The 243,793-nt window shown below is 38.9% G+C and overlaps 4 protein-coding genes and 1 long non-coding RNA gene across 15 annotated transcripts; 2 read left to right on the top strand and 3 right to left on the bottom strand.

Annotated features, from left to right (window-relative positions):
* Window positions 1-6,982: 6,982 nt before the first annotated feature.
* NEK11 (NIMA related kinase 11) lies at window positions 6,983-101,693 on the bottom strand. 6 transcript variants are annotated; one of them, XM_032991277.2, is made up of 17 exons: window positions 101,606-101,685; window positions 99,898-100,033; window positions 97,905-98,160; window positions 80,598-80,763; window positions 74,210-74,328; window positions 68,506-68,570; window positions 67,878-68,004; window positions 60,540-60,689; window positions 60,379-60,457; window positions 59,776-59,861; window positions 55,761-55,880; window positions 53,375-53,468; window positions 52,371-52,506; window positions 36,362-36,486; window positions 30,688-30,748; window positions 24,454-24,550; window positions 6,983-8,011 (listed from the first exon to the last, which is right to left on the bottom strand). In XM_032991277.2, the coding sequence occupies exons 3-17, from the start codon at window positions 98,072-98,074 to the stop codon at window positions 7,807-7,809; spliced, it is 1,800 nt and encodes a 599-aa protein (XP_032847168.2). In that variant the 5' UTR covers window positions 98,075-98,160; window positions 99,898-100,033; window positions 101,606-101,685; the 3' UTR covers window positions 6,983-7,806. The 6 variants fall into 6 exon arrangements, with proteins under 6 accessions (XP_032847168.2, XP_032847169.2, XP_032847170.2 ...); XM_032991278.2 differs by having other exon boundaries at window positions 101,537-101,609; XM_032991279.2 differs by lacking the exon at window positions 99,898-100,033 and having other exon boundaries at window positions 101,606-101,693.
* Window positions 101,694-101,770: 77 nt separating this feature from the next.
* On the top strand, window positions 101,771-108,824 carry ASTE1 (asteroid homolog 1). Its single transcript, XM_042806285.1, has 4 exons — window positions 101,771-103,104; window positions 105,044-105,251; window positions 106,155-106,350; window positions 106,547-108,824. The coding sequence occupies exons 1-4, from the start codon at window positions 101,809-101,811 to the stop codon at window positions 106,839-106,841; spliced, it is 1,995 nt and encodes a 664-aa protein (XP_042662219.1). The 5' UTR covers window positions 101,771-101,808; the 3' UTR covers window positions 106,842-108,824.
* A 1,883-nt stretch (window positions 108,825-110,707) lies between these two features.
* Window positions 110,708-176,107, bottom strand: ATP2C1 (ATPase secretory pathway Ca2+ transporting 1). Of its 6 annotated transcripts, none has more exons than XM_042806283.1 (28): window positions 159,292-159,506; window positions 158,681-158,849; window positions 144,740-144,850; window positions 143,741-143,857; window positions 142,241-142,330; window positions 139,439-139,474; window positions 138,475-138,536; window positions 137,997-138,105; window positions 134,917-135,072; window positions 134,189-134,257; window positions 132,356-132,431; window positions 131,777-131,843; window positions 130,531-130,655; window positions 129,180-129,277; window positions 127,559-127,654; window positions 127,359-127,448; window positions 125,800-125,904; window positions 123,974-124,130; window positions 122,436-122,606; window positions 121,330-121,427; window positions 119,618-119,668; window positions 118,644-118,810; window positions 116,804-116,872; window positions 114,950-115,066; window positions 114,127-114,274; window positions 113,410-113,505; window positions 112,424-112,565; window positions 110,708-111,560 (listed from the first exon to the last, which is right to left on the bottom strand). In XM_042806283.1, exons 2-28 carry the CDS (start codon window positions 158,684-158,686, stop codon window positions 111,424-111,426), a joined length of 2,766 nt encoding a protein of 921 aa, XP_042662217.1. In that variant the 5' UTR covers window positions 158,687-158,849; window positions 159,292-159,506; the 3' UTR covers window positions 110,708-111,423. The 6 variants fall into 6 exon arrangements, with proteins under 6 accessions (XP_042662217.1, XP_042662218.1, XP_032847166.1 ...); XM_042806284.1 differs by having other exon boundaries at window positions 158,681-158,831; XM_032991275.2 differs by lacking the exon at window positions 159,292-159,506 and adding an exon at window positions 158,951-159,043.
* Window positions 176,108-181,408: 5,301 nt separating this feature from the next.
* Window positions 181,409-187,383, bottom strand: LOC116961170. Its single transcript, XR_004406860.2, has 4 exons — window positions 187,136-187,383; window positions 185,809-185,957; window positions 182,224-182,325; window positions 181,409-181,607 (listed from the first exon to the last, which is right to left on the bottom strand). It is a non-coding gene; the product is annotated as an uncharacterized LOC116961170 (long non-coding RNA).
* Window positions 187,384-208,537: 21,154 nt separating this feature from the next.
* PIK3R4 (phosphoinositide-3-kinase regulatory subunit 4) lies at window positions 208,538-235,204 on the top strand. The gene is made up of 20 exons (XM_042806457.1): window positions 208,538-208,664; window positions 208,880-209,665; window positions 211,015-211,148; window positions 211,318-211,900; window positions 214,159-214,293; window positions 216,180-216,401; window positions 218,841-219,014; window positions 220,187-220,332; window positions 221,589-221,792; window positions 222,717-222,918; window positions 224,491-224,690; window positions 225,603-225,813; window positions 227,724-227,889; window positions 228,586-228,750; window positions 229,910-230,121; window positions 230,397-230,528; window positions 231,877-231,977; window positions 233,032-233,120; window positions 233,551-233,659; window positions 234,577-235,204. The coding sequence occupies exons 2-20, from the start codon at window positions 208,936-208,938 to the stop codon at window positions 234,745-234,747; spliced, it is 4,086 nt and encodes a 1,361-aa protein (XP_042662391.1). The 5' UTR covers window positions 208,538-208,664; window positions 208,880-208,935; the 3' UTR covers window positions 234,748-235,204.
* Window positions 235,205-243,793: the final 8,589 nt, after the last annotated feature.

The following is a 243,793-nucleotide window of genomic DNA, read 5'->3' as shown; positions in this document are numbered from 1 at the left end:
GATACACAATAATCTGTTTTTTCTGCCACATCATCCTGAAAACAATTTCAATATTTAACAATTGTAAAAATATACCTTTATCCAAAGAGATGGCAGGCACACAGCAGTGTTGCTTTCTCTCATTACATTATTCTTGTGGTCTTTTCCACAAATGCCTGGGTGTCTCTTAGGTACTGCTTTTTAATCATCTACCCTCATTACATGTAGTGTTTGCTCCTTTTTCATTTTATAGCACAAAGCCAGAAAGAAGGCAATTAAAATTCAATAATGGTGCAGTGCTTAGACACTCATTAAGTAGTCATTAGGTAGTCTGGAGACTCATTGTCTTCATGAGGGTTCGTTTCCTCGCTCTCCGTGAATCTCCTCACCACTGTATCAGCTCGAAACAGCAAGCGTGAGGTGAATTTGAATCTGGAAGGGTTCATGAGCCCCCCCGGCCCAGGCACAAGTGCTCCATGGCCTCCTGGACCCCCCCTGCCTTGGATGCAGCAAACCCCTGGGGCTCCTCCAGCAGCACCGGGGAGATGCCCAGGCCTGGGCTGCCCTGCCCGGGTCCGATGCACCCTGGCAGAGATTCCTGTCCTCCTCAGGTGACATAAGGACCATTTCAACACCCTTGCTTAGCTGGCTTGAACAGCACCCCCTCCCAGAAACGCAGCCCCCAGTTGCTAAGACAGCTTGCAGAAGGACGTGCATGAGTAATTGGCGAAATCAGGCCTCTAGGGAGTCAGGAGTGCTTCTGCCAAAAGAGCGTTCAAAACAAGCGAGCTTCATCTTGAGTTGGGACAAAAACTCGCTGGCAGAGATAGGATGGTAAGATGTTTGCCACTGACTGTCAGATGCATAAAGGCATCAAGAAAACAATGCTCACACTCCAAAATTGTCTTCCAAAACAAGAGAAGCAGCCTCTATTGTAAGGGTTGCCTCTGGACAATGGATAACAGCACCTGTTCTCCCAACTCGGCATCTTGAGTTTGCTCTGCTTTCTGTCCTTGAGGAGGCGGGGAGGAGAGAGGACAAGACAACTGAGACAGTTCAAACTAGGAAGGCTCCACAGCAATTCTAAGGAGCATTTTACTGAAGCTCACTGAGAGCAGAGGGAGCAAATTCCAATGCATCATTTAAGACTACCCTCACACTTTTGACCCTTTACAGATACAGATCAATATAGTGGCCTCTGCCAGAAAAAGGAGGCTTCAATATGAACAAAACTAAAATAGAATTCATATTAGGGATGCTGAGGGGAAATAATACAGCCCAAGGGAACATCCGCATGCCATGGTACAGTAAGGCAGTCCCTGAGGGGTCACAGTAGGTAACAATGGAGGGAGCACAGCAATTCACAGATTCCCTACTTGTTCGTAGCACTCAAGTCACCTCTGGGGCATAAAGCTGGGGCACAGATTCACCTCACTGACAGCTCATCACCTGCACACTTGCCTGCACAGCCATAGACTCATATTTCATCAAATAATGGGTTTCTTTATTAAAACTCATTTCACCTCTCACTAAACATTGCACCGCTCCGCAGGCTGCCTGTTGCATTTTGCTACACATGCTCGGACTACATCTCTGAGCCGTCTTCCACTCGTGTTCCTGCTTGGTACTTCAGCTGGGAGGTCTCGGAGGTCAGGATTGCCTTGGGGCTGTTTTGTACAGCACCCAGTGTAGTAGCTGACCACGCTACTTGGGTTTTTTCCCTTCAAGGTGCATTCAGCTCTGCATTTACCTGCTTGTAAGAGTTCTTCTGAGCAGTTGGCAGACATTTTGTTTATCAAGAGAGAAAAAAGTATTCTTGAAGGTTTGGTGACGTGCTGTGCATAGGATATATACATATCTATATGTGTATATGTGTGTGTGACTGTGTAGATGTAGAGATAGCTAGACAGTCAATTCATGATAGATTCAAAACTAGTTTCTCTATATAGATACATATACAGAGGTATCACTCTCAGACTCCCTAAGACAGAACTCAGATTCTAAATATGAAAATATATTGACACACATGACAGTTAATTAGCAGAAAGGAGTAGCATTCTCCCCTTCCATTTGCCATTTGTCTTTGGAAGTATTATTTCTTCTTGTTTGCACACCACTGCCTTTGTACTTTGATAACAGGTATGTATTAATGAAGAGGACAACAAAACCGAGCCCATTTTATCTGTGGGATGGTAGTCACAGTGCATGCATTCCTGGCACGTTCCAAAACACTGGGAATCCCTGGCCAGGTGTCACCAAGTGGAATGGATAAATATTCACCCAAGAGGTGTATTTTTAAACCAGCTGTCTAAAGGTCTGTTTTCCTCAACTGATTTTTTCTGCTGGGAAGTTTATTCCCATGACCTGGTTTCTGCTTCCTGACCTGCTGGGTTAGTGACCAACTACACGGTGTGGGAATACAGAAAATCAGCTGGCTGTCGCTAGCTATTTGTGAACAACTCAAGACTGAAAACTGCAGAGCTAACATGGCAAATTATCTGTAAATGCTAATTATCTTTCTAGCCATGATGGACATATTATAATCCAGATAAAAGAAAACTGGACCCAGAGTTGTATGAAACCAGAAGCGTTTGCATGTCTTCTCTTGCTCTGACCACTGGACTTGAGGTCAAGGTTTCCTGCTAGGACTTCAATCCTAGTCTCATTCCAGAAATTTCAGTGACCTTCAGAAAACCATTCACTCTCCCTGCATTCCCCCAACCATAAAAAATGACAAAAATAATAGGACTGCATGCGGAAATTATGCATATGAGGAGAAGGTGTAAGAGGAAGGAACATACACTCCTTTTCTTCCTATTCCATTCCTTCCCCACCCCCGGTCCCTGACAAGTCTGTACATAAATGCATTTACCTTTGCTGTTCCCAGCTCTTCTTACGTACATATACCCAGCACATCTGGATAGAGTTATCATCAAGGCAGTCATATTCCTAAGCAGTAATGATCATCAGCCAAATCAGCACTTGGGGACTGTATTTTCATGAGACTTCCACTTGCTACCAATTATCATATGCAGAAAATTTTCTGCTGGACCTTTCTCTCCTGAAAAACAGTTTTCAGAGGAGACAGACGAAAGGGTTTTCAGGTTGTGATGCGTTGTAAACACATATTGCAAACAAAATCTGAAATCAAGCATGCCTAGATGCCTATAGTTCCAAACAAATCTCCCATTTGAGCCTTTTTTTCCCTTGCCCAGTAAATTCCTTCAGATAACACTGGTTGCACCTATTGTGCACCAAAAGGTCAGTCTTAGAGTTATCTGTAAACCTACTTTGCTGCCTCCTACCTTTTTTCCACCTGTGTATCTGCCCAATGCTCCATCACCCCAGCTACGTTGCACTTGGAGAGCCAGCAGTGGTTGGGGGTGAGGTCTGGCCGTGCCAGCTGCAGGTTTGTGGTTTGGCCCTGAGGACATCTCGGAGCTGATCGTCACAAGGCAGCACCCACAGAGCCAGGCCCTGTAGGATTCATGGTCCTTTCCTGCAGGCAGGATTTTCAGACATTGGAAACGTCTAATTCATTTTATAGCGAGGGGACTCTGATGCCTTCTAGGGATTATCTGGCAGGCCAATCACTTCTAAGAAAGGTGTTTGCTGTGACAAATATAATTGGTCTGCCTCCTAATCCAGCTGTGGACAAGATGTTGACAGTTCTTATCAAAAAACTCAATTATTCTTTTTCCCTTTATAGTTCAAGCACCTTTTTGCCAGGTTCAAGGTCCCAAAGCATTAAATAATTACTCACCTTTATTTGCGATATCTCTGCATCAAGTAATACAGCTTGTAGCATTTTTATGAGAGTCAGCAAAAAGCAGCAAGGTTGTCTGATGCTTGTGAAGCTTTTGGTAAAATATGTACATCAAATGGGACCCTTTATGAAACCCTTTCCACAGCAATCTAATGTCTTTACATTTATTTCCTCACATTTACTTCCAGCAGCTCTGTTGCTTTTTTATTACTGAAGATCCATGACACTTAACAATCCTCCTCCTTCCTTTTAGATTTCTAATAATGGCCACCACCAGTGGGATTTTGCTGGAAATTAACTTGATTGTATTTAATTTATGTTTTTTATAATACATATAATTTATATCTGAAATGCATTGCATATATAAATGACAGAGATTTAGTCTTATCTTCATCTTGAGCTCTTTTCCCCTTGCAAGCAGAATAAAACTGAAAACTTAAATGTATCTTATACAAGATCTGATCTTTTAAGAAGATTTTTTTTTCTTTTATGGCAAGTCATCGCATTTATCTAATAGATACTGTAATTAGCTTGACCTGTTTCTTTCTTTCTATCAAGGCTTTATTAGGTTACAAAAGAACTCTGCACTTCTCTCTTTGTAGATTGACCTGTTCATGGAAGAGTAAGGCCTGTTAAAAGCCTGGCTGCACTCAACCATTTCTTTACGATTAGGACCATTCCTTTCTTGAGACTTTTGCATTTCTAAGGACCTACTGATCTCTAAGGATTCAGTACCATACTTTTTTGTCAATTCAAAATTTACTGCTCTCTTTTTATACTAAACTTGATTACAGAAAAATAATTAATCTAATAATTATATATATAATATAATATATAGATATTATCAGTATGGCATCTCAATAAATGCTGTTACCTTTATTACTCATACCCCTGTACCAAATGAAGCTTCCCTAAGCTCAGCAGAGACAGTCTGTCCAGCACTAGGGCACCAGTCCCTCTAACCCAAGGTGTGCAAGCTGTTCTCTGTCACAATTTTTGATACATGTGTCTATATACATTTTTATAAAATCTTCATTGATTTATTTAGTCTGAAATATTCAGAATCAGTGGATTTTTTTTGCCAGTGGCAACCTCAAGAGAAAATTTGATGGGAGATGTGTATATCTGTGCACACATGTATAACGCAACAAATGTTTATGGTAACAGTATCACACAAAACAAGAACAGCGTATGATATACATTATCAAGATAATATTAACGTGATGAGTATATTTAGTTGTTATCTGTTGGAAAACAGAAAAATATGGCGATTGTCTAAAAAGAGACCTTGTAACTTTTTTCTGTCTACCCACATGCCCATCTCTGCAAGCTTGGTGATAGCACACAAAATCCCCACGGAAGGTTACTTACTGTGCAGCTGCATAAGTGCAGGAGAATACTCTGAGGCTTTTAAACACAAGTAAAACCAACCCAAAATCCAGCTATGGAACTCCTGATGCATATCCTCCCCCAGAGTATGGAAGGCTGAGTGACAGAAGACAAATTCATTGGGTTCTATCAAGTTCTGGTGGGGATAGACCTCATCGTCTCTCAAACAAAAGCCAGTCCTGGTCTGGATGATGCAATTTCAACCCCAACAATTTTCTGAGAATTTTATAAGGGATGACATCTGAAAAAGGTAGGGTGTTACTGGAAAATGAGAGTAGAGCCAAAAGCATATAATGCAACCTAACACCTTTCTGACATGACCCTCAAAAGAAACAGTGATGTAAGAATTTCTGACGAATCCATGGGATTTATCTCTGTGCTTTTACTACAGATCAAAGACAAAAAGTTTCATGCTGAGTTTAATATGCATACCACATTTTCTAATTGTAGTATGATTGATGGAAAAAGCAAAACCAAAGCGTAGTTTAAAGCATATAAGCAGTAAATCAGTAACCTCCAGATCCTCACATGACTTGAAGGTCTTATCCCGCAAAGAGAAGAAAGCAACTGGAGTAACTGTAAAGGGTGCTGTGATTTCCATTTGGTGTGCAACAAGCAAGAGTACTGCTCATCAGAGAGCAACCAGTTCCCTGGGGGTAATTTGCATGGCCAAACCATGTTTTCCAGGCTTTAAGGGTTGTCCTTTAGTGATTTCCTTCGTGCTTGACTGCCTTAGAGAGCCTGACCCATTCCTATGCAGCTCTTTTTTCTTGCATTCTGCATGAAAAAAGGTCTGATAGGTGTTCGGCATTAATAGAAATGAATTGACTGTCTACAGAGGCTGTTTTTGAAGTTTTTGTGATAAATCACTGAATCACAGCCAGAGGTAAGTGTAGTAGTCAACATTATCTCCCTCTGACATTATTCTCAGCATGTGTTATTTATTGCTTGCTTTGTGAACTTTCTAGTCCCTGCAGCATCCAAGCACACCTCCAATATCTTGGACTTTAGCATTTCTGTTTTAAAATGGTCTCAAATGACATCATCTGCAAAAAATATGGAAGCAGGTACACAGACACAACTTTGAGAAGGATGGGGAAGGTAAGCACGAGAAGAAATAACAGCAAAGAGGCTGAAATCTGACTGAGAATCTATGCTTCAAACTCTCTCTCCACCTATGGGATCTGAACCACGACACAGAAGGAAAAAAAAAATATGTTTCCTTACCTCATTAAACTTCACAGTGGATTTTAGTCTCTGGTTTGTAACATCATGTACTCCAAATAAAAGCTGAAATCAGACATGCTGGAATCTCCTATTACTTTGAGTCAGAAATATAATGCCACATCTTCTGCAGCTGGGCACGTCCTTTGCTTTCACAGTTTGTGTTGCTGCTGAGGTAGATTAAGATGACTCTACTTACCTTTCCCTTTGAGTGTTTTAAAGCATGTCACAAAGACGGAACAGTAGCACTGCTTAATTTACTATCAATACTGCTATCTCTAGATGTAAAAAAGTCATCTCTGGCAAAATAGGAATGTTTTTTGATTGTCATATTACAAACTTCTTTTCCTTTACTTAATTCAGTCCCCAAGTCCTTTAAGAGTTGTGGCACAAAAGCAGGAACACAATTCATTTGAGGTTCCTTTGTAGATTGTACCACTTTGTTATCCTTTAGTGTGTTACACAGATAGATAAAGGAGCTCAGAATTCAGAATAAAGAAGGAAGACATAGGAGGGAAACATCAGATATATAATCAGAGCATGATAATACAGTTGAAATCAGAAGTGTGATGCATATGAAGAAGGGAGCATAAACAGTAAGAAAAAACGTTAATGGTAACCATGTGCAAGCCAAGAAAAAAATTAGTTTATTGTTCCAACTGCGTACAATTCATTTTATCCAAAACTCTCAGAAGTCACAGTAAGGATTACTATCTAACATAGTCAGCTATAGCTCAGGCCTCATGGCTCTGGCTCTGTACATGCGCACACGTATGGTGTATGGCCAGACATATTTTTGCCTCTATGGATATATTTATGGATATACATACCTATCTCTGTGTATGGGAACATGCATGTGTGTATATAAATATACACATATGCATGTATTTTCACAGTTCCTTTGAAATTCACACAGATTAAATGCAGTCCTTTTGAACAATGAATAAGACAATTAGTGGCTGAGTAGCCATAATTCATACATACCTGATTCATACATGTTCAAGGGTAAATCTGCTGAAGCACAAAAAATATGGACTTAAATATCACGAGGACCAGTTAGCGCAGGAATCAACAGCAGCTGGAGTCTAATCCTGCACCGTTTCCATCAGAGGCAGCTTTGCCAGTGATGCTCTGAGTGCAGGACTGACACCTGGCCAAGGCCCGGGAGGACACCTTTCTTTATGCCTTGAGTGGTGAAAAAAGGGGACTCTGGTAACTATGAATCCTCCCCTCCGCTTTCACAAACATTTGCTCTTCTTTCTGCCCCTGTAATCTGTGCCATATGTACCCACTCTCACCTCAGTCTGGATTCTGAAATGGATTTTACCCACACGTTTATGTACTACATTTCCTCCAAATGCCTCCCGTACTTGCGTGCTGGCCTGAAGAAGGCAGCTCAGCACCTTCACCCCTCCATGCCGTTCCCATCGCTGTTACTGACACACACTTCACAGCTGAAGATGTGATTCTGAAGCCTGTAGCTGCTCCTCAAAGTAGAGAAGCTGATCCACTTCAAAGCAATCACTTGCTCTAGAAACCAGTTTCTCCAGACGTTTCCTGATCTCCTCTTCACTGGCATTCTGCCGTCTCGCTTGCTTGAGATAGCTGTAGACAGCCTCAAATACCTCCGCTCCCAGCTTCCCAATGGCAGACCTGGGCATAAATAATACATGAAGGTCAACTAAAAGAGTTAACTCACATTATATATGAACACAAGCAATAACTAGTACTGTTTTTTATAAATGTTGTAGCTACCTTTGATTAAAATGATGTAACAATGCACCTTATTTGTCTGACAGTACAAGGAACTAAAATTTCCTGGGGAATTTCTCTATACAAAGATCCCAGGAGTAAAAACCGGGCCATAATAAAGTCATGGGAAGCATGGGCGTTGTCGTTGTTACAAACCAAGATTCCTTTTCATGCTGAATCTGACATACCATTTTATCTACAGCAAGCCCTATATACACACATGTTTTATTGCCTCTGTATTTCATCAAAACCAGAACGAGCAACCCCAGCCAGCCGTACACCAGTGGCATTTTATGTGAACAAACACATTTCAGGATTCATTGCTTTATTTCAGTTTCTATCAAATAACAAGGAAACCATTGTACAAGTTCAGCAGGAGCTGACACTTTTTTATTTTCTTGCAGTATTCTTATCAGAAGACAGATCTGTAATTCAGTGACAAAGAATACACTCACAAGGTCTTAATGTTGATTTATAAAGATCCATTTGCAAACTGCAAGACAATGAACAGCACTTCTTTTTCTAAAGGCAAACATCTTTAAATTCATGTATCACAAGCCACAGGTAACATTTTTTTCCACTCGGTGATGGCACCATAATATTTTGATGAAAACATTGGAGTAATTTTTCTTCAGCATATCAGAAACTACCTGCCCACACTGCACACATCTGCCACAGGATTTGTGTTGTTTTCTTTCACTAAACTTCTATATGTTAAAGCAGTTGAGATTCAATTATCATTTGGTGTCAGACTTGCACATTTTAGGGGTGATGATGCCCTTCACATAGAAAGTGAGATGGTCTAACTGGGATCACCTTGCTGGAACATCTCCAATTTGCATTTAAAAATGTCTTATTTTGCTCAGGTAAATTTGTGGTAAGCAGCCTTCCCTCACACTAGCATTTTGCTAGGATTTCAAGAGTATTTAGGTGGGACAATCATTCCTTTTTCGGGAAATCCATCACGGCATGAAGACCTATTCAGTAAAGCTTCTCAGCATATCTGAACAAGGTTTCTCTGATAAATATTTCTTCCATACCAAAATAAGCTAATGGTATCTGTGATTCTAATGCTCTCACCTATTTCTCAAGCACTGTGTGTATTGTGTCTCTATCACGTTAAAACTTCTGATGCCTTAACACTTTGGTAATTCTTTCAGACAAAAATGAGGTGCCAGCAAGTGAACTGTAAACAATTCCAAAATTTCAGCCTGAATATCTGTGCTCATGTTTCCTTTCCACTGAGTCTCTGCCACATACTGATTTTTACAAATTTAGACTATGGAAAACTGAGAGGATGGCCCCCGGCATTGTCCCACAATGGGAACTGCCTCATTTATCATCCTAGCAGTGATGATTTATGAAGGACTAGCACACCTTTCCAGTATTTACGCTCTACTGTCTGTGATGGGGGCTTTGAGCTGCTCCCCACTTCTGCACACAGCTACGTGTCTAACAGCAGGTCAAGGCCAGCTGTTCTAACCCAGTACCATAAGTCACCTAAAGGGGTAGCTGCTTTTCATCTGTGGTCATCCTGTTATTGCTGAGGAGTAACATCGTTAGAGTGAGATTGCATCCAATAAGATTGCCACACTATGCAAATTTCTCCATTCTTAGAAAACCGTTGTGAGGAATTTTACTTTATTGTTTCTCAGACTTCATTTGACATGAAAGCATACAGCTTCCTCAGTAACACAGAACCACTTTATTAGCACATAAGAGACTTCTAAAAATCCTGTTGTTATATAGTACGACCTACTGCTGGTAAAAATGGACAATAGATCTAATACGGTATTTTTGCCTGAAGGATATCCTAGATGACTGCTCTGATCTCACCAGGAGGAAACACTCCTCCTCACATCCCGCCTGCTCTCGGCTTTTCTGCAGCTCAGTTGTGCCCAGCTGTGATCCCCCCTTGGGCTACACATCACCCCTCCTGCTGGCTCCCACACAGAGGCGGATTGGGAATTTGGGGCAGAGACAGCCAAGACCCAGGATGAGAAGCCACAGGCCCAAGCTGGAATCTCTGAAGGTCCAGACCTGACTCAGTCCTGCTTCCTGTAACTAGAAACTGACTTTTTTTTTTACCAACAGTGTTGTTTAGGGGAAAACTGAAACTGTTGGAAGTGATTAATTCTCAGACACTGGAAACCTAGGGATTAGATTACCACAGGAAGCTAAGTAGGGATTTGTTTGGCAAATAATGTACATTTCTTCACAAAACTTAACCAGAAATATCACAGTATTTCTCTCAAACGGTTAAAAATCAATAAATGAGAAGCTATTTTGAAATCACTGCCAATTCATCAATGCCTTTACTGATTCCTCTCTTCCTCTTAGACAAGTGTGTTTAATTTTTTGGCAGTCCTGTCTATTTAAAGATGAAAAATTAAGCAAACACATACCTCAGGAGTATTGCTTCTGCTAATAAATGTGACCTGCAAACTTGAATCTTTTCGGTTAAGCTTGGCAGAGCATGCAAATCAGCTAATCTGTATAATAGCTGATACAATAGAATTAGAAGAAAAATGTTCATAGGTTGAAAATTAAGGGGTAAGTAACAAAAATTATAACCTGCTTTTACAAAAGAAGACATCAGGCTCTGTTTGGACTTGAGAGCTGCAGTAATGTGAGTCTGCTAACATACCATGTATTTTCTGTCACAGAGGCAGGAGTGTGGGATCTAAGACAGTAAACCTCAAAAAGACGTTAGTGAGTGAATCTATCATCCTGATGGAGGGAGCAGGGAAGTGGCTTCCTGGAAAGCAAGTTTTGCACATTATAGACTTGATCCTGTGCTAGGGGATATTTTTCCATCCCTGTGAAGACCTACAAAGGTACAATTATGGACTTTGCACTGCCCTTATATTCATAGTTATTTCACATGAAATATGGGACAACTGCATTAACACTTTGAAATGGTTAAATGTCTTACCACCAAATGTGGTGTGAGAACAAGTACTGAGCTCCCATTTACACTCCCATTTGGCTATGCTTTCTGATTTACTGGCATTTACATTCTTTGTGCGATCTTATAGCTCATTCACCTACAAACTTCCACCAGAAGTGAGCCATCATCTCTTTCTCAGCTAAGACTACACAAGCAAAGGGGGATACCTCACATCTGGGATTTTATTGGAGTGACAAACTTCATGGGCCAGAACCCCATCCCAAACTGCCTTAAATTGTTTTTCACTATGCTGAAATCAAAGGATTTACATCAGGCTCTACCAACCAAGGGTCTGACCCAGGATGATATACACTAATGTGCTTAAATGTCATCTCTCAGATTGTTCTTTCTCTTGTTTCACTGTGTTACAGAGGTTTAGATATAAGGAGGGATTCATTGCTGGCATTTGAGCACTGTGTCTCCTAACTTTTCAGCATCTTGTTCATGCAATGAAACTCACAGCTCTGTAGTTGAACCCTATGCTCCCTGCACAACGCAGGCACCCCGGAAAGTCATTGACCCAAAACAACTGTCCACCACAACTGAAGAAAGGAATATCCTAAAATCTGATACCTGTCTGGCTTTAGTAAAGTTGGGAATCACCTCTCCGCACCCAGAACTCGCTGCAATTCAACCTGAACACATAGGTACCCAGTTGTCCCCATTTATCCCAGGGCCTGTGGTTAGAGCATTCACCCAGAGAGCTGGAAACCTGGATGAAGAACAAGATTCAAACCCACACCTCCCAGCACAGTATCATAAGCACCAGTCAGACTGGGGGACAAAGGATTCTCCTTCACCTTCATTCTGATTTGTATGAAAGCAGATGTATTGGGACAGAAGGGAATGAGCAACGATGGAGGATAACTCTGGGTTGATTGAGGACTAAGGACAACACTGGAGGTATGTGCAAACATTATTTGCATTAAACAGTCCCTGGATCAAATAGTATAAGCAGTCCTTGGAGTCCTTCAGACCTTGGGACTGAAATCCTGGTTACCACGTGTGAGTGAGTGCTTTCTCACTGTGCACTGCAAGAGATTCAACAGTGAGCCCAACTTCCCTCCCCCCTGGCTGCAGAGAGCGGCCCCAGTGCCCCAGGCAGAGGTGGCACAGGGCTGGGGACTGCACCAGGCTGTGACCACCAACCTACTGGCTGGACATCAGCTATTGCCACTGCCCACGCTGTCATCCATGGAAGCTGTGGTCTGAAATAAAATGACTCCTGCTGCCAGCTTTTGTGCAGCACACAATCCCCGCCTGGAGAAAATCAACTGGAAGAAGCCCCAGAGGCCATAGAGGCAGATGGATATCCGATTTATGGATAACGATGGGGTTTGGGGGTGAGACAGGGGCTTGGTTCTATCAAGGGTAAGGCGCTTCTGAGCACGTGAGAAGCAGTGTGCACATCAGCAAAACCACAGGCAATTACCAACTTGACTCAATGCCAGCGTTAGAGGGGAGCTAAATAGTAGCCTTGAGAACTGCAATTTTATACTCAGGGTGTTTAAAAATGTTCCAAGTAATTTAGTGGATCCGGGCCCAAATGAATTTATCAGGCTATCTGGTTATTTGCAGTTGATTTCCTATGCATCAGTGAAATATTACTAAAATTTGACAATATAATCATATTGTGTTCTCAACCGGCTGAGGAAGTTGTAAATCTTTCCCTGGGTGAACAAAGAATTTTATATTATCCCACGGGTCTTTATTTTGACTATTCTGCTACTAACTAGGCATTAACATTTCCTTTCTGGTCTGGAGATCAATTACAATACACCTACCTTTATGCAACACTGACAAAAGCCACAAAACAAGATTAATGCTTAAGTTTGCGCTCCTCCGTGGGCGTTAGCAGCTAGGTTAATATCTCTCAACAGCTTGTCATTGCCTGCCTTGAAGGATAACTATGACACAAATCAGCAGCTAAGGGGGTTTTCAGCTTCTCACTTTCAAATGTCATTCAGCATGATAGAGACTCATTTAAAACCGTTCTGCTCTCCCTCATCCACCCCCGAAGGGAAGCAGCACTTTTGGCTCGCCAGCACTGTGTTGTCGCTCGTGGCTTCGGGGGGCTGCGGCGGGTGGTCCGTGGCCCGTGCGCAGGAGCAGGGAGAGGCTCCGCAGCTGCCGAGTCACCTCGCTCTGCGCAAGTCGCTACTGAGCACACCAGAACTACATCAGGAAAGACCCTCTAGATCAGGCACCAGCAATAACATCTTACCTCTGCCACAGCAGGCAACACACACACAGCTCCGAAGCCAACCACAGAAAATTCAGTTATTTCAGACTGCTAATGTTACTCACGGCTACCTCAATGTAAACCTTAAAAAAAGAATCTTTCTGGACATGGGATATCCATTCCAGTGGATATTTATTTATCCTTTCGGATGCAGTTAGGCCACCTGCACCCTACACCAGCAAGCATATTGTAAAGTAAGAGGCAAACCTGTTGTGATTCGGGCTCATGGGGCATAAAAGCAAGTGCAGTTATCTTTGAAAGAAAAATTTCAGCCGATGTCACTAAATTCTGTTCTCTCTAACTCAAGGGTATCCCCATGGAGTCCAGCAGTATTACTTAGGATCCCTATCAGTACATCCAACTCTGAACATGCTATTTCTAAGCATTAATTTATTAACCTCGTATTTCTCTTTAAAACAGAGTACAGTTGTGCCACTTTGCAGCTAACCAGCAGTAACATGAATCTTGCTGAAAAAGACTGTTACATGTATCTCTTTAAATGACTCTGTAAAAGAATCAGGAAATTCTATATCTTTAATCTCATACAAAATAATATTTTCTAACTGCACCAGAAAATCTTAGGATATCTGCTACAGCATCTCATGGTTCAGTAAACAAACAAGTTTATCTCCGTTACAACACAAAAGGTCCCTTTCCTCTCAAGTTATCTTCCTGTCATTCAGTGTGCTGGCATTACGGACTATGAATGATTAAAAGTTCTGTGAAACCTGAAAGAAACTGCTCTGGGTTCAAAACTGCATGTGCAGCAAAGCCTGTCTGTTGCTCTATAAAAACCCTTTGAGATCTAGGAGAAGTGCATTATAAGTTCCATGATTTATTTTTTAGGAACTTATTTCTAAAGGTAGGGCAATATCTTTCTGATTCTGACAGCTGTTCAATCTTGGGAATGTGAAAAATATGGCAAAGTCTAAGAAAAGATCTTACTTAAAAAAAAAAAAAAAAAAAAAGAATTATTAAATAAAATCTAGTAAAAAAAAACCTGAGAAAAGCTGAATTCCTAGTATCAGCCCCTACCTTCACCTTCAAGCTTCAATGGACTTTGACTTTCATCATATTACTGCTGAATGAAAATTTTTTCATTTGAAGACACAATGATAGTTTTCATAATTCATCCTTAATTACTTCATAATTCCTGAATTAAAGCACCTTAATTTAATTGCAAACAAAACTCTCTGATGTGCTACTTCAAAGCCCTGTAAAATCTAAAGCATATTTAGGACATGTTTTCCCATGAGCTAAGAAGGATCTTATTAAGAGCTGTAGACACACAGCTGAAAAAATAGCAACAATAATATTCTCCATGTATCATATTTTCTGAGATAAACGAATTTGCAAAATAGGAATTGAAGCTGACATCTGCTCTTGGAAGAAGCATTAATGAGAATTTAGAGCTGCTAGTTAAATTCTAGTTACTACTCATTTAGAATATAGTTTGTCATAAGAGGAAATGTTCTTTTATTTTTTTCCCACAGAAAAATATCCCAAATCACAATAAAACATGGTTATTTAAATAAAACAAATATTGCAATTTTAAAGTCTTCCTATATTAACAAATTTACTGCAAATCTGCTTATATAGAGCCATTCTTCAGTTGGTAAGACAGGTGAAAATGATACAATTTAGTGCCCATGAAGAGTTACCTGAAATACATTTCCCCGGGCCGCAGTCTCTTTATATACATTCTGAAATTTCCTAGACTTGCTAAAATTATTTTAAACAACATAGTGGTTTTTAACAGTGTCATGGCATACAAACAATCTTTGAAAAGTCATCATTTAACTCATTCAGCATCACTGATCAAGATCAAGCAAAAATTCAAGGCACATTTAACACGTAACTGATGCCACTTGCTTTGTTTATCAACGCATTGGTTTTAGACAGACGTGTCTGAAGTCCAGCACAATATACAGCTGCTTCTTGGTTGTGGGCATGCAAGGACACCGTAGTTATCTCTGAGAAGTCAGTAATTATATACAGTTCTCACAGGAGTTTTAAGAATATAACTGCAATCTCTTTTATTCAGCTGTGTGCTAATTCAGATGTGATGTCGATTTCCTTTGATATGGCTTGAATTCTGAGAGGGGCTCTCTCCCACTTTAGGGTCTCATACCAAAATGACAGCTATAAAACTAACAATTTGCCTATCAGAGAAAGGAAAACAGACATGCATTTCAATGAAACAATCCTAATACTAAATATTACTACATGTATTTTCACTCAATCCAAGCACTGTCTTTAGCCATATTATTTTAAATGTTACTACTGGATGTAAAACAATGCATTTCTGAGTTACCAGTAAGCCAGTCACATTAAAAGGCTGTCAACATGTGAAGTGCATTAATGGAGAGATTAATGTAATCAGACGGTATGGAGCTGGACAATTCTTGATAGCAACATCACAAGCCCCACAGTAATTTACTAACAAAACCTTCAGCTGGGCTGAAGGCTACTGTACAGCAACAGAGGGAGATGAAACAGCACTCAGGTGCTAAACTATGCTAAACAACCATGCAAGGCTATCATAAAAGTAATAGAACTTGTAGGTAATCCAGTCAAAAAGACATTTTAAAAGTTAAAAATCCCCCAACTGCTGTGGATCCTGAGATGCCCAGTTATGACAAGCATATATGCACATATATATGTACACAGAAAAATAGATACTAGCATATACACACAAATAACTGTTTGTGTAAAGTTTTTGTATATCAACCATTTGGGCTTAGTTCATATCTATGTCCACTCGAAGGGGCCTGAAGGTAGCTGGATTAAGCCCAAGACTTCTTTCAGGTCCCTTTCCACATCTGTAGCCCTGGAAAAAGTTCACAGTACAAAACAGGACTAAGGCCAATTCACATTTTGGCAGAGGATTACAATTCCATGACTGCACCATATTACAGAGAAAGAAAGAAAAGCAATTACCAACTATGAACGTTAGATCTATGATTTTCAGAAAGGTCTAGAAAGGTTTATGCATTCAGTTTCTTCTGGTTCTTTGTCAAACAAGACAAGCTTCACAGAGCTATTTAGGTATTTAGAGGCAGGTAGAGGTCTAGTCCTTTTATTTTTTTTTCCCCAAAAAGTAAACATCTAATACCTGAGCACTTCAGAATAGGATCCTGATAATTCCTCTGTCTCAAATCTCTTGGAAAATCAAATAACCATACATCTAGATGCCTGAAAATATGGCATATAAAAAAATAATGAACATTTCTATTAACATTTACAGAAACATAACAATCATAATGTACTAAATAATGTGTTTCAGCTAGTAGACTCACAAAGATAAAACTCAAGCTCACTCTGAAATATGATTGAAGCAGAAAAATTGCCTTTAAGCTAAAGTGTATTTTTCCAGTAGCCAGCTCCTTTTATTTTCCTTCAGAAAAATGTTAATGAAGACACATGTCTAATGTGTTACCTTATAACTAAGAGCAAGGTTAGGCCTTACAAGTACTAGTATCCTCTGGTTCTGCCACAATCTTTGGCCATGTCTGGCTAACGTAAACATAATACATGTACTACTGTAAAGGTAGTACAGTTGGTTTGGTATCTCCAAACTCCGAAGACCAACATCTCATGAAAACAAGGTGCTCAGCAAGGAGGTCCATTGCAGAAGGAGACAGACCTGGGACACAGCCACCCCCAATGCTGTTGAACCCTCAGAAGTGGCGGCTGCTCCCTTTGGAGCGGTGGCAAATGACATGTTTTGGGTCTGCTAATCTCTTTTTTGCACAAGATAATTTGCATGTTGCCCAGGCTCTGGTGTTTCATCCCACAAGCTATGTTTTATGATACTAACTCTGCATTGCTCACCTCCTTCCACATGGGGAATATAAGATATATATCTTAATGAGTTACATATACAAAAGAAAGAAACCACCGTGTGATGACTGAGAAAAAAAATATGGTGAAGGAAAGAAGGGAAAGGACAGATTTTTATTAGAGACAAGTACATTAGAGTAGCAAGCAGATGAAGGCAGAAGCAATACAGGAAACAGTAAACATCAGTAGTCCTGGCAAGGGTTTGGTGAATACCCTTTGTGTATTTCCTACCTATATTTCTCCCAAGTTCCTCTGTAAATCTCCCAAGGTCACAATGCTGCATCTAGTAAACACTGTCAAGATTCTTCAAGTGGTTCTGTATTGAAAACAGACTATATAATTAATGCCGTGTGAAAGCATTCTCACATTTGCAAACTATTGACAAAATCAAGGCACTAGAAAACTGAACAGCTCAATCTATGCATTATGTATGCACAGCATGAGAAACTAGGGAAATCATGCTTCCTGTGCAAAAAAAAAAAGAGATCTAATTCTCCTAACGTTTTGATTGTTTGTGGCTACTTGACATTTTAAAATGAGTCTATACTTATAATATTGTGTTTTGCTACTGGAATGCATTTTTCAAACTGGATAAATAATCTCCGTAGTGCTAAAGCAATTATGACATTGCTGTCCACTTTAAAAAGAAAAATCCTTAAAAATTCAGTGTAACAGAATGGCTCATGGATCTATGATATGCAGCTCAGTAGAGAAGCTGAAAAAGTCTGAGTTTTGTTTATAAGTAAATCCACAAAGTCGTACACTCGATTTTAAGGCTTGGACCTGAGGTTCAAGTAATGTGCAAAATGAGCACCAAGATGAGCAGCCCAAAAAACTACATCAAAATCTAGTTGTGCCTTAATAGACTCACTCACTCTAGCTACTGAGTTCACTCTATTTATTTCAAAGTGCAGCACAACAAATCTAAAGCTGCTAAGAACTGCTGAAATTATGACGTTGGCAGGTGACGTGCTCTTCTCATCCCCAGATGCAGCATGGAGAGAAGTAAGAGGCAGAGGGCCAAGACAACAAGAGATGCAGCCCATTTTTGCTGTGGAAAGGAGAACAGCATGGACAATGGGAAGAAGTTGAATGAAGACCCATGGAAAATGCCTGGGGAATTAGAACCCCAGCTCCAGCTTCAACCTTGAGGGAGGACTTCTGCTTCTACTGTAGAGGACTCCTGCACTTCTGGGTGGTAGCCACTGCCTCACTCACCTTCATTTCCCCTTAGGCAGGAAGAGCCCAGGATTCACCTGTTCCCACTTTCTCTCCGAGTTGTTGCTTCAGGACAGCAAAAATTCACAAGCCAGGAGCATTCACTTGCTTCTCTCTGACACGAGCCAAGAACCCAGTCCCCAGCTTGGTCACGTAAAGGAGGGTTCAACTCTCCTAGCATTCCCAGTTAGTTGTATTGTATTCTCATTTCACTTGCTTGTAAAGCAAACAGCAAAACCAAAATACTTCAGACCTTCAAATCTGGGCCTGGAAGATAACTGTGCAACTATCTTGAAATAAAATAAAGATAAACTCATGGGCTAAGATGTTTAATGTGTTTCCATAGTGAGCTCATTTGGTTCTAAACAATTAAGAGATGGAGAGTGGCCTTTAGAAATGAGGTGTGAGAAAGACTGTGACAAGAATGGTGGAAATGTAAGCAATATTTTGGCTTAGCCCATCAGAAGCAAAAAGCTACAGTTATGCTGTAAGATGTCTTGGGATCGCCAGACAGAGATTATTACCAGAAAATGGAGTGTTGAACAGAACAACTGTGTCATGCGTAAGAGGAAATTTCACACTTAAAAACATTTCAGGATCAATACCTTTAAGAATACCGTCCTCTACTTGTCTGCAAAAAAACAGATATAGCTCAGACAGTAATAATAAACTTCCTTACCAAATATGTGTTTTGTCTTTGAGAAGACATCTTATTCCTCATGCACGTTTACATCATGACACCTTCAGCATGACAGCCAACGGCAACTAAAAAGTCACTGAGAATATGGAAGTCTAAAAACCCAGTTAGCTTTTCTACAGTTGTTGGTTTTGCCTTCACCTAAAGCTGCCCTCGATGTCAATAACAAAACCAGCTTTAGTAGACTCAGAACTGGCCTTTAGAAGGTCCACCCAACGTCTAATGAAACACTAAAGCAAATAATCAGTTCAATACTGATATGTACTGCAATAGTTTGAAAATGTGCAGAAATAAATGTACAAAAAGTCTTCTATACTTTAGGCATTTTTAGGACTACTTATCTTAAAGAATATCCAGTGCCTATTCAATGACTTCAGTATGACCTTTCTTTCTGAATTTTTAAGATAAACGATACATTTTAAGATAAACGATACATTTGATGCCGACGTCACAAGCACAAGAAGCATATATGCATACTCCTCATGAGTCTAAACCAATAGTGCTATGAGCATTCACAGGAACAGAATAAAAATATCACCAAATGCCTTTTCTCCATGACTTCTGAAAGATGGCTTTACTTACACTCAGCAGGGGATGATGAAGTCTTTTGCCTGATCATGGTATGCTGCTGTGTGTAAGACTTCAGGGACTGAATAAGAGGTGCTTACTGCTGTGCTAAAGGATTTTAATTTACTTAAAATTTGGGGCATAAAAGCCTCTTCCTTTTACTGACATACATTTTATTGAATTCTAAACTGCATATTAAAGTTCACAGCTACTAAAATGACTCATCGTATATATTCATGGATACCTCCACAAAGGAGCACAAAACTCTCTGTACTGTTTTGCTTAATTTCCTACCTTTTTATTTCTCTATATATTTTCAGAAAAGCGAGAACAAGATATACACTCTATTCCATAGCTATTCCATTACTCAAAAATTAGCTTTATTCTGTAAAACACAAATCCTGATTTTACAAAGCCCAATAAATTAATTTTGACTTACAGTGCTGAAGAAGACTCAAGGGAAAAGCCTTCACTCACTGGACACCTGGGACATGAATACTACATAATACATGGAGGTGCAACTGTCAATACAGCCAACTGCACCAAAACCCCTAACAAAGCTTGTTCTTGTCCACAGATTTCTGCACACACTTGTCTGATTTTTCACCTTTGCTTTTACATTTTAGATCATGAAACCCTGGATAGGCTTGAGAAGTCAAGCATGCATCATAAGACTTTTCATGGGCTTCTGCACTTCTGTCAGGCCCTTCACTGTGGTCAAATTCTAGCTGAGGTGGTCAAAAATTTGGAAAGAAGGGCCTCATAAATAAGACACAGTAAGTTGAAAAGAAGCAGAAAAACATTTTCAGCTAGAGATCTAAACAAGTTGGGTCTGTCTCTTGTAATGCAGATTTTGACCTCTTTAGCCTTCCAAAATCACCAGTGCCTTTAGTCCAAACTTGAAGAAAGCTTTGAGTTTGTCTACCAATTTTTGCAGACATTGGCAGAAAAGAGCTAGTATTTGCTACAATGACTCTTCTAAAGGTTTTCCTTAGGGACAAAGCCAATCTTTCAGGCAAGGAGTACTGCCAAAGCTTCTGACATCTTGCAAAGAAGACTTTGACAAGCTGTATGGGCCTCGGGGGGGGGAAAAAGGTGGTAGGTGTATAACAATTTGATCTGATAGGGAAAAAATGCTTTGGTTTGAGGAGTTTTCTCTGAAGAACAGTATGGTTCTCTTTTGAGACGCAGAGTTGGAAAGTCTCCATGGAGGAGCAATGGTGGAACTGTCATCAGTTTTTCTTCACGGATCTCTCTGGTGAAGATAATTTGGTTCTGGATAACATGTGAAAGTAGAGCTTCTCAGACCGAGGCATGAACCAAGTTACCCAATACCATCAAGGATGGGAACCACCATGAGAATGTGATGGTAGGCAGGACAGAAAACAAGAAGAAAGGGCTCCTCCTATTTCCTACATCTAACACGATTCCTCAGCCTAAAAGCCCAATGTGAGGAATATGAGTCACACAACTATGATTTATATATTTTCTTGACTTTTCACCGTTAACATGCAAAGCTAGGAAGGAGCATAATGAGAAAAAGCTCAAGATAACCTTTGTGGGAGCTAGTTCAAGAAATGGAGATTTCTTATCAACACTGCAGAAGATCCCAATATCAAAATGCTTAGCACTGAAGTAGAAAATTTTGCAGAGAAAATGAACTCCACTTGAAAGTTAAAGTTAATTCTCTGCTGCTATAAACTTTATAAAGAATACTGATACCAAGTATAAGAAATCAGAAATTGTTGTCACTGGGGTAGGTGATTTTATCATGACTTTTACTCAAAGTGCTGGAACAGAGTGCAATGGGAATTGGAAAGAAGATGTCAGGGAAAATATTCAGGGATTGTAGAGAAGAAAGCTGGTAACTGAATCATAAACACTATCAGGCTGTCTATAGGTTAACCTGAGCCATTTTTTTAACTTAAAATAGGAAGCGACCAAGGACTCCTACCTACCATTATTCAAGAATATCAGTGTCTTCTACATTCTTATAAAGAAAGACTCTTCACACAGCTTCCCTCTCATATGAATACTGGCATAAAGTCCTGCACAAAAATACAGTAGAAGCTACCTAAATTGGCACTTTGATAAACAGCAAGTCTCCTGTCAAATAACGCATTCAGTGAAGCACACTGCAATAACTCAAGCAATAAGCACATCGCATCTTGTCAAGTGACTGTCCTGCTGCAGTTGTTTGCAAGCCCACATCATTCTCATGTCATTTAGAAAAGGCTAAAGGGCCCTTTTGCTGTCCGTCCTTGTGTTATTTTACATAAATCTACCATATTATCAGAGCTAATAAGTTCCTTTCATTAATGTTACTTGTAATGTGTAGGCACAATGCTTACTTTCTGAGCAATTCATGACATAAAAGTCTCCCTCATTAGAATCTACTGCTGTTATTATCTGAAAATGGTGCAAATTCCAAACTTTCATACCTCTCTTTCTACAGTGATTTGCCACCTAAACAGATTTCACTGCACTTCCACATTGTCTCCCCTGCTTTTCTTTCTGCTTTCTCATAAAAACTCCAGCTCAGTTTCTGTAAGACAAAAGCCCCACATTCTCTCTTTCATTAGAAGCTGTCATCTGGAATACCCCAGCAAAAGTCTGTGGCTTCCTGAGTAAAACTTGAATAACATAAGTCTAAAGTGGCACTGCTGCATGGATGACGTCCAACACGTCATGTGAAATTTGCTGAAGGATAAGCAGAGCAGCTGAGGCTTCATGCATCATCCTGCAGCCAGATGTATTTCCTTCTTGCCACTGAAAACTCCCCCACCACGCCCTGTGTGCAGATTGGCCATGTGTAAGTTTGGTGGGATCTCCTTGTTCACGTGTACACTGAGTGCTGTGCTCACTCGTTTCTTCACAACCTAACTTCCAAGCAATTAACACACTCACTCACCTTTACATATTCAGAAAATGACAAGGTCATAGTATGTTTAGGAGAAATGGCAATAACACAAGTAGATCTTTTTATAGACTTCTTTAAACTAGCCGTTATGGTGCACAAGAGATCTGTACCTTTATTTACAAAAAAAAAAAAAAAAAACAAACCAACCAACCAACCAAACAAACAAACAAAACAAAACCCAAAACATACCCCCACCTTAATTTTTTCTCTTAATGAATGTAACTTGAAAATTGTTCAGGGGTACGGTCTGCTGGAAGTTCTCAAAATGCCAGCTGGGTGGGTCTTTTGACCTACAGCCCCAGCCAATTGTCCTCATTCAGGAATGAAATTACTAGGAAAGTGTTCCAAACCCAGGAAGTCTAATGCATTACATGTGAATTACTGCAGTTAATTAGGTTTTTCATTAGCATATGCCTGTTTTATAAACTATTCTGAAATGTGACATTTTCAAAGGGTCATATAACAGCACTTCCAAAGTTTTCACCATTTCACCACCACTACGTGCTTATCCTACGAGAACCAACAAACTGCAAACCATGAAACAGCACTGGAAAAACAGAATTTCAAGGAAGGAAGTGATTTAATTGTAACTCAGCCCTAAAGGCAATGACTGTGAAGTTCAAATAATTGAGATTTATCCTGTAACCGTGAGAAGGCAAGGTGAAGACTGTAAGATTAGTGGGCATTTTGACTAAACAACCTCACCTTGCAACTAGTTGGCACACCATGATACATTTTCTTATCTTTATAAGTACTTTCAATGAAAAGGGAATGGAAAGCAAGCAGAGTGGCAGTCTGTGAGACCTGCTGACTGGCTGCACAATAAATTCTAGACAATGAAGTGAAACTGTAGGAGCTGCTGCAACTTAAAATATAATAAAACTGAACAACTTCTATCTGGAGGAGATCTAATTGGTATTTCCCTTGAATACTCATGCATTTCTCACCGTAGTTTGTTTTAAACAGTGATTGGCATCAATACTGTGGTTGCATTCATTTTCTTTAGAAGGATCACTTAAATAACTACTAGCATTAACTGTCTGAACTTATTTGTATTCTGATAACATCCACCATATTGTTGACACTGTCCACTCACACAAGAGAAAACTGCACTTTTGAAAAGAGTTTACAGTCTGAGATTAGTTGAATGCTGCAACACTGCAGAGAAAATTTGAGTTCAGAAATAATACATACCATCATGATTATCATATCATTACCTAAATTAGGGTGTAATAAGTCTTGGAAGGCCAGAAATTACTGAATCAAGATAAAACCTCAAGATATGTTAACCAGTACATTCTAGAAAGGAAGCATAGGTCTTTGTTTTATTAAGACACTGAAATCTTTATTAATCAAGTTGAGGTTTCAATGATGCTGAAAGCAATTAGACAGCGAGCTTCAAAGGGAGCTGCACATGTAAACTCCTCTATCTCATTTGAAAATCCCAGCCAACAGCAGCAATCATGTTTGTTTTAAATCATCATATCATCATGGGAAAGAAATCCATTAGTCTTTCATTCCAGGCAAGAATGAAGTGTGGGCAAGGAAGCAAACATGATGAGAACATGGATATTTATGGGCATGTGATCTATGGGCATTTGCTGAGCTAATAAAGAAAGTGAAGTTCAGCACAACACTGACAGCAGCGAGGGCACACTACATCGTAGAAGGATGACAGTGATTTTACAGATTCTGAGAAAAAAATCAGAAATTGCAATCAACCTTCATCCTCTGTGGAAGTAAGTAGGCATCCAGTCTGTAAGGAATACCTTACCATCCACTTGTTTTTGTCAAAGGGATTTTTTGGGGTGGGAAAACAACACCTGGTTTTCTTTGCTGTGTTCTACAGTTTTTCAAATCCATCCTCTTTGTTTGAATATGGGTAACACATAAATATGCTACTTACTCCCTCATGCGTTTCAGTTTGGTCTCAGCCATAGTACTGTTGAGAGCTCTGAATCTCTGGGCCATCCCTGGAGACACTCCGGTGACAGTCCCCGAGCCTACAAATCAATGCACAGACACATAACCTTATTCACCTTCATCCCCTGAGCACTATTGCAGAGTCAAGGGCAGTCAGAAGGAGGAAGACTCCTCCTGTTTCTCATAAGGCAGTGTCACATTAATTAAAGATGAATCAGATTATTAAATGCACATTAAGGGCAACTCCCTTCTGAGGGACAAGTAGATTCATAGTTTAAAGGCACCAGAATTGTAACAACAATTTTCCTTCTGTGTAGTGTACAGGGAATTACATAATGTGTTCGGTTGTGGAAGTGCGGGGACAGATAAATATTCAACAAAATGAAATTTGTTTAGACAATATGTATTTTCCTCCATTGTTCTTGCATTTATTTATAAGAGCAAGAACCTTCTTCCTAACAGGCAAGTCTCTCCTTTAGCTAGATCATTACTTTAAATAGAAAGTATTTAACTTGTGACATCACTTTCCCCTTCAGACAAAGGTACTCTTTTTATGTATGCATATATTATTATATATATATAAAGCATACCTGTATGTGTAAATAGGTATATATATATGTGTGTGTGTGTGTGAGAAATATATATATGCATATACACACATTCACACTCTTTCTGTTTACAGGCCTTGTGGGCTGTTGCAATATTTAAGGACCTAGTGCTCACAAATCAGCATGGTACTTATCCACAGGAACACAGATGTCCTGAATCACAGAGGACTGTCAGGGTTGTCAGCTCAAATATCCTGCAATTTCATGTTGTCATTCCATCACACAAGTCCCTGCTTAACCTAAGGAATTTATTTATTACCCCAACTGCTCCCATTGGAAGACAATTCCAGAGCCTCACTGTGATCTGGTAGTTGAAATCTCTCCTCTAATTTCCTGACAAAACTTCTTCATTGGCCAGTCCATGCTCATTTATCTCCTGTGCCAGAGAAGAGACCACAGAAGAAATGGATTCCTGACTCTGTTATCTAGCTATGGACAAACAATTTGACTTTTTTAAAACATTTTATTAACTTCTCTTTACACTTAATGTCTAACAGTTGTCTGGTGCCTAAGTATTACAACTGAGGTATCATTAACGTACTTTAAAAGATGAAAAATTACAAGCTCAGTTCTTAGTAGCAACCAGCAACTTCACCCACTGATGCAAAAAGCGTTACCCAATTATTTACTGTAGCACTACGCATGCATATACATACATTTTTACACAGGGTCTGTAAGCATTCAATTACTCTAACAGCATTGGAAAATTCAGCTATCCTCAGGGTGGCCCTGAGGAAACCCCAAGCGCTGTGCAAAGCAATGCTCATGACTGACTGAGTGGCATGCTCCTCTTTAAGTTGGCATAGAATTAAGATCCAGCTGTGGGGCTTTGAGACTTTGAAAGTGATAAAAAATTGATGCCCTGATGTCGTGGTTTGAGCCTGATTGGCAGCCAACCACAACGCAGCCGCTCTCTCTCCCTTCCCCTCCGGCAATGAGAAGGGACAGAGAGCCAGGCTTGGGGTTCAAGATAGGACTGGGATGGGGAAAAATTCCCCTTTATGGTCACGAGCAAAAGGCAGACTTGTTAGGGGAAGAAAAAAAGAACATACATTTATTACAGACACTAACAACACATAACAGAGTAGGACAGTGAGAAGCATTGCCACACCTTGAGAACACCTTCCCCCCACCCCTCCCTTCTTCCCGGGCTCAGCTCTGCTCCCGTTATCTCTACCTCCTCCCCTCACCAGCACAGGGGCAGGGAATGGGGGGTGCAGTCAGCGCTGCCACTTCTCCATCTTTGGTGGGGGGAGCTTCTGGAACTTGTTCCTCCTGCTCCATCGTGGTCCCCCTCTCACAGGAGACAGTCCTCCACAAACTTTCTCCAACATAAGTTCCTCCCATGGGCCACAGCGTTCCCCACACTGCTCTGTCATGGGTCACCAACTTTCTGCGACTGGATTCCCTCCCACGGCTGCAGCCCTTCCCGAGCTGCTCTGGCGTGGGACTCCCCTGCATGCTGCAATCCTCCCAGCACTGAATTACAGCAGCGGGGATGCCTTTTCCCACAAGATCCAGGCCTTCTTGGGGCACAGCACCTTGATCACCCATGTGGAAGCCACAGGCCATAAATCACTGTCTGCTCCACCGTAGATCTTCATGGGTGGCGGGGGGGGGGGGCCTCCCTGCCGTCTCCCCCACAGGATACAGGGGGGTCTCTGCTCCAGCACACCTCCCCCCTCCTTTCTTCCTCCGTTCCTCCACTGACCTTGGTGTTCATGCAGCTGCCCCAACTCCTCCTCACAAGTCCCCCTGCACGTCACCACGTCCCTTCTTAAATATGTTATCGCAGAGGCGCAGCCGATTGGCTCAGTTTTGGTGCAGAGGTGGAGCTGACTTGGAGCTGGGGGAGCTTCGAGAAGCTTCTCAAAGGGGATCACCCCGATAGCCCCCTCCCCTGCCACCAAAAAAACCCACCACTCGCTCAACCCAGGACACCTGAGCACCAGTGGTCTAAGGAAAATATAATCTTGGCATTTTCTTAAGAAAGAGTACATTTAACTGCAGGCGCAGCTAAATTCTGCTATTACTCTTATTGCAGGATATATCACTATAGTAAGAGCTCAGCATACTCTTTCTGCTTAGTGGATTCAATCTATTTATTGCTACAATATCTCCTTCTCCTCCAACATTTCATTATTAAAGACATCCTTTTTGCTTTTTTTTTTTTTTTTTTTTTTTCTGGGATTCCAGGTTAAATCATTTATACTTTGTATATTCTCCACATTGGCAGTTGGCCAAGCAAAACTTATTCTCTACACGTAAACTAATGTCGATCTTCCTCTCCATTTAGTATGATTTTCTGGGTACTATGAGGCAGCTGCAAAGACTACACATTGTAGGATGCTGCAAAGGTGTGATTACTCATAAAAAAATGAGTTCTCAGTGAAAACTGCTGAGAGTTTTACATGTTGTTACAAGAAGCCTCAAAAACTTTTCCTGGGGTGATTCATAACCCACACCAGCTTCTATATCAGACGTATTTTCTTAGAAGCAGTTACTTGATTAATACTATATTTCACACGCAGCTTTGAGCAGTTTGCCAACCCACACATCAACACAGAACAAGGAATTATGCTTCTTCAAAAACTGGCCAGATAACTATTTGCATTTTTTATGCAATATATCATTCTTGATTCATTAAGCAAAATCAAATGAAACAAGACCACTGACTTTTCAAAACCAGGTATTGTGGCTTTCTATATATATTTCAAAGATGAATACTCTTCCAGTGCCCAGCCCAGTACTGCAGAGAACAAACTAGGGCAAAAGGACAGTCTTTGTCCTCTCAGGTTATGGAGCACCAGTCTGAGGCTCTCACTGCATCCTGCCTACGCCGTGGAAGGGAAGATGGAAGGATCTGTAGGGAAACAAATCCTCTGGCTGACATTTATTCACAGGTACTTACAGTTCAAATGGGTGGTTATGATTATCTGGTGAGACTTTTCGTACCTTATGGACTAAGGCATTCCTACCAGCATTTCTGCTAACAACCAAATAATTGGTGATAGACATCTACTGCATCTCTTACTAAGTCATTATGAGTTGTAAAGCTATTATCTCCACTGAATCATGTATTTCTGTTTGGATTGCATACTTCTTTCTTCACTGCTACATATGAGATCCTACAATGCTTTTTTCTACAAGATTAAAAAGCTCCTTGGAAACAGATGTATTTTCCTGAGTTTATAAACAATACAAAGTGACCCAGCTGCCTCTAACCTTCTCTTCCTTTAAGCTAAGATAATTTAGTAAATTTTAAAGCCGTTTTTTCAAACTTCCTTTCATTTTGCTGTGCTTTTCCAGGATCTTCCCAATTTTTCAAACTTTATCACATGGACTATCTTATTTCAAATCTACTTCACACGGAACTGTATAGCCAATCCAAGATGAACCTCATACCACACCAAAGCACTGGATTTCACAGTGACTCAGTGGGAACTCTTGAGGAGAAAACTCAGTTACTTCAAAAGTCCTTTTACCCTTCAACACTGAGGTTTATACTAATGATCCCCCATCTGTGGAAAAACAATGCATATTTATTACATCCTCTTTATCACAGCCCTCGCTGACATAAAAAAAGTTCTAGTTTCATTCTACTCAGATGTTCTCTAATATCTGCTGGAAATGGCACATAATTTTTTCACCATTCCTTTAACAGTGAAAGACACTACAAGAAATCCTGTCCAGGCCAGATTTCTGCATCTGCCCTATTATTGTCATGAAATCCATACTGTTTTCAGGAGTAGCCATTATAATGATGTTGTAGCTCTGTAGTCCAGTAATATAGTATTGTCACTGCTAGTACCAGGTCGCATGCTTGGACCCGAGTTTGCAAGGCTTTGTCTGAATTTGTCTTGACCTGTCAGAACTTTGATTTAATTGCTTAAGCTATAACAGCAGTTCTTCTAATGACCAGGTAGTTACGACTATTTTGCTTTGTTTCCACTTATTTTTGTATTGTACAATCCATATTTTTAGATGGATAGTAGCATTATGTGTAGAATGACATATTTATAATCAACTTAGTTCAATTCATGTAGAGAAAAACAGGCCTGGTACAACAGCAGATGCCTTGAAAAGTAGGGTTAAAGGATGAGGTGTAAAGGACTACAAACGTGGGATGACGAGAGGTGGAACACAGGCTGGTACTGGCAATCCCATGGTTATAACCAACGTGCTAGTGATCAGTTAGAGAAATGCAGACCTGGAGGTGGCCATAACCAGCTTTAGGAGGAACGAGGAGAACAAGTATCTAACCCATGTAAAATACAACCTCTACAGAAAATTTTGATGTAACATGACTTTGCAGCCCAGTGAAGAAAAAGCAAGGTATAAATGAATGTTAACAAACACATATAAATGACCCCAACTGTGCCTTTGTAGCTTGACATTGGAAGAACTTAGTAAATGTTTAAACTTCCTCAATGACACTGAGCATACAAAGATAAAAGGGAGCCTAACAGATTTCTCTCTTATTATCATCATGTATATTTGTTTGGAACAGATCATACAAACCTCATTAATAACTCAGCTAGAAAAAGGCTTTAAGTTTCAGCACAGATTGGTCAGAGATTTTTTAATGATTAATGCACAATTTAATTCTTTTATATTATCATCTCTAAAGGCATCTTCTTGTTCTTAATACTGAAAGAAAAAGATGAAGACAAGAGTCTCTTTAATACTAAGATTTTTTTAAAACACCACTGTTTGTCTTTGGCTAATACTCTGGGTTATTCCCAGAAGCCCTCAAGGCAATTCCTCTCTTTCATTAAAATAACAAAGTATCGAAGCATAGAGCTAAATTTTGTCCCTATTTCCACTTCTGCAAACTGCAGACAATGATGCTGCAAATGCATAAGTGATTGCAGAATTTGAGGACCACTGGATCTCCGATATTGTGAAAACAACCTGGACGTGACTGTTCCTTCCTTCAGCCCTATGGACCTCCCTGATGTGGGACCCAGAAGTTGACCAGACCTGATTCAGTGGCTACAAGACTACGATGGCCACAGCTTTGATAACTCCCTTTCATCCTTTTTCTTCTTTGGTTTTATCTTCCCATCAGTCCATGCTCATGAGCAGGGGTGAAACAGAGCCTGGCACTGGAGGAACCTCTACAAAGCGGGTTTCCCAGGCTTCCCCTGTATTCTAGTTTCAGAGCCACAAGATAACACCGAGTCAGGTTTATCCTGACTGAATGCGTGTAAATGAGGCAGCTAAACAAGCCTTTTAATTAATATTCTTTTACTGTAACCAGTACTAGAAACTATGAATCAATCTACATATCCTTAAATATCTTCCTCTGAAGAAAAGGTGGAAGACCAAGTTTTAAAAAGCTTTTTTTATACCATTCCATACTTCTGACCATCAAGTTTTATGGCTCTATTGTTTTAAGAAAGGCACTTAACTGTGTATGCCTTTTCTTTTAGCATATTTGAACTTCTCTGCAGCAGATTAAGGAAGCAATTTTCAAGATCATATCATTTTTTGAGTTATTTTGTTGTAAAATGGAATATGGTTAATTTTGTTGCAAAATGGAATGTGGTGAATACAGACTGCTAATATCAGATGTTATTACACTTAAAGAAAAGATATCATCTTACCCAATGAGCTACTATTCAGGACACTCTCCAAATACTTGACCATTGCCTCGATATCACTGTCCTGTAGATAAATTAAATAAGGAATAACATCAGTGGGATCAGAAACTTAAGTATAAACACCATGTACCAGAGATATGATCCCACAAGCGCAAAGGACATCATTTACACCAACGAGTGTGAACACTAGACTACAAAGAGACTACATTGCTCAGGATTTTTTCTGTTTTCTTCTTCTAGAACACCAGGCTTGGGAATGATGTTATATACAAACAATCATTTATATCATATTCCTTGCAGAACACAACCGTATAGAACAACTGTGCATGGAGTTTAAAGAAGATATGTTTACTGTGGAGGGTGGTGTGTGATCCCTGAAAATACACCAGCATTTTATCATCAGTTAGTCCTGGAATATCTAAAACAACACTACACTGAGAAAGGCAAATATGTATTTCTTAACTATGCCAAAATTTCTTATGCTTATGATGGCTGCCCACTGCAAATTAATACTTATGTTTCATGTAATTGCATCTACTTAAAATACCTAGTAGCAACAACTAATTGAAAACAATTTTAATTAAGAAGAAATTTTAGCACTTTTCTATTTCAAGTATTCTGTTACCAGAGAGATGATTAACAGTTTTGACATGACATCTTTCATATGAAATGCTCTTTGTGTACACAGATGAAATTTAAAGATCTGGCATTAAGCAATGATCACAGTCCAGGAAATAAATAACAATTTTATTAATGTCCAAGAGAAACTTGGACTCTGGGTTTCTAAAAGCTGCTGCCATATCACATTTGACAGCATGGCATTTCCTGACTGTTTAAAACTGAAAGTCAAAATCTTGACCCTTGCTGAAAAATCTGTCAAAAATCTGTATTTTAAAAAATACTGTGCAACCTATGGTTTTAGAATTTATAACAGAGGAATAAAAAGAAACAATATTGACCTCAGCTTCTACAATGGACAATCTGCTTTATATTTCTATGTGATCTTACTCAAAATGCTCACTCTAAATTTCTCAAACTGAGGAACTGCCAGTGTACCTTAACAGGATAACAATAATAGTTTGCAACAACTGCTAGCTGGTTAGTGACCTTTCAGTGTGAGACTGATCTGCTACAGATGAGCATGATCTAACTTATCACTCTAAAGTGTTTCATAGGCTTATATTTGAAACAGGCTCTGCTATTGTAGCTGAGGTTTGCAAGATGGAAATCAGCTTCTTGCATAACATTTATATATACTATATATATTGAATATTGAATTAAGACAGACTTAATATTACAATTTCTCTCTATCTGTAAAACAAAAAAACAAAAAACCAAAAAAAATAGATTAAGTGAACATTTAGGACTTCATTAAAAAATGATAAATATTTTTCATTCAAAACTAAAATTTTATGTTAATTTTCTGCTAATATAAATTTTTAATTATTTTTATTTTCATTATCACTAACAGCTAACCGCAAATCTATAGACAGACAAAAACATGATAAATGGTCACATACAATATTAATACAATTATTTTAATGAAACCTATTTTCTTTTTTAAACACTGTAATTTCCAAACCTTTGACATCTCACAACAGGACATCTTATTTACTCCAAATATCATAACAGAGCTGATTTTTTATCATTATCCTGTAAGGCAAAAGATACACTTTCACCACTTTCATTACCATCAGTTTTCAAGGAAACTACCTGGCTTAACTTAGTTATCTTGAAATAAAAGTTCAATGAGGAAGAGAATGTGGTTTTCACACAGTGGTAAATAGTTGAATAAATGGTTAATCAGCTTACACTGAAGTAGAAACTACCTATGCCATTTCTCCACCTGGGTTTAGCAAACCAAGAGGATTTTAGCTGTTTCATTTAATATGTTTATCTATTGAATATACTTCTTTAATGTTTCTCTTTTTTGCAGAGAAAGCAAAGCCCTACAGAGCAGGCAAGGCACTCAGAGATGCGCAGAAGAGAGGCACTCTTATACACAAGAGCCAGCACAGATGAGTGCTTGCACCTTTCAAATTTGGAAGGAACAAACCCTTTCTAACAGCAACAGGCCATGCCAAGGCGCGTTAGGAATCCAGTGGAGCATTTCTTGGGTGACAGCACACAGACCACCCACAGCCACTGGAGCTATGGTAATTTATGCCAGCTGACTATCTGGTTTGACAATCTCAGAAGCAACCTGGAAAATGAAAATAGGAAGCTAATGTACCATATTAGTAGACTTTGTTACAGTGAAGAGGGTGAATTTGCTATTATTGTCACTAAAAGAAAACACAAAGAACAAGGTGATAAACTGCAGTGAAAAGCACTCATTAGCATCTCAGCTAAACCAATGAGAGCTTCACAGTGCACTAATTTACCTCTCCTAAACTTCATATTTCTTAATTTTTTTAAAAACAGTTTCTCATTCTCTTCCATGTTTTGCCCCTAATTAGAAACAAGTGTTCCTAGGGGAAAAAAAAAAAAAATGTGGAAAAGAGCCATTGGCTTGAAGAGGTAGAGGTCTGGAAAAGTAACTGGCAAATTGCTTCTCGAAATCTGGCAATCTGCATTTCTGCTGCAAAAGAGAGGGACAAAGGACACTAAACTCCAGTGCTACAACCAGGATGAGAGGCCCAGATGTACTTAGGGTCTGAAATTGGTGGTAATTCCACATCTGCAACTGGACAGTGTAGCTGAAAACACACAAACTGTATTGAAAGATATCAACATGGGAAAAATAGGTGCTTCAGCTCCCATCCTAAGCCTTTAAAATTACACCGTTCCAGTTCCTAACTCTACCTTCTTAACTGAAGAGGTGTTCCATCCCACATAAAGCCACTGCTTCTGTCTGTCTTGACATCTGAGGGAGCCTAGTACAGCTTGAATAAATAGCACCGATCACTTTCTACATCTTGCACCCCAACGTGGTGCTCAATTAGATGACTTTTCTGACCGCATGCTACTGCGTAAACATCAGAAATTTTTATAATCATTATTTGAAGTAATGGGATCACCAGAGAGCACCACCAAATACAGCATTTCTGCACTCACTGCACAGAAGTAACTAGTAAAGCAATCTTGGCATTGGAACATTGAGAGATTTGCACAGATTAAGAAGGTAAATATCTCACAAGTCCTTACCCTGTGTTGCAGTGGAATGACTTCTTTATTAGCACACACCTCCAAAAGATTAATTGATGAAGGTATTTTTGAAGAAAGGGTTTAAGAGTATAAATCCCATCATAGAAATAGGAGTAGGAGCTTTGGTATTAAGTATATGACTGCAGAAGCAAACCCCTGCTATATATTAGCAAGATCAAATCTATTCTGGGAGGATTTGAAGCTTATTATTAATACTGAGCATGATCCCACCTACCTTTGAGTGGGATTCATCTCGCATAACTGTTGACACCCAGAATGAAGATGTCCCATACATGCTAATAACTGTAGATCCCTTTATAATCACCAGAAGGAGAGACCTCTCAGCATCCTCCATCTAACCTATATTATATGTTGACACCAAGATAATATTATTTGCTAGAAAAGCTTGCTTACTTCCCCTTACTGCACAGACTTTCCATTCAGATAGTTCAGACATAGGTGTCCAGATATACACAGCTAAATTCAGTCTGCTTTGACCTCAAACTTACAGCAGAATTTTTCACTTGAGAAAGGGAAAATCAGAAGTTATCCTCACTTCCCAAGAAAAAGAAAATGTGATTGTGTCAACACCCAGAAACACACTTCCACTTCATCTAAGGTGCTGGGGTCAACATGAGAAAAAACAAAGACAGACAATTAGTTTCTTTGATAGAAGAAGTTCTAAAAGGCAAATGGTCACAGGGGTGCTCCCCGGTCAGTCTGTGCATCAGAGGGTTAATGCTCTGTGCGCACACAGGCTGCTGGTAAAGCAAAGCCTCAGGGCCATCAGGGCTCCATACAGACAAGAAGGTGCCCGTGGGACCCTCTTCCAGCCCATATTGCTGGTTCTTGTCATTGCCAGATCCTGAGTCACTGCAAAATGAGGGAATGTCACTGCTCAGATCTGACTGCCAACACCTAATTTATTCTGCATTATTGAGAAATCTATTTTTATCTTATGCCCTTCGTTAATTCTAAGCAGCAGTCTGGCTTTTCAAAAACACTATTGATTGATACTTAACGATACCATCAATTGAATAATTTAAAAAGATGTGCTAACATTGAACAATTTTAAATTTTGAATAATTTTAAAAGATGTTCTAAAAAGAAAACAAAAAATTATCTCAGAATCTTATGAAAGTGAGCAATAATTTATTTTCAATACTATCTTGTGGTAGATCTTCTGGGCAAACACTTCTGAGTGTTTGCATGTATTGCGGGTAAGCACAGTTCCAGCAAACTGAAAAAAAAAAAAAAAAAAAAGCATTGCCTTAGATATTTACTGATTTACAATTGACAAAAAATTTCTTTCGACCACTACTGTATAAACCAATCCTGAATTTTAAAGCATCCTGTGTGTTTAGCTTGAAACCTAGGAGGACATTTTCTACACTGAATGAAGCTGTTTCTGAGTAAACTTCAAGCTTAACTGGTGAGACTATTTCAGGACTCCCTGCTACTGTAGTAGAAGTAGAGTTCTGATTTCTCACACCAACATTTTATTTTTGCCTTAAAAACTACATCTTAAGGAAGATATTAGTCCAAAATTTTCAAAAATCGAGACAAGTTATTTATAATTTAGTGAAGAGTATTACTATACTTGGTTGGTTCTCTGAAATGCAGGAGACATCACACTCTGTTCTGCAGAATTTGCACATGAACATGGAAAAATATACCTAACACTCTGCAGAACCAGACAGTACCGTTCAGAGGCACTGCACGCAGTGCTTTAAGCTGGTGGCTCAGGGGAAAAATGAATTGCTCCTGAATGCCTTCGGAAGATCCATTTTCAGAACTGACTTGGGCATTTAAGTTCATTGATTTCACTGAGACTTGATCACTGGAGACAAGATTCATTTCAGTTCATACTGATCAGATCTAAATTAGGTGCCTTTTCCAATAATCTTCAACCTTCTTCACACTGCAATCCCTAAGAATTTCTTGTGGCAGCCTCTCCTGATAAAGCTACTTTAAGCCTTTCAGTAATAAGTTTTCTCTTTACTGACACTTTCTGAGATTCTTGGGAAAGTCTACAGATTTTCTGGTGAAGTCTTGCAGTTATTTAGGCTCATAGTTCATCACACTGTCCTAGAAAATATGTCTAATTTAGGCAGGAAGAAGTGGCAACTAGAGATGCCTATCTTTGCCCAGGAATTAGAGCTGGAACTTAGATCTTATGCTTGAAGTATACTTTCAGCTTTAACTTAATATACCCATAGCTAACACATTAGAGGACCCCACTCTGAGTGTTTTACAGTCACAAGGAAGTTTACTGACAATAATCCACCTTAAGGCATTCATGGGAGTGTTATGCTTAATCTTAAAGGAATGCAAGAATCTTTCTCATCAGTGTCTCAGAAGAATTACGTATGCATATACATATATTTAATTCATGGTATTGATATACACACACATTCCTAAAAGAAACCAAGTTTCAGTAATGTCAGTAGGACAAAATCTTGGAAGAAGCTTGACTTTCCCAGGAAAATGAGCATCAAGTGTATCCTGTTTTCTCAAAGGTCACATATACCTGGTGATTTGTCTTAGAGACAGTCTGTGACGCTTCTGCATCTTCCTCCTCTTCACTGTCTTCTGAACAGGATTCAAACTCATCGTTATAATATTCTTCTGCAATTTCTGGGTCTTCAGGGATCTCTAAAGGCAATTATGAGTTTATAGCATATAGACAGAGAAATGTATGATCTTAAAAGGATAAAATGGATTTTATAGCACTCATGTCACAAGCAACACATTCTGTAATTGAAATCAAGGGATAGGTTCTCAGATTAAAATGTTCATCTTTGATGACATGAAGAGCAGTGCTAAAGTGGTCTCTGGCAAAAGGTCAGATCCTCATCATATGTAAATTAAGAGCCTTAAGGGATCTATATTGATTTCAGTCTGAAATCACTGATCCATAGTATAATTCAGGCTGGAAGGGATCTCATGGGAACATCTAGTCAAAGCAGGGTCAGCACTGAATTGAATCCAGCTTTTTTGAGCTGAAATTATGCCCCAGTTTGTCTTTCTCTCACACACATAACCTGTGGTGAATATAACTGCTAAGCTAAAATGGAAAATAATATATACCAGGCACATGCTTAAAAGATATAAAAAATTAAATCTATATATTTTTCCAAACTTTCCTGAAGTAAAAGCATAACAAAATAAGGGAAACTGGTGTAAAATCAAACTATGCATACCTGGGTGTCATGCTCTCTTAATTTATTACTATCACAAGCTTTAGTAATAGCAGTGAGTGCAGTATCAATACAGCCAATGAGCCTATGAAGTACAAGAATTGTTATTAAAACTCAACAGATTCACCACCGTATGAAAGATACCCCAGTGACTCTGCTCGGGGTGAAATCCTTTAGCACCCCCATCTCCCTAAGTAAGGAATTAGTGAAATGGCTTGAAATGTGAAGGAATTAGTGAGGGTAATTGTGAAAGTAAGGAATTAGTGAAATGGCTGATTGCATCTGCTTCAGGGAGCTGGCCTTTCTCAGCAGAAGCGCTTAAGCACATGCTCAATTTTAAGTAGAGGATAGACTGTGGTGACTATTTGAATGAAGAGCAGAATTCCCACTTTTCTAGACAGAAAGCTGCAAGGCAAAGGGGCCCAGGGGAGACACCGCTCAGAGGCAAGAGACAAGATCAGAAGATGAGGGAACCTGGCTCGCCAGCTGTCCCATCGGTAGCCCTAAGCATTCACGGAGAGATACTCCAGGCGTGCTAACTCCCATGTTCTGATTTTAGGCAGTCCCTTACTGACTTATCAAGATAAATTACATCGAAGCCCAGGAAACATGTCTTTATGCTAACAGTTTTCATAAAGAAAATGTTTAATATCTGTATTTGCCTGTTATTATGACAAGAAACATTAGTTGAAGATAAAAAATACTTAATATTCAGCTGTCATAAATCACAACAGTCCTAACTTAGCTAATGCTGATTTCTGCCATTCTCCCCAAGTAAATCTACCAATTTAAAGAAATATAAACCAACTTATCTTAAGTATTACTGCATTACAAGAAATTAAATTCAAACAATATGACATAAAACATGCTTAATAGATTATTTTTTTTACTTTTTTCACATGGATAAAAAAACCCAAACGGATTTAAATGGAAGAATACAATTAAAATCCATTAAAAGACATTGGAGTCTAGGCAGGAGGAATAATTCTAATTTCTAAAGCATAAGAAAGAGAGGAAAGAAGTGAAAATGTATTTATCTGCAGCACTAGGTGGTTGGGCTCTCTTGTTGAGATATGATCTCCACTATCTACTGTCTCCAAAGTATTTTAAAAAACACACCCTTTTTTATAAACTTGATTTACCTCCAAAATGCTAGCACACATTTCTCTGTTTTAAGATATTTATGGAAGCTGCATAGCAGTACCATGTTCCATTGCCATGCTGGCCCAGTAAAGTCTAAGTGCAGAGTTGGTATTTTCAGCTCAGGGCAGGCACTGCCAGGGGAGGTTAGGCCCCATATGCCTCCATTTCCATATCTTCAGTCCATCCTAGAGAATATTTGCTACCCGAGTTTTCCCATGATCCTGGATGTTTCACACACACCTCGTTTCCATTAACCAGGTAGCAAAGGCCACTTACTGCCACGGTCCTTGAACATCATTGGTGCAGCTGCGCACCTTAGCAACATAGCACAGAAGAAAACTCCTTGGTTTGTGCTTTCAGAGGAGTAGTTTTAATAAAAATGTTGCTCTTTAGGCTAGGTCTGTTTGACTCTTTTTGCACACCTATGCAAAGCCTAGCATAGACTTCAAGGCCAGGACCTTGACCCTGTCCTTTGTTCTGACACAAAACAGAAATTAAGCTTATTTGTGCCTGGAAGCTACTTGGGTAAAAAAAAAAAAAAGCGGTGCTGGTGATGTGAACATCAAGTCTATCATATCAAAAGAGGAAATGAAACAGCTGCTGCAGAACCCAGGGCACCCTGCCTCTTTCCTTCAACAGCTGGACTGGGAGAAGAACAGCACCACACTTAAGAAGGTCCTGACACCGCCTGTAGCCCACTGGCCCCCCTTGCTGACACAGCACTCCCGACCTGCTGAGCACAGCGAGTGCAAACCACCCAGCGCCCCGCCTGCGGCAGAGTCACCCTGTGCGGCACGCACGTGGCGGGCAGGGACTCTGCTTCCCCCGCAGGCCCTTGCCAAAGAAAGGTGATGGTAACATCTGATATAAAGTTTTCTAATACCGTGCCAGCTGCTAGAACGCACAGCCTGATGGCCACAACACTCCTGCAATACCCTTGTCCCGCAGGTGCTTGCTCTCCCTCTGATACAGCATACTTACATGCCCCACGTGAAGCGCAAATGAAGGTCTCCACAGCTACTTCTGCCCCCTCACGTCCCCTGAGCCGTCAGCTGATCTCTGAAAATACACTGTTCTATCCAGCTGTGCGTATTACACCAAGGCCAGTCACGGTGCCTTTTATTTGCTTACAAAGCTCTTCATTCAGAACAAACACAGCTATTGCTTACTTATTGCTAGGTGGCTTAGGTATAGCATTGAGACACTTGATATTTACTATTAGATATTCAAAAGAAAACAAGCTCTGAATAACATTCCTCTTTAGATTTCTTTCTATATAGAAACTTGACGGTAATAGTGGAAGGAAGGGTAAAAACCCATCATCTAAAAAAATCACAAAAGTGCAGTTATGTCCCAAAAAAATAAGTTACGCAGAAAACAAAGGAATGAAATACTTGTAATATTTTGCTTAAATCCACCAAGAGCTTGTTTCAGGTAACATGGTCACTTGGCAACAACAGTAGCTTTCTCCAAAGAGATGAAAATACTTTGATATATATCTTTAATTTTTTCTTGCCTTGAAGTCATAATTGGTTCACTAATGCAGCATTCTCACATTCCAGTGCAGAAGACTAAGTTAGGCCCCTTTTATTTAAAGAAATGAGAAGAAACAGTATAACATACGTTCATTTTCACCACTTGTATTCACAGTAACAAAGTCACACTTGACTCTTAAGGACTATCATACTTTTTTAATCCCAAGGCTTCACTGCATCTGTGGAAAAAGGCAGATTTTCTCAGCTATCACTTTCCCATCTTATGGAAAAAAAATGCTACGGTTCCATGCAGCTACAGTCCTCGACCTGCGCAGTACTACAGACAGCAAAGCGAGGAGAAAATCATTCAACTGCTCTGACAAAAGTATACTGTCAAGAGATACAGTATGTTCTTAATGTTATGGTGACACGAACCAAGACACTCAAAAGCGGCGCTACCACATCTCTGCTACGACACACTGCCACAAAGAGCTCAAAAGATTAAGAGGATGGGCCAGGACACAGACACTTGCTCCCCCAGCAAGGCTCTGTACATGAGCCATGCTGGGGACTGAGGCAAGAGCAGACAAAAACATTCCTCTGCCTTCTGCTTCTGCATTGTGCTGGGCTGCAAGATAGCCCACCAGCAGGACCTCATCAGTAACACAAAGGTGCCCCTGCTCCTTTCCCTTTTGTGGAAACTCATCAGCAAATTCCAGTTTGATCCTATCTGAGCAGGCATCATGTACTGGGAGCAAACCCCCAAGCTGGGCAGGGGGCTGCAGAACCTGGGTGCAAGCAGGGGCTGGGAGGGTGGGGTCCGTTCAGCCCTAAGAAGGGAAGGGAGAGGGGAAACCTTATTGCTGTCTATAACTACCTGATCAGAGGATCAAAGAAAGCAGGAGCCAGACTCTTCTCAGAGGTGCAAGAGACAACAAACATCAGCTGGAACATCATACATTCCAATTTGACATTAGGAGAAAAAAAAAAAAATACAGTGAGAGTGATCACATACTGCTACAGGGCTTAAAGAATCTATGGGAGCTCAGTCCTTGGAGGTGTTCAAGACTTGACCAGATACTTCCCTGAGCGACCTGACCTGATCAGACCTGCTTTGAGCAGGGGGTTGGACTAGACTGCCAGAGGTCCCTTCCAACCTGCATTATTTTAGGATTCTGTGGTTACATGATGCTCCACAAACAAACTGTTTATAATTACCCCAGATCTATCTGTATGTGTGCAAATATTTAGCATACACACTTACAAGCTTAGCAGAAACTTGTCTGTTTCTATGTGCCCCTGCAATGTGTACACGTTCTCACAAATCACCAGCAAAAGGAGATGGTGAGTAGGGCTGGCCAGCACTCTTCAAAACAGTGCATATGTTACCACGGAGGGAGAAAAGAAGAAGGGATTTCTCCCTTCAAGGGAGAGAACAGAAAAAGCTGAAGCACTTCACTAGGAGAGAGGTTTGAAACAGAGAGGTGTTCCCCTGAGTGACATACTAGTGAATGAGAAATTCCACTGCACAGCAGAGCAAGGGTTCTGCATCCCTCTTCAATTCAGGTCGATACTCATACAATTAGGAAAAATAAGACAACACTATTATTATAATTTAAGTTCATTCAGATTGGTTAGCATTTTTTTTTTCCAGTGCAAGACAAAAAAACCTTCAAAGTTTTCTTCAAAGAGAATTGCCATCCTTTGGTCAACTATAGACGAGATATGCATTATTAAGCTCTGAAGCTTCATTGTTCAGAAAGTCAGTGGAGGCTTTTGTCCAGCTCTTCTAAACTAGGCTGAAAAAGATTCTCAGAAAAATGTGCTTAAGAAATTAACTAAGGGATGTAACAGGACTTTTGTCCCCATGAAAGTCTTGTACCATCCTTTTGGCAAAGTACAAAAGGACTATGAAGTCATTAAAAGAATTACTCTCTGACATGACCACGTAGAGCATAGACATAAAGTAAAATGGGCTGTTCTACATGAGAGCTAGAAATATAACCAAAGTTAAACATGAACACTTTATAATTCTTCTATTAGGATTTTAAAGAGGAAAAAAGCTTCAATTCACTTGTGGGCTTCACTGAGTGATGATTTACCTGTTGTGACATGTCTAGGAAAAATAAAGAGGATGTAAATCAGAGTAACATTATGAGGATCTTCTACTACTTGATGTTAGAAAGGAAGCACCTAGTTTCAAAATGTTTTTTCCAAGGACAGATTTTTTTTTAACCAAAATGAAATTTCCAAGAAAAATGTTTTATTTGAAGGACACAGTTCTTTTCCCCAAACTTTCTACCTCCTGGTATTTTATAAGTATGTACAGAGACGAAGCATGAAAGGAAGAAAGAAGTTGCTAAAAGAAGTTGTTAACAAAAATGAACAGCAAGAAAGAACGCTTCCATCACATTTTTTCCCTAATTTTCTGAGTGTTTTGTTTATTTCTTTTCTTCTGATTTTCTAATTGTCATGTATACAGAAACTGGAGCTCTGGTAGGCAGTGACAATGAAGATGAAGCCATGCTGCCTTTCAAGCACAGTTTAAAGTTCATCACATCTAAAACTTTTCCAAATATTCAGAATTCCTTTTAATATCGATGGGTGAATGAAAAGAAAGAATAACATAGTGGTGTAGTCAATAAGTGGGAGCACTTAGTGAGTCTTGGAAGCCATTTCCTTTATGCACAAAGAGGCCCTATTACTGTAAAGGTTGCCCTATTATTTGCACAGTTTCCAGCAGGAACAGAGCAAGATCTGTAAATTAAAGGGAAAATGACCACGAAGCTACCTTATGACATCAATTTAAAACTACTTTAGCCCTTGAGTTATTTTAAACTTTTTTGGTCAGTCAAAGCATACTGTCAAATAAAAACTCAGTTTTCCTAGTGAACCTGGCAGGGACTGCCTGCTACTTTCCCCTTCAGCCTGATGACAGCCTGGGAAGTGAAGAGTCCACATGTTAATACACAAGCTGCCCTTTTAGACAGTCACTTCCTTCTTCCCAAGATTCAGTTCAAGAATGACATTTTAAAGACATAAATTTGGGATATTTTCACAATCCTAAGTTACTGAAAGAGTAGAAAATAAATGGGAATGGCTCAGAACCAAACTTGGTGTAAGCAGTTGCGTGCATGAGAGTCTGGATGTAGCAAAGATGTGACATACATTTAATTTGGACATAAGCAGTAATATAAGTTATATGCTGAACAAGTACAAAACCAAGTAATTTATTCCAACCAAGCAAGTCTAAGAAAACAGTATTGAAATCTTAAACACCTGGGTGAAACTAGCTGGTGAAAGTAAACCTATGTACTAGATTGCAGTGACATACTTTGTTCTGTGGATCAGGTAAAATAGCAGGAGAACATAAACCAAGATCTTCACTACTGTCACCTTCTCATTTCCTCCAGCTAGTTGTCTGACAGTCACATGCACTGAAAGCTGAACTGGTAGAAACAGCAAACTAATCCAGTATTTACAGCTCCTTTCTGAGCAAATTCTCCCTCCCTTGGAATTGGCTTCAGCTTCTTATGTCACCATATACTTTGGCCCAGTTCTCCAGAAATGCTGTTTACTTTGATAAGTGAGCCAGAAAACTGCGTCTGGAGGGTGAACTGGGAGTTATTATTGAATGATTTTCAACACCACCCTGTTCACAGATGCTTTGTTTCCAAGTAAGTGCCTGGTGCATATTTATTTAAATCAGCTTAACTTTGAGTCTAAAGTACAGTACAGTGTAAAGTTATATTGACCTGTAATTAGGACAACTTTGAATAAAAACTACTATCTTTCTAAGGAAGATTTAAAACACTGAAATTATCTGAAAGTATCTGCTATAGACTATAGTAATTTTTGCACATATACAATCTTGGTGCATTTGCTTCTAATTGCTTCCTAAATTCACACAGTGTTTTGTCAATATTTTTAAACATAATGCTTTGGAAGGAGTGAAGGGACTTCCCGTGTAAATTTTAAAAAGACTTGGCCAGAATCATTTTAACTGTTGTCATTGTCCAAGGTGAATTTTGACGTAGGCTCTATTTATCAATGCCAACCTAAATCAGTATGAAAAATAGATCAGAAAAAAAAGTAGGAGCTATAAAGCAACATAATTTGCTTTCTCCACGCTTTCAAAGTGTTTGGGTTTTTTACATAACTCCTGTCTAAAGACTTCATTCGGCAAGCTTCCCTTTGTGAAGCTGTAAGAGCAAGACTTCTTGTAAGAAGTAAGCTGTGAATCTTTGTGAAGCTATGAAAAGATTTAAGTAGCTAGGCATACCAAACAGCACATAGCTTTGGAAAAGGTTTCCTAAGGAGGTTATGAGTAGAGTTCAATTCCTGATGGCCCTCAAATAAGCTAAAGCATTTGAGTAAAACCTTGAAGATAATGGACAATGCATAGGAACCTCTACACAGAGGTTCCTAAATTACTGTAAACACTAGACCCTGAAATGTCATAAAATTCCAAAGAATGTCTCCCTAATCCTGTAGCTGCCCTCATGGAAGAAGGGTTTAGATGGGGCTATAGCCAAAGCAAGAAATCAGCTCTCCAAAGGCAATACTTCTAGGGATGAACTCCTTAAGCAAGAATAACAACACTTCAGTCAAAAAAAAAAAAAAAAAAAAAAGGATTGATTAATTTGATTAATTTTCCTTTTTGTGGCTAAAACTTACAAACTTTGTTAAACCTTGCTTTTGCTAGAATAAATCAGACTTACTAGGTGGGCTCTCAGTGTGAAACCCAGCAATGAAAACACGAGACAGATGAGCAGGTCAGAGGGGCACGTGCCCAGCATGCCCACACCCTCAGACCCTGTGAGTGTCTCAGGAGTTTTGTCACCCCGTGGGCCAAAGACAGGTGAAGGACAGGTTACTGCAAATGCCAGAACTGAACGGGCACGCTTCTCTCCGCAAGCATCCCAGGGTATCATTTCAGCAAGTAGCAAGTCAGGGAATATGCCTTATGATCCTGGAAGCAGGGTAACCACATGAAAAAGGAGATCAGTTGGTAACTCACAGTAGAAGTGGTCACTGCAACACTATCTTCTTAATTGAGACGAGTCTTTCTGGTTATACAAAGGATACTATAACAAGAATAAGGCAGAAAGGTACTTAATGCCACTTATTATAAGTATTATTCTGCTATATTTTGACTTGCCAGAATGAAAAACAAAACAATACATGATTTTTCTAAAAGCCTTTGAGTGGTGTGATTGCTTGTATGATCATATTTTGAGTGTTACTTAGCTACCCAATCAGTATGCGTAAGTATCGTTTTATAGACACTAAACAAAATATGCATGTGTAGAGATGCTTAAAGATGTGCTCAGAAATATTACAGGCTTTTAACTTTCCAAGACTTAAAAAATATAAATAAATAAATAAATAAATAAAAAAAAAAAAAAAAACCAAAAACCAACCAAACAAACAAAAAAACCAAAACCAAACCTTGAAAATCCTCAACAAAGCTTGTAAAACTAAGAGTAGCAAACCCCCCCCAATATTTTATAATGAGTCAATATTTCCTATTTGAGAGTCAACTGAACTTTGCTCACTTGAAATTCAAAGCAATATACCCATAACTTACAATTAGCAATGGAAATATAATGTATGTAATTACTATAATATACTTAGCTATTTTGGAATTGTAATGAAATCGAGGGTTTGCCAGGTGTAATGTATTGCAACATATTAAGCTAGGGAATTTAACATGTTATAATCTTTGCAGTATACAGAAATAAAAAGGAATATGACACAGATCATAGAGATCATATATGTCCCTTTAATTTTTTACATTCTTTTTCTGTAAAAAGAATTTAAATACCACAACTAGTTAGCTTAAGATATTTTGCTTCTTTGACTTGACACCTTCCCACACACAGACATGTCTATTAAAGGCAGAGCAGTAGTTCACGCAGACCTGGGGCTCTTACAGAAATTAATGTGAATGCAGGTGAAGTCCCAACTAGTAATGTACTGGCAATCCAAAAATGCAAGATACAATATTTTACTGGTGGCCCTTATATCCAGTGTTGTTTTGCCGCATTGTCATTTTCATTCCAGGCACTTAACTGCTGCAATGAGGACAAACCCTTAAGAAATATGGATACATTTGCATACATAATTCCTTGAATATTTAAGATAATAATAAATCTTCCCCACTCTTGTTTACCATGTCTCATCAGCTCTCATCATGAAATTTATATAACTATAAAGTGGCACTTTTAGCCACAAATGCCAGTGTGTGGCTTTAAGTTTTCATGCCTGTTAGACTGTAGCTTGAATTTAACACTCCTTATGGCTTCTTTAAAAGTATGGGGTTTTGCTAATGGAGATAGCTTTCAACCCAATATCTTTCCACAGTAAAAACCGATCCAAATCAGAAGGATCAAATATGATGGTAAGGAAATGTTAGTTTTTGTTGCATCTGTAATTGCACTGAGCTATCTGGAAGCACTTTTAGATACAGTTTATGATTTTTTATCCAATTTCAAGGCAAGTTCTACTGTAGAAATTGAATCAGAAACCTTGAACATTTAGCTATTGCTGTTGTATAACGGGATTACGCCTTGATCTTCATGCTTTTTTCAGCTGCAAAGACCGAGCTTCTCTACCTAGAGAATTATCTATATAGTAAACTAAGAAACTTCAGATATTCCACACTAATTTCCCACATGGGTAGGTACAATACATGCTCTGATAAAGATTTCTCTGGATTCTTAACAAGGAAGTCCCCATAACAGGTGCCTTCTATTTATTAAATACCTCTGCAAACTTAGAGCCAGTCAGTAGGAAACAAGTTGTATGCAGAGCTGAGAGGAACTATGCTGTAAAATCTGGCTTCATTAGAAGACACAGTAACCAAACAAAAGGACCTGCACTCAAATAATTAATGTGATGTAGTGCCAGAGCTGCAATTTTCCATCCTACCTAGTCCAGTGTGTGGTAGCCCACACAGAAAAGCCACAGTGGTCTACCAATACTACAAAATCCATGGAAAAGATGACCCTCAGCATCCTAAATTCTCAATATCCAGTTCTCTGAAAAAAACGGCACCTGGTTTTCTGGTTACTTTTTTTTCTATAATCAGCAAAGTAAAATACAAGCTCAATAAGGTTAATTAGTAGATGATGATGAACTATATTGCTATATTAGAAAATAATGCATTACTTATATGATGGTTGCAGTAGCTCTTTAGAAGGCAGCCACATCATTGAACACCTAATGAACCTGCCTAGCTGGAACAGCCTCACTCTGGCTGGCATGGGAAGGCATTGACCATATCCATCCATAACATCAAGGCTGGGTGTAGCTCATGGATACTTTTATTATTTGGTTGATTATTTTTGCTCATATTTTAGAAAGTAAATAATTTTATTCCAGCTGCACTCATTACCATGCATGGAAATGAGCAGTTAAATACAGTTCTTTTTTACAGCATTTTTTTTTTCTTACAGATACACTGAAGTCTAATTGCCAGCACTACAGTGTAATTTCTCTCACCATTATTTTCACAAAACCACTATTGAAAGCTAAGTACCTGCACTGAACATACAGTGATTGCCAGAAAAGTGTACATTGGTATATCTATCCTAGTCCAAATTGAGATAATTTCTGTAAAGAAATGTGTCAAAGGACAGAGTGGGATGGGGGGGAAGTGATGTTAAGGAATGAATTGCAAGATGGCTTTTCTTTTCGATGATAACCAGAGAGGATGAATGACTTATTTCCCAGGTGGATATCAGCAAGAAGAGGAAACACAGATACAGGTTTATCCTGACGTGTTTTTCATTGCCCATTCCTGCTTCATTGCCAGGATTTCCAAAATATGTTTTTTAATGTTCAGAAATAATTAATCAATAAAATGAGATGGAAAAATGTGGCAGAAAAGAAAAAAATTCAAAACAAAATACAAAAGGAATTTAGCTATTAACCATTAGCAATTTTACACTATTCCTCGAAAATAAATGAAGTATACAGATACACATATATATATATTCAACACACAAATATCTGTATTTAACCCTGACAGTGGCTCAGTGTCTCTGAATAAAATCTCAATATGAAATTTATTTCAGTTCTTTTGTCTCTTGCTTGTTCTTGGAGAAACTGGAGATGGAAAAGACATGAAGATATCTATAGTAAAGCAAAACTGTTTCCAGTAGTACAATATATTCTTAACTGCTCTGTCCACCCTAGTTTTAAATTATTTGTATGATGACAATTCCATAAATTCCTGGACACATATGATGGAGACATCAACATTTTTCAATTAATATTAAACTCAACTATAAAATATCTTTCCATAAATATCTCATTATCAAAATATAAGTTTTGTTTCTAATTAAAAAATCTAAAAAATTTAATGCAAATTAAAACCATTACTTAAAATAGTTTCAAATGAGTAAAGCCATTTTTCATTGGTTTATATTTACAAAGGTTTCCATTTCCAAGGAACAGTAGTGGTCTAATTAGCCAAAACAGTACAGTAAGAGCATATACTGCTCTACTGATACTCTCAACATACTTCAGCCATTTACTTAATATGGTTAATAATAATTATAATAGCAATTTTTTTCTAGTTGACTCTTTCTTAGCAACTCTGTTGCCTGCCTTTTTACATATAAAGGGAACATTTTTTACTCTAGAATGTATGAGTAAAGATGCAAAACTGTTAAGAAACTTATTACAGTAACTTAAGAGAAATAGAAATTTAAAGCACATTTTTAAACCTTCACTATTGCAAGGAATGTTACACCTGCCCTTCTGCCGTGACTCGCTGAAGATCTGCAGTGTGGAGAAAAGGAATAGCCAAACCAAAAGAATCCTTTGCTCTAGTGTGCATGCAAAATGCAGCTAAATCAATGAATTGGAGAGACTAAGTCCCAGAACGTGAAGATTTACAGAGATATTCCTTAACAACCCAGCGTGTCTGCCTACTTATCCTGCTGCCACTGCTTGCCAGGAGGATGCCCCATGCTTGCGTGGTTATGAGTTCTCCTAACCATATAGGCTGCTGGTTTAGGAAAGGACACCTGATTTCCCTGGAAGCTCAGCCAGCACTGCAGAGCAGCTCTTCGAACGCCTCCCTCCCATCACTGCCAGGGTGCTTGCTGCCCATGGGGAGGGTGGGCAGGGGGAGGGCTGCTCCACCCGAGTTCGCAGGCACGGCACTGCTTTCCAGAACCTGAGCTGTAGTGCACCACCAACACAAAGCAGGACCAGGATAGCCTAACAACAAATACTGGAGGACCCTCAGAACTGGGATAATGGAAAAGGAAAAAATTCAGTCATGAGTTTAAGCATTAAACCCAGAATAATCTATCATAAATTGGAAGATAACGTCTTGGGAGCATCTTAAGGAAGGAAGTCTCAGGTATGCTAAAAGTGACCAGTGTTTATGCATCTGAATAATACAGAAGAATTACACAGAGGTTTAACACAGAAGGATATCGCTGCTGCTCATAAAAACATGAGGAGAATAAGAAAAGGAAGAGAACTACTTAAGTGGTAAGGCAGTAAGGCAATGCATCTTAAAAATGTTGGCATGAAACAGTCAGAAGTAAATCTAAGACAGAAATAAGAAGGCTCACAAGCACTCCAGTATTTTGGCTCGGGAACATATTTCCACACAGAGAAGCAGGGGGAACCTGCCAGAGTGTATAAAACAGGTCAAATTCTTTAGGAAAGGGACAGAATGAGTAGATGTCTATGGTAGACACAGTCTGGACTTGGCGGTCAAACTGAAGCTTGTACTCTTTCCATGGAACAGAAGCAAATGGTGGATCCCTTTCTTCCTGAGCTTAAGTAACACAAGCACAGAACTCCAAAGTTATTTCTGTCTGCAAAAGATCATTACGAAAAAAAGCCACTGCAAGCTGGTCTGACTTAGCAAGTGCCACCTGAACAGTCATATTCAAAAGCGACGCTCTCAATCAGTCCCACAGGACTCAACAGCATTCCCAGTCTCTTTGAGAGAAGAATAAATCTGCACAGTATTTCTGGATGGCATAGTAAGGAACATGATGTTGAAAAACTAACTTCATTTTGTTGTTAAAAAATAGTATTTACATTGCCTGCAGCATCTTTCTGTAAGAATAAGAATCAGATTCTTTCTTTCAGTTTCTGAAGAATTTGTTGTACCAACTGTGAGCAATTTGGATGAACCCTTTCTGTAATAGACTGAGTTCATCTCAATACCAAATGCATAAGGTCCACTCAGACCTTTTTCATATTCCAAAAATTAAAACCTGCTTGAGGACTAACATATTGGTCAGCTATTTGTGATTTCAGAGAAGTCTTTTAAATGTCACTCAAGTGCACAGGGCTGCCAATTAGAATTTTAAAATTCAGAAGATCATTGTTGACTAAATAAAACAAACATGGAGAGTAGCTTAAACTTCCCAGTGAATTCTACAGCAGTTAACTGGTTTTGACACTGCTGAAACTCGTCCACTGCAAAGTCCAAAACCCCAAATTGTCATAATAATTTTCATTTATCTAACTAGACTGCCTTGTTTTTCCCAACTTTCAGTAAGTGTATCTACCACTGCTAAAATTGAATCAAGATGCCACGGTCTTCAAATCTACTTACTAAAGCTAAACCTTGAGCTTTGTATTTGACATCTTCCCCAATGCCATACAAATGTGTTTCATAATGCCTTAGATAATTTTCAGTGAAAGCCGAGTATAATGTCTTTTATTTTCTGTGCCTCTCCCTAACCCTTTAAGAGCCTGGTCCTTCAATCCTCCAAGCCCTGCTCTTCTCTTCTGTTCATGTTGTAAATATTTTTAAGGACTGCAGGATATGAGTCAAAGATAGTCTGAACTTTCCTCCCTACCTGTTGGGATTGGGGTCCCACCAGCTTTTCCCATTCCTGAGAGGATTTTCAGGACTGTGCTGAAGTAATTTGAAGGCTGCTGCTGAGCCTCCTCCATTCATGAACACTTTCCTGCCTTTTCTCCCTTTCCTCAACAGTTTTATTTATTAGTTATAACTAGGGAGCTTGTTAGTCTGTTTTTTGTCGTCTAACTTCTTCTGCTAACCTAGTATGGGTTAGCGAGATTTATTAACATGTAAGACAACTTTATAAAACCATTTTATAGCCTTGCCTGTGGTTTTCTTGTTTTTCTATTGCATAGCACATGGATCAAGAACCAAATTCTATTGAAAAAATCAATAGCTGGAACTGTCTCTACATTTTCAAATACAAACGTGTCATTAATAATTTGATAATTAGACATGTAGGACATGCATGGTTGCACTGAAATGTCTAAAGAGTCTGAATATTGAATAGAGTAAGGAACAGCTTTGACATCAGCTTCAGGAATAACAAGGTATTCACAAAGCAAAGAAGAGAAACCATGTAATTTCTCTTGTCTATCCATAAATTCTCTTTCTTGTGAACCCACCACTTCAATGTCAGAGACTCTGGCAAAAGCAATTAAACATGCACTCAGTTTTGTACAATGGATTGACCCAACTTTTGCATCACACACACAAATGCATCTAATTTCTGTCATTGTAGTTTAAGAGCTCAATGACCTCTAAAGGCAGGAACATCAGTTTCCTTCCTTTCATGCATGTTGTTCTGTTTCTATTTAGGTATCTTTGTATGCTTCCCCTGGTACATCTCCCACCCACATTTACCGCTTTCTCCCGGTGCTCTATTTGCAAGCTTCCTCCCTCTCCCCCCAGGATATATTTCTAGCAGCTGGGTTCTCTCCTACACAGGTCATCCCTCCTTATACTATGAAATAGCAAGCCAGCCACGTAGACGTAAATGAGGCTACATTGAAAGAAAAAGTCATTTGCTATTAAAAGCAAAACAAAACAAACAAAAAAACCCAACACCTCTATCACAAACAAACCAATTTTTATGCTTTTAATGTAATGATCTATACCTTCACAGATGTACATAAACCAACACTAAAAAGCAGAGAAAACTACTATTAGAGAAAAGTAGTTTTCATACCTAAAAGTATATTAATGCATACTTGCAAGATTCTAATCTGATTAAAAATCACCATAATAGTGTTTACACAATGATTCTTAAATATTTAAAAATATTACACTGTTCCAGAACATTGTAGAAACAAAATATATAAATGTGATCTTAAAAATATTTTCCTCATTAATCACATTTCCACAATCTGACCCTTTTTGAAAAGCTGGACTATTTGTTCATCTGTCAACAGAAAGAGACATGTGATATAGTACTTCATATTCTTTAGACAGTAGCTAAGTGTTCGAGGACAGTATAGATAAGCACACTTTTAAAAGTTTCCATCTGCTTCTCTCATTGTTGTAGATAAAGAAAATGGCATCAAAGGGTAGCAGAGGTGCAAGCGCTCTGAATTCCTGTAATCATTTTTGCACTGGAGAGATAAATTAGGAAATGCTTTTCTAACACCAGTCATTTTATATGTGCAAAGATGTGCTTCTAACTCAGCATCTCATTTGGAGAAAGTGCACTCACCTCCATCGCTGCTCACAGGTCACTCAAACTTTGGGAACACAGACCTCCTGCCATGTAACCCTGCTGTACATGCATCCATCCAGATTATTTTCCTTCTCCCTTTGTAATTTTTTTGACAACGTTACAAATCTGACCACTCTTTATACTGCAGTTTCCCCACCACAAAATAACTTCAAGGGACAAAATCAAACTTTGCTTTCTTGATAGTTTAATTTCAACATCAACTTTTGAATTCTTACCATGGTCTGTAAGTTCAGACACGCAGAGTTGACTTGGCTCATTTCCACTTGGCTCATCATGTCCTATGGACACATAGCTGCATGTAATGACTGGCTGAGAATGAATTAGGGGTTTTGAAGTCTGCTCATCAGATTCCTTAGTCGAATAAAGCACCATGGAGAAATAAGTACAGTTAGAGTTTTCAGCAGGATCACAATACAATGGTTGCCCTGATCTACACAACTGCTGGGACTTCTTTTAGGCAAATACTGAAGAAAAAAAACAAACCTGAGCTTTTTTGTAAATGATCAGTGGTGACAGCCACTCAGCCATAAGCAGAGACAGATTTAACATATTTTTTTCCCCAAACACAATGGGAAATAGAAATTAGACTGCATGCGAAAGAAAAGGTAGAAGACAAAACACATAACAAAAGTTCATTATTTCTGTGATGGTTTCATTGACTATTTCCAAACCGACACTGTTCTCTCTACGATAAGATGTAGTGCTAAAATTGAACAGGCCTATCTTCTGTTGCAGATAGCTTAAAAGCAAAGGACAGCTTACACTGGGAATCATTCCAGGACTTAATTCTTACTAAAAAGCCAGTTGAAATGTTAATATTCTTAACTAATCAAATGAAAAGAACCCACAGCCATGCCAAATTAGAGTGTTTAAAGGATTACAATTCTCAATTTACCTTAAAAATGAATGTATTTTGAACTCTGATGTCACACAGACTGTCAGTAAGTGTATTTCAGAAAGCAGATTTAGATTTAAGGATTACTTAACAAAAGAAAATCGTGCAATGAATAGAGAGTTTGTCAAACGATAACTGAATGTACTTTCCCGCATCACAGATCCACAGGTTCAGCTAAGCAGTCCAAACTTCAATGCACTTCCAAATTATTAGTCTCAGAACAGGACTGTGTCTCTAATGCTAAAGAAAGCATGTTGGAAACAGAAAAGTGTTGTACACTTAATATGCATAAATAAGGCCTCCAAAACAACGGCACATACTTACATGTAGGACATCGACATTCAGCTGCTGAAAATTACGAGACCTGAATTCTTGCATTCTTCTGATATTTTCTTGATATTTTTCTTCTGCCAGTTGTCTGTAAATACAGAATACTTGTGTTTAGGATGTGTTATTAGGGAGTGCACAAAGGGACCTTCTAAAAGTAGATGTGGAAAACCAAATTCCATAATTAGACTTCCACAGTGCCAAACATTCATGGCATCTGCTTAAGGTGACGTTAGTTTTAGTGAACTCACAAAGATATTTCAGGCCTTATTTCCAAACACTATTATATTTTTCTTTCACAACTAGCATAATATAATTGAGAAATAGTAAATTGTTAGTCACAGTCTTTTGTGTTTCTTCCAAAGATCTTAAATACTTTGGACTCTATTCCACCATGTGGTGGCAGGTACATTTCAGCTGAAGACAGGCATGCAACACTTGTGTGCTATGAACACCCAGGGAAGAGATGCTAACTGTGTTTTTCTGTACAGAACTACTCCAGCCAGGTGCTTCATTACGCAGCTCTTCCAGTTTCCATTACAATATTCCTTTCCCATCCCTCTCTAGATTTGCACTGCTGAAAGCAGATCTCTAATCATAGAAGGTACCATTTTCACACTGTTTCAAATACTTTCAGCCAGTGTCAGCTGACAATAATCCTGAACTGAATATAGACCCATTTTAAAGATTCATGACTGAGAACAAGGTTTGAAAAATAATATGCTGCCTTTATATTACAAAAGAAACGTATTTAATTTTTTGCTGGGGAAAAAACCCATGAAAATCTAAACACTAAAATGCAATAAAGCGAAGAACATCTGCTGGGCAAAATCCTTTGTGCTGCCACTACTATGCCACACTTCCAAGCTGTGGAAACAACCACTTCAGAAGTGCTAGAGCCTGTAGTAGCTTACTTAATTAAAAGGCTTCCTAAGAGTTCAGTAGCATCCAAGTCTTAACAGAACAGGAGTTAGAAGACCCATGAGATAAGAGTCATGAAGAAGTTCATATTGGGCAGCAGGGACACAAGAGGCACATTAGTTTATTTACACCAGCAGTAATAGTTACCTTATGATAGAAAAGGTCCTCAGCATTTGCTCTCTGGCTTACAGGCAGAGTTTCGTTAGCAAAAAAGCAAACTAGAACTAACCTGCAATTAGTATTATTTCCTAATATTCATCCATTTTTAAAAAGTGAGACAGATTTCCCATTTATAAATTTACATACCATATCCAGTATCAAATGCAATGGTGTCAGATAGACATAAATGCTCATCATTTTCCAAAAGGAAATGAAGGCTTTTAGTTTTTTTGTTTGTAGCTTTTGGGTATGGGTGTCACAAGTTGGCACAAGTAATGCTAAGATGTGATTTGACAGAGCATTTTCACTCAACTGCAATTACTATTGATTTGGAGGTATATGTAGCTGCAGAGTTTCTGGGGCCAGAAATTCAGACTTCATGCCACCTCACAATATTTTTATGTACTAGGACATCATTGACCTCACAGTATTTTTATGTACTAGGACATCATTGCCTTACTGAATTGCTAACTTGCTTTGGCACAACAGAGTTAAGACGCCAATTGTCATGATCAAAAATAATTATTCCCTCTATTATCATCTTTAAATAACTGAGTAAACATCTGTTAACTGACATTGCACTTTGCAAATTGTTTTTGAAGAAAACATTAAAAACTAATTACAAATGAATGTGGTGCTTTTCTGATTTTCACTCAAACTATAAAAAACGTAGAATATTTTTAATTGGGAAAAACCCAAGTGTGTCATCAAAACAGTATATTCTTCATTTTATTTAAAAAAGAAATCCATGCATATATACATAGACTTCCAGCTGTTTTTCATATTTCACTCAGAAATGGTACTTATTCTCCTTCAAATCCCTGCTTTTATTATGTCTCAAAAAAAAAAAAAAAAAAGGCAAAAATCATAAAGCCTTTATAACATGTACATTACCCCTGTTTGATCATTGGATAGGACTATCCTCTGAGCTATTAACTTCTATTGGCAAATCTCTTAGGTCAAAACAATTGACAAAAGCTGGATTGTAACTAAATGCAATCCTTAAAATGACAAGTCATTAAAAAAAAAAGTGTCCTATTGTAACACACCTGAAAATCTCTCATATACTTATTTAACCAGAAATACAGTGCTCAAAGTACCAGTTTTGGGCTAATGTTCCAACTTTTTTTTTTCTACATAAATACTTACTGTGATTTAACTCATCCAAAATCCCCGTTCATTTCCAGTAGCTGAAGACTTTCTATCTTTATTTTTACCTTGACAGTTCTAACCCTCTCTTTAGATTGTTGGATGTGGAAAACTACATGGTTAGGGCACAATGCAAATGTTATGCTCAACTTACTTCAACTTCTTTGCTTTTTCATCTGCAGCATTTAGCTTCCTCAGCCTCATTCGTTCCCGTGGTGTCATTTTCTGTACTTCAGACAGCTCCTGCAGAGTTTGCAAATGAACTCTTCTCTGCCTGAAATAGAATGCATGCAAACCCACCTTCATATAAAAATGTAAATAACATTATTTTGATTTGATATTGAAACATAGTGACATTTCAAATGGAATAATTAGAAAGTCACAGGTACTATAACAGACTAAATAGACTAGTTTGGAAAGCAAATGCCTCTTTTAAATTGAAATATTTAAGCTTAGATTCATGAAGAAAGTGAATCATTTCAGGCATTTCAGGTGAGAATGGAAAAAGGTAAACTCAGATCCTTAAAAGAATAAATGTTGAAGCACAGTGAAATATTTACCCTGTCAGGCTTCATTATGGAGCATATTCCAAGTACAAAGGCAGTCTTTAAATGAGAACAACAGAAAAAAGCAATATCACCCATTCATTTTACATTGATTGTTACAAGCTGTCTAGAACAAAAGAAGATATTAATGTGTCTTTAATGCCACATATAATTATCATGTTGTCTTCTTGAATTTCTGGTCCTAATCTATAATAACAATTCACTGGTAAAATGACATCAATAGACCATCTCTGAAAGCTGAGCATGAATTATTGACATATGTATCTCAGCTGTATTTATTAACACAGAAGAGCAATATTATTCCTGTATCAGAAAAGGGATAATAATCTCAGATTTTTATCTCACATCCTACAGTAATTACAAAAAATAAACCATAGTGTGAAATGCCTTGGCAGTCATGTTTCACATCAATATATATTTATTATACCATATATTTATGATGCCTATTAATTTCAAATCACTATTTTTGCTCTTATGAGATAAATTCACTTCTGATCATCTAAGAGCCCAGTTTTGTAACCATACAAATTGTAACACTCTTTCTGGGCTATCATTTTTAAATCAGGATTTTAATAAATGAGAAGTTTTCATTATGCTTTGCAAATGTTGACTAGAGAGGGAAATAGTGTAAAGATATGAATATTTGTGTGAAATATGAAAGACTAAAGACAAAGGCAAGAAGAGTTCAATTATTCATAAGAATGGAACTAACTCTTCAAGTATGAATAATGTAGACATATTTCTTCTCCCCCGCAAAAAAATAATTTAAATTATAAGAATCTCTTGGAAAAAAAAAGCCATTTTTCATCCAAGTCAAAACTGAACTTGTACAGTTTTATACGTACTTAAATATTTAAAATTTATTACTTGCATTGGATTGGAATAAAGTAAGCCATTAGAGGCCTTTACTAAAAGGAATCAGACTCACCTATACATGACAAAAATAATTCCTAGCGAGAAAAAAAAATCATAAAGTAGTAACGATTGAGAAGGACACCGTAACAAGCAGCTCCTTGTATACTCACTCAGACTAGAGTATTGTTTCATTATAGCAGATGTGGGAAATTCACTATGTTTAAATTATTTCTCCTCCACTTTTCTGCTCTTTACCATTTTTCAGGTAATTTTATTTCATTTTACCTAGCTCTTTAGATCTTAGATTGCAGAAATTACTTGCCATTTTGCTTACTCGTAGCAATACAGACAGCTGACATTCTCATAAATAGAATAAAATTCTTAATAAGATTATGGCTTCATGCACAGTACAAACATCTAGCAAAAAATAATGGGACTGCAGCATATTTGAAGATATTTATAGCAAAGCTTCCCCTAGGATTTTTTTCTCTAGTTGATGCCCTGAATTTGAAAACTTCAGGGTAAATTTCCATGCTCAAACAAAACCAGTTGCCATCCATTGTTCCACAATTCTTAGGAACTCTGGACCTCTGCACAGAAGCAGCTGACATTCTGTTTCCTTTTAACAAAAGTATAAGAACATGTTTGTAGTTAGAAATTGCTCTTCATCTTAGAGTGTACAACCTTTTGAACAAGAATCGTTACAGATTCTGGGATATACATGAACTTCCTCCCCATACGCTAGCTCTGTCAAGATATGATATCCATTTGGAAGGTGATGAGACTCAATACATTCAAACTAATGACAAAGGATCAGGTATGGAACACAGCATATGTTACAAATAATAGAAAGTGGTTCTATCAGTCTGTCTTCAACATGGGGATATTTGAAATCTGGGTATATAATTTTCAGGTAAAAATACTGTTTCCTCAAAGTATCTACAATATTTTGGATGCATATAGATGATTTTAAATCTTGCACCCACAAAATAAAGGCATGGATTAGAAGTTTCCTTAAGATACTCATACTTTATGTTTCCATAAGCATTAGATATTCAATATAATTCAGATATAGTTGGCATAACATTTAGGCAAGATTTCAGTGCCCAAAAACTATTTAAGGTGTATCCCTCAGGAACATCTCTGCAGTTAATTACAATTCATTTGAAGAAGCAGGAATCCACACAAAGTTAATTGAATCAACTTGAATACAGCAGCCATAGACAAAAGATAAGTCTAGTATTTACCAGCTATTTCATATCTACCTGTCTGACTCTTGTATTTCCAGTATACTAGCAAAGGGTTATTTCTAGCAGAAGCAGCAGTCTCAGCAAGCTCCATTTGCTGTTATTTATTAGACAGTTGTTACCAGCCAATACAGGTATCATTTATTGTTGCATTTTACATCTATGCTTGTGAAGTTCAACCACCTATTTTTGGTAAATGTACCTATTTATACCAAAACAGACAATGTTGGTCTCATAAAAAGACAGACGCTCATCTGTCAACAAGATGGAGCAAGAACAGAAGTGACAGGGTAGAAATCCAAACCACAATTTCTAGAGAGGAGAGCTTTACAGATACACTCCCAGTAGTTAAACTGAGTAAAAAGGATGTACAGGAGATTTTGCTGTGTTGAATTCCACTTGTCTTTGCTCCGCTTTCTTCCCACCGCTGATACGAAATAATACTTTATCTGGGAAAGCTGAAGCTGGTCACCTCTCCCCAAGTGAGGCTGCATCTGCAGAGTGAGCACAGCTGCAAAACTGCTGGTCCTCTCTGAGAGCAGAGGTCACAAAAAATGAAGGGGAAAGGCCTATTGCCTCAAAGGCACTGCTCATTCTGGTTCGGAGCACGGGCTTCTTTACTGCTGTTACCTAATAATTCAAAATAAAGTTCAGATAGCTGTTCAAGTCTTCACAGTTATTTAGAGGAAACAAGAAACAGGGATGTCTATTGTGTCTGCACAGGATCACAGACTCCTGAGATTTTGAGCATGCTAGCTCCTAACAGAGCAAAACCATGTACAGAAAACTCAGGGTCGGGAAGCGAAGGGGAGGGCCAGCTGCCATCGAAACTGCAGAGCTAATTTACAAAGGCAAAATGAAATTGCTCATGCTGACATTTGCTTTAATGATTGCAGCATTGTAATTTAATGCAATTAATTAAATATATATATTCGGTGCCTAAGAGAGAGATCATATGCAAAGGCACTACTGATGTAAGAGCCAAGAAACATTGCTAGCATTAAATTCTCACTATATTTACAAGACAAATATAATAGTATCCTATGGATGTATTAGCTGAATATTAGTTTAAGTGTATACACTTTTAGTTTGGTGTCATTTAGGAAACAGCTTTCACATTCAATAATTAGTAGGTACACAAACAGCAGCACTGTAAATGATTGTGATATAACCAAGACTACGATCGAAACCTTCAAAATGTCAAGACAAAGGTAGTAAATTACACACCAAGTGGTATTAAATTAACATATGCATATACTACACATGCATGCACAATTGACACAGTTTTATAATAAAAATATTTGATCTGAAAATCCTTTTTTTTCCCTCTAAATCTTAATTATGTATTTCACTAACATGACTGTTCTTTTGTATTTCTGGGGAATGGGTCCCTCTGATTATAAAGCACTGTGAGATTAACACCAGTACTTACAACATGATATTATTTGGCAACACCGTAATTTCATATACTGCTGCCCATAAAACACTTTAAAATACTTACACAGCATCAAAAATGGGAGCAGCTTCTTTCTGCCAGTTAAGTGCCTTGTCTTTCACAGCCGTGTTTGTGAACTTGTATTGCATATTCTGCAAGGAAATAAAACAGAAGTGATAGCAACTTTTGAGGTTAAAGTGATCCAGACTCTTCACCCAAGATCCACTACAGGCCTAATGTAAAAACTGACTGAGCAATTTCCTTCCTCATCTTCTTAGAAAGCCAAATAATATATACACTGAAGCAGGGACCAAAAGATCAAGATTTATAATTTTTCATTAAAACTACAACAAACCAGAACAGTATAGAGATTATATGTACCCAGATCTGAATGATGTGCACTTGTTACACATAAGTGCCTGTTCTCCTTACTGCTGATAACATTTAAAAGGGGATACATTCAGTGTGTAAAGCGACAAGGGCTTCATTTCTCACTGCCTCCCTACCTCAGTCATATTTGCAATTTAGCTCTGAAAGTCCCCTGGATTAATGCTTCCATGAACTGCTATCCAATTATTTTTTCTCAACACATTTTCTGTGCCTGCATTTTCCTGTTGCAAAACACATACTCAAACAGTAAATATACAGCTATCACTTTTTCTTATATACCTTTAGTTGTTCATCAATATAGGGGATTTTTAGGATCTCTGATGCTGCTGGTCGTAATGAAGGATTCTTATTTAACATGCTGAAACATTAAAAAACAAAATTCATAAGTAAGCAATTCCCCAAATTAACTTAAAATCCTGCTAAACAAGAAGATAACATACCTGCACAGCACAGCATTCAGTTTGCTTGGATATCGATCAGGAAGAGAAGGTGTATCACCTTCTACAATTTTTAACACAACAGACAAAAAATTGTGTCCCATAAATGCATGGTTCATACAGCACATCTCATATAAAATGCATCCCAGAGACCTTAAAGAATAAAATAGATTATGAAATCAGTTTGTACTCAAAGAAATATCAAATCTTACACGAGAGCATCATATTGAAACACCTAAAACTAAATTGCCTTGACATTTTATTTGGAGAAGAAGAAATCTGAACACATAGGTCTGGAGACCTAGCTAAGAACCAGTGTCAGTTTTAAAGCATTAGAAACCAGAAGGAATGATTACAAACTATTTTAAATGGGTCTCAGGTTTATCATCACCTTATTTACCAGGCTCTTATTCACCAGTCTTAACGGAGATCATAAAAGATCACCAAGTTGAATATTTTAACATAAATGCTCTCATAATTATTTATACAATGGATATTCATAGCAGTTTGCACTTCAACTGGGTTCTGTCTGACAAATGTTTTTTAAAAAAACAGGGGAATTGAGCTTTCCAGGCTTTAAAGGATGCTCAGTGTTACCTCCAGTGTGCAGTCAGAACTGAGGCTCCGGTGAGTGACTTGATTAAGGTCACAGAAAATGCTGGTGAGAGCCAGCTCCAGGATCAGATTCATCTAAGTAACCAAATTAAATATCAGAGCAACTTTACTTTTAATGTAGTATTTGATTGTGGTATTTAGAATTTACATAAGCAGTATGAAAACAAAGCATAGTGATAACAAGCAGAAGCACGTATACGTGAACGACTTTGATGAAAAGGATATAAATGTTATCTTTGAAAGCAAATAATGAATAAAGTTTCAATTATTCATTTCAGTTAACGAGGAGGAATTGATTCCATCTGTGTGGCAATAAAAGAACATGAGCAAATAATTTTAAAGCTGAAACCCAGGCTCTAAATACAATGCAAGTAAGGAAGAGGAGAGAGAATACAGGGGCTCGCTCACTGGTACATTTCAGGCAGTATGTGAAAACAATTAGCAGAACATTTTTGCTAACAACTGCATAAAGATCAACTACTGAGGTGCATGATTGCCTCGTTTTTTAAAGATTTAACTGTAAACCAGTTTTCAAACTTCCAAAATCAGTGAACAGTAACAGAGATGATGATCTATATTTACAAAGTATGTTGAAACCCTAAAACAAGACAATTACTACATGAGAAAAATACTTTAAATCAAAAAGAACAACAAAAACCCCCTGTACATGTGGCATCTGAAAGCATCAAACAAAAATAGAAACCAGCCAGAGGGAAGAAAAAAGGAAGGAAACTCCCAACCTGACAGACTGTACTATAACTGCTTTTTGCAGAATCAATCTGTTTTGGAGGCTGCTTGATTCTGGCAGCTAGAAATTGCTTAATGAGCCATCAGGAGCACAGGATTTGCCACATCAGGGAAGCCCATTTATTCATCTAGTTCAGTACTCTGACTACACCTGAGGCTTTGGAGAAAGATGAAAAGAACACCCAGGGCATTCTGCTGCAGCCAGGGCCATGAACAGGCTATCCAGGGAAAACCCCATCTGTCCCATGAAAGAAAAGTAAAGGGGAAAAAATGAAAGAAAAATGAGAGAAAAAGAATAAAGTTTTTACTGCAGGATACAATTCACTGAAATGAAATAAATACCTCCCTAAGCTGAGAACTGCTGCCCTGGGTCCCAGAGCAAGGCTATTTCTTCCTAGGACAGCTGCTGAGCTGCGATTGCCCGAGGGAGGTACTGCCAAGCTTTTGCCTCGAGACTGCTTTTTTCAGTTGTGTTTCTACAGTTCTGGTCTAAGCATTTTGTAAGGAACATATTCAGCAAGAGAAATTTGCTCCTTCATTCCCATAAGCAATCTGCACATGACCCAAACATATAATTTAATTACTTTTATAATCTTAGCTTGTAAAACTGCCAGTGTTATAGAATTCTAAAATGGTCATTAAACTTTCCAGCCAGCACACTTGGTTTGACGTCTCCCTATATTTGTAAATAGGTTTGACAAAGGTCCTAAACAGCACTTAATTTCAGCAAACTTGGCGTGCGACCATGTCATGCTGAAGCTACTTATACTCAGTTATATCATAAAATGGAGGATCTGGACAGGATTCAATGTATTCTCTACAATATCACCTGACGGACCTCTAATTTCTGCTCAGGAGAAACCACCTTGATGTTTTTGGTGCTAATTGTTTACATAAGCATTGCTGTCCTTTTAACATCTTCTGATCCTTTGTAGATCTTTCCAAACTATGTTATAGTTATTCAAAGGCTGTAAGATCCAAGTTAGCTTCTAAACGCCAAAAGCCAGATAGTGTAAATGCGTATGACTTTGTGGCTTATAGCTCTCAGTCTGATCATACCAGAAAGTCTTAAGACTCCAGAGTCTATGAGCACAATCAAGCAAGCACAATTAAAATTAAAGTCCATAGATCTGTGGTGTAGGGAGCCCAACCCCATGGACAAACCAATCTGACAGTATTTGATGGAAGATATAGAGTACAATGGATTTACATGTGGTTGTGACATTGCTTTTTCTCTGGAAGATGAACAAGAAGTTATTTATACCTCTCTTATAAAGAATTTGCTAAGTCTCTAAGTGAAAAAAAAGCATTTCTTTTTAAAACTAAATTATTTATGTTATCATTTCTGCCTCTAAGATAATTTATAACATATACTATGCACAAATCCTTTGAAAAGTTCCTGGATGAAGTTTAACTTATATGCACATAGATTTGAAAAGAAAGAGAAATGTTTTTGCTGATAACTGTTTGCACACACTTTATCTCATGCACTCAGAAACAAAATACTTAGAATAGCCACTGCACAGACAGACACTCGATATTTGCACTCCAGGACCTATACTGATCCTTGGCAGACTCCCAGCCAGCACAGATTTCAGTCTCATCTGAGCAATCCTCTACTCTCACGGTTAGAAAACGTGCAAAAAACTGTGGGTACAATACAGGCAAACTAGTAGTGTCAGGCAAATTGTGGTAACAGTTATTCAGGAGCTGAACAGGGAGCTTGTTTCCACTGAGATGGGCAAGAGCAATGCTCAGCTCTCCAGTGTGAAAAAAGGAGGACCTAAACTGGTTAGGAACCCTTGTGCCAAGGTAATCTCCTTTTTCAGGAACAAAAGAGATGTATGGGGAAGATATAACAGCACCCTTTAGCTTTAGAACCATTTGCAGGAGCTATCATTGACCTATTTGGTAAGTTTGGGCCTTCTAGGTTGCATGGAGATAATAGAGGGTACAGAGGTGTCCCTGTTGTTCAGAAAACCTCAGATAAAAAGTTAGCACTCACATAATGCATTAGTGAGTAGTCACAACTGCCCTGAATGCACCAAGTACCTGCTTTTAGTTTACTCTTCACTGAAAATAAAAGTTTTCATTTTGTTTTAATAGTTCTGGCAGTTAGAAGATGCCAATTCTTCTCATCCTAATGTCATAAAGCCCAAGTATGTTTGGGCTGGAGTGATGATTTTTAGTCACTGCATGGGCTGAAATGAAAGCTGATTAAAATTGTTACTTTGTTGGTAGACTTCCCTGTAATCTCCTTGGATTTCTGATTGTTTTCTTAATGCAATGGGTCTCCATCTGCATTTGTTGGTGCTGGGAGACCTGTTCTACCATGATTCTTCAACAATCTTAGTTGGATGACATTGATGTAATCTAGGTAGACTCTGACCCACTATTTACTACCAATGATATTTAAGAAAAAAAAAACCTCCCAAAAAACAAATTAAAAACCACACGTGTCTTGTAAAACAAAAGAACTAATAAGCAAAATCAGTCTAAGGCCAAATGATCTAATATATACACCAAGCACATGTGGTTCTGTCACAGGGGATGAGTCCTACCTGGTGTGTCCCTGTAAGTGCAGAGATGGTCAGGCGTGTGTCACTGGAATGTGAACTTAGGTTAAACAAGAAGTCTGGTGGCTTTGTTAGCCACAGAGGCTTGATGAAACTTGTGCCTGGAAGGGTTTGAAAATAACCCAGCTGCTCCTCCTGGACATCAGCGGTTCCAACCACAGTCTCTGCTCTGTCTGATTCAGACCAGAAACACTAACTTTGGTCCCTCACACCGCCGGGACCATCTTAGCCATGAGGCTACCGGCTATTTCACACGGCTCCTTCTGCGCTCTGCTCTCTATCCATTAGAAGAGACTCACTGTCCCAGAGAAGCAGACTGCAACCATGTCCCACCACACGACCTCACCTTTCTGACCCTAAGAAATGCCTTAAAATGACACAGACGGTCTTCAGTTTGCTTGACACATGAACGCAAGTGCCCCAACACCGGTGGTGGGGGGGGACACCGGTCCCACCACGCGGTGCGTAGGGCCGGGAAGGGTCACCAGGACCCCGGCGCAGCGGCGCCTCTGGGTCACGCTGAGCTCGTGTGGAAGTGAGCCCCAACTGCCAGGTGCACGCACACACGTCACCGGCGAATCCCCCACCCGTCCTGGCCCCTCGGACCAGTCACTGCCCCAGCCCGGCTGCCGGCGCTGCGCGGGCTCTTCTCCGGCTGCCGGCTCGTCCAGGGGAAGCACCGGCCGGCAGCGGGGTTGGGGAACTGCTGCACCCAGACCAGCTCCCCGAGGAAGCTCCTCGCCTGGAAGGAGGAAACCCCAGACCGTGTCACCTGCAAAGGCTTTCACTCACTGCCTGGCCAGGCCAGGCTCAGGGACGGTAAGGAAAACGCGTGCTGATTTTAACTTGCCTCCTCCGAATTCAGATTTGGCATAAAGCATGGAATAGCAAAGAACTCCAGACCTGAAATTTTAACTGAGGACAGACATAAATGCTGCAGCTTCTCTAGCCTGACTGAAAAACTTCTGGATATAAAAAACGCCATACGTGAAACTCTTTACATCTCTTGACCTTGGGTTATAAAGGATAATACTTCTTGCACTGGCCACTGTTCTGTGAATATTCAAGCCAGTTTTGCAGAGCCAGTTGCAGAGCATTTCAGCGAACCTGAAAAGCACAATGTCTCTTTAGAGCACATCATTAACGCAGCATAAATTAAGGTCTTTCCAATGAACAATGATTAACTGGACTGAATAGCAAGAGGACAATGATAATGTAGTGAGATAGCAATAACTGCCTTTTGTAGAAAATATTTTACATTTTATTACATTTAACATGGCAACACTTGTAATTCTGAATTTTTGCATGCACTATTTTGAGTTCTGCTAGAGGATCAGAAGGACAAGTCTGAAGAGAGAACATCATTTCAGCTACTCATAAAAGACGGGAAACTTCTTGATGAGCAACTGAACTTTCTGCAAAGTGGCACAAGGATTTCCCCTCAGCTGGAGCCTCCAGGGTGGGTTTCCCTGGGTGCTCAGGCACCTCTCATCTTTTGGCCCCTGTTAAATCGGACCAACACAAAAAACTCAAACAGAATCATTATTAAAAGATTAAATTAAAAGATTAAATGATTAAAATATCAGTCAAACATATGAGTCACAGTAGTTGACAAATCCTGATCAGAAGAGAGTTTCTTGGCACAGAAAGAGAAGGGAGGTGTGGGTTGGGGGTCTAGTGAGCAGGGCACATCTCCTCCTTAGTGCCCCTACAGTGAGGGCCAAAAAGCTCCTCCTGAAGGCAGTTCCACCCTCATCCAAGTGCTCTTGGTACTGCTTTGGAAAGATTACAAAATGCGTAAAATAGAGCAGAAAGCTAATAGCCAGGGGAGTGGTGGAAGGTGTGGGAGGGGTAAGGGGGGGTGTAGTGTGCTTTTTTCTGCTATTTTGTACATTTTAAAAGGGTGACCAACACATCACCTATAAAAATATTGGACCAAACTCTGGTTTCAGTTACTCTGTACAACCTCAATGAGTTACATGGATCGACACTTGTAACCACAACTAGAATTTAAATATGTATTTTACATTCCATTTCAACTGCAATTAAAGAAATTATTCTTCACAGTAAACAGCATGAGGCAGGTTTCCCTGTCTATTCACTTGTTTTAACATATTCTGAAAGCTTCTCTCAATATATTTCTATTGACTACATGTAGTCACTGATATTTGTTTTGATACAGATGAATGAGACAGAATCTGACATCAAATCCATGTCAGTTCAGCTACACAGACCAAGATGTGATTCGTGACACATCGCTGACTAGAATGAACATGTTAATTTTGAGAAATAGTTGCTACCAGTTGAGAGTACGGATGACTGTTCTCAACTTTCAGAGTTATACCTTGAACTCACAAATATATTTTGAAAAGGCAGAACTGAGCAGAAACTAGAGTAAATTTTCAAGTAAACAACTGCATTCCAGTGGCCAAATGTTTTACAAAGGAAATTTCCTAATTTGAAATGTTCATGAAAAAAAGGAACCTTCAGATATGCATACCTACAGAAAAAAACAAAACAAAACAAAACAAAAACAAACAAAAAAAAACTAAAGAAAAAAAAAACATTTTATATAATAAATACTACGACAAAATTTAAAAACACAAGTTTTAACTATCATCTTAAAACACAAGATGTTTTAGGACACATATAAACAAGCCAGATATTTTGCCCATTCCAAAAATTAATTCTTCATTTTAGCTTGCAAGAATACCTGTACACCTAAAGGTTTCCTAAAGTCTTTCAACAGATCTCAGCTTCTCAACTTGACTCTCTAATCATAATCCCAGAAGTCCTGATCTCAAGAATTTGTGCCATCTAAGTGCAGAACTGACACTTTTCTTTCTACCTTTGAGCCTTTTCTAAAGCAGAATGCCTTTTTGCTTATGTCCTAACGCTCCAGCTACTCTCATTTTCAGCTCCCCTTCTAAGTACGTTCTTCCTTTTTGCATTTACCAAGGTTTTGCAACAGAGTTCCTAAAAAGGTCATTCTGCTTCCCTCTCAGCCATGAATCAGTCTTTACTTGCCCACTTGGAAGTTTCACATAAACTATTTAATCTATTTCAATATGAGAAAGAAAAAGATTTCCCAGTTCCTAGAAAGACCTGAACTTGGTCTACCATCATCCTTGTCATGGCAGAGACTGGATCTAAATCCTACTCTCCTTTAAATCCCATGTAATCCAGAATAGCAGCAAACGACATGCTTCTTAACACAAAGAGCAAACCTGAAAATTGCAATGTATGATACAAATGTCATGGAATTATTTTAGTGGAGTAGTGAGAGCACCCCACTGAGAGAGTCATTTAAAAAAAAAAAAAAAAAGTAGTTCCTAAATAATGTCAAATGCTGACCTAGAAAATAAATGCTTAATCTAACTGAAACTGTATTCTGACTACTCACCAAATGTCAGATTTTGTGTTATAACCCTGGTGCTTCAGTGCTTCTGGACTCATGTAATATGGTGTCCCAGTAAATGTAGTTGCCAGATCACATGAACCCATCAAAAGACAAGAAACTCCAAAGTCCCCTAAAAGTAACAACAGTAAAAATAATCCATTCATATAAATCTACATTTGTTCATATAAACTCTTTGTGTTTATTGTTAGACATGATACAATAATTGCATGTCCAAAAGAAATGCCAGTATTTTAAAATATCGAAAAAAACAAATTTCTGTAATTCTTCAGAAGAAAACCACCACAAAATCACAGAACTACAGAATGATGTAGGTTTGAGGAGGCCTCAAGAGGTCATCTCATTCAAACCCCTGGCTCAAAGCAAGGCCACCTTTAAAGTTACATGAGGCTCCTCAGGTCCAGGTCCAGCCAAGCTTGGAGCACCCTCAAGGCTGGACATTTCACTGACTCTCTGGGCCCCTGTTCCTGTGTCTGACTGCCAAGTAAATGTTTGACCACAAATCAAAATGCTGTAACAGACACAAATTTATTTGAATTTTCTTACTGACAAAATGTCTGTTGCCCTGTTCTGTCATACTAAAATATATCTTCAAAAAGTATGGAAATCTCACCAATTTTAAGAAGATTATTTTTCAAAAATATATTCTTGGCTTTCAAATCTCTGTGAAGTATCCGCCTGAAATACAAAAGGAAATTCAACCTCATCCAACTTGAAGAATTCACAGTCATGTATCAAGTATCTCAAGTATTTAAATTAATTCCTTATTAAGAAGGCCAGCCCACCACTGATTCAGTCTAACCCTGACAATGCACACACAAAGGCATTAAGGAACTTCATATAAACACAGAGATACATTCACAGACACCCACATGCAGGATGAGAGCCTAAGCCAGGATAATAGACATGTACCCCGGGATCCCAGCTTGAGAATACAGATACAGGCTTAACATGAGCTGCAGGGGAAGGGAGAAAGGCAAGTCTTCCTATCTGACTCTTCTTAAAAGCATTACATCTTATTTTCTGCCAGGAGAATGAGATGTGTCACAATAGACTAAAGGATGAGAAAAACAGCAATAAGAGATTCTCAAAGCTCAGGGAACTCTCCTTCAGAGAAAATGTATTGCTTCAAAGGCAAATATGTATATAGACTAGGCTAGTAGTTCAAAATTTTACAGTAATGATGTGGAAGATAAAAGTATTTTACGGAGACAGAGATCAAAAGGAAAAGAACAACAACCAGATTTTCCAGACTTATTTTTCCATCAAAGACTGAAACAACATCGTAAGATATAAACCACGTGGGGACAAACAGCATCTTCTCAATTTCTTGAAATCTTAATGTGTGACAGTAATTCTCCAGCCCCTTAGGAAAATAAAATATATCTACAGTATAAAAAATATGTTCTCAATTAATTTATGTTAATAACGCTTCCAAAAGGGTTCTCTACAACCTCAGCTAAACTAGAACTCATCCACTTTTAAAGAGCTTGATAATACACAGTATTAGTTATCAGCTCTGCTCAGGAGGAGGTTAGAGTAGCATTTGGCGCATACTGGCTACATAAACTATATTTGTTAATACAAATACAGTAGTTATTCAGCCATTTAGAACAGGTAAAGAAAGCAACAGATGCTCTAAGATTCTTGAGATGTAGGCAGGAAAAACAAATATAGTAATAGATTTCAACTGTTCTTGAGCAATCCTCAAGTATTAACTCAAACTTCATTGAATTATTAAAGTCATATGCATTAAGATACTGAAATGATTTCCAAAATAGCCTCCATATTAAGACTAGAAAATATGTATTCTACAGCACAATTTAAATAAGCAATTTAGTCCACAACTCATTTGAAACTAATTTGTGCAAGAAGAAAAAAAAAAATTTAAATTTAATATAGTCAGTTCACAAATGGGGAAAAAAATGTGAAAAATAACTACTAGAAGACATTGTAATATGCACACAGACTAAGCATAAAAAGGAAACATTTCTATTTTTATGGGACATAAAGAAAAGAGTTCTTTATATTTCTTATGGCCATTTTTCCAGTTTTTGTCCTGAAAGTAGAGAAAGGTTTGCACATTGGGAAAAAATAAAGTTTTATTCAGCTTGTCTCCACTGATGTTTATAAATAATTTGTTCTCTATTTGACAGCTTTCTTGAGCAACACATGTACACTCATCATACATCACATCAGTAAGGAAATTAAGCTGATATTCATTATTATTTCATAAGCCTATATATACATGCATTTTTATATAAATCTTACTCTGTTAATTTAGATTCATAAAGCCTTTACTTAGCATTCATCGCACAGAGCCTTTGAAAGAACTTGACTTCACTGAGAGTCTTCTTGCATACTGTTGAGCTTTGGTGTGTTTAAAACATTTTTATCATTAATTTGTAGAAATATAACCATGGATTCTTTGAACCTAAAAGTTTTCTGGATATCTGTGATTTGAACAACAGGTATCTCAAAGTATAGAAACTATCCAGAAAGCTTTCAGTGGCATATTATTTGAAAAGAAAATGAAGAGAAGATGTTTGGGTCAGTTAGTTCAAATAAGAATGTAATGCTAATACAAGCTTGCAACATATTGATGAAAATGTTGTGCACATTAATTACATTACCAACAATTCTAAGATGCTTTTATATATTAATGTAACTAAGAAATACTTGGAGTGATTCTTTGGAACTTCCCATGACGATGTCTCTTGATGCAATCCACTTTATTCTACCAGGATATGTCAGATAATCAAGTTACAAGCTGAAAACTTAAATAAAACAACCACTTTCATTCTAGTAAGAAAAAAATATTGAGCATGCACTGTAAATCCAGTTTAAGAAAGAGTATGACTTTTTGTTGTAGCAAGAGACAGACCTATAAAGGTAACATGAATCAACTGGGCTCCAGCAAAACTTAATCTAACTCGACAGTCAGTGAAGTGGTTATTGATATTTTGGGTAGAAATTAACGCTTAAGGATAGTTTCAGATTTGGGCTATAAATATACCCACACCTATGTTCTATAGAGTACCTGCTTGCTGTCTCACAGTCATAAAAAAGCAGCACTAAGCAGTGGGCAGCCTCCTTGAATAAAGCCACCTCTGCAACATACCAGCAAGTGAATGTGACTGAAGCTGAAGTAGTTTACTGCTGTGAAATATTCAGCAATTAATTTCTCCTTCCTCTATCTGAAGAACTATTTAGAGAAGTAAGAGATTCTGGGTAAGTCTGAATCCTGTAGTAGGGAAGATAATGTGAAATTCAGGTAAAGTACTTGGGCAAAGCTCATTATCCAGTAGATTGAAAGCAACATATTTGTTTGTGTAAACGGTAACCATATAAAAATCTCTGTGCTGGTACATTGTTCATAAAGATTAGCAGAATGATGGATAATGTAATGGTCAGCCTTATACAAATTGAGGTTAAATGAATCAGTGGCCTCCCAGCCTGATTGCTGTGGGATTAATTTTGTGTACTGATGTGCAATGGGCTGTGAGTATGCCAGAGATACTAGATGATGATTTTAAGCTAACTGTCTCTATCTGCATAAAACCACTGAACTATGTTGCCTCTCCTCTACTTCTCTCTCTGGTTATATCAATGACAGATGAGGACTGAATCTATTTAATTCTAAATAATTTAGCTTTCAAGTTTAAAATTAAAAAATCCTTCCAATTATGTAAAATAGTCAGTAGATAACATAATGACCACAAGATATTCATGCCTCCTTTGGGACTTATGAAGCATAAGTAAAAGACAGGAATGTCTAATCTGTATAACCTTTATTATCACAGGAAAAGAAAAACAATCTAAAGCAGTGAAAAACTCCTGTTTTAAAATAAGTTTCCAGCATAAGAATTTTAAAAAAATGCAGAATTTCAAATAACAGTGTGCAAGAAGGAAAACCAAGTAAATAGTCTATGTCTAAAATCAGAAATAGTAATTTTTGCTGCTCTGGAATAAAACCTCCCATCCACAGCAGCTGGAATTTCTAAGGATGGCATGAGGAAGTCCAACCCACAGGTAATGAACACTTCAAGCTTCTAATTATAGGGAAAAGTTTTCTTTTCATTAGAACACATTTCAAATATGTATTACAGCTTTTTCCATATCAGTAGAAAAGAAATCGTGTATGACTCCTCTACACATAAACAGAGTGCTGTTATTATGTTTCAGTAATTCAAATTAATTTCTGTAAATAGTTTTAAATTCTTTTAAGCTTACCCTTTTCCATTTAAGCTATTGTTTGTCTCTAAACTAATAAGAAAAAGATTAAATTTTCTAATGTGCATACAGTCAAATAACACATAATACAATACAGGAAATGCAAATAAAAATAAAATTGTCAAGTCATTTGTATGTGTCTGGAGAGGTGCTATTAAATAGCTATGATTCAAAGAGAGAGAATAAAATGCTGTTTCGAAAATCAAATTGCTGTTTTCACTGGGGAATTAAACAACTTTTCAGGAAACCCAGTGATTTAATATACATATTTACCAAAGAAAGTATATATTTTTTTTTTTAAGGAATTATTTGAGAACAAGGAGAAGATAATAAAAATAGAGATAAGAGTAGACAAAATGAACGTATGGGAAAACAAGAGGTAAAAGAGGCATGAGGAAATACAGAAAATGAAAGACAAAAAGAATAACTTATGATCATCTAATCCAAATGCAATATTATTATTATTCTGCATTACTCTGCACAATGCATCCTCTAAACACATACATTAAAGAAAGAATTTCACCAGAAGTGGACTTTCCAGGTTACCAGAACTTTTAATGATAAATTGTTAAATTGGAGTTTGAGAAGGGGAAAAAAAAACCCAACACACTGCTGGTTTAGTTAAACGGTCAGGATCTTAATTTCCATTTCTTTCCGTCCTTTCAGCCTGAGGTGGATGCTGAAGAGCACAGCATCCCAAGAGAGCTCTCTCTGCTCTGCTCCTATCACAGCAGTCTGGGGGGGCAGCACTTCATGTTCAAGTCCCAGATAAACTGGCATTTAGGAACCAAAATGCTCTTCCATCCTGAACAGCAATTCACTCTCCCCTTTTCCCTCTACAGTCTGACACTGTAGGTGCAAAAACTCATTAGACATTTATCAGTTTGGGTCAAATGTATCCCACATACTTTACTTCAGCTCAACTCAGAAATGGTTGTTCTTGGTGACAGGTGACTTATCTCTACCTACTGCTCTGTTGCAACTCAGGTTCTGGCAACCAAATTTGGCCCAAGACCTGCTGTGAAAGGTATTTGAAACAGCTACATCAATTTGGTGTTTTCACCAGAATCTTGTTTTCTAAGTACTCACACAGGATAGAAAACTATAGATTCTAGTTCACATTCAACTTGAAAAAAAACTGAATTCTCATTTCCAGATTCTGGCTGTAACCTACTCTTCAAACATAAACATCTTCTCCCCCGGATGTGTTAATAATTTAGGCCATTATTTTAGGCAGTTAGCTCATCTTTCCAAAACATGCAGGTGATTACAGAAAAACATCCTTAGCCTTTGTTAAAATAGTCCTTACAGCAATGACATTCTTATTTCTAAAAGTTCAGCAGGAATAATAGTCCAAACAGTTCAGCTTGGCAGGATGAAAAATCTTGGACTTTTGGGTTACATTGCTCTTTTGAAAGAATTCTCTGTCTTGTTCATTAATGTGACATTTCAGAGCTGCCAACAGGCATAAGCAACAAGGAGGAGACAGAGGAAAGGAGATGGTGCAAGCCAGGTTAACTTCGACTAGCTCACTGTTTCTGAAAAGCTGCTAGAAAAGGTGCCTGGTATTCCCATTTTTGCTCAGCCATTCCTCCAGCTCTCCATGCGGGTGGCAGTGTGCTGGGCCTTCTGCTCCTGGCTCAGCACAGCACTCTGTCTCCCTCATGCCACGCTAAATAGTCCCACCTACCTTAAAGGTGACACTAAATATCTGCAAGAGACCCTTGCTGACTCCCCTCGAAAAAACGGAATTTCTTTTAACCTTTTAATCCATTTTTTTCTAACAATATTGAATTGTTTCTGTTGTGTTAAATTTTTCACTTGACTCTTTTTCTAAGTATGTCTATTGCTGAAAGACATCTATTACTGCCCTGCCAAAAGATGTAATACACAATATTCTTGCAGGATAGGTAATTAATTACATTTTAGGTATAAGACATATACTGCAGCAGTTTGGTGAACAAGACTTTATAGCAATACAAGACAATCCATACGGTTTTGTTTCTGTTTGAATATCTGCAGCTACTCAGTGGCTCTAGTCACTCTCCTCCCAAGCGAAATGCTCTCATGTTAAATGACTGTACCTTTCATGCATATAGTTGACTCCGAGTAACAACTGTATAAACCAGTCTATTATTTGTCTTTGAGTGAATATCTTCCCAGATTCTTTGTACTCGTGAATTTTAAGGTCTAGATCTCCACCCTGAAAAATATCACAACATATTTGTACATTTAAAGCAAGTTTTTAAAGTGTCTTCTCTTTCATCAAAGTACAGGACTCCACTTTCTTAGACCTTCAGGCTCCCTACTGCGTAGTCTGTAAAATTAATGTTTGCACATGAATTCTGAACTCTCCCAGCACCAAAAGCATACGCAACTGAACATCAAAATGAGATCGAGCAGTCTGGCTGCATAGGCAAAGTAGGTCAGTTTTCTCTTAGTGTTACACAATACCATCAAAGTTTTCAAATGTTCTCACTTCACGTCACCCAACTTTAGACATGTGTGTCTGAGCTGGTCACCTCAAACTCCCTTTGTAGTTAACACAAAGGAACAGGCACCTGCATAGCACAGCTATCTCTGCATCTAGCTGTCTACCTTAGGAAGGGATGGATCATGAAGAAATGCAGTTTCTCTGCAAAAGCTTATGATGAGGGCCTATGTTGACTGGCTAATATGTAGACACCTAAATCAAATAAAATTAAATTTCCCCAATTGATCTAAATATGTTTATAAATGTGGGAAAGCATTTCTATTGGTCTAAATAAGTTTATAAATTTGGGAAAAGCATTTCCACTTAAGTCAGACATGGCACAGCCAAGAGACAACTCTCATTTACTGTGCTGAAATAACCACGTCAGCATCAAAGAAACCATGCTGTTCTCTTAAGAATTAGAATAGCCTCTTTAATTATGATACTTGTCCCTCTTCCAAACTCACTTTTGCCAGAAACAAAGGAGAATTAAAGCTTCAAGAATCTGTAATGTGTTATTGTAAATACTTCATTAAAACGACAACTGATCTTGAGTATCACTACAAATGGAGCAACATGACACACAGTAGACAGTGAAAACAAACCAGAAAATATATGCAGAAGAAGATTACTTGAAAACTAAGTTAGACATTTGGAAAAATCTGTTGAACAGCAGCACGATGAAAAAGTTTTTTGAGGAGGCTTATATGGAAACTGTTCATTTTGCTAAAAAATAGACAGATGGTTGTCGGCTGGTTGTTTATCTTGTTTATAAAATAAAATGGATTTTGTCTACAAGAATGCACATCAGTGGCAAGCACTATGCTGAGGTAACTAACCCCAGAGCAAAGGGACTGTCTCATTGTACTCCATGGACTAATTTCCTTACATCACGACAGCTTATTCTCCATAAATCACTACCTTTACATTATACATTCTGCATAAAATCAGAAGTTCTTTGTGCCATGGTTTAACTTGTACAATGGTACCCGTACCACCATTTCCCATCATCAACCCTTCCCTCCTCTGCACTGTTGACTCTCAACATTTTATAATCTCTTCAACATTTCTTGTTTTTCTGCTCCTAACACCACAGCGCTTCATACTGCTGCTATGAAATAAACAGGCTCTGTCCTTGCAGATCCATACATTTCAATCCTGTACTTTGACATGAATTTACAGTAATTTCTGTTGTCCCTGATGTTCTAAGTTACAACATTCAAGTGTGTTATAAAAAAAAAAAAAAAATATGTTTTGTCAAATATAAAAAATGTGTTCCTTGACTATGTCCTGCAATTTTTTAATTGAAATGTCTGAATCATCTCATTCACTCGGGACAGGAATATGACTTCAGCTCTCCATCTGCCTCCCTGCTGCAGCCCAGAGAGAACCTCTTCTGGGAACTGGAGCGCTCAGCAGCTGCCTCCCCTTGGCAACTCCAAATGTTCAACAGCTTCCCCCTGGTCACTTGCAGCAGAGAAGAGGAAGGAAAGAAAAAGTGTTGCAGGGTGCTCTGCTGCACGGAAACCAGATGGGCTGAGTCTGAGACTACTCACACACCCTGAAAATAATGACTCACCTATTCCAGACGGCTGCCCCAGACCATCCAGAGCCAACTGTAGCAACAGCCCAAGAGTCAGGGGCTGCTCAAACATGTGTCAGCTGGCTACTGGCCGTAAGGGACTATGTACTTCCCAGGTGAGGATAGATGAAGTGCAGCAGGCTCCAGTCACTGTTTCTCCCTGTCCCAATGAGTCCCCTCTCACAATCACACATTGCCATGAAAAAATACAAAGAAAAGAAGTGTAGAACCTCCAGAGTTAGGCTAGTGTCCTGGGTTTGAGTGAGTGGTGGGGTTTTTGGTAGCAGGGGAGGGGGCTACAGCAGTGGCCCCTGTGAGAAGCATCTTAAAGCTCCCCCAGCTCCAAGTTAGACCCATCTCTGTAACAAGGCTGAGACAATCAAATATGTTATCGCAGAGACACTGTTAAGAGGGAACCTGAGAGGAGGAGTTGGACTTGTGAGGAGTTGCAACATCCACGTGAACGCCGAGGCCAGTGGAAGAACAGAGGAGGAAAGGGTGGGGAGATGCACCAGAGCAGAGCCTCCACCCTGTATCCTGCGGTGAGATGGCAGGGCCACCCCCCTGCCACCCATGGAGGTCTACAGTGGAGCAGATGACAAGATACAGTCATGATAGGGCACATCAACTCAGGTGATTGTGTCCGAAGGAGGCCAGGGTCTTGTGGGAAAAAGCAGCCCCCGCTGCTGTAGTTCAGCGCTGGGAGGATTGCAGCACACGGGGGTGTCCGACGCCGGAGCAGCTCAGGGAGAGCTGCATCCTGTGAAAGGGACTCCAGCTGGAGAAAGCTGGTGTCCCACGCTGGAGCAGCTCAGGAAATGCTGCAGCCCATGGGAGGGACTCAAGTTGGAGAAAGTTTGTGGAAGACTGTCTGCTGTGAGAGGGGGACCACGCTGAAACAGGGGGAAGAAGTTCCAGAAGCTCCCCCCACCGAAGATGGAAGAAGCAGCAGCACTGACTGCACCCCCCCATTCCCTGCCCCTGTGCTGGTGAGGGGAGGAGGTAGAGATATTGGGAGAAGTCCTGAGCCTGGGAAGAAGGCGGAGTGGGGGAAGATGTTTTCAAGATGTGGGAATGCTTCTCACTGTTCTATTCTGTCTGTTAAGTGGTGGTGTTGCTAGTGTCTGTATTAAATTTATGTTCTTTTTTTCTTCCCCTAACAAGTCTGCCTTTTGCCCATAACCATAATGGGTGATTCTTTCATCTCTGTCCTTATCTCTAATCCCGAGACTTTTGTTTTATTTTCTCCTTCTCAGACCTGGGGAGAAAGGGGGGAGTGAGTAGCTGTGTGATTGTCCTGGGTTGAGCTCAAACCATGACAGCTAGTGAGTACTTTCTTAAGTGGGGGACATTTCTTTCCAAAGGTCTAAAGAGAACAAAAGCAGTTGAATAAAGTACTACATGTGCTCTCAAGTAACTGTATGGCTTTTCACCTTCAAGCAAAGAAGATTGGTCTCAATGTCCTACAATTAATTTAACCTTGATTTTGTGTCTAAAAAAGGAAAACAAAAACATATCACAGAAGATTTGCTGAAATTCTGCCATGAAACTCTGAAGAAGTTTGTTAACCCAATTTTGCATTTTGGAAGGTCAGTATAATGAAGTTCATAAGGAATTTAACAAATTAAGTACATAGGGAGTTTCCAAACTGCAGTTTCTCTTTAAATATCAGGAGTATCAAACACACAAGTAACTTATTTTAAACAGCTTAGCATCTAGAACTGATAATGTGAACAGGCACTGATTGCTTTAGTTAATCCTTTTGCTCAGATTTCCTTATTCTATGTCTCACATCACAGCTGAGACCACAGTGAAGAGACAGAAATAATTGTTTGGGGGAAAGTACAACTACTTCTGGTTTATGATGTATTAAAACGACGCAACTTTTAAAGTAGCTACTTTGCAAAACCTGCATTTTATTGAAGCCCAATTTATATTGCAAAACAAAATTCAAGGTTCATGAAGGCATTTTTGTTGAAAATCTGACTTATCTGACAATGTTTATATTGCCTGTAAGATTTTGATTTGGGAAAACTGCCAAAGAAGCTCAACAAGAAGATCAAAACAGAACATATATGCTTACTTTCTACAATTTCAAGTGAATTCGGTTATAATAAAAGACATTCAGCTGCCCAATGGAGACCAATGTTCTTTTTTGTTCATAGGACAGGTATAGCACAGGGCAGCTGCACTGGAGACTCACTATGCTACTCATGCAAGAATGAGCAAAGTACTGTGGCTAACGAATAAGTCACAGTACTTTGGAGAAAACAGAATAAGGCTCAGAGGGTAGTTCTGTTTCCATGCCAAATTAATGTGCATTCTTTGTTTTGAGTCTGCTCAAGAGTACCAATTACTGCCAATCTGTTAATTATTCTATGCATGATAAACTGAATGTAACATTCCTTTCCAAACAAGGATCAGGTAGCAGTACATTTTTCTAATTCTCAATTTATGTGCGATTTAAACAGACATCTTTTAGGTCAAGAGATCCAAAGGCAGGTTATAGATAAGTAAATACGAAAGTATACCTTATTGAAATACTCCTACTAAAACAGAAAAGAAGCTTTGCAGAACTATGTGAAACTTTGCTTTGTAGTTTCCTTGTCTGAACATTTGATTAAATACATCATACTTGCTTAAATGCAGCAATACTACACAGTGTGTCCTTTTGGAAAAAGTCAGAAGCATATCCTAGTGGACCAACTGTCATTCTGGCCTGACCTAGCAGACTCAAAACCGAAAAGATTCAGCTGCATAGTCAACACATGCATTTCCTCCTCCTTATTTGCCTTGCGCTCTAAAGCATCCTCATGTGTTTGAATATTTGACTCCTAGATCCTGGGGTAACTCCACACCGAAACATTTCATGCAGGATAGTTTACATTGCCTGAATAAAAAAATTTCCAAGGAGTGCTGCAGCAGAAAAAAAATTCCAAGGAGTGCTGCAGCAGCTTGTAATTACTCTGGTGATCGCTATCATGTTCTCTTTCTATTCACCAATAACTTAACACCAGATTAAAAAAAATAAAAAAAAAAAAAAAAAAAAAGAGGAAAAAAGCAGTGGACCAAAGCTACTAGTACAGCTCTATAATGCTGCTGAAAGAGGCTCCTTTATTGCTATAGGTTTAGCTGATCTGGTGTTAGGCCACTTTCTAGTTCTAGTAGAGAGAAAATGAATCTTAGTGTACAGGAATATCTGGGCAGTTAGAATAATCCTTCAATTCTGAGCTCCGGATTTCCATAGAGACTTGGCAATACCTAATTTCCATCAAGCCCCAGCTGTCAGACATTCAGGGAATGACACAAAGAGCTTCTGCATGGGTGTTAAAACAATATGTGAACAATTATTCAGATTGCATAACAGAATTGAACATTTCAGATTTAATTTTTTTAAATCCCAGTGATAAATAGGCATTTAAACTGTCATCAAAGAAAGCTTCTAAGGAAGCAATGACTGGCAGATATAATATCTTCTTTAATTATTTACACCAAAGCCAAATGCTTGAAGAAAAGTGATTAGTTAACACAAGTCTGATTTGTGGACAGGTAGCCCAGCAGTCCCAGGTGATTAGCTTCCAAAGCATTTCAAATATCTAGCAGAGCACAACTAAAGAGTCTACTTCACAGCTTCACAAAAAGATTGCTGTATGTGTGACAGATTATTTTTTTAAAAGATCACATCTATATTTAATACAAAATAGGCATTTGTTTCACATAAACTCCTAAAAAGCTGGCTTAAATGTGTTTAAATTCTTATTTTAACGCCTTAAGACAGATTTCAGCAATATGCTTTTAAACCAAATGCTGTAGTCAAAAAACCTGTTAACTATACTGTGGTATATCCTGCTTTAATATCTGTTGTATCCTCTACACTCTGGTCTTTGCTTCACGCTATTCTTTACTTCATAAAGCCAATGCTGCTGCCAAACGGATCACCCATATGATCAGGTTTACACTTCTTGTAATCACCTCCAAATCACAAGTGAGTTTTCCCTTCTCATTTAGATCAGAATTCATACCATGCCCCTGTACTCCCAATCTCATCCTCTCTCACCCATCAGTAGTACGTATGTGGTACAAACTTTCTGAGTTCACCCACAGATGTGGTAATGTGTCTTGAAGTCTGTGCATTTAAGTCTTCCATGTAATACTGATTTATAGTGAATGAAATTAACTTGTATTTAAAATTACCTATGTCCTCTTCTCTGGTTTGTTTATGAGCTATGAGTCTCACATGAGCAGGTAACATTGATTATTTAAATATGCATAAAAAGTAGCAGGTGATACCACAAGTAATAAATAAGGAATAAAATTCAAACTAAAACATTAAAAAAACTTGGCCAGGCTTCTTTTAAGACCCTAATTTAAAGCACACATTCTGTCAATTTTCTTCAAAGTAATCTGCAAGTCTCACCTCACAATATTCAGTGATAATACAGAAACTATCTCGCTCCACAAAGCTTGCATAAAATTTGACAATGGCTGGATGGTCTAATTTGGAGAGTAGTTGTGCTTCCAGATTTGCTTCAACTGTTTCATTAGGCTTCAGGTCTCCAACAGATATTTCCTTTAGAACCTTTCTAGAGGAAAAAAAAACGAAACTTTCTGTTAATAAAAACAGAAAAATAGATAATACAAAATCATGTAATGCTCAAAACCACATTATAATTTCTTAAAATGCAAAATAATATCATTAACCAAGTATTTGGCAACATGAAACGATGAGAGAAATATGGGTAAACAAAGAAAATGCATTAAAATGCAAATAAATATGCTAGTCAACATAGTGATTAAGCAACATTTTAAAAATACTATTTTGAAGTACTTTTCCCACTAATTCCCTACTGCACTGTTTTCTTTATGACATGTGCTATAGATTAGTGCATATTAATAAACATAAATAAAAAATCAAATCTAAGATATATCAAACCCACTCAGAGCATATGCTCATACGTGAAATAAGGAGTAGCAAGAAATTGTCTGGTTTTGCCGCTTCTGCCAAAGTCTCTCCATAGAGGCATAAGAAAAATCACAGAGAGTAGTATTTCTGGGACTGTTTTCTGGTGATAAACTCAGGGTGATGACCTTTTTTCTAAAGATCAGCCTACCCTTCACCTGAACACCCAAGTAAACAGTGCAAATCTGGATTTGTGGCTGAAACCTAATTCTACTGTTTCAATAAACTCTACATTTTCAGTGTTGAACATTTGTTTTGTGAAGCTCTGAATCACCTGAAAAGGGCTGAAAAAATACCAGGATTTTTCATATTCTTCAACTTTAACATGTGACACAGGAGAATTTGTAGTTCAGACTTAGCTCTATACAGAACCTGGAGTTTGGGAGCTTCCTGTCAACTTGTCCTGGAAAAAAACCCCTTAGTGCAGGCCATGAGGAAGCATATTTTGCTGAGATCTTCATGATGACATGTTTAAAAAGGGCATACATCACACAAAGGCATGCCATTTCCATCGACTTTACCAACCACTGAAGAATGCATCGTTGGTCTATGTCTGAAGGAGCCTTTTGAGACTATCAGAGAATATAATGGCATTTTACTGAAACAAAGTCATGAATTTCCAATAACTTTTAAATACATGGAAGATAAGTTCCACACTGAAGGGATGACCACAGTGCTTTTAGCAATTTCCTCATTCAATACTGCATGGTTTTACAGTCACAGTAGTTAAACATGACAGTGATAAAACTAGAGTAATTCACTAGATTTAAGGAAAAAAAGCTGTATTTCTTTATAAGAAATTTTCTTCTTATATCTCAGACATCAGTTTCTGACTAAAAATGCATGAATTTTTACATAAACTTGTCTAATCCCCATCTGGCAGTGTGATGAAAAAACATGCCATTTGATTTGTCTGCATCTCTACAGACAAGGTTCATACTACAGACAGGTAATAGCCCTACTGCAATCTTCTCAGCTTCAGTTGACATGGGGACATTACTCCTTCCTTCATATAGATCATGTCACAGAACTGACAAACAGAATGAGTCCTTGTTCAGCACCACTTAATACAAGTTTCTTGCGTACCCAAGACAGCAATAAAAGCCTGATGTGTTGATGTGTAGGAATAGCTTGTCATCTTAGTCACTCAGTGACTTTGATGCTGTCATCAGCTGTCAGACAACAAGACGGGTGTTTTTCTTATTTAAATTAATTCCCAGAAGAAGAAATTAGGAAAATTTACTTTTTGTAAATAAGCTATTGGTTTTCTGCTACACAGTGCTAACTCATATCCAGAGTTGGAAGCCATTTGCATCTAGAAAGAAAACTTTTGTCATGCAATCAAGATGAAGCATATCTGCATGCCACTGGTATGTGTATAATGTTTCTGTATGTAAATAAGGTTTGATTTTACTGTATTTAGTATAAAGAATATAACTAGTCTTCATACTTTCTGCAAAGCTTTTGATACCCACTTTAGTAAATACACTTAAAAATTTAAAATGCATACTTAAACTCCATGTTGATTAAGTATTGACAAAAAAGTTATGTCACAGTCTCAGAGGTCTCAGAGAAAATGTACAAGTCTCCAGATCTAATGTGTCTCTCTTCTGATAACTTTAGAATAAAAACATTGAAGCTAAAAGTCTTCAGTCAGAAATTCCTTTACATAAACTAACTATACTTTGCAATACATAAAACACTTACAGGGCTTAAATTCACTCTACCCCATTTCAGTACTTACTCAAGCAACTTCTACCCAAACAGGCAGCTAAAATGGGCACTTTCTGTGATTTACAGGACTCCTAAGATAACTTAAATCTGGCATTCCTAGTGATGTCAAATAGGCCGATACATAAGCTGATAGTCCTTCTGACTATCAAAAAAAAAAAAAAAAGGTTAATAACCATAAGAAAACAACAAACTTTTCTTAGCTAAACAATCCTGACTGCACTTCCTCTCTACCAAAAGAATCCACCTCTACACTTCAAAGGAGACAAAGTGTTTCTGTTTATATGATCCATATGGCTTATAATAAAGAGTAAGTTATCACTGTTCATAATTCAGCCATAGTACTTGTGTATCACCTGCTGAAAATCTGCATGCGTTGAACAGATTAGAAACATAGTTAGGTAACACAAAGTATTTCAAACAAACCTTTTGAAGCATGTGACATGAATGTTTATTATGGATAGTAGGAATAATAAAAAAAATCTTAACAGGAGAGTCTAAGACTTCATCTGGAGTATACAGGTCCATCTGAAAGTCAAATTTTTTCATAAAACCTGCCCCTATATTTTCTGCCACTTTGGCTCAAGTATTAAGCAGAATTTAAAAGGTCCAAAACTATCTGCATGAACTAAGAAACCATACATACAGAAAAACAGGTAAAACCACTGAAATGTGGATGCCCTCCAAATACAATCCTTAGAACTACCCCTTCTGATATAATGCTAAAAGAGATGTACTAATTTAAACTTATTTATTATGATAAATTCCACTTAATTTAGAACACAAACACATAAGCAGATAATAGAATCATTTAGGTCGGAAAAGACCTTTAAGATCATCAAGTCCAACTGCAAACCTAACGCTGCCAAGTCTACCACTAAACCATGTCCCTAAAGATAAAATAAAATGTCAGTGAACACACAACTAGAAAACTTTGTTATAGAAGTGCTAGCAGATATCTTAAATACAGAACAATAGCCTCCGGATTTTAACTGTGTGCGAAAAAAAAATAATATAATCTTGCAATTTAATAGTGCAAAGACACTTTGAGCTTGATCTTGAACTGACCACAACTGAGTCTTGTGAAACACATTTATATCTTAACAGTAAAAAGCCCTGGCTGTCACTATTTTCATCCACCCTGGAGTAAGCTGTGTCTGGTACAGGTAACAGCATCCATCTCCTCAAAGTGGGAAAATAACATGAAGGTTAAGCCCCCTCCCCACAATACAGAAAGCACCTGCCCTGCCTCTGCAGTATCTGCTCCTCGGCAGTCTCACAGACCTTTCCTGAGAACACCTTCTGGCTTTCATCAGCAAAACCTTGCCGGCTTGCATTGTCACGCTTTGAAACCCAGCCAGGCCAGCATACTGTGCCTGAAAGCACAATAACGTAGAACAAATGGGGATAAATAGAGCAAGGCTTAAAACAAGAGAAAAACAAGCACGGAGGTGGAATCCCTCCAGGATATGGACACGCAGTGGGAATCCCTTTTCGAGCTTTACTAGCGACTGACAACATGCCACAGCAGTGTTCATCTCAGTCTATTTGCACTGATCTAAAATTAAATGTTTTACAACCCATCTGGTATTTGTTTACATTGATGACATACTTTATTATTATATAATTTGGTTTCCTGGATCTGAGGTAATTCTTAAAAGAAGACAGCCTTTCTCAAAATGTACTCCGTTTACTGAGTAAACTGCGACATGAATTATTGACTAGGTAAATTTGCTTGCTGATAATGAAGTAAAAGAAATAGAACTCTCTTAATGTCAAGAATAAACAGGTCTAATAAAATACCACAAATAAGGTGTGCTCTAGGAATATATCATCAAAATGTGAAGTTTTTAATTAAACAGAAACTTCACTTTACGCAGGCATTGTTCACTTCATTGCAGCCTGAGATTAGCAAGACCTGCTATCAGGTAACCAGTGTGCAAAGGTGGGAACTTATCATTCTAGTTAGTTTCTATTTCCAAGTCATCAATATAGAGAGTTGTGGCATAACCCACACCTGCACATCATATTTCTATCCACTCTGACCTTTGTAGGACTACCTCTTCACCCTGGTAACTTCCCAGTACCAAGGATCAGGTGCAATTCTGTAAAAATTTATCACCTCATACTGGCTCTGTAACTGGATCTGAAACTGGGCATAAACAATAAAATTAAAGGAGTGTCTGCTAATTAACGATGTCTTAAATTCTATTTATCAAAAGGCAAACAGAGAATGTATAGTACTACAAACAGGGACCAAAAGGAAGAAAAGGTGACAACCCTCATGTACAAGTCCTGCCTGCACAACAGCTTCCACAGCATTAAAACTGTTTGGGAAATTCAGTAACAAGAACACCATGTGCATACAGACAAGATGAAGTCACCCACCATTACTGCTTCTCACTGTCAGTTGCTTTCTAAAGAGTATCACACAGTTGATGAGATTTGCATGTTACAGCCAGAAGGGTAGTTCTAAAATAATAATTGTAGATTTCTGTTGATAACTGTCATGTCGAAAATATTATACTACTGCAATCTAATTTTTGATACAGTCCTGTCTATCCCCATTTTAAACTATCCTTTCTGTACAGTTTCCGTCTGGATATTACAAGATCTCTTTGATTTGACATTCCACTGTGCACATGAGGTACTGCTCAGGTAAAGTAACTTGCCCACTGTCAGGCGTTACTGTTTCCTCACATTCCCTTTCAGACTTCTCACCCTTGCACTTTTGCACATCCAGCTTTTATTTGCAATTCAGATACTTTACTGATTTTATACGGCACCCTATTGCCTGGAATCTACTTCCCTCACTTAGGTCAATCTTCTAGTTCTTTGTAATTTTCATCTAATCCTTAGCCATCACACAGAGAGCTATCCTGTTGTTAATAATATTACCAGATTTCTCTGCCCGGTGTCAGTGACTGGCTTTCCTGCAGTTTACAGCTTAGTAACAAAAATTCAAATAATCATTCTTTACATTTTATCCACTATATTTGGAGCACCGATATCTGCATACTCAGACAATTTAAAGACATTCATCTATCTGTTAGGGAAAGAAGGAGCTAGTGAAACCACAAAATGCAAAAAGTCAGCATACACAAATCAGTCCTACCTAGAATTACTGCTTGGTTTTAGTTAAGAAACACTCACAGTAAATTAAGAGCACTGAATTTCTGTGGGAAAATCAAGACTATCACACTTCCAGTGAAAAACAATGAGTGCTCTTTGCTGTTCCTACTTACATACATATGTTTTCTCATTAACCGAAGCATTCTAAACCAAAGTATCACTACACAACTTCTTAAATCAAATCTTGGGTTCCTTTTATCATTCACATGGTCATTATTGATTTATTAGTCAAGCCATAAACCCATTTCCATCCTTAGTATTGCTGCACAACTCCTTAAATCAAATGCTCGGCTTCTTTTGTTGTCCCCATGAACACTATTGATTAGCAAAGCCATAACAGCCATCAATGATTGGTTTTTCCTATCCTCCAAAACATCCTATTCATGCTATTCACAAACATTCACAAACACTGAGAACTAATCACCGAGTTAGCCACTAAGAATTCAATTGCTGTATGAGCACTGTAATATCTGCAGACGGATTAAATATAATTTAATTTTCTGAATAAGCAGTTTAAAGAATTTAGCCATGCTTAAATATCTTTGAATGGTGGTGAGATTTCATAAATTTACAGGTGAAATGGATGATTCACTTTTCATTTCCATCAGCAAGTCACAATTTAGCACCTACAAACATTCTGAGATACTTAATTTTCAAATGTTCTAACATATGCACTAACACTGAACAGTTCAGCTCACGATGCACAGTTTATGCTTATTTGAAAATTAACAGTTCCTAATTGGTATCCCAAAGAAATGTAGAATATATTTTCTGTAACATGAAGGAAAACACTGTTGAAATAAGTTAGCTTCAAGAAATACAGCTTATAACATTTTCTTCTGCACTGAGCAAAATCTCATATATACAAAGGGGCATACTTCAAATTATTTTTGGTCAACCATATGTGCCAATGTTGGAAAAAAATCAATAAATATAAAGCAAAGCAGAGTACTTGTGTTACCCTCCACAGAACTGAACAAGCCATATTACTACTGCACAAAAGCATCCATCAACTTTATTTATTGAGATATTAAAATGTATTTATTTTTAATATTTCTTTGGGACATTTTGGATTGTCATCTACACTGATTAAAAATTATAAAATAAAAGTGGGCATTGATTACTAAAGGAATAATTTTCCTCTAAAGCCACATTTTTTAGATCTATAATTTTTTTCCTAGCCAGAAGTGGAAAAATAAAATGTAATTACATTTATAGTTTATTCATATGTTTCAGCTCTAAATCAAATACTAATAGACTGTGATTGAACTGAAGAAATGTGTGTCTACTCAGGAAAATGATTTTAAATTATTATGGCGTACAGACTAAATACCTGGGAATGTACCTTTTTTTAGCAATACTTTATCTCTGCATGTTGCATTATCACCACCTACTGTTCATTCATCCTTTTTTCTACAACCTAGTCTTGGTTAAGAATGTAACTAAATACCATGCTGCCATTAAACTAAATGGAATTTTAGAGAGAAATGTGACAAGAACTAAATAATTTATTTATTCTCTGTATCTTTGAAGACTACATTCCATCAAACATAAAATCATCTAAACCAGTCATTTCTCCATTGCCATTTCATTACACATACTCAATACATTTCACTATTTCATGTAAATACTGTTAGAGAACTGAAGCTTGGATGCAGCAGCATTTTGTTTTCAAGCATTATAATATGATTAAACATCTCACAATCGCCATGTTACATTTCTTTGATTTGTAGCCTTGGGCTACAGCATCCGCCAAAAAAGAATTTTCCTTGTGTAGGAATTAATCTGAATTTTGAAATCAGTTTCAATTTGAAATTTTGAAGATCCTCACATCACCTGATCTATATACATCAGTTTACAGAAAACAGACAATTTTGAAGGAGTTGAGAAGGGAAACCAGACACACAATCGCTATAAACATGCATTCCGTACAAATTCAACAAACAAATTTCCTAGTGTAAAATTTAATCAGTTCTTTTCTGAATGTAAATATATTTGTAAGCAGAATTATATTCCTTTCAATGTTGCAAGGATATTTATGTTAACAGTATTGCCCCTTCAGTGGAACTAATTCCCATAAGTAATTTAAAAACTAATTGCTGCAACTTTAATAAGAAAATTCACTCTTTCTCCATGTTTCTTTCCAGCAGGCATCTCCTTTAGTGTTTGTTTCTGATATGCACTGAATTATCTATGGTACAAAAAAAAAAAAAAAAATGGGGGAGAGGAGAAAGAGATAAAAGGAGAGTTTATAGCTTTACAAAAGTATATTACTAAGTAGTCTACAATCAAAGGCAAAGGGAGTCAAACAATGCTGACGAAATTGTGTTATATATCTCTTGTTAGATAAAAATCTTATAATTTCAGCCTTCCTGGTCTTAAAAATCAGTGAAACACGTGCAATTCAAAAATGAAGCAAGTACCCAACAATATTGAAAAGTAATTTTAAAGCACATGAAGGGCACTCCATGCATGTACGGGAAACAGTGAACTAGGAATTACATTTACTAATGTGTCACATAAGCACAACCAAAAAACAAAAAACAAACAAACAAACAAAAAACAACAAAAAAGGAAAAATAAATACACTGACTGTCTAGTAACTCCAGAATTTATTCCACTCACTGCAGCAGTTTTCTCATTACAATGTACTGAATGCAACAAATGCTTGTTCTGCATGAAAGAAATCATAACATCCTTAATGCAGACTTAAGAGAAAGCACCTTGCCAACAAGGGTAAAGTGCAACAAGATGCAGTAGACGGGCATATTCAAATTTTGCAAAAGCATACTGTATCCCTGAGGCAGGTAGTCACGGTTTAACCTAAAGTAATAATATTTTACTTCTCAATTTTCTTACTAAAGCAAGCTTACAAATGCAAAAAACCTAAACATCAGTTTCAACACAATGAACGAGACAGAAGTGATCTCAAGGCATTTGTTTAATTACAAAATCATTAAATTCTGTCTCTGCCTCAGAGAACCAGTAATTCACCAACGCCTTAAGCACAATTCTCTGCTCAGTGTTGAAAATACTGCTTGTAAACAATTTGAAAAACAACAAAGTCAACCATCAGCACACTCACTGCCTGCACACAAGATCAGAACGTGGCAGGTGCTGCAGCACTGAGCTCCCGGGAGCTCAGCTCACTGGGGGATGAGATTTAGAGTAAACCCAACTACTATTTGCTTTAAGGAACTCTGCCTCCCACTCACACAAATGAAAGACCTAGTTAGAATGCACCCCATTCAAATGGACAAATCCCACCGAAAATTTAAAAGTAGGCTACTTATTCAAAGAGAGTTATACTAAAAGGAGAGTGGTAAAGGAAAAAAAAAAAAAAAAAAAAGAAGAAAAAAAAAAAGAAAAACCAAACCAATACCACCAAAGCTCATGATGACTGAGCAGATGTAAAACTTGTATCAGGCACAGCTGCAGAGGATTTTCACAGGCACCCGTGTTACACAAGCTGAATGAAGGGTCCAGACCTGTTCTGAGTACTCACTTTCTGATTTCAAAGAAGCCACAGAATATCAGGTTTTATGCTTTTTGAAAATGAAGGAACTAGAAATTTTAACAGAGAAATTGCTTGTGCAAAGGCCTGCAGCATGGCTGTACCTTCAAATTGCCAAGTCTGTCACCAGCACCGGCATCATAAAAGCTCACGTGTGTGCTCCGATGCCAAGCTATCCTGCAGCCCCCGCTAGAGGCTTACCCAGCACAGGGACTTTCCAAACTTCCCTACACTGAGCTCTAAATAAATGGTTCCAGGGAGAGATGGTCCATTTCTTGGATTCCCGTGCGTCGTAACAATCAATTCTGTTGTTCTACCGATTTTAGCAGAGCATCCCTCCGCAAAGACGCGTGTGTGTGTGTGTGTTTCCATAGCTATGTGGTGCAGCTGTGTAAAAGCATAACTTTACAGGAGAGGGGAACGCAGAGCTGGAGGGGGCTCTGACAGTAGCTCCTGCCTTCCGTACCCGTGCCGGACCTCAGCACGGTCACAGTCCCACGGCAGGGGAGGCCCCGCAGTCCTTAACTCCATGGGCCGAAAGGCAGGAGCCCTGCAGTGCCATGCCGGGCTGCAGGAAAAGCTGGACACTGACAGGTAGGCAGGAGGGAAGGACTAAAGCACCTTCCCACGTAGTCTTCAGTGAGAACTGCTTTGAATGAGTCAGGGGGGTATCAAATGGGTCTCTGACTAGAAATGATCTGAATAAATTGTGGCCATTGGTGCAACTGCCTACCAAAATCGAAAGAAAACACTCATGGTTTCACTCTCTGGCAACTTCCATTTGCGGGTGTGCTCTTAAACTAAGGCACAAGAGCGTCAGCCACTGTTACATAGGCTTTGGCAAGGACTTTGAGACACAGCTAGGTCTTGACTCCTGTAGCATTGGTCACAGAATACTTACGTCATGATCAGCCACTCAAGTGGAAAGCTCATGAAGGCTAACCTCTCAAACTGCTCTGCTAAATCAGCAAGAGCTGTCAATGTTCTTATTATCTCTTATTTGGGGCCAAGAATGACTGTACACCTTAGTAGCAATGGCAGTTCAGCTGATACACAGTAGCCTGAGCCTTACATGAAGAAGCAAGGGCACCCTCGATTGAACCAAGCAAAAGACGGTTCACTAGGGAAAGCTTATTTTAAAACAAGCAGCAATCGGGAGGGTCCTACAGCAAATCCACCTTTGTTCAGTTGCCAAGGAGATCATGAATATCTGTTCACAAATCTAAAATGACCTGTTGGATTCTAGTTTTATTTTCTAGGCTTTATTATTAAATGAGGGAGAAAAAGAAAAAAAAAAAAAAAAAAAAGGAAAGCAGCACAATTAGATGAACATCCATATGACAACTGGCAGGGAGTAATTTGTTACAGTTTTAATCAATTCAGTATCAAATGACCATTCCGTTGGAATACCTTCAGAGAAGCAAGCAGGCAGCAAACACAGGGATTTGACGACACAGCAATCTGCCGATTGTCACTTGGATATTCCTAAAGTACAAAACTCTTCCACCTTTAGATTTCATTTCATTTGTTATAAGAAGTCATCAATAATTGAAAGTCACATGATAAATTATTCAGCTAAGTGCACTGTTTCCAAGGAATCATAGCATGAGTCTGGATTAATGGTATAATGCAAGTCAGACGCAGAAGTTGAGCTGACACCCCACAATTACCACACACAGGAGCAAGTCCAGGGAGTTTGGCGCTTCTCAGCATGTGCTTTCCACCACGAGGACATATAAGAACCTTGTGAATATTTATGAACGAGAAGTCCCAGTTGCCTACTGTGTACTTCAGCTGCTTGCCCATGCATGGTTATGAATTAGTGAAACTTAATCCAGAGCTTCACTTGGCACGATTGATTAGGACATTTATTATCTGTAAGTGATAGCACTGTCCTTCAAGACTACTCCTGCACGTAAATCTCTGCTATAAAAGACTGTCTTTAACCATAATTACCTTTTATAATAACCTACTCAGAGGGACTGGGATAGAAGTGACTGCAGGGATATTACTGTTTGCTGTAAAAAGGCTGGTACAATCCTGCTACTTTATACAAAGTTATCTAATTATCTTGGGTAGGTCTAGGTCCACAATGTCCAGAAACAAAAGTAAACTTCTCAAAAACTGAGATAGATTTCTGCAAAATCATATGCAACTCAAGAAGCTGGGGGAACAAACAAACAAACAAAACAAAAACCAAAAACAAACCCCCACACACGCACAGACATCCTGCATTTTGAAGGTGATTTCTAAATTTAAGTAACTTTTCTCTGAATTTACAAATAATTAAAAGTTATACAACACTTTGTTTAAAAAAAAATTTATAAACTGTTTCGTAGACACAATATTGAAACACCTTTCTTCTCTTTGTCATCAGAGACTGCATTTGAGCAGATCACTGAGATGTTACCGTTTTATAAGACAGTTCTGGCTTGAGAACTACTGAGCTGCTAATACTTGGCCAACAAAATTGGCATTGTATTCACACACAGGTGGGACTTGAATTCCCTATCAAATAAGATCTAATGAGCTTCAAAGCATTTACCTATCATACGTTAGCAAAGAACTGAAGGTAGATATTAGATACCAAATACACTTGAAAGTTGCAGAAGAATTCATAGTCTAATTGTCCCACCAGCATTTCCAAATTTTTCCAACTGTCCTAAGTTTAGCAGCCTTACATATGAAGGAAAAAAATATCTGTCTAGCAATCACTACTCAACTTAGGAAGTTACCATCCAGTTTCAACCAAATCCATCAGAAGGGTGGCAATTTCACAGATCTCAAGATGACCTTATTTAGTGATCTAATTAGGAAGTGCAAGAGCCTTAGTGACCCCTGAATCTCAAAGTTACATATTTTTTGAGCTGCCAAATGGCCAGTGTTTGTGTACCAATCATCTCACCTGTGCATGTGCTCAGGGACCACCATGGCTTGACCTGGCTCTACTGCAACCACCAATTAGGGAATACAGAAGGGAAATACAAATACTGGAGGAATACAAGAAGGAAGGGAAAAGCTGGAGCTACAATTAGTGGAAGTAAAAGAAAATAGGGGATATTCCAGAAAAAAAGGAATGTGACCTTAGCAAGTGTGGTGAAAAATAGGGCTTTTTGTGGTAGGTTAAGACAGCAGAAGATGCAAGTCTACAGGAAACTAGGCTTCCTTCCTGCCATGCACAGGACAGCTTGCTTCCAAACTGTAGAACTGATCCCCATGATATTAGGCTCTAGCTGAGGATCAAGCATCTACAGTGTAACTAAAGGTTCTGCTACTAATTAGCAAGATTGAGAAATCATTCCTTGATATCTTAAGTAGCAGCCCAGTTATTTTCCAGTCTTGCTACATGAACACAAGCAAGCTGTTTAACCTCCCTGTTTAGCATCCATTTGCAAACTGGACAAATTACTCCACAGCTCTGAAAAGTGCTTTCAGGTCCCAGAATGAAAAAGGTGCTAAATGCATGCAGAGAGTCATTTTTAATAGACTGCATTCCATAGTGGGCATACATGGGTCTAGAAAAGTGACTGAGTAGAACTGTTTATCCTTTGCTAGCAACATTGGATTATACAAATGTAAAGAAAAAAAAAATTACACTTAGGTCCAACTTCATTACTGGTGCAACTTTACAAAAGAAAAAGAAGAAAATGAACAAAAGCACAAATTAAGTAGTTTTAACCCAAACTAAAGCTACCACTTTTTCTTATAAAAGTCAAAGCCAGAGTCTCTACAAATTCATGGAACTCCACTTATAGGCAACTAGTGATGTGCATCCCTGTCTATCATGCCTAAATTCTGGAAAATATTAAAAAACACAGCAAATATTTGCAGGAGCATCCAAATTTTATTTGGGCTCCAGTTACATATTCACTAAATCAGTTTGCAATTTGAAATAAAGATTTGTCAGAGCTCATTTTAGAGTCCACCAGAACAGAAAGACAGTGTCAACATTCATCAGTTCAACCTCAGTTTTAGTGAATGTACAGTACCTGGCTCAAAACAAGATTTGCAAATATCTACTAGGGAAAATTTCAAATAACACACAAACCAAGCCATCCTGTGTGAACTAGAACTGAGAAGCTTGTTTTTGTGCAAATATGTCTCTTATGTTTAACTGATGTTAGGGTATAAGATGATACAAATTCTGACCATAGTTTCTTCCAAAACTGGGGAAATTGATGATCTCTCTCCTGTGTGGATTGTCTAGTACATGAGAAATGTCTTTCGTAGTGAAAAGTCTCCCAGGTTCTGGCCTTTCTCTTTATGAAGGCATGCATTTTGTTCTCTACTTTGCTGTCTGTTTCCACATAAGTTTCAGGAACTTCTATCTTTGAGATGCTTAACCCCGTCATACTCTGTGAGAATCATCCAACAGGATCAAAAGCTCTTGTAGAAGACGTGCAGCGAATGGCATAACTTTCTACACAATCATAGATGACAAAAGTCACCTTCCCTAGCCACAAATCTAAAATCAAGAACTTGCACTTTTCTTTTTAGGAAGTTACTATGAAACTCAGAGAAGTTATTCATCATACGTCTGCACAAAACAAATATATCTCAGAATGACATGTGATTCTTAAGTCTAACAACCAGCCTGAAATAACCCCATGGTGGCACCATCTCACTCCAGACTACTACATCACTGGTTTGGTTTTCTCCCTCTCCACTGTGGATAACATACCTTGAAAAAAATATAAAGCACAAGCAATACAAGATGGAATGCAAAATTAAAATTATTTTCAGAGTCATCTAATAAAAAAGAAGGCAAAATTACAGAAATCACAGGACCGTGAATATAATTAATTACCAGAAAGTACAATTTTCAAAAAATACAAATTGGGAAGTTAAAACAACAGGCAAGGAATTTGTTGTACAATGCAACACTTAAGAGGGACATATAATAAGAGACTTACATATGCTACTACACTCATAGTACTTCATAAGCTTATTAGAGTATGCAACTCAACCATATCACACTGGATGTCTCTGAACTTGCACGACCTCAGAAAGTCAGTAATCCTGATCCCACCCATATGCAGAACTGGAGATCAGCATGAAGCTGGCATGTACGTCTAAGAGAGGCAGGCATTGCTGGCCTGAGCAGCAATATTTGGAGAGCCTTATGTGAAATATGGCTGTTAACTTGAGGCATGCTCCAAATTATCAACTCACCCTCCCGCCCAGCTGAAGCAACTCTGTGCATAAAGCTTCACTCACCACAGCTAAGATCCTTGAGTAGTAATAAAGTACAAGGCACGCCTCAAAACTATTTCTAAAATCATATAAAATCTTTGCTTGGCATACATGAAATTACATGATAACCACTGTTAGTCTATGCATTAGTCTGTCTCATTCTGTAGACATTGCACTAATGGAAAATTGAAAAAGATATCCCCAAACAGCTCTGTAGCAGTATCTGAGATGTCACTCTTCTTAGGAACTTGTATTCTTATGATTTATTCCTACCCAATTTTACAGTGCTTTTGACTATAGCAATTTTCAAGAAACTATACGGGGATGAGTCAATGCTGTATAAAACATTTGTCTCAGCATGTTCTAGATCATCTCTGAAACAATAAAAATAGACTTCTAATTCTGCTGAGGATCATTTGGGACTTAAATATCTTCATTTATTTTTTCCTGCCAAAGTGCTTTCAGAGATGTATTAAGATTATTCTTTTTAAAGGGTAAGAAGCATAACACCTGATTTTTCACTCACAAGTATAAATAAACTTCCCAATGGGAAATGTATAACAGAAGCAGTAATCAGTGCAGTTCTGTAAGAGATTGTTTTCTGATTTGAAAGTAGTGTTGAGAATGTGACTTCTAGTATATTTTACCACCTTAAGAAACCAGTATTTTTAAATAGAAGAAGGTGTCTACACTCTATCTCATTATGCTACTTGAGCTTTCATGTTCACCTGGGCCAGGATTTTTGTCATCTATTAGCATGTAAGGGAGAGAAATTGGGGGAATCTGCTCTCCATCCTACATTCGAGGCACAGAAGGAATGAATAACTGTGATACACAAGTACCCCCTAGTGATGAAAGGATGAACTACACTATTGCACTTTGGTTTGTTAAGTATTGTTGCAGTCACAAAAAGAGACTGATAAAACAAAAAAAGAATACGCCATTTGATATTCAGCCTCTGCCGTGATGATGGCAAAGGACACGCTCAGCCTCATCCCTAACAAAACACAGGCATGAAATGCGACAGGCAGTGCGTATTTCTTCAAAACACAGTCACTCAGAATTAAAGTTCTCAAAGGAAAATTCTTAAGGAAACAATAGAGATAATAAATTACTTAAATGCAGAGCACACATTCCTTGGTTTTGAGGTTTGGCAGCTTGTGCTATAGCAGCAAATGTTTGAAGACACACATTACACTGCACTGTTGATATTCTAAGAATGAGTTCAGTAATAACCGAATTCAGAAGGGTCTTAGAAGCCCAGGTAATTCCTGTCACCCTTTTTACAAGACAAATTGCTTTAATAGAAAAAATAAAAATATCTTCTATTGTTTTTAATTAAAGTTTTCATTAAATAACATTTTTGTAGAAAACCATAGCTAAGGCTGAGATCCAAAAGTCTTAAAAGCCTGCTGCAAAAAGCTAAGAGCTTAGTAGCATCTAACTTTGATGCAAGGAGCTGAGAAGCTGTAAACTGACGTAGAAGGAAAACAAGTGAAAGAATTATGTCTTGGTTGCACATTTATTAAGGCAGTATTGCCAAGAATGCATTGTCATAAATAGCAAAAGCAAGGCACAAATAAATCAGAAAAAGCTCTTTTATCATGTAATTGCTCATTAATGTACCCATCAGTAAGGACTAATAGACTACCACATTTAAAGAAAGAATGTATTTCTGGCTGAAAGGTACACTGATTAGATGCTTCAGACTTTACACAAAAAGCCTCACAAATTTTACTGGATAATATCAAAAATATCCACACTTAAATTCCACTTGGTGTAAGTATCAAACCGACAGACACAGCTCTCCACAACAGAAGGTCCATCCAGTAATGCATTACCTGGGCACCCAACTTCAAACTCACATACAGAAATGTCAACACTCTGAAAATGTTATTTTGTATTTGTAGCTTCAGAATCCTAAAGAGTTTATTAACCAAACTGATGAGACCTATGCAAATTCATGCAAGTTAAAAAAAAAAAAAAAAAAAAAAAAAAGAAAATCAAGACTTGTCAATTTTTTTAAAAAGTGCTATCAGCAAATGGAAAGGTGTTTACTGGAATTTCTGTAACTATTTCTTCTCAGGTTTCATTTAGACAACTCAATTATAAAAAAAAGGACAATTACAACACTACAGTACACTTTCTTTTGAGACTCCTCCAACAATCTGAGTCCTTACAATGACACAGAAGTGATTTCTAACAGCATCCGATTAAGTGTTATCGAAGACTTACCTACAGGAAATAAGAAATCATCAGAAATTAAGAGAGAAGTCCATTAAAATACATTCAGGAATCCTGACATTTTCATGCTCTCTTTCAATGTTCCATGCTTTAATGGGCACGTGTAACTGAATGAAGCATTACAGAGCTAGTTAATGCAGTAACTGGATCTGATTAGACTAAGGATCCTCTTTTCCCATATTTTTTGAAACAAAAACATCACGTTCATGAAGATGGATAAGCACAAGATAGAAGGCAAATGCCCAGCACTTTAGTAAGTGTTCTGAAGAAAGAACTTCAAGGACTGAGTTTATTTATAAAATACAATACCTCAAAAATAAACTATAAAATTATATTATATACGTATATATGTTGACATAATTATGAAATGACAGCCTATAAATTAGAAAGCTTTAAGCCTTCAACAATTTTCTTACAAAGAAGAAGAGCAGATTTGTGAAACCTGGAATATTCCTTTGCCCCGCTTCTTGTCAGGACAACGATAAAATTTACTCGGTTCTGAGTAAATAAAAAGGTAATTTCCATAGTTTATATCTTACACTAGCAACTTGTCCAAGCTATGACACCAGGGAATAGGTAAGTTACATATATTTTTACTGGTTTTATTATTTGTTACAAAACTTCAGAGGTGTACATCTCTATGCAGGCAAGGGTCTGAGATTTTCTACCTACCTCCACTCTGTCCTGCTCAAGTAAATTGAAAAGGATTTAGATAAAAGCACAAGTAGACAGACATACCGGATAAACTATTTTAAACAGAAGCAGATTCAGTTGGAATGCTGAGTCAGCATAAGGTCTGCTCCTGTCTTATATCCTCACTAAAGTTAAGCAGTTAATCCTGCAACGTAAGATCAAACTGAGACATGAGACACAAATATAAAGAAAATATCTACAATGCAAGAAATATGTTCCAAACATTTTTATTTAAAGTATGTGAAGGGTTTACTTACAATTCTTCTCCTTGTTTCGCTTTTCTGTCAGAAACTAGAAACACATTTCCAAAGCTTCCATTGCCAAGTTTCTTCTGAATACTGTATCTTCTTGCAATCATTGCATCTGAGCAAGCAGAATTAAATCTGGCAACAGTGACAGGCTTAGCAGTTTCTTGAAATTTCAGCATTTCTCTGCGTAACAGAAACTACACAAATTTCCCTAGAATGCAGCTTTCAAATCCTTTTACTCTTCCATGAACATTCACGGGAAATGCTTGAAACAGAAAAAAAAAAAAATGTCAATGTATTATTCTTATTAAAATCTTCATTTAATTTTACAGCAGTACTGAGTTTGCAGCAAAGCACAAAATATATGGAACTAGTCGCTAGGCTGTGGGCAGCAGACTTTATAAAGAAATTCCAGATAATGTAGTTGTGACATAGTCAGCTTTCCTCTAAATGAACCTTAAATGAATTCTCTGAACTGATAACACAGGGGAAATGAAATACAGGTGCTTTAATTTATTTCAAGGTTCAAGAGCTTTTTGCAAGAACTACACCAGTATTTTGCCTGACCCTTCCCCTTGATATGACACTCTTCTCCTCACCACCTGTCTTTATATCACCATGGTACCTGATTTTTGTATATACTGAAGCATAATCTCCACCCATAATTTGAGTTCATGCTCATAAATAACCACCAAACTGTTTTATCTGCTCTTTCATTTGCCCTTCAGATTTCACCATCTGTTTTCAGTGCTCACCTCACAAGCTTCTGTCTGATTCACTACTATCTTCTGCAAATTAGAGCTTCATAGCTATCCACGTCTACAAGACTTTCAATAAGACTCAACTCTTCCAAAAGCTCTTAATTTCTCCTCCACTGTAATAATTCTTTCTTGACCCACCTGTCTATCAATTTAGCTGTGATTCAGAATTCTTGTTTAATTGAGGTCCTAATTCTGCAAACACGGGGACTGCAAAGGCAAACCTCTAGTGTTTCTGTGGTTTTCAAGAACTGAACATGAGTTTAGAATAACAGTGTTCCTCATTCCAAATGATAAAGGGTAGGTGTTTCACTGCACATAATAAAACAACATTGCTTTGATTACCTTGCTTTATATAATGCTACCTGCATCATTTGTGTTTGAGAATCCTTTAGAACAAATAAAGATGTTGCAAGATCCTACCATCAGTGCAACTAATACTATTCTCTATCAGCACTGCCCGCTGCAGCGTGGCATGCCCACACTGGTGTTTGTTCACCATACCATTTTAATGTCAATGCGAAAACATCAAAACCCCTTCTTCTTGTTGCTGCTTCGGAAGAGACAAATTGCTTAATTTTAAAAGCTGTATAACTGTTGGTTCCAAGTCAGTGTCTTCCCTTTCTAACAAATGCAGAGCCTACATGAAGACTACAAATTTGTATCTCCCAACAACAGTTTGCGTGTGTGCATGTGCAAGAACTTACTTTAATACCCACCTATGGAGCTGCTGTCACACTGTACCAAAGAGCCTGACATTGCAGTGTCACTATATTATGAAATACAGCCAAATTTTAATTACTACAAGCCATCATAACAATGATACAAATCCTGTGTGTTTTTTAAACAAAAGCACTCCTGAGATTCTGTTTCTGTATTCTCTTTCAGATAGCAAGTGACAAAAAATTTTGAAATGCAAACGCTAAGCAAAGAGTGTCAGCTAGAAAATTACTTCTGTAACACCAAATCTGTCTGAAGAAGCACAAGTGGATCGTGTTGAGGTGTAGGGGAGGGGAGGGCAGGAAGATGAACTCCGTAAAATATCACATTGCCAGTTCTGGAAAGCTTACATATTTTTCATTTACTATTCTATTCTCCTACTAAGTTGCTGTTTTATGGATGCCCTCATAAATTCCAAATAGAAAAGCTCTGAAATACATAACCTTTAGAAATAACTAAACTTACAAAAACTGCTGAACTATCTATTCCTTTTTTCTGGAGAAGAGTCACTTAACATCGCTCACCTTCAAATTCTCCTATCATATAACTTTGTCAAATGCTTTGGTGTTTATTGCTGAAGTGGTACAAGGCTGGGGCCAGTGACTGCCGTTGTGGTGTCACAGAAGAGATGGATTGCTGAGCCGCTGCATTTAAAATACCCTGTAAAGAATCATTAGACTTTTAGAGCCTTACTCAACCATGAGACTGACTGATTCTTTGAGAAGTACATGAACAGGCAGCCCCTCCTACCTCACTCAAACTTTTAGCCCAACCTTCCTTGTATTTTTTTACCAGTGTCCATCTTCTCCCACTGAACAGGTATTTCCCAAGCAGCAGCACATCAATTGCTTCATTAAAGTTCAGAACAACTAGAGATAACTCAAAGAAAACAACTCTCCAACCGCTTATCAGAAATCACAGTTTACTTTAACCAGTAACACTCTGGTAGAGTTTATGTTCTTAACTTTCTTCACCACCACCACCCCCCAAGCCCCATTCCAGAGCCTGGCAGACTGCTGATGACAAACTAATGCAATTATATTGTCTGGATGACTATTTTAACTTTTTCCTTCTTCCTTGGCTAGTGTTAAATCTCCTTCCTCTTTTTTATTGTAAGCTAATGCAAACTTTTCTTTAGGGTTTCATAGTTCCACCCACACACGCTAAGCACACAGCACCTCCACTTCTACCCCTGATCTTCCTTTGCTTACAAAAGTAAGATATTGTTTCTAATTTCATTTACGCAACCTTCAGGTTTCTTTAGCAACGGCTAACATACTCTGACACTTTCAGCCTCCAAGATAAACCCTTCTTTACCAATCAAGGCCATTTTCCAATTCTATCAGGTTTTCTTTTTGTATCTGAAGAAGTCCTGTGTTACATCAACATTTGCCACCCCCACCCCACCCCTTACAGTACAAATTCGAGTTTTTGTATTTAAACTCCAAATATCCTCAGTATTTACTACCTTGAATTTTTTACTTCTAATGACTTCACTGACCTGCTCCTTTATGCCTTCTGAAAATTAAAAAAATGAGATAGTTTTTTTCCTTAATTTAAAAAGGAATTAACTCCTAAACGCTGGCTCCATTGTTATTTTCTGCAACATTTTTATAAACCTAGCCAAGTCTAAAGTAACATCCTCTCAGTTGGCTCTGTTTATCAGTGCTCCCAGAGAAAGGATAACTAAGAAAGATTTTATAAGTAGCGTCGGTAGCAAAGGAGCTTACGAGTGATGGTAAAACCAGGTCAAATGTACTTGACTATCAAAAAAGCTAATATCTTCCCGACACACATTCAAGAAGCCAGGATCCCCCAGGACAACCTCAGAGCTGTTATTACCTTATTAAGAGACCCCGTAAGGCTCAAAATTTACGCTCCAGAGGCCTGGGGGCACACACACACACACACACAGGTACGAAGTGAGCCGGCTTCCCCGCCCAGCTACCCTCGCGCAGAGGGCCGAGGGCAGCACGCCGCCGCTCGGGCCCCTTCCCCACCTCCCCGGAGAAGGCGGTGCTCCCGGGGAACCCCCCTCGGCAGCGGCACAGCGATCCCCCCACAGCCTTCTCCCCCTCCAGCGCCCGGCCCCAAAGGGCCGTCGGGGCGAGAGGGCCGCCTTGACGGCGGGGACGAATGTACCCCCAAGGGTCCTCCGGCTACCCCTTGGGACGGCTTGAGGCAGGGCGCTGCCAGCCCGGGGCGAAGGAGGAAGCGGCCCCGGGCTCCTACCTCGGCCCGGCCGGGGGAACCGGAGCGGGGTGCGAGGGGAACGCCCAGGCCCGGCCGCCCCGTCGCTAGGCGACACCGAGAGCCCGCGGGCGGGAAGAGCGAAGGGGAAGCCTGATTGGAGGAGCTCGGCTGTCACTCTAGCGCGACGTCGGGCGGCGTGGCTCCGCCCCCGGAGGAGAAAGGGGAAGGGGAAGGCGGCCGCCATGGGCGTCCAGGGTCTGACGGGCTTCGTGGAGGAGCGCGGGGCGTTCTTCACCGAGCTGCGGGTGAGGGACACCAAGCTGGTGATCGACGGGAGCAGCCTCTACCACCGGCTGTGCTTCGCCTCCGCCGGCGACTTCCGCCGCGGCGGCGACTACGGCCCCTTCGCGGCGGCCGTGCGCGACTTCTTCGGCAGCCTGCGGGCCTGCCGCGTCGCCCCCTTCGTGGTGCTGGACGGCGGGCGCGGCGCCGGCGACAGGAAGCTGGCCACGCTGCGGAGCCGGGCGGCCGAGCGGCTGCGGGCGGCCCAGGGCCTCGGCCGCGGCGAGGGCGGCTGCCTGGTGCCGCTGCTGACCCGCGAAGCCTTCGTGCAGGCGCTGGCTCGGCTCGGCGTGCCCTTCGTGCAGTGCTTCGCCGAGGCCGACCGGGAGATCGCCGGCTTGGCCAACCGCTGGGGCTGCCCCGTCCTTTCCCTCGACAGCGACTTCTGCGTCTTCGACCTGGCGGGCGGGTACTGCCCGCTCACCCACTTCCAGTGGCGGAGCGTCTGCGCGGGAGAGGGGCCGCAGGACTGCTACGTCCCCGCCCGCTGCTTCTCCGCCGAGAAGTTCTGCAGGCACTTCCGCCACCCCAACAGGAGCCTGCTGCCCCTCTTCGCCGTCATGAACGGGAACGACTACCTGGAGCTGGCGGCGCTGGAGGTGTTCTTCAGCAAGGCGCGGCTGGGCCGGGGCGGGAAGCACGGCCGGCTGCAGGGGCTGCTGAACTGGCTGGCGCAGTTCGCGCAGCCCGGCGAGGCTGTGGACGGCGTGCTGGCCTACCTGAAGAAGCACCAGAGAGAAGAAATAAGGGAGCTCCTGTGCGCCTCGATGGAGGATTACACGCCGTCCGACGTGAAGCTGGAGGACTTTTTTCGGGAGGGGAGGTACGAATGCCAGGCCGCCAGGGAGGCGGACTTGCCGCAGTGGGTACTGGATGCTTTGGCGAAAGGTCGGCTGGCCCCGTTCATCAGCGACGCCCTCCTTCTGAGAAGCACCTTCCTCCACGTTCAGGTGGAGAACACGCAGAGACCTAGCGCCCACAGCGCAGCTTTGCCCATCCGACAGGTTATCTACGGACTGCTGCTGACAGTGCCTCCGCGTACCGAAGGTGCTCCTCTGAGTGAGCAAGCTGGCGAGCTGCCAGTTGTGCGTGAGTTTGACAGACTCCAAAAGACACTTAAAAAAACGTCTGTTCAAGCAGCAAGCCTCCCCGCGGGGTTTTGTGATGATCGTTTTTCTTTGGGCAAGTTAATGGAGGTAAATGGTTGTCACAACAGATCGCAGTTAACGCTGTTTCATGAGTGACGAAATCTAGTTGGGAGTCGTGTTTGCCAACTGCTCGCTAAAGGTGATGCCTCAGTAAGTAACTACGTAACAAAGAGGTACCTGCAGGGCTCCGAGCTTGGCCTGCAAGAGTTGAGAAGCTACAGAGATTGTCTTGGTCTTCTACCTTTTCTGCCCTCCCCCCCACCCAGGGGTATCAAGACAAATTAGATGAAAAGCTGGTTGTGTGTCTATGCAGCATTGCCTCAATTTTCCATTCTAAGCCCTTCTTTCATCCTGTGTATTCTCTTACACTAAGACTTGATTTTATAGTTACAGGAAGGAACTCATGACATTTAGAAAAGGGCAATTTAACACTACAAAATTTATATTTGACCAAGCTATGGATGTTCCGGAGCAATGTTCTGGAACAAAATCTGACCCATGCATTTTTACTAAAAGTCACCATTATTTCATGTATGAATCTTGCAGCTGCCCATCAATTTTACCTGCCACAAGTATGCATCCTGCTAACTTGGACACCTGCTGCTTACCAGACAACAGCACCTGAAAACTACCTTGTAATCAAAGGAAAGTTGTACTAGGTTAGTTCAGTCACCAATAGCTATTCTGTATATTTGAATTCTAATGATTGAGATTAACTCATGCTGTGAATGGAAAATAATCTCCCATTCCCAAAGTTGCATAACTGAGGTTTTGTATGCAGTCATTTCAAAGCATCTGGAAATGCAATCTGTGTCTCTTAATACTGCATATTTAAGCCACATGCTCTATCCATCCTGGCACTCAGATCAACTGTTAACACATCTCTGAGTGTGGGCTGTGCTGTATGTTTTTATCACTTGCTGGTGGCTATTTCATATAAGAACTGAGTCTATCCCTACTGCAATCATTAAATGCTACAGATAGGCATGAATCCCAAAACCTACATACAGGTTATTTTACACAGGATATTGTTACAGGCCTTTTAAATGAGCAAAGACTTCTGTTTGAAAAAAAAATGTTTGGGGATTTTTAAGAAACGTTAATGACACCTTACTTTGGTCTTGGTATGTATGCTGTTTAATTAATTTGAGCTTCTGCTATTATAACTCTCCTTACTAAATGCATGGAAGTTACCTGCTCAGCAGAAGGTTAGAAGAAGAAGAAAGGTTATTTTGTATTTAAACTGCTCTAGGCAAAACTGATTTCAGTTTGTGTTCTATGGGGCAGTCTGCCTAAGAACACACCATCACCCTAATCAAGGTTCACAAAGCACTCCCAATCGCAACTGAATGACCTGCTGCGATTTTGCTACATGTATGAAGTTATGACAAAGTTTGTAACATCACTTTTTAGAAGTAAAGTAGCACAACAAAGAAGGAAACATGGTAGGAATTAAGACATTGCAGGTGAGAAATACAAACTTCACACTTAAGATTTCATTGTGATCACAGGTAAGTGTGTGTGTGTTCAGCGTACCAAGAACAGACATCACCATTACATCTCAAGGGTAACTTCTGAGAGGCACAAAAAGAAAGTTTTTATGTAAATATATATATTGATGTAGATTTGCCATATGAAAGTAATTTTAATGCATTATGGGTACAAGACTTTCCAAGCAAGTCACTTTTATATAGGAGTTTAAGTCACCTAATTTGAAGAAGACTGAAAGCTATTAAAACCTAACCTCAAGCAAATGTAAAAAATTACTTACTCTTCTAACTAACATTTAACTATGTAGTTTTTAAAGTTTAAGTAGTATTTAAAAAATACTTCCTGTTCAGAATATCTATAAAACTTAAATAACTTTATTGAAAATATGAAGTACTAGCTAATTTAAACACAATTTATTTGCCTTTTAGAAATTGCTCACAGCAAATAAAGTTTCTTACCTTTATTTTTTCTCTCCCATTTTTAAATCTATTTTCAGATGCCCATGTCATGCCGTCAGATGCTTTTGCTTGAGACTCTAGGAGTGAAAATGAATTTTCTAGAATCTATTCCCAGTCACTTACAACTCGCTATTGCTGTAACATGTTACTGGATATGTTGTTCAGAACCAAAAGTTACATTGCATCTATTAAAGGCTTTACTTCTAATGATAGTATCTGGAGAACTGCACAGGATAAACGATCCAGGTATGTCTCCAAATAATGCAATTTTAGGTGTTCAGCTACGATGAAGTATCTATACCATAATTAATTTTGTCATTTATGATGAGTTGTCCAAATTCAGATGAATTGGCATTGATTTACACTATATCCCAAGGTATCACATTCCTTGCATTGATATAGAGCAGAGAAACAGTGCTAGCCATTAATTTAACATACAGTTAAAATAGTACTTTGCCATCTTGTAAAACATTAATTTGCATTTATAAATGCTTTGTTTAGGACTAAAATACTTAGATAGAAAAGTTATAAAAAATAAGCTTAACACACTCATGCATCAAACGAGAATAACAACTGATGCCTTGACAGATTGTTACTTCTTGTGAGTTTTTTCTAAAATTATCTGTACTTAAAAATGCTGAGTTGCACGTGTACCCTTTATCTGCCTGTGTTTTGCAAGATTCTGAAAGTACTAAATTATCACATAAATTGTTTCACTAATATTTGTACCTACTAGAGTTATGGCAGCATTTCCTCTAGACCACCTTCATTTGATGGCAGTGATGACACATCCCAGGGTTACAGTTTCTTCAGGTTCTCGTTTGTAGAAACTGGACTGACATGGTTACCACACGCTTCCCAAGTGGGAGTAAGATGGAAATCTTGTTTGGAATTGATTCACTCAGAACAGCAAGGCAAATTACCTAACAAATTAAGTTCCTGATTTCACAATTTCAGATTCTCATGGATATTCATACTTGAATTTTTACTCAATTTTATGTCTTTAAGTTCAATTTGAGTCATCTGAAAACCCTACTAATGCTTCCTGAAATAGAACTGGAGGTTTGAAGACCCTATACCTTGCAGATACCTTTTGTACTGTTCACAGCAGAACTTTTATTTGCACGTGATTTTTTATTTCTAACCTAGATACCACAGTTTTATGCACTGAAGATGAGAGTGTTGCATATAACGAATTTCTAAAATGGAAGGAAAAGAAATTCAAAAATAAATACTTCGATTTAGATGCTGCACACAGTTTTTGCCAGTGGCAGTGCTGTCTTCAGATGGGATTGTATCTCAACCAGCTACTTGGCACTCCTCTCTCTGAGCCAGACCTGAGTAGGTAAGGATGTTTCAGAGACGTGCTTTCCAAACAAGCCCCTGATGGAATGTGTTCACATTTTATTTTGTGTGTCAAACTCCTTTGGCCCATTCTACTGCATTTGAACTCCCTTCTTTTTTTTGCTAAACAGCATGTTTCTGTACCTGTCCTGATGAGGTCTAATTCTAAATGAGGATTCTCTCCTTCCTTTGAGCAGGCTTTACAGTGGGACGCTTGTGCACAGATTGTATCAAGAGCTTAAATCAACACCTTCAGTGGAAAATCTGTTTAGTTTATCTCCAAAAACTACACAGCTTTATCAGGTATTGTTAAGTACAGTAGAGTCAATTGTACCTCCAGACTTCTTTCAGAAGCCGACCGAGACCAAATCTGAGTCCTGCAAAAAGAAGAAAGCATCTAATAAGAAAAAAAAAGCCACCACATGTGCTGTACCGGCAGCTCGGCATTTATGCCAGGTCAATAGGTTTGCATCACTTGCAGTGGATGAGTGAAAGGATTATTCCTGGAATAATTTTTAATGCTGTGCAGATGGAAGAAATTATATTAAAATATGGGACTGTATTCAGATTTGCACAGCAGTTTTCACACAAGTTCCCAATTCAATCTTTACCTACAATTTGTGCTTTGTGGAATTTTTTAAATTGACTTTTATACAGTGCCTCTTTTATAAAAGTGTTAGTTATAAAAAAAAAGTTGTAGTGTTTTGCTTGGTTTTTAAAGGTATTGGTCTAATTGAAAATGAGAGCAAAGCTGTTCAGCATTTCAGAGCTGGGCTAGTGTAGAGGATTTGTTTTCCTAAACATTTATAGTTGGCTATCCCTCCATCTCCCTGAACACTTCTAATTTTCAAAAAAATCCTATTTTTAAATGTGAGAAACACAGTGATTACAGTCTTACAGATCAGATTAAAATGGAAAGTGAAAAGTTTTAAAATACTGTAGAATCAGTCTTTACAGGTAGAGCACTGGTATGTTCAGGAAGAGCTAGCTTTACTCAGTGACAACCGAGTTGTGCTTGCTGCATCACAGGTACTGAACTATACTGGGGGAGAAACTTCAGCTTTTATCCCCTCCCCTGCCCCCCTTTTGGTATGTTTAAGGAAAGAGAGTTAGATGCCTCTAGGCACACACAAAGCTATCACACGATAGCAAGTTTTTGAACGTGGTTTTCTCATAAAATTATTGCTTTTCCAGGGTCTTTTCCCTATACAATCTAATTACTATATTTGTGCTTTTTCTCCTCAAAAATTCATATTTTTTTACATTCAGGAAAATCATGGTTTCCACCTTTAATCATTAAGGTTTTGCCCATCACTTTCCAGAATTCAAGCCTCATTGGGTGTTTGGTTTTCAGTCCTGGTTACGCCAGCTACCTGACAACTATCCACAGGGAAGGAACCCGCTAGATCTCGTGGCTTACAGGAACCATCTCTGGTATCATACCGCTGAGGCTTGACCCTGCCATAATATATTCAGTGAGAATAGATTTATAACATCTATTCCATTAATGAAAAAATTATTTTTGAGATACAGTCTGATAGTATTTAATATTTCTTCCAGCATGAAAGCTGCTACTTACTAAACTACCAGCAGATGGCACCTAGGCTCAACCATGCAGTCAGTTACTACAACTTTACAACCCATTTCTAAGTAGACTTCTATTTGCAGCAATCTACACAGTCTCACTTCCATCAGATGACTTTAAATAAAGTTGAAAAGGCTTAAAGTTCTTGATTTTAGTAACTAAAACTTAAATCCTTAATTATCCAAATCTGTTATGATCCCACGTGTTTCATTTTACCAAGCTTGTAGTTCCTTTCAGTTTTTAATCACTGGAAAGAGTCACATTTAAAATAAGTCTTACATATGAAAATACTGGCATCTTTGGTGCCACTTTGTTCGTGCTGTGAGAAGAAAGATCTTAATTTACTGTGAATCCCATACTGGAAAAGTACTAGAGAACATAAATTCTTGAGACTTGCTGAGGAGTACCTTCAATTAGATAGTTCAGAAGATGGGGATAAACTCAAGTGTTCCACTTTCGGATAAAAAGGCTGCTGTGATCACATGGCATTTTGAGAATACCTTTGGGAGTGCTGACTCGATGATGAAGAATTACTCTATTGGAAATGTGTTCTCAATGAAGAACTCCAGCTGATCTTTTTTGCTAATAAAAAGAAATACACAGCATTGTAAATACCAATCCTGTATGTGGAAGAAAATAATTACTGACTCTTGGGTTACTATTCAGAATTTAAATCAAATGTTCTGATTTTCCTTTTTGAGGTATCATAGGCTTCCAGTCATCTTTGGGGGAAAAATTAAAAAAAAAACAAAAAAAAAACAACAAAACAAAAGTGCTCCTATTAAAACTGAAAAGTTCTGTTTTCCATGCTTTAGTAAGAACAACTAAATTCTTCGGTTGCTGTCTATTTTCATCCCACATTAAATGCCTCCTTTTTTGTGGAAAAATCACACTATTGATTCAATTGTTCTGGAAAAAAAATCAAACTTGCTGTTAGGTGGTAAAGATCAAGACTGGAGCCAAAAAATGGCAATGGAATTCAGCCCACATGTTTTTCATAAATAATCAGATTTAGCTACATGAATTACTTATTTCATCTTCCATTAGAAAACACACCAAAACTTAGTTTGGCATATTTAAAGTGAATTGCATTCAATTAAGTTCACCTTGCAAGAAGGCAGAATTGTTTGTAAGAGACTGAAATTATGTCTTGTCTAGACTGACATACCTTTTTCAGAAAGTGAGACTTGGGCTGGGAAAGGGATACTTCCTAAAATTTATTTTAAAGACTAGGCATTAACACTTTCAAGCTAAGATGACAAATTGGCTTTTATCGGCACTGCTGTACTTACCTGGATTTCTGGGACTCTGAGTGCAGAGCACAAAGCAGTCAAATCCCATGGAGAATATCAACAAGTTAAGACTTACTATGTGAAAAGTAGAGTTGCTGTACTTTTTCAAAACCCAAGTTTGTTCAAGAGATTCTTCCATCAGCATGCACTGTCAGTTTTTACTACCTGTCTTTACTGAAGAATACTAAGTATTTTATTAGTAAGTGTTCTGAAAATGTATGGAAATTCTGAACAACCACAGCACCACTTGCCAAAGACAGTAATAGTTCAACAGGAGGAACACTGACAAATCTGTTCCAACTTCCAAAAGGCAGAACTGCTGGAAATAAACTTTTGCTTGAAGACGTGAGAGCACTGCTGTAAGAAGGCACCTTGTTCAGGCTCTACCAGCTCAGTGGTTCACATAACATCGTGCAAGAAGAGATGAGGGCCATATGCTGCAGTCTTTCCCTTTGCACAACTTGATCTCCAGCACAGTGGTAGTCCAGGTAACACGTGCATGTGGAGCAGGCCCAGGGTCAGCCAGGGCAACGGGTGAATTGCGTGTGCAAAGCAGACTCAGCGGTGCACTCATGTCCTGTCTGCAACCCCACTTCCTGACCAAGTCTGCCAATCTCCAGAGGAAAAAGAAGAGAACAATTCAAGTAACCTCTTAGCAGAGAAATTCCTACAGCACTTTCTGAACTGCCTCGTTTTCCATGAACTCCTCAGATTGAGCATGACACGTGGGGCCACAACGGTGAGAAATATCCCAGTGCCTATTTACAATTCCTCATTAACCGACAGCATGACCATGATGACAGCATGGCCCAGAGCCAATACCAGTGCTACCTTTCAGGCTACACTGTGAAAATATGTGTATGCACATGCTTTGGAGCAAAAGAGGTACCATTACATCGCCAACTTCCCCTAGAGACCTTAGACATCCTCTTTTCAATATTCCCTAGGTGATAGTTCCTTGCATTTCCTCAAAGGATGACGAGTCCTACTCTGTTGAGAAGACACTGATGACAACAGCTGCAAGTCTATTTTGAGGAAGAACACTATTTCCACTTAGTGAATATTAGAATATTTAAACATTATCATATATTTAAAATAATTTTAACATATATATATTAATCTATTATAATGCTTTTCTAGTCATAGAAAGTCATTCTGTAGGGTAAAATTTTAAGTTACATCACCAGTAAAAACTTTATGATCAGGCTGGAAGAAGGAAGAGGAAGGAAAACCAAGCTTCTTTGAAAGAGGGGTGGGGTTTTTTGCTACCAGAGTGAGGATTAGTGCATTCATTTTCTAATTCAATGCACTACAAATCATTTCAATAACAGTACTGTCTTATAATCACTCAAGTGATCTAACAGTCATAAGCTAAAGTAAATATGGAACTAGACATGAAACAAAGCTGGTATCTAACATTATACCAAAACAAGCATGCTAATCTAAGTACCAGTTTCTTTTAAAACAAAGAGACAACACACTTTTAAGAAAAGCAAACATTTACTTCAAATTGCAGTATAGGCTTTTCAATCACAGAAAAAGAAAAGGAAAAACAGTGATCTGACAGCGGTCACATCCTGTGCAAAAAAAAAAAAAAAAAAACAAAACCAAAAAAACCTCGGGATACAAAATAAAAACCTGTAGCACAAGGTACTTGAGCCGCTTACACATTGCAGGATAAAGTAAATAAATACAGTAGCTAGAATATGGCACTCTTGTGACAGACTCTAAACCCAGTGGAATGCCTCTGAAATATTTTTTTATCCTTGTATTAGTAGCAAAGTCCCACCACCATAGAAGTAAAATAGTACAATGTTTTAAATAAAAACAAACTAAAATATTTATATCTAAGAGAAGGATTTTACACAGTTATATCTTTTAAGTGCAGAAAATGGGACTTGGGCTTAGATCTTTCTTTAAATTAACCCCCCCACACACACAAAATCCCATTCAATCTCAAAAGTAAATTTATGTTTGAGGAAAAATGTTACCAAAGTTGCATAATTTCATTTGTTACTCCCACAGCTGGAAGTTAAATTCTAAACAGTCTTGAAACATGAACGTTCATCATTAGCCAGTGAAACAATGGACTTGTCAAAAGCCCGCAGGATTTCTCTATCCTTCAAATATTGTTTTCTTTCTCCTAAATCTTTAGACAGCAATCCCTAAGTTTGCAAACAAATGAATGCAATATGCATCATACATCAAGAAAAGACGAAGTTGACGAAGAAGAACTTCCACGTTTCTGGATCTTTTCCTTGCTTCTTTCAAACTTCTTTATGATCTCAGTCACTATGCACACAGAGGAAGTGAGTCCCAGAAGGAACAGTAAATCTGGAAAGAGATAATTAGCCTTTTTTAAATTTTCTATTTAAGACTGAGGGCAGACTTACAAAAGAACAAGACTTAGAAGACATTCAAATTGTCTCCCAATCATTGGGTAAGTTGAGGAGAAATGAAGCAAGAATTAATTTTTGCAGAACTAGAAGATTAACATGCATACTTTATACACAGATTGTAAGTACAGGCATGATATTTCAAACTTCTAAAGTATTTCATAATCCCATTTTTATTAACACCTACGGAAACAGAGAACGCTAAGCAACATAATTAACTTCATATTGAAAAAATATTAATATAATCAGAAATGATACTGGAGTTAAAAGAATTGTGTAAAAAATATGTATTTCACGACAATCATTTATCTTTAACTCCAGAAAACTGCAGAAGTAATAAATGGAAGTCTTAATGAGGTCAACAGCTTTATGTATCTATAAGTTCTTAAAACCCTCATGTCTTTTTACCCTACGATAATGCAGCTAGTTAAGTATAAACACCGTATTTAGAAATCTTGGTCCTTTATTAAATAGAGAAAAAACGTGCGAAATAGCATGATTAATAGTGCTTAAAAAATTTCAATAGACTCTATGCTTCATTTTTGCCTGCATCAAAATTACATTCAAGAAACCTAATATATATAAGCACCTAAGAAATTTAAGAACACACTGAGTAGTTGGGTACCAGATGCCTTTAAATCATGGTTCCCAAAGAAAACATCTCAAAGGATTTTATTTTTTTCTTCCAAAAAAAGTCAGTAGGCTTTGCATTCCCATTGTATGCAAACAGTCAGGAAGTGCTCTTATAGAACCATCTGCTAATGCATTTACAGACAGTTTTGAAAAGGAAACTGTTCTTACCCAAGACACTCAGGCTCTCTGTCTGGAAAACCTTCTGAAGTGGAGGAAAGTAAATGACCAATAACTGCCCCATTATAGACCCAAGGACGGCATAGCAGAACATTTTGTTACTGCAAAGTCCAATCTCAAACACAGATTTTGCCTGTAAAATAAACAGCACCTTACACTGTACATGTAATCTTAATTATCTAGACAGTATTTGTAACTACATCTTCTTTTCATCCAGACTTTTATAAAAATATAAAAAAAATCATTGTTGACCTTTTAGATAATCCAGAACAAGTTCTTGAACAGGCTAATTGCATTTTCTCTATAGTAAACAGAGAACAAATCTTGTCTCCATAGTCAACAACTTGTATATTGAGCTCATTTTTCTGCAAGTATACAGTGCATTAGAAAGTGTCCTCTATACTAGAAGGAAGTGTTTTCATTAACCGTAACAATTCACATTAGAAAACAGACTTCAAACTAGAGTAAATGTAGTAATGTATACTAGCAATGTACTTTTCTCCAACAGCACAGATTTTCAGACTGGTTTCCTTAAAACAAAATACAGACAGGAAAAACAGTTTAAGAAATTTTCCTCTGATTATGGGTTTAAGGTTACAAAATAAAAAAGTTAAGGCCTTCAAAAAGTTTCAGGTTCTGGCAAAGATGCTGAAGTGACAGAATTTTCAGGACAAAAAAAGTAACAACCAGTATACACAGCAATACAAAGGACCATCACACTTCAGCTTTTAATAAAAATTTCCTTGCTTCTGTCAGGACAGGAGCACTACGACCAGCTCTGAACAAATTAAGGAAACCAATACTTATCTGTAATTAAAGAAATCTTACCAGTAAACATGTGAAACTCTGAAGTTTAATAGAAGATGTGAAGTAAATTTGCATGAAAACATTTGAAACAAACATAGCAAAATCCTCCCTCAAAGTAAATTCTGCTTATTGTGCAAGTATTGTGTAAGTGGATAGTATGATTCACTTACCTGAGATCTAGAACTCAAAGCATTGAACATATCAAAAAATACGAAACAGGTGAAAGTCATGGTTGTATCACGAGGTGTTATTACATTGTCTCTTAACTGCCAACAAAAGAAAATGAAATGGCTTTAGCATGCTTTAAATACTCCACAACTAAACAAAGTTATTACAATAATTCAAGTTCTGCTAGCTTGTAAATGAAAGTAAAGCAACTTGTTTGGCCCAAGCTGATTTAATAAATCATACAGCAAAAATTATGCACCCATAACTTATAACAATTTGTAATTCCAAGCTATAATTAAATGAAGCCTCCTGACAAACATTTATGCAAGCACATGGAATACCAAGAATTCTATGATGCACTACCAAAAGTTAGAACAACATTTTTCTCTACTGGGAAAAGAAAGTCAAATGGCTGTTTCATAGTAGTCTGGCTAGAAGATTTGTACAATTACCTTCTATGAGCCAAGGTTTCACAAGTAGATTTGGGACCTGGAAAGGTCTGTGTTAAAACAGAGATTGAGGAATAAAACTGCATTCCTCATTTCAACAACTACTTCAAAAATCTTCCTCTCTAATCTGCTAGCTGAATAGATTATTAAATAAGCATGGATAAAACTTGCAGCCAAGTTCATACAAATTCTGAATTCTATCTGCTGGTATGAAAAGGACTCATTTTAAATTAGTTTGTTACTACTTTAAGTTTTGTACTTTTGTCATACCTCTCTCCAGAAGACGAACAGTGTTCCACACACGATAATTACTGATGAAACCAGTATTTTAACAATCAGGTTTTTGGTCAGAATGCTGTCCTTCAAATTTCTTGGAGGCTTCTGAATAACATCTTTATCCACAGGCTCCACCCCAAGACTTAGAATTAAAAGAACACCTTAGATTTTTATTACCGTAAAAATAATTCACCGTGTCTATCTTATAAACTAGATTCTCTGAGCTGAAAGAAAGATTTTAATCTCCCCTTTACAGTCTAAGCATCATCTCAAATAAGCACATGATATTTTCACTTTCAGAAAACAGAGTTGTATGTATTAGTAACAGGCAATATTCTAACACTGGCAGTTTGAGAGTCCATAAATACATAACATCAGACAGTATTAAAATTTCCAGATGTCAGTTTGAAAGGAAGCTGCAGTATTAGTTATGTTCCCCGTTTCTGCTACTGTGGTCAACCTAGCTAAGGAATTTACTGCCAATTCCTTTCCACCTCTCCCTCCACCATCTATCTGCAGTGAAGAGAATCAAAGAAGAACCCAGAGGCAAGTCAGAATCCCACATGCAAGTCTCATGGGCATATCTGTGGATCGTACGGTATCCATGCTGTCCCCATAATTATTGTTAGATACTAAAGCAAACCCAAAGGAATGAACATAGAACTACACTGCAAAAATTGTAATTCAAAGAAAAAGTTTGCTGCTTCATAAACATTTCACTGAAGTTTAACACTTCATAGTTTCCTTTATGAGCAACCATTTTTGTTGCTGAAATAAAGACTACAGACCTCTAATGGAATTTAAAGTCATTACTTACCTTTGAGCTGGAGGTCCATCCATAATAATATTGATCCATAAGATCTGCATGGCATTGAGAGGATTAGGAAAGTTCATTAATGTAGCCAGTGAGATTAAAGTCAGTGCTGCTATACTCCTGTTGAAAGAATTCATTTTTATAACTGTCAGCATGAAACATTTCTGAAGATCCACTGATAACTGCTTTCTAATCAACACTTCAACTGTTGAAGAGTAGATACAGATTTTGACAGTGTGAATAGCGACTGATGTAACCCTAACTTTAAAGGTAGAGCATGAATTCATTTAGAATACTCATCTTGACACAGTCCATATTTAAACCAGCCTTGTTTTGGCAATAAAAAGACCGCAAATTCACATCTCAAACTTTAAGATAACATTTCAGTTATCACTCACCTTCACCTAATTGTTTGTTTTTTTTTTTTTTTTGTTTTGTTTTGTTTTTTTTTTTTTTTCTGGGAAACCAGGTCCTATACTTTCTTTGTGCCAGAAGCAGAACTTCTAAGCATGGTTTTGAAAAACAAACTGCTTTTACACTTTTGACGTAAGCACCACCACTCTGTGCACCTGTCACTAGTTTGACTTACCAGTTAAATTAAGGTACTAGCCAAGCTCCCTAAAAATACCTTCACCACCCCTCGTTATTAGGAAGGTGAGAAGGCTAGGCAAAACACTGAAGACAGATGAGCTGGTTGCACACTTAGCATTAGTAACCTTTCTAAACAAGTGTACACTAATTGCTTCCAGTGGAAGATAAAGTGGTTTCATAACCAACAAGAAGAGACCAGGGCTTATAGTAACTCCACATTTAGCACTCTACTGAACACTGTTATGCTCTCCATGCAAAGAGGGACAGGAAAAAAAAAAAAAAAAAAAAAGGTAACTCATTCATCAGAAACCTGAGGCTACCACTCCCAAGGCCAACAGGCAAGAACACTTTCCTAGACTATCTATGCTTCATTATCTTTCAGAAGCAGATTTCTAGTCTTCTACCAATGCATGACACTAGTCAATGTTGAAGTATATGACACTTACAATTTTTATGCAAGTTTTAAGAGGTTGGTGTTTTCTAGGTTTTGTTGTGCTGGGGGTTTTTGGTGGGGATTTTTTTTTTTTTTTTTGGCTTTTGGGGAGGTGTTTTTCTGTGGGTTGCTTTTTTTTTTTTATTTGTATGTTTGGTTTTGTTTTGTTTTTTTTTTTTTACTTTCTGCAACTTTATTCAACCACTCTGAAATGCCATGAAGGCTTCAAAAGAGTACATCAACAACATGGTGAAGAGGAAAACCATGTTCCTGCATCCACAGTCAGTAAGATAGTTTAAAAGATTTTGTGAGATTAAGGCTTAATGAACTCTTGTTTTCTTGTGCATTGTACACACGATAGAGTTAGCATAGGGATCCTTATATGCAAGAAAAGGAAGTCAGCTTCACAGAGCTTATTCCACAAACCAGTATGTGGATTACAGAGAAACTAACCTCCTGTTTCCCTGCTTTCCTCCATTTGAGATACATGTTCTGGTTAAGGAGGGAATGACTTCTAACTTCTCCTTTAAGCAAGGACCCAAAAGGTAGCTATGCTGTTTCTCTCTACCCTCTCAGTTACTGACTTTTCATGTCTTAACAGGACGAACTGTGACAAAGTTAAATGTCCATTCATTGCACTATTTTCTGGTTCTTTAAAAATGAAACAAGCCACCAAATACAAACCACTGAAAATTCAAAAGCGTAGCATATCAGCATCTCCTACACAAAGTTTAAAATATTCACATGAATTAATGAATCATCTGCTTCATGATGCTTTGATTCATTCACAATGTAGTTAGAACCTTCTGATACTGTCCACTTTTCAAACTTACGTGCTCAGTTGAAATCTAACAAAATTTTTAATGTTATTATAAATTCCTTTACCCTCTTCAATTGCAGACCTGCAATTAAAAATAAAGATTGCATCACTAGACAAATGAGACTACTGCCAAAAAAGCTGAAAACAAACCAAAAAAGCTATTATTTTATGCAACAATACAAATGTCAAGAAACAAATGGAGTTGAAGGTCTTGTAACTTTGGCAGTCATTTGTTTTTCAACTTGACTATGAGATTAATCACAGTAGTTATTTTTCTAGCTGCTTAACTTTCAAAATTAAATGTCAGCAGTAAAATCTCCTCCTTGTTCAAGATTCACCATCATCCTTAATGAGACCTTCCGAGTCAAGTTAGATAAATAAATAAAAAAAAAAAAAAAACACATATGCTTTTACAAAACCATAGATATATAACATGACTTTAAAAGACCATTTATTCTTACTGCACCAGAATGAAATGTGTATAGTCCATCTTCTCAACATCTAGCATGTGTTGCAACTTGCCTATCATATTACGGCAATTATAGCACTGAGAAAGTGTTTTCTAATTCCTAAATCAGGTCTACTCTGCTGCAAATAAAGCTGATTTCTTTCTTCCATTCCCCCAATAGCCAAGAACAATTGATCATCGTTCCTTCTGTAACTTTTAAGACAAAAAGATTAAAGGGGTTGGGGGGAAGATTTAAGACTACAGAAGCTCATACTTTTTTTTTCTCCCCTTAGTGTTCACCACTTTTCACTTTCTTTTTGAGAAATTTCCTGATGAGGTGAGCAAAACTGGATAAAGCATTCCAGCAAAAGTCTCATCAAGCCCCAGTAAAGTACTTACCACAGAAGCCCTTCCTACATACTCTTCTGAATATCTTAGAATGATTCCCTTCTCTCTTTCGTTTTTGCACAACAGCACATTGCTGTTGGCTGAATTAGTATAGAAACCTTTTAACTCTCAAATCATCCTCTGACGTACTGCTACCTAGATAGATTTTCTTATATTGTACTTCTAGATTTCACTTCTTTCCAAGGGTTAAGCATCATACTTTCAGACAAACTGAAGTGTTCTGAGATTGATGCATCATTTCAAAATGAAGGCTCTCTTGCTAGACAGCAGTCCAGCTCTGCCAACAACCACTATGTGCAAAAGTCAGATGGATTGAATTCAAAGTAAGTTTAGCTATGCTCTCTTTGAAGTACAAAGAAAAAAATGAACAAGTAACGAATAGCTGGTTACCAGAAGTTGGTAACTTATCTTCACCTGTAATATTTAAACAGCTTATATTCCATTCCTTTTCTGAAACACCACCACATTTAAAGAGTTGAAAACACAGCACTGTGTAAAATCTTGAGAAGAAGGCTCTCTCTCATTTTTACATCAGATTTATGCTTCAGAAGTAAGAAATTAAATGAAGATGAATCCTACTGACAGTTAACAGACTCACAATTTCACCTCAGTTATACTTCCAAATATACCACTACCGTAATTCTACTTGGAGAAGCAGAAATACAGGTTAGTTTTTATAGCACATACATGCACAACCTTCTTTTGCTACTTTGGTCTTGTCCATTGATCAGATGTAAGTAACAAAGGTCTAAATATGTAAATACATTCTTACATTATTATTAACGTACATAAAAAGACAGAAATGCTTAGTTCCTCCTTGTTCCCAGCTCTTTTTTAAGAGGATAATACAGGTAATCACCATAAAGATAATTCTCCTGACTTAGCAGAGAACTCAGTAACAGCCACTCCACTTATACGTTCAGGGAATTTCTTTTGTTTTTAACCCAGGCAACATTTACTTTACATAGCACAAGGTGTGTACATAAATGCCACTTACATTATTGTCTGAAAATCATCATCCACGAGGATCATATCTGCTGCCTCTTTACAAACATCTGTTCCCGTTTGTCCCATTGCTACACCAATGTCTGCAGCCTTCAGAGCAACAGCATCATTTACTCCATCTCCTGTCATAGCTACTACTGCACCATTATTTTGCAGGGACTAAAGAAAGGGAAAAGAGTTTAAATCAGGGATTGAAATAACCCAGCCTATGAACTTATCCTAGATATAAAGTTGGTGTCATTGCCCCAGCTCCGCCCGCCAGATCTCTTATTATTCCACTGTAAAATTTTATTTAAAAAAAAAAAAAGCAGCTGTTTGCATTCTAATGAATTTTTTATACAAGATTTTACATTAAACTTCAGTTCCTATTTTCAGACAGCCTACATTTTAAAGCTACGTTGTATAAAATCTGCTTTTAAGAGAAAGTAAAAAACTCTAGAGAAAGAAACAAAATACTGTATTTACATTGTAATATTATCACCCTCTTATAATGCTCCATATATTCCAACTGTCTCAATGTTTGACTTCTTTCTCCTCATTGTTGCTTTTCTGATTGTTCTAATTGTTACACCGAGTATGTCCCTCTCTGCTACTTTTTTTGTTGACTTCTGAATGCGAGCATTACCTCAGACATGGCTTGAAATTCATCCCCTTTTATCTTGTTCTGAGAAGTATCAGAAATATAGTTCTTTCAAGCTCCTAGTCAATTCAACTGTAATGTGACAATCTCAATCAACCCCCAGCTCCCTACACAGAAGAAAGCATAACGTTACCCACCAGCAGCTGCCTATCCCTTGGGGGCGCTACGCATTTTTCTAGGTACTATTTTCAAATACACTTCACTTTCAAACCAAATGCATTTCCGATTTCATCTTGAGGGACTGTAGCATGTTTCAATTTAAGTAAAGGCACCACAAACAGTACCGATAGCACCGGTCCAGCACCTGAGCCTCTAGTACGACGTACCTTTATAATCTTCAATTTATGTCGGGGACTGGCTCTGTAAAATACTGCAACCTGTTAAAAGCACAATGTAGTAGTAGTGAAAATCTGAGAAATATAAAGAATTGCACTAGATTCTATAAAGCTAGAGAATAAAAAAAATACTATCACAAGCCAACTGTACTCATTAGCGCTGAAGTTGAAGCACCAGTGAGCAGTGTTCTTAATAAAGTGAAATCATTAATTCCAGAGAACATTTGAAGCATGTGCTGGTAAACACAATTGGTGCTACTTATTTAAAGATATAATATATTTTAAATTTAAAAACATTCTGAAATCATAAAGCAACTGACTTACAATGGCTTGCTGCTGGCCTTCCAGACTAAATTCATGCAGGTGATTGCCATGCTGACTCAACTGGTGTCCTTTCGCCTTGTCAGCACTAGTAGCAAGCTACTCAGGACATTCCAATTTTACTAGTTTATGTAGCATATTATTAATAGATTGAAGTCTTAAAGCTAATTAATAGTGATTCTAACTTAAAAGGAATTATTAATTTTCAGAATTTTTTTGTCTCTGGTCTTCTCTGTCGGTTGAAATTTGAGCACATGGAATTTAGTCTTCCACAAACTCCATACTGTTAGCATTCACATCTATTTTTTCCTTTTTAAAAATCTGGATAAGAAGTTAGACTTCTCAACAGCCTCTTTAGACTGTACACAGATATCAATCTTATTGGGTGATTTTAATTAATTCCTAATAGGATTTTAAATAAATGCCTAGAAAACAAATTGGGTCTCAGGTCAAACATACACAAAGTAAATCTGTAGCTATTTCAGTTATTAAAGGTGGACAGCCCTTAAGAACAAATATTACCAAATAAACCAAAAATTACTATTTGCCACACAATTATTTTTTAAGTTTGTCTTTGTGAGTCACCAAGGAAAGACACGAAGCCAACATGCACATTTCTTGATTGTAAACATTGGCTTTTGGTTTGCTTACATCAGACTCAAGCATGCTTCAGTCTAATTTTGCAGTCTGTAGCAAACAGAGCAGTGTTTTGACGCACAATTTTGCAACACTGCCAAGCCTGAACCTCAATTTGATTATACCTTCACATTTATAACTTTGACATTGGTTAATACATTTAGTTATTTAATAACGAAAAAGTATTAAGCAGTAACTTAATAAATAGACTCATTCAAAATTCTAAACCAGTGACCTCAGATCGATTAAAAAAAAAAGTCATTAAAGATACAGACAGCTCCTCTTACAAATTACAAAAGCATGGACAGTCTGAACATGCAAACTGTAAGGTTATATATATGAGCTGAGCTACTCAAAGAAATAAAACGGTCTAACAATACAAAAAGGAGATGACACTCACTGAAAGTGAGAGGTGGCAAAATCAAAGTTCCAATGCAGGAACTTTTTTAAAGTTCCAATGAATCGTTAAGAGACAAAGGTAATAAACTCACTAAAATGATAACCATTAGAGTTGAAAGAAATAAATTTTCTTATGGTCATATGTCAAACCAAAAGATACTTGTTTGATCTGGGACAGTTTCCTTGCTTCTGTACTAAAAGCCTCTAGTAATTAACTGTATCACTTCTATAGAACCATGTTGTTTGTATCTCAAAAGTTACGTACTAGCTTTCCACAGGAAAAAAGCATTTGTCAATATAAAATATATTCTTTACTGAATTTCAGTAAGTAGTATATCAAAACAAACCTTTGGTGTTATTTGAGAAAGCTGCTGAATATCCAAATCATCTATTTCTTCTCCAGAGATTGCCTGTGAATTTTTGGAATACAATCCTAGTCGACTAGCTGGAAATAAACAATAAAAAGGTATTATAATAGTTTACCCTTTTAAAACATTAAGTACCCAAATTTATTTTTTTTAAACCTACTATTTTCTGCAGCATTTCAGATCTGAAATGCTTAGAGCAGAACATCTTAAGACCTAAGTGATTCAGTATACTGGAGTAAATTATCTGAATTCTTGAGTAACAAACACATGCTACAAAGTCTGTTCTGATCAGATATTTATTTCCTTAGACTTTTTAGGTCTAAAGGTCTGTAGTTCATTGTATCAAGTGCCATATAAACACAAGACCTCAGTCTTCTCTAAAAAAGTCACACTTCAAAAATAACATGATAGAAAATGAAAAATTACATGGGGGAGAAATAAAAAAGACCCTCTGAGAAAGTACTGCTAGTTTGGGGATGTACATTATAAGCACACATTCAACTTTTTGTTCGTCATCCTGTACGTAAAGAATTCATACGCTGGCTAGAGTACTTGTACTTTAATGCATTATACTGTAAAAATAAGTAATTAGTTCAAACATTCATTAACAGTACTGAAAGAAAGAAGTACTTCAACAAAACTGTACTGGATGGTACTGAAGTGCCATATCCATCCTAAATAGTCATTGTCACTGGCTATTTTAGTTTCTCCCTGTTGCTGTAAGACACGCACCAGAAGCTGATGGTAAGGAGGGTGGCAGTGGGTGTGTAAGAATAAGAATCAGAAATCAAGCATATGTTATAAAAAAAATTCATTAAGAAAATATAGTCACAAACAACAAACATCAAACATTAACCAAATTAGAAAAAGCTACAGTTTAATCTGAAACCGAAGTATCACTTCAGGCCAAGGAGTTGGTTTTTAGTTTTGGGGTTTTTTCCTCCTAATTCTACTGTGTCGTATGTTAAACCAATATACAGAACTGTCAAATGTTAAAGACTTAATACCCACGCTTCACAACAATTAGCTAGGCACTGCCAAAACAGAAAACAAGTGCAAACCAAAAGAAAATGGACTGTTCATACCAATGGCAACTGCAGTCTCCTGTGAATCTCCAGTAATCATTTTTATTGCAACTCCTGATGTGATAAGTGTAGTAACAGCTTCTTTTACACCAGTCCGTGGAGGATCAATTATTCCCACAAGCCCCAAAAAAGTCAGCTGCCCTAACTCAGGCCCAGAAGCTAAGGCCAGAACTTTAAGGAGACAAAGAAAAAAAAAAAAGTTAGGATTTGAAATTAACATTTACATCAGCATTTAAAACAACTGTTTTAAACTAGGAGGCCAGCATAAATCAAAAGGCGGAAATTGCAATTATTTTTTTTTAAACCTTGGTAGCAATGTGTTATCCTGAGTATACAGAATAGCTTACTTATGTATATTCCTTTCTTCTAAAGGGTAGTCATTTTACCAAACATACGTATTCCAGGTTTTAAAGATAACTTTCCTATTTGTTCTCAGATGAAAGTGTTTATACTTTCACTGTGTATGAAGAGAATGGCATATAGCTTTGTGGTTTCTCTGTACATGCATGGTCTTTTATGCAAGAGGATAAAAGGGACAATCGGTTAACATATTTTTATTTTCTGCTCAGTTTTTTGCCTTTTAGAGAAGCAGATTTCATTGAGTATATGCTGAACATTTTCTGGAATATCTTTTACAGTAGGAATATTAACTCAAAAATATTTAAATTACCTTAGAGTTGTAAGGGAAAAACAAAATCACTTTTTTCAAAGCATTACCCTATATTTTTTTGTTTGACTGGTCTGAAGCAGAAACAAAAAATGACTGTCTGAACAAAACAGGACAGAGATACCACTCCTAGCATATCCTCTCAGTTTCTAATAAATTGCATCCTAAGAATTTTCTGAGCCACACAGTACCCACAGTACTCTTACCTAATTTTTTTTTTTTTTTAATAAATAAATAAATTAAGAAGCTGTGGATGAACTTAACAGCCTAGAGGTCTCTTTACAGAGGCCAAAGAAATCCAGCCATGTACAATGCTTGCCCAGAATCACCTCCTATCAATCATCTTGTGAAAAATATTTTCAGTTATTTTTTAACATCTACACAGCTTGTTAACATAAAACGTAATTCTACTGACATCTTCTGGCCTGCAATCAGTTATGTTAGCTTACCTCACAAAGGAACCAGGAGCCAAAATAATAGAAAAATAAACACATTCACATTTTAAAAAAATCCACAGACAGCTATAATGAGATATAGAAGCTATCAGGTAGCAATGTACCATTCAGTTATGGTCACATGCAAGAGATGACTGGAACCAGCACCCTTTGCAATTTAATCATGTTACTACACAGGCCTTAGGCAACAGCACCTGTTGTTCCACTCCCCCATTTTAAAGAAAAACTGAACAACCCAGTGGCACTTACTGAACAAAAAAAAAATTCCAATTGTTTCTGGTTGTTCCTGGTTTTGGTGTTTTTTTTGTTTTGTTTTGTTTTGTTTTTTAAAGAACAATAAGCAATGCCATTAAAAATAATAAAAAAAAAAAATAAAAAAAAAAAAAGGTTATTTTGAGGCACTGAAACAGCCTTACCCCTAAGTCCTGCAGAGCCCATAGATGTCTTCTCTTGCTGGTATTCCTCTCTCTGTTGCTGAACAAGAGGTAGGGTCTGCCCCTTACAGTTGTATGATGTACAGTATCTAATGACTTGTTCATAAGCACCTTTCATAAAGCAAACTTCAGGTTTGTCCTAAAAAAAAAAATTATTGTGCGCACATGTGTATATGTACATACAAATATACACACACAAGCACATACACACCTAAGAATGGCATATCTGTACTTTTCTTAAGAGTCTTCAGAATATAACACAAATCAAAGTTTCACTTCTAAACCTAAAAATTTGCTGAATGTGCTCTGTATAGAGATACTCAAGAGTGGCAATTTCCAGAGCACCAAGCCAATAATCAATATCTCATTTCAGTAGACGTCATACACATTAGACACTGTGGGTCACAGTTTGTAGACTAAAGAGGCCATGCAAAGGACAGAAATTAAACCTACACAGAACATTAGACCTGAAAGGTCTTTAGCTCATCATCTGACCAACTGCACAGGTCATTAAACATCACCTGCATCCCTGTACCATGTCTAACAACTCTAATATTTTCCAGATAATCACCTAGGCTTGATGGTATCAAGGGACTGAAAATTTACCACCCACCTTGAACATTTAACTCCAATGCTAAATCAACTCATCCCTTCCCCGTCTTTTCCATTAAGAATTGCTCCCTCAGCTCAATTTCCAATCACTGATTCTCATCCTCTCTCCTGCTGAACTAAAAAGCTCTTTTTTAATATACCTATTTTCTCTCTATGAAAGTATTTATGCACAGTAGTGAAGTTACCTCAATCTTTCCGATGGCTTTAACTGATAGAGCTCTAAGTTTCTAAACCCACAGCATTTTTCTAGCCTTCAAATAATTTATGCTCGCTTTAAAACTGTTATCAATTTTTCAACAATTTTTTGAAAATGCTGATACCAAAACACAGACACAGTAAATCCTTACATGGATGAAAATCAAATAGCAGTTTAGGCTCACCACTCTTTGTACAGACAATAATACAACCATATTATCCATATAGATAAAAAGGAGTCAAATGCTCCGTTTCCGAAGCAAAGATTTTACTCTGATACTTGAACACTGTCAGAAAGCCTTTTTTTGGTCAGAAAACTAGGAAATTGTCCATAAATCTAAGATAAGGTCTGCTGCTGTACATACTATCTAGAAGGCTTCAGTTATCAGATTGGCAGTGTCAGCCTTTGTAACAAAAACATTTAGATTGGTCTAAATGAAATATGAATGTAAATATGTATGTGGAAAGCACTAGAAGATAGAAAAAGAGGTGAAAGAATGGTTTGTATTGATAATCCAAGGGCACTGTTGATATCAGTAAAATCTCTCAACACTGGGGAACTTGCTGTCTGCATCAAAACCAGAAAACCTGTGTTTTCATACAAAAGAAATTTTGCTATTTAACATCAATGCAACTTCTTGCTCTTAATTCATTTGTAACTATGTAGCACTGAAACAGCAGAAGATTGGCAGAACTGCTTTAGATGTTTGAGGAGGGAGGAGAAGGAAGAAATAACAGCCTGGTATACATTCAAAATCTCAGATATCAAAATACTTTAAGTAATTTCTCAGTATGCCTTTTATGGCAAGAATCTCTTGTGATTCTTAATATCCACTTCAGAGCTTGAAACTAAAACTGTGTCTATTACCAAACCATATTCCCAGGACTGTGCACTACTACCAGCCTGCTGTAACTTCTGAAGTGAAAAATGAGGATATTAAGCAAGGTAGATAACCAGCTCAACAGAGCCAGCGCACGAGGAAACAGTGACTGAAGTTTACCTGCTGTGTTCTGTGAACACATTTAACAGCCATCCATTTTTGTTCTGAGCTGAAGGGATATTCAGCCTTCCTTATGTAGTCTTCCTGGAGTCCATCTAAACCCATCTGTATAAAACAGAAGTACCACCACAATGTCAGGACCTTTTCTTTTCAAACAGCTATGCAATCTGTTGAGATGTTGAGACATCTTAGTTAACAATCATTACTTAGTTAAAAACCAGTTTAATCTCCAAAGTTGCTTTTGAGCACACTCTTCCAGTTTAGACAAACTAGCACTGAAAGAACCCAGAAGCTTCTTTCAGTCTTCAGCATTAAGTCACACCATTTAACACTATATGCTATCTTTGACTCAAGGATCTTCAAATACTTTGTAGATTATGACCATCCACAAGCACAAGTCTTGCAATGGCTGGCAATGTAGCTCTGGGTTTGACAAGACACGTCTATTGCCCCCATGCCTTTTTTATTTTTTTTAATATCTTCTATGTACCTTCTCTGCTTGGAGGGCCTACAAAATTGTAACCCAAGACTGTGGCAAAGCCTGGAGAAGGCAAGGCACTGGTTTTAAGTTTGAATGATCCAATCTGAAATTACTTTTTTTTTTTTTAAGTGGTCAGATTTACCCAAGCACTTAATCTGAAACCAACCATGAAGACTCCAGACAAAATGCATTTAATTTCAAATGCTGTTCTCCCTCCAGCCCTGATGCAACTCACCGCATTCCATGCTCTACCTTTTACCGATACCAAACGAAAGTGCCAATTAAAGATGATGCAGAAGCAGCAGCCTGCCATAAGTCATTCTTATTACTTAGAGAGCTTCACAACTCCTTCATTATCTGCCCTTTCAGCAACTGATGTGAAAGACTCCCGTTCTTCTCAGTTTCTGTGGGCTCTTGCCAAAATAACATCACTCTGTTCCCTTCCAGTCAAAGACTGGGGACTTGGAATGAGTCTCAGCAAGAAGACATATCTATCTCAGGCCTCAGTTACATCGGGAGAGAAAGACTATAATGCATTCATCTTTCAGTATTTTTGAGTTTATCCACCATCACAGAAAAAACGAAAGTCAAGCACTAAAATGCCTTGCCACATTTCTCAGTAATGGGTGTGTCAAAGCATTATAACAAACCCACCAAAACATTTAATCACAGTGTCCACAATTCAAACTACCTGTGCCCTGCACCTGAAGGGCACTATGAATGCTACAGTGACCAATAGATCAGTTATCAACTTCTTACTGCTTCTGATGAGAACTGGGGAAGAAACTGTATAACCAATGTTCAACAGGTAAATTAGCTTGTGGCAGGTAAAAAGAGTACTAAGTGCAAAACGAGGAAAATAAAGATTTTACTTCAGTTTGAAATAATTTTCTCCCATCTTTCAGTGCCCAAAGATTTTCAACAGGAAGAACACAGGAGACTAGCAGTTGCAAGACAAGTCAGAGACCCAATGAAGAAACAAAAGAGAAAAACAAACAAACAAAACACCAAACAAAACCACAACTTATTTCTACACACTTCCCACCTGCCATGAATCCAAAAAGCACCAAATACGCACCTTCATAGCAAGTGCAATTAAAGCCCCTTCTGTAGGCTTCCCCATTAACGTGTTGTTTCTAATCAAAGCATCATTGCACACACAACCGGCCTAGATGTTGAGGAAGGAAAGGGGAGAAAACAGAACACAAAGTAAATGCTGTACAAAGCTCTTGTGCTACGTCATCAATTAAAACTCATCTCTCTGTGCCAAGATCTTACCTCAACAATTTTGCTAATGGATGGGTTGTTATAACCATGAATAACTTCACCATCAACCATCACTTCTCCAAACCTGTTATAGCCTACTCCAGTAACCTGCAAGACAAACAGCCAAAGGCAGTATGCAATGTAATGTTCACCAGGTTCATAAACTGTTTTAATCTCAGCTTTTCACTATAAACTGCAGGAAATTTTAAGAAGGCCATTCATAATGACTGATTTTACTCAGTGTGAATGGATTCTCCTACTCAGCTGCTAATGTAGCAGGTACTAGATTAAGGAATAAAAACTCTGAGGGCATGTGAGTTCAATTAAATATATCAGACACTAGTTTTTTAAAAAAAGTAGCAACTTTATTCCTTAGCATAAATAAATTACAGCATTAGGCATGTTTTCTTTTTCTAATTCTTTCTTTTACTTTCTAATTTTTTCATCCTATTCATCTTTATCCTGGTTAATAATGCATACTCTCTGCAGGGAAGGGAAGTACAAAGTGGAGTCCTACTTCCATCCAGTAAGAAGAAAAAAAAAAAATTACGGAAGTCGTAGTTGAACAGCCTCTTATCTGAGACCTCAGAGAGTTGTTAAAAAGAGCAAAATGGTATTTTTAGTGCATAAAACCAGGCATCCCACTACGATCCTAAAAAAGTTTCCATGTCTACAGTATTAACAGCTAATATATTTTACAGCCATTTCAAGTTCTCTTTCAATCAGGAGAAAGAAGCTGACTTGACCCAGATGTAAACAAATTGCGCTTGTAATAAAGAAAAAGCAATTACATATTCCTATAGAATTCTAAGAATAGAAAAATAATTACCAGGATATACAAGCAAACATAGGTAAATAACAGGAAAGATAAGAAGAAATGCCAGTATTTATGCTTATAAAAGTCGATGACAAGACATTCTGTTAGCTGTAAAGTGGAAAAAACCCTTATTAAGACGAGTTTGAGAATTTAACAACTTATTTAAAACACTCCATGAAACCACAAGCTCCACACCTTGCTGCTTTTCCACTCCTGCTGCTTTTGCTTCTCTTTTGTGCATTTACTTGTCTTTGCAGCAACTCCCCAACCTCAACCACCACTGTTTCACGTCCTGCTCCTACTTCCAACTCCATCCATTACGAAAAAGCAAGAATGACAGTACATACTCAGTATGAAGGGTTCACATAATAAACTGGCTTTTAGTCCAAAGTTGGATATCCCTATTTTAAATGTTTGTAACACACAAATTTTATTTTTGTGCACCTGCAACAGCAAAATAGCCTCAACTTTTTGTACCAAAGAAAAACACAATCTCTCAACCTGTTTTTGTTCTGTATCTCAGCATCTGTCTTTTATTGTGACCTACAGGCATCGAGAGACTTATGAACTTAACATTTTATATAAAAAGTTTTCCTGTAACCAGAGAAGTCCTGGACAACACAGCTCAAAGGCTGCAATACTAAATGAAATGAAGAATGATTCCATTAGCTGGAAATTGAGGAACAGGAGTTTGGTGCAGCAAATTTACACTTTCTTAACTGATACTTTACCTGCAGTATACTCAAGCATGTTTCAGCTGATCCACACAACAAAGTAAAAAGGAAAAGTGAAGTCTACCAGGGTCTTACAACGTACCTCAGCATGCTGTCCATCGGAAGTAAAAATATGAGTAACAGTCATTTCATTCTTTGTCAGAGTTCCAGTTTTATCTGAACAAATTACGTTGCAACAACCTGAAATAACCAATTAATATTTGTAAGACAATGCTTCCATCATAATAATGTACGTAATAAGAACAAAAGTACTCAAGACAAGCAAATTTCTAGAAATACTGCAGCTGTCTGTGAAAAAACAAAATGAGATTTAACAAAGCCAATTTTCCACTATTAATGAATAGCTGTACAACCTTTTTGCAAGTTTGTCCAATAAATCAAAAAAGCTAATTAAAATCCCAAATTCACAACTTGCCTGAAATGCTTCCATTCCCTATCTCTCCATTTTATTCTGCTGTATCTCAAACTACATTACCGAAATCTCAATTGCAACTCCTGGTGATGAGGAAAGTTAAGAGCCTGCTTTACAGCAGTCATTCTTCTTTACCAAGAAGTGCAACATCTATCTAACACTAACCACAACACTTTTGTCACACAAGTGTGACTTACTTCTCAACCTACAGATTTTAGTAAGATTAAAAAATTGCAGACATGAAATTTTTATGTGCCTTTTTAACTCAGAAAAAAGAGTATTTTGAAAGAGTATTGCATTATCTTGACATTTTTGGACAAATAGCGAGAACTGCAAAAGCAACACCAATTGCCTTGCAACACTAATGAAACTCTGCTAGAAGCATTAGAAAAAATATTTCTACCCTTCAAATACAAAAAGAAATTCAAATGCAGCAGAATTATGTAACTTAGCATTTCTATTTCCTTTCCATGTCCTGTGCTTTAGATGTTTCACAACTGAAACTGTGTACTTAATGTTTTTAAACTTTAATATTTTGAAATTATTTTAGGTTTTAATATGAGCAGCATAACATCCTGGAGGTGCATTATGATTACAAAGCATTTCCTAATATTAAAATCTGGATTCGTTTCCAATTGTCAATATCATTCTTAAATTTACACGAAAATTTAGTTTAAAAAACATTTTATAAGTCTTATTTACCAAGAACATCTTACAGCAAACAAGTATAAAGACTACTCCACACATCCAATCACTCACACAGTTTAGAGTATTGCTAGTGTCATGCTATTAACTGACAGACTGTTTGCTTCAGATAAATTTTAAAAAAGGTAGTTAGAAGGCCCACAAACACATATACCCGAATTCTAACTGTGTAAAATGCATTTGATTTAGAAATGCTTTAAAGATACCACCACACTGCTAGCAAACCTGCTATATTTTAACCATTAGTCATCAATAGTTGTGTTCAATTCCTAACATTTGTATCAAAATACTATCTCTAAGTTAGGTCTAGTCATACCTAAAGTTTCAACGATTGGCAGTTTTTTTACAATAGCCCGTTTCTTCACCATTCTCATCACACCAAGGGCCAGTGTCACCGTTACCACAATTGGGAGTCCTTCAGGGATTGCAGCTACAGCCAAACTGTAATGAAAGTAAATATGCAAACCTTGTCTTAGAACATCATCCATGAATACACAGTAATGATGCATTTACACTTCACACTGTTTCCGTAGCTGTCTGTTCACTGAGGTTAAAAGTGAAAGGAAGCAGCTACCATGTGATTCTAGCTGTACACCATTCATTGTAAGGTACTGCAGACAGTAACAAAATGCAGTAATTTAGACATTTTATTCCTTACTTATGCAAAAGTATGAAGAAAAGTTGGGGGGAGGGAGAAATCAATTGTACATCTGCTTTGCCCCCACAAAACACTAATTAGGACTGTGCGAAGCAGCCCAGATTGTGAAGAATAAATGTAGTCAGCACTAAACAGAACTGGAAAATGCCACCGCTTCAAGTGACCACTGATCCACGGCTGTTACTTGCAGATCATGATGTGGCGGCAAGCTGAAGGTGGGAATGGCATAGAAGGTCATTTAAAAAACAAACAAATAAAAAACCTGCTGACAGTGTAAACAAGATCACAATAGCTCATTACACAATGCTCAAAGATGCAGTTCCTGGTGTTTTTTTTTTTTGGAACCCGACCCAAAAGGGTAAACCTCCAGAGTCTGATATCCTGTCACTTAAAGAAACACTTCTGCCTTAGGCACTGTTCACGTAATCAGCAACTCAGCAACTCTTCTAAAAGTACAGAGTTAGATCATCTAAATTCAGTGTTATTCTCAGCAGACAACATCCTGGGATGAAGTTTCCATAATATGCTAGAAAACAAACTGATGAACTAGATGACTCAAGGCTTGTAGTAACTTAGTTTTGTCTGATGCCACTTATAAAATTACTTATTTACTCAGCAATGGAAATTCAATCTGTACAACTCTGTTGTCTGTTTGCAGATGTTACTCAAGACACTCGGAAATTACCACACAAATGCACAGTTTAAAAGAGACTGACAAGAACATACTGTGTCATTAGAAGTGAGTATGAATTTGCTTTTTTACAGCACAGTCTGTCTTTACTTTTACTTACTTATATGAACTTAAAAGCAGAGTCTGCGTGCAAGCATATCATACTATACATCACTAGCTTTCAAATGCTTGCTGTAATGCACGATCTACACTACTTAAACCCCAAAATCTTACCTCACACCAATTGTGAACATATCAAGGATATGCTTTCCTTGCAACCAGCCAACCAGCATAATAACACCTGTAAAGAAAATAGTTGTCACGATAAATACAAACCCAACATGTACTGCAGCCTCATGGAAACAAGAACTCAAATAGCCAAAACCACATTTAGCATTGTGATAACTATAAAAATCTACTGTTTTTTTTCACTGTCAAAGCATGATTCCATTAGTATGGAAAAGGTGAAGAACGTTTCTGCCAGTCAAGTTGCCCAATCATACTAACAGTGAGGTATTCACTTATACACAGCTTAAATCAGAATACAAGACACATTGCCATTTAAAAGGAAGCATATAGATGACAAAAAGTAAGTCAGAAGAGTGTGTTTGCAGGAAGAAGCAAGTAAACACCCCTATGATGCAAGTTATGTCGCGTTGGTAACCTTCAAATGATTAGTGGCATGAATTCAAAGTGAACAATAAAACAAGGAGCCAAAATATTTTAAAAAAGAAATCAAGCCTTCCTTTTCCCAAGCCTACAACAGTTTCAGTTACATAATAATTGGTAATTCTTTTACAGAAATTCTCTTACCTATTATACCAAAGGAATACAAGGAAAGCTGCTTTCCCAAGAGATCCATGCTCTTCTGCAGAGGTGTCTTTGGAGCCTTGATGAATGGAAATATGCAGCAGTTAACAAGCACAGGTTAAAAAGCATGAATTGTATCACATATCACTTCAGATGTACAAATTTCAAGACACTGTCAGTGAATAAGATGCGGTTATGCCCTATGTTCCCATATGTTTACTTTGTGAAAACAGACTACTCTTTCATTCTTGTGCAGTATCCAGGAAGATTCAAGAACACTTAAATGAAATAAAAAATTTACTAGAAATATTCTTTGGGAGCTTTGTGATGTCTACAGCAAATCTAGTACAAAAGGCCAGATAAAAGATTTTAATAAAAAGACCCCAACATGTTGACTAAAAGACACTGCACTTCCAAGACCAAAAAGTTCTTGATAGCAAGAATAAAACTGACTTTTCAAGACAGAAGCATTAGAGCCCTGGAAATTCAATTCTATCTCAAAAAGAATTTGTTAATCACCTGCAGAAAAATGCAGTTTAGCCAAATAGAAAACTACAGAAATATTTAGACAACCTAGTGCCAAAAAATTTTAATGAAGAAACAAAAACTCAACAACAGGAAAGTGGATTTTTACACTGGATGCCAGTAAGTTTAGGGTTTTTAACAGTAGATTATGGTGGACTACAGTATAGAAAGCATGGCAAAAAAACAAAGACAGAGTCATTGTAAAATCTTTGTTCAACTCGTCACAAAAAAAGCACATACATTCTACATGAGAAAGTCTCATTAAGATGATTAAGTCTCTCGTACCTTCAAACTTTACTTTTAACATTAGTTTACTGTAATATAAACATCAAAAATAACCCCACAATACTGTATTTCAGAATGTTGTTGGTGCAGAATGCTGACATAGGGCTTTCTTGGTTTTATTTTGTTTTTTCTTTTTTTCTCTATTAATAATTACACTTGTTACAATACAAACTAAACACTATTTATCAGACGATCATATTTTCCTCACATGTGTATTAAAGTGGATTCCACTTTGGTGACTGGACAGCAGTATTCCCTTGAAAGGTGTAGTAAGGCACTGAAGCTAGCATGAGGTCAGCGATGCACTCCTGGCTGACACGTTTAATGCCCTTAACTTGCTCTGTTTTGGCAGATTTCAGAAATGTAAATATCTGGAAAAAAACAGTGCTGCCTATACTATGCCCGATCATGTTCTGACAGCTGGAGACAGACTGTATCCTTAAGATCCTACACTGGTCAGGCAGCCAGCGAAGAAGCTAGAAAGCCCTAGATACACAAAGCTCTCCAGAGTCTGAATTCCCATGTGGATCAGTGTACTGCAGTAAAGAAGTATCGCTGTGGGAGTCTGATATACAGGAGTCAAAGGCAGCTTATAAAAGGATAAGGTGGAGATCATGACGCAGCAGGAGACACAGGCATAACCCCCAAATACACAAGGGAAAACACAATCCTGTCATACAAATCTGTCATACCAATCCCTTTTGCACAAATGTACTTCCACTTGAAAAAGAATACACTTCCACGTATTCCACTGAGGTTTGTTCCACTGAATGGGTTCAGGATATTATTTTCACAGTTAATACTTTTAGGTCAGCTATGGATATTCTGTTGCACTGCATTCAGTTACTACTTTTATGTTCAAGAGCTAAGATTTGTTTCACTAGAGGAAATAAAAATATTAAAAGCAATGTAAAAAACATTAAAAGCATAGTTTAACTAAGTTCAAACAGAATAAATTAAAATTTTTCATGAGTGAAATATACACTTACATAATATATGTTTTGCCTTCTAAATATTCACTCTTACCTCTTCTGCTTGCATCATTTTGAAAACCTCCCCAAATTCAGAGTTTTCTCCCGTTCCAATAACAATCCCCTAAGAAAAATTTAAAAATAAAATAAAAAAATAATAAAGCCAAATCAAATCTGAAGTTTAATGTTAGAGGTTGCTCTTGATAGCTTTGACTCAAATAGTGGGCAAATGCCATTTAGCCTGCCACAATTTTGTTAGTTTTGTTATAAAATTAATTCTTGGCACAAGTAGGGAATATTTTTACTAAAAACCATTTTGCGTCTGTGAAACAAATTGCTATTCTGAGCACTGCTATAGTATGTCGTAACTACCAGTAATAAAACTCAAATAGGGTAACATCTATCTAACGCTAGACAGAGCTTTATTTTCAGTTACAGATTTTCAAACATATGCATGTAGTTCTAGAAGCAAAATACCACATCCTAGACAAAAGACTTTCACATCATCTGCTCCTTATAAACTTGAGCTCTCCTGGCCCTAGATTAGTTTTCTTGTTAAGCTGGTATCTGGAAAAGTAGCAATGAGAAAAAGATCTGCAGTGTATCACAGCAAAGTCTTCTGTGTTTCCAATAAAAAAATCCATTTCTATTGTTTCAGAAAGTTCAAAATATATAGAGTCATTAAAGTATATTTCTCAATTGGTAGGTGAACTTTAAAAATAAGAACTGCCTTCAAATAATTGAAACATGGAAAATATTCTTCCCTATCCATAATGACTTTACCTTTGCTTTTCCACACCTGACCAATGTTCCCATGAAAGCAATATTGCTTCTAGAAGTAAGGTCTCCATTGGTTGCTGCTGGCTGAGGAGCTGTAGATTTAGAGCAAGGAGCCGTCTCACCCGTGAGACTAGATTCATCAACAGAAAGGTCCACAGCCTTTGAAAACAAAATAGGTAAAAATCAATCTTTTGTAAATAGATGGAAGCGCTAACAGAAGTTTCCCAATTTTGACCATTAAAAATATATCCAATTTATTCATATGGTAAGAGGCCATGTCAGTACCGACCATATTTTAGGGATCAACAAAGCAACAAGCACTCCTACAGAATATTGCAGCAATGTAACAAGCTCTCTCTTTGAAGTGTTGAAGTTTACTCATAATTTTATGTTCACAATTGTTTTTCTATAAAACATTCAAGAGGTTGCAAATGTGATGCATTGTCACCAAACAAAATAATTAACTGGGAATGCAGATGCACATACATATTATTCTCTCAACTCTTCTGTCCGCTTCCTCCTAACAAGGTCCATTAAGAACTCTCTAACTAGAACGATATTTCATAGAGTGGGTTTTGTTCACAAATTCTCTACAGGAAAAATTCTATTCAGGTAACAGTCACATAGACTAGAGGAACAGAAACTGCCTTTTTTGTATTTTGTTGGTAGCATGTGGGGGCACTTGGAGAAGTTAAAAATGAATTGTTCTGTACTAATCAGCTGACAGATGAAGAAAATAAAATGTGTTCTATAAATATAATCCAAAACAAAAAATAACTTATATAAAATGGAGAGAAATGTCTTTTCCCAGCTGACATCAATTATTAATCAATATTAACATATTGACTTGAATGGGTCTTGAACAGAGACAAAGCCTGAATCATAAAATTCTGCTCACTAAATTTAAGTAAAATTATTTTGCATTATTAAAAAGTATAAAGCTGCTATTGGTGACCACATCACTAAATTTCAAGATAGCCTTCTCAAGAGAAACAGCATTAAAGGATGCATAACAAAACTCAATTGCCAAAACTCTTTGAAAGGGCATCACTCACAAGGACTAAACAAGAACCAGTTAGATTACACTGCACCACCACCCTACAGCAGATCACTCCAAGGTTCCAATTAAGCAGTTTTTGGTGTTTTGTAGGGGCTTTGTTTTTCAGTGGCACGGTAACTCTGATGCACTGCAGTTCTAGCTGAACAACAAAATGAACACAGGCTGCTAGGTGAAAAATAATTTAGTCAATGTTAAAAGATGATAGTGCCTTTACTAAAGTGCTTTCTGATCAACCAAATCCCTCTTTACTCCTGCTAGTCTCTCAAATAGTTACCAGTGCAGTACCCACTTTTAAAAGATGGATGCTGTATCAATAAAGGAAAAGGGACACTTGTCAAAAACTGCAATGAATCTTCCAATCAACGCCATAAAGAATGATTAGCTCCAGAAAGTTCTATAGTAATTCTGTATTTGTGATGTATTCCTCAAACTCCAAGCTGAAACAGGATACAGATGCCACTTTGCTACTGTTCAGATTTAGTCATAGGCTCTGAAACACTTATCTTCACTACCAAAAGGAATTGTGTTTAAAGTCTATGCTGTTATAGGTATATTACCCCTTGATGTAATATTCTGGCTTTAGAGAATATTCCCATAAATCTTGATGGGCCACTTGTTACCATACAGAAAATTTAGTCCAGAAAAAGTCTTCAAATATATTTTGGAAAACAAGATTAGACCAGTGAACAATTTTTTCACATATATGAAAGGCTTCAGAAAGTAATCAGTGCCTAATTACCATTTCTACAGTTTTCCAGGACAGCGATCAAACAGAATACACAGAAGAGATGTAGTTCTTTCTCTGAAAAGATGATCTCCTTATAATTTTTTTTCAAAACCCACTACCCTGTAACAATGCCCAGTAGAGACAAGATGAAAATACAATGACATGCTCTTATTCTCATATGATCTGCAAGAGTAATTGAGATAAGGATGGCACAAGTTTTCATCTGCTGTGGCGCTACAGACAGCTGAGAAACTTCTAATTCTGTTTCTGTTTTCCTTTGTAAGGTGTCCATGCATGCTGCTATCATAGCGTGCTATAAGCTTATCAGCAAGAAAGTAAATGCTGCTACAACAGCAGTTTCCTACCAGTGCAGAGACTATACAAATGCCGAGGGAAGGAGAAAGTGTCTGCAGTCACAAAACTCAAGTTTTCACACTAGAGGAGCTAACAACAGATGATCCAGACAAATTTCTCAAAAGCATCACAAATTTGCCTTAGAAATTAGCTTGTTTAGGCTTTGTCTATAAAATGAACACTGATTAATCCAGTATCAACCGTGGATATACAGATTATGGCATCCAAAAATTACTTTAATGTGATAGATAGCCCAGATATTGGGCAACCTGAGGATGCCAAATCTGACAGAAAAGTAACATGACGTTATTCAAGCAAAACCAACAAATAAGCAAGATGAATATATATACATTCCACTTAATTTTTAGAGAATCTGCAATAAGGCAACATTAACATTATAGCGTTATTACTTCAACTCAAGCACTCCCAGCAGTGCTAATATTAAAAATTAAGTATTTAGTAAACTAGATGGTATAACAACAGTGATGAAAAATTGTCAGAGAGAAAAGATTATACTGGCACAATTTCACTTTTTCTTTTTTTTTTTTTTTTTTTTAACATTCCATATCAGAGAACATTGAAACTATATCCTAAAAATGAATACAAATAAAGACTCAAAGACACCTGCAATCAGCTGCCTAAATATCTTATTAATCAGACTGAAAGCAATCATTTTACAACAGGTTTAACATTGAGGAAAAAGTACTCAACTAAAATTTTCAAGAATGCATTACTACATAGAATTGGAAAAGTTCTTCTTTTCATGTCCTATAATAAAAAACTACATATATTGTTAGGAATGCACAATTACATTTGGAAAGTAATTATTTCAAAAAGTCTATCAAAATAGTTGTGAATTCCAAACAACAACACTTATTGTATTTCCCCTCTGTCCCATGAAAAGAAAAATTATTAAATATTAAAGACATATTAGGTATATACCTCAAATAATCGTAGATCAGCTGGGACTCTGTCACCAACTGACAGGCAGACTGTATCACCTGGGACTAAATCTCTTGCAAGGGTATGTTCCACCCTACCTTCTCGTACACTGTAGGCAAAAATATGAAGAGCAATTAGAATGTTTTCTCTGGCATTTTCTCCAAAAAAAGCATTCACAGTGTTGACTATGCATTGCAATGTTACTGGTTTCGGCAATTTTTTTTTTAATTTGCTGCTTGTTTCTTAGAAGCTACACATCAGTAACATCATTTGAAGGGTTCAGAAAGGCAATAACGTGGAATAATTTTTTAAGCTCATAAAATAACCTAAGAAATAAGCAAAAGCAAAAGCATGTTCTGTGTCAGCATAAGACCCTTATACAACGGCGGTAAATTCAGTAAAATCTTTTTCATTTACTTATTTCAGATTAAACTTACTATGACTTAATTTAGGACTGAAAGGACAGGCAATTACATACCAATGGCATTCTGGAGGCACAAGTTTACTAAGCTCTTCAAGAGATTTTTCTGATCTGTACTCCTGCAGAGACATTTAAAAAAATAAAGCAGATAATCTTTTCAAAACAGACAAAAGTTAAACAACAAGATACATCCACATCTACTGAAATTTATCTTATTAGTAAAGTCACATTGAAGTAATATTCCAAACAATCAGATAAGAAATGCCCTTCAACAGTGCTGTATTAGATACTTTTAAAAGCAAATATGTTCCAAACTGAAAAATGTACAGATTTGCCTACATGCATGTCTTTTGAAGGAACAGCAGAGACCTTTTGCATTTTCCTACTATATCTTCAGATCTTTGCAATGCTTGCAGTAATGCTTCTAAACTCAAGGATCAGACACAAGATTAAGTTCTACAGTTTAATAAGGTAGTGCCAAAAATACTGTGATCATGCTCTTAGTCCCTGGAGAACTAAGGTAACACAACTCATCTCTAACTCAATAAACAGATTACAGAATTAAGGTAAACAAAGATATAAAGCACAAACACAAAGCAATTTTGGATTAGGCACACACTGCGTAAAGCTGTGTATTTACAGAATGAGAACAACTTTATGACTTAGAAAATCACTTAAAGACAATTTTTTTTTTTTAATTTCTGTACAGAATTGAAGTCAGAGCTACATTTTTTTTTTTAAATCTATTTTATATGAAGTTAAACACTGCTTATTCTGAGTGCTACTTTACAAGTACTCTTTTATGGCTCAGTATAACACTGATATGGACACATAAATGTCAGGGTAGTTAAAAGCAGGACAAATCATGCACTTTAGAAAAGGCAAAAGACTTGGATGAAAGCACAGAGCTCTTTACTCAACCATTCACAGCACAATGCATCAAAGACAACTACTTCAGTCTTATATAAATAGAAGAGTTTACATAAAAGCAATAATCGTATTTGGACAACAGCTGTCTTACCTGAACGAAGGCAACTGTAACAACAATAAGTATTGCCTGCAAGAAAACGAAAGTGGGTGAGACATCAGAATTCCAAATGGCCATGAAAGTGATTGTATTTGGTTTTGCTCAGCCATAGCTGTTACCACATATTAGCAATACAATTTGGAAACAAACTTTCTCATGCTCAAAATCACTCTGTATCCCTTGACTCTGTGCCATAATCTATTTACCTCTCTTCTAGTGATGTCCAAGAACTCAGTAATCTGATTTTACCAAGAATAAGATTAATAACTAGTGAGCGATTTTGAAGAAAAAATTCCTCTGCTTCGTCTTTCTAAACAGCAAGCAAGAGACAAGAGTGGAGAGAGGTCCACAGTGCAAACAGAAAAACTGGTCTGAATGGAGTATGAATGGTGTTCTCAGTGAGCAGAACAAAGGTTAGGGATTCACTGTTTGTTAACTGCTTGTTGAGAGCATCACAGATGTAGTTTAATTCAAATAACCACATAACAGAAAGACCAAGAATATACTACAGACTAGAGTTAAGGTAGCAAGCTGAAGAACAGGTCTGGAGCCATAAAATACCCCAGCAAAAAGGAGGAAAGATACTCAGGAATTCTGCTCGAGACTCTATGGAGTAAGACACTGAGTACACCCCAGTCAAGACGCCAGAGATCTCAAACAAAAAAGCTAAAAAAAAATTGCTCATAAGTCATAATTCAAGGTAAGTACTAAGGCCTCAATAGCAAGCTTTCATAGTCCCCCGTATCACATACAATTCTTGTCACAACACTTCAGCATAAACATCATGAGGCTTGTCAGCATGTGATGTGAAAGTGAGTGAATATTACATGAATAACAAAGATCAATGCTGTGTAACGCAAGTACCATCTTCCCCTTCAATACACTCTCAAATTGAGTTTTGTTGCATTAAATGAATTTGTTACTCAAATTGAGTTGTCACACTGATTTCTTACAGAACCACAACACAACATCCATTAAATAGCCTTTAAAGTACATACAGCAACTGCTAAAAAATAACCACAGTATTACCATTTTGCAAAAGAAAAAACTTATATAAGAACTCTTAACTATATCAAGAACAAATCCAGTAAGTCTGCCTTATCTGGGATACTACTGTTAGCCTCACCAACCGAATATTAGGAAATAACTATATATATATTCCATCTTCCCATGGAGTATTTCTACCACAGCTACATGTGTTTCTTTTGGAAGCAGTATTATCTTCTACAGTTCATGCTACTTGACACAGCTTTGCCTTCCTAGACTCACACCAGTCTCTCAGCTTGTGTCTACATGCAATGGCTTCCATCAAGAAGCAAACATCCTCCAAATGAAAAAAGGCATGTAATTTTTTTTTAAAATCTTCATCAGTTCCCAGTCCACATCAAAAAGTTTTACAATACATTTGTATCTGCAGATACAAAAGACAGCAAAAGCTGCTCAAGCCAGCACTGCCACCAAACGAAATATAAGCCATTGATCTTTAGCAGCAGATTAGTTTTGTCGCTAAGGCTCTGAGCACAAATACACAGTCACAGCAAAATTGCACTATCATCTGAAAATGAAGTAAAACATTCACTGTGTGATAAAGTGGGCACTAATGACAACAAGGCTAAATGGTAGGTTAGTCAGAAGTAGGACAAAAACACACAGAAGTAGGACAAAAGCCACAAACTTCAATTCTACCACACTTTTTCTCCATGCTTTAAGACACCTCTCCCAATGTTCACGAGGCTGTTAAAAGATTCCTTCTCAGGTTGTAACACAGAATGCAGAAATTACTACTCCCTTACACTAATTGTCCTATTCTTTTCTCACTGCCTTGCTCAACAGAGTTATTAAATGGATTACAGGGCACTAACCAAGGAAAAATACCAAGAAATAATTCAACTTTCAGCCACAATAATTAAATACCTTTCCTATTACAATAATCTACCTAAATCCAATTTAGGAACACAACAGACCATTTCAAACTAACACTATACTCAAATTCAAAATTGCATGGTTTTTCCTAATGAAGCCACATAATTTATCTTCCAAAGAAAGCTACTCTGTCTAAAGAACTATAGGGGTTAGAAACAAACCTCCAGTTACCTTGAGTTAACTACAAAAGTAAAACTCAACACAGAGTGCAGGTCAGCCAAGACAAAAAACAGGTAGAACTTGCCTCTGATCATACGGAAATCCTGATTTTTCAGTTATTGCCTATCACCCCACAAAGGTCAAAGGGATTAGAATTTTCTTGTGTCATTTGCAATAACAGATGTTTAGCACTACCATATTTGGCTCACTAGTTTATCACCCTGTTTATCTGCAAACTTAGACAAAAAAATAATTATTTCAGCTTCTATCTTCTGCTATTTCTGGAGAGCTTAAGTTACATTTCTTTTTCATGTTTTAAAAGATTACATCTCTGAAGTAAATTCACAGAAGGCTTATGTTGGTTTCAATTTGAAATTAAAGCATAATTTAAAATAAAAATTACACAGAAGACACCAAAATTTGCTCCTCTGAACAAATGCCTATAGACAGGCATTTCAACCAATGAAAGAGTAAGGATGCAAGATAAATCCAGATAATTATTCGCTGATGTATTTTGATATGTATAACTATCAGTCAATGAGGAAAAAAAAAATCCAGTCACAAACTAAGCAGATTTAATGACAGCATACAAATCAAAGTCATTAATTAGAATCAGGTGATCCCATCCCACATTGGCATTACTGTGATGTTGAAAGTACACATGGTCACTCACTCTGAAGTACTCCCAATGAAGATAAAATTTTAATTCCTTACCACAGTGATACTGACAGCATCATCAAACTGATGCATTAAAACACTGATGACTGCAGATGCCAGGAGAAGCATAATAAGGGGATTTTTAAACTGAAACGAAACAGAACAATAATTCAGCAATACCCCTGACAGAAAGACCAGACCTCAGATAGACTGCAATCAATACATAACAGGAAAAGAAAAAAACAAACCCAAACATTTCTTACATTTCTTGAGACACATTTTTAAGAGAAAAAGAATAATCTCCTGTATCTGTTTATACTATAATTAAATATACAAAAAAAAGCCTGAAATATATTAAAAATGTCTTTGAAGTAACAGGCTGATCCTGTTCCCAACAACTGACCGCGATCATTGCAGGAATATATTTCATAACTTTGAATTCATGGTTTCTTGTTTTATAAGATACAAGTTCTCCTTTTAGACCATATGCTTTCTTCAGATTTCTAAGGCTAAAATAATAAAGGATCTTGCTTTTACATGACAGCTGGTTGCTAACATGGTAATTTTTGTAAGAAGTGTTACAAAAAAGAACATTCCTACAATTAAAGTGAAGAACATTCTAAAGGCACAGATGATAAGCACATTCAAAGCAAATATGTATCTTAACAAATCCTACCTAAAATAGGTTTGGATAATATGCTTTAGAAGTGTTCTGATGCATCTGACTAATTTGACACTACACATGAAAAAAATAAAGCATTAATGCCAGAGGACAGGTAGTATGTGATGTTCCCACTGCTATAATCTGCAGGGTGCTAAATCTCTTTTTAGTGACTCCCAAGTAAAACAGTTTCTCTAGTCTAACTATCTGTTATGTAAGAATGTACTCTAGAACCTAACTGCACTGCTGCTCAGACAAGGTGCAAGAAATATCGCCCTAAATGTTTAACATTACAAATTCATTACAAAAATCTTCTGTGTCAAAATTTGTTACACATATCTTGTGTAGCTGCATGCATATATATATATGATAAATCACACTGATTAAAAAAAAAAAAAAAAAATCACACTTGACTTTTGCCAGTTCTGCTTAACAACAGACTCAAGATTGGCCCCACTTCCACTCTCATTGCAAAGGCAACAGTTTTGCTTTTTAAAATTTCCTTTGTCTATCAAGTTATTCATACTTTATGCTCCATTTAAATATTTACCAACAGTTATATGCGTTTGTGTCTGACCTCAGTGCCATCCATGCTCAAGTCGTTGACTACAACCAACTTTATTCTGCTTCTCCAGCCCTCAGGCTAGTTATGAATGGTATTGTTTGGCTCGTTATGAACATACATTCAAGAACAAGTCATGTAATCAAAACACTGAGATGCACAATAAAAGCTTTTTCAATAGGTAAATTAGGTATAAATTATAGAAGTTGCAATTTCCTACTCAAGTTTCCCCACTTTTATCAGAGTATGTTCATGCATATGAAAGCTAAGTAATAAAAAGCAGAACTATTGACAAGTATCAAAACCAGAAAGCAGAAATGACAAATATATTAACCTGGGAAATATATTTTTTCCACAGTGGTTCATCTTCACTAATATCAAATTCATTCCATCCATGGAATGCCCGTCTATGACAAACTTCACAGTTTTTTAAGCCATTCTGAAGATTAGCCTATTAAAATATGCAAAGAATAACACAGTCAGCAATTACACTGATAAGCTAGACTTCAAAATAAATTCCAACACCAAAACATACAGCCTTAGATTATACAAATTTAACCAACATCAGAAGGACAAGCTTGGTGCTGATGTTTGTATGACAATAAAAGCTAACTATTTTAAATCTCAATTTGGCAGAGACTCTTAAGAGATTCAACAAAAAATTCACAGAACTACAGAAGCAGATGCTGTTTCACAACTCTAACTTATTGCTGATTTTCCCTGCAGAAAACTCTTGAACAAGCCAAACCGTGGGCATAGTTCAGGCCCTTGAGGATTATGTCAAGAGTTCAGTTACTCAGTCAAATGACAGCAATAGCTTCAAAGTCTTGAGCTGTCAGTGACCAACATTTATCATGGTGTGCTTCTCAAGCAGTCAAGCATAGAGAAAATGAAAAAAGACCATCTATCATGAAAATTAACCCAGATTCAATGGTTCATAAATCTGTCAATGGGAAGCTTTCTCAATCCTGTCCCTCTGCTTAAAACAGAGGCTACCAAAATACATTAAGGACATTAAGAAATGGAAGCAATAGCTATGAAAAATAGGACAGAATTTTTAGGAAGATTGACTCTAGGATTTTTATTAACAAAAAGCAATCTTCAAAGCATACAGAAATCCAAACATTTTCAAGTTGAATCTACCTGATTTTTTTGAAAATGTTACAGCATTTCCAGTAACAACTCAAAAATCAACATGCTTTTAGAAGCAGACAATAGCTAATATCAAACTGCATGATGCATGGACTTTCAGTGACAAGATCTGTCCTTAAGAAATACCAAACTTACTGTTTGGTAACATCAGCGCATTTTTAAGAGATGCAAAATCACTTACTTGCAAAATGCTTGCTACTTCATCAACTGGCAATTCACTTGCTTTTTTTGAAGACAGTACAGGAATCATTGTCTCATTGTCACCATCAGGGATTTTTTGAAGACGTGCAACCTAAGAAACAAAACCAAAGTCTGAAGGGAAGGAGAACACTAACATTTCATTTCAAACAGCATATACCAGAGCAATGTAATATTAATGCCATTAAAAGGTAGTTTTCGATAACCTGTCCTGCACTTAAAAAAAAAAAAAAAAATAGATCTACAATTCAGCTTATTTTCATGCAGTACCACAAGCAATAATACAAGAAAATAACAGACATACAACTGAGAAGACTAATTTCCGTGACGACGTGTTCAGTGATGACAAAGATTCTAAAAGTTAAATATATTCATAATCCTTTAGCTCATTATCATCAATACTGGTCAGAAGGTAATTACTCCAGATAAATTTCACTCCCTGACCCTACTTTCTACTCATTAATGAAGCTGGTCTAAGCAGGCCTATTTACATTTTCTTGTACACAAAGAAAGGAGAAACAACATCAAGAAAACCTCAAACTAGCACAGATGCAAGTGAAGTTGTAAGACCTGACTACGGTACAAAAGCTTCAAGTCAATGCTATAAAAAGTAGTGTTTTCCTGTAATTTTAGGAAGTTGAAACTTTGTGAACCGCAGAGAAGCGCAACAGCAACACTGATCACACAGCTCGGCACTGCTTTGATATTTAATATGAGACTTCCAAGTTTCTTAATTCTTGCTTATTAAATGAGAATCTTGAGTGATACTCTTTCTTCCCCTTCAACCTCTTACTGCACCCACAATTAATATCTCGTCCACCATGCCACATACAAATCCCCCCTCCATTAACTGGAAGACACCTAACCTGGAAACATGCACACCACAGAAATGGTTTTCCCATTATACTTGCACAGAATTTGAATAGGTGGTTTTATGCTTTAAGAAATAACTATTGTCTTGTATGAATCTCCTCTAGGAATGCTGCAACTTAAAATATAAGATAGAGTACTTCAAGATGACAATACATTAGAAGATTCCAGCATTTTTATGCCCTAAAAAAAGGTATGACAATCTTCATCTTCTATACCGCACTGTTTGCCGTGTATTCAAATATGATAGCTGAGATTAATTCAACTCAATATTTGTTCTTCTAGCTGCTTACCTAAATAGAACCCACAAAGACTTCATTCCAGGCGTCCAAGGGAACAATGAACAAAGGTGAAAGTGCTACAGTTGGAACTCACATGCTTTTGTTTTCAAGAGAACCCGGAGAAACTCTCTACATTTGCCATGTAGTTGCTAGTGAAACAATAAACCAACCAGACTTGCTCCTTCACTGTAGTTCTAAAAGCAGAGACTTTAGGATGAGAGGCTGGGCAATATGGGGTGTGGGTTTGAGCTCTTGGGCAAGGGGGATGGGAGACAAAAGAGCTGCACCTTAGCAATGTGTTTCCTGGTCTCCAAAGAGGGGGAGCCCCTCGCGCCCCACTCAGCTTTCTGCAGCCTGAAGCCAGCGGGACTGAGCAGCCGGGCTCCGGGAGTGCAGCTCAGCAAGGGCCAAGAATGGAAGCTCAGCTCTGCTCTGCCACACCACCACTCCAGTTCCCATATTTCATTCTGCTGAAAGAGCTTTGGAAAGCTCTCACTATCCTTTTAATGATGCATTTATGCAAAGACCAGAATCGGAAAGTCTACAGCCAAATTTTTAGAGTATTACAAAATATGTGACTTAAATACGCTTTAACATTGGCTAGGTACTTACTGAAACCTGAAGTCTATACACTGATCTAAGTCTTCTTTAAAAATGATGGTGAACATACATTAATATACACTATAAATAATTACACTTACAAAAATTATCTAGCAAGTTATCATTTCCAAATACCTTTACATGTTTCAAATTAGACAAGAAATTGAGTCAAAAATATTTCAGAAGAAAAACAAAATAATGAGTATAATTCTGCTCATGATAAGTTTACAAAATCCAATGGTAACAAGCCCTTACACCAACAAGGTTACACTGTTCTGGACCAGAGACGCAAACAGTTGCTCCACAGTTTAAGGCTACTCACAGAACACAGCATAAGTCTCCCTCTACAAAACAGAACTATTATTAAAGCAGCTTAAACTGACCACAAGAGCAGCAGAATAGCGGGTATTTCAGTTAGGAAGAATACAGACGTTGTGACTCTAAGCCTTACAAAATACTCTCAGGTATATACAAGTTTATTTCCCTAAAACTCCATAATGGGAAGTGATGCATCGTCATGACCACTCAGTCTTCCATGCAGCCAGCCAGCCTTTGGTCAAGGGTACCACCACTCTTACCAGCATCCTTGAAGCACTTGATGCTCACAAGATTCAGTCCCTAAAAAAAAACAGTTTCCTTCAAATTCACCTATTTTGCAAATAACAACACACCCAGACACAGCTGCTGTTAAGCCTACACATACCAACCAATATTAAGCTAAATCATTTCAATTCTCAGGAAGCTGCCACTGGGGATGATGACTTTTCATACTTCAAGTGGTTATACTTCATTTTCTTTGGATCTTAATCTTACTTCTGTTTCAGTTTTCTTGGACCATACTTTTCTAAAGCAAACATTCACCCAGAATTTTGCCACAATGTCCCCTCTGATAAAACATCCTATGAAATTACTAGCTCATGTTCTTTTCTTTAAGGTTTCCCATATTAAGTACTAGTTTTTGATTATTTTTTTTTTTAAATAGATACCACATTCATGGTATTAGTTACCAAACACCGGTTTAGAGCTGTAAACCATTAAGCCTAAGTGCTGCTTCAAAACAAACCCACAAATATATAACTTCGACCAAGAGGACTACACATTCTCAACAAAAATGCTAGGCAACCAAGCTTTCACATCAAGAGTAGGCAGAAATGAACTGACAGCCATTACAAATTTTAGTGCTGAGAAAAATCTTTTTCCCTATGACAACTAACATGGGTGCTAAACACAAATAACAATTCCAAAAAAGGATACATAACTGATTATTTCCCCAATATGATCAATTAGGACTTCAGAAAGTCTAATAACAAGCTTTTTAAGGTTATTTTAAGAAGTTAGATATCCTTAAATAGAAATATTAAAGTACTCTCAGAGATCAGGCTCTTCCAAATAAATCTTCGTTACTGCAGGAAAACTGTGCTACAAAGCCTGTTTTGACAACCTTCTTGTGACAGACTCAAAAAGCCACTGATTTTCAATGTGTTTCATTCATATTATCTCCCATTTTTACAAAGAAGATTGTACTGTACACAGTGAAAAAAAATCTAGATAAAATCTGGTACAGGATTAGAAAAATAAAGACTTGAAAGGTCTTTTTATAGCCAGCTCATTTCTCTAGAGCAAAATTACATATTGTAAGACAAGTCCGGATGGTTCCTCATCTAATTTCTCAAAAACCTCTACAATTTATGTAGATTAGACCATACTTGTAGTTCAGGAAAGAAGTTTCAAATATCTAACATTCTGCCACCAATCCAATTCAACAGCCAATGAGAAACTGAGCACTGGTCCCTTCATCACTACCTTACAAAACATAAAGTGGCTTACACCAAGAGATTTAAGTCCAAAGAAAATTGTTGGAAAAAGTACTTGCTATCTGCTGGAACACAATAAATATATTCAAGCAAATAATTCTGCCTTTACTTCCACAAAGTAAGAGAAAGATTACTTATTCAATATTGTCAACAAGTGCTCTATAGTCCTTTTCACTACTGCCCAGATCTGCACACTGGAGATCTGGACTTCTGTAACACCTTCTAGCGTATTCAACAGAAGCTATTCCCAAAACCACGGTGTCCTATAGAAAAAGAGTCAACCCACATACAATAGGATGTCTTCCCATCCTATGTTGCAATTAATTTTCGAGCATCTATCAGCTGATACCATAAAATACTTCAGTACTTCGTTGCAGGCCAAGTTTTTATATGGATAATTGGGCTAAGGAATTCTACTGGCCTATGCTGCTATATCAGATAGCCAGTGACCACTGAAGCTTCTGGAGCTACAACTACAGCTTCCCATTCCCCACACCCAGCTGACTCTGCCACGGAACAAAGAAGCAGGATGCTAACTAACGAAAGCAAATAGCTGCCTCAGGAAAGACTTTTCTTGGACTGTTTCCAACGTACACACCACCATTTCTAGGCCAATAAATATGCATCAATCATATGACCACAGAACTGTGACCAAAGTATGTTTATCAAAATTAATAAAAATTTGTCTGGAAGGCTTACACTACCAGAAGTTCAGAGTTCCCTTCTGTTTTTTCTAGCGAAGAAATCTAGTTAACAGCAACGTGTTACTGTTTCTTCTTCCTCATACCCTACAAGAGTCTGACTATCCTCTCTCTACCGCGACTAATACCAAGTACCAACAATTTACCTCTACCATTCTGTTTCTCAGCTTAGCAGGAAGAGTCCATTATCAATCAGCAGGGCTCACTGACATTAAGATACTCTTACAATTACTTTTAAGGGGAAATTTTAGCTCTACTTGCTCAGAGAATGCAAATGGCAGGACCTACGTTCACTGAGAGCAGTCTAAAAATTTAAGAACACTCTCATACCAAAATCTGGTTTTAGACAAATTTGTGACCAAACCACTTTGGTTAATTAGCTAATACAAAGTCCTGCAAATATTACATGCAGTTACTCAACTGACCTACAAGTGCAAAATACAAAGGTGGTGTAGAAAAAAAAATACAGAGAACAATAAAAGTGAAGGAAAAAAAAAAAAAGATGTTTACAAAACAATTACATTAAACAATTACATTTAAGTTGAGGTACTTAAAAATAAATCCTGATTCTTTCTTTGAGAAGTTCCTTCAGCAACTTGAGGGAGAGGAATGCATCTGGGTGTAAACAGTCTACTCTGGAAGAATTGTTTACCCTACCACACAAGAAGTCTCATTGGCAAACTGCAAGTTAGTAGAGGCAGTTCTCAGGAAATACTGCGGCCCAACCGGAGATGGAAAAAGATGACTGGAAGCATTGACTCGGCATCCTTTCCAATATTTACCTCTTAATCATATCACTTCCTTCTCAGTCTTCCCATCCATCTTAACAGCTGTTAAGTCAGCCTGAATCTACCCCATCACTCCCTGTAAAACAACCCCTTTCAAGTCAAGTACTACAAAGACCTTTCAACTTGTTTGTGGTGATCAACCTGCAAGACTATTACTGTATGAGCAGTTAGTGACCTCCCACATCCCAGGTACATGCCTTTGTACTGTAGATACCATGCAATCACTACTGAATCATGTTGTGTCTAATCAATAGTAAAATTTATGAACGTACAGATAATCAATGTGTAATTAATCAATGTGCATTTAATCTTAAGTATATGTACAGTATGTTGTCTTTTCCACTTGAAATATTACACACACCTGCACAGGAACTGCAGCTTTATTAATGAGAGAGGTATATTAGAGCATGTTGTCCAGCATAACTGTGGTGAATACAGATTTAATAAAATAAATAAAAAACAAGTTCACAAACTATAAATGCAAGCTACAAACTTACCTTAAGTAAATCCCATTTTTTAATGTCTTATTCTTGTATTTTGAATTAATTTATCTATATTTTAATGATGTGCATAAAATTGGAAGTTAAAATTCAGGAAGGCTTCATCTATACACACCGTACTGATACGGCTGTGTGTACCTCACAGGTGATTAAATCACCAAGACCAACTACTTGCGGTATTCTCAACTAGCAATTTCTAGAATGAGCCTCGAAACTGTGTAAATTTAGCTATGCAAAATACTCAAATACTGTAACTGGCCAATAGACCCCTGTAACAGAAGGCTCAGAGATGTGATGTGCCCATGAAGCTCAGGAAATAATGTAGGGTGTGACTAACCACAGCTGTTGCAAAAACTGCTAACTTTACCTCAACACAATGGGGACTGGAGGGTGGCCTTTCCTTTGGATAAACAATTGTCGGTTGAGTGGATCAACTGCTGGTGTAAATGCTTTCCCCAGATTTCATCAAAAGAACATGAATGTTCGAGTTAGCCAGACTAGCATGGGGGATGCATATGTGGCTCAGCCCAACATATGCACCGAACAACCGACAAAATTTTCAAAGAGATCAACAGGCTTGAGCTGGTTTCAACCCACATGTTCCTTTCTGGCAGCTGGGGATGCCCAGCATCATGACAGTGAGCATATTATAGAGGCTGGTAATGGGAATCACATTGGTATTGCAATTGAACTGTTATTGTAATTTCTATATTTTGCTACGTGCAACTTACAAAATATACTGAAAACATAGTACAAATGTGTCATTCTGCTAAATCAGAAATCCCACATAACATCAAATATCTTCAAATACACACATTTGATATTAAACATTACACTCTCCATATGTGGATTATCTAAACGAACCTGGTCGGAGAGTATTATACTCTGACAAATACCTTTACATATATATGTATAATGTTGCCTCCTTAGAACAAGTGCCAACACTCATTCAACACAAACATCTACAACCAATTTGCAAAATGAGTATTTTACTTGCCACCTCAATGAGCTGTCCCTTCCCACCCCCAAGAGGCTGAAGTCTGCAGACTAATGAGCTGCTTGTTTTTTACCAGGCACTGTTTGCTCAGGGTAAGAATAACCTCAAAGCCTTCAAAAAGTATCTGTCTACTGTCTTCATTTGAATGGACTCCTTTGGAAAAGTGAGATGATTTTTCACTGCTGGGGAAACAGCTGCAGCATCCCTGTATTCTAATATTCAAAGAAATTTGTTCCTACTCAACAGTATTTTAGTTTAAACATTTTACCAGGGGTTCCCACATCAAAGGAAGTGCATAAAGAAAAGGTCTGTCTCTGAAAAAGCCAGAAGGAAAGAGAAACACTAATTTGCATTAATGCGTTTTCCTTTCAAAGCAATTTCTGTCCTGGGAGGTCACATTGTTTCAGTCCCTTGCTATTGTGTGCTACTTCATATGACTTTACAGAAAAAGGGTGATATTCAACCTGGCACAGACACCACTTATTAACCAAAGAAATATAAATACCCAAATTATGAGCGCAACCTGCTAAGCTGCCCCATAAGCCTGAAAAAACCTGCCTTGTATTGGAGTACCATTTTGGCAGTGCTTCTGACTTCCACTATGCCCAACAACCAGCCCTAACGCAGAACTGTGCTCCTTGGTACACAACCCTTCTGCATTTCTGACCAACTGAAAAAACAGAAATCCGAATACTGGCACTGACCATCTTAAATCTCAAGGTATGCCGAATCTTAAAAGAGGTAAAATGTTTAAGAGACCTACCCCCAATCCTGTCTACTTCAGGCAGTGTAATAAAGACTAAGATGCTCCATTTAACATCCAAATTATTAACTCTACAGCAGTCTATAAAGCACCAGAACTATTTTCAAGTACTAAAAATACTTAAGTACCAAAAATACCTTCTAAAAGAACACTTCTGAGAAGCACATCTCCACAACCTGAAATACATCTTACTCTTTCAGGATGTTTCACCATGTCTTCTTTAATTTAAAAAATAGAAAGGAAAGTAGGACATCTAGTTCAACTGAGGTAACCAGCTCAACAGTAAAGCTGGGCAATTTTCTGTAATCGTAGTACTTTCCATGTGGTTATCTTGCAAGCCTTGTGAATGACAACTGCCCGCTCTCTAGCTAGAGAAAATATTTCACAAAAAACAATGATACCTTAACATAACTGCAGTGCTGTAGATTGTCAGAGTAATGGCAACAAAGAAATCAGACTAAACCCCCAACACCACCTCATCTTCCTTTAGCTCATTTATGTAGCATACAGTTGAAACTTCAAGAATGCCAAACATTCAAAATTTGTCTTCAATCGCTACAAAAGATTTACCATTTAGAGCATTTCTGTATTCTCTGGAGGATGTACTATGATGAATTTACAGCCTCCTTGCTGAAAGCCTTGAGGTGGCATCAGTCACCAAAAATGCACTAACACATCAGACCAATCTGTATTTGCCTGGCCAAAATATTCAGCTTCGATTCTTCCTGTTCAAAAAAACTCCTCAAACACTGGAAAAGTCCGCTTGAACATTTCATACATTTGTAATTACTTCTCAATCAGAGGAACAAAAATATACAGAAGTCTAAGCACACAATAAAATTGATCAAATCAATGCTAGTGTGTTGATGAAAGCAAAGTTTACGCCTCATACCACTGGGTCAGTTCAGAAACTCACCCTCCAAGGAAGAGAGCACAAATGGCCATATCTTACTTGACTCCAAATAGCATACATGTCTGCTTAAATCCCAACTCACATGAAGTGTTTGGGTCTAAATATCACTCATTTGTCTTGGCAGAGAGTTGCTAAGTTTCTAGAAGAGAACATTTAAGCTTAGAAAAAAGATCATATGGCTCCTCTCCAATAGTCTGCTTCTATCTCATAACACTTTGAAGTGCTGAGCTTCTCAAAATGAAGGACAGCACTTCAACAGCAAGCACAAAAAGAATTTCAGCACTCTGACATACTACTAATGTATCCATGGCATGTACAGAATTTAGTTGCCTTATAATCATATTAAGCGATAACACCAATAGAAATATTTGCTCGGTATTTATTTGTTTAAAATAATGAATGAACCTTCAAGACTCTTGACAGCTATGCAGTTATTTCATAACGTGACAAAATAAAATTCTAATGAAAAAAATCCTGAACTTAGTATTTACAACAGTTCTCAGGACCAAGCTAGTGTCAGTGCCAATTTAAATGCCAACATAACTCACTGCATAATTACTCTACTTATGGTAATAAGCTTTCTTATAATTAGTATCAAGAAAGCAGCAACATTGTATTCATGAAGCTTTTTTTTTTTGTGAATTGCATATGCAGAAAAAAGTGCTGCAGAAAATTTATTACTTGAAAGTGTTTTAAAAGCCTTTGTAAAAGATTCTGTAGGCTGCCTCTGCTACCCATTATCCATTTTATCCCTTGTAATTGTTTAGAGTAGGATGTTTACAAAACAAATAACTAGAAACAGATGCTTGTCCCAAATGTATACCTTGATTATTGTATTTTATTTTCCCTCTCTTCTCTGCATTGTAACTTTATCATTCCTTCTAGCTTCTACAAACCACACTGCAAATGCCGATTTTATCACCCAGTGTCCATTAGCTATCACCTGAACTCTTTCACCAACTCAAAAGCAGGTCTCAACTAAAATCTACTTACTAACTTACTCCACTCTTGCAAAATTTCACTGTGGTCTATGGGGGAACGTACATGGAACTGAAGCAACAATTACATAAAGAAGTGAGTCAAACTAATGGTCTGCTTATGCTAAAAGGAGGTCTCACTCCTTTCTCCCTCACTGTTTCCAACATTAACTGAACACTTCATGAGTCTATTCAACTTAGTAACTCATCAGAAAGCTGCCCAACAGGGGGAAAGGGGAGAGAAGGGCTGGACTAACCTTCTGCCAAGCTAGCAAGTCAAACAAACTCAACAACCGTGACAGTCAACACAACACATATAGCAGGAACACAGCTGAGGGTAGGATCTTCTTTCAGCAGTAATGAGACCATTTCAGTCAGTCCTATACAAGAGCACCCCATGATCACCACATACTTGTCACTCTTCACCAAAGCAAGCAAAAAATATTTGTTTCTCTTCTGTTAAATTAGCTACCCTGAGAATTGTCTGCATTTTCCTAACACCGCTCTTTTTCCTGACTCACTAAAACGAGTTTATGTCATCGACTCTCCACTTAAGGAAGTTACCAAACTAGCAAAGTAACTAAATGTACGTTTTGCAATGTCTGAACTCAAACTCCAAATTAAACCACTTCTAGATTATTATAGATTAACATTCCTGATTTATCTGCATGGGGAAAAAAAAAAAAGAAGGAAGGGAAAGACTACAACGATCTAATGCTCCATCAACCAGTCAAGCAACAGACTAAAAGATGACACTGACCAATTAAAAAGGAAATCTATTCTTCTAAAGCAAGACAAGTGCTACATTAATTTAGCAGTTGTTTATCAAAGCACTGTTAAATGATAGGAAGGTATCTACTAGAACTGGTCTTTGGTGAAGACTCTCCACTTCTTAAAAAAAAAGTCTCTTCCCTCACATAATCCTCCATTTTAAACAAAAGAGGTGCAACTTGTTTATCGACGTAAGTGCAAAGTATTGGGTTCTGATTTTCTGATTACTGTTTCTTACCATCTACAGCTTGCAATGAACATCGAAATTCTTGTTTCACCTCTTTATTACAAAATCATCTACGTGTCAAAAAGAACATCAACTGCTGTGATAACACCGAGTCCATTTCAGAATTTCTAACACTTTCCATCATAAATTTCATTCTGATTATTTTGGATATTATTTTCATGAACAACTGATGATGCCACTCTGGAAAAATTTCAGTTGTTTTCAAGTCACTGCTGCCGCAGGCAAGCATCCCTTCCCCCACTGTGTCGGTTGCCTGCACACGCTCCACCCCTTCGTCAGTACTTAGAGCTGCCTAATCCATGATGTGCTAGTCCACAGTGCTAACTCACTACCCCCAAAATTCAAAATCTATTCACTGATCTTCAATCTGTTAGTTTAGCAACTAAAACCATTTTCACCATTTAAAAAAAGCACTCATGAAACTCATTAAGAAATTCAACTGCACGTCAAGCACACGACAAACAAAAATGATTCATTTGTCATTTTGGGATTATGTAAAGAATTAAAGCATCTTTTTCAAAGAAAAAAAAATTCTTGACTTCTATGTCACTGTTCATCCAATTACCAAAATGATCCTGAAATTACTACTGATAGATTACAGGCTGAAGTTAACAGTCGTCTTTGAAGATTGGCAGAAATTAACTTGGACTCAAAACAATGACAATTAAGGAGGATTTCAGAATCACCACATGATGCTTTTATTACTTAACAGTCGTTTTTATTACTTAACAGTCAGTCTGCTCTGAGGTTTTGTATCAACCTTCTACATGATTTTAGGAAAAGATTTTTAGTTTACAGGTGGGAAAACGTTACTCTGCCCTCTTCTGTTAGGCACTTAATGACCTGAAAGCAAATGCTACAGAAGGCCTCGGTAACAAAAGAGTACTCCTGTTTAACAACTTGTATCTGCAATCATAGTCTGACCTCAGAGCAGAGAAGCTCCACGTTGATGTAACCTAAACTGTATTCTTTGTTTTTCTACTGTAAGGCAGTCTTCTACAGGACAATCCTTAGTCGAACAAAGGACCTGTCACAATCTAAAAGATGGTGATAAAAGAAAGAAGAAAAAAAAAAAAATCAGACAACAATTATAGAAAATTACTTAAACCAGCCCAAAGGCATCAATGGAAAGATTCAAAAATTACAAAGCCTAGCTTGTACCCAGAGTTATGTTTTGTCTATGGAAGTTCTCTTGACTGCCTTAAGAAAAAGCTCCCTTTATGGAAAGAAGTCACAAAACTATCTTTCCAAACAGAAATACAAATACAATTCCTGTAAACCATAGTTATATTGAGCTAAGTAGAAGTCTTCCTATGATGGGAAATTCTCTCTTCCCATTACTGTGAGACACATGAATTTTTGCACAAGTTTAATCATCCCAACACAACAAACAGGAACCACAAAGTCCTGGGACAAAACATTAACTAGCTTAGAGTAAACACACAATACTGTTTATGAAAACTGAATTTACACAGGAAAACATGAGTTTTACAAACCATCTTATCAATTCCCAGTTTTGAATATTCATCCAAACACAGGGGAAAAACACACTGCCATCTCTTGATCTATATCCAAACTAAAGAGGAGACCTTTCAAACACAAACTGGCAAAACAACAACAACAAAGTTTAAAGATATTCTAACTGCAATCTTTGTTCTACGAGATTACAAGGATTCTTCAGCTGTCTCCTGATGAAAATACATTCAGGATCCTCTCAAGAGTGCTGAAAAGTTCCAATATGAAAGCTGCTAGTATCTAGCTGTCTCAAAATGTCAAATGGATAGAAAAAGAAGAGCTCAGAAATACCAAGAACACCAAAACAGACAGTAGATGGATGTAAATACATGTGCTTGTCTAGAGACTCAGTTATGAGATGGGGGGGGTGGGCAAGTGGAAAGAGTGGTGAGGAAGTAACTCAAATGTTACGAGAACCAATTCATCTTTTTGTTCATACTGAAGTTTAGCTTTCCTCCTACCCCCAGAAGCCTACTCCATTTTGAAAGCCCTCAATAAACCTTAGCATCTTGATATAAGTAACATACTTCATACTATCATACAAATATTACTAATTTTTAAACATAATTTATTTATTCCATAAGAAACTTAAGAAATACCATCTTTGTACTACCAGCATTCAGAATGGGCCACCCTATCATATGCAACTCTGCCATAAACTGTATCTCTGATATACTTTTCATTTGGTAATAGAACTAAAAGGCATTAAAAGTCTCCCCGCCATTTTGGTTTTGGCACACAAATGTCAGACAGATACCTTTTTTTTTAACCCTAAGTGTATTTCTATTCAGTGGCAACATACCCACTTTGCTTCCCCTACCTCCAGTGCTGCCCATTCAAAACTGTTTCACTTGCAACACAGTGACAGAAATGCAAAGGCACCGACACTACTTCTATGTACTATCTAGCCTCTCAAAACAAAGATCAATCTTCTAGATGCCTCCTGCACTCCAAAACTCCTTCTACCTAACTCTAATGCTCTTTATTACAAATATTCAGTCGGAAAACATGATCAATAGAATTAAGAAAATTCTAACATTATTTTAAAGTTAGAAAAGAGTTCTGAAATGTCAGATTATAATAGCCTACACCGTTTCCAACATAGGTTGGACTTTGCAATTACTACAACATTCCAATCACGGAAGACAACCATATTTCAAAACTAAACACTATCCAACTACCGAAAATAATTTAGCCTGCCTCATGAACTCAATCCGGTTCTTTATTTAAGTCAAACTATTAAAAAAGCACCTCTCTCTTCAGAATGGCATGGGAGGAAAAGAAGCTATGTCACACGTAAAAACCTATAGCAAAGGAAATCCAGTAGCCACCTAAAAAAAAAAAAATTCCATCCAATATCTTCAAAGAATACTAATGACATAAGGGGTATGGGGGAAATCAACAGTTCTTTTCTTACATACACAGTAATAAAAATAATATGTCACAGATTTTCAACACCCACACTCAAATAGAAAGGGGGGTGGGGGGAAAGGGAAATCAATGAAGCTCAGAGTCACTGTCACCAATGCAAAGGGGCTTTCAATGTTCCCCAAGCATAAACTTAAGACCAAGATTGAAGAACTGAAATAATTCCCTACGTTAAGTAATTCCCAAACTAGACAAGAAGAAGAAAGCATAAGAGAACAACTTCTTTCAGCACAGAGTTTATGACTGCATACCATCTCTTTCTGGCTCAAAACTTCAGCACTAGGAGACAAAGCTAGGTCATTTTTAAGAACACAAAATACGCACAAAAATATTTCAACAAAAATGCAACTAATGCTTCTCAATTTCACCCTGAAAGATAAAATTAACAAAATCATATGATCTAAGCAAATATCAAGCAACTAGCACTCAGAAGCCCCTGTCTAAATGAGATTTCTACTCTAAACACATAAAGCACTAAAACATGCAATAGATGTTTTGAATATCTATCAAGAGAGAATAAAGCCTGTCTGATAAGTAGTTCAACAAGCAGCAGTACAAATAAAGAAAAACGATGGTTCTACAATTCTTAAAGTACAAAATGCGGATCAAAATTCCTACCACGAGATTAACAGACAACAGCAACCCTGCAAACCCCTGGAATGGTAAAACACACACACGCACCAGTAGGAGTTGTCACCAAATTGCATGCAAAAATCCTCTTAGCTCCAATGAAGTCAGTGACTCTGATGAGACCTTTACCTTCATTTTCCATCGAAATTGTACTTGAGTCGATAGTTACAAAAGTCTTTAGCAACAGCAGCACTGGAGCGGGAGCTGAAAGGTGAAGAGAGAGATGCCCCAAGATCCCAGGCAATCACACTGCTCCCTTTGCCCCCACCTGCAGCAACATCTGCAAGAGAAACCAGCGCTAGAAGAGGAAAAAAAAAAATAGTAATAATTACAAAAAAAATAATAAAAAAAAAAAAAACCCAGCCGGACCCTATAGGTCTCCACCGCCTTTCCACTCACGCCAGCGCGGAGCGGGCACAGGCAGAGGCACAGCGGGAGCCCGCGGAGCTGTCAGAGGCCACCAAGGATCGGGAGTTGCCCGGCAGCTCCGGCAGCGCCGCCGCTCCCCGCTCGCCACGGGCGCCTCCAGCAGCCTCGTCCCGCCCGGGGAGGGGCTCCGCACCTAAAAATAAACCCTCACCCCACGTAACCCCCACACACACCACCACCAACCACACACACACACACCCCCCCCCCCCCCGTCTCCTCAGCGCCAGGCGGAAGGGGAGCGGCGAGGCGAGCGGCGGCCCCCAGCGACCCCCGCCCCGGCCCCCTCAGCCGCCCCGGCCCCGCCCGCTCACCCTGTGGCGCAGGCCGCCGCGGGATGCGGGGCGGGCGGGCGGCGTGACCGGGAAGGAGGGGAAAAAGAGAAGCGCAAGCGGCAGCTCCCTCGCCGCCGCCGCCGCCGCCTCGTCGTCCCGGCCGCAGCTCTCACCCCCGTGGCTCGGGGCGGCGGCAGCGCGGCCGCAGCCCCGCTCCGCTCACTTCCGCGGGTGGCGGGGGAGGGGAGAAGCAGCGGACGAGGCGGGGCGCGACAACGGAAGGGCGGGCGGATCCCCCCCCCCCCCCCCCCCCCCCTTCTGCCACCTCCTCCTCCTCCTCCGCGGCCGGGCGCCTGCGCCTCAGGAGGGTGGCGCCCGCTCCCCCCTGGCAGCGGGCGGCAGCCCCTCTGCCCCCACCGCCCTCGGAGCGGGCGTTAGCCAGCCACAGACACGAACGCGCAGCTGGGAAGCTCTGGGTGGAGGCGGTCCCGGTGCCCAGCTCCCGGCCCGGGCAGAGAAAACGCGTTACCGGGAGGAAGGTGGAGCCGTGGGCGGCGTTGAGCGGCGGGGCGCGGGGCGGCCGGAGAGCGAGGAACGGCCGCCGCCTCAGGGGCCGCCGCCGAGCGCGGGAGCCCGGCCCCTGGGCCAGGCCTGGGAGCCAAACCCGGCCCTCAGCGCCCGGGCCCGGGGCGGGTCGTGGGGAAACGATCCCCCAGCGCCCACCCGCCTCGGGGGTCGGCTCTGCTTGTGTGAAGGTGAGCGTCCCTCGCGTGGAGCCGCCGCTGCTTCCACGGTTGCGCTACGCCCAGGCTACATCTGTAGTCCGGTTAGCTTTGAATCACCAGACAAATTACCCCGTTCTCTCAAGTGTTAGAGAAAAAAAAAAGACTCAATACAAAGTCTTCAACGCCTAAGGTGACTACTTCTAAAACCTGATTTTAGCTACCAATCATGTAGCCACCAACCCCTCATCAGCAGTTACATCCAGTGGAAAAAAAAAAAAATGCTTTGCCAACTCAATTACATTTACCTAGAGACCAAACGAATATTATTTGAAACTACAGTTCTACGGCTGAGCAAGTTTTTAAATAAAAGTAATTTCCAGTGAGATAATAAATTTTACATTTAAGGTATGGTGCACAGCACTAGTAAGAACAAAATGCCTTTTGACTTTCAAGGTCGAAAATCTAAGGGAGACATGCTAATTGTAGGCTTTATTCCCCATTTCTAAAGGAGCATGACGGCTTGGTCCCAGAAACACAATTGCATTGACATCTGATGATTAACAACCTGTCACCTTGGCTTTGTTTTTCCTAAGCAGCAGAAGAAACCAAAATCAGTCTTTGTCAGTTCATATGCAGCATTTAAAGGAACTAAATTTTAAACAGTTAAATCTCTCAGCCCATAATAGCATGCCTCTTGTATCCCTCAGCTGAACAAGGTAAAGTTAAAGAGCATACTTGCTTCTTTCGAAGCTCTTGAAGATAAATTTGACTGCTAAAATAATCTAAATTTGTCAATATATTTTGAGAGGTAAAGAAGACTTACAGGTGTTGATGTAAAGTAGGTGCCCTAGGCATGTGCTTTCAGGAAAATAAGATGTTAACAAGCAAGCAAATTATTTGAGAACACCTAATACATAATTTCTGACCTGTCCCATATAGTTGCCATGTTACTTGAATATCTCCATGGTTACTTCACAAAATACCCCCCACTACAAGTAGGTAGCACTGTCATTGTAGCAACAACTTTTTTCCAAGCTATGGCTTCTGTTAACTTGTTTGTAACAGAAGCAAAGAACCATGTTGAGCTACTTGTGACACTAGCTATGATGCCTCAATTTCAACACAAAACTGGTGCACAATAACTCATTAGGAAAACCATTTAGTTACTTTGTTAAAACAGGTAGCTCTTGCTTTCAATATCAGATGTTACCATTAAATACGAAAAACTTACGTAAATTTTCCATGAAGAAAAAAACCAAAGCCTGTAGGTTGTAATACTGTTTACATCCACAACATATTTGGACTTCTTTACGCTATGCTGTGAAAAGTTTTGGGGACAAAATTGGGAGGGAGTTCTTGAACATTATAGAGCTCGTTCACAACTGGAGCTACTAAGATCTAAATACTTGTGACAAAATCTGCCTACTAAGAAACATCCTGTGTTCATGTGTCTTAGGAGAAGAAAGTCAAAAGCAAGCCCTTCTGTAGAGTAAGAACTAAAAAAGCTTCATCTCTGGGGCTTAATCTCTTTCACGCCAGTGTACATCTGCCAGGTATACATGCCTGTGATGGTGCCAGGCAGCTGGGAAGCGCCTCTTCGGCATTATACCAGGACTGTATCCATCCTTGAAAATTATATTACTGTTTCTGCCATATTCTACGCCTACAGTGAGTGTTTAATAAACAATGCTCAAAGTATTTTATCTCCCATCTGCTGCTAAATATTGTTTCTTAAAAAAACCTGACCTAAATGTGCTCTTGATACACAAGAATACTAGGACAGCCTTAATATCTTCAGGAAGCCTCACAAAAGTGTGTGGCAAGGGCATTATTTGGCAAACCAAAGCAATATTATTAGAATATGATTGTAGAGATAAAGTCTAAAATTAAAAAAGGCTTTGCTTACAGTAACCAGTTGTAGCCAGTTGTACTCACAAATCACAGTACTGTTTGACATTTTTTAATCTTGTAAAAAAAAAAACTTGCAATAAAATGCTCCTCTGAACATCCAGTGAGCAGACATGTCTAGCCACAACAGAATAATTCCCAGTGAAAATACATATACAAATTAGAAGAACATATACAAATTCAAATATGCAAGGCCAAACAATCCCTAAACTTCACAGTTAAAATCTCTTTTAAAAAACAGTACTCGAAAGGATATGTAATACTGATAGGTTTTGGGGAAAAGAGACTGAACATCACCATTTCTCTCTTTCTAGTTCACAGACCTGAAAATACTTCCTAAAAACAAGTGAACCTGCTGATAATAGGTTTGCATTTAGGAGAGCCAAGTTTTATGAGTGCTCAGTGCCAACTTCAGCAGCCCCCAGCATTCAAAAAGGAGCCTGTGTCATCCAGTCACCCCACCACGACCACCCCATCCTCTCCCCGTCCTCTTCCCCACAGAAATCTCATCATTTACCTCCTGCAGATGCCCAGATCAGACCTTGCCTTCTGCCAGTGGCTGTCAGCAGCAGGGAGCCACTAGGTTATCTCAGAAACACAACCTCAGACCAACCAACGCCTAAATTCATGTGGGAACTGATTCATGTCTGGAATAACCCAGCAGATCAGTAAATACAGACTTCTCTAAATCAGAAAGGGTTGTTCTGGCACAGCCAAGAGGGTGGAACAGGTATGGGGAGCATAAATAGGTACTGCAGCTTTCAGTACTTTCTGTGCTCCCTCGGGCCTTCAGGGCCGAAAACTAGTGATTTGATAAAACGGTTTGGTTGTTTGGGTTTTGTTTGCTTCGGTTTTTTAATAATCAGCTGTAAAAAAAGCATAGCTAGCTTCTGTATGAATCTTAAGGCAACCCAGAAGGTTGCTTTTAGTTGCCTTTCTACTTCTTCAAAAGAATTGAGAGCCTCTGGAAAGCTTGGAAAAATTAAAAGGTAATAAATATGTGACATTCCAGATAGTCCTTCCAACTGATCAATTCCATCCATTGATCAGTTGGAAGGAAAGAAAGGAGAATTCAGTCTAATGGCATTAAAAATATAGGCCTTAATCTGCAGCATGTTTATATGCAAGATTGACTTCAAACTTGGTTTAGTCTTTGTTCGGTTTCTTTAGTCAAGTTTGGTTTAGGATTACAATCAATTCAACTTCATCTCAACTACTCCCTAGTGCTACAGCACTACAAAAAGTAGCAAAATGTAATTTAAACATAACAGAGGTACCTATAACTACATGGGTCGCGGATTGGGGATCTATTATACAGAATTCTGTTGAAGTCGCTTTTCAGACCTTAACAGCACTTGAAATACTTGTTTCTCTGAAGCGAACTTCCAGATCCTTTTAAAGGAACCTTCTAAAGATGCATTTGTTTTAAATCTGTCAGTCTTCAGTAATGCTAATGAAATCTACACATTTTGTTCATCTCATGAAAAGTGTATTTATACATTATAATACGAGAAACATTTTTCTGAATCATAATATTGATAGTATTTTGACATGGACAAAGCTTTCTACAGGACTTCAGTTTGGGGCAGAAGAGGTTAATATGTGATCCTTCTGTCAAAACAGGCTTCTCAACTATTTGCTTACTTTGCTTTAGGTATAGTTCAAACCACCCTCAATACACTGAGCACAAATTAGCTCTTCTGGAAGAAAAAAATTACTTTCTGGTAAGATGGACTTTTCATTGATTTAATCTCATTATTTGCTGTCTTTCATCTTGATGTCAAACACTCACCAGTGCTTTTATAGTCCTCTCCAGAGTACTTTTATGACTGGAGTCAGAACAGGGGAAGGATGACACTGGAGCTTCTCATTTACACACATTAAATGGCGTGTGTCATTTGTAAAGCCTGGATTGCATATTTCCTCCCCACACCCTTTCCATCCATGCTGTTCAACTGACAGCAGCAGTCACCTCATCTCTGAATAGAATTCTCCAGAGGAAAATCCATGGTAAGTCCACCTAAAGTTTGAATGTTTTTATATATGTGTATGTGTAGTTATATATAGGGATATATAAATCAGTTCACTAAGTTTAAAATAAGAAAAACGATACAGTTTTGCTAGAGGAAACAAGCACTCATTTCATTTTATATATCTGAGCGTGTTAAAATGTAAGAAACATAGCTACATTTTCAAATTACCTTAGCTGAGCCCTGTCTTGACACTGTGCAATTATGCTAATTAAGGAACTTTGGTTTATGACAGTCTTAAATTAGATTTCACTGATTTTTAAAGCATCGTTAAAGTTAACCCTCTCATCCCACCCCTACTAACGTCGTACATTCAGAGAGGGGGTGCAGCACCACAGCAGTTCCAGCTGACATGAAATCAAGCGTTTCTGATTCTCCTTTCACTGACGCTCAGTTCTGTGCTCCCTGTGTGCTGGCCCTGACGCTGTCGTCTCTTGGTAACCCAGCTCAGGGGGACTGATCCCGCCAAGAAGAAAGCCTACCTCGAAAAAGACATTCCTGCTGAACACCCAGGGCTGGTGCAGGAAGGCAGCGTGGGGCAGTGGCAGGATTATGGCAGTTCCAACCTTAAATCAGTTTGAACTGTTGTGAATATACGCTCTCAGAGCACTCAATAAAATCTGCTTTCATCTCTCCTTCAGGGAAAGACTAAATTAATTTCTTTTCTGACCATAGCACTTGACGGCTGTCCCAAACCTGTATTTCATCTTCTATACTTCCCTTCTTGATACCTTCCATCTCTCCTACATATTCCATACTTACCTGCCATTCTCCTCCTCCAGCTGCACTATTTTGAAATAGATAAAAATATTAATTGCCTGTTTTCCATAGAGGTTTACCCTCCCTTCATTTAGGGCTTACAGAGCTCTTCAGCTGTTCCTGGTTTACCCCCAGCGATTGTTTTCAAGGCTGACTACTCCAGTAAAAGCTTCACTACTAAAGTGGAAGCTCTCAGAAGAGCCTCTGTCCTATCTCCTGAGGCTTCACATTTCCAGAGACAGTCCTACTCGTTTTGTGAAGTAAAGAGCTAGTTTCCTGTTGCCTGTAAAAGACAGCCAAGAGACACGTCCAAGGAGATTGTGCTCTGTAATTGGAATATGCTGGAAAGCAACTTGCAATTGGAAGTCTTTGCTGAGACAGGCCACGTGCCTTGTTAGGATGTCTGCTACGGCACAGAGGCACCGCTCCCCTGCATCGTCCGCTGCAGCTACCGTCGCGTTATGGCCTGAGCATAGCAGAGGGTGGGAAACTGATCCCTAGCAAAGCTTCACGTCTTGCCAAAGGATTACTGTAATTCGTTAAATGGGAAAGAACACCCCCCTTTACTTTTAAAATATTTCAGTTACACTATACTAAGATGTCTGTGGTGGAGAGTAAAGACATCTCAACAAAGAAACTATAAACAGTAAAAAAAAAAAAACAACCAAACAAACAGCAGTATTAGTTTGAATTAGTTCAAGGCTAATGTGCCAAGAATTTCAGGAATGCTGCATATATTACAGAGAAGTAATCTTGCCAAGTCTCACAGCACTTGGAAATTCTTTTTCAAGACTATTGGTGGGGGTAAAACGGGGTGAAGGCAATACTCAGCAAGGAGCTGGCAGTTAGTAAACAGATGTTTATGTAGTTGTAAGATTTCAGCTCCTGGCGAGAATAAGATAATTTGTTTGATAAAACACTTAAGTGTAATGTGTTGGGCTGTGTAATTTTATTCAGACTCAGAGCCAAAAATTTTATCAAGTGAAAGCATGCGGTAGATTTTCAGGTTGGGAGAAATTCGTTACAAACTTTTGTTTTACAGGAGAGCTTCACTTTCCTTTTTATTTTCAGAATTACAACTATGTATATGTAAATGGGAATCAAGTATTCGAAGGATCTTTTCCTACCTTATTTCTTAAAAAGCATTGTCTGAGATCACATTTTTAAGGCTTGTAGAGGTTACTGGTTAAAGCAGTTAATGTAGTGTGTTTATATTGCAGCTAATTGCTCTAGTGTAAGAGACCCCTACCTTTAAGGTAACTCCAAGTGGTGAATTGAAAGATTAAATCTGTATTCAGATGCATTCTTAATCGACCCCAACAATAAGGCTGCAAGAGGAGGAGTAAAAACTGTACCTGCAAGTTATGTATCACTTAGAAACTTAGTAGAGTACACAGTAAAAATACCTAAATTTAATAAGGTTATTCTGCCCTGGTTCCCTACCCAGCTACATCAGCCTGTGCAAGGACAACATGGAGGTGGGAGCAAGCGCTCGGAAGTGTTTCCATACCACTGCTGATGAATATCAAACAAACAAACATCCATTTCATGGCAGCACAAAAAAGCTCCTGTCTGCCTTGGACATAGAATATTGGAAATGCCTCAGTGCTAGAATATTTTCCAGCATCATCATCTTTAGCCTAACAGTTACATTAAATAATAGATCCCATACTCAAGTCCATGCATCACCACAGGTTGGATACAGCCCCACCTGAAATTGGCAGGAGTGGATATGGGAGGGACAAACCCTACAGCCATATCATTTGAATTGGAGGGGGGGGTATATTCCCTCAGCCCATCACAATGGGAGGGTTAAAAGGGCCCTGAGGTGCCCCTCTCTCTCCCTTCCAGTAAATCAGTGTCTAATGTCAGCTGCATTCCGTGCATCTGCAACCAGACAAGAAGCACCAGAGGGGGATTTAACTTAAAAAGAGTTGAAACTTGTACTGTGTGCCCTCCTCCCTACCATCTGGCTAGCAGCGACATTCTGTACAGATTCAGCATGCCAACTGCCTAGTGAGAAGGAAAAAAAGAAATTTCTCATTCAGTAAAAATATTAGGTAGTTCCCATTCCATCTTTAAGGGCCTCCAGTGTAATACAGATCTATTGAAGAGTTCTAAGGATACAGCCCTGTTCATAGACTACAGAAACTGATAGTGATAGATCAGTGAAAAGCTTGTTTCCTATATGAAGTTCAGGTTAAAGTAAATTATAACCCTGAAAATTCTATGTACTGTTTTAAATCCACCCAGAATTTGTTTATGTCTAGTCAGAGGTATGATTTCTGTCATATATATTACATATTTCATATTATATATTTAAGGTCAGAAGATTATAATATTATCATAATATAAGGTGTATTAAGATACTGTTATGAGACCATATTTATCATATCAGATCAAATATGTCTTACGTTTCTATAATTCCTATCATATCTATGATTTACTTAATCACAAATCTATATATTTATATATATAACTTTAGGTCATATCTCATCATGTATCTATCCAGCTGTATATCTGTGGCTTACTTAATATGCTGAACTAAAAAGATATCAAGCTGTAAACATTTTTGATTCATCATTCTTTGACCTGTGGAAAATCATCCACCCAGAGGAAAAAAATAAAACTATAATTTGAAACATCCGACATTGTAAGAGCAACATGGATTAATTAGAAGTTCCTTATGTGTGTATGCATTGGGAACGAAAACCTTGATTTTGCTACTCTTGAAATTGCAAAACATGTCTCCTAGAGAATTTTCTTCAGTAGATATAGATTCCAGTAAACCAGACGCTTTTAAGAATTTGTCTTTCATATCTCCCAGAATTTTCACTTCAAATCGTTTACCCTTTTTGAAAAGTTGATCTTTAGTTGTTTACAGCTTCACATCTTCAACGTGTATACAGTCTGATGCTGTTTATTTTTTCACTTCCTGGGACAGATTACAAAGGATTTTAAATAAGCTAACCTTAGTGTTTCAGTTTTTCCTGTTGATAAAGTCTGTTATATCCTAAGCCCCAGTCTCACTGGAATATCTGGAGAGAGAGCTAGATTTGAAGAAATTAAGCTTTGCAGCAATTAAGCTATTGCATCCTACAGAGTCTAATCAAGGTACTGCTTCTGGGGTTGAGGTATAAAGAATGCAGAACTGTAAACAGAAAAACTGAAAATCGGTGAAAAAAAAAAGTAAGGTCCCATTTAAAACAGCATTTTCTGTGCAGTTTGCAACAAAAGGAAAACCACCATTTTTTACCAAGTCCTAGGCCACTTAAAGAAGTACATCTGTTTTGAAGAAAAGAACTTTGAAGAAAAGAACTTTTGAAGAAAAGAAGTGACTTTGTACATTACTGCAGCCCTGCACACAATGGTTTCTGATCCTAACAGGAACTTTTTAGCAAATATTTTCTGATGGGTTCTAGGTTTACTGCAGATATACAAGCTTCACAAGCACTTGTCTTTAAGCAGAATTTTTTCTTTGTTACATTTGCATGATTTTGACCTAGCTTAGTCATTTGTGACAGTAATGCCATTCAGCCTTTTAAAACAGCTGTGGCATGACATCCCATCCTTCCACATAAAATTAGCCCTGCTCAAACACAGTGCTTCTTGGAGCGCTGCAATTGAAGGAGCAACTATATGAAATTTGCTCAGGTTTGAAAGCTTGTAACAGCAATGCCAGCACTTCTGAGTCCTATGTATAGGATGGTTGTAAATATTTTTTTTTTTTATATTAGCCCTCATTGAAAATACTACACATTACTATGAAAGGCAACCACTCTTATTAAGATTGCTATCACTAATTCAGGCTCCTGCCTTTGTCCTAAGGACTGAGTTCAGATTGTAGTAGCCTATAACAAACTTCCTGTGGATGCAAAGCAAATACCATAAAGAAGGAGGCGTGGCGTGGAATGAACACCAGAGAAAGGCTACAACCAAAAGGCTGATTCCTATAGTACTGCTGTGTTAATAGCATTTGCAGTTCCTGGGTTTTAATATCATATTCTTTGGTATTACATGCTGGTTCCTGGAACTGTGCAATTACAAAGATGATTCCCTATGCTGAAAAAAGTTTCTAATTCTTTTAGTTGCATAGAAAATCTTGAAAGCATGAACCTCAAAATTTGAAAGGACAAATGAAATTTCTCTGAAAAGAAATCAGAATTTGAAAGGCTAAGTCATTTTTGTAATTGTTGGTATTGACAGTCCTGGAGTTTCCCGCATTCAGAAGCATTTTCAGCTAGCCTTTTTTAATGCCTCTTGAGCATTTTATACTCTAATTAATTTTAAAATATGGTAAAAAAATAGGGCTGCTATATTATTGTCTAATTTCCTAGGGAGAAGCGTGAATATATACATGTGTTACTGAGTTCACATGAGCCCAGTACCTCATAATTGTAGCACATGTTCGGTACATCTGATGGTGTGATAAGCTAGTTTGACAGGGCACAGCTGAAGAAATTCAATTAAGAAAACAAGAATCACGAGCATTTGTTTTGTTTGACTGTCTCAGAACTTTAAGTGCTACCTAAGTTTTGGTGGGTTTCTTGTCTTTCTGTGGTATTAGAAATGCTAACATGAGGGTCCTAATCCATCTGTATCTGGCAGACTTACAGTTTTAAAAGGGAGGAAACAGTGAGATGAGACAGAGGGATTTGTTTTTTAATTAAAAACAATTTATTTTATTTGTACACAAATAAAGCTTCATTAACAGAATATATCTTAGTTTTGAAATCTTTTCTCTTGGCCTACAATCCCTGACATGTGTTTACATACACTGCTCTACCAGTTATTCAAATAATGCTGTAAAAGTCAAGCTTAGTCTTTCTTTAATCTTTAAGCTTTCTACTGCACAGCCTATTCCATTAAGATTTTTCATTTTACTAGATCTCGGAAGCAGCAGCCAGTCCGCTCCACTCCCCCCACCCAGCAATTTGCCATCAGCAGCCATTCAGTCATGGTACTGGCCTCAGTGAAGAACCTGACCATATCTGATTGAGATGGTATCAGTGTTACTAAAAGCACCTAAATGAAAAAATAGTATTTCAGGAAATGTAGTACAATCCTATTTTAAATGTCAATGATGTAAGAATTCTTCAGCAGACCATCTCATAAATTTAGACTCCAAAAAATAAGTAAGCATTGGCCATTTAGATTAACAAATTTTCAACTTAAAATAAGAGTTTGAATAGTATAAACCATTAGTCAAGAGCTGCGACAGTCCATAAGCAGCTAGATAGATCGAGATGCTAAGGGAGCACAGCTCCTCTTTGTTTTCGTCAAAAAGGCAGAAGCTTAATGTCTTAAGATTATGATCTTTGTTTAACATAGTGCTTCCTTCAAGTGCTTTGTATTAGTTGCTGTTTTCTTATGACAATACCAAAACCTGCTCATCTTAAAATGTGTGTATACAGATAGACATAACATATGCTTGAAAAATTGACCAGTCATGTCTGACGCAAAGCAGTGGAGACCCAGCTTATATTTCAACCATAAGATAGTAATTCAACAAAGATGTTTATTTGAAGGGGCAAAATATCCAAGCTTCAACACCAATGATCACAATTCAAGAAGATCTACTTAGGGGAAAAAAGAAGAATCTGCACATCCCTAGAAAACTGCATCCTCAGTATCTCATCTTCAGGCTGACTAGGTGTCTGAAATTTTTCCCACTTGGAAGAGTTGATTCTTGCAAAAGTCTTGGGCTGTCACTTGAGGACATGAAATGTGTCCTTTAAAATGCCTGTGGTCCTGTAATTTCAGGAACTGCATGTCAAACATACATCATAGTCATACTAATCTTGGTTGGCATATAACAACTACATTTACAAAGTTCAACAGTGCCATTTTAAAAATCTACATTAGTAGAATCAAGCTGTGAAGAATTATTTCTGTCTGACTCTATGTGTAACAGAGAACTTCTGTCTGTAAACTGTAAACAAAGACTATTACCTCCATTTCATCTATCTAAAATCTTTTATAAGTGCCTCTAATCAAAATTTCAGAGTATGGGTTGACAACAGATAAACTACTCCAAAAGTTAAATACTGTTTGAAGGGTGTACCTTACTTTCCATTTGCATGCAGTGTGCAAGATTTTTTTTCTCCTTGATTAATGACTGATTCTTTGTAAGCACTGTCTTCCTCAAACAGTTACTTTGAGATAAGACTTCAACTCTTAAACTGGGCAGAGTTGCCATTTTTGAGGAAAATGAAAAGGTAAGGCAAAAGAACAAGGCACTACATGAGCAAATGTCTGATAAACTCTATTACAAGAACATCCTCACAAGAGGAACTGTACTCTGTTCCTACTCAGACCTTAGAGCAACTTACAAATCCTGCCCAGTCACAGGTCGGACAGTGATTTGAAGGAAAGACAGCTTGATGCAACTCAGAATAGGTGCTATTATCCAACTCCAGTCAAGTTAATTTAGAAAACAGTGATTGAACTGTCAGCTCAGGAAAGACAAATACATTTTCATGGCAGGGAATAGCTCTCCCGTGGCTGTTGGGGGAATATCTTGCCTGGTCTCCAGCAGTCTGATGTCCTCTGGTTGACTGACCTGTTAGCTGACTAAACTACAGCAGGGAATCAACCACTACCAGATATCCAAGTCAAGTATTTTCTCAGATATGTTCTCCAGGGTAGGGTTTGGGGGGTTCCTCTAGTACCCGAGAGGTGCCAACGCTAACTGGAGCTTTTCCAATGTACGAAGTACTCATGATTGTTCTCCCCTGCATGATCTCTAATGAAATGCTGCTCTTAAAGGCAGTTTTAATAGGATGCCTCCCCTCTTATCAGCCTTGTTTTCATTAAGTGTGTGGATTTTTCACATCTTTGAGACTCTTCTATCCATGAGTTCCAGTTACTGGGGGAAGAGTGACAGATACAGCTCACTTCCTTCAGAGAAGAGGCTAAAAAGGGTTTTGCCAAAGCAGCTGTGTTAATTGCTAAAGCCACACATACTCTCAGTGCCAAACACAACATACAAATCATTCTGTGCTGCCTCAATTTTGGGATTCCAGAGCTCATTTGGTGGTTTCCCTAAAGGATCAGACCCCGTCTGTTAATACTCACGTATAGAAGCTCATTGATGGTATCACTCTGATGCATGAACTGTTAGCTAGAAAAGTTATTTTAGCATTCATCTTGTGGCTGGTGCGTAGCTCAGAAATGATTCTAAAGTAGTACTGGCTGGAGAGGCTGTAAGAAATTACTTTTTACTGCTGGCATTCAGAAGGAAAGTTGGTGGTTTCTCAGCACAAAACAATGGTTCCTCCATTTTTCATTAAAGTTGGTCAGATGTTCTTTGGAAGCCAATTGTAAAGGAAAAAAGCATCCTGTGGTTTCTTTCAGGATAAAGATTTATCTGGGTCCAACTGGCATGTTCAACAGGAAATCTAAGCTTTATGGCCAGGTTTTGGAAAGAGGTAACCTTACAATACTCTTGAAAAATCATTTCCTCAAATGCTAATTCAGATACATTCAAACTAGCAACAAGGGCAAAATTTATTTCTTGCTTTGCCAAATAAATTGAAAAATTACTTCAAGGAAAGGAGATAACCCTCCCAGTGCGTACACATTAAACAAGCCACGTACATGCTTTCTGCTGTATTTTATCTAAGCAGAGAGGCCTCAAACACCTTGAAATAATATGGCTTTTATGTTTGACAAGAAAATAACTGGCATGCTTATAGCTTAACTATAGCTTTATCAGCAGGAGCAAAGTTTTCTGATTTCTGTACTCAGAAATGGGGTTGACTGCAATTAGTCAGCTATGTCATTAAAACCACAAGCCCATCGCATAGTCACTGAGGAAAACTAATTTCCAGGGCTACTCAGCTGCTGTTTCAGGATTGCTTGCAGTCACTTGCAAGGCTCAAATTCACAGGCCTTTGAATTTTCCAGGCCCCCAAAAGAAGCAGTAACCATATCAAAACTTAGATTATATTTTCACCTCCTCTCTGGTGTCTTCCCTCATTATCATTTTTATTTGGCAGTCATTTTTTAACGTATAATAAACAAATTCTACTTCATCTGTCAATGACAGTTCCACATCCTAAGACATTGTTTCATTCATTTCTTTACTCAGGCTGAATTAATATTAAATACCTCATAGCTTCTAAGAACTTAATCATAATAATTTTTATGGAAAAATTCAGTGTATAGACTTAGATAAGAATTACTCCTTTAAAAATACATATTCCCATAAGAAATAGCTATACAGGTCGAGATAAAAACCAGAATTACCTCCTAAACTGAACTATGCTGTTAAAATGTCCCTTACTCTCAAAGAAACTGTACCATATAGCCATAAAACACATTTTCATACCATTTCTGTAAAGCTTGTCAAGAAACTTTCAGATTTTTGTGCTCTAAAACATTCAAGATTAATATTTTCTCTCCTGCTTTTAACTCAAAGATCATAAATAATTCCATTACTGGCTCATACCAATATTCCATGATGTCCATACTCCTTGGCCTGGTATGTTCAGTAATCAGTAAGGAATGATTCCAGAAGGTGATCCAAGAAAGGAAACAATTATTTAATATGCTGCTAGTATGGAAATAGTCTTCTTAAATCATACTATATACCTGAAGCACACAAGTTTATCCTTCTTAGTATAAGTCTGGATGTTCTTACCTATACATATGTCCTTCTTATAACCAGTTTATCTCTTGGACTTGATAAGATTATGTGGTAATTTCCAGAATCTGTCATTTCTGAACAACATGCATTCACAGCTTTAGTTTTTACTGAAATATTTGAGGTCTAACGCTCTTACTGATGATCAGTTTCTGTAAAGTTTCTAAGCAACTAGTAAACAGGATTTTAAGTTGTCTTGTTTCCAGAGTAAAAAGCAGCTCACTGAAGTGAGCATGAAAAGCCAACCTCACTCTGAAAAGATTACACTTATTTTAATGTTGTATTTCATTTAAAATGTTTGATCATTGAACAAGTCTCCTAGGATGCATATCTTTTCTGGAACATCACAGTGAACAGCAGTTCTTGAACAAGCCTCATTACATTCACTGCATAATATCAGGCAATGTAAATAGAATGAATAGTAGCATCACATTCCGTTCATTTTATATTGATAAAGCTTTGTGTCTTGGGACTAACATGCTAATAACCACATCAATGCTTGTTTTGATTAAATGGATTTCTTTCAGCAGTTTGGAGCAACAGTGCCAGAAGTATATTGCACTGAAGATATTCACATCCTTACACATACAGAATGATTTCATTTGGCATCAAGTTACAAGTTGCTCTCTGAACCAGTCAATCTCACCAATTAATGTTCAAGTTATAACTGATCTATGCATCCCCTGAAGGTCAGCTGTCGGGACAAACCTTGACCAACTCAAAGTTATTAGCCAGCTAGCCCTGCTTACATCCTCTGCTTGTGATTTTTGCCTCTGCAGCACTACAAGCATCAGACAAAAACTCTCTGAGCAGAACATGACAATAGCACTGTTAGCATGGATCCATCAGCCCTCCCGAGCTTTAATTTAATACCTGTCCAGATCAGTAATAGGTGAATATTGAGAAAAGAACAACAAAAAACCCTCAAAGAAAAAGTTGGTCATCTACCGATAATATTTAATAAAAGGCATTGAGCCAGTATTAAGCAAGCAATCCTAAAGACGTACCCTGCTAGATAAAAGAATGTGATCCTCAGAGGAAAAAAAAAAGCTTATTCTCAACACCATGCAGGGCAACCTGCTGAGCTCAACTGCACTTCCCACCCCTACAAGTGTTTGTAGAGTCAAAGAAGCAAATGTTAGTGTTTGGTGAATATTGGCCCTGCCAACATCAGACTAACGCAAGGAGAATGAATACGATGTTTCTTTAAGCATGTAGTGTTTAAGCTATTAACCACTGTAAAAACATTAGGAGTAAGAAAGAAAATAATGAACATCGCTGTACCAAAACAGGAAAAGCAGATTTCCCTCCCACCCCCCACCAGTTACAGCCCTGGTACTTTTTTTTTTTTTTTTCCAAAATATATCACGTCAAAGGAATGTGCCTTTCTTTGCCTCCTGACCTCTCATTTAGAGAAGTATGCAATTCAACATCATTTAGTGTACAAAGAGCAAAGAAGTTTAACTATTTCAAAGGAATTCAGAAGAATTTCAGCTCTTGTTATAGGCTGCTTCTCTATGCTCATCACATAGCTTGATATTGAGCACATATTGGATGAAAAAGAACAGTAGCTCAGAGATGGTCCTGTTGCAGGCTCACACCTTCTGCCCCCCATGCTAAATAGCTTCCATTTACTTGTAAAACAGCAACAACTTAACTATTCAGTTATCCTAAGGATATTCATGTTGCATTTAAATCAACAAATTATGATCTACCAAAACATTTAAGAAACTAAGTTACAAGCCCTACTGCCAAGAATTCAGCCCTTTATTTAACACAGATTTACACGACAAAAAGCCCAAAGCTGACCAATCCCTACACCTGATCTCAGATTAACATCTCTTAGGAGACAAAACCCTTACAGCACAGAGAACAGCAGAGCATAATGTTTATGGCTAATAGAAGAGTTGAGAGGAGAAGTCTGGTTTATTTTATATACATATTTAGGAATTCGTTTTCTCAAGTACACCCCTCTGAGTGCAACAAGCAGATTCAAGACTATCAAAAGTAAAATGAAGTTTAACAATTCTTCAGCCAGCTAGGATGGAAATGAGTGATTCAAGATGAACTGGAATTACACTGAAAACAGCTCACAACAGCAATGAAATACAGATTTTTGTGATCCTCAGATAGATAATGACTACTTAAAGCTTAATGGTCTCAGACCCCAATTGCTTTAAGTGTCCAGTAATTTCTTCAGAATCAAAAATTATTTGTTCTCAGGGCAAGCTTTCTCAAAGTCACAGAGCTCTCAAACTTAAACATAGTCATTACTCCCAGATACTGACATTTAGAAAACAGTCCAGCCAAACTTCTGATCCTCTCTATTTAAGATACAGGTAAGTCACCCACAAGGTTACAGTTGAAGGTTTTTGGTTTTTTAAGTTTGCTTTTACCTTTTCTTGAATCCTCTTGTCTTTCACTGCTGATACAAGTTTCCAAATTGCATGGATAGGAAGCTTTACGAAATAGGAGAAAACAGACTTATGCAGTAGATTATCCATAATTTAAGCAATTTCTTTACTACACAATTAAAGAGCCTTCCCCATCTGGAGTTTGAGATCTGAATGCATGTTGTCTGCCTCTTCCCAAAGATCAGTAGTCCTCCACTGTTGCACAATCCTTTTCTGCAGAACAACTGGTAAAAATCAAAACATCAAATGCAGAGCCTACAACAAATGACCAGTGTTAAAGTGCCACAAGGGCAGTGTGCGCCGGAAGAACTGAGGGGCAGTTCTACCAAATGCAAATAATTTTCCTGACAGCATTCTCTAACAGCCCTGCTTCTGGTAAGAATATTCTGCTGCAAAAATCAAACAACAGTAACTAGGTTCTGATTTTTCCTACCCCTCTCACTAGAAAGAATAAATCCTAATGCCTCTTTAAGCTGGTTCAGCTGCAGTAAAGAGGTTAGAAAATTGCTGTTTCTAGCACATTCCGCCTTCCTCCTCAAGCTGTATTTCACTGACTGCAGTCTGATTTCACTTTTGTTTCGCACACAATCCTGTTACGTGGATTTCAGCCAGACTAATGCTTGCTTTTATTCTCGACTTTCTACACTGGAACTGCAAGGCACCAGTTACAGGGCATAACAATGTAAGCTCAGATAAAGCTTAGCTTGCAATTGGAGCCTTTGCCTTGAATCTTACCTGAAAACTAATTTCCTTTCAAGTCATAACATTTTCTGTGAGCCCTTCTCTACTTTGCACCTTTGATCAGCAGACAGGTACTAAGTGTTTGCCTGGCTTTTGTAATGGATGGAAAAGCAGCAAAGCACATTTCCATCATTTATCATCTTAATTTCTTGAGTTTTAAATTTATGTAAGTTTGGGTTCGTTTTTTTCTTCCCCTTTGTTGTTGTTGATCTTTTAAGCAGAAATGTCCCAGAGAGGAGCTGGGTTCTTATTATAGCGAGGCAATTCAGTCCTCGCTGCAACTCCACAGCCATTGGAGAGTAACTCAAAGTCTTGTAGGTCTTTACTGAGGTGTATTTCTATAATCAATTATTTAGAGCTTGGGTAATACTACAGAATTTATCCTGGAGCTATATACAGCTGCCAAAGACTAACCAGCCAGAGCAATGTTACGGGCCTCCTGCACATCAACATCTGTGGGAGGCAGAAGAAAATTTCTTTACCTTGTCAGCAGTTTATGGAAAGTGATCCATGTGGTAGGGAAATAATACTGCTTTGCAGGACTCTTCTCCCACTCATCCCTTCTAGGACTCACAGCTATGAAAAAAAAAATCTTTCGATGGATCCAGGAAAGGATCCAAGACAGATTTTCATGTCTGTTTTCAGCATTAGCTTATCCCACACTACTCGCACATATCCTTCCCTTCAGGTCTGGAGGCTTGACATAGGCAACCATTCTGACATTTCATGCCTGGAAACCTGACTTCAACAAATCCATTTTGTGTTCCTAAATGACCGTTTGGCTGCTTATACTTCAGCCCATCTGTTTGGATGGCACCAGGCCTGCTTACAAGGTGATCTTCCAGTTTCACTTCACTTTCCATCCAGTGATGCCAGCCAATTTTGGGCACTTGGCACAATACCTCTCCTGCCCTCACTTTGGTACGAAGCCCTGCTGAGTCAGAAACACTGCCTCTGTGCTTTATCAAATTTGTTGGCACTTGTGTGGCTCTGACCACCTGAACAGCAGAGAAAGAAAGCGAGTTGTCAGCACTGGAAATTGCCAAGTACACTTGTTGCTGTGAAGGCAGGGGAATGTTATGAAGATCAATGACACATCATAGCATGAGAATTTTAATTGCAAACACTCTGCAAAGCCAGGATCACCATAAGCAGAACGACAAAGATAGTAAAACTGAAGACAAAAGCCACAGACATAGAAGATTCAAGCAGGTAAGAGCACTGAGCTCCACTCTGCTATAATGGCTCCTTTAAAATGGACAAATACTAGGACATAGTTGTTTTCTATAACCTCTGACTTTCATCTAAGATCACAGTATTATGGTTTTCGATGTATGGCATAAACCATACGAGGCTGAAGATGCTTCTTGGCAAAGTTCTGAAGCGCATGAGCAAGCTCTTCCAGAGGAATGGACCAGGTGTCAGTAGGCTTGTTGCAGGCCGGCCTAACATCGGTGCTTCAGCAGCCCCGCGCGCACCCATCTCTCATACGGGGCATACGGGTACGTGCTGAGCACAAAGGGAGACATCTCTGGTAATCGAGATGGCTGGAGCCTCGAAAGGGTAGGAGGACATTGCCTGGTTGCTACGTAACTTGGCCAGTATCAGAATTCTACATTTTCTTTAATAGCCCCTTAAATTCCTTACTGAAACAGAGGTGAAATAGTGAAGTATTAAACTGGCTTCCTTAATTAGAAAACTTGCACAAACAAAAGTCAGTGGTAGATATCACTAAGGTTCTCCACCCCTCTGCCCCCCTTTAAGAAAGTCAGTAACAAGCCAAGGAAAGCAAAGACAAGCTTTCAACATACCACATCAGCTGTCAGAATGTTTTAGTTTAAGAGTTTTAGCGAAAAATTCTCTTTTCTCTGATTCAAAATAATGTGACAGAAATTTCCAAACAGACATTCTGACACCTGAAAGAACAGTTTCTTCTTGTTGTGCCCCGTGTTTCTATGAAAGAAATCCCCTGGCTTCTCATGCCACGATACATTTAAAAGAAAAATAAAGGAATTTAAACACTTTTGCTTTACCTAGGAAAGAACCCAATATATACTAAAATAATGATCCATTATGTGTTCAGAAAACAGCAAACAGAGACTAAACCCCTCAGCTCTGGCGTGGCAACTATCCAGTATCAACAAGAATAGCATTAACCTATTTGTTCACCTAATGCATGTGGTATCAGTCAAGGTGGATTTAGCAGCTCCCACACAGCACTTAGACAACCCCTGCCCTGTATTATAAAAATCTTTAATGATAGTAATAAAATATATCACTAGCAGCCAAAATCCACAAACATCATCCAGATCCTGTTGTAAAAGTAGTAAATAATTCTCTTTTCATTAAGTGAAAAAAATATAGAGGTATATATAGGTATATGTGTATAGCTATATAGATGCATATGCACAATGCCCCCACCCTAAAAACACGTGTAATAAAGAGCTGATCAACAAATATAGACTTTGTCCTACTACTCCGTGCAAGCAGCTAGTAGCTGGGCAGGTAGCAAGATGGAACTCTTGCTCATCATGAGCTGTTTTATTGTCTTCTCCTATCATCCTGGTGTCTCAGCCAGGGACCTTCATCTTCCAAAACCTTTCATTTCAGAGTTCCTTGGGCCAAGACTTCTTTATCCCAATGAAGCCATGCCTTTTGGATCCTTTAAGCATATCCTGTATGCATAAAGAAAGTACTGCATTTTGGGTTTGTGTACTGTCACGGTAAGAATTTGCTTCTTTCCCCATCTTCCCCCACCTTGTTGCTTTGATAAATAACTGTAATTCCAGCATAGCTGTTAGTATAAGATTTTCAACTAATTTAATTTCCTGTTCTTGTGAGCAGGATAGACCAGTTCAATTCTAGTTAAAACTTGATCCAATTCCTTTTTTTATTTTGAACGATGCAAACTCCATCTTCAATGTGCATCACTAATTTAGATTTTTCTAAGATTTTAGGGAAATAGGATATTTTTAGCTCTGTTTCCCATTACAGGCTCCCCAATACAAGGAAGACATGGGTATACTGGAGCAAGTCCAGCAAAGAGCCACAAAGATGATTTAATTGCAAGAAAGAATTTACCTGAGTTTTCATAATGCTTCTCAAGCATAATATAATACTCATGTGTAGAGGCATTCACACAGATACACAAGTAAATATATATACACTACAAGTTTCCTTGCAAATAGCTTACTTGGAACTGTTTGACCAGATAACTGGTCTATAACTCCTCCTAGACATTGAAGTATTTTGAGATATTTTTCTACCTCTCCCACACATGCATGAAGCAGTTTGCTTCCCCCTTTTCTTCCTAGGGTCATCTCATTTGCCAAGAGTACCAAGTCATGAGAAGCAACTGCCTGCAACAGTACCTGCTTTGCCAGGGCCTCAGTCTAGATGATGTCATTCTTAGAAAAGAAAGACAACAGCTCTAAAAAAAGGCTCAAAAGCAGCACCCATTTCTCAAAACTTCTTTCCTTGGTTACACTAGCTGTGTTTACCAGCCTTCCCCACCAGTCAAAAGACTCTGCCAATTCAATTTCGTAGCTGATAAGAATAGGTTGAGAAGATGGTAGACAGAGGCTGAGGCTTCTACACTTATGTCCTGCTACATTTTCCATGACCAAAGCAGCTCCCTCCCATCGCATTTTGCCACGTACAGGAATGCATCAGAAGTTAGCACCAATGGATCACAGGCAGGGTGCCTGATTAGGTTCCACGTGGCTGAGAGGTGGGCTGTCGGTGGAGCACAGTGTGCTCATGTGCCTCTCGGAGGCAGCATACACGTATTTATCAGCTCTGCATCACTTTCAGGGACTTTATTCCTTTACCATCCAACCTTGAGGTCACAATTAAAGAGTTTATTTCACATGGATAACAGGTTGAAGCTTCACACTTGCATTGCCACGCTAGAAACACAGAATAGATATCCTTATGGCCACTGTCCTACAAATGACCTCCCTTTTACTTTCTGCACAGCCAGGAAAGCTATTTGTCTTTTTAAAGCTCCATGGTATTGGGATTTGTGCCCCATTTGTTACCCACTCTCCCAAGTTCTTCTCTGCATTACTGATCTCTAATCAGCAGCCTTCTATTTTGTAAAGTGTCACCCTCTAGTGCATTGTTTAACGTTTATCTAAATTAGAATCTCACCCTATTTAAAATTTGCCTCTTACTCTAAAAATCTCTTGATCACTCGTTCTGTAGCTACAGCCTGGCCTCTACAAACTTGATCAATGCATGCTTCATTTTGTCTTCCAGATTGTTTAATAGAAACCTTAATTAATGTTTTCATTAATTAATGCCGAACCCAATACTGATGCAGAGATATCCCATTTGATAGCTCCCTCATCAGTGGTGTTTCATTGTTAATTATTCTGAAATCGTAGCCCAGGCAATTCTATATTCATATGACAGGATTATGAAGCAGATAAAGGCTTTTTTACCTTACTGAATTCTTCCTGAAGGAGCTTCCCACACATAGCAACAAGAATCCATGGTAGAGTTAGATAACAGAAATCCACTGTGTTTTATTTGTCTACTAAGTACATAATATACTGTGGACTATTAACTTTTAATAGAAAAGATCAACTAATTATTCCCACATGTCTCAAAGGAGCATGAAAACATCTTCCTCACTGTACTGACAGACTGGGGGTTAGTTTAAGGTGCTTGACAGAGCAGTAGGGCTAGAAAGGCCAGGCTGAAGTCCACTGCTTGTGAACCTGGCAGCCAGCTGAGCTGCTTCTCACCTCTAACTCTCTCATCCAAGGTCCAACACATTAGATTCCCACAGTCTCGTCTGCCTAACACAATTAATCTTCCCATAGAGTTGTTGTGCAGTAACTATCCTCAGATTTGCCTTCAAACACAGGAAATCAGGTAGCCTAGCCGAAAACCCACTAAGCTCCTAGCCAGTGGAAAATGCCTGAGAGAGGGGAAGAAGTATTGCAACAAAGGGGGCCTTTCCTCAGACACACAACCCTTCCAGTTCTGATGAGGACTCACCTGAATGTTTTCCATCTCTTACTCAGAAAAGTCGTATGCAAAGGCACTTTCACAGGAGGTTTGCCTCAGGTGGAGAACACTTGCAGTACAGTCCTGGTCTTTAATGGGTGCACTTATTTCAGACCTAATCAGAGACATACAAGGTCAGATTATTGAGAAAACCTTCTCTTATTTAAGTGCAAGCTTTACAAAAATTGTGTACTGGACATCAAGGACTAGTTTTGCAGATGTACTTAGGGATAAGAGAGTCATTCTTGTTAGGAACCCTGTAAGAGGCTTTAGAATTCTAATTTTTTTTTTTTTTTTTTTTTTTAAATCTTATCAGAAGGGTTACAATAAAATCCAGAAGCACTGCTTGCTTTTGAGATACCTTCCTCTTCTTCATACCTAAACAAGAGGAATGTCTTTCACAATCTGAGTCTGATTCTACCAACTCACCCTTAAACTCTTGGCACTAACATTTCAAATTATTTCTCACATAAAGGTAGGGAAAGATAACAGGGAAATTCAACATGCCTTCTGCCAGATTTAACATACAACTTTCTTCTTCAAATTAAGGAGACACTTCACTAAAGTGGAAGCAACACCTCCTAGCTACACAACTTCGCTCAACGAACTTGTTACGCAATATACTCTGCTATGTTTCCTTGTGACTTTATACCTATGTAAAACTTCTCTCTTTCTAAATGTAGTTACCCTTCTCAAGATAATTCAATAACTGAGAACCAAAAATAACTAACCTTTTTTTCCATCTCCCCATGGCCTGTAATTCTTCTTTTCCTTTTCCGAAGCTCTTCCCAATGTCCCCCTAGGAACATGTCCCTTGATAAGACTGCTACACACTACAAAAGAAAGGAAGGGGGCTACAACACCGGCTTTGTAAGGGCTAACCTTGGGGCCCCTTCCTCTCACTTAACGAGCCCTAGCCTAGTCTACGGTTTAGGAGAGTACTGCTAGGTAATTCTAGATTTTTTTCCTCTTGTCTTTGTGAAGATCTCAAAGCTGGTGAAGTAAGGAAGCAAAGAGAGGCGATATCATGAGTGCATGAAATGTGACTTATCCTGGAGTGGAGAATGTGAATCTTGCCAGTGACAGGGTATAAAGGACCTAATTGAAAGCAGATCTGTAATTTGCAAGCTGCTGGAGAGTAAGGACCAAGTGCTGAGCACCTGAAACTCCAGGTGCAATTAATAGTTCAGCTGCTTAGCATCTACTGAAAAAACACATACCCTACTTTCTAAGAGACTCCATTTTTAAAAGGTCTACCTTCCAGGCCAGCTCCTCTCTCTGTTGATCAGATAAAATGTGTCAGAATCCTACATATAACTAAAGGGAAAAATCAGCATGATAGTTTAGAATAAAAGTTTGGCTAACAGGCTCTGAATTTCATGTAGTAAATTGGCAAATGCCTGACTTGAAGAATAGTATTTGAAAGTAAAAAGACACTCAGAAAATGGATTCTGGAAAATTGCGTCTGGTTTAGGCTTTATCTGTTTATATTTCAAAGGACACTTTTCCTAGTAGCTGCATGTCAATCTGTTCTTTCTGCTTTATACACACTCTAAAAATTATTTTAGGATTGAATTAGCTGTCAGTTTTGGATAGCCTGGATCTCCAGTGCAGAGGATATACAGCCACTTTAAAGACATCAAGGAGAAAGTATTGCTCATGTTATGAACGGATGATCAAAAAAGTACGCCTAGAGAATGAGATGAGGCAGTATTATTTTCTATTTTAGAAACTAAGGATGTGTCTAACTGGGAGCACCCTTAGCCAGATATATCACCATCTCACAAAAAACAGCTGCAGAAATGCAAAGACATGAGACAGACAATGGTCATGAATAGTCATACAAAAGCTTTTATATGAAGAAGGATTGAAAAGATGCAAGCTGTTTAGAGCAGGCAGGAGACAGACACAGATGGAAATAAAAGACAGTACAGAAGAACAAGGTGCAGCAAAGAAGTGCTGAGCTCTTATTTGCATTTACCCTACACAGAGGAAGAACCAAGCCACAGCACATCTGAAATGCAGGAAGTAAGTCTTTTTTTTAGATCTTCTTTTGAATAAAATAGGAAATGATTAAAATGTGGAAATTTTTTGCCGCAGGTCATCTCAGAGGTCAAATGTTACTCAGATTCAAAAGAAGATTTGACAAGTAAGCATACAATGGAAACATTCATTAGAAAGGGTACAGGCTGGGTTATCAAACTATATGCTTCAGGGTATAAGTCCCTCATCAACTCTAAGGAATTAGAAAACAGACTTCAATAAGCAGTTATCCTGGCAGACAGGGAAAGAGCTGTTAATTTATTCATAATGCTTTTGACCCAAAACATGAGGGGAGGATATAGATGCAAAAGGAAATACAAATAGAATTAGCAAAAATAGAAATGAATCAACATGTGATGACTTATAAGGAAAAACCCCAACCTACCCTTTAGAAAAAGGAAGGGGATGAAACATAAATTAGTTAACCAGAGAGGAAAAGAGCGAGGTTCTGAGGTTAGGCCCAGTAAGGTGGAAATATGAGCAGGCAGGCAAAGTGCTCCAAATTTTTGAGTGGAAGAGAAAAATGCATCACAGTTATAAAGAGGGTGAAACAGAACTGCGGCATATTGAAGAGATGAATTAATGGATTTTTTTGTGATTAAAAAAAAAAAAAAGTTACAGTGAACCAAATTACAGAGCAGATGCAATATTAAATGTTTAAAAGTTTTGTTAATATTAGTTGATGCTTTACTGAGGGAAGCAGTTTGTCTAAATGATTTGCTATATGTACTTTCTCATCCTGAGCCTAGACATGGTTCAATTCTAGCAGAGGCGGAAGGTAACAAAGAAATGATCTTTCCCCATCAGCACTGAAACTTGTTGACAGGAAAGGGTAATGAAACTTGAATTATGTGTTTTGTGCACACAAATAATCATTCATCAGTGCTGTTTGACACTAGCTTCCTTTGACACTGAATTCTCAAGGAAGGAAGGCAGGAAGAGGAAACCTGCCACTGATTTTCTGTCTCATGAAGCAAATTAAATTAACTGATTCCAATTGCAGAGTATGTTGTGTTATTAACTTCTCTCAACTCTGAACAGTGCCTATGTTGATAGACAATCTGTTGGTAGCTGGAATGATCTTCATTATCCTCATTTATGGCTTCAAGTGTGCAATAAGCCATGTTTTAGCCCAGGCCATTTTATCTATCTTCTCCCATTTGAAGTCAAAAGAACCCCCTGGCAAACTTCTACAGACCCCCAGCAAGACATGTCTTACTCGCTTTCCCATCGTTTCTGGAGTTCATTGAGCAGCCATGTCCATACACACCCTTAACCTTTGTGTTTGGCATAGTAACCTCCAACATTATAAATCCTTGTAAGAGAATCTCTGTGAAGATGTAACTGAATTCTAAGGTCCATGGTGCTGCATGATCAAGCATAATGTCAGACCTATCACTTTTCCTCCCAGTGTGTGGGACCACATGTGCTAGATTCACATAGCAGAGAGGCAAGCAGGCAATGTTATGGGGGGGGGTGACAGCTGGGGTGTGTGCCTGTGCCCTACAGCTAAAGGTACACAAAAGACATAGGTGCACAAAACACCAACCTTTCATCACCTACTCCATGCTCAGTGGACCGCAGATTGGGTCACTGACCTGCTCATGGCATATCAGATTCCAGAGTGGGCTACAGATCTTGGTGTGGCACAGCAAAGGAGTGAGATATAAAGCTAAGACATAGGTGGCTGTGAGCCACGGGGGATCTGCGGGACAGTAGGGCATGGCCTCACCAGCCAGGGTCCATCCTGCTGCCCTCATGGAGGGAGCAGGGCAGGCTAGAAGGGGGCAGCCAGGCCCAGCCTGGAGCCCAGGTCATCAGGCAAGTCCATGGGTGATGAGGCAGGTCTGGGATCAGGCTGGGAAGCTAGTTCATGGGTCAGGGTCAGTGTGTGCTGGGTCCGCAGCCAAGCATGGGCATGGCCGTGATGTGGCAGCAATGTACATTGGTTGGGACCCAAAGAGCCAGAGCCTGAGCTTAAAAACAGATCCTGGGTGAACAGGAGGTGGGGAGGGACCTCACTGAGTCCTCCCAGCTCTCCCAAAGACCACCAGCTGCACCACAGGGCACTAGACTGGTCCTGAGCCCAGGCAGCCAAACCCCTAGAAGGGGTGGGGGGTCCCCTCAGGACCCTGATACAAGGTGACTGTCCTCACCCATTTCTGCTAAACAGGAGGAGTGTTGTCACGTTCTTGTATCACAAGTTACAGTTCTGGGAGTTTTCTTTGTAGGTCCCACCATTTGCCTTACACAATTCATAAGAGCAGCCGTACCTGGTCAGAGTACGTGTCCATTGAGAGCTGCTTCCTGAGAAGGCTTCTAGCAGATGCACAAATATTCAACTAAGAGCAGAGCAGGCACATAGTGTTGCTTCCCCAAGGTACTTTCATCAGCTTCCAGCAACCTGCAGGTCAAGGGTTTCCTGCACCAGAAGCGGTGTCTTTAGGAGTAACAGTCCAGATGAATTTTTTCATGCATGAATTTGTCTAATTCCTCTAAGACCCCATATAAACTGCTGGTGCCCACAGCATCCTATAGTAATGAGCTCCACTTCTTAGCTTTCATCCATCTGTCAAATTGCTTTATAAATCACTCTAAAAATCAAAAAGCTATATATATATATGTAGCTAAATTACTGCTGAATTCTTATGGGTAACTGAAAACAGACCTTGATCTGGTATAGCTATAAAAGTATCAGTTGCTTTGAATGATTTGTTACTACTGTGTTCACATGCAAATATAACATTTCAGGCTTAGAGATACTAGTAAAAGGAATCCTGGGAATAAATGATACAATGTATTTGGGGTTTGTCAAATCTGGTACTCAAAATGTTGAGCAGATTAAAGAGGAAAGCAAAGGACATGTTAGTAAAAATTTTACTGCATAGAGATACCTCCAGAGACTAAACAAGCAGAGCAAGCACAGCTTCAGTGCCATTTATCACTGAGCGAAGACTCCGCGTTCCCACTGTAACCTTGCATTTCTATGGAGAAGGCCTTCTCTTGGCTTTCTCCCCGTTATGATAAATATGATCCACCAAATATACACAAATGCTGTTTCCAGACTTGGTTGAGTTTTCATGATAGAGAAACAGTACACAATTTGTCAGTCAGAGAAGAAAATTACCATACAAATACTGTATTTAGGTTATTCAGCACAGCATGTAATTGGGAAATGCTCGCTAGCTCTATGGATTATGGAGAAAATTTGAGAAGTAACATTGCAAAACTAGGACAGATACGGACATCAGCAGGATGACATCTTTCACTGCTAGTATCAAACACAGGGGCTTTTCCCCATATCTCTGCAGTGGGAACGTGCACGCTGGGGATTAGGATACTGCGCTGTTATGCCTCTGTGGCATTGCCTTTTGAAATGCATGAAAACTTGCTCCATCCTTTAATATTTTTTGTTGGCATTACATGCATTCAGTTGAAGGAGTGGTTTTCAAACAGCGCTCTTGAGCGCTTGTTGCCGAAGCTAGCTGGGTGTATATGCCATAGGGCCCAACTTAAGGCATCCCATACAGCGCACTTCCAGCCTATCTCAAGTTGCTCCAAGCAGCTTCAGGCTGCTGCTGCTCTCGAAAAGCAACTTACCTTGTAAGAGAAGATACCCACTTCCCCATCTGGTGCAGAAAGCTGATGCCAGTGGTGCTCTGCTGGCTTTAAAACAGTGATGAAACAGGAAGATTCCATTTCCCCCATGCCTCCATTTCAGGGTTTTCCTTGCAAGAGTCACCTCAAGGGCTTCCTGGACACAGAACAATCCACTTATTGAATGCTCTTGAGCTGCTATGATTTTTGAGTGGGAGAACAGAGTTACATTTCATGCTCTCAGGATATAATTTCAAGATAGGGTTTTTAGTGGAGTTAGTGGTGTCACTACTGGAGTTAACAGGGCATCTCACCCCTCTCTTCCCTCCCCCCCCCGTTTTCCTATTTAAAGCCCATTTTCAGCACACAGGTCACTCAATCACCCTACAGATGCTTACAGTGCATTTATAAGACTTAATACTATTCTTCCATGTGTTTTTCCAGAGCATCCCATGAAATAACGTCATGCCCTTATCCCGTGATTTACTACTGCTCCCTTTTGCTTCTCATATTTCTCCATTCCAGAGCGCAGGAAGCTAACTTCCTGCTCTGTTGACTCAATGCATTTTCCCTTACCACCTCATGGGAACTAAGTCCCCATCTTCTTCGTAAGTCTGTGATGCTGCTTTAAATAACAATCTTCACACTGACTTTACAAAAAGTGCACTGTACTCCCTGCTGTCAATACAATGTTGGATTCTGTAAAGAAATGTATTACGACACACTTAACAAAAAATTATTAACAGTGCAAGAAAATAACGTTGTCCTAAACTGTCGATTAACCACCTGGGAAGCCTGCATATAGGAAACAACTGCATTTATCATTACTATATCAGAATTTGATTCAACAGTACTGGGTTATTTCATCCCCTTGATTAAATGGGTGCACAGAGTGCCTATTAATAGAAATAAAATAAATGTACTGTGTGAGATAGGAGAAGGTTGTGGGGTTAGAAACAAGCACTCTTGGTGAAAAGGAAAGCAGTCTTTATATACATTTTTGTGTCTCTGGTAGAGTATTTGTGCCTAATTTACGTGATGCATTTGCAAGGAGTTCTCTTCTCACAAGACATGAAGCTCAGGCAGCTGGAAATACAGGCAAAATCTCACCCAAGGGTAAGAGGTTCTTTAAGTCTCAGTACCCAGTCAGTCTCGTCATGGCCACTATGAAGAAGCGAACATTGGTCTTCTACAAAGTGGATTTTGTCATCACTGATTCATTGCATATGGATGATAGAATAGCCATATATAAAATGATTTTCTGCCCACTGGCCTAGATTCTAACTTTTAACTATTAAAGGTTTGATAACTGAGCTATTTGAGCATTTCCTACATATGGTGTAGGACATAGACAGAATAGACATGTTTGTCCCCCCAGACCTGCTACCTGGACTCTCATTCTTGTGGTTGCCTCCACAACTTCCCAGTAAACAACCTGTCAGTAACCACAAAATGGTTACACGGACTAGCTGTGATATTAAACAAACCTGCGGTGCTCTAAGGATCTAATAAAAAGTTGCGATCTGCATCTGTTATTAAGCATTTAAAACAAATCATTCCAAATCTCTAGTATTAAATTACAGGATGTGCTTGCTTCCATCTTTCAGCCACTTGCTCTCCACTGCAAAATTACCTCATGTATTTTGTGCAGCAATGAGCACGTGCATACAGGTAGCACAGATGAAGTACAGTTGTAAGAGGAGTGATTACCACATGCATTTTCTGCGAAAAGCAAGCCTTACCTCCATTCTTAGATTCAGCTGTGATCCTCTGTACCAAAAGCTGTAGGGCCACTAGAAGGCAAAACAGACATTTTACAAGAGGACTGCACGTTACATCTTGGCTGCAAAAAAAAAGGCTTTAGCTTCTACAGCCAACATTAACGCCCCTTAGTAAAACTACCATATGGAATTATAAAATAGCAGGAAAGTTCAAATTGGAGGTATCAAAGGACACTTTTCAGTGAATTTTCTCTGATATAAATCCAGAGCACTTCCAATAAAGTCATGTCAGGCTTCTGAGGGTTTACACTGGGATACTATAGGATGCCATTTATGAACATGGCCATAAATTCACAGGAAAACATTTGTCACTCTTGTGATATCGCTTTCAAGGTCACAAAACACAAAAGCTCACTTACAATACCATTCTTTTTTTCACTCAAAACCATATGTATTTTCAGAACTGAAGCACTCCCTCAGTACCTTTCAAGTTCTAAAATGGCCACAATGAACAACAATCAGCCACGCTCACACGCTCTTCCAGCCAAAGGACAATTCAGACATTTTACCCTAAATATAATTCATCCAATAGTGCAATTGTCCCATTGAGTCACTTCTGCCAGGGAAACAAAGCAAACCAAACTATCCTATAGAGGGAAGTGTCATGAATAAGTATTGTCAACAAACATGAGTAATTTTGACTGAAATGAAAAACAGAAAATCCCAGGCAGTAGAAACGTAACTTTCTACGTAAATCATGGGCATATGGTCTCTACTATCAGGGAGGTCACTCTGAAATTACATTCCTCCCTCTTCAGCATGAAATTCTGCTTGTACTAAAAATAATGGAAATGCCCTTATCAATTTTACTGAGAGGTTTTCAGTCCAGTCTTTTTAAAGCATTAGTCCAGAATAGCATTTACCAAGTTACTCCATTTAGAGCCTCTCTTCAGAGCTTGCAGACGGGTGAGAAGTGCTTTTCCCTCACTTCACCTGCAGCCCCCCAGGGTGTGAGTCAGTGTTTCCGTCTGGAGAAGCTGAGTGGTCTTGCTTCCAGTGAAATGAGTTGTCTTCTCATTTCACATGAGGTGGTGGGCTAAGGTCAGACCTCTTACAACCTGTGTAACCACTCTCGAATTTGCCCGCGTCTTCTCAAACTCTCTGACCAATTTAAAGCATTAATCTTCCACTAGGCAACAGAAGGGACAGGTTGGACAAACCAATTTCAGTATGCATCATGGCAAGTTCCCCAGAGAGCTTTATCAGCTGTTTATTAATGGTTGAAGAGACGGTTGATAAAAACAGCTGTGCAGAAAGATTAAATATATTTCCCATGCTGACATTCATACCGACTCAGAGTTCACAAAAGCCTCATAAAATATTAGCTGTAAAGCAGTATCTATCTAGGCTGGTCTTTAAACAGATTACACTTTGTTTTGTCAGTCAGGACCTTTCATCAGAAATAAAACAGGGTAGAAGTAAATGAGAATTTATTATAATCAAATCCCTTGCCCCAAAATTTGCCGCTTTTGCAAACATTACACACAGCTACTACAAGAAAGACCAGGGCAAGAATGAAATTTGGATGAATGGACTGCAGGCAGCAGTAGTAAACGTTTCCGTTTGCCCTGGTAGCTTAGCAGTGTGTGTAAAAGGACCAGAGGAATGCAGGGGCAGTTCCCACACCCTCCCTCTTACTGCTCTGGAGTGAATGGTGCAAGTTGGGTGCCAGGGAACACCCACTTGCAAACGCCTACGTATCAAACAGTCCTAAAGCAAATGGATAGAAAGGACAGGTAGAAGTTACCCAGCTGAATGCTTCGCAACAGCTTTTCACCACTGGCTCATCAGATCCTAGATGGCACATTTATTGAATGATTTAAAACCCCATAATGTTAGCAAAATATACAGCCTAGTATAAACAAACAAATGAATAAAAATGACAGTAAAAAACCTAAAGCCCAAATGATCCCGTTTCAGCCCACATGTTTAGTTTTACAAGAAAACAATTATGACAAAACCAAATAAGATATATCTTCCTTTGCTTAAAATTTGGCTTGCCCTCGAGCTAAAAAAGGCTGAGAAACATTGACATAGATTATTGCTCTGTCCTAAATCCTGTGTATGTTATTCCTCACTGTCATGGCCTAAATCCAGCCGGCAGCCAAACACCACGCAGCCCCCCACTCACCCTCCCCCGCCTGGGGGATGGGGGAGGGAATTGGAGGGGTGAAGGGAAACTTGTAGGTTGAGATAAAAACAGTTTAATAATGTTAATAAATTGGAAAAAAAAAAAAAAAACAATAAAAGAAAGTACAGACGGGTAATGCACAATGTAATTGCTCACCACTCACCAACTGATATGCAGCCAGCAATCCCGAAACCCCAAGATCCCGCAATCGCAATCCCGGAAGCGAGAGAGCCCCCCCTCCCTCCCAGCCGCCCCTCCTCTGTATAGTGAGCGTGGTGTTCCATGATATGGAATATTTCATTGGCCAATTTGGGTCTGGTGCTCTGGCCGTGCTCCCTCCCAGCTTCTTGTGCACCTGCGCGTGGGCAGGACAGGGGAGTTGGAGAGTCCTTGATGAAAATGTCAGGGTGTTATCAACATTCTTCCCATACTAAATCCCATACTGAATCCAAAGGACAGCACTATTCTGGCTACCAAGAAGAATGAACTCAATCCCAGCCAAAACCAGGACGCTCACAGTGTTTGTTTGCTCTGTAACCAAAGACTTTCAGGGATGGGAATTACACAACCTCCATGAGCAACACATGGACCAATCTAGTAGTTGGTTGCGTAGACTGAGTAATTTGTTGGTCAAAATGTGGTCCCTGTGATTCATTCATCCAGCAATTTCTTAAGAAAATTATAATAAGAATATAAAAACCATGTATAACCCATGTTCTTTCATTCTTTGCTGGAAAAGAGCACTCATTTTCAGAGAGAATTAAATGAGGAATAATTAAAAACTAAACATAAAAGAATAAAATATCGAAAGTCATTAGCTCCTGAGACCATTTTAATGACCTTACTCAAAACTGCCCTGAAAGTCCATAGAAATGTTGTGGTACTAGGATGTTAAACCCAGCACCCAGGAACTAGCATTATATGATACTGTGGCAATAGAAGATATTATGATAGTAGCCTTTCACATTTGCAGATTCTCCTTTAGTCACAAGACCTGAAAGGCAGTTTGACAATATTATTCTAGTCCCTGCCTATAGGTATCAGAGAGAAATGACTGATGCAGTTGCAAAGCTGGCCGAGCCTGTTCAGAAAAGGCTTGGCATGGGAGTAGGAGTGATGCTGTACCTCAGGAATTAGGGATCACGTGCTCCTGTTACCAGCACATGAAAATGTGCAGCAAAGTGTTACAAAACCTGCCTTCTAGTCTTAAGCACAAGCCAAGGCGTCCCATCTGGTATACCAGGCCAACACAGGGAACTGCGTGCTGCTGCACAAGAGTTGCCAAGAAGTGCAAATGAAGGTGTGGTACGTAGGAGGTAGGTTCTGCTGGTGAAAATGCAATTTGCTATATGGTAATACTATTCCTGTAACAATGCAGTAAAAGTAGCATAAATGCTCATCTCTGGGAGACAATATTGTGCTATAAAAACCTTTACTCTCTAGAGAATACAGCTCATCTTGCCTGGTTACCTGAGAAAGTCCATCACTCTTTTTGCTTAATTGTCAAAATCAGCTGTGAAGTTCTTGGTTGCAGGTACCTGGGTTTCAATGTCCAGAGGCTGGGAAGAGGCATAATTAATGGAGATTCCTCCTTCTGGAATTCATTCTTCCTTCCTGCCTAACACAGCGCTGGTGCTTTCACCGAAGCAGGCTGTGAAAGAGATTATATCAATACAGTTTCACAATATATGTTTGTTTGTTGTATGCACATGAATATGAATTAATAACACTTTAACATGCTTCGGCACTATTGGAAGCAAAGATTTGTTACTCAAAGGTTCTCTGTATGCAGGTAAGGACCAACTCTTACTCTTCCTTTTATATAAAAAAGGAAGATAATCCTCTGTCAATTTAGCTTACTGGACATGAGTTGAAAGATAATCAAATGGCCACTAATTAAGGATGGTTAAGAGGCAAATTATTAGATATGAAAAATATTTTTTTCAAATAATCCTCTAAAACACCCTTCAGTGCAAGGCTTCCAGGCTGAACTAAAGATTGCTCTGCATTCTATGTAACCTTAATTTGTGAACCTCAATTAACCAAAAATCCTTCTTAGGCAAACAGGTTAATGTCCTCAGATGCTGATGAATTGCATTGAAAATTCCCTCAAGCATCAAATCACCTGGTTATCTGAAATAGTTCTTTGGACACTTTCTGCATACAGGTAATCAAGCATATGATACAGTACAGATGTCAGCTTGTTATTTTACCTAGTAACTCCAGAAATGAGCACTAAATTGGAAGGAATACTGTAGCACAATTAGCTAAAGTTATAGATAAAGTGAAAAGAATTTCTATTTTCAAGACCATGCAACTCCTAATGACTGTTTTAAATTATGCCTTATTCCTCATGAGAAACGTCTGGTCTACAGAATAATCATGTTAGCCTTGACACTGTGGGCTAATTAAATGTTAAGCATAAAAGCTCAAAAAGGAAAAAAGCCTTCTTCCAACATTAATTCTTAAGAGGATCATTTGAAGAATTTGTACAGCGAACTGTTCTTGTGCACAGTGCTCAGAGGAACCCAGAGAAACACCAGCATTGCAGATTATTTCCACTCAGCAAGAGAGCCGAGCACGCTGAAAATCAAGATTCTGCCAAACCTCGGTCTGCAGTGGTCACTCATCTCTTTTAGAGAAACACCTGTACCAAGTAGCAATGCCCAGGGACCAAGACCATTTTGCTGGCTTAGCTGAGAAAAGGAATCTTCCCTGCCCCAGGAGGTGCTGGTGTGGAGATGCTTCCCTGCCTGCTGTTCTGAAGAGAAACTACAAATTCCTTCTCTTAGCCATTGCTCAGGTTTTTTGTTTTGGTTTGGGTTTTTTTGGTTTTTTTTTTTTTTTTTTTCTGTCAGGATTACATTATTTGTGTGCAATTGCTGGAATAGTAAAAACCTTTTAACCAAGACATCACCATGGATGCTAATTTAGCACAATTATAGCTGATGACAGTGAAATTGCCTAACAGGGATATATTCATTCAGTGACACAGGGAGTTAAATATTAGCAAGCTCTTAAATCAGTGTGAAATGCCAAACTTCACTTCCATCACAAAGAGAGATTCAAGTAATAATAAGGAAATAAATGCCAAAGAAAAATGAAATGCTGTGAATAATCTCCTTATTGCTGTAGTTTTATTTTGATGAGTGCTTTATGCCAGGACAAGATTTTTCAGAAGCATGTTTGTCTCTCCTTATCACGATAGCTGTTTAATTGAGCTGGGGCTGTCTACCAGTTCAGAGGATTCTACTGAATTAACGTTCAGATTTGCTTAGCTTTATCTAATCAGGTGTGCAGGTGTGGTGTTCCTGCAGGTCTTTCAGTTAGAAAAACAAACCTGATATGTTGAAGAGTACAGGTTAGAGCAATGAAGAAGATATGTTGCAGATATTGTATGTTCTTTAGTGTACCAGTCTGCTTTTCTTCCTTTTAAATTTTCCAATAGTGTTACAAATCACTATTGGAAGAAACCTAAATATTCTTTACATTAAATTATTATATACGTATAAACTGAATGTTAAATTAAGAAAAAGAAAATAAGAACCTAAGAAAAGAAGTCCACAATAAGCAAGGGAAAAGTGTCTAAATCATTATTAAAATTGCCTAGCAGCTAGGATGGCTGTTTTTTCCAGCAACACATTACCAATCCAAATCACTCTAGAAATAAGGGCACAAACCCAATTTCCATTTATCCCTCCAGGTTATCTTCATGCCACAAAAACACAGGAAGAGATGTCTAGTGGAGAGGGAAAAAAAAAAAAAAAAAAAAAAAAAAAAAGGAAGAATAATAAATTACTTCTAGAAAGGAATTAATGAACAGTTAATGAGCAGCTTTACTTTCAGAAGCCCACATGTAATTTCAAGACCTAAAGCCAAAAAAAGTCCTCATCTTTCTTGAAACACTGACAGCTGCCCCAGGGCACTCGGGACCCTGGCTCTTGCATTCAAAGTGTGAGGCAGGAGGGTTTCTACTGCTATGGCCAAAGATGAAGTGGACATAGAGCAATAAAACCCTGTCTGTGTCATTGTCCCCCACTTCCACGCCCACCCTCCCCATGCTCACTGGAGCTCCAAGAAAAAGGCAGGAGGTCTGTGCCTGAACATAAACCCTTTCCTGCTGAGTTTTCTCCCTGCCTCAGCAATCCTGTGTTCCCCACTTCTCCGTTCCCAAAGCAGGGGGCTGTGCTGCGCACTCTGCCCTGCATGCTCCTGGCCAGCCCAGGACAGCAAATAACAAAATAGAACCCATTAGTAGGGGGTTTATGCAGGAAAAAAAAAAAAAAAAAAAAAAAACAACAAAAAACCAACAAAAAAAAACCACAAAAACAAAACAAAAAAAAAAAACAACACAAAAACATTACCAGCAAAGTTTCTAATTTGTGAAGCTATAGTTCAGATAATAAAAAGGACTGGGAGAAAGGGGTACATCATCAAGACTTTGTTTTGTGCTTCTTGAACCTCAGAGTTCTTTCCTTCTTTCATGGTAGATTTCTTGCTTTCCTCTTTTTGGCCATTAAACTCTTCCAGTGAGGATTTGGGATTTCCTTCCCATACAGGTACATCCTGTCTTTTGGCATTTTTTGGAGCAAACACACAGGTCCAGCTCTGCATCACTCAGTGAGGCTCCTAAGGTACCACTGCCTTCATCAGATAATGGCCTCTTAAATAATAGAAATATTTTTTTTAAGCATGTTGAGGCTATAAAGTAACCAGCTTTAGCTACAAAGACTGATTTCTGCGTATTTCTGTCTCCAGAGGAGTAATACGATTATTTTGTACTCAAGCTCTCCAGTTGCTTAGGGGTTGGCTCTATGCTCTTCACACCTGAACCTTTTGTCTTTCTTCCCTAACTTTGCCATGGCTTCCTTTAGGATCCATGCTGAGCCAGACCGCTTCTGAGAAGAAATTTACACCTTGGCACATCAACTCCAGAAGCTGTAGAAGTGTGACAGCACTGATGGAAATTCCTTACTGTCTAAAGTACACAGCAACTGTATGCATTACTTGAGTAAAAAAGATTCCAGCCTTCCTGGGCTGAGGAAAGATTTAGGTTAAATATAAGGCAGACATTGTTCCCTGTGCAGGGGGTGAGGCGCTGGCCCAGGGTGCCCAGAGCAGCTGTGGCTGCCCCCTCCCTGGAAGGGTTCAAGGCCAGGTTGGACGGGGCTGGGAGCCCCCTGGGCTGGGGGAAGGGGGCCCTGCCCGGGGCAGGGCGTGGTACTGGGGGGGGCTTTAAGGTCCCTTCCAACCCAAACCATCCTGTGATTCTGTGATTCTTGTTACTCAAATCATAGTTCAGAATACTTAGAGTATGGAAATGCCTCAAAGAAGTAGACAAGCATTACTTGCCTGTCTAATACAAAATGATGGAAACTTTCTAGTAAAATAGGAAGGCCTATGTACAAAAGATCAGCATGGAATCTTAATATAAACTGTATAGGATCTCCTGAATATTTTCTTCAGCTGAGTTGGTGAACTCCCTGCCAAACTGCTTATAATGTAAAGAATCTCAAATGATGAACACAGTTCACGCTGTTTGCAGAAAGAAAAGGTGATTTATAATTTACAAGAAGATCTAGCAAATAAGTACTAGATGTCAACTCACAGGTAGTTATGTCCATACTGACAAGCTGCTGAGGGTATGTATATACACCGGTTTTGTTCTTCAGTTTATCCTGGCTTGACTTCATTCATAATTGACAACTGCATTTGCCTTTTTATATTTGCAATAAAATACTGTGCAAACAAAATTTGGGAGTATACGTGCAGCAAATCTTGTATCAACACTGACTGGCTGCCAGATTTGGAATCGATTCACTGATTAGTTTGAGAGTGATTAATGTGAGTGTTTAATTTATATCCCTGATTTAAAAACATTTATGGGAAGAGAATTGACAGCATAAATAGCACTTCAAAGTGATATAACTGTTCCTTCCACAGATTCTGCTTTTATGAAGTGTGTGGGGAAGTTTTTGCTCAGGTACAACATGCCATAAAATTATGATGTTCAGACACCAAATCTTTCAGCCCTTCTTGCAATAAGAAATTATAATTGTTAATGGGATTTCTGAAGAAAAAGTGGAAGAAAACCCACTTTTTTTTTTTTTTCTACTGAGAGGAACAGCACGAGATGGGTGAATAGGGTACAACAGTTACATTTTTGATATACCCACACTTGGAATTTCATTGTGCTGTATGTACACTACTTCTAGTCGGGACATGACAAGTAAAATTGCATTTTGGGTTCAGCTAATAAAAGAAGTCCCTGTAGAGAGCCCAACGGTTCGCTGGTGCAAGCATTAACTAGACTAGAAGCTTCTCCCAGCACTGTCATGTCAGACCTGGTGCTTTCCCTCTCTGTGCACCTCTGCCCAATACGCACGGGTAACCCGCAGTCCAGGTCCAGCCATGGCCTTCCAGGCTGGTCTGCTGTCCCGACTGCTTTGCAGTTCTCCAGGAGCAGCGCAGGAGGAATCCTCTGTAATGAGCACACTAGTAGCCAAATGTCAGGGCTAAGGCTGAAAAAGAAGGGTTTCTTGACATGAGGCCTTGTTTTGAAAGACATTATGAAAAAAAAAAGGAGTCACAGCATTAAAAAAATGCTCTCTTGCATAGGTTACAAAGGCAACAACCCTAGGAGGTCAAATAAATTCAACTTCTTTTTATTAGGACACAGCTGCATGATTCTCCTTGAACAGACTGAATACATATCCTCTAGCACCTTTGAACTCATCCAGTTTTGGTTGTTTGCCATGGGATACTGTCTTCTGAAAGGCACTTCCTTTCTCAAAGTCAAAATCACAGCAGCATTTTAATAGATAAAATAAATTACTGGAAACTCTCATGTCTTAATTTATGTACATAGACGATCATTATTTAATCGACCCTTTCATCTGTTTAAATCTGACTGGACGTGCTGGAAGCAGCCAGCTTTTAACGGAAAATTATAAACTGCATTATAGTTTTTTTCCATTCTCCAGCTCCTTTGGGAAAGATTTGTAAGTTAAATCCAACGTGCATGTAACACTGTCCACTAAGATCCAACATACTGTATTGCCCAGGCAGATTTCCCAGGTATTTGGAAGGTACACTGTTCAGAACTGATGTTCTCCTTGGCAAATTTATTTTTGTGAAGTACTTTTGCAGCCCGTAGCAAAATCCATTCTATCTGTTAGGGGCATATGCAACAAGAATAATGGTACAAATTTGTTGTGATGCTCTGCCTATACCTTTCTAGGTAAGAAAATTGCCTCTTTTTCCTATTCAGTACTTCAGGCTGCCAATAGAAGTGAAAAGTTGCAGTAACCACCCATCACAATTCAGAAGAGATTTTCATTGTTTTACAGAAGTCAGGCAACACAGAGCTGACCTAAAGTGGTCAACATTGACCTGGATTATATTCAAATTCACAACTGAAGGGATAAGTCCTCCAGACCTCATCATTAGTTCCTCCAAAGCAGCTCCACCTTGGTTTGCAGTGAATTGAACCCCATGGAGTTGGTATGTAGAATCAGGGGAAATGAATTCTGGCCTTTTATTGCCGTCTGCCAAGGGAAAAAATTGATTATAATGTTAATACTTGACTAGTAGGCACATACAATAGTGTAATTTCGCTGGGCTTATTCACTGTTCTTCAAAAACACAAAAAGCACAAGTTCTTGTTCCTTACAAAAAAAAAAAAAATTAAAATTGCTCTGCAAAAACTTTTTCTTCATCTTTTGAAATAAACTCATGGCAATCTGTCTTCATTTAAACTCTAAGGGATCTGGGTTAGGTCCTGGAATAGACTGGTTCCTTTGAAAACAGGGAAATGGCTCCTAAATACATTGAGCTGCTTTTTGGAATTTATGAAGCAGAACACAAATCTGAGTGCTGGCAACATTTAATGGTAATGAGGCAATTCTTACATAAGAGAGTTCATTACAGGATCTGATCATGATGTTTTCCAGCAGCTGGAAAATGGAATCTTTTGCAGGCTGGGAATGAAAAATCTTGCTTTAAAATTATCTTATGTACACCCCAATACACAGTTAGTTTAAAAAGGAAGCATAGAAGAATTCATCCTGCTGCTTCTAATGCAATGGGTTTTCTACTGAAGGAAGAAAGTTATGTTTTCCTTGTACAGTGCTGCTGTGCCAGCTGAGCTGCAGCACACGGGGGAGAGTGGCCCCTGCCTGTGCTTTGCTCTTCTGCAAATGTTTTGAGACAGTCAACCCTGCTCTTGCACGAGACAGAAGCTGTCCTTGCATTCAAAGAGCATAGGGACAAGGATTGTGCCTGGATCCATGGTGAGAAGAGGCATTTCCTTATAAAATCATGTTTCTTAATTATCTGCCATAACTCCCCAAGTGGTCCTTTCTACTGTATTTTTGCCATCAGTGGGCTTCACAGCAAAAGTATGGCCCAAGAGGAGCTTGGAGTCTCTCCAGTCTCACAGCTGGAGCGAGTTTGCCAGCACGGAGCTATGCAGGTGCAATGCTGACCTCCCTGGTCGCTCTCACTATTCTTTTACTACTCGGATTCTGACCAGGATGAGTTGCAATATGCTGTTTTTCAAAGGGACTGCATTGGCTGGCTAGTGAATGCTACTACACTAGGAAATCCAGTCATTTAGCTTCTCATTTTGCTTTTTTTTTTTTTTATCGGTGGTCTGCAGCATGCATGCTGAGAGATTAAATGGTCCGAGGCTGCAAACACAATCGCCCCAAAATGTGCAAGTCATGCAGGAAATATTTTCCCTCTAGGTTGCTCTCTACTGCTCTTCAAAGTATTATTTTCCAAAGATGCTAAGAGGACTATTTCACTTCACTTGCTAGCTGAATACTGTCCCTGAGTTTAAAAGAGACATAAATCAGTTAAAAGCAACAGAAGGAAAACAAAACATCCCACTCAGCCTTTTTAAAGACTCCAGGCAGAAGCTCAGAGGACACCTAGAACTGCACCTCTCTGGAGGCATCCAGTCACTCCAAGTCGGCTGCAGTTTCTCACCAGTTACTGAGCTGGCTCCCAGAGTCAGTGCTGGTGTAGAAGGGAATGGTGGAGACCAGTCGATGCTAATGTAGAAGGGACACATGGTGGAGACCAAGGACAAAAGCTGGTTCCCCCTCTTAAGTTGAGCACTCAGTTCTGCAGCCAGCATTTCCCTCCTCTCCAGTTAGGCATCATGCAAGGCTCAAACAAACACACCTTAGGAGTAAGGCCACAGAAAACACGGTTGGGGAATCAGGAGGGCCGTGGGGAGGGAACAGAGACAAACTGTAACACACAGGGATTTTTGAAAGAAGGGCTTCTATAAGGCAGAGCTGCACATACTTTCTTGCGGAGGCTTGCAAACCTTACATTAGCAGCCTCACTGAAGTCAACAGGTAGGCAGGCTGGGCACAAAGAGCGATGTGAGTCAACACCAGCAGTTATCGTTATCACTGTACTCTGTTGTCTCGGAAAAATGAATTCTAGAGAACTACGTAAGTTAGGTAATAAGCAGTATTTTTTAAAAAACAGGTAGATTGCAGGGGCAGAAGTCAAAGAAGCTTGAAAACTCTTGACTGGAAAGAGTCTTGAGGAGTCACAAAGATGTTAGACTGCTGAGCCAAGATATTTTTGTGCTTCAGACAGAAGATGTAAAAAAAAAAAAAAAAAAAAAAAAAGAAAAACACACCAAAAAAAAAATCTGGCAGGAAAAGAAAGTGGTATCCCAGCTGCAAAGAAGGCCAAACCGTGAGCTAGAAACAGATTGCTGAAGGGAGATACCCAAGTAAGTCAGCCAATTATTTATTGTGATTTATACCAATGCTTGGCCCAAAGCCCCAAACACTTTATATATACTAGATGAACAGTGAACGTATGAGTGAAAATGCAACTTCAGATGAATTTTATAGCAACTTAAAATTATTGTCTTTTAAAGAGCAGCCACTAATGGTTTGAATTTCAGAGACAAGTGAAGTAAGGAACAGTAAGCTCTGAATGCAACATGGGAGAGAGACAGAGAGAAAACATCCTCCAGTAAACCAGTATCAGCAGCTTTCCTGGTAAGAGTTTTCTGATATTGAGACAAGCTGCAATTCTTGGCCTACGGCTCAACCAGGACATAGAGGTTTGCAGCAAGTTTCTAGCTGAATTTTTGCCTCTCTCTACAAGAATTCAGACTAGCTGATAGCAGCAATTTCTGTCCTGAAATCCAATCTATAGCTCTAAGAGACTATCATGTTGTCATGGCTCAGTGAGACCATAAAAAGAATTTCACTGGTGTTTGCAAATAGAGTAATTTGGCTGGAAGCCTGGGTGTGCTCTTCTATGCTGGAGAAGATACAATTTAACACTCTTGGACCCAATTTTACCCTCATTATAGGAAACTTCCCGGTGAAGTCAGTGGACAGAAATCAGACCTTGTATTGTGAGCTGACAGACAAATAATAATCCGCTACATAGAAGAATGTGATTCGCCTGCATGTTAAAAAAGTTTTTTAGTAGCTCTGTAATATCAGAGATTCTTTAAAAATATAGGACCAGTGTATCAAGGTGCATAAATGGCAATGCATCGAGATGAAAAAAGCCAAGAGCTCAAAAAAGTAGCAAAATCTTTTGGTGGACACCTTCCCACTCCTGGGTGTATTAGAGGTACTTTTCTTGAAGGAGTGGAGAGAACAGAGAGAAGGAAAAAAACCTGAAAATGGAGGAAAGGAATCAGGATATGGAAGTTCTCCAAATATGAATCTGCCATTATTTTTAAGACCCCTTTGTTATCACCAGCTTAATTATAACTGGATTTGCTAGAGGGGATCGTGTTGAGCATTGTAGCACTCAGCCTTGCTTTTTCTTACTCTCTTGCTGTACCCAGCAATGGGAGCGATGTTGCAATCGTTGAAGTACGTGCTCATAAAAGCAAAACCCATGGGGAAGCCTAGTGCGGTTTTTTCCACGTGCTTTGTGTGCAAGGCGTGAAACAGTGGGTAATTACCTGCCTCCAGCCACTCCTTAAAAGCTGAAGAGCTTTTCTTCCTATTTGTGTGGCTACAGTAGCCATGGCAGCTGCTCATTTATTAGTTACAGCATATATTAAAGCAGGCTGGGTAACTAGATTGTGTGGAAGGTGGAGATGTGTGCAACTTTCTATTAAAAAAAAAAAACAACAACAAAAAAAAAACAACAACAAAAAAAAAAAAAAAAAAAAAAAACAAAAAAAAAAAAAACACCCACCCAACAACCTGTTTACTGAGAGCAGGTAATGGTGGTGCTAATCAAAACCAGAAACTGCTTTGTATTTCGCCATGAAGCAAGAATGACTAACAACTTAATATTGGACAGATGTACGTGATTATGCATCTGATATGTCTAACTATCCCAGGCATCTGATAATACATCATTCACTAAAGAATGGTCCTGAATCCACCATTTTCCTCTCAAATTTGAATAACCAAAATATTTGGCAATATTAGATGCTGTATTCAGACTGGGATTTAGAGCTAAACATAACTGCTGACTCCAGTGAGTGAGAAGACTCTAGGGGTGGATTTCCCTGATATTTTAGTGTTTCGGTGAGGAAGGGTAAGAGTGGAGGAGAAAGGGCACTGTCTGATAGCACAGTATAAGCGTCACGGCTCGTGTCTCTGTCAGGGAGTTGTCACTGAAAGAACAAGATGCAACTGTTTTTAATACTGTCTGTCCACATGAGGAGATCATGAAGAACAGTGATTCTGTTCTCGCTCTTTTCTCATGGGGACAAACCCAGTGTCATAGCAGCTGCTCTCACACGTGGCTCTGGAGGGCAACTGTCATACCCAGTTATGGGACGGGCCATAACTATTTCACTGCCCTCTTCCCTGACATTCCCATAACTCATACAACATAATGCTCAGCCTTTTGTCAGTAGATGCTTGAACAGTTCCCTCTGCCTTTTGGCAAAATTATTTCCTGCTGAGACAGGAACAAGCGGGGCATGGGAAGCCAAAACCCTGGAAAATTGTTTTCAGAAGGTCTCCGCCTTCCATAAAACCTGTCGTACAAATAGACTTCCAAAACGAGCAAGCTACTCCGTTAGTCCTTCCCAAATTCTCATGACACAAAACACGATTCCAACAGATCTGCTTGCTTGGAAATACTTAACGTTTCAGAGAGGTGACAGCTCGACGGCAGCCCCCGGGCCCTGGGCTGCGGTGAAGCATCGGCCGGCCCAGGGGAGCAGCGCTGACACCCAGCGGCGGCCGCGGCCTCAGCGCCGGGGCCGGCCTCCGGGCCTGGGCCGGGCTTAGAGCCTGGGCCGGGCTTAGAGCCTGGGCCGGCCTCGGGGCCTGGGCCGGGCTTAGAGCCTGGGCCGGCCTCGGGGCCTGGGACGGGCTTAGAGCCTGGGTTGGGTTTAGAGCCTGGGCCGGCCTCGGGGCCTGGGACGGGCTTAGAGCCTGGGCAGGGTTTAACGCCCGGGCTGAGCTCAGCGCCTCGGCAGGGTTTACCACCGGGGCCTCAGCGCCGGGGCCGGCCTCAGCGCCCGGGCAGGGTTTAACCCCTGGGCCCGGCTCTCTCCCAGGTTAAACCTGCAGGTTCAGATGGAGCAAAGATCAGCTCGTTTAGCAGAGGGCTGGTGTTTTTATCAAAGGACACATTAGATACATTTTCAAGGAGGCGCTGCCTCAGAGCACCCTTTTGGTTAGGTACCCAGGATTTCTGAGGAAGACTAAACAGTTGCAGTCTTAATAAAAAAACAAAAACAAAAATAATTTGGCTGGTATGGGAGCTGACTTATGGCCATTAGCTGACTTGTGGCTAATACAGAAGGGCCATTTCTGAGTCCCAGGCAGAGGAATCAAATGTAGGAAGGGGAGAAATTACATGGGTTAGTCCTTGAGGCTAAAGAATCACCAAACTTTTACTTGAAGCTCAAAATGGGCTGAAATTTCTCCCTGTGAATTCCCATATTTCTGTAAAACAAAAAACAAAGCATTCTTCCTGCTCTACTCTCGCTGCAAGAGGGTCGTTGGTAAGCACTATTAATGATTTACAGGTATGTTTAGGGTATAATAAAGCTTGGTTTTACGATTTCCTGCTTTCTCTTTTTAATCCCCAAAGTTAAAAGTAGCTGCAGAAGAAAATTGCACCATTATAACCTAACAGCAGGAATGTCTGCTAGTAACTTATTATGTGGCTTGTGGAAATTTGTATCAGCAATACTAAACTTGGCCTGAATGAAACATTAGCAGAAAAGTGCGTATGAAAGGATCACACACATCTTGATGCTTCTAAGTACATGGTGTGGGAGTGCAGTGGAGTGACATCTACAACATGATGTGTTAGTGACTGAAATCAATTTTGTTTAAAATAAATAACACTTTCTCCTTCCATATGGTTCCTCACTGAGTTTTGTAAAATTAATTTTGTACATGCTGCTTTGGTAGAAGCATCCAGCAGCAAGTGATTCTCATTCCAAAACAATTGGCACATGACTAGGGAACAAATCTGTCTGTACATCAATCTGGAGATTAAACTTCAGGCAATTCTCCTGCTTTAGGTGCTTTTTAAAAAAGTATCTATATGTCGTTTCTCTCACCCATTTAAGTCCCTGGCATCGCTGCCATACCACATGTGGGGAAGCTGTGCTAAACCAGCAGGACAGACTGTCAGAAGACTTGATAGAACACAATGGTGCTGCCGAAGGTTTTAAAAAGTTTAAGTGTACTAATCAGGGGTGAGATGCACAAATCTTGAATCCCTTTACAAATTAGTAATGAAAAAAGTGTAATTCAGATAAAGTCAACTGATATATTAATAAACCTTTTTAAAAGCAAAAAATTATCCAAAACACTGAAATAAAGAATCATTTAAATGAAAACCTCCCAAGCCCTTTTGATTAAAACATACAAATTTGAGAGTTTCAAAAGCTTTGTTCATATTCCAAGATACTTTAGAGTGGAGATTCATTAAATCTATTTTTTTCTTCCAAAGTAGTTTTGGTTTTATGCAAGATAAATACCTCCATAAACCCTAGAATTAGTGAAATGGGGTTTACCTACAGAGTTGTCTCTCCTGGTTAATCAACACTGGTGTGCAATAAGCGCTCACGTTTCCTTGAAGTTCTTCCCACAGCTGACACATGGAAAAGATCCATCTGCCCTGGGGATTCTCTGTTAGCAAAAACCTGGGAAGTCATAGCAGATGCCCAGCCACAACACCTAGAAAAGGTTTTTTTATCTTCCAGCCACCCCATTTTAAGAAATTTAATTTTTAGAAACTGCATCTCTCTGTCAACTTCATCAGAAATCAGCTCGTAGGTTCAAGAGTTGGAAGGGCATCTACACAAACACCCTAGAGCACAAGCAATCTGGCTGAGCATTATTAATTTAAGCCTTTTATCTGTAGGAGAGTAGGCTAATAAGCATTGCATTAGGCTTTCTTGGCCAGTTCTATGCTCTACAACAACAAAGATTTTAAGTTTGCCAAACAACAGCCCCAGTATATTTTTTTCAGTATCTTTTCCTTCATTGCTTAATCTTGCACCAGCACTTTTTGTGATTCACAGACACAATTCTTTCCACTGTTACAGACAACCTCTTATTTTTAAACAATGTGCATGTTGACTCCTTCCCCTTCTTTTCTAATCATGGGGTAAATTCTTGGCACTGGGACAGGAGCGTTAGAGATCCATAGGACACAGCACTGAACACAATGAGTTTCCAGTATATTTCCAATCCCCATCTGTGATTTAAATGAGATTATTTGTATCACCATTTTTTTTTTTTTTATTTTGTGTATCTAAGATCAGCTCCATAGCAGCACAGTTCTGACATTTTCAAGACATGGTGAAAGGCAAAACAGTTTGCATTAGGTACCCACAGATGTTTGCTTTAGAAGGGAATCAGTTTGGGGCAACAGAGAAAAAAGATGGCAATGTATTTGACAGCTTATTTAATTTCCATTAACTTCAGTATGGTCAACAGCCACTGTCTCTTTTTACTTCTTGTATACACCTGAATAAATGAAGACCAAAGATGCAACAATCAAATAATAGGTTTTCCCTTCTATTAGTTTTTGATTTGGAAGAGCAACTATGCAGTACGTAAGTTAGGAAGGGGAGGAATGGTAGCAAAAGAGCATAGACACAAGTCATTCTTTTTTCTATTTTATTGCTCTGAAGCCACAAATGCACTCTCTCCATTTACTGCGGCCACCTTAGTTTAACCAGAATTAACTCAAATTACCATGCATGAAAATGTGCCACCATTTTTGTCTCAGCAGCTCTGCCCACTCATGCTGTATGCCTGGCAGTACTGCAGAGGCTCTCACCCTAAGACAAGTGACTGAAAAACTGGCTTGAACTGTGACTCCAGGCCAGCGCATCCATGTGCACAGACAGTATGTCTTAGGGGACAGCAACAAGTGGTTTAGCTGGGAGCAAAGTGTGTCTATGGGAGTTACAAAAAGCCCTCGGTATTAAAAAGCCTTACCCTCTTAGTTTTGAAAACTGAACTTACCTCCAATGAGCAAAGGGAGGAGAGCACAGCTAAGCTGCAGGGGCTGACAGATGCTCCTCTCCAGCTGTGTCTGGAACTTGACTACGCAGTCTCTGGCATCCCTTCACAACTGAAATGAAGCATAAGCACTCGCGCACTCTGTTTGGGGAGGTGTGGGCTCTTACATTGTTAGCACTAACATGTTTCCTGTTCAAAGAGCAGAAGAGGTACATCACCCGTCTGGGCTGGCCTCCTGACCAAACCCTGAGAGTTTCAAATCCCTAACTAGGGGCTGCTATAGCTACAGTCACAGTTCAATAATTTGAGCAGGAACTAAGCCATGGCACAAATAGAGGTTCTGTTCTCCATTGAACACACAGCCAGAGCACAATTAAAGTCACTTCCATGGCATTTATGCCTGCTAGACAGCCTCAGATAATTAATTTTGAACTTGGACATTTGATTCCTTGAAATAAGACTCCATGCATCTGAGACAATGGAGAAAACCTTTCTGCTTTAAATCCAGCATCCTTTTCCATCAGAGAGCACAACTCCTATATAATTGTTTTGCAGACAAGCCAATGGAGATTTTCTGATTACCCACTTATCTAGCCTACAAGAAAATGTTCAACTTCCCAGTAGCCTGAGCAAGAGACTTTGAGCAGCCACTCAGTTTTCTCCCCACACAGCTGTCCCCACACATGTTATGCCCTAAAAGGACACCTTAAGGTGATTGGAGTGATCAGAACAGGGTACCACTAGCTTACTCTTTCAGTGTAAAAAAGGGAGCCTGGGAGTCCCGACTTCACATTCCCTTCTCTACCCACTATGACAGGATCAAAACAGTGGGTGTCAAGAGCATCCGTGTTACAGCATGAAGGCAGCCTGCCAAGCCTCAAGCAGACCAGAAAATTTACTCTATTCTCCTTCTCTCCCAGATTCCTTTTGGCAGCTGCGCTGCCTGTGATCCACGCAAAGGGGTTGCCAGTGGAACCGTTCCATCCAGATCATGGCATCCCAAGGCGGGAAAAAAGGGCACAACAACAAGCTATGACTCTAGAAGGAACCATGCCTAGGCACTGATCTAATGCCTGTAGGTTTCTTTCTTCTCCCTCTCCTCATCCTGGCCCTAACCATATCCCTAGGTCTGTCCCGAGATGTGCTGAACCTCCAGGTGTGGATTGGTGGTGGGAGACTCCTGCTGGCAGAGGCCCTCGTCAGCACAACCCAAATCACTCTGGAGACAACGTGATTAAGTGACCTCTTGCATGGCTGGTGGAAGTGATGTGTTTGGGTAAGTTTCCATCATACAGGCACTGATGTAGGGGACCCCAATATCACTTCCCTAGTAATGTGAGTGTTACAGGCAGCAAGGAAACAATGTGGCAAATATAAAAAAAAAAAAAGGTAAGGAAGAGCGAACTCAGTCCCAAGCTCATCCTTGCTTTCATGCACTTTCACATCAAACAATAAGACAGACCCCCTTCTTGTTTCTGAGTTTGCTGTGAAAGGCCTTTTTCTCATCTCTCACATACATGAAAAGCTGTCAGGACAGACCCAGACGTGAAGTCATCTAGAAAAATCTTCTCCCCACAAGGCATCCAATGCCCAGCATGTTTGCTTGGCCAAGCGAAGGTCCCGACAAGGCCTGTTCTACCGACACCGCTCCCAGCACTTGCACGATCCACACACTTAGTACCAAGCATCAGTACCCAGCTCACAGAAGTAGATATGCTGTGTGTGTGTGTGTGTCCGTGTCCCCCTCAGCTCTTCCGTGACACTGATGAGCAAACAAGACAAAAATACCACAGACACAGCCTCAACCCCCCCCACCCCCCCCCCGCGGCTGCCGTAAGTCACACCCTCCTCCCATCACAGTGCGCCAGCCAAAAGAAGCAGCAGCCCTGCCAGGGGATGCGACCAGCAAAAATAAAGGTTCATCAGAAGAAAGCCAGCCCAGATCACGGTAAGAACCGAGCTCACGCCACCGAGACGGGCCCGACTCCCCCGCTCTCAGCCGTGGAGGCGGCGCAGGATGTGAGCTCACAGCACCGCCCCGTCCCCGCCCGCCTCGCGGTGCCGGTTCCGCCGCCCTGGGTCCCGCCTCGCTCCGTCCCGCCGTCGGGGCTGGAGGCGGGGAGGGAAGCGGGGGGTGTCCCGGCTCTGTCTGCGCCGCGCCGGTGAGTGCGGCGGCGGCGGCGGCGGCGGCGGCGGCGGCGGGGGGGAGACCCGCTCCTCCCCTGGGCCCGGGCCCTGCGCGGCGCGGCCCCGGCGGCGGGGCCCTGAGGCGGGGCGGGAGCCGCGGCGGCGGGGCCCGCCCGGGGCGCGGGGAGGAGCGGCGGGAAGCGGCGGCGGGCGGTGTGGTGGTAATACGCGTTGTGTTTTTTCCCCTCAGGCTGCCGCGGGAGAGCCCCCCCGGTGCGGTGCCTGCGCCCGGGAGGAGGTGCCGCCATGGGGAACCAGCTGGCTGGCATCGCCCCCTCGCAGATCCTCTCGGTGGACAGCTACTTCTCCGACATCCACGACTTCGAGTACGACAAGAGCCTGGGGAGCACCCGCTTCTTCAAGGTCGCCCGAGCCAAGCACCGGGAGGGTCTGGTGGTCGTGAAGGTGTTTGCCATTCAGGATCCGACCCTGCCCCTGACCAGCTACAAGCAGGAGCTGGAGGAGCTGAAGATAAGGTTACACTCTGCCCAGAACTGCCTCCCCTTCCAGAAGGCGACCCTGTCCGAGAAGGCCGCGATGCTTTTCAGACAGTACGTACGGGACAACCTTTACGATCGGATCAGTACCAGGCCATTCCTGAACAACATTGAAAAAAGGTGGATCGCTTTCCAGATCCTAACTGCGGTGGACCAAGCGCACAAATCTGGAGTCCGCCACGGGGACATTAAAACAGAGAACATCATGGTGACCAGCTGGAACTGGGTTCTTCTAACTGACTTTGCTAGTTTTAAACCAACTTATCTTCCTGAAGACAATCCCGCTGACTTCAATTATTTCTTTGACACATCAAGGAGGAGAACGTGTTACATTGCTCCGGAGCGCTTTGTCGATGGCAGTATGTTTGCTACGGAGTTGGAAAACATGCGGGACCCTTCAACTCCTTTGGTAGACCTGGCAAACAGCAACCAGCGAACAAGAGGGGAGTTAAAACGTGCAATGGATATCTTTTCTGCAGGTACTTGGAGCCATCGGGAGAGACCAGGGTGATGTTTACGATTGTGTGTCGGGGTGCAGAAAAGCTTATTCGGGTTTGGGTATTTTTGTTCTTTTTTTTTTAACAGCGAGCTTAGAGAACAGCACGTGAAAAAACTTGCTTATTTTAAGTATAACACCCAACCCCAAACCTCTCATTCACGGAAAAAGTACAGACACAATACAGTAAGCTGCGTAACTTAAGTGCATCACCATGTTACCCGAGGAGGGAAAACACAAATTGTTCTGTGCTCATCTCTGCCTTGGGAAACAGATGGTTCTGCAAGCCACAGACCATCATCATCTTGTGGCTGAGGTTCTGGGGACACATGGCATATGCCTTGTGAGACCCAAGAGGAGGAAACAGTCAGTGGTTCACCTGAGATCCAGCCGCCTGGGGACTGAGCCAGCTTTGAGTTTGGCAATATTGGCTTTAGAAGCCCCTTCTCGTTTCATTTTTCCCACAGGCAGGAAGTGGATAACTAAGTAAGCTCCTGTCATAGTCCGGCTCCCAAATGCTTGATAGAGTCAGACTGTGGGAGTCTGTCTGGAGTCTTTGTCTTGCCTTGAGCAGTTTGAAAGCCATAAGTTGTTTTTTTTGTTTTGTTTTGTTTCGCTTTTTTTTCATGAGGTGATTGAAAATCTGAATTTAAAGGTAATAGTTACTTAATTTTACAAGTTGCTCTTATGGGCAAACTTCCAGGGTGCTCCACCGGTAAAGCAAGATGCTGGCTGTTGGGAGCAAACTGCAGGAGTGGGACCTTTGAAGAGAAAATATATCATGTACACAACAGGGGGGACACATGGACGGGACGGGGCTGTGCTTGGCATCGTGTTTCTCACTGTGCTTGTGAGCTTGTGTGAGTGAATATATGCTGTCTCCCAGCATCACTGTAGAAGTAGAGGTTATTTCTTTGTCTTCTGTGAAAGGACTGCTTAGTTTTGACCTACTGCCTGATCCACGCTGGCTTGCTGGCACTCTTCTTCCATGTGACAGTGGTGTGGGTTCCTTTTCTGGTGGTGTATTTTCCAGCTGGCAGTTGGCTGAAGTCACTGCCTCATGTTTCCTGATTGCAAACGCCTCTGCTGTTGGCATGTCTGAAATAAAATACTTGGGAGATATTTCAGGGATCAAGTGTAAAAGCTAGTTTTTGGAGCTTGAGATGGTATCTCCTTTCTGCGAGTTAATTTGGCAACTCATTTGCCTTATTTTTAATGGAGCTAAGAGTTGTATAGAGTTTGGTTTTTTTCTGCATGTGGAAAGCAAAGTTAAAGTGTGTTTATAATCCTCTGACATCTCTGACTTTTTTTTTTGTTGTTGTTGTTCCCCAGGCTGTGTAATAGCAGAGCTCTTCACAGAAGGTGTACCCTTGTTTGATTTATCTCAGCTTTTGGCTTACAGAAACGGCCTCTTTTCCCCTGATCAAGTACTAAACAAAATTGAAGACCGCAGCATTAGAGAACTGGTAAGGATGGACTGCAGCATTAGAACCATTTGTGTGGTCTGTTTGATGTTTGTTTCACCTACTTAGGTGACAACTCACTTATTGTTTGGGTGGGGGGTTTTTTTGTATTACAAATGTCTAAACCTTTAATCTTTCTCTCCCGCTCCCTCCTACTTCTGCCTTTCTCAAGGTCACTCAGATGGTCCATCGCGAGCCAGATAAACGTTTAGCAGCTGAAGATTATTTGAAACAGCAACGTAACAATGCATTTCCTGAAATATTTTACACTTTCCTTCAGCCTTACATGGCCCAGTTTGCCAAGGAAACGTTTGTATCAGCAGATGAGCGTATATTGGTCATACGTAAAGACCTGGACAACATCATTCACAATCTCTGTGGGCATGATCGCACAGAGAAAGCTGAGGGAGAGACAAAAGAGAATGGGCTGGTTATTCTAGTGTCTGTGATAACTTCCTGTTTACAGACTCTCAAATACTGTGATTCAAAACTGGCAGCTTTGGAACTGATTCTTCATTTAGCACCAAGATTAAGTGTAGAGATTCTTCTGGATCGTATTACTCCTTATCTGTTACATTTCAGCAACGACTCTGTGCCCAGGGTGAGGGCAGAATCTGTGAGGACATTAACTAAAGTTCTTGCTCTCGTCAAAGAGGTGCCACGCAATGATATTAACATTTACCCAGAATACATTCTGCCAGGCATTGCACACTTGGCCCAGGATGAAGCCACCATCGTCAGACTTGCCTATGCTGGTAAGAGGAATTCCAGTCAAAATGCCAAATCTTGGGCTTTTCTGTATTTCCTTAACTGTTTTTTTCCTCTGCTCAAAATCATCACATAGCTTGCTGTTTCTATTTCAGTAAATCTCCCCAGAAGTCTCAGAAATAACTGCAGGTAGACACCTGTATTCACGTAGGCTCTCTAGTGCAGGTGGTGGCAGCAACTTAGTCGTTGAGTTGACTTATACTAACAGATGAGTTTCCAGTGTAGATCTGTACCCAAAGTAAATAATTACATTTTAAATAGTTGATAAAATGCATTTGCTTTCTGCTAGGTCAATTAACTTTTTTAAAAATTAACATTCGTTCTTCTCTCTAGTTCTGCATGGAAAAGCCACTTGCAGAATGTGTACCTGTGTTTTGGGCTAGGGCCTGGTTGTCTGTAGCTGAGGTAAGGGGTCAGAGTTTAGAGCCTCGTGCCCAGGGAAGCAGCCCTGGCTTTATTCCCTGGATAAGCAAGAGCATGATGAAGAAGGTGCTTGTCCAAGCAGTCTTTGTGTAGCTAAGCATGTGAACAGGGCTTTCTGAGCTTGCCCACCCTTTGCTGCTTTTATTAATTTCTCTTAGCTGACATTTCAGTAGCACGGATTGTTTGCTTAGAGTGGCCTGATTGAACTGAGTCAATGTGAAACTAACTTAAAGCATCAGTGTGTTGCTATGCTTCACAGTTCCTTTCCCCCAAAATAAAATTTTCTATTCAGCGACTGAAATTACATTATTTGCTATGTGATAGACTGGCTTATACCATAGTAGATATTTTCTTCATATCTTAAATGAGTTCGGCCTGGTTCAGGAAGAAGCCTTGGAATTATGCCTCTATTTGCTATTTACCGTGTATCTTTATTTGCTATGACTAGCATATTTTTAAGGGGGGTGTTTTGGTTTTTGGCTTTGTTATAAATGCAGAATTCAGTTGAAAATGTCCCAGGTGCTGATTTTCTTCTGTTTACTTGAGCTGATAAAACTAATTATTGAAGGCAATGTATAGTTAATGAACAGAACTAATTGCTTTTGATCACATTGATCTTCCACACTTAGGGCTTTATGAAAGAACCATATTTTCATGCTTCACATTTATTTGTAGATTAGAAAAATACCCAAACAAATGTTGTAAAACTATAGTCTATTCATAATTAATTTTAAAATGAACTAATATAAAGTTGAACTTGATAAATAAGCTGAAATGGAAGAAACAAAATGCAATATCTCCTTTTCTGTCAGTACAAAAAGGCTACAAGTGTCAGTACCTGTAGATTCCAGTTGCACCTGCTTACACAGAGGATCTCTCTGTGTTCAGTGGTTTGGCTTTATTTTCAAACTGAGGACAGCTAGAATATTTTCTGGAATTTGGAAAGCTTGTTTGAACTGTAGATGGTTAAGTCTAACTAAGTTGCCTTTATTTCAAATAGCTTTTAAGCAAGCAATTTAAATTTCAAATAAATATATACATATTTTTTTTTTTTAAAGGTAGTCTAATACCTGAGTTAACTTGTGTTACTATAGCACACTTTTTGGAAGTGGTCAGACTGGTGACTTACAGGATTTGATGTGGGCTGTGGACAGGCTCCCTGGGTGTGCTGCTGTTGTCTTGGACAACTCAGAATGGCTGCTTAAGTTAAACTTCTGCCTTGTTGGGATTATTTCTGTGCCAGCAGTGGCCTGACCCATATAATGTAGCCCAAGTAGCTTCAGCAGCTTCCAAACAGTGCGGAACGGTGCCAAATCGTGTGGATAGATATGGGGACAGACATTCTAAAAGTGGAATGCAGTCCTCAAGGATAACCCTGTTGTTACTCCCTAGCATACATATCCTGGTGTGGTGGTTTGTTGTCATCGTTTTGTTGTCATCTACCATGTGGGCATGTTAGTTAATTCAGGTTTATCGGCCATTAAATTCTGTCAAGCGATTTAGTCATTAGCCTGAGATTAGGTGGTATTTAGGGCTAGTTCTAGAAGACTGAAATTAGTCTTTGCTACACTTTATACCCTTACATTTTTTCCACTTGTTTACATGACAAAAGTTCTGCATGATTTGATGTACTTGGTAGCTTCACTGGCTGGGGTTAGGGTCAGCAGAAGCAGGCTGACCAGAGCACGTTGTGTAATTTCAGTCCCATTTGCCCATCACAATTGGTATTGTCAGGGGTTATAATCTCTCATCAGAGGGATCAACAGGCTGATGTAACTTGGCAAAGTAGAACAATGCTTAACCAAAATGTTTTCCTTTGCAGAAAACATAGCGTTGCTGGCAGAAACAGCTCTGAGATTTCTGGAGTTAGTACAATTGAAAAATCTGAATATGGAAAAAGAACCAAATGGTGAGGAAATGGATGAAACATCTCACCCTAGTGATAACTATGACACAGGTAATATCACTTCTACTTACCTTGCCTGCTTACAATAGCAAATCGTGGGCCAAAGCTCCTAGTGAGCACTGATCTTCCTCATCTCTTAAAGCTTAGTCTTCCTATTAAGTAGGAAGAATGCTTTGCCTCGACCAGTGTCAAAGCGTGCGCGTTACAGCTTCATGCAGAAACAGACACTCCTGTTCTGAACACTGTGAAAGACAAAAAAGTATATAAATGAGCACACATCTCTTCTCCAAGATTTCTCAAGGCATTCGACTGTGACGCTGGCTGCCTGGTTGCATATCCAGCGGCACTCATGGTCCCGTAAACAAGTCAGCTGTGAAAACATGGCTGTATTCCAAATACTGCCTCTGAAGTGGCAGGCAGTGTTAGCTTTGAAAAACCTTCTTCCTTTTCTGTTCCTATGCCTGGCAATTCACGTCTGTCTTTTTGCCTGAAGATGACATTGCCAGTGGATGCCATTGGGCAGCAACACTATCTGTGCTGCTGTAACTGTAGCACAGAGATTGAGTTAAAATCCTAAGGATGGCTTTTCTTTTTCTTTCCCTTGAGAAGAAGGGATGGTAATACGTGACCCATGTGCCACCTCCAGTGCCTTTTAATGATGCATAGACTTCCGGAAAAATGCTAGGCAAGTCTTCTAAGCTGGGAAGAGTTTGTAGTTAAAAACTGTAATTTCTTTTTTGGGTTAAGTAGAGCAATCTGTGACTAACCATAATTGGCAAACATCCCACACATACTCCATTTCGTAAGGAAAAAGCCATGTTTCAGTTATCTCTTAACTAGTTGCAGGATGATAATTTAAAAAAAAAAAAAAAAAAAAAAAAGCCAAAAATACCAAACCAGCAAACAATTACCAAAATGAAACAAAAAATCCCCTTCAAGTTTCTTCTTATAAGGCATGAGGTGAAGAGGCCCCATTGTACCAGCTGATTCTAAGAAATACTGTCACCTATCCTTCAAAATAGCTTGGAGATGAAAGAAGTAATGCAAACAGGAAAGAAGTTTGAATAAATCAGTTCTTTTTACCCTTTTGGAAACCAAGTGTGGGAAATTTGAACCCAAAGGCAACTTTTTCACGTGACTGACAGGCTGAGTCGTGATAGAAAGCAAATTAGCTGGTCTTCTCAGTGCAGGCAAATGGTAATAACCCCTGCAAAGCTGGGACAGCAATAGCTGAAATTTTTGTGCTACTTGTTTGAGAACCGCCCTTGTACAGCTTTCAGTAATAGCCAGTGCATTCACAATTCTGTTCTTTCCATTGAATATTCTTTTTAGTTGCATCACAGAGTAGAAGCCACGGGCAAGGTTATCTTCAAGTCTTTCATCAATGTTATTAGAGTTGCTGCTGATATTTAATGAAATGGGAAGTACTCACTTTTTCAAGTATTGTTTATTCTTCTTTGTATCCTCAGTGAAGCCATTCTACCTGACTAAAAATACACTCTTGGCCTATTGTCAGTTCACAAATTTTGAAACTGATAGTCAGATAAACATACCCAACCCGAATCGCCTTGAAGCATTCTGTTTACTGCTGTAGCATTGCTGCTGACTCATTCTGATGCTTCTTCGCATCTACGTTTCATCTATATATAGGATCAGCTGGATCACCTTAGTTGAAGTTATGACAAGTTTAGAATGTATTGATCTGGTAAGAATGTCTCGCGTTTCTATACTCCTTGGCTTTACCACCACCTCATGCTTAGGCTGAAGTCTCTGGGAAGCCAACTGTTGGAATTGTTGAGGTTCTGTTGCATTGCTGACCTAACTGAGTCAGGTGTTCTTCAGGATGACCTGTCAGTGTGACTCCTTTAACAGCAGGTAGTACACATGCACGTGCTGTTTCTCGCCAAGCCAAATGTTCATCCTGTTGTCTCTTGCAGAGTTGCAAGCCTTGCATGAAATGGTCCAGCAGAAAGTTGTGACTTTGCTAAGCGACCCTGAGAATATTGTGAAACAAACACTGATGGAAAATGGAATAACACGTCTCTGTGTCTTTTTTGGACGTCAGAAAGCCAATGATGTTCTTCTGTCTCATATGATCACTTTCTTAAATGATAAGAATGACTGGCATCTTCGAGGAGCTTTCTTTGACAGCATTGTTGGTAAGTGTTTGGTTTCAGCCAAACCGAATAGAGAGATAATAATGTGAATAAATGAATTTTGCATATCCTGGAAACTGTTAACAGTTAATTGTTAAAAATCCTTTCTTACAAATATTTCTATAATATATAGGAAAGGACTTTGTTGAATTATTGGGTGTAAATGTTTCTTTAGGGAGTGAAGACAAACCAATGTAAATATATTTATATTTTTTTAGTCCAAATATTTAATATAAATAAGACTGAGGCATTTAATTCTAGGTTAGAATAACATAAAAAATAAACTTGAAATGCCTTTTTTTTTGTTAGTCTTTGCTGAAGCCACTAACTCAGAAAGCTAAATTATGACAAGGAAACACTAAGATTTCTGCAAGCTGTCTAGTAGATGCATCATTTCGTATGTGTGCATGGTCCCATTAACTTCAGTAGACCTGTTTGTATGATGAAAACTATGCATCAGTAGAGGCTAAAATTATAATTTGGATAAAATTTTTAGTGCCTTAAAGCCTCACTTAAAGATTTCTGTCAGTTCAGAAAACTTAATATAAATTTAAAAAAAATCTTATGAGTGACATCAGCTGTTAAGCATATCTAATGTTTTGTATATGTTGAAAATTATTCCACGTGACTGTTGCTGAGAGTCAGTGCTCAGGATTTGTAGGTCAAGAAAACTTTCCCACTGGAGTATCTGAGGGTAAAAAAAAATGGTATTTCAGGTGCATGGCAAGAAAAACGAGCTTGGTCAAACTGCCAGCAGGACCATTATGGTAGGCACATGTTCCATTACGACTGGAAGCCACAAAATGCTGTGCTGGCAAGCCCTGCCAAGATGTGATGCTAATGACTTGTCAGAATTTGTTGAGAAGGAGCAGTGGGGTAGCCAAAGTGCAGGTCACAGCGTCCTGGCTTCTTGCAAAAGTCTTGTAGAGAGATGTGAGGCAATTAAGTGTAAAAGTCAAGACATGTAACTTACTGGGAGATGAGTTAAAAAGGTATCTGTTCAAAACCTCTACAGAAAATTCAGATAAAGTTCAAAATTTATATTTTTCTTACAGCTTTTGCACATCTTTATAACTGAGCTCTCTCTAACTCGTGTTTAAGTATGTGCAGGCCCTGCTGCTTGTGGCTGTGGGCAGATGCCCCTCTGTAACAGTGGCACTGAGCGGATTTCTCTTACCTGTGCTGTTTCTCCCTTCTTCCTTTTAGCAACTGGTTGCAAAGCCCAGCATTAATAGATGAGCAAGTATATTGGTGATTACCTTATTAGAGTAAAATTGGTAAAGTTATTTCATGTTTAATCTCGATTCTGATGGGAAGATATTGAATTTTCCGGAATTTATCAATCCCAAGTAGCTGGGTTAGAAGCAGAGGCAGTTATGGCCTATGCTGTGTACCACATGTGACAACAGCAACGATAAGCCTGAGCTATTCAATGGAGAACTAGTTTTTTTTTTCTCTTGAGAATGATCAGAGGACTTGCCCAGTTGCTGTGGGAAGGAATGTTAGCTTGATGGATTTAAAGCTAGAGGAAGGATCAGAAATCTGACAAGGTCCATCTCCCTGACCATTGCCAGAGATTAATTGTTGTAGATGGGTTATCTAATCCAAACAAGCAATTCCAGATGACAGTTTCATATGGCCAGTGGCTGGTTTTCATCTGGGAAAGGAAGAATAGCAAAGCAGTGCCTTTTACTGCAATGCACTTGATATATTTTGTCCAGCAGCTTTAAAGGAATTACTTTCGTTTTGCTTTTGGTCTTGGCTTCTTTCTAAGATTTTGAAATATATCTTAAAATTGGATTTATTTTTGAAACTAGGGTCAAGGTGGCTCCGTGATGGCAAATAATTTGAGACTAGTTAACTGAACAGCAAATCTTGCAGCCATTTCAGGCTGGAAGAGTTTTAGAAGATACTTCTAAAAGTTCCTTTCTGACTATAAGTGATTCTTTTTTTTTTTTTTTTTTTTTCATGGCTAAGTGAATGTAAGTTATAGGCTTTCCTTGCTCATAATTAGTCCAGTATCCAGTTCAGTCTCTTCAGGAGTGTGAATGATACTTGAATTACAATCACCAGTAAGTTAAAAGACACGATCCTGCTAACAGAACTTGCTTACTCATCCTTTCCACGTACAGATGCAGGCACTGCATCCCCAGCCCTGAGGAACTCTGCTGGTCCTGCCTTGCCGTTTTGGGCTTCTGCCGGCCAGCTGCGGGCTGACATTTATGCCTGGCATCTGGAAGGGCTTCTGCAGGCACAGGGGTGTGCTTTTATCAGACAGTTTTCAGAATATTGGTCTAACTTTGAATGGAAGGCAGCTTCCTTGTTTCCTAATGGCTAATAAACTGTTTTGAGATGTCTCTGTGGGATGGGAATTTTAAACTTTGGTGTGGAAAGGCAAGGAAGCATTATTTTGGATTTTTATGTGTTCTTTTTATATTTCAGGTGTTGCTGCTTATGTTGGCTGGCAAAGCTCATCAATACTGAAACCTCTGCTTCAGCAAGGTCTCAGTGATGCTGAAGAATTTGTCATTTATAAAGCTCTCAATGCTCTTACTTGTATGTGCCAGTTGGGGCTCTTGCAAAAGCCCCATATTTATGAGTTTGCTTGTGATATTGGTAAGTTGGAATACTGGAGAATATCTTGTTTTTCTAGTTAAGAAAATAAATCCTAGTACTATATAAAGCTTTACTGTCAGCTTAGCTGTCCCATATGCAAACCTATAGTACTGTTTTTTTAGGTTCTACACAAAACTGTGTTGATGAACTATTGCTAGTTGGACCATGTTAGTGCTCAGAACTCTAAAACAATAATTTTGGTGGAACAAATTGAAAGCATCTTCTCTGATTTTTATATAGGACAGTAGCAAACAACACTTAGTCCAAAAACTTTGTTTGAAGATCTTTCCTTGTTCTCCACGCCAACCTCTTATCAAGAAAAACTCCCGGTTACTTCTGGAAGTTGGTCAGGCATGTAATTTGCAAACTCTTACCCGTCAGACTTTGAGGAAGGGAATAAGGCCCTCCAGACAATATGTGATCCTTTCTCATCCTATTTCTAACACCATAAAAACCCATTTAACTTGATAGAACCTTGAATATAGAATTGGTCTCTCCTTCCTCATCAGGCTTATCACTTTAAATTAGACATGCCCAAGATTCACAAGCTACTTATGGAAAAGTAAATACCAACTGATCTTGAGATGTAGTCTGCTTCTTCCTAATGTTATGGCTTTTCAAATGCATTCAGAATTTGGGGCAGATGATCTGTGATTGTATTCCTGACTAGATGCAGTCCCTTGATTACAACTTCCTAAAATCCACATAGTTGAGATGCACTTCTGAGTCTGATAATCTTACAATGTAAGTAGTGACTAATCAAGGAAGAGATGGGGAGAAGGAAGGAATAAAGAATTTATTTAAAAAGGGAAAAAAAAAAAATCACTGGTATTAAGATTCTCCATAATTCTCCAGAATGAGGGTGAGATCTATTTTTGGATTAGTCTCCTTTGCAAATCTGGAGTTGACACTTAGGGAATGAAATGAATAAATATGAAAAATATGCTTTTTTGTTAACAGCAAGGAAGCTGGGCAGCATGGGCACAGCAAAGTTCACAAAATAATTTTCTCAGTGTCAGTGTTTTAACCTTGGTGCTCTCTCTGCAGGAGGGAAGGCTGAGTTTGGGCGTAATTCTAGGGAAAGGAAATGTCACCACAGGCTGCTGTATACAAGGACGATTCCTTCTCTTTAATATGAATAGTATATGTCAAGAGCCTAATTTTTTTTTCAGCACCTTTCCTGTGTCATCCTAATCTTTGGATACGTTATGGTGCAGTTGGATTTATCACTGTGGTAGCTCAGTATTTGAATATTGCTGATGTCTACTGCAAGCTAATGCCGTACCTCCATCCTTTTATCACACAACCAATAATACAGGTAATACTTAAAGTGATATTAATGTGACTATATCTTGACTAGTCATAATTCGTAAGTCTATTTTGGCCATGGTCCTGGCTATAAGAATATTAGAAATTTTTTATCAGTTAAGGTTAGAGGCGATACAGTTTTTGATCTCTGCTGGCAGACATTCAGACACAGAAGGCAATGGCTGTTCTGTCAAACTGTTGTCTCAAATTTCTTTCAAATTGCAGAACGCTTTACAAAGCCTAAAATCAACAGGTGTCTTTGGTCCAAGCCCTTCTCTGCTTTGTTTACAATCAAACTGTTGTAACATTGTGCTAGTTTATAGTTTGTGGCTTGCTCTCCCTCCACCATCTTAAGACCTCTTCTTGAAACATCAAAAACCAAGTACTAAAATAAAAGCATAAACTCAGAGGAATGTTGGATCTGCAAGTAATCTGGATTGCATACAAGACCTTTTGTCCAGACACGTTCTTTGGACACAAACAAACACTGAATTGCCACCTGGGAGAATAGAAATTTGTTTGTTTTTTTCTGTTTTAATAGTAATGAACAGTCTTTATAAGGACTGTCCTAGTTAATGATTCTAAATTTATGCCTTAACTCATCAGTTTCTTATGACTGTTTACTAATGTCCCAGTATGCCTTTGGATGTTCCTTAATTACATGCTTGTGCATCCTTATTAGCTTGTATGCATAGGAGGAAACTCAGTAATCTGACTAACTTGGGGGAAGAGCTCTTCTTGTTGGTATTTTCGCAGGGCAAATGTAGGACAAAGACAAAGTATGAAATACCATTGTACTAGTAGTAGAATTTTAAATCCTATCTAGCAATGCTAAGTTAACATTCAGAGAGAGAGAGAGAGAATGTCTCTACTGGGAGAACAGGGAAAGAGAATGGAGAAATTCTGACATGACCAACACAAGAAAAGATACTATTTTCACAAAAGGAGAAAAGTTGAATCTAGATTATTGGCACAGTCATGTGTAATAATTAAGTCCTACATGATTTTTTTTTTTTGTTACTGTAAGTTTGAAAGCATCTCTTTAGGACTGAGCTGGAAACTGTTTTTTAGAACATGCCTTCAGAGGGAGAGATTGATTTTTATAGCAATATTTGCAGTTGTCCAGTTACTGACTTTCAGGCTAGGGGGGAAAAAAAAGTGCAAACATTGTACCCATGAGATGACAGCATTTACTGCTAGATTTCCCCATGTTTACATGGATATTATCCTCCTCCATGTTGACTGGTTTCTCTTTTTGAATTGCAGATAGATAAAGAAATAGTCTTGCTAAGTGTACTTAAAGAGCCTGTCAGCCGTTCCATATTTGATTATGTCTTAAGATCAAAGGATATCACGAGCCTCTTCCGACACCTTCACATGCGACAGAAGAAGAGGAATGGTGTTCTCCCTGACTGCCCACCCCCAGAGGACCCTGCCATTGCACAGCTGTTGAAGAAGCTACTTTCACAAGTGATTGGTTTTGGGGTTTGGGTTTTTTTTTTTTTTTGTCTTGTTTGCTTGGGTTTTTTTTGGTTTTTTTTTTTTTTTTTTTTGTACTTTGAAAGACAGGCTTGAAATTCTTGGGCTCTGTATGTCTCCACAGAGCCCAACCTTGCAGTTGCTGCTCTGAGTGACTCTCAGTCTGAGGTTCTGATCCTGCAAACCATTGACTTCACTGATTTCGGTATATGCTTGTAGGACAAAGAGTTCAGAAGTTAAGGCAGATTCTGAAAAGATCTGCCAGAAATAGGGCAACCTTATATTTGGATTTCCCAAATACATCCTCTTTTTAAAGACTTCAGTTGTATGTCTCAGATTTCTGACACATCTATGATGGTATCAGTGTTACAGAGGATGTGCTGTGTATTGTGTTGAAGAGAAGAATATGCCTTTCTTGAAAAGATAGACATGCAAGTAACAGTACAAAAACCAAAGGGAGCTGGAAAGTGTTGAGGCTTATATGTGAAGAGGGGAACGCTAAGAATCACTCATACAGAGTAGTGAGAGCTAGGAAGAGGGAAGACTGCCACTGTCTGTTAGGGGTTTTTTTGTGTTGTGTTGTTTTTTTTCTCTTTTTTTTTCCCCTATGGCCTGTGGGCTGTAAGCATGGCCTAGGTGGCAGTGAGGCAGATTGCACCAGACAGTGATCTGATATTAAATTCTGTTTTGCCCTTTCGCTATTCCTAGCCCTGTTTCTGAGAAGGAAAGGTATTCTTATACTACAGCAGCTTACCCAAAGTCTTGTGTGAGTGATAGACTAGTGTCTTGAATTCTGGGGTTGTGTTCTCTCCTTCCATTTCTGAGGCAGTCATTAATCTTACTGCTTCTTACATCTTCATGCCTTCATGTTCTTGTTCAAAAGTAAATAATAATATCTTTTCTTATATTCTATAGGGGATGACTGAGGAAGAAGAAGACAAACTGTTAGCACTGAAAGACTTTATGTTAAAATCAAATAAAGCAAAAGCCAATATAGTGGATCAGAGCCACCTGCATGACAGCAGTCAGAAAGGGGTGATTGACTTGTCAGCTCTGGGAATAACTGGGAGACAAGTGGATCTTGTTAAAACAAAGCAGGAGCCTGATGACAAACGTGGTTGGTATATTTTATGGTCTGTATAGATAAACAAGTCTTTCTTTCAGGTTTCAGAGAATTAAGTCTTTAATTTACTTAGCAAGTGTTCTCAGCAGTTCAGTCTATGTAACTGTCACCGTCCGTGCTGAGGTTGCCATAAGAAATTACTGCTGCTATTTGAAATGAGGTGCTGGAATGTTCTCTGGGTCAGTGAAAGACAGGGATGTTTTGCCCCTGAGAGCATCCAAATTAGTTTGACTGCATTTGCAATAGTAATACTTACAGGTTGTTTACCTGACTGTGCCAAAGAGGAATCTAATGACCCGTGGTAACTGGAAATTCTGAAGGCTAAGTTTCTGCTATCGCTGTTTCCTCTCAAGAAGTGATGAGCTCTTTAACTGTGAAAATCCAGGTTGTTTCCTTGAGGTAGCCTGGAGAAAACTGAGGCCTAGGTGTGATGCTGAAACAAGCTGGCACTGAGGAGTGCTAACTGTTGCTCACCCACCAAGTATGTGCTTTTTGACCTTAGAGTTCTTCAGCTGCTCATCCACCCCCATTTTACTTTGTTGCCTGCTCCTCTTTCAGTTTGAAGAAACCCTTACATTTCCTTGTTCAGCTTTGAAATCTACCTGCTTCTAACTCTATTCCAGTCCTCTCTATCCTCAAAATTCTCCTCTTCCAGACAGTGAGCTTCCTCTTTGCTCTGTCAAGCTTGTAAGGCCCTCCTCTGTACGCACTGATAGGTTCTCTGCTTTCAGATGTAAAAGTACAGAAATATCGTCAAACTAGGTAGCTATTGCCATCTTATTTACAGAATTAAGATGCTAGTCTGCAAATGTTTTGCGTATCATTTTAGAGGAAAGTACATAAGTACATGATTTTTCCATTTTTTGCATCATATTGAGTCAGGAGTGGACAGGATTTAAAAGTTAGTATATGAAGTCTGTATTTGAACTGTTTCACTCCACTCAAAACCATCACGTGCAAAGTCTTCACACCTTTAACTTCTTCACAGACTTTGTCCAAATTTAATTTGTCCCATGTTTTCATTTTGCTTTCTATATTTTACAGTTTTAAGTGATTCCAGAGGAATGCTGAAAGTAAATAAATTCCCTACTAACAGATAATGTTCTTGAAGCGACAAATGATGTTGAAATTGTGATGGAAAACTGATTGTATTTGACACTGACAATGATTTGCATACTGTGCTGTTACAAATTTATCCCTGTCTTATGCCAGTAATGGAGTAACTCTCATAAGAAAAAACTATCATGTGGAGTCTAATCCTGCAGCCTTCTAGATGCAAAATTTCCCTATGCTGGAATGATTTATTACATGAGTCAACTGTAGGATTAAGAAGGTATAATCAGAGTATTTGCTATGTGTGTTCTGTTTGCCTCGTAAATCCCTGTCAGCTGGCTTAAACAACCTAGCAGTACCTTTTTTTTCTGTTAAATATTTAAATAGTAAATTGGCATGTAAACATTGGACTCACATGTAGTATGAAAGTCATGACCAGTCTGAGTGAATGTTATCATGATTATGTTGGGTTTTTTTCTCTCCTTCCCCCTCTTCCCTCCTGATTGCTTACAGCTAGAAAACATGTAAAGCAAGATTCAAATGTGAATGAAGAATGGAAAAGCATGTTTGGGTCCCTGGAACCAACTAACATCTCCCAGCCAATACCCAAAGGACATGGACAAACTGCTGATCCTGAAGCCATCCAAGCTGGGAAACCACTCCGTTCAGAGTCCTCAGCTGGTATTTGTGCCACTTTGTCATCCTCCCCACAGGTATTGCTGAAAAATACTATCTTCACATCTTAAACCGAAATGATTCAGTTGTTTTAAAGCCGAGCGGGACTATAGGGTGGTTTTGTTTAGCAGTTATTTTACACTGGTGCTATTCCCTGGCATCTTCTCCAGCAGAGTAGCTGTCTTTCAAGTTCTCCTTTTTAAAATAGGGATTGAGAGAGGATGGAATTAAGTTTAGTCACTTGAACAGAAGAGCTTCACTAACATAGATGGCTTGCGTGGAGAGATGGGGCTTTGTGGATTAGCCAGTTACTAGGTAAACTGTTCTGGCAGGGAAGACTTCTCCTCAGATTGCCTGCCCTGATACGTGTTGTGAGGAAGAGACAACATGTCATTTTAACTTGGAACTGGTATATCACATCATAGCTGCATTTAGACATCCTGTACCTGTAATTCTTAGTACTGGCTACAGAAGGATTGTCTGGGAGCCCTGCAGGCATCTCTTGACACTGAATGCTATTTTCTATTTGGTTTCTAGTTGGAGATTAACTTCTGCTAGCTTTAAATGAATGTCTATGCTGAACTTAAGGGAAAACACTTCACACCTTTAAACCCCAATATAAACAAAAAATCATTTCAGAGCTAACCTGTAATTCTGTCAGTCTTCAGAGCAATAACTGCTTCTGTAATAATCACATTAAGAAGAGTGCACGGTACATTGCAGTTTCTACAAATAGAATACAAAACAGATTAGGCAAACAGGGTAGAATAAGTGAACGGTTAAGCTTTTCTATAAATAATTTTCACTGGTTTTAATCGTTTTCATGAAAGCGTGACATTTTTTTAAATGCTAGTTCATTTTTAATTCAATAAAAAAAATTTTCTATTTTTCTTCAGTGCGACCCGGTAATCTTAAGAGCAAGATTTTTTTTAAGTGCTTATCTCTTACAGGCATCTGATGGAACAGTTGTTCAACCCAGGAAACCGACCGTGCAGGTACTGAGCAGTACAGCGTCCCCATCTGCACACCAGTTACGCATCACCACTTGCAAAACCGAACTTCAGCAGCTGATCCAGCAGAAGCGAGAACAGTGTAACGCAGAGAGACTTGCCAAACAGATGATGGAGAATGCTGAATGGGAGAGCAAGCCCCCACCTCCAGGTAAATCACAGGCCGTGGAGGTGGTTACCTATAATTTTTTTTTTTAATCATTTGCATCAAAACATCATCATCTCAAGGAACAAATGCAAAAGATGAGGAAAAGAGGAAATTATTAGTTTAGGCAACGTGGCTACTATGCAGAACACCTACTTGGCAAAATACGTGCATGACGTATGAAAGAGGGTCTGGAACCTAGACCTTTACCTTTGCAGTAACAGACTTGAAGCCCAGGTCGTGCACTCTGTTCCAGGGAGTTTCTGAAGCAGGTTGGTTGTAACCAGGGATATGGCAGGTAACTTGCCATCCAGTAACAGCCTGTAGCTTGGTTTGGGCAAGAGGAGAAACACCGTGTTGGGAGGTGAGAAACATATTTTACCTGGGGTGGCTCTAGATTTTCAGCCATCCTGTGAATGTTGTAACATTCTTGGCCAGGTTTTCTCACCCAGTGGCATGCATAGTGGGGTGGGCTTTTTTGAGCTCCCCTTGTTTACAAAGGAGCCTGTCCCCACCAGCAGTGGTGACAGTGACACAGTGTCCAGCCACAGAGAGATGATGTGTATTCTCAAACCACGTTGTGGCTTTCAGAGGGGAAGGAGAGACATTTTTACCTTTTGTTCCTCCCAGTAGCATTCTGGGTGAAAACATACAATTTTCAGTCACAGCCATCTTCCTATGGCCACAACTTAAATTTTGAAGCTCCAAATTGAGATTGGGATTTGCTCACATTTCGCAGCGTTTTTCTGCTGTGTTCTCCACTCCATGTGCTTGTTGCTGGGTATCCCGTATGGAGATTTCTGACTGGCATCTACTAGTGGGAGCTCATGTGCTTAAACTCTGGATGTTGAGAGCAGAGTCTGTACCAGTTAGGCTTGCAGTAATCAACACACAGTGGTGCTGAAGTCTTTTGGTAAATCTAGCATTAAATGTACACACCTGGGCATATAAAGATGCAATGTCAATTAAGGGAAGTAGTAGAAAATGATCAGGAAAATGATCTAACCAGATAGCATTTGAAGATAGCTAACCTTGACTGAGCTTGGCTAAGCCATGTGTTTGTCTTCTGAAGAGAATTTTACAATCTATGAAATAATACATCCCAATACAAGCAGCTGACCTGCTCTACCACACAAGTGAGAGAGTGCCAGAAAAACGTTCTTATGTAAAGTTTGTGTCTTATTCTGAAATTTGCTGAGATGTCTCCTTCATTACCTTCATCTGCTATTAATCCTTCACTAAAGTAGATGCCTGTTAGAAGTGCAGCTAGATACTCCTGCGTTGCTTATTTGAGGAGGAAACATCATACAAATGTTGGCAATTTCTTGGCAAGAGTTATTTCATGGCAGCTCAACTCCTCGGATTTTTTTTTTTTTTGAAGGACTGGAGTAAATTTTCCAGGGAATTTAGAAGAGCTGTTATTTCATTTTACTAGGTACATAAGGCTGACAATGTTGGATGTAGTGCAACACTGAGCCTGTCAATTCAAGCGTTCTGCAGACAATCCAGGAACTTAAGTCTGTTCAAAGGTGTTGCTCATTATGTGCATTTTGGGCATTTATGGAATTGCCATTTGCAGCACAGCAATCTGCATGCTGATAGCAGGAGAGCTGTGCACTAGTACCTCTTCAAAGCCTACCTAGAAGGGTTCCTTGTAATTTCACTGAATGTACATGGAACCTAGCTAAAAGAAAACTCTTACCCAGATTTGCCAATAGAGTTTAGTTTAGAATTGAGTAAATAGGCTCCTTCCTTTGAAATGCCTTAGCTCTGTGTTTTCAGTGACTTCTGAGCTTTGCATCTGTAGTGACTATATCCCAATATAGCTATTGGTGGATGTATTCTGGGAGATCTTAATGTTCCTGATTAGGTTACGAAATCAACACCAAACTTTATGGTTTTGTTTTTCCATGTAGGATGGCGTCCCAAAGGATTGTTGGTAGCTCACCTTCATGAACACAAGTCTGCGGTGAACCGCATTCGGGTCTCTGATGAACACTCCATTTTTGCCACTTGCTCAAATGATGGCACAGTGAAAATCTGGAACAGCCAAAAAATGGAAGGAAAAACCACTACAACCAGGTAGCTTTAAAACTCATGGGATTTGGGGGCTGCTGTTTTAGAGTGCAAGATAAAGTAGAGCGGAGAACAAAATATGAATCACTTGTGGGTGTGCTGGAGATAGCAATAATGAAATATACTGGTGTTCCTCTTGGCATGCAGCTATAAAATATTAGCTTGCTGTTTCTGTTAGTTAATAAAAGAAAGAAAAGCCATTAGGAAACACAAAGGGACTGCTTTGCATCTGTGGTAATTACAGGCTGTTTGATTTCATTTCTGTGCATACATAAATATATTCTGGTGCTGCTGTTTAAAGCCATGCGAGTTTTTTGGAACAAAGTGGCTTTATGCTTAACTGTCTCATCCACTGATACTTGATGCAGAAAAGCTGTATTGCTGGTTGAAACACAAGTGGTATGGTATGCTACTTTGATACAGATCTAGGTTAGACTTTTATTTTACTGGTAAACAGATGTGTGCTTCTGCAGTTGGAGACTCTCATAACCTAGAGGCTCAAAGATGGAGAGTTAAGCTTGCAGAAGCAACACAGGCTTTCTAATTTTGGAACACTTAAAAAAATGTTGTTTTCTGAGTTGTCTCAAGAGCCGTTGGTTTTAAGTAGGTGTTTGAGAGAAGTAATTTTTATTAAATAAAATTGGGGGGTTTAAGTGCCACAAAAATTTTCTCTTTCTTTCCCTCTCTCTTTGTACTGTTTAGATCAATTTTGACATACTCTCGGATTGGAGGACATGTAAAGACACTTACATTCTGCCAAGGCTCACATTACTTGGCTATAGCTTCAGATAACGGTGCCATCCAGCTTCTTAGTATTGAAGCCTCAAAGCTCCCTAAATCTCCTAAAATTCATCCAATACAAAGCAGGTATGTATTTAGAGCAGTCAAATCTCACTGCAGAGCTCAAGCTGTTAGTCTGTTCTTTGATTAGATCCCTTGATTTGCTGTAGGCTTCCTGCTGGCAGAGCCCAGGCTGTAATCTGTGATCTTATCCTGCTTCATAATGAAGGGTTGAAAGGCAACCGTGCAGGGCTGAGGATTCATAGCTCTAGGTTACTGATACCTCCTGTGTCACTGGACTCTTGAGCTTGAAACAATCAGTCTGAGTAGTTCTCAATTCTTTTATTTATGCACCGAGATTGGTAGTTCCTCACCTCCTCTGTTACGGTGTTAATACTTATAATTTTGAGAGTTCTTTTACAGGTCATTAGATAGATGTTTACAAATGTACAACAGGTGGTTTGGCCTCTGACCTGCAATTTTTTTCTCCCAGGCTTTTAATGTGAGGTGGCGAAGATGCAAGGGATGGGATACTATTTAGGGGAGTATTTGGGGATGGTCTAATTCTTTCTTACTTCTCTCTATATGAGCAGTTTTTGAATATTTAGCACTGATTCAACATCTTCATACTCTAGCTTGAGTAAGGGCCATGTCCAGGCCCCAGCAAATGTAGCAACCACCTCAAAGACCTCTTTCTGTCCAAAATAAAAGCAAGGTATCTGTCTCAAATGTCCTCTCTTATTTGGGATCAAGTTTGGAAATTAAATAAACCAAATCTAATGGAGATGGAAACTACAAACCAGATTTTCCCTTTTAGTATACCCTGCATTTGTGCCTGAAGGTGTCCATTTGCACACACAGTAAGTCATTGATGACAGTGCTGACAGTAGAACATGGAGAGGGGTGTTCCTGCCTGTATATCTGGGTAGGTGAATATCTGATAAATATGGAACATGAATGGGAAAGAAATATCAAACACACTGAGACACCCAGAGCACAGAGCTACGTTTGCAAAGAGCTGTTGACAGCATTTTACTAGCCTGTAGAAGGCTTGCAGGTCCTATCAGCAGAGAGATCTGAGAGAGCATAAGCATCTGTTTTACTAAAATCAGAAAGCTGTTTCTAGCAGATGCCTTTGAGAAGGGACATGAAGAGGAAAGTGCTGCTCAGCATTAGCTATTGGAAGGAGTCTTAAACTTTGAGGGAGTCTTATCTGTTTCTGAATTAGTTTATTCTTTTAACCCAGGTCCTTAGATCTGAAGGATGATGGCTGTGTGGTAGATATGCATCACTTCAATTCAGGAGCCCAGTCAGTACTGGCTTATGGTACAGTTAATGGATCCCTGGTTGGATGGGATTTGCGATCTAGCAGCAACGCTTGGACGCTGAAACATGATTTGAAGTTAGGCCTCATAACTTCATTTGCTGTGGACATACACCAGTGCTGGCTTTGTATTGGTAAGCCTGTGTTTCTTGTTAGCTTTTCTCCCCCTCTCACCCCTTCTGGTTTTCTTTTACAGTAACTATAGCTCAAGCTTTTGCTTGATCTGATTTGACTAGAATATGCTTTTCTCAAACAAGAGGAGAGAAATACTTCCCGATCTATTTGTGGGAAGTATTCTGCCCTCTACGTACTTGAGGCTGAGGTCCACGTCTGTAGGAACAGAGCAGAAGGATGTGGGCAAACCCCCATATATTTATCCTTCTGACTACGGGGAGTTTTCTCTCACCAGGAACAAGCAATGGTACCATGGCGTGCTGGGACATGAGATTTCAGTTACCTATCTCCAGCCATTCTCATCCTTCCAAGGCCCGAATCAGACGCCTGCTCATGCATCCTGTCTATCAGTCCTGGGTAATTGCAGGTAAAGGGTGTCCTCAGCTTACCTCGCAGTTGCCAGAGGTTGTGATTAAAGCAGCTAGTTTCAGCTTCTGCTTCAAGCCCTGGGAGAAGTTGCGGTGGTGGGTTTTTTTTCTTCTTTGTAGTTCTTATGCTTTGCTTGGGGAGAGGTAAAAGGGGAGGTTCATACTTGTGTTCTGCCACTGTGTTCTTCCTGGCTTTTTGAAATTAAAAAAAGAGAGAGGGGAGGGGAAAGCGTTAAGCCATAATGAAAATAACAGACAGCACTTTGCATTCTTATTTGAGCATCACAACTCTTATAAGGTTCCCTCCCTGCATACTGTCTACCACATCACTTTTTAAGGACAAAATATTCTAAAAGATAAAACCTAAAATTGTGATATACATCGAAGTTGATGGGAATTCTGCCACTGCCTTCAGTGCCTCTGTAAAGCAGAGACGGAAAGGTTGTCCCATTCCAGTTCCCAAGTGAATCTAACCCAGCTTTGTCATGGGTTAGAGCTGCTGAAAATCTCCCAAGATTCCTGGTGGTACGCTCACAGCCGCTTCATCCTCACTGCATGTAGCACTGCCATATACTTACAACTGTTTGTGTCGGGAACGCATTCTGAACTGGACAAGTAGCTTAAACTAATCCTACAATAACAAAATTGATAAAGTTGCTGTAAAATGAGAGTAATTTGAGTTTCATGGTTTGCTTCCTTCTAATTTTAGTTATTAATCACCCTGGGAGAAAAAACAAATTTATCGAAAAAGCATATAAATAAAGCAGGATTCTTTGTACTTTCTAGTTTGTTTCCTCCCTGCTAAAGAATTAACGAGTGACCAAGTTCATCACTTTGGAATACTATTAAAAAGTCCTTGCCTGCTGGGTTGCTGTCAGGCATGTAAACAATCACTTGAAGAGAATTCTTTGCCTGTCCACACTAAACATGGGTGTGGGACATCATTGTATCTACTGAACTCTGTAACTTTGGATTGCTGTCTTACCTGCCCAGGAGCAATCTCCAAAGTCCCTCATGACCGTGCTGAACAGACCATCCACCCTCCTCAAAAAATGAAGAGAAGTTATCTAGGGAAGAAAATGAGGTTTTAATACCTTCTTAAAGGGGTTGGACATTAAAGCAGGTTTCACTTAAACTCTCTTAAATGAGGCACTTATAACTCTAGTGAAGCTGCGTCCAAGCAGTAAATAGAACAAAACGCATGCATGGCTTTAAAGCTAAAGCAAGACTAACACAAATGCTGCAGAGAGCAAGTGAAGAGTGTCTCGATGTGATGTCAGTAGAACAAGTAGCGAGAGCCAACCGACCTGTTTTATATTTTTTGCATTGGTAATATCTTTCCTGTAGCTGTTCAAGGCAATAATGAAGTCTCCATGTGGGATATGGAAACTGGCGATCGACGCTTCACTTTGTGGGCCAGCAGTGCACCGCCTCTCTCAGAACTACAGGTCTGGTCTCTTTCTTTTCCAGTTGCTGTCGTGTAGCTGGGGTTGGAACAACCTCAGACTCCGGGCTCTGCACCAGTACAGTTCCCTGTCTGTATGGCTGTGCCAGTTTGGCGCCAGGAACTTGCCCTGGGATTTATTTTGGCACCACAATTGTTTTGCTGACAAAATTAAATCCCCTTTGTAAAACAGTAGTGTAACCTGAATCTTCACTGGTATTTTCCACCATGTGTGGAATGGGCTTGTAACACTCACTTCCCCTATCCAGTCATGGTCTTAGAAAACCAGTGAGCTGATCAAGCCTGTAAAGATTAGGGCAAAGCCAAAATTAATGGTGTGGCATCTTGTACTTACTTTCACTTGCTGTTTCTGGGATTGTGCATACTTTGGTAAGCATCTGCACTTTTGCACTTTCTTTCTGTAATATAATGCCACTACTGTACTTAACTGATAGTTTAAAGCATGAAGTTGCTCTTCTTAAAGAAGTTAATTGGGGAAGGAACAATCTCAAATATTGTTCTTAAAACACAAATACATACACAAAAATAACCACAGCTGCTTCTATAAATGTTGTACAAGCAGGTCTGAAGTCTACCTAAACTTGAATTTGTACATGCTACAAAGATTGCAGGTTGAGTTCATTTTGGTCACTCTGGACATGAGGAACTGTGTGATTCAAGCTACTTTTCTGTTGTGTATCTGTCCCTTAATGCCTTCACAGCATAAAAATTTGAGCATCCTTGTGCTTTTCAGCATGATTTGCCTGCCTGATTCTTTTAGAAATAATCTTGCTCATTTGCCATCATGGAGAATGTAATTTCCAAGATTCCAAAAATGCATTATGCTGAATTAAGTCTGTTGCATTGCTCTGTGAAATGTAAGGAAGCAATTTACCTTAATATATTAAGATGTGGCCCGTCACATATTAAGATCTGGCATTTGTCAGAAAGATTTGGAAACTGGGCAGATGAATGTGGTAAAGAATGTGTTCCCTTTTTGAAGTATGGCAACAGCTATTGGTGATAGTTTATTTTTATATATCCCTTTTCCCTACTAGCCTTCTCCTCACAGCATCCATGGAATATACTGTAGTCCAGCATCTGGTAATCCCATATTACTGACAGCAGGCTCAGACATGAAAATAAGGTAATAAGACTAGCAACTTTTTTGTTTGACACCCTTCCTTCTGCCCTAATTGTACTAAATGTACTAAATTTTGCCAAGCATTGCGTAAGTAAGCTCCAAGAATTTGAAACAGTAATGCTGAAGGTGCGTTCATTAGCAAGCATCAGTGAGCTGAGAGAATTGTTCTCAGCAATAGTAGCACAAAACTCAGTGCTTCTCTGAAACACAATATGTGCCCTTCTGTAACATTCCTGATAGGGTGCTTGACAAGAAACAAAAGCGTAATTCATGTGTAAGCTTGATATGAATGTTGATTTCTCTGTATCGCTCTCTTCCACTAAGTGTAGAAAGCATATAGCATTCTACATCCTAAGAGCCAACAGCTTTTAAACAGCTGTATTAAGCTGATAAAATTGAGTATCTCAGCTTGACTTTGTTTCTTTGTGTTTAGGTTTTGGGATCTAGCCTACCCTGAGAGATCCTATGTTGTTGCCGGAAGTTCTAACTGCCCATCTGTTTCCTACTACAGGAAGATAATTGAGGGCACAGAGGTGGTTCAGGTATTTTGCTTTGTTTGGTAGACACCTATTCTGCTTGCCTTTGGATGGCCCCATGGGTTATATTAATTACGTGATGGCTTTAATTATGACTGTCTCCCTCTTTTAAGGATGGTGTCGGTGTTGCATTTTCAGGCTGTTAGGAAGAAGTTATTTTAACAGAAAAAACACAGTAGTTTTTCACAGAATTAGACTTAGCAACTACTACTTACCTGCAGAAGCCAGAGTCGTGTGTCTCTTTTGGAAGACTGAAACCTAGTGTCTTAACACTTTTGACTTTGATCAGTCTTTGGAATGCCTCTTGCATAGGATCTTAGCAAAGCAATGTGGGATGTACTGGCACTAAAATAATACGGTAGCAGAACTCTGCAGTTTTCATTACATCTTTCAGATTGACTTGGAACTGGCAGTGCTGCTTTGTTTCAGTGCAGTTGAATGAATGCTACTTCAAAGGTGACCCAAAAAAAAAAAGTCATTGAGGATCTACCTATGCACTATGATATTTTAGTGTTTCATATGAAGTTCTTAAACAATTATATTCATATTGTTAAAACAGTTTTTATAAAACCCTTGGGGAGCTGTGTCACAGTAGCTTTTTTCCCCCTCACTATAGGGACATCATATCTCAGTAGTTAGTGTCATTGAAATAAATATGAGAAAAAAACCCACATTCTTTGCCTAATCAGAGCACTGTAATGTCTGTTCAGATTAAGACTTGCATTGTGTGTGATGAAAAGAAATGAACCCAGGAGTAATCCTAAGAAAACTATCCAAGGGTGGGACGTTTAGTGTTCGTAGTTTTGTCTGGTTTAAGAAGTTTTTTGGTCTTTTTTACACTGCCAATCAAATATGTGTGACAGTTCCTCTTTGCAAATGCTCACCTTTCTGTAAATAATATTTCTCACTTTGTTTTTGTACAGGAAATTCAAAACAAGCAAAAACTGGGGCCCACTGATGAGACCCCTCGGAAGGGTCCAGAGTCTCTCCCCGTCGGACATCATGATATTATCACAGATATTGCAACTTTCCAGACCACGCAAGGGTTTATAGTAACTGCATCAAGGGATGGAATTGTTAAGGTGTGGAAATAAAAGTTGTACTAATACATAGAATGTAAATATTTGTAATAAAAAATAGTGTTATAATGAAGTTTTCAAGGACTGTTTCCAGATCATGGAATAGAATGGACTTTAAAGACCATGAAGGCAATGATAAAGTCAGTTATCTGTATCCTACCACCCTGATAGCACTACTTAATCACTTCTTTTATTAAAGATGTTTGGTATGTGTAGCATTTCCTTGAAATACCAAGCAGTCTATGAAGAAATCGTTTAGCCTGGTTTTGACCACATTGTTCTTCCAGGATCTTTCTGAAAGTGATTTAAAGATGTCCCACATCACACATTCTAAATGTGCAAAAAGCAAAGTGCTCCTACAAGTACTTCAACATCCGACTGCTCCTATGTTGAATTTGAGAAATGAAATAAGAACCAGCGCACTAATGTCCCTGTACATTCTGATAACTGTAATAAAGTCCACTTGAGCTTCCCTGTTTGGTGCTTGGGTCTCTTTATATATCTGTTGCTCTTCTGCAGTGATTCTGTAGTCTCAGCTGTCAGAGCCTCTGGGCTGTTAACTGTAGTTTGCGATCTGCTTGACCTCCTGTCAGATCCTCAACTGTACTGTGTGCCTTGCAACCAGCTTGCTTTAAACGTGAGTCTAATGCTAAGCTCTGCTGTCCTGGGAACCTAAAGCAGCACCACCAGGATGGTGTTCTCTGTCACTCAGTATGGATATCAGAAATAGCCAAAACACAAGCTCTCAGCAGGAAGCATTTTTTCATCACGCAACGTTCATGCGAGAGCCAGTTTTGGAGGTCAGACGGGGCAGTAAACTGTCGCTTCTCTTGTGCTGTTGGGTTCAGATTTTCAAATCCTTTTCAGTCTCCCTATTTTAAGATTTATGCTATGAGGTAACTTACTCCTTACCTGCATATCCAGGTTCTGCTTTACAGGGACAGAAGGTTATTTACCCCTAAAACAGGTGATTCACCCCCTCTCCGTGGATGGACTCAGATGGTCACTGATGACAAACAGCACTGATTTGACATAAACTTTTTGAGTGTAGCTGGAAAAAAATGGAAGCCTACTGCTCTACAGTGCATGCTGGAAGCAGGGAATGCTCCTAAGTTGTGAATTGGTTTCTCTGAAAAGACAGCACATGAAATAATGTGACTTGTTTAAAAAGAGTCTCAGAATCCACTGGAAAAGGAAACTTGAATGAGGATGACTGCTCTCAGAGACTACCTGCTTTTTCTTAGAGACTGCATTACTTGGATAATTTAGTGTAGCAGGTAGACATTGCCCCCTGTTTAACATGTTCAAAAGAGGAAGTGAGCTCAAGAACAGCGTGACATTTCTTTGCATCCTTCTCATGATCTCTGCTATGCTAAATGAAGTTTTTTCTTTGCTTGTATAGAGGAGCTGACGCTCTATATGAGATTAAATATTTTCCCTCTTTATGTTGTATGAACTGGGGAATAAGGTAGGTTTTTTTAATCCACTTGTATCATAGAGTAGCAAGGAAAAGGGTGGTAAGTCAAGCTTGTACTCCTGTTGTACCCGTTTGGTGTGCAGCTCTACACAGGTCCTTACGCACCCGAAAGGAATCGCCTCTTCAGCTGCATTGCTTGGTTAATGGTTTTGCCCTTCGACAAAATAGTTTGATGAAAGAAGTAGAACAGATCTTATTTTCAGGTTTTGTAATCCATTGACATCATATGAAGTTTGTAAGATACTTTAAGCAGTATCAAACACAGGACTCTTGTATGGTGGCTGTAGCATAAAAAGAATTTGCATTATAATCTTATCTCTCTACAACAATAAAATATTTTCTAGTGATCATTAAAAGGTTATAAACTGGGGCAAGCAATGAAGCTTCATAACCAGTAAATTCTAAGTGTGGCTTTTGCCTGTCTATAGTAATGTAGAATAAAAAAATCTTTATGTTCATTCTTATTAGAAATCATGTCAGACTTTAGTGGGACCACTTGTAGGGAAATGAGCTTTGGCCCAGCCTTGGACGTGTCAATGTTATCAGGCAGCACAACTGTTACAGTTTCAGTAGTTCTTCTTTCTGAGATGCTATGTCTTTTTTAGACTTCTTATTCCTCTTTACTTTTATTTTGCATAAACAGTTCAGAGGCACATTGTTTAAGAGAAGGCAATCTATTAATATATAGATCAAATACGAAGGGGTTGTTTATATTTTAGGTGAATGTAGATATTGTTGATTTGAATACCTGGTGCTAGGCATGCTCTGCTATCATGAACTAGCCTGTTGGGTCCAGTAAAACGATCCATACCGTTATAGCCAGTTGCAAGAATTTGGAGAACTGCGTTAATGCACTTGAAGTCTGTGTCCTCTGAAGGTGATAGTTTTTATCCCTAGTGATTTTGTGGTAATCTTTCAACACTTTCTGGCTAGGGCACAAATATACATATGGGAAGAAATTCTGTCGCTCAGAAAGCACAGTTAAGAAACTTTTGGTCACTTCATCAACAATGCAATGAAATGAGAAAGGAATTTTTATTATTTCCTATCCATTTGCACTGTCTTGTCTTGTTCAGTTCAGCAAACTGCTGAAAATATAGAAACATTTTCTTCTTCCCTTTTTAGGGTATATTTACCAAAATATATTATATTGCATAATTGTTAACCACTTGAACTGAGTCTTTGTCTTAGTAGAGAGGGGAATGTGTACATAAAGATTATAAAAGACTACATTAAAAAATCCAGCTAACTCAAAGTCCCATAGCAGCTCCCAAGGGGATGTTATATAGATCAAAACTTCCATGATGTCTTATGATCATCAAGCTGTATTTCAAGAACAGCAACTCATACATGTCTGATACTGTAAATTGCCACGTGCTTTCTTCATCCACTGAAGTAAAAAGAACTTCATGTGGCTGCATCTAAATGTATATATTTAAAAACAAAACTTAGCATACTCACTGTCTTATACCAGAGAAGGAAAGCTCACACCCACAGTACTTTTGGTTAGTGTGCAAATAGTGTGCCACCTTAAACCGTTACTTCATCCACTCTGAGTCACTTTGTTGAATTTCTAGTCAGCCTTAACAGAAAAGAAAAAACACACAGTTGCAGGACAATTCGTAAAGAAGATTCAAATGCTTGCAAGACACCTTTCAGATAGCAGAAAGGTGTGTCTCTGGCAGAGGGCAACGAGGTTTTTCAACAGTGGGAAAGAATCGATTAGGCAGAGGTAGTTTGGGAACTGTGGGTAGTGTTATTCAAGTTAAAGGCATCTCTTCCCCCTCCTCTTCCTCAAGGTTGTGCCCTGGTGGAACCTCCTCTCCAGCCCACCTCCATTGCTGTCACCCAGAATCTGCCCCTTCTCCCCAGCACTAGCAAGGGCCTTGCAGCTTCTGGGGTGCTGGTGGGGAGGAGAGGGGAAGGATGAAGGTTTGCTGATGTTGTGGGGGCAGAGAGGGCAAGGAGAGGAGCATGGCTTTCTGTGCCTGCTGCCAAAGAGAGGGGTTGAAGACGCCGTTGGCTGCCCCTGGGAGAGGTGGCCCCAACAGGGTTAAAAGCTGCTCCAGACACCCTGGCCTCCTCCTTGACAGTGGCTAAAGCATGGGCAAGTCAGCAGTTGGTGCTAACACAATGGAGCCTGTCGCCTCTGACATGGGCCAGGGGGCTGCCCGGCACCTGGCAGCGATCTCCCACCCCAGGCAGCTGCCCACTTCGCCAGCAGTCTTAATGGGGCTTTATGTATCCTGTTCCATTTTCTACCATCCAAAGTAAACGCAGCTCACCACAAAGGGCCCCGGTGTGAGAGGAACACCACCAATATGAAAAGTAAAATACGTGTGCATGCACACAAGGACACACGCACCCAGAGTGATTCTCGCAGCGTCTAACTTTTCTGGGATGCAAGCGGTTTGGTGCGCTGCCTCCACTCTGCCTGCCTGTGTCAAATCAACAAGACGCGTGTCTGGACTCACAAAAGCCTTGGGTCTCTTGGGAAGTGGTTGGGCCGCTGGAGGCTGAGTGTGCTGTGCCTCTCATTAAGATTTTCTGGTTGGTGACTGTTGAAAGGGCCTGTCAAGAAAACAGAACAAAGAAATCAAGTTTACCAATAAATATATCATCAGAATTTGAACTCAGTCTCACAGGTTTTGATCTTCTACTGTTGATAACACTGATACACTTAAACTTGAGCAGTAACAAGGGTGTGTTTCTCCACTATTTACTATTACATTGCCCATTATGTTCTCATTCTCACAGTTGTCTACCTGGTAGATTTAAAAGCATCTTTTTTATCTGCATACACAGCATTCCTAACACAAACTATTTACACCCTTGGAAGCAATGGTTAGCAGAGCTGCAGTTAAATTTTCAATGTTTGCCTAGAGATTAAAATATTTTTTTAATCAAAAAATTATTTCTTTTCAATATCCATTTGCTGGCCATAGTGGAGAGACAAGGTTCTGGGTCAGTTACGGTATGTTATTTCCTTTGAACCTATTCTATCAGGAATCTACTGAGCAGTTAATGATTAAAGAAAAGAGTCTCTCTCCCGTTTATACATCTGTCACACCTCTTTGTGGCTCATGCCATGAGAAGCCTTTGTTGGGAACTTTTTATGGACACATTACAGGGTCAGCAGTTTCTGTTCATTAATTAAAAGCAAATACAAAACCAAAATACAAACAGACACCCCAAGAAAACGGCAATGGGGAAAAAAAAAAAATTACACTTGTAATAGGATTTCAGTGGATTCTCCAACAGATATAACAATGATGACCTTGCGGTTTCTCTGACTGGTAGCTTTTGGGAAAATATTTTTAATTGCCCATTTTGTGACAAAGCCAACAGCAGCCTTTCCATTCATCTATTGAAGGGATGCTATAACATGCACTCTCTCTAATTTTTTAGCATTGTATCTTACAAGATCAAATTTCTAATTGCATTTGGTTTCTCTTTGCTCCTGGAAGACCATGATGGCTCTCCTATCTCCACTACGCTGATGGGAGATCGCCAAAGCATCCTGTGTTTTGTTCAGGAGGTCTCTAACTTTTTGGAGATCAATGCTAATCATTTTCCATGAACTACCCAAGATGACAGCAGCATTTACTTATTCCTGGGGTGGAAAACACCTGTGATGTTTACAAGGATAGAGATCTGGGTTGCACTTGTCTGTAAAAGAACATAAATTAAAGAGCACTTCTCTGTATAAAAAAAAGCTAAAGTACATTAAAATAAAACAGTGAAGATTATGATCTTGTACATGCTTAGTTTCTGACAAGGTTTCAGATCCACCCCTGCAAACTACCCCTAGGGCATTAGCTACATTCTGGGCTACACCCCACCTTAATGTTGATTGAGGGCCAGAAGATATATCATGGAAATTAATGTAGAAAACTGGCTCTGAGGTAGTGAACACTAGTTGGGCAATTAAACAATAAGGCACCGCATTTAACAGAAGTAGCACATGATGCTCTGACAGCTACCCTTATTGCAGCACAGATCTTTTCAAGAATGGTTCAGAATCCACTGTAACAATTAAACAGCTACCACAATTTTGGAATCAGTTGTGTCCACAGGCTTGTTGGCTGGGAGATGGCATATTTAGATAGCAGCTTGAAACAGTTCAGTTCTAGAGAAAATCTACAAGTTCTGCATGTCTTTGCAGGAAAATTCTATGTGCAACACATATTCAAATACAGTATTCTGCTCAGTTTCAACCTTGTTTGGTAATTTCTGTAAGTCATATATTTGGGGTTTTACTGTAGACATTTTTTTTACCTAACAAAAATTGATCCAAAAACCACACATGATGCACCCATTTCATCTTCAGGTAAACTTCATGTTACACCCGTAACATCTAGGATGAATATGGTCTCCAAAGTTTATAAATGAGATTTAAAACCAAAACATTCTCATCAGATGTTAAACAGCCTTTCATAGAACTTTACATTGATAGTAAAAAATGGAAAAGAAAGCAGTAATGCACAATTACTCCATGGGGGGCAGAGCTCAAGGTTGAAAGAGAAACAAAGGTAGGAAAAGTCAGAAATACACTCACCTGGTGAGCAGCCGTGAATCCCTGCAGCACTCACCACAGCCAGCAATTCAAGGCACTAATCCAAGTTATGAGAGGTAGACAGAGGACACAGGGCTTTACACAACCCTCTAAGAATTGGAAGGAAGTAGTTAAAGGCATGACTTGCAAAAAACCTTATAAATACTGTTGTTAACCTACTAACACACACCAGACTTGACTAGGGATGTAGTCACATCATGGAAAACCATTATTATTTTGGGAGTACAGTTAAAAGCTTTACTATTGACTTATGCTCTTAACTAACCATATGGAGACAGACAGATTCAGGCTATTCTTTACCAGATTCCTTAGGCACCTTAAGTTTTTTTAAATACCAATTTCTAGATTCACGTGTCTTGATTCTTGTAACGCCATAAAACTAATTCTGAATATAAACCTGTAGTTCTGCTTGCAATCTCTCCCATTCTCCTTCCACTTGCTTTGTTAAACTGTCAAGTTGTTCTCCTCCACATCTTTCTTAGCCTGTGCAGGTCTTTTTATTGACTGGAAAAAACAAACAAACAAACAAACAAAACCAGCAAAACAAAAGTAAGCAAATTTATTACCTCAAACACTTTATCATTGCTGGGGATATCATTAAAAGCAAAAACAACAGGAAAAATATCCAATTTGCTCTACTTCAGGACTGCAGTGTTTAATAGAAAACGTATTTGTGGTGGGATCTGGCTGAAATACACAGCTCTCTCTTCTGTTAGGACTTCCGATAATTTACTTGGAAAAGTTTCTGGCAGCGGCCTTAGTGCACTGCCTACACTATGTCCACTCGAGGATCTCTGATAGTTCAGACTTTTATGACTTCTGAGGTGTTTATTCTTGTTGCAGGACTCTGAGAAGCAGGCCAGGTTGTGGACAGCCAAGGTGCAGGAGACAACAATGACTAGCTCCTGCAGCTAAGCCACTGTCTCTGCTTTTGGTGACATCAACTATTACAGTTATTATTTCTATCATTCTTACAAATATTTGAGGTGTAACTTCTGTGTGAAAGTCTCAGGCAAACACCACATCTGTTGGAGGCCCAGGGCATGCTGGCATACCTGAAACCAAGAGCAGAGAGTCACAAATCACAAGGCTTAATACAAGTAGGCATTTTGTTCACATGTTTGGTATCATTTTGATCCGCAGACCCACAATATAGTGCACTGAGGACTCATCACGTGGAAAACTGTTGCTGCATGCTGCGCCACGCTTCAGGAAGACAGTGAAGTCTTCTCTGCTGCCGCCTAGGTTTACTCATAGTCCTGAACTTTTAAATTCAGAGCTGGCTTATTTGAGGTCAGGAACGCCTTCAAGATCAGGGTAAGGAAAAGGCAACCATGCTGCACTTCTGTGCCACAAACAGATGCAAAGGGAGAAGTCTGCAGCACTTAATTTCTGAGAGTTCAGGGAAGGACAATTTTCTGGAGACACAATAGCTTCTTAAACAGTAAGATTATTCAGTGCACTGAGCTGGGCTTATCAGCTTCTAACACTTGTACAGTTCCTAGCAAAGAAGCTTTTAAGGTGTACAGCTCATTTACTTGCCCAAATCCATGCCAGTGTTTTCAATGACTGCAGTTGCAGCAAACTGCAAGAAGGAACTGGGATAGCATTAATGACTGGCTCATTTAGCAGGAAAGGCAGGACAGTGAGAAGGAGGGAATAAAGCAGCTTAAAGAAAGAAAAAGAGATCAGGAATTGTAAAAGAAGGAAAGAGCTCATCCAGTGTGTCCTTTTGCCTGGAGAAGGATCAATATACCTATACTGTCCCTGAGAGACATTTGTATCATGTATTATGAGCCACCAGAAAAGGAAAGTCTGCAGCATCCCCAGCAAATGTTGATTTGATCTTCTTTACTGATGATGACCCTAGACACTTCCCCTTCATATCTGATCTACATACTTTTTGCTGTAAATTACTCAGATTTTTTCCTGCTTTGCACTTCACTTTTCTTCAAGATACTGACGGGAATACTGTTATCATGCCCACTGCTCTTCCTTGCTACCACCTTCATTTTTACACTAAGTGAACTCAAATTATTCAGCCCTTCCTTATGGTACTTACTGCAAAACGGCACTCAGTGCCAAATACTCGCTTCAGTCTGTCTACATTTTCCACAGTGTGTGGCACCTACCAAGCACTTGCCACCATGCTCCAAGTATACACAGCACCTTCTGATGTCTTACCTACAACAGTTTGGTCAGTGCACTGCAGGGTGAGATCTGGGGCTTTCATCACACTGTGCTGTTGAGACAGATTTGCTTCCTGGCTGCTGAAGCAACTAAGTCCTTCTATATTGTTGCTGTGATTCATCTTCATTCATGTAATGCCTCCCTGTTAAGAGCAGTGACCTGTGTTTGACTCCCTTAAATTTAATTTTGTTAAGGTCAGGTCATTTCTTTGATTTATCAGAAAAACTAAATTCTGATGTACCTTCAGAATACGGAACAGACAGCCAGGTGATGATGGCAAGGAACTGCGAAAGGCTAAGAAGACAAAGTCAGATGGTGGAAGAAAACGAATCATTAATCTGTGTTTCTCTAAGCATCCTGGATGCAAAAGATGACAGAAGCAGATAAAGTAAATATGTAAAAGAAGCACTCATTAACAGAGGCAAATCAAAGCCAATGACTGTATTAAAATTTTCAGTAGTAACAAAGAAAGCTGAGGGAGAGGCAATGAAATAGGAAATACAGGAAAAGTTTCTAGCTCTTAGAGGAAATGTTTAATAAATTAACAAATGGTGAGATGACAGACAAGGAGGATAATGCTTGATTCCCCTCCACAACTGCTGCCATTGAGCTCTGCCTTCCACAGACCAGCTGTAGTGGAGCTGTCAGAAGCTGGTGAAACCCAGATACCAGTTTAGACAAGAGTGGAATTCAGTGAGTGGGATTTAGCGTGTTCAGCTTTGCTTAAAACATGTTACTATGCAAATCAACTTTAATTACCATAAGCTAACCAACAAGCTAGCCAAGAAAAGAAAACAAAAATGGTGTTACTGAATCAT

The sequence above is a fragment of the Tyto alba genome, unplaced genomic scaffold (assembly GCF_018691265.1).
Source record: "Tyto alba isolate M040663 unplaced genomic scaffold, T.alba_DEE_v4.0 Super-Scaffold_46, whole genome shotgun sequence".
In the NCBI taxonomy this organism is placed as follows: domain Eukaryota; kingdom Metazoa; phylum Chordata; class Aves; order Strigiformes; family Tytonidae; genus Tyto; species Tyto alba.
This window is presented reverse-complemented; position numbering and strand designations above follow the sequence as displayed.

Excerpts from the sequence above, each read along its gene's own strand:
- ATP2C1 (XM_032991274.2), bottom strand. The coding sequence starts at position 175,825 with ATGGATAATCTACTGCATAAGTCTGTTTTCTCCTATTTCGTAAAGCTT. Across the intron at positions 139,475-142,240 it reads ATGCTGTCAGTATCACTGTG|GCAATACTTATTGTTGTTAC; the intron begins GTAAGGAATTAA and ends GTTTTCTTGCAG. Across the intron at positions 138,106-138,474 it reads GTGCCTCCAGAATGCCATTG|TGTACGAGAAGGTAGGGTGG; the intron begins GTATGTAATTGC and ends TTTTGCCTACAG.
- ASTE1 (XM_042806285.1), top strand. The coding sequence starts at position 101,809 with ATGGGCGTCCAGGGTCTGACGGGCTTCGTGGAGGAGCGCGGGGCGTTC. Across the intron at positions 105,252-106,154 it reads GCACAGGATAAACGATCCAG|ATACCACAGTTTTATGCACT; the intron begins GTATGTCTCCAA and ends TTTCTAACCTAG. Across the intron at positions 106,351-106,546 it reads TCTGAGCCAGACCTGAGTAG|GCTTTACAGTGGGACGCTTG; the intron begins GTAAGGATGTTT and ends TCCTTTGAGCAG.
- NEK11 (XM_032991279.2), bottom strand. The coding sequence starts at position 98,074 with ATGCTGAAATTTCAAGAAACTGCTAAGCCTGTCACTGTTGCCAGATTT. Across the intron at positions 68,571-74,209 it reads GTCAACTATATGCATGAAAG|GCGGATACTTCACAGAGATT; the intron begins GTACAGTCATTT and ends TTTGTATTTCAG. Across the intron at positions 52,507-53,374 it reads TGAATGTCGATGTCCTACAT|GAATCTGATGAGCAGACTTC; the intron begins GTAAGTATGTGC and ends TATTCGACTAAG.
- PIK3R4 (XM_042806457.1), top strand. The coding sequence starts at position 208,936 with ATGGGGAACCAGCTGGCTGGCATCGCCCCCTCGCAGATCCTCTCGGTG. Across the intron at positions 219,015-220,186 it reads TGAGTTTGCTTGTGATATTG|CACCTTTCCTGTGTCATCCT; the intron begins GTAAGTTGGAAT and ends TTTTTTTTTCAG. Across the intron at positions 228,751-229,909 it reads ATTCATCCAATACAAAGCAG|GTCCTTAGATCTGAAGGATG; the intron begins GTATGTATTTAG and ends CTTTTAACCCAG.